Source organism: Microcaecilia unicolor, chromosome 5 (genome assembly GCF_901765095.1).
Source record: "Microcaecilia unicolor chromosome 5, aMicUni1.1, whole genome shotgun sequence".
NCBI lineage: Eukaryota > Metazoa > Chordata > Amphibia > Gymnophiona > Siphonopidae > Microcaecilia > Microcaecilia unicolor.
This window is the reverse complement of record NC_044035.1, coordinates 310388235-310676592: the sequence shown is the minus strand read 5'-3', so window position 1 is coordinate 310676592 and position 288358 is coordinate 310388235. Positions and strand designations below refer to the sequence as shown.

The 288358-nt window shown below is 42.7% G+C and overlaps 1 protein-coding gene and 1 long non-coding RNA gene across 8 annotated transcripts; one reads left to right on the top strand and one right to left on the bottom strand.

Annotated features, from left to right (window-relative positions):
- The first annotated feature begins 88244 nt into the window (after positions 1-88244).
- Positions 88245-89066, top strand: LOC115470817. The gene is made up of 2 exons (XR_003942242.1): positions 88245-88837; positions 88872-89066. It is a non-coding gene; the product is annotated as an uncharacterized LOC115470817 (long non-coding RNA).
- A 442-nt stretch (positions 89067-89508) lies between these two features.
- On the bottom strand, positions 89509-288102 carry ABCC12 (ATP binding cassette subfamily C member 12). Of its 7 annotated transcripts, none has more exons than XM_030204371.1 (32): positions 288025-288085; positions 255285-255358; positions 254695-254828; positions 250637-250809; positions 246079-246237; positions 243722-243869; positions 234147-234380; positions 229596-229769; positions 223727-223874; positions 217768-217916; positions 201782-201889; positions 199260-199529; positions 195976-196047; positions 192023-192147; positions 183793-183865; positions 183297-183500; positions 171170-171304; positions 166210-166309; positions 166038-166097; positions 161106-161195; positions 158536-158639; positions 151217-151423; positions 149499-149725; positions 139273-139410; positions 135865-136051; positions 127934-128023; positions 126072-126261; positions 123237-123396; positions 106897-106975; positions 99061-99174; positions 91046-91210; positions 89509-89829 (listed from the first exon to the last, which is right to left on the bottom strand). In XM_030204371.1, the coding sequence occupies exons 3-32, from the start codon at positions 254791-254793 to the stop codon at positions 89734-89736; spliced, it is 4278 nt and encodes a 1425-aa protein (XP_030060231.1). In that variant the 5' UTR covers positions 254794-254828; positions 255285-255358; positions 288025-288085; the 3' UTR covers positions 89509-89733. The 7 variants fall into 7 exon arrangements, with proteins under 7 accessions (XP_030060231.1, XP_030060233.1, XP_030060232.1 ...); XM_030204373.1 differs by having other exon boundaries at positions 254695-254825; XM_030204372.1 differs by lacking the exon at positions 288025-288085 and adding an exon at positions 276509-276527.
- Positions 288103-288358: the final 256 nt, after the last annotated feature.

The window sequence follows — 288358 nt, the reverse complement described above, 5'->3', positions numbered from 1 at the left end:
ACCACTGAAACAGCTCTCAGAATTACGGAGTCTCTGTGCCCTGGGGCAGCACTTCTGAACATCTGACTGAGTAAATTATCTGTGATTTATTCAATAAAAGAGACTTCAGAAAATTAATAGAGACTTCAGGTGTGTCTGGTGTGCCAAGGTTATACTCCAAGATATCAAGACTTTACAGTAACAAGTCTATGAGAGTCTTGACACCTTTGTAAAAGGGCCCCATAGTGAAGAAGAATTGGATTGTTCTTTGTGACTTGGATTTAGGAGTGTGTAGAGTACCTAGGACATTGTATATAATTTTGTTGCTACTTGTTGCCTCTTGCCTTGTGCCTGTCTCTGCCATATTGTATTTGTTTGCCTCAAGAAACTAGTTTCAGTAAACAATTGATTCAGAACAATAGCACTGGTGCTGGCTTAGTCATTGCCAGAATGGAGAAAGGGAAAGAGCCTGAGAATTTGTTTACTGCCTCCAGAAGATTATCAGTTCCGGCCCTGGTATCAACCAAACAAATACTGTTTATGAAAGGGATCTCATCACTATCTAGGCATACACTAGGATATCCCAATTATAATTAAAGCTGATGTGGTTTGTGTCCCACCATTTCAGCCAGTGCTTGTGCTATCACTTCTAATTGAAAGTAGCTACCAATATAATCTGACTCTCTTGTAGGATCATTTTCTTATTCGTGGTGGGGTAAAGAATTTATTGATAAGATTTCTATTGTGGAACCTTCTTTTCCTATGATATATTTCTCTTTTTTTTTTATTTGTTTGACCTTGGATTTTGAACTACTTACTAACTGAATCATTCTCAATAAAGTGAAAGGAAATGGGGTAGAGATAGAAAACAAGGATGAATGGAATCAAAGAACTACTAATAACTTAGTAGCAACTTCCAGAAGCAGTTGGTGATATCAGGTCATCTTATAGACAACTAGCTCATCAGGCCATCCTAAGTCAACACTGACTTTTTTTGTTAAGCATAACAACTGCATCTATAGGTCTATATCTCAGGGGTGTAGTCAGACCTTGAGGGGAGGGTGGGCCAGAGCCCAAGTTGGGGGGGGGGCACATTTTGGCCCGCCTTCCTGCCTCCGCCCTCCCTCTGCCACCTTTGCCCCCCATGGCCACTACCGCCTCCCCGCCGCCACCCTCCTGCCGCCGCTTCTGCCCCCCCACCGCTCCCCGCCGCCACTGCAAAGGTACCTTGGCTTGCGGGGGTTCCCAACCCCTGCTAGCTAAAGTGTTTGTCCTGCTCTGGTCTCACATTGCTTGGCGCCCTGTTCTGTTTTCAGTCTCTGGTCATGCTGGTTTTGATGAAACTGAGCATGTGTGAGCATGCTCAGTTTCATTAAAATGAGCGTGCACAGCGACTGAAAACGGGACAGGGCACCAAGCAATGTGAGACCAGAGCAGGACAAACACTTTAGCTGGCAGGGGTTGAGGACCCCCACCAGTCAAACTGGGGGCCCCAGAGCCAATTTGGGGAGGGCAGCTACACCACTGCTATATCTAGTGATCCAGATATATATCTATACAGTTTTCTATCTCTACACATAACAAATATTCTTCATTGTTTATTTATCCAAACCATTATTTTATTCAACTACTGGATAACCAACCTGCATTTCTGCCAAGCCCTGGCAGGACTTTATTTTTTAATAGTTTATATTGAGAGACACATCGTTGTAACTGCCAGAGAAAAATGAGAAAGAACTTTTAAGATCTACTGCAGTGCTCCTTGATACTATGTATAGAAAGAGGCTTATTATGTTGTCAGGAATTATTTAGAAATCCAAACAAGAATAATTGAATCAGCAGAATGTAGACCATAAGCTAAAACTCATTTTAAACATCCAAGCATGTCATCAGAGCAGTCAAATTAGCAACACTTGACATACCGCAGTTGGCAGGTAGTCAGCAATGCTCCCTGATTTTAGGGTATGTCTTTATATCTTGGCTCATAAAACTGATAATAGATTGACGGTAATATAAGACATGGTAAATGACTCCTTTGTGTGGCTCTCGTCTGCTTAATGCAATATGTGTACTGCCCCAGTTCTATCATGATATCCATCTCTGCAATATTTATTTCAAAACACCAGACTCTCCTCCAGCGACCGCAGCATCTTTATCGCTGCACAGCTTAAAAGACTGCAGGATCCTGTCCCGATTGAAGAGGGTCACCATATTTTATACAGAAAAGTTTATATCATTGTCCTTCCTTTAATATAAAAAAAAGAAATTTACACCATAAAATAAGCAAGTGCATGTTTTGATAAAGCCATAATCTTGCTTTTCTGTTCTAATTTGTCATTTCACAGAATGACAGATTAGGCCTCTGAATACTTCCACAGTCTCATTTATCATCTGGTGGCACTCGTTCATCTTGCCTAACTGCATGGGTTCTTTTCTATAAATCTATAGGACTGTTTTAGACAATGTACCTCTTTTCGTTCTAAACCTCAGTTATTAGAATGTAATTTCTATTAGAGTAAAAATATAGGGGTCCTTTTACTAAGGTGCGCTGAAAAATGGCCTGCGATAGTGTAGATGTGTGTTGTGGGCGCACGCAGAATTATTTTTTAGCGCACCTACAAAAAAAGCCTTTTTTTTTTTTTGCTAAAAATGGACATGCGGCAAAATGAAAATTGTCGCGCATCCATTTTGGGTCTGAGACCTTATCGCAAGCCATTGACCTAGCGGTAAAGTCTCATGTGGTAACCAGGCGGTAATGGTCTATGTGCATCAAATTCCACTTGATGCACGTAGCTGCCACGCATTAGAAAATAAAAAATATTTTTCAGGCGCGTTCCAACATTGAAATTACCGTGAGGGCCACGCAGTAACTGGGCGGTAACTCCAATTTGGTGCGCGTTGGGCGCGTGTAGGTGCCTAGGTGGCTTAGTAAAAGGGCCCCTTAGGGGCCATTTTGCTAAACCATGTTAAGCACTTAAGACACAATCACACCTAAGTGTATTCTAAATACCGTGTGTAAATCTATGAACGGTATTTAGAATATGCTTAAGCATAGTTCATGTGACTAAATCTATGTGTGTCCATTTACACCAATGAAAAGCTGGCGTAAATCCCTGCACGTAGATTACGAATACTGGCCCATAATTTATAACAACATGCATAGATGTTGGAATGCCCACTTCCATGTCCCTAAGCTTGTCCTTTTTTGCCTGCGCATGTTAGAATTTAGGTGCAGGAAAAAGAAGGTAGTGGGAAATAGACCAAGCTGACCAGGAACAAATGAGGAGACTTCAGATGCTGGTAAAATGTTTATTGGTGCCTGCTTCAGATGGTCAATAAACGTTGGTCACACAGATCTTGAAAAATAGTCTTGAGAAAGACCTTTGGAGAAAAATTTGAAGATTTGGCATAAAATGAGCTGTCTTCTCCATGTGCTATATAGAATCCAGGAGTAAGTGCTTTATATAAACAGTGCTCCAAGTTGGATGCCATTTATAGAATGGCTCTTAGAGCTGGGATTCCTGCCCAATTTTGGGCATGAGGATTTACAACATCTGAACTCTGGTGTAAATTCCCGTGCCTAAATTTGGCACAGATCCGCCGAATTCTATAATACTGTGTGCAAATCCCAGAAATGCCTCTGACCCGACCATCCCCCTCCCATGGCCATGCCCCCTTTTCAGATCCATGCGGAAAATGTATGCGCAATTATTGCCAATTAGCACCAAAAATTGATTGTTAACGCCCAATTATCAGCGCTACTTGGCTCATTAAGCAATTAAATTGCATGCACAATTTGGGCATGCACCCAAATTGGCATATGCAATTTTGAACACTGTAGGCTAGATTCTATATATGGTGCCTCAAAAAATTCACACAGAAAAAAATACACCTACGTGTATTCTCAAAAGTATGTCTAAATATTATTGAATAGGCTCAAATTTCCACACAGTATATAGAATATGCTGAGCGCTTCTCCATGCCAATAAATTTGGTCACATCCATTTAGGCCATGGTGTAAATCCTGATGCCTATATTAGGTGCAGAAGGGGATATTCTATATATGGCACCTAAAAAATCGGTGCAGATATCAATGCTGACTAAGTGTATTCTATAAGCGGTGCCTAGATTTAGGCGCAGTTTATAGAATATGCTTAGTTGATATCTCAGCACCTAAAACTACATGCCTTCATTTACACAAATGAAAATATGGCATAAATCCCAGCATGTAGATTTAGGTGCACTGGGTCACTTTCTATAACTACACGTATAAATTTCAGATTGCCCACGAAACACCCATTTCCCTGCCCATCACCACACCCCTTTTTGCCTTCATATGTCAGAAGTTAGGCACACTGCATTACACAATGCGGTTAGTGAATTTTGTGTGTAAATTCTAATTATTGCCAATTAGTGCTCATTATTGCTTGTTAAGAGCTGTTATCAACGCTGATTAGCTTGTTAAGCCAATTAAGTTACACACATTGTTATGGAATATGCTTGGATTTCAGTGTAGATCTGTAGGCATGCTACATAGAATCTGGGCGAGAGCGAGTGTATTCTATAATAATGTGCATAGATTTTAGAAACGCCCATGACCCACCCATTCCACACCTATTACCACACTCCCTTTTCAACTATGCAACTTATAATTTACATGCACCATGTTACAGAATACACTTAGCAAGCTGTGTGCATAAACCATAATTAATGCCAATTAGTGCTGATAATTGCTTGTTAACATCCAATCAACAGTGCTGATTAGCTGGTTAACCAATTAAGTTATGTTCATTGTTCTAAAATACGCTTCAAAATCCATGTGGAAATTAATATATAGAATTTCAGGGTATATACAGAATTAGTGGGTTAACTTGTAGTTTAATGAGTGGCAACTGCTAGCGGACAACTGTGTTGAGGGGGTTTTGCAGTTACCACACCCTACACTGAACATTAACCCCCAGATTCTGTATAGGTTGCCCAAATTTGAACATGGATCCAAGATCAGTGTGTAAACTAATTAGTCTGGCGCTAGCAATCCATTAACAGTGATTAGGAGTTATGTGCAGATCTGCCATATGCCCTATCCTATAACATATGCACCTAAATTTCATAGTGCGCAACTGGGAAGAGCATGGGCAGATCAGGGACATTCCCAGAAATTAGGCGTGAGGTTACAGAATACCAGCATTTGCGTGCCTAACTGCAATGAGTTGAGCATGCACATTTGCACCAGCCTTTGGAAGGCATAAATGGTTGCACCAAAAGTTAGGCCTGAGGACTAGATTCTATATATGGCACCTGAAAAGTCCACATAGAAAAAAGTATGCCTAGGCGCATTCTCTAAAGTACGCCTGTGACAGAACAGTGAGTTTTTTAAGTCTGTAAAACTGCCTTAATTATTTCCTGAAGTGTATTTCTCTAGTTTGGCCAGCAGTGATGCATGTTTATGTTTTGAAGCTGCTGCAGAGCCAAGGCTGTCTTCTTTGTTTAAGCATTTTGGAAAGGCAATCTGCAGTATACTTTTAAAACTTGTTGTTCTGGCTTTCCCCCCAGTTTTAGCCCAGGAGAAGAGAGAGGCAGATCTCTTTGCTGAGGCCCTGTGATCAGTTATATTTGATAATCTGTGAGCAGCATATTTCCTGATCTCCCCAGGTACTGTTTAGACAGTATACAAATGCTTAGTTAGTGTTATAATTGATCCATATTTCAGATACCTGTTGTTTGCTGATTGCACTTTTTCTGTCCACTATTCAATTTTTTTATGAGAATAAACATAATTGTTTGTTTGCCCTGCTTGTCTGGACTGAAACAAAACCTGGTGGGTTGTGTATTGGGTCTATGAGTGCTTTCTGGGAACTGTGGGCCCACTGAGAGTGTGCCCCCCCCCCCCATAACCTAGAAATCACTGGGACGGGAGACTCACCCAGAGGCGGTTGGTACCCAGTCAGTGGGAGGAGGGTGTTAGTGTACAGAGCACAAGCAGCAGGTGAAGGCGGACTTGAGCTGTGCTGGGAATAGACACTCTAAGTGGCCATGGGGTAACCCCAGATGGGTGGCTAGGTGTTTCATGACAAGCTTAAATTTTATAGATATAGGCTTAAATTTCCACACACTATATAGAATTACACCAACCACCTCTTCACGTGACCCTAGTTAGAGGTTTCTAGAGATCAATATTCCAATGTAGTTCTGTGTTAGGGGATCCTGACCATATAACTGCTTTGCTTTACATTTACCAGGCTGTGAACACTTAACATTTGGCCATATAAATTGGCATTTGACGAAAGTTATCTGATTTATTATTTTATTTAACCACAACACAGTTTCAATATAGAAACCATCAATGAAAAATAGTTGATTATAGAAATAAACTAGATTATAAAATCATATTGTCCAAAACTTTTAGTCATGCAATTATCCAAGATCAGATTAAGAGGGAAAGAAAGAACAATCAATTAGATAATATAAAAAGAAATAAACAACGAGGGAACCCTCACTACTGCTTCCCTGAAAAATTACTCGCCCTTCTAATTAGCCCCTACTCATGTCTTCTAACCACATACACCTTCAGGTATTTCCTGTCTACAGTACTAGAAATGTTTTCAACTGTGCAGGTTCAATGAAAACATACAGGTCAGTACTGATCAGGCAGCAGTCAACGTTTTTATAAACGCTGACCACCACTTGATAATTTACTCAGATATTCATGTCCAGGCCATATCCAGACATCAGCGCTGAATATCATTAGTGCCCAAATAACTTCGGGATACCCCTAGACTGTCTTGACACTGCCTGGACAATGTCACAGTGGTCAGAGGGGATATGTTCAGCAGCACTACCTGAATAATGATACTGAATATCCCCTCCTGATCCGCTCAGCACAATTTAAACGGGCAGGAGCCTCTTCGGCCTGGTTAAATTATTTTGACTATTAGAATCATAATTATTTTCTTGAAACTTAATCAGACATTTGAACAGGAGCTTAAAACACACACACACACACACATGTCCTGTTCTTCAGCTGAAGAAACAACCTATCACATAACTGCATGGCTTTTGCCACATCCAGAAATATCTGCAACTTCTGACCACAACACATTGAGGACTCCTTATACAAAACTACACCAGAATTGCTAACGCACTAAGGGATCGATATTCAGTGTGGTTTAAGTGGGCAGAAGAGGCTCTGTCCCTTTAAAATACACACACACAAGCTCGCATTCACCCCAAGAGGCAAAGGAATTTCCTCCTTACCTGGGATCCCTATTTGGCAGTGATTTTGCCGACAGCTTGTAGCCATGTTCTAAATAAGTTTCGCAATGCCCATTCATAAGTCTAGGAATTGGGGAGGAGGGTGGGGTTCTGGGGTCTGTAGAGGTAGTGTGTGTGTGTGGGGGGGGGGGGGGGGAATATGGAATCTGTCCTTAGTTTAGGGTCATAAGAGTCTAGGCCTCAAGTTTTAGAGTGGTAGTTTTTGGTGTGGGAGGGGTATTTGGTTTCAGTTTCTTGGTGAAACTTTTATTGCCTTGTTAATCTATATTGTTGCTGATCACATTGAACATAAGAAAACAAGCGTTGCCATACAGGGACAGACCGAATGTCCATGAAGCCCAGTATCCTGTTTCCTGGCAAGATCCCAAAACAGTACAATACATTTTGTGCTGCTTATCCTAGAAATAAGCAGTGGATCTTCCCCAAGTCCATCTTAATAATGGCTTATGGACTTTTCTTTTAGGAAGTTATTCAAACCTTTTTTAAACCCCGCTAAGTTAACTGCTTTTATCACATTCTCTGGCAACAAATTCCAGAGTTTAACTACATGTTGAGCGAAAAAATATTTTCTTCGATTTGTAGAGTCATTGCGTACCCCCTAGTCCTAGTATTTTTGGAAAGAGTAAAGAAGTGATTCACATCTACCCGTTCCATTCTACTCATTATTTTATTCACCTCTATCATATCTCCCCTCAGCCATCTTTTCTCCAAGCTGAAGAGCCCTAACTGCTTTAGCCTTTCCTCATAGGGAAGTCATCCCATCCCCTTTATCATTTTCGTTGTATCATTTCATTGTTTATTTATTGTGTCATTCCCTTAAATGTTTTGCCTCATGTCTTTTGTAGTGGTTTCACCAATAAAAATGGTTTTGAAATAAAATACACACACACAAAGGGATAAAGATATCCCTATGAAATGACAATAATGAAGAAAAAAGTAGGGATAGACCAAATTGGCCCAGTATGAGGAGACCTGCCACCTTATAATTGAAAGAGAAAAACGCCTAGATTTCGACCCAAATCGGGAGATAGACGTTTATCTCACAAAAACGAATAAATTGGTATAATGGAAAGCCGATTTTGGACGTTTTCAACTGCACTCCATCGCGGAAGTGTACAAAGTTGACGGGGGTGTGTCGGAGGCGTGGCGAAGGTGGAACTGGGGCGTGGTTATCGGCCGAGGAGAGATGGGCGCCTTTTGCCGATAATGGAAAAAAAGTATGCGTTTGTAGCTAGAATTTAGGGCACTTTTCCTGGACCCTGTTTTTTCACGAATAAGGCCCCAAAAAGTACCCTAAATGACCAGATTACCCCCAGAGGGAATCAGGGATGACCTCCCCTGACTCCCCCAGTGGTCACTAACCCCCTCCCACCACAAAAAAATGATGTTTCACAACTTTTTATTTTCACCCTCAAATGTCATACCCACCTCCCTGGCAGCAGTATGCAGGTCCCTGGAGCAGTTGTTAGGGGGTGCAGTGGACTTCAGGCAGGTGGACCCAGGCCCATCCCCCCCACCTGTTACAATTGTGCTGCTTCATGCTTAGTCGTCCAACCCCCCCAAACCCACTGTACCCACATGTAGGTGCCCCCCTTCACCCCTTAGGGCTATAGTAATGGTGTAGACTTGTGGGCAGTGGGTTTTGAGGCGGATTTGGGGGGGCTCAACACACAAGGGAAGGGTGCTATGCACCTGGGAGCTCTTTTACCTTTTTTTTTGTTTTTGTAAAAGTGCCCCCTAGGGTGCCTGGTTGGTGTCCTGGCATGTGAGGGGGACCAGTGCACTACAAATCCTGGCCCCTCCCACGAACAAATGCCTTGGATTTATTCGTTTTTGAGCTGGGCGCTTTCATTTTCCATTATCACTGAAAAACAAAAACGCCCAGCTCACAAATTGTCGAATAAAACATGCACGTCTATTTTTTTCGAAAATACGGTTCGGTCCGCCCCTTCACGGACCCATTCTCGGAGATAAACGCCCATGGAGGTAGACGTTTTCATTCAATTATGCCCCTCCTGGTGTCAAAAAAGGCTCCACATAAAATGCTGTGCCACAAATGGCAAATTAAAAAGTTTATCCCAGCAAATGACATCCAACAGATATAAAAGGGAATAACGTAATATGCTCAAGTAAAGAATTTTGGTGTGTTTTGGCGATAACGCCTGTGTCAGGAGTCAGTACATTAATAGAACCTATTTGGACTTATTCACTCATGTACTAATTGCCATCTTCTTGCAAAATCCATGATACTATATCATTTACTTAGAACACTCATGATTCTTTTCCTGGGATATGTGTTTCCAGCATTAGCAGGAGCCCTGGGGGAAGCAGTGTGTCCCAGAACGAAGGCTATGCAGGTCAGGTGGAAGCAAAGTCTTCTGGGAGCTGTAGACACAGATACTTTCTATGCAGGAAGACAGAGTATTTTCTTAGCAACCCTTTCAAGTGGTCCTGCACTGATTTTTTTTAAATGGCCACGTTATTGCTAACATTGGTGCATGATCATTAATGAAGCACATTGAAAAAAGCCCTTTTTGATGGTTGTGCTAGAAATGGGCTTAGCAAGCAGGAGAGACCAGTGCAAGTATGTACTTAGCCAATTTCTTAGTTCAGCTTAGTAAAAGGACCTGTAAGGTCCCTAAATTTAAGAATAAAGGGGTTCTTTTACTTAGGCACACTGGCATTTTTAGCGCACGCTAAACGCTAAAGATGCCCATAGGAATACATTGGCGTATTTAGCATTTAGCGCACACCTATTTTAGCGCATGCTAAAGACACCAGCGCGCCTAAGTAAAAGACCCCCTTAGGTATTCTTGAATATCTGTTTCCATCTACTTTATTGAGGCATCAGATGCACCAGCCTTTTTGTCATTTTTGCTGCCAAAGATTTGCATGGTTATGCTTTTGGAAGTTTCCATCACTAGTTATAAAGGACAGTAACAAAAGCCTTTTTATTTCTGCCTACAGAATTCAGGGTTTCATTGTTATCCAACAGACTCAGGTAAAAGTGCCTGCTCTTTTAAACAATGTGGTTGCTTTTATCCAGGGACTGAAAAGAGGTTCCTAGGGAGAGGGCAGAAATCAGAATAACGTGCATATGCTTGTTTATTCAAAAGCATGCACATTGTTTTGTCCAGAAATATTACCTGCAGAGAAAGCTGGAGCAAATTTACCACTAGGCAAAAAGAAATAGAAAACAACCCACGTGGTTTTGCTTTCATTATTGATACAAACCCCGCAGGAGCCCACAGAGACTGATTATTGCCTCCATAGAAGGCAAATTTTCAAAGCCATTTTATCAGGTAAAACAATATTTCACCCACAGAAATAGGCTTTTTGAAAATTGCCCACCCTCAATGCAGGTACAATTATGTATGTTTGACAAGGTATATAAATTTTGTACCTGCGCTGTTTGGAGGCATTCCTGCATGTGGGGTTAGGTCGCAGGAAGCAATGACACACATAGTTTCATACTGAGAAGTAATGTACCTGAAGATTTGCAAGAATACTCACAATTCTAGTTGTTTAAAATAGTTACCAAATAAATTTGCTGTAAAATGTATGGCCTCAGGGATGGTGAAGGGTATTAGATGTGCTAGCTGAATCTTCAGCCTTGAACTCCTCTCAGTTCACTTCAAGGCCCCATGTACCCCCTTAAGATTTTGATAAACTCATAATTATGATCTTCTCAATTCCACCCCTCCCAGAATAATCCTATAAAAATGCATAATTGGACATTAGATTAGCTATTAAATGTATTTAGTATATACATACTGTCATTTATTTACAAAACAAAACAAGGAGTAGGGAAGGACCAAGAGTCATCTACTGAGAGAATCAAACCCAGAGGTCAGAATCTGGATGAAATCCAAATTCATTATGCAAAAATCAGTCAGATACAATCAGACTCATTACTGTTTCTGTCTCTACAACATTCCAGGTACCCACCACCCTTTTAGAGTTCCAGCTCTTCCCCATCTGTCAGCCCATAGGTCCTGATACCTAGGCTTCCTCTTGGTACTCTCATGTTGGCAGGCTTCTTCTCTCAGGAAGTTCTGGAGACAGAAACAGTAATGAAATTCTGTAATGGAATGTGAATATAGTGGAACAACTGGATCCTTTACGGACCAGAAGAGGTGCTGTGAGAGAACTTCACTCACATGGTGTCTCCTAAGGCAGGCATTGGATTGCCAAAACACAGTTCTGTGTCGATTCTAGAGCCTAATGAGTCTAATCGAGTCTGATTGTACCTGATTGATTTTTAGACAATAAATTTAGATTTCATCCAGATTGTGACCTCTGGGTTTGATTCTCTTGGTCGATGACCTTTGGTCCTTCCCTACTCCTTGTTGTATTTGTTTTTGTAGGGAATCAGCCTTTTTGTTTTCCCAGTCATTTAGTAGTAGTAGTAGTAGAGTTTCTGTTTAACATTTGACATTTTGGAGGTAATTTTATTAATCTTTGTGCATTAAACATTTTTTTTAACATGCAGAAATAGGCACATAATATTGTTGGGGGTATATGTGAAGAAAAGTACGTTCTTCAAATGCTTAAAGGGTAATTTAAGAACAGGTCACCTAGGTTGAAAGACAAGTAGGCACCTATTTTAAGCTGTTCGATAAAGACTACATAGGTAGCTTTGAGGCCCTTTTACTAAAATGCATTAAGTACTTACCCCCAGGATTTTTATATGGTGCCCAAAGTTGGGTGCGCTGCCGAGATACGCATGCAAATTAATTGGCTAAAAGCTCTCAAACATCAAGTTGGTTCCAACAACCAATTGTTGCTGTAAATTGGCACTCATTCAAATTTGTCCACTTGCCTGGCTACACACTATTCCATAAGGCAGGGTGCCTAAAGGGGGTGTGGCCATGTGAGGAGTGCGGATGTGTCAGGGGATTTCTTAAAAGTGACATACATATTTATAGAATATTGAGTAAACATGCCTAACTTGGGCACCAGCATTTTTACAGGCATAACTCTGGCGTCCACAGTTAGGCACAGAAATTGGCGCTACGCGCTATTCTGCTTAGCACTGTTTTTTTGGTGCCCATTTTTGAGCACTATTTATAGAATTCCCTCTTAAACATGTGGTTTGCCATATATTAACTGGTAGTGCACAACCGCGGTAAGGGATTTTGCAGTATTTTAGGACTTACCGTGTAGTAAACTGTGCGTTAAGGGGCCCTTTTACTAAGGCGAGATAGGCCTAGCATGCACTAAAAAGGCACTGCTGTGGGATGTCCCACTTAGTGTGCACTAATCCCATGCTGGAAAATATTTTTTAATTTGGAGGAGTGGGTTTTGGAGGGCTCAGCAGACAAGATAAGGGAGCAACGATGAGATGTGCACCTGGGAACATTTATATGAAGTTCACAGCATTGCCCCCTAGGGTGCCCCATTGCTCTCCTGGGATATATGGGGGACCAGTCTACTAAAAGATGCTGGCTCCTCCTACATCCCAATGGCATGAATCTCTATGCTTTGCACTTATTCATTTTTCTTTTCAAAAATGGACCAAATAACAAAACGTCCAAAGCACAAAACCTTGTTCGAAACAGTATTTTTGAAAAAAAAAAAAGATAGACGTTTTTCTTTTCTTTTTTGAAAATGACCTTCTTTCCTATTCAGATTTTGGGCATTTTGGGGCATCGCAGTGTTTAGCACTAGCTGATTTTTTGCATGAGCTAAAAACACTAGCGCGCCTTAGTAAAAGACCCCCCTAAAGGAGGTGGAGGCTTTTATGACTTATGATGGTAATTACCAAATGCCAAAAATATTTAAGGTAATGGTACAACTGAAGTCTTTTCCTCCTTCTAATCAAAATAGGAATATAATATCAGTTGGCTATTGTGGACTTTGTTGAACTGATTTGATTAATTTGATATCAATAAGTGTGTAAGCCAAAAATATTGTTGCGTTAGACTAACATTCACTGCCAGCTAAGCGGATTGGGGAAGCCGCCGTTTATCTGTGCCACCCGTCTTCCTACATGGACCCTGACGCAGCTAGTATAGTGAAACGCTGGCCAATGTCGGTCAAGGAAGAGAAAGCTGTGGCAACCATCTGGACGGAACACTAAACAAGAAGCTAAGTCATTATTTGAACTTATTCTCTTTTGATTAAATACCTGTTGGCAGACATGAAGCGATAACCTACATCGGGATATAGACAATTATAATTGAGGTTAAAAGTTATGGTAGACGAACAAGTTCCCACGGCTTTACCTCATAAGCGCTCCATTTTGTTCGGCTCTTTATTGAGAATTCTGGGGTAGGTTTTTTTGGCCTATGAGGAGGCATATATCCTCTTAAGACCAAGTGATTGGTCACCAGGATCGATTGATGCTTGCGAGATCGTGCTGATCCTAAGCACTTTGAGGCTTCCCCCCCCCCCCCTTAAATTTTCAATATCATTGAGTGGTCACATTGTATGGCCATCTGATCATTCCGTTTTTTTCTATACAGCAGTGGGAGTCATTGAGTTGGTATATGTATTTAGAGGCTAATCCTACCACCACTATTGTTTGTATTTAGAGGATTCTGCCATGAAATAATCCATGCCACTATGAATAGTGTGTATTAGTTTATTTTAACGTGTTATTTAATGCATACTAGGTGGCTCTTTTATAAAGTGTCAGGAAGCTGACCGCGGGCTTACTGCGTGCTAAACTGGAACTACCGCCAGCACAACACGTGCACTATTTCCGGCACTGCGGAAATTTTTTTTTTAATATATTATAGCGCGGTGCTAACCTGGCAGTAATTGGGCATCGCTGCATGCTGCCTGGTTACCGCTGGGTTACTGTGGGAGCCCTTACCGCCACCTCAATGGGTGGCGATAAATGCTCCCCCCCCCCTTGCATGGCCAAGTGGTAAGAATAATCTTATCGCATGACCATTTTTTAAAGGGCTTTATACCCGCTGAGGTAAAAAGGGTCCTGACGTGTGGGAAAAATGACTCCTCCCATTACAACAGGGCCCTTTTTTCCCTCGGCTTAGTAAAGGGACCCCTTGATGAGATATTATGTGCTGAAAAACAAAAACCAACAAAACAAAAATGAACATTTACTGATATTTAGCCACAAATTCCCAGGAAGTTTGTCTAAATTTCTGGTTCCCTTTCGTCTTCTACTTTTAAGGCTAATTAACAAGGTTATTTAAGGCTATGAAAATCAGCTCACAAAATTAGCTCTAGTAAAGACGGTGCAGTTTTGCTTTTTTTTTTTTTTTCAAAGTCAGTGACTCTTCTTTCAGGATAAAGGGTTTCCTGTATTTTCCAGGTGAAGGCTCCTACTGGGGCTCTTGAAAAAGAGGACAATCTTGCCTGTTATTGCTTTTCAGTTTGCAGATAAGCCCTTGAGAATCAAGTGATTGCAGGCTGGGCCTCCAGAAAGCCCAGATTTAATGGAGAGGCAGCAGTTTTGCTGTCAGAGGAATCAAGTGGTTTTCACCTTAGAGAAATAATGAGTACTTTGCTCTAAATAAAGGAAGAAGATTTTTATCAGGTCCTGCCTGCATACCTTCAGAGTTCACCGTTTGATTGGGCTATCCTGCATGAACCTCTACCGTATTCATCAGCATGAGCTGATGTCATTCCTTCAAAGTAGGACATGTCACTGTCAGTGTTTCTGCTAGGAGATAATGAATCAGACTGATTGTGATGGTCTTAGACTGCATGAGGGGTGAAAACACAGAAGCATTACTCATTTCAAGCCTCTGCAATTGCACTCTCCAGCAGCAGGCACAATCTCACCGCACACATGGGCGAGATGAATGTAAGGCACCTACAAATGAAATCCTTTTAAACAGAAGTTGAAGAATGGTCAGCAAACGTGTGAGCATATTGTGATCATTGGGGATGTGGAATGTCGGAGAGGAGAGACAAAAGAGCCTGTAGAATCCAGGGTTACTAACTAGACCCATATAAACCTGACAGGGCTGATCCAGCCCTGGTCTTACCCCGTTGCATGCAGGGGCTTGTGGTTCTGATTTCCCCATTGGATTCCCTAAGAAAAGCCAGGCTACAAGTCCCTGCATGCATCGTGGTAATTCTAGGACTGGATCAACCCTGTTGGGTGAATCTAGAGCTAGTTGTGTAATGTTATGTTTATGCTCACTCAGGCGCTCACTCACATAAGAAAACAGAGGCTTCAGTGATGGCGCACAGTATAGCGACTCAACATAAGTTTCAGGATTACCAATGTATAGCCATAGTTCGAGTTCCACAGTCTTCCAAAGGGGGCAACCAGGATCGCAAGCTGGCTCAGATAGAACGATGGATCCATAAATTATAGGCAGTAACTCCGAATGGCTTAAACAAAAAGATCAAATGGAAGATATTCCTTTATTTATTTTTGTTACATTTGTACCCCGTGCTTTCCCACTCATGGCAGGCTCAATGTGGTTACAGGTACTTATTTGTACCTGGGGCAATGGAGGGTTAAGTGACTTGCCCAGAGTCACAAGGAGCTGCCTGTGCCTAAAGTGGAAATTGAACTCAGTTCCTCAGGACCAAAGTCCACCACCTAACCACTAGGCCACAAATAATATCAAATGTAGTTATCTGTTTTTAAAGCACTGAACGGCAGAGCTTTGAAGAAAGGGTGTAGAATAGGTGCACCTGTCTCTTTAAGATCCGATACAGAAGTAACCAATGCTGATTGGTGATCCCTGAAAGTGTCTTTTTAAAACAGAGCACCATATTGGATCTACCTCTCTCAATTAAGAGATTTGAGATTGAGCAAAAAGGTAGGCTGTTTTGAACGCAATGATGCAGGTTTAAAGAAATCCATGTTGCTTAGAATTGTCCTTTTAAGTTGTAAGGGTATTTCAGGGCAGAAGAACTTCTGGCTCCCGGCTTGTCTCCTGAGGAAGCTATCGTAAACAGAGGCTCTGTAGTCAAACCACCATACAGAAGCCACACTTCAGATAAGTGCCCTTTTCAATCTTTTTTCTACAGTTAGTGACCAACTTGAAGAATAAAGAGTCATAATTATACACATTCACAAATTGGACACTATAAGTTAAGTCGGAGGTTTTTGACTGATGAGGAAGCTCGATTGGCGTTGAATAAGTGTATTCTTTATATTAAAAAACCAAACAACTGAAGTCTTTTCCTCCAACAAGGAAAAACCTAAACTGGACACTTTGCTTGCTCATTATATTATAGAAATTGTTCCATTAACATGCACCATACATTAGTAGATGTGTATTTTACAAACGGTTCATTGAACCTTTTCTAAAATACCTATAAGACCTTGGGAAAAACTTGTTTATTTGGTGGCACGTACAGCAGAAACAGCTATTTTAAAAAGATACATCTTCAAAACAAAAGTGTAGCCAATTGTCATGTCCCTTACCTCAACGCAAGCGGCGTCCTCGGGCTGTGCAGGGTCCTGGCAACCCACACACTTGACTGGCTCAGCCTTGAGCCATGTCTGTGTACTTCTTTTCTGGCTGCAGGCTCCTTGATTGCCTTGCTCTCATGCACCTGGATCTGCTCTCTCTGCCTGGCTTCCAGGCTCTTTAATTGCCTTGCTACCACGCACCTATGTTGACTTTCTCTATGCCTACCTGACCTATGGAAGCTCTCTTCTTCAGCTGGTTCCTGTCTACGTCAGAAAGCCTGCACTATTTCTGGAACGCTTTCCTTCTGCCTCATTGCTTCGGCTTCTACTTGGGTAAGCGTTTCTCTTCAGCGTACTCTTCTGTTTGCTGCCTGCCTGTAAAGACCCTGCTTGTACCTGGATTACTCTTCTGTTTGCTGCCTGCCTGTAAAGACCCTGCTTGTACCTGGATTACTCTTCTGTTTGCTGCCTGCCTGTAAAGACCCTGCTTGTACCTGGATTACTCTTCTGTTTACTGCCTGCCTTTAAGACCCTGCTTGTACCTGGATTACTCTTCTGTTTACTGCCTGCCTTTAAGACCCTGCTTGGATCTGTTTACTCTCTTGTCTGCTGCCTGCCTGAATATCCTGCCTGGGCCTGGTTACTCTCTTATCTGCTGCCTGCCTGGATATCCTGCCTGGACCTGGCCACTCTCTTGTCTGCTGCCTGCCTGGATATCCTGCCTGGACCTGGCCACTCTCTTGTCTGCTGCCTGCCTGGTTATCCTGCCTGGACCTGGTTATTCTCCTGTCTACTGCCTGCCTGGATATCCTGCCTGGACCTGGCCACTCTCTTGTCTGCTGCCTGCCTGGATATCCTGCCTGGACCTGGTTATTCTCCTGTCTACTGCCTGCCTGGATATCCTGCCTGGACCTGGCCACTCTCTTGTCTGCTGCCTGCCTGGATATCCTGCCTGGACCTGGTTATTCTCCTGTCTACTGCCTGCCTGAATATCTTGCCTGGACCTGGTGACTCCCGGGTCAGTTACCCGCCTGTATACCTGCCTGGACCCAAGACACTCCTTAGCCTACTGCCTGTCACTCTGTTGTGACCTGCTCCTGAACTTCTTCCTTCTGCTCTCCTCTGGCTGGTCTCTCTGGGTGCCCCTTTCCTGGCCTCTCAGTATAAGTCCTGTCGGCCGCCCGCACCTGGGGGCTCAACCCACTGGGAACGGTGGTCACCACAGGTGAACTCTGGGGTTGCTCAGCCGCCAAGCAGAACCCAGGTCCGTGTCTTTTCACACCCAGCAGCACACTGCTCGGCACAGGAACTCACCATATCTGACACCAATTGAGGCTTTGAATTGGTGTGAGAGCTTATATGGGTAAGCTGCAATTGTACAACCTACAAGGGTATGCACCACCATTTACACACCTAAATATCAGATTTTACAAAATGGGAAATCCATGTAAGGCACCTACAAATGAAATCCTGGAGCTGATTAAGGAGCACATCTACACAACTCTAGGCTATGCATTTTTGAGGTGGTATGAAATGCCAGGAAGGGGAAAACAATTGCTTTCCCCCTTTCATTGAAACACTGAGTCCAAAAGAGTATTTAGTTGTCACTATGTGTGCCTTGGAGCAGGTGTAAATGTCAACATCTAGATTTTAATGAATGTATATTTTCATTACTAAATAGGAAATATACACATACTTTTCAGGAGTGCCTACCAGAACACAGTACATTGAAGGGGGGGGGGCTACTGCTAAACGTTTTTTTCTAAAATCACTATTTAGATGGGTTTAGTCATATGTAGATGTGAACCCATTATTTACACATGCAAATGCCACACTAGCCTTCTAATGTGACCTCCCATACATCTTCTTTCTTCAGTTTTCATGTCATCTGTTACAGAGTAACAATTAAACCCTTCCTCAGTATTTTCAGATAACATTTCATTGTGGAAAACCCACAGGAACTTGTGCATGACCAGTATATGCAAGAGTTAAATTGCCTTCTGAGTTAACATAATAATTTAGTAGCTAATTTGACATTAATAATATAATGTGCATGTCCCTGGAAGAGATTTAATTTATTACACTAATACATCAGGATCTCCAGGAAAATCTAGTTAACTTCCTTATGACATTGCCCCTTCTGCTGCTGTGTTGTATTTTCATGTGCTACTTGACAAAGTGAAAATAATAGTAGCCTGTCAGCAAGCCCCAAAAGAAGAGAAATGCACAGCTCATTTACCGTAAGTGGGAAGATGTAGGTCTTGATTCATATTAAAAGGCAGGGATGCATGTACTTTACCTCAAGGGCTGGTGCAGCCAGAGCTGCTAGCAACCAAGACATATGCACAGGGTGGGATCTTTTGGGAGAGATGGTGCCCCAACAGCAAGAATGTGTCTCTGTCTCTTTCTGATGGAGGTCAGCAGCAGAGCAGGTGAATGTTTATGTCCAGCCTCTGGTAGCTAACTGGTTCTTCTGAGCTGAGAATGGAAAAGGGGAGGTTGGCAGAGAGAGGGGAAAGGGAAGATAGCAATGACAAAAGAGGAGAATGACCAGTATAGGGGAGGACAGAAAGAAAAAAACAGGTAGAGCACAAAGAAAAGAGGAGATCATCAAAGAAGAGAAAAGGGAGGAAGTCAAGGAGAGAACAGATAGAAGAGGGGAGACCAGCTTAGAGAAAGGGATGATGAAGAGAGAGACTGCTGCAGAAAGAAGGGAAGGGTAAATAGGAGAGCGGAGGACACAAGATGGGGAAACAGCATGGCAGATAGAAGGGGAGAGTGAGGAGAGAGCAAAAAAAGAAGGGAGGAGGCAGAGAGGAGGATAGAAGGAAAGGAAAGAAGAACAGATAATGTGTATGAGAGAACAGCAGAGAAAAGTTCCAAAGTAGAAGGACATCTGAAAGTAAAGAGAAGCTGGCTAATATAATCTTTTGGGGGGATGCACTAGGAAGGAGGAAAATGATTTGGGGGCGGGCAAAGGGAAGGTGATAGAATTGGGAGGAGGCAGGTAGATGTGAAAAATAGACCAAAGAATAGGTGGGTGAAAGGGTAAGGAGCTAGAGGAGTGGGCAGGTGGGATAGAGTAGGGGCAATGATAGGCTGAGGGAGCAAAGATCCAGTCCTCTTGGTTATTCTTTTTGCCATCTGGCTCAGATAAGAAAATGAGGGGTGAGGTATGTCCATTAATTTTAAAACAGAATTATCTGGTAGCCAAGATTGATGTTTGTTCCATCAGGGGTAAAGAGTTTGTGTTGTCTGTGAGCTTGGTAAAATTAAGAAACTCTCTCTCTCTCTCTCTCTCTCTCTCTCTCTCTCTTTCTCTCTCTCTCTGTCTCTGTGCTGTTTACTGTTCACGATATTTCAAGTATTGTCCCTTTAATTTCTGGAGTTAGCTACTATGTGGACATTTGAATACCTCAAATTATTGTCGGACTTTAGTGTCCATGCACACTGGCCCAACATACCGTAGTCAAGACTTCTCATCTGCTAACACCTTTTACTGCTTTCGATTATATTCATCTGGTCCCTGGACCCCACATATAGGGTGAAACCATTTTAAGACTTAGGGGGTCTTTTGCTAATGCTTAGCACATGCTAAATAGCATTGGTGTGTACCAATAACATGCGTCATGTGGAAGACAACATGCGTTAATGCCATTAGCATATACTGAACCTTAGAAAAAGACCATTTTAGTTTCTTTATGCACAAAACTATGATCATTTTCTTATAATGGGCAATTGGTAATATGATCCAGTCTGTTCATCAGCCAGTTTTGTTCTTAACGTAACCCTTAAAGTCATACTTGCTCTTATTGACAATCTGTCTCTCTCTTATTGCATTACATTTAGAAAGAAAAATTAACCCAGAAGATTTTCTTTTGTCCTAGGAATTCTCCAGTTCTCTATAGGAACAAGTACGTGATTGGAATATGCCTCACTGAGTGTATTTGAGGTTTTTATTTATTTATTTATTAGGATTTATTTACTGTCTTTTGGAATAAATTCAACCAAGGTGGAGTACAGCAAGGTCATAGGCAATAAACAATTATAGCACTAGATGTTCTCAAATACAACTTACAATGGCAACACAATATACATTAAAACATTTTAGACAGTATGGGGCATAAGCAGAGGAGGAACAGAGATAAATAAGAGAGAGTAACAGGAGTTAGAAATAAGGGTGACTAACATAAGGAACAATCGCACATGAAGTCAAGAAAGGATAAAGAAAAATGATTTCTGCTAGAGCACTAATGGATAAGCAAGTAAATATAGACATTGTTAGTCCTTGTGTGCATGACTAGTTAGTTGCTTCTTTCTCTGAAGGCTAGGGACAAGACCCAAGCTTTCACCTTCTTCCTGAAATATAGTCTTGCTTTCTGAGAGTGTAGCACTACTCTGGAGAAGGCTCGCTGGTAGGTATCATATCGCATGATTTCTTTTGGAGAAGGTGCGATTAGGGATATTACCTTGGGCGGACCTTAGTGACTTTGGAGGTATGTAGGGAGATCCTGGTCTTCAAGTACTCTGGTCCATTTCCTTTAAGGGCCTTGAAAAGATGACACAGAGTTTTAAATGTAGCCTTGTATTGTATTGGTAGCCAATGAAATTTTTGCATGAATAGTGTTATGTGATCACATCACTTACTACATTCTATCAGTTATACTGTAGCATTGTGAATCAGTTGGAGCTGGTGCAAACTGTTTGTAGTCAGACCAATGTACTGTGCATTACAGTTTAGAAAAAAAACTACCACCCAATATTCAAAGTGATTTCACCGGGCTGGAGAGGCTTGTGCCCGGTTCAATCGTGTAAGTCCACCTAAGCACTTAACTCCACTCCTCCAATCCCTCCCAATACCTTTAATTCCTTTATTTCTTTTGCTATCAGTGAACTGCAACATATTTCCCCTGCTCACACTGGCCCAAGCCTTCCCTCTGATACAACTTCCTGTTCACGGAACGAGGAAGTTGCACCAGAGGGAAGGCTCAGAGCCGGCGCGAGCAACAGGAGTGAGTTGCTGCTCACTGCTGGTGAAGACCTAAAGGATTTAATGGTACCAGAAGGGGTCGGGGGAGTGAAGGTAAGTGGCCCCCTGATCTTCTGGGGGGGGGGGGGGGAGGGAGAGATGCCAGGTGGGGTTGGCATTGTTATACCCATGTACTTTGGGCTCAGGCCCATCCAAAATTGGGTGTCTGGTTATGCCCTTGATAGGCAGAGCTTGGGCAGAGCTTGGGAGGAGACAAGATTTAACTGTTTATTGGTCATATTCAGACTGCTGATAGGTCAAGTAAGCAAAAAGGCTGTCCTAACCTTAGCTGCAGATATAACTGGGCACCAGTCTAAATATTGGCTGGTGCCTAGTAGTCTAAATATTGGCTGGTGCCTAGTTAACCTCCAGTTAGTGGTAGAGGAGTTCAAGTTTCAAGCTTTAGTCATACTTGATATACCATACCATTGGACAGGCTGCCTCCCCCCTTCTGATCCTCTCTCCCACTCCCCAGAACAGTACACTCTCCCTTCTGATCCCCAGCAATGCAATTGGAGGACTCCCCATGCAGCTTAGAGGGAACAGTGCCAGCAAGGTAATTGAACTACCTGTATATTCAGGTCCCTTTTCATACATTGGATTCATGTTCAGTAAGTAAATCCAGGCACTAGGGAGGACCACCGCAGACTCTGAGCAAGCACTGGCTTAACATGAGCCATGTCCTGCAACTTTGATCACCACAAAGTAATAATTTAGACAGGCTGATAAAACAAGATACACTGGCCTTAGTCAGCTCTCTCAAGAATACATCTTATCTCTAATATTTGTGATTTCAATGGAGATCTTCATGGACTTGATTTCTAACCTGGTGAATAAAAACTTTATATAAACATTGGTACCAGTGATAGACATTCTGCAATAAAGACAGATGCTAGTTTTACTGCTGTGGTCCAGTTATCACAGGTTCTTACACAGAAAGCATATCGATTTTTTTTTTTCAGTTGAATAGAGATTTTCCACCACTCCAGCAGACATAGTTCAAGAAACCAGCTTCTTTGCTTTCAAATATTTTCAGTGTAGTTGTCTCTTGGTCTGGATTTGTTCTCTGAGTTTTTGTAAAAATAGGTCAAAAAGATTGATCTGGAGGGGTATTTTCGAAAGAAACGTCTAAGTTTGAATTTGGATGTCTTTGTAAAATGTCCAAATCCAGAGGCGGGGAAAACCGTATTTTCAAAAAAGGATGGACGTCCATCTTTCATTTCGAAAATACTGTCGGACGTCCAAATCCAAGGACATCCTTAAATTTGGACGTCCCTAGATTTGGACATCCTTCGATTTGAACGTCTTTGACTTTCAGTGATTTTCAAAACCAAAGACGTCCAAGTCAAAAACATGCAAATGCAAGCCATTTGGACATGGGAGGAGCCAGCATTTGTAGTGCACTGGTTCACCTGACATGCCAGGACACCAACCGGGCACCCTAGGGGGCACTGCAGTGGACTTCATAAAATGCTCCCAGGTACATAGCTCCCTTACCTTGTATGCTGAGCCCCCTCAAAACCCACTACCCACAACTGTGCACCACTACCATAGCCCTTACGGGTGAAGGGGGCACCTATGTGTGGGTACAGTGGGTTTCTGGTTGGTTTTGGAGGGCTCGCTGTTTCCCCCAGAAATGTAACAGGTAGGAGGGGTATGGGCCTGGGTCCGCCTGTCTGAAGCGCACTGCAGTACCCACTAAAACTGCTCCAGGGACCTGCATGCGCTGTCATAAACCTGATAATGACATCTGAGGCTGGCATAGAGGCTAGCACAACATATTTTTAAAGATGTTTTTTGAGGGTGGGAGGGGGTTAGTGACCACTGGGTGAGTAACGGTGGTCATGTGGTCATTTTGGGCACCTTTTTGTGCCTTAGTCGTAAGAAAAACAGGTCTGGGTGAAAACGTCCAAGCGTTCGTCAGGGATGTTCTTGTTTTTTTTATTATGGGTCAAAGATGTCCAAGTGTTAGGCATGCCCAAGTTCCGCCTTCACTACGCCTCCGACATGCCCCTTTGAACTTTGGCCATCCTTGTGATGGAGTACAGTTGGAGACGTCCTAAATCGGGTTTCAATTATACCGATTTGGATGTCCCTGGGAGAAGGACGTCCATCTTCTGATTTATGTCGTAAGATGGACATCCTTCTCTTTCGAAAATGAGCCCAATAGTCTTCCGTTTACCTTAAGACAAGTTTCCTTTTATATTACCTTTCACAAAGCATTAAAAAATTACTTAGTTCATTAATTTGTGATTTAGCATTAATTAGGCTGATTATATTGTGATTTTTTTTAATTTTTACTTTGTACTTTTTAGATTTAGCATGATTTGATTGTATCTGTAATCAACTGAGTTTCATAGCCGCTTTAGACCTCTTGAGGGATTTAGGGGGTTATAAAAATGCTACATTACATTACATTAGATTCTTCTCCCTTAGGTCATTGGTTGCCCAGCCAGAGAGTCAACTGGTTCTGGCCTTTTCAACTCCTGAATTCTACAGGCTCCCTCCAAGCCTCTCTCTGTTAAAAGTCTAACATTTTCTTAAGGACTGACTAGTTCGTTCTCTATCTCCTTCTTTCTTTCTCTCTCCCTCTCAAAAGTCCGAAAGTTTCTTAAGGACTGACCAGTTACAGCCTGTACCTTCATGGTTGATCCTATGGCTTTTTCGCTACATTGGGGCAGTCACATTTGCCCTGCGATACTGTATTATTTATTTGTACACGGTCTTTTTAAAGACCTATACATTACTCCCAGTCCGATTTCTATACCATCAGACTCCTGAAGCAGGCATCGTTTATGCCGAAACGCGGTTGCCGTGTCGAGTCTTTATATATGTTTTTAAGAATAAATTGGATTGGTTGAACCAGTGGTCTGCCTAGCTTTCATTTCCCACTTCTGGACTTTTTTGGTGACATCTTTGTGGGATCTTTTCTGTGTTCAGCTACCGTCTGGTTACTGATCCTATGGCATACCATTACTTAGTCACAGAGCTAGATTGACATTGCTTGATGAGGGAATCACCTATAGAAGCCCTACCACACAATAGGATGAGAGTCCATCCTGATTCTGATTTGTATTTTCTTTAGCAAAAGAGAAAGTACTGATGTGCACACCTAGACATTTGCATATTGCAAACATTACTGCATCTGTCCTGATTTACCACACAGGGTACTGCGTTATCCCGCAGATTTTATAGAGTGCACCTAGAGATCTGCACTGAAATCCAAGCGGATTCTATAACAACATGCATTACTTAACAAGCTTAAAAAGCAAATGAGCACTGATAACACCACTTAACAAACAATAATGAGCATTATTTGTCACTACTTAGAATTTACATGCACAACTCACTAAGCGTATTCCTTAACCAAGTGTGCAAACTTCTAACATTGTAGGCAAAAGGGGCATGGTTATGGACGTGGAAATGGGCACTCCGAAATTTACACGTGTAATTATAGAACATGGCCCAAAACTGGGATTTACGCCACATTCCTTGCACAGCCAATCCTCAAGCAAAGTGGGTAAAGTTCTCTAGGGGAGATGTTCTGGAAGACCTATAACCTGTAAGTTATTTCTCCGAGAGCGATTCTCGAGATCGTCTATCTTGGAAGAATGCTCACAGAGTGCCTGATCCAAATGCATCAGCTGCGGGCCTACCTTGTGGGCTTCATCCTCCAGGGTAGAGACTAGATTTTCAAGTTCCGCTGTGTAAGAAGAAATTGTATCCAGATGCATTTTGAATGCTTCTAATTGTTGGGAGAGGTGGCCTAAACGAGGCTCCAGAGTTTTATCTATCGCTGCAGTGAATTGTGTGAGTTGACTGTCAGTGAATATTACCACAGAGGTGATCACCGTGTCCACCATTTTGTCCGCACTGCCCCTGGTTTTAACCATCTCCGTTTTTGCTTTTTGGCTGGCCATTTCTCTCCCAGGTCTATCTAAAAATTTGTCCATAAAGGCCCAACAGCAAGAGAGAGCATTTAAGCAAAAATCCCAATGGCGTAATGCACTGGTTAATAATTGTAAAGGAATGAAGCTCCCAGAGCACAAGCTAACCGCAGCTACTCAGTGCTTCACGTGATCCTCCCTTGTTATCATTTAATATTATTTTTAAGGACTATGGAGGCAGTTCTACAACTGAGCACCTCCATTTAGATCCCCATGGATGCACACAGGTGCTGGTAATGTAGACATTTATGAGAGCAAGCAGCATGTAAATGCGGCACCTAGATTATAGAATTGCCGTTTACACATCTTATTTTTGTTGCACTGCTTTTAGTCATTTCTATTTGTCCAATAAACAGGTATTTTTACACAAATCCCTATCAGCCTCCCTTGTTTTATCAAGTGTATGTGCTTGTTCTTGCCCAGAGAATGTTCACAGGCTGTTAACTCAGCCACCAGCGACCCCCTTATCTTTGTTCTATGTGCATAAAAAGAGACTGATGGAGGAGATTATAATGTTTTAGCCAAAGACAACAAAAATTACTGTTTGTCTCTGACTCTGGGGTCACCCTCAGCCCCACTAATTGGAGTACCAGCTACACTAGCAGCAAAACATCAGATATGTATTAAAACACTTAGATTTCCCTAACTCAAAATTACAAATCTCAGCCCAGATAGAAGTCTGTGTGGGTTTTCACAGCATGCATAATTTTAGCCAGATTGCAAGGAGGCATTTCTAGAGGCACGTTTAGGTAGTAGGAGGAAATTAATGCCTGCATAAGATCTTATCAAAAGTGTGAAAGCTATTTTACCTATCTTAGCCACACTGTCAGGGCCTAGGTCAGAACATGGTGGAGACAGAGTTGCCAAGTTACCCAGTTCTAGGCTGGAGACTTAGTACTGGTTTGAAAGTTACATCCTGAAGTAGCGTGGGATTTACAGTGGCTGATCCTGTCCCATGAAATCAGTACTGCAGATCCCATAATGCACCAGGATGGGTGGTCAGAAATCCAAGACTGTCCAAAATATCCAGCCTGAAACTGATTTGGCATTTCTGTACAGAGGCTAAGCTCAGGTCATCAGAGCAGGATGACCCAGATAAGCAGCAGCAGAAGGCAGAGACAATTCCAGGCTGGGATGGAATAGCAGGCAGCCTAGAAAAAGGAGCCAAGGCAGGAACAGATGACAAGCAGATTCAGAGCTGCCAAGTTACCCAGTTCCAGGAGGGAAACGTTTTGGCCAGTTCTGGTTTTAAACGTGTACCCCAAAGCAGTGTGGGATTTGAAGTCCTTGGTTCTTCCCATTGAAATCAGTGCTGCAGGTCAAATCATGCATCATGATGAGGTTGTCAGAATTCCAGGACTGGCCTAAAATCTCTCTCCTGGGCCTGGGTAACTTGGAAGGCTGACAAATAAAAGAACAGAAATCAGAAACAAAATGTCAATTGGCCAGCAGGAAGGAATTAAAGCAGGTAGCAACAGTGGAACATCAAAGATGCATATAGCCAGGCATAGGATAGACTCATCAGATGACTCATTAGGCCCACAAGGATGTGTTGGGCTAACTTCCCTTATAGCAGGGGTTCTCAACCCAGTCCTTAGGACATGCCTAGCCAGTCAGGTTTTCAGGATACACCCCTAATGAATATGCATGCGATAGATTTGCAAAAAACAAATGGGCGCAGTGTATGCAAATTTATCTCATGCATATTCATTAGGGGTGTGTTCTGAAAACCTGACTGGCTAGGTGTGTCTTAAGGACTGGGTTGAGAACCACCCTTGTTTGGACTGAAGACATAGAACATAAGAATAGCCATACTGGGTTAGACCAATGGTCCATCTAGCCTAGTATCCTGCTTCCAACAGTGGTCAATCCAGATCACATGTACCTGGCAGATCACATTCCATGCTACCAATCCCAGGGCAATTAGTGGCTTCCTCCATGTCCATCTCAATAACAGGCTATGGATTTTTAATGTAATTAAATTTAATTTAATTTGGGCATTTGTATTCCAATTAAGAGTAAAGTTGAAGGCGGAGGACAGTATAAATTAAATGGTTACATTCTAAAAGAACAGAGTACATTTAAACAAAATTGTATTATAACTTACTAACTCCATCAAACATATAACCATTCATGAACATATAATTGTGTACAGGTTAAGTGTACAGGTTGTGATAGTTAATGATAGTTATATCATTACTGAGTGTGTAAACCATGTACACTAAGGTTGGACATCGTGGTAGATAAGGTTAAGGAGTTCTGTGATATAAGTCTGTTAATCTGCTCGTGAGCCCTTGTGCCTAGGCTGAGGCTTAGAAAGGACCTAGGCAAAGGCCTAGGGTAGACCAAACAGGTGCTAAGCAATACCACGGGCCACAGAGCCCCGCACACTCAAGACAATCATCAAGCACCACCAGAAAAGGGAGATAGACCACTCAGGCGGGCCGCAAGGCCGATCCAGAACCCACTCATACAGAGTCCAAGCATACGGGCCTCATGGCCGAACTGGAACTGAATCATACACTAGGGAAGGGAAAAGAACAACGAGGGGTCCCCGAAGGGACTGGAGCGCAAGCAACGCAAACAGTGCCAGCCAGTGACACAAAGGGAAGGGCGACAGACAAAACTGGCAGATACAGCCTACAACCAGAGGGAGAGAATTCAAACAAAGGCTACACCGAAACTCAGATAGCAGAGGGCAAAAGCCCACAGGGAAAAAGGGAACGCTGGGAACAGAATGGGACACTATAGGCATGGAATCTACAAGAGCGAAGCGCCACAGGAAAGGCTAAACAGGGAAAAACAGACTGAAGGAAAAGGCTGCTTTCAAATAAGGACAGGAAAGAAGCAGGCACATAACAGTACAGAAAGGGATAAGGCAGACACCAGAGAAAGGCTGCCTAACAGAGGCAGCGCTGACAGAAGGCAAATACCAAGCATTGCACACAGTGGCGTACCAAGGGGGGGCGGTGGGGGCAGTCCGCCCTGGGTGCATGCCGCTGGGGGGTGCCGCGGAGCGCGCCTGCTCCTCCGAGTTTGCTAAACTTCGTTCGTTCGCTGTAGCTCCCTCTGCCCCGGAACAGGTTACTTCCTGTTCCGGGGCAGAGGGAGCTGCAGCGAACGAACAAAGTTTAGCGAACTTGGAGGAGCAGGCGTGCGCCGCGGCACCCCCCCCCAGCAGCGTAAACCCAGGGGGGGTGTCATTTCGCCAGAGGGGGGGAGGTGTCATCTAGCAGGGGGGCGCATCGGCGCTCTGCCCCTGGTGCCATCCAGGCCAGGAATGCCACTGATTGCACATAAAGGGTTAACACTGAATAAAGGGAAACAAACAATGCAGGAACAAGCTTACCACAGACAGAAAGGCTGCCTCACGGAAGCAGGGCTCACAGAAGGCAAATATCAAGCTCTGCACATTAAAGGGTTAACACTGAGTAAAGGGAAACCTAAACAAACAAAGCAGGAATGAGCTTACCACAGACAGAAAGGCTACCTCACAGAAGCAGGACTCACAGATGGCAAATATCAAGCTCTGCACATAAAGGGTTAACACTGAGTAAAGGGAAACTTAAACAAACACAGCAGAGATGAGCTTACCAGGGACAGAAAAGCTGCTTAACAGAAGCAGGGAGAAACGAGTCAGAAGACAGACCCAACTGCACTGCAGAGAAGCAATCAAGGACATGCTGGTTACCAGGGCTGTGCCTAGGGTCTCTGGTGCCCCCCTGCAGACTATCAGTTGGCGCCCCCCACCCCCCACATAATCAGGCACTCTTTTATAATTTCAGTCAACTTTGATCAAACAACAATTCTCTCTTTCAATTCTTATACACACGGAGCTCACAGCTGCATGTCTCTCTTGGCCAAACCGTCAGTTGCACTCACTCTGTTCCCGGGCAGATTTCTAACATCTTCCTCTTTGAAACTACTGTTGAAACCATCAGGCAATGAAATGGTTTTAGCTGTAGATATCCCAGAATACCTGATAATTATACACACATCATGCCCTCCTCTCGGTGTACATGATGCTCAGAAAAAAAACAACAACTTTGAACCACTTACAGATTTTAACAATTACACTATTTATTTTTTATTTCTCCCCAGTCTCACTTGCACACCTCCCTCCAAACCTGTTCTCTTTAATTTGAATGTTGTTCACTTCAAGCTCACCCCGAATGAGAAGTTGTTCCCACACCAAAGATATATATAGCACTGGTTGTATTCTTTTGAGCAACTTCAGCAGAGGTGTCTGCCTCAGTTAGTACTGCTGGGCTGCCTTCAGTTTCTGACGCGGAGGGGGAAGGGCAGGGGAGAGAGGAGAATCACAACTACAGGTAAAAGACTTTGCAAGTGAACGGACCTGGGCGGTGCCCTCCAGAGGCTGGCGCCCCCCTGCAGTGCTTACCTTGCTTACCGTGTTGGCACGGCCCTGCTGGTTACAACCAGCACACATGCACACACTACAAACAAAAGGAGAGTAAGCAAAACTCCTCAAAAATACACACTGTGCCACGAGCACAGACAAAGAAAGAGAACCAGAGCTCAGCTGACAGGAATTAACGCTAGAGCGTCGGCTGTAGGGAGAGGTAAGCTTAAATAGGTCTGACTTCTGATGTCTGCTGCCTCAGACGTCAGCTCAATCCCTGACAGGCCAATCAGAAGCGAGTCCCAGTCATTCCCCTGCCTGTCTCAGTACAATCATAACAAAGTCCTAATGTGTTGTTCCATAATATTTATGGAGACGTTCATATAGTTAGATGATAGTCTTGTTTCTAATGGTAAGTCATTCCATAGCTCCATGCCTTTGCCTTGTAAGGTGGTGTTGAAGGTTCATTTGAGCTGGCAGGTTTGAGTATTAAGTATGATAAGCTTTCTGTCCTTAAGAGACCTAAGAAGCCTCTTGGGCTGGTTGATGTGTACAGATTTTTGTATGTATCCTGGAGGTAGGCTATAGAGACCTTTGAAAATTAAGGTCAGTAGCTTGAATTTGATTCTTGCTTTGCAGGGAAGCCAATGAAGTTTGGAAAGGAGTGGCAAGATCAGTCCATTGACCTCCTCCGTGATTTTGGCTGCTGCATTTTGTACAGTCTGAAGTTTTCTGATTAGTTTGTCCTGAAGGCCTAGATATGTCCAAACCTTTTTTAAACCAAGATATGCTAAATGCTGTCACCACATCCTCCGGCAATGAGTTCCAGAGCTTAACTATTCTTTGAATGAAAAAATATTTCTCATATTTGGTTTAAAAGTATTTATTAGGGCTGTCCATCGATCCAAAATTGTAATCACATGATCAATCACAATCAAATGTTTTTAATCGCACAATTAATTGCATAAAGCAGCCCTCTCACATTTCCTTCTCTACAGTGCAATATATAGATAGCAGATGTAAATTCTCAAAACTGTTATATTTCAATTACCAAACTAAAAATAAAATAATTTATCTTACTGTTGTTGTCTGATGATTTTGTCTTTCCAATCATCTTGCTCCCTGTCTCTGGTTCTGCTTCCCTGTGCTCTGAACTCTGCTTCCAGGGCCTTCTGTCTAGTATTCACTATTTATTTTTTTTCCTTCTCTTTCTCATCCTGCCTTATCTTTCACATTCAACTTTCATCCATTTTTCCTCCTTTTCAATTCTGTCTAGTTTCCATCTCTTCCCTTCCCCTCCATTCATGGGCACCATCTCCTCCATTCTCTCTTCCCTTCTCTTTCCTGGGCACCATCTCCTCCTGCCTCTCTTCTCTCCCCTCCCTTTCACCTCCATGGACACTGTTTCCTCCTATCTCTCTTCTCTTCCCTTCTGTTCCTCTCCATGGGCTCCGTCTCCTTCTGAATCTCCTCTCCCCTTCTCTTCCCCTCCACAGGCAACATCTCTTCTCTCCCCTTCCCTTCCCCTCCATGGGCACCATCCCTTCTCTCCCCTTCCCTTCCTCTCCACGGGCACCATCTCTTCTCTCCCCTTTCCTTTCCCTCCATGGGCACCATCTCTTTCCTCTCCTCTACTCCATAGGCACTGTCTATTCCCTCCACTCCATAATCACCATCTCCCTTGTTTTTTCCATCACCTTTTTTCAGCATCTGTCCCTCTCAAACACATCTCTTTCTCTCTCAGCAAATTTTCCTGTGCTTCTGAACCCTCTCCCCCCCCCCCCCCCATGATCCCCATTCTCCCTCTTTCTCCCAACAACTCTTCCTGTGCTTCTGAATCCCCCCCTCTCCCCGTGGACCCATCCCAGCGGTCCCCATTCGCTCTCTCTCTTTCTCCAAAATCTTTTGCTCCTGACCCCCCCCCCCCCCCCCCGTGGTCCATATTCTGCATTCTCTCTTTCCTTATACCTGCTCCTCTCAATCCTCTGACTTGTCTTGTCTTCAGTGATGCAGCGCTGAAAGCATTCTGCTTCTTTCAACCATCCAATGCCTCTATAGTGTCCTGCCTTCTCTGACAGAACTTCCTGTTTCTCAGCGGGACGCTACAGAGAGAGGCTTCGTGCTGCTGAAAAAGCAGCATGCGTTCAGTGCTGCAACGCTGAAGGCAATGTCAGAGAGCCAAGAGGAGCAGGAATAAGGGAGGAGAGAATAATCACACTCCACCTCTTCTGGGCCCCAGCAGTGCTGCTGCTTAGAACCCCTCCAACCTTGCCCTGGACTCGAAGTGCTGTAGACTCATACCTCCACGGTTACTTCTGGGTCATGGGTGTGGCTCCACCTTCTCCACATAACTTGGGAATAGCACAGCAGCAAAGCCGGTCTCTGAAGCCCAGGTATGCCCGCAAAGGGAGCAATGGATGAGGGAGCCAGACCTGGCATTTACATGCATTAAAATTTTTTTTGCACGTTAAACATTTAACGTGTTAATCGCGTAGCCTTATCTATATGTAATTTCATTGAGTGTCCCCTGGTCTTTGTAGACCTTAATCATACCACCCCTCCCTCAGTCATCTCTTTTCCAAGCTGAGGAGGCCTAATCTCTTTAGCCTTTCCTCATATGGGAGGCGTTCCATCCCCTTTATCATTTTAGTCGCACTTCTTTGAACCTTTTTAATTCCACTATATCTTTTTTGAGATACAGCAACCAGAATTGAATGCAGTACTCAAGGTGAGGTCGCACCATGGAGCGAAACAGAGGCATGACAAAATTCTTGGTCTTATTTTGCATTCCTTTCCTAATAATTTCCAGCATCCTGTTTGCTTTTTTTTGCCACCACCACACACTGTGCAGAAGGTTTCAGCATATTATCTACAATGACACCTAGGTATTTTTCTTGGGTGCTGACTCCCCAAGGTGGACCCTAGCATCAGGTAACTATGATTTGGATTACTGTTCCCGGCATCACTTTGCATTTGTCCACATTAAATTTCACCTGCCATTTGGATGCTCAATCTTACAGTTTCCTAAGGTGTTCCTGCAATTTTTCACAATCCGTACGAGTTTTGACAGCTTTGAATAGTTTTGTGTCATCTGCAAATTCAATCACATCACTCGTCGTTCTGATTTCCAGATCACTTATAAATATGTTAAATAGTACCAGTCCCAGTACAAATCCCTGCAACACTCCACTATTCACCCTCCTCCATTCAGAGAAATGGCCATTTAACCCTACCCTCTGTTTTCTGTCCAGTAACCAATTCCTAATCCACAGAAGTACATTGCCTCCTATCCCAAATCCAGGCTGATAATTTTAAAATATCCAGTGGATTGAAATGACATCATGTGCATCCTGTTTGTAGCCTACCTGCTGGTGATGTTCTGTCACCACACATATACTAGAAAAAAAAATGTAAACAGTTATACTGTATACCAGAAGCCACCTGCTATTCTCAGGAGCTGATAAAATCCGAAAGAAAATGTCCATAGACTGCAAAGAGAAAAAAAAAACGTAATTACAAATTATTCATGCTATGAAATAAACAGACATTTTTGCAAAGTTCCTGAATGCTCAGCTTTTCTCTTCCCAGAGCAACACCAAGTGGTTAATTGCAGACTAGCATACTATTTAAGCCCTCATTGTACCAGCTGCAGTAACCACTGGAGTGTGTGTTAAGGAGTCATAGGGGTTTTCTTCCATTGTAATTATAGCTTGTTTCTCTCTTATCAGAGAAATGACACCTTCACCTGGCTTGCTACATATGAATCACTTAATTGGCACATGTAGTAAAGTGGAGGAGTATTTTCAAAGGACTTAGACTTAAAAAGTTCTATAGGTTACTATAAGTACGTTTGAAAATGAGCATGATAGTATCATAGTAGATGACGGAAGATAACAATCTGTACAATCCATCCTGTCTCTGCCCAACAAGAAACACTCATAGCATAAGGTATGAAGTGATACTACTACTACTACTATTTAGCATTTCTATAGCACTACAAGGCATACGCAGCACTGCACAAACATAGAAGAAAGACAGTCCCTGCTCAAAGAGCTTACAATCTAATTATGTGTACTTGATCTTGATTTGTCCTTGCCATTTTCAGAGCACAGACCATAGAAGTCTGCCCAGCACTAGCCTTATTCTGCAACTACTGAAGTTGTCATGGAAGCCCACTCCAGCCCATCCAAATCTCTCCAGGCATGATCGGGGCACAGACAGTGGAAGCTTGCCCAGCACTAGCCTCTGGGCCCTGTTTACTAAGCAACATTATAGGCACGTTAATGTTTTTAACATGCATTTACCATGTACATGCGTTAACCATGTACGTGCCTACAATATCCTTATAGGCGCCTACATGGTCAGCGCGTGTGCTAAGTGTAGGCGTGCTAAAAACACTAACACACCTTTGTAAACAGGGCCCTTTTAGTCTTCAACTGCTGAAGTTATCATTGAAATCTGTCCAGCCACAATCAGGGCACAGCCTATAGAAGTCTGCCCAGCACTAGCTTTGCTTCTCAGTTACTGGTGTTGCCATCTAATCACACCTCTAATGTTAGATTAGAGAACACCGCAATAAAATACCAACTAAAAGGAAAAAAAAAAAAACTTTTTACCCTGGCTGTCTGAGGTTAAATCAGAAGACTGAGCTAGTGAATGGCTGTGAACCTAAGGTGATTATTTTGGAAGCTCTATTCCTGTTTCAGACAACTCAGAACCAGCATTTAGATGTCCATACTGCATGAATGTCCAAATCCCCATTTTATAAAGCCAAGATATTGACGTATATCACAGTAGGTATCTTTCTGTCCTGGAGGGCTCACAATTTAAAAATGTTTAAATAAGAAAAATGAAAATGAAAATTACAACTACACTTGGATTTGAACCTGCAACCTCTTGATCTCTGTTCTGGGCTGTTCTAACCATCATGTTACTTCTCCCTGTGTACTTCTCAGTGACCATTTTATAATATGAATATTCCTCTGCTGCCTTAAAGATGTCCAATTTTCCTTGTTTTGCCCAGTTCATAGTTTGTAAAATGGATGCTCATGCTGGATATAGGCAGCAGGGCTGCCAAGGGGGGGGGGGGGGGGGCAAAATTTCTCGGACCTGTGTCTCTGGGGGGGGGGGGGGGACCGGCGCCGGGCTCTCTCTCTCTCTCTCCTGCTCCTGATGGGACCCGGGTGATCGCATCACGACAGGAGCAGGAGAGAGAAAACTCCAGCGCCGGGGATCCCATGGAGGCAGGAGAGGACCTGGAGGAGCAGACACTGCAGGTCTTCCTCTAGCGCTGCTCTTCACTTTGCCCATTGCTTCTCAGTGCATGCTTGGTTTTGAAACCAAGCATGCACTAAGAGAAAAAGCAGCTGCAGGGGCAGGCAATCGTCAGAGTGAAGAGCTGAGAAGGCTAGGGCTTTTCAGCTTGGAGAAGAGACGGCTGAGGGGAGATATGATAGAAGTGTATAAAATAATGAGTGGAATGGATCGGGTGGATGTGAAGCGACTGTTCACGCTATCCAGAAATACTAGGACTAGAGGGCATGAGTTGAAGCTACAGTGTGGTAAATTTAAAACGAATCGGAGAAAAGTTTTCTTCACCCAACGGGTAATTAGACTCTGGAATTCGTTGCCGGAGAACGTGGTACAGGCGGTTAGCTTGACGGAGTTTAAAAAGGGGTTAGATAGATTCCTAAAGGACAAGTCCATAGACCGCTATTAAATGGACTTGGAAAAATTCCGCATTTTTAGGTATAACTTGTCTGGAATGTTTTTACGTTTGGGGAGCGTGCCAGGTGCCCTTGACCTGGATTGGCCACTGTCGGTGACAGGATGCTGGGCTAGATGGACCTTTGGTCTTTCCCAGTATGGCACTACTTATGTACTTATGTACTTATGTAGCAGCGCTGGAGAAACATGCCTTCTGCTGGCAGGGCCTTGGCGCCAACCAAGGTATTTACAGTTGCAGCAGCGATCAGGGGGTGGGCGACAGCAGCGACGATTCTGGTGGTGGGGGGCAGCAGCGGCGAAGATTGGGGGGAGGCAGCCCTGGTAGGCAGCACTTGGAGGTCCATTTCTAATGTATTTTAGAACAGGCTGCATGTCAGCAGATCTTGTTCTAAAATACAAGAGAAATGGATGTCCACATTCTGAATTAGTAGTCCTTTCTAAAATTCTGCTCCACGCGTCCTGTCTCCAAATCAATATACACTAAAAAAGACAATTCTATAACTGAGCACATGCAGTTATGTGTGCCTTGCATATAAGTGCACAGAAAAGTGTCATGTACATAAGTGCATTATATTCTATCAGGGCATGTACCAGTGCTATGGCACATAACTGCACCAGGGCATACACATGGGCATGGGAGGGGCGTGCGTGAGGCTGCCACTCACAACTTACCGAAGTTGGTAATGAAAAATGAGCAGATAAATTGGACGGTAAAATAAAATTTTATTGAAAACATGCAAACAATGCCCAGTGTCTGACACAAGCCGTGTTTCGCCTACACAAGGGCTGCATCAGGGACTAAGTGGTATGGCAAATGAAGATTTCCACTATAGTGATCATGAAGTACAGCAAAAAAAACAAAACAAAACAGAAGATGCAAGCCTCTGTCAGAAACCCATGCTGTGTCTCCATCTTTTCACCATCTATTTAGAAAGCAATGAAGACTCCCATGTTAACTGTGCGCCAACCAGTTAGCACGCAGTAAAATAGATGTGTTAACTGGTTAGTGCAGAAACACCCACTATTTGTCCTGACCCAGCCCCTCAAATCAAAATTACAAAAACAATTGCTGAATGATTAGCGCACGCACATGCAAAACTAATGCAGAATGCTTTAGCATGTCCCACATTAGCGTACTTTTGTATTAAGTTGTATTGAGCATTAACGTGCACTTGGAGGCAAATGGAGGTAAAGGTGGCCCACGGTGGCATCGGTATGCAGGTTTGCTGTGTGGAAATCAAAATATTGCCGATACAGCTGTCTGGCGCTAACTCGGTGGTAACCGGGCAGCGATGATTACTGCCGGGCACACCACCGGTGCTAGAAAATAAAAATATATTTTCTAGCACCAGAAGTGGTGAGCGGCAAAGGCAGGACTACCTCTGGGCTCCTAGGAAAACATATATAACATAGTAAATGGATCCGATTTTCCATACGCCAAGCCCATGCTACCCCTTCTGCCCTTCAGTAAAAGGGCCCCTAAATGACTGTAAAAGGACCTCCAACTTTTTTTGAGGATTTTAAACTGTTAGATGATCTTGCTGAGGGCCATCTTTTAATTTTTTTGGATGCTGATGGATGAATTCTTTGAGGCCGACATCCAGTCCTCAGGTGGCAGCCCGCCTAAGTGCCGCGATCGGTGCTAATCCCAGATGTTTAATGCCAGGCTGTTTCTGGTGACTGGCTTTGAATAGCCAATGTTTTCTTTGGTTGGCTCAAACTTAACTGGCTAAGTCAATATTCAGCACTGGCTGGTTAAGCATAGCGGCTAAAGATAGGCTATTTAGGCAGTCCAATTTAGCCGTTAAACTTAGCCGGTCAGCGCTGAATATAACCGGTTATATCATGCGATAACTGGCACTCTTTGCAGCTCCAACTGGCAATATTGAGTGGAGATAACCAGTTATCTTGCGCTGAATATTAGTAGTTAGGCACAAAAACACTATTGAACTGGTCTGCAACTGTTTCTAGCTGGCTAAATAGCACAGAATATCGGCCACTTTTAATCTTCTCCAGTCACTAACAGTCTATGAAGAAATAACTAAGGACTTACTCTATGTATTTTCCCTTGTTTGGATCTCATAGCACTATCCTTTGACTATGATTTCTTCACATTGTGCACATTATGCCTGTATCACACCACACAATTTATTGTGATTACTGAGAAAAAAATGAGCTCAGGCTAGTGCTGTCCAATTCACGATTCGAATCGATTCATTTTCGCAAATCGATTTGTTTCTTTAAAAAACTCATTTTTTAAATAACTCGCTATTAGCCGCTTCCTCTGCCACCAGCCACCTTCCCGCCTTGCTCTGCATCTTCCATCTTCTTCGCGCAGGATGCGTGTTCCCGCCCCCTCCATGCCACCACATTCCCACCTTCCCTCACGGTGCCCCTCCTAAGACCCGGTGGCTCTCCATTCCCCAAGCCTAAAAGACACACTCAGCTGGAGGGAAGCAGGGAAGATCACAGTTCCGTCTTTTTTGTGCAGGATGCGTGTCCCGCCGTCCTCTGCTACCTCAAACTGCAGATAGTAAATTGTTAAAGGAGCTAAGGCCAAAAACGCTATGTTGCAGCTTTAAAAATGAAATGTGAAATCAGGTTTTCTTGAGCAAATTCATCTTGATGTTGATTCTTCTGAGAAGCAGGCTGAGTTTCCATCTGTCACGTGCATGCTTTCCAGTTAACAGAGAGAAAATGTACAGTGCTTGTAGATATTACTTCTTTTCTGACTTATTAAAGGCTTTGTGATTTCCATCTTTTGATTCAGTATTGCCAAACTATCTCAGCATAGTACTAAAACTCCTAGTAAGAAACTGGGGCTGTGCGTTCATCTGGGTAAATAGGACCACAGAAATAGCCACCCTAAGTTGCCCATATATTAATCCAGGTACTGTCATTTATTTATTTAGATTTTGCTCACACTTCTTTCATAGTAGCTCAAGGTGAGTTACATTCAGGTACACTGGATATTTCTCTGTCCCAGGAGGGCTCATGATCTAAATTTGTACCTGAGGCAATGGAGGGTTAAGTGACTTGCCCAAGATCACAAGGAGCAGCAATGGGATTTGAACCAGTCATCTCTGGGTTACAAGACTGGTGCTCTTACCACTAGGCCACTCCTTGAATTTTAACACACATTTAGTTGATTATATCAAGTCCCATCCCCCTTTCCACCACTAGGAAGTGTTAATGCATGTTACCTTTTTTTTTTAATTAAAACAAATGTGTGAAACAAACAAAAAATAAAAACACAAAATTTGGGACAAAGGGTCAAATGAACTGAAAATGCTTGCCCTGTGCACATCTCTATGAGAAACCCTTTGCAGAGAAATTCACATTTTGAGAATTACAGCTATATCATCTCATGTACCCTGAATTGACTGTAAGATTTTGAAATAGATTAAAATATACTGAAATGCCAAGGTCCAATAGCCTGTGACGGTCAGCGATTTTTAAAGCACTGACCACTACAAGCAGAATTTGACCTGGATATTTATTTATTTTCACTGGTTTGATCTTGCATTATCCTCTGTACTAGGCGTTTCAAAATAATTACATACATAATTATATAAAATATACAACACTATTAAGACAAAGATTTAATATATCATCTCTTCCTCAAACTTAACTAAAGCTGGGCCTAATTTGGACACTGCCACTGAATATCGTGGTCTTGCCTGACCAGTGGAAGTTATCAGGGTGCCAGACAATAGCGAGAACAATACCTGGACAACTATTTGGGTGAGTTAGGACAGTTATTTCTGCAGTCCTATTTGCCTGGATAGTTATCCAGGCAGTGGCACCGAATATTGGCAGTGTCCAGCAGTGGTGTATCTCTGGGGGGGCACGGGGGCCTGGGCCCCCCAAATTGGTTCTGGGGCTCCTGGTTTGGCTGGCGCGGGGGTCTCTAACCCACACCAGCTAAAGCGTTTGTTTCACGCTGGTCTTGCCGCATTGCCTACCCTGCTCTTCTCAGTCGCGCCATGCATGTTCATTTTAGTGAACCTGATCATGCGCGACTGAGAGCAGAAATGTGGGACAAATGCTTCAGCTGGCGGGGGTTGGGAACCTCCACCAGCCAAGATGCCATTGTGCAGCGGTGGCGGCGGGGGAGCGGGGCAGGCGGGCCAAAAAGTTCTCCCCACACTTTGGGCTCTGGCCCCCCTCCCATTGAGGTCTGGCTATGCCTCTGGTGCCCAGTAACTTACAGGTTGCTCTAACTCCGGCACCCAACCACCCCAGCACTAACCAGAAAGTGTCGCAGTGGTCTCAGATTTTCAACACTATTGGTTAAATGTTGCTGAAAATCCAGAGATCAGCCAGTCAGCAGGAGATAACTGGGTAGGAGCTGTTCCTACCCATTTAGCTCCCACTGAATATCAGCCTAAGATGTTTATAATTTTGATACTAATTAGTCTACTTGAGTGAGGTTTGTTAGTGGAAGACTATGGGGCTCATACTCAAAAACAAAAAGTGCAAAAAATGTCATAAGGTGACAGAAGAGTAGTATAGTACAGACAGAGAGGGTAATACAGTATACAATCAGAGAAACCAAAAGAAAAAAGCAACACTGGGCCTTCAAGAATAGGACAACAGGAGTACTTTATTAGCCAAAGACCTGACACGGGCCGTGTTTCAGGGCCAAAAAGGCGCCTGCCTCAGGAGTCTCCTTTAAAAACTTTCTTGCCCTGTCCTTTCTTGGTGCTGACTGCTTCAATCCACTGGACAGAAGAAAAAGACACATAAGGGGACAATGTTCATTCTTGGGTCAAGAGACTGCCTCTTCCGATGCCCTTCTCCACATGGGAGTGCTGTAAAAGGTGTAGTTTTCCTTCTCTAAAGCTTTCTTGAATGGAATGATGCAAATGTATTGCTGGCAGTCATTAAGCAAGGTGAAATATAGAGAATGCACCTTTCAAGGGGCATGAAGGATGAGAGGAAGATAATGTCTAAAGTCTCACTTGAAGTCCTATTTCCAGTCCATCCGACGTGGCCACGTTTCGCCCTCAGGCTGCGTCAGGGGTATAAACTATCAAAAGTGTATGTAAATATATCATACACACTAGTAGTTCCAAAAATCTAGTTCCATTTATCTGCTACTTCCAACTAAACTGATATGCATTAGGACATTTTTCTGTCAAAAACATGCAAGTTGTGATTTTCAACACCCCAGTTTTAGATATTTTGCTCCACAGTTCGTCCAAATTTCAAGGGGGCGTGTTGGGGGCATGTTATGGGTGGGACATGGACAGCACTAATGGAACAAAATGTAAATGTCTAGGGCCAAAATTAAGGGATGTGTGAGTGTCACTTGGATGGCGACTCCAGCTGTGAACAACTAAGGCCGGTGCTGGGCGGACTTTGTAGATCTGTGTTCTGTATATGGCAATCCAGTTTAGAATGGACTGGAAAGGGCTTCAACAGCAACTTCAGTAGCCAGAACCGAGGACAGTGCTGGGCAGACTTTTATGGTCTGGGTCCCGCAAATGACAAAGACAGATTCAGATAGCCTGGAATGGGCTTTAACAGCAACTCCAGTAGTTGGAACATAAGGACAGAGCCTGGCAGACTTCTACAGTCTATGTCCCAGAAACATAGATTGTTCCATGGGCGTTAGTCATTCATTCACTGAAAGGATTGAAGGTGGTATAGTGAAACAGAAATTTTTACTGCTAATACCAGCACTCACAATAATAACTTTGGCTCTGGCAAGCTTTTTTCATTAATTCCCTTCATTTACTAGCCTCCTTCTCACATGCCACCTAGTGGTGAACCTCTGCATAGAATGGCATCCATTTAAAATATTATGACATTTCCTTTTTAGAGGTATATAAAATAATGAGTGGAGTGGAACGGGTATACGTGAATCGCTTGTTTACTCTTTCCAAAAATACTAGGACTAGGGAGAATGCAATGAAGCCACAAAGTAGTAAATTTAAAACTAATTGGAGAAAATATTTCTTTACTCAACGTGTAATCAAACTCTGGAATTCATTGGCAGAAAATGTGGTAAAAGCAGTTAGTTTGGTGGGGTAGCTTCCTAAAAGAAAAGTCCATAAGCCATTATTAAAATCCACTGCTTATAAGCAGCATAAAATATATTGTAGTGTTTTGGGATCTTGCCAGGTACTTGTGACGTGGATTGGCCACTGTTGCAAAAAGGATACTGGGCTTGATGGATATTCGGTCTGTCCCAGTATGGCAACAGTTATGTACTTATGGTAAGGGAAGCTCTGTTCCAGTGAAACTACTATTTCCATTTTAACCTTCTCCTCCCCCTCCTCTCCCTAGTCTCTTTTCACGACAACCTAGGTCTCCTTCACCTTTCTTCCTCTTGACTCTTCTTTCCTTCCATTCCCAGGTCTCTGCTTTGTCCTTCTCAGGTCACTTGCCACTCTCCTTTCTCTCCTCTGTTCTGTCTCCCCTTCTCACCATTCTGGTCTCCTCACTCCCTACAGTTGTAGTACATTTCAATATACTGTGCCTTTCCCCACTCAACTGTGAAGATGCTGTCAAGGTTAGACATAAGTAAGGTTATATAGTTCTACAATTATGGGAGGGAAGTGCGTGGCATAACAGGTATTGCAGCAGTTATAAGGCTAGAAATAGTGGCAGCAGCAGTAGTCAGTAGAAGGTGCAGCCAGAAGAGTAGCCAGGTTATGACATCAGGGGGAGCAGAGACTGGACTGAGTAGGCATGCGTGCACAGACTGCGTAGGTATAATGGACTGCATGAAAAATAGGCATCAGTGCCATCGGAAGTCCGTTTGGGGAAATGGTCGCTCTCCTTGTGCCCTACCTAGCTACACTACTGGGTGCAGCAGCAGTAGGCCAGTAGGCTGTGGAGGTGCGTAGTGTTCCCCATGATCCCTCACTATGGAAGTAATTCTATATGATGCATGCTGGAATTCGTTGCCAGAGAATGTGGTAAAGGCGGTTAGCTTAGCGGAATTCAAAAAAGGTTTGGACGGCTTCCTAAAGGAAAAGTCCATAGACCATTATTAAATGGACTTGGGGAAAATCCACTATTTCTGGGATAAGCAGTATAGAATGTTTTGTACTTTTTTGGGATCTTGCCAGGTATTTGTGACCTGGATTGGCCACTGTTGGAAACAGGATGCTGGGCTTGATGGACCTTTGGTCTTTCCCTGTAGGGCAATACTTATGTACTTATGTATGTGCCAATTACATATATAAATGTTTAGAATAATGGCATGCATGTGTGTATAGGTGCACTTATGTGTGCACATGCCAAAAATCCATTTACGCGCTATTCTGTAAATGCATGCATATCTTGCATAACCCATATTTTACAGCATACACACAGGCAGAATCTGGGCAGAGCATGGTTGGGACTCATACCTACACATGTAACTCTAGAATACTATACGCTATACACATATGTCCAGCATTTAGGTGCAAGCACTTACACCAGCTGTATGGCTGGCATAGGTGCCTGAAATATAGGCATGTATAGAGTATGCTAGTACTCAATAAAGGAAAGTAGGCACTTGCTTTCTTTATAGAAGCAGTGCCCCATAGACACCCTCTAGAATAGATGCCTAAATACAGGAACACTGTTGTGTAATAACCCTCTCCTCCCCCCCCCTCCCCCCATAGTCTGGTGGTTGCAAAGCAGCACAATTGCAAGACATTGAGGGTTTTGTATCTGACAACATAGTAACATAGTAAATGATGGCAGATAAATATCTGTATGGTCCATCCAGTCTGCCCGACAAGATAAGGCATGATGTGATACTTCATGTGTATTCCTGATCTTGATTTGTCCTTGTCATTTTCAGGGCATAAACCATAGATGTCTACCCAGCACTGTCCTTCCATTTTCTGAAGTTGTTATTGAAGTCCCACTCCAGCCCATCCAAGTCTGTCCAGCAACGATCCCGGCACAAACCGTAAAAGTCTGCCCTGCACTGGTTTTGCTTCCCAATTACTGATGTTGCCATCTAATCACAGCTAAGCTTCTATGGATCCATTCCTTCTAAACAGGATTCCTTTATGTTTATCCCAAGTATTTTTGAATTCTGTTACCATTTTCATCTCCACCACCTCCTGCAGGAGGACATTTCAGATATCTACCTCCCTCTACATGAAAAAGTACTTCCTGACATTATTCCTGAGTCTGCTCCCCTGCAACCTCAATTTCATATCCTCAGGAAAGGGTTTGTTTGTAGATTAATATCTTTCAAATATTTGGACATCTGTATCATATCACCTCTATATCTCCTTTCCTCCAGGGTATACATATTCAGGTCATCAAGTCTCTCCTCATAGGTTTTCTACGTAAACCCCATACCATTTTTGTCACTTTTCTCTGAATCGCTTCAAATCTTTTTACATCCTTAGCAAAATATGGCCTCCAAAACTGAATACAGTACTCCAAATAGGGCCTCACCAATGACTTGTACAGGGGCATCAACACCTCATTTCTTCTGTTGGTTATTTCCCTCTCTATGCAGCCTAGCATCCTTCTGGCTGTGTTCACCGCCTTGTCTCATTGTTTCGTCACCTTGAGATGTTGCAAGGTAATTACACTGAAGGAAAATTGTTCCACAGCAAATAGCAGCAACATAGAGGAGTCTTTTGAAACAACCAAGTATTTCTCAGATTTATAGGTTACTAGTAAAAAAAAGGCCCGTTTCTGAGAGCAATGAAATGGGCACTAGCAAGGTATTTGTTTTGTGCAATGAATGTTTATAAAGGGATTTTTTGGATTATTTTTTTTGTGTTGGTAATGAAGAATTGACATTTGTGTATTATGTGCAATACTAGTAAAAAAGGCCCGTTTCCGAAACCAATGAAATGGGCGCTAGCATGTGGCTTTTTTTTGTGTGTGTGTGTATGTGTCATAGAGTTATTTTGTGTGTGTGTGTGTGTGAGTGTGTGAGGGTGCGGTGTGTGTGCAGGTTGTTGATGTGTGTCTTTTTTTGTTTTGGTTTTTTTTTTTTGCTTGGGGGTTGGGGGATGTGCTGTGCTGTCCTTGGTCGCTGTTTGCTGCTGGCTGGGTCACGGGTAATCCTTCCAGCTGGGCCGCAGCTTGTCCTGTTCGCCCACGTCCCAGATGGTGACGGGCATGTTGTTTTCCGGCTCCTCTGACTCCATGTCAAGCGATCCCAAACATAGTCTATGCTGTAGGCCCTCTGGCACTCTTCAGTACTGGCATTAGGCATTTAAAAATTTCTCCCCCCCCCCCCCCCCCGGTCTATTTTTGCACATACCCACAGCAGGAATATTCTTCTCTCGTTCCAGCGGTGGTTCTGTGCTCTCCGTGCTGCACAGATAATGAGCCATTATGCTGGGGAATGCTCCTCCCTTATTGTCACGTAGTTTCCTCTGATTGGTCCGTCTTACGTTGCCTAGTGTTGCCTGGGAACGGTGTTGTGATGGTCCTTTGTGTTTCAGAATGTTGAGGGTGTTTTTTCTGATTGGTCCATCATGCGAGGGCGGGGCAGAGAGACATGATCAGTGTTCTGGCTTCACCACCATGAATCCATGAACCCTTCAGGGAGTGACTGAGTGACTTCAGAACGTTGTCTTCAGAACGTTGAGGGTGAGTTTTATTATAGTAGATGATTTTTTAAGTGGTGGGGGGTTGGTTGTGTTGTTGTTGGCTTGTATTAGTGTGGTGTTGTAATGTGGTTGTTGTTGTAAATGTTTGTTTTTTGGGGGGGAGGGGGTTGGGATGGCAGGGGTGTTCAACTGTGAGGGTGTAGTGGGGGAGAGAGTGAGTGTCCATCTGTCCATGTTGTGGATCAGTGTGTGTTTTTTTTTTTTATAAGGGTTTTTTTGGGCCCCCTCCCCCAGGGTGCCCCCCTTCCCTCCCTCCCAGATGCAAGTATGTGTGTGAGGGTCCGTCTGATAATAGATTACTTTGTTAGTGGCACTTCTCACCCATTTGAACCCTCACACTACTGGGTAATGGGCAATTAACACCCAAGAATGGGTTAATGGCACCCTCCCTCCAACTGGATCTTTACTGCTATGATAGCATAAACGTTTATGTGCAGTATCTGTTGTCAAGAGTGAGTGTCTCTTCCAAGTTCCTGCTCTCCTTTCACAATACTCCCCACTTCCTCCGCTCTCTCCCTCCTGCAGAGCTTTTTGTGCCCTTTCTGTTATCTGGATCTACAGCTTCCCCTGGATTTATCTTTGGCCAATTCCCTTCCTGGATTTTGCTCTCCCCTTTGATGTGTTTCCTGGATTTCTCCCTCCCTGAATCAATGTTTGTATTTCCTGGATTGCTCTCTCACTCCTTTCGTTCCCCCCCCCCCCCCTCTCTCTCTCTCTCTCTCTCTCTGTCTCTCTCTCTTTGTTGGATTTCTCCCTCCCTGTATGTGTGTCTGATGGATTTCTTTTTTTTTTTTTTCCGCCTCCTCTTCCTGTTTCTTTCCGGAATTTTATTGTGTTTGTACCTCCCTTCTTGAATCAGTATTTTCTTTCTGTTTTTTTTTTTTTTTATATGTTCCCCAGACCTGTGGCTCCGGGTTTTCTTTCTCTCCCTAGCTAATTTCCCGTCCAGCTGTGATCCATCTGTCCGTGTTCTGCGTCCAATCTCGGTCTGGTAGCGACAAATGCTGCCTCTTAACGATCGATGGAACCGTTAATTGCATTCACGAACCGGCGCGTTGAAATTCTGAACGCCAAGCAGTCATGCTTCGAGATGCGGGCCCGGAGGGGAGGAGCGTGCGGGGAAGCAGGCACAATATCGAGAGGGAGGGGAAAAAGGGCTTCCATTAGTGAGGAGAGAGCAAGCGCGCCTCCGCACAGTCACTGGTGGTCTCCCGAAGTCTGTAAGGATGGGGCGGTGACGGTGTTCCCAAACCTTCTCAGAGATGGATTTAATTGTGGTGGGTAACTGAAATCTTGCTTGGCTGTGGGGTCTTCAGGAACGATTTGTGAAGCATTGCTGAAAAGGAGGGGGGAGGGAGGTTGTGGGGAAAGGAAGCGCTTTCTGCTCCATATGATCGGGTGGTAAGCAAAACTTTTTGGTTTAGGTTTGTTCGTCGGGTGGGGGATGGTGGTTTTGTGATGCGGCGAGGGGGGGGGGTCTGTGTTGCCCCGCTCCCTGCCACTTGCTTCGAAGTGGCTGGGAGCGGGGCACTGCGCGTGTTTCCCTACTCCTCCCCTTGCCTTGGAATCAGCTGTCTTGACGTCAGTGACGTCTGTGCATGTCTGCCTCGCAAACCACCTCCAGCCAGGGAGCCACGGTCCCAAGCACAGAACGTTGGAGGTGAGAATTATTATATAGGATTTCATTTCTAAGCAGGGACCCATGTTCAGACTTGAAGACTTTCCTATAACAATTATTAACAGGCTATTTTTCCGGATAATTCTATCACATTGTCCCTCAACTGCCTTTGTAACCCTTGTTTATTTTGAGGACATTTATATTAACTGTCTTGCCCTGTACTATGTCTAATGTTTTGGTTCAGTTGGTTTTTATACAAACATAATGCACGGGTTTTCTGGATACTGAGGACCTGAACTCATAGGGTTAAGTCTGATGCAGCCCAGCTTGCCAAGTGCACCATAAATAGTATTTCAGGTACAGGGGAGTAGTGTTAAGCTGGGATTTAAGGACCCTGTCATAGACTCAGTTTATTTCCAGAGGAAGCTGGCGGCTGAGATTTGTATGAGAGTTTATTTTTTAATCTCTGCCTTAGATTCTATGCTTATTGGAGAGAATTGGAAAAGGCAGCAGCTGCAGGGAATTTGCTGAGACAGCTAAAAGGAAAGGATAGGATCTGAGTGCTATTCTAGCAAAAGCTGTATGACGAGACAGATACAGACCACAGAGATAGGAATGATTGAGAATCTGCAATGAATCAGAGATGAGATCCTTCTTTTCTTGTAAACTAGTAGAGCATGAGACCATATGAATAAAATATGTTTGCAGGACTGGTTTAACACAAACACCACAATAAAATATCAAGAAAAAGAAAGAAATCTGCAAGTCTGAGTTGTCTAAAGTTAAATCAGGAAATTACCACAGTGAGTGGCTACATTCACTTATAAGGTATTCTTCTAGTAAATGACGACAGTCAAACTTTCTTTACATCAAGAGCTAGCAAATAAACTTGCAGCGCAAAGTAACTGTGTACCAGAATGAACAATCAACATCCTGGTAGGAAAGAGCATAATCTTGGTTTTCTACCTGGCAAATTACTATTGGTTTTCCTTGACTATGCTGGGACCGCTGCTTTTTAACATATTTAGATATGATCTAGAAATGGAAATAATTAGTGAGGTAATTAACCCGCCCCCATGTTTACAATGCTGCGCGGCAATGCTGAGACAGCCCATTCAAATTGATGTACGTAGGAAAGAGGAACTTTTCAAACTATGCAAGGTTCCACATTAGGAGTCACTGCCTAGGGGGGGTCAATATTCACGGAAGGGAGCCCGTCTAACTCCTGCAGGTCGTGGTCAGCCCAGATATTCAATGCCGGGCTGTTTCCGGTGACTAGCATTAAATATCCGGTTTATTTATAGCCGGTTTACAGTTAACCGGCTAAGTCGATATTCAAAGATAGCTGGTTAACTTTCAACCAGCTAAAGATATACCAGGTATATTAGCAGCCAGATGTGGCTGCTTACAATAGCCGGAGAGGGATTGAATATTCATGATATCCACAATGAATATTCATGAGAGAGGTCTGCATGCAGGGGAGCCAGTGCATGCAAATCTCTCTCATGAATATTTATTGTGAAAATTCTGAAAACCTGACTGGCTAGGATGCCTCCAGGACCAGGTTTGGCAACCACTGTCCTAGGTGCTAACCAAGAATATTCAGCATATGCTATATGCATACATGTTGAACATGTCCATGTCCTGCCATGCATCTCCCCCTTTGCACGCCCCCTTTCATTTACATGCTAAGTGAGTTGGGCAGTAAGCACTATTCTATACCTTTAGTGCACAACTATCACATATGTGTGTAACTATAACTGTAAAAGTAGAGATAGCAACACAAGTAGCATCTCCGGGAGTTTTATATACACATGTATATACTTTTTTAAATTTCACAAACGATGGCATTTGATTACTTATGCATATCATTGTGGTATTTTATTCATTATTTTACTTATTATGGCTGTTGTTACTATCATTTTTTGACAATAGTTTAGACCTAAATGTAAAACATGCTTATTTGCTGCCACAGATGAGACAGCACTGACGAGTTTTTCATTACACGCTAGTACATTTATATGTTTTACAGAGCCATTTGTTGTAACACTGTTTTGTTTTATGTATTTTTACCCAGCACATTTTTTAATGTACTCTCTCTACTGTCTCATTACATCCTTTTCTTCTTCTTTTGTGCTTCATACCTTTTGTTTTTACTTGCACCTACTTATCTTACCATTTTTCTATAAAGACATATCTTATATTGAACACATTTTCCACATATGTTTTTTGTTTTATAGTTATTTTCTATACACACCATTGCTCCAGGACTACATGTTTACAACTCTATTTATCAACAACCAGGTCAGTTTTACCTACTTTTACACAAGTTTTTTACATAATAGTTCTTTTGAACTTATTATATATTATTATTATTATGACAAATGTTGTTCTATGTAGATTGTATCTTTCTTATAATATCTGTATTTGTGTACCTTCTTAGAGTTATTATTAATTTCATGTGGAATAGATCTTTTAAAATATATAGTCAGTCAATATGGAGATTTTTAATTTAATTCACTCTTCATAGAGCTAATTCGTGTACTTTTAAGTTACATTTGCACGTACATCTGCATCAATATTTTTTTATTTTTCACTATTCACGATATGTATGTAAATTTGTTTGGTTTGAGTTGTAGGAAGTCAGTCATTTTGTATTACATTTGCAGACCATTTCTACTAATACTCTTTAAAGTGGAACTTCTGTTCCCCCTTTTTTTAACTTGTGGGGTTTTTTAGCTTTTGTAATCGTATATTATTACTAGGAAAAAAAGGCCCGTTTCTGACAGAAATGAAACAGGCGCTAGCAAGGTTTTCCTCGGAGTGTGTGGGTTTTTCAGAGTGTGTGTGAGAGTGAGTGTGTGATACAGAAAGAGTGAATGTGTGAGTGTGTGTGACAGAGCGAGAGTGAATGTGTGAGTGTGTGTGACAGAGAGAGTGAGACTGTGTGCGAGAGTGTGTGTGTGTGTGTGTGTGTGTGTGTGTGAGAATGAGAGTGTGTGCCAGGGGCCCCCTCACTCCCAGTTTCAGGGTCCGCCCCCCCCTGCAAGGTCCAGTGTCCGCTTTCCCTCCCTCCCACCCACCCAGTTCCAGGGTCATTTCCCCCCTCCCCCCAGTTTCATGGTCCCCCCTCCCTCCCTCTATCCCAGTTTCTGGGTCCACCTGGCCCCCCCTAAGTTCCAGGGTCGGCCCTCCTCCAAGTCGAGGGTGGCAGACCTATCAGAAGCGCGAGGGCGGGGCCAACAGAGATGGTGACAGAGCGACAAACCTAACGATCCTAACGAACCCTTCATTTGAAGTCACGGAGTCAGCTTCAGAACATTGAAGATGCCTTTTATTATAGTAGAGATATTGTTTTATGTATTTCTTTATATATATTGTTTTGTTGATAGTGTTCCTTTGACCCCTGAGGCAGGTGGGTAGGTGCCACTGAAACACGACCCCGTGTCGGGTCTAAACTGGTGTCAATAAAGGTGTTTTTCCTGGATTTTTACCCATGTGAGATCTCCTTATTAAACACTCCCGGAGTTGCTACTTGTGTTGCCATCTCTATTTTTACTGATATCCTTGGATTTCTGTAGAGGTGTTTTTCCTGTTGTTGTTTGCCCTGACTGTAACAGTCACACATGTGCTAGTATTCTAGAACTTACACATGCACTTAGGGCTGTATTCAGTAAGTTGTGCCAAAAACTAGGCACTAGGAAAAATGAGCACACCCAATGGTAGTTCATTTTCCCTCAAACTAATGATAAAGGGGATAGCTAAAGTGGCTAGGGCTCTTCAGCTTGCAGAAAAGATGGTTGAAGGGAGATATGATAGAGGTCTATAAAATAATGAGTGGAGTGGAATGGGTATAAGTGAATCGCTTGTTTACTCTTTCCAAAAATACTAGGACTAGGGGGCATGCAATGAAGCTACAAAGTAGTAAATTTAAAACTAATTGGAGGAAATCTTTCATCACTCAGCGTGTAATTAAACTCTGGAATTCATTGCCAGAGAATGTGGTAAAGGTGGCTAGCTTAGTGGGGTTTATAAAAGGTTTGGATGGCTTCCTAAAGGAAAAGTCCATAGACCATTATTAAAATGGAGTTGGGGGAAAATCCACTATTTCTGGGATAAGCAGTATAAAATGTTTTGTACGTTTTTGGAATCTTGCCAGGTATTTGTGACCTGGATTGGCCACTGTTGGAAACAGGATGCTGGGCTTGATGGACCTTTGATCTATCCCAGTATAGCAATACTTATGTACTTATGTACTTATATTAGTGCTTACCTCTCACTTAGTAAAAGGACCACAAATTTGTAATACCAGTGGACCATCACAAAACTGCATTCCTCTCTATGGCACGATCACAAACAAACAATGCAGAGACTATCACGCATGTCCATTTTTACATGTAAAATTAGAGGCCATTTAACAAACTGCAGGTGATTCTGTTATACTGGCTATGTCTAATACTTTTTTGCCAAAAGAAAAAAGCAACACTGGGCCTTCAAGACTAGGACAACAGGAGTACTTTATTAGCCAAAGACCTGACATGGGCCGTGTTTCGGCGCCAGCAAGGCGCCTGCCTCAGGGATCAAATTGTAGATATAATAGCGTACAGATGTCAAAGCGCAAATGCAATTGTCCAAACAGGACATGAGATTGAAACGTAAAAAACCAGCAGGGTGCTTTCCTCAATCAAGGTGAGGACATCAGCTCAATCTCAAATAGTATCAACAGAATCTCGATAGTAGCAACATTCCATTTAGAATCTCCAATAGTAGCAACATTCCAGAATCTCAAATAGTAGCAACAGCAACATTCCATGTAGAATCTCAAACAGGGAAATGGGACTTGATATACTGCCTTTCTGAGGTTTTTGCAACTACATTCAAAGCAGTTTACATGTATTCAGGTACTTATTTTGTACCAGGTGCAATGGAGGGTTAAGTGACTTGCCCAGAGTCACAAGGAGCTGCAGTGGGAATCAAACTCAGTTCCCCAGGATCAAAGTCCACTGCGCTAACCACTAGGCTACTCCTCCACTCCTGTGGAGGGTGTCCAACTTAATAACAAAGCTTGATTTGCCCCTGATGCAAGTGGTTTCACACCGAAACATATTGGGCTGAATGGGTAATTGTTAAAAGAAGTCTGGACATACACATACTTGTAAACCACCTTTTTACATCAATTGTTCAATAAATATATATATGAAATCAGATATTTCATCCATAGTGCCATATCAATGTCAAAAAGTCATTTATTTCAGGTCTTTTATGTTACATTTTCATTGTTGTATTCTCTTATGTTGTTACTCAATGTATTTCAAATTTATAAATAAAACAACAAAAAAAATATGGTTGAGTCAACTGGCTTTCCTGCTCCTCTTTTACTTTGTCAGTAACAATAGGTAATGAGGGACAAGATGTTTTATGCTAAGAATGGGCAAGTGGATTTTGAGGCCATTCAATAATAAAATGGGCATTTCAAGAACTGAATTTGCAAGTAGCTTGAAAGTGCATGGAGGTAACGAAATATTGACTGAAAAGATTCATAACAGAAGACATTAAGCTGAAGAGTTACAAAGGAGAAAAATAGATATGAAAATGCCAATGTTAGAAGTGGAATTCAGATAAAATCTACACTGAACCAGTAGAGTAGCCATACCTATAATTTTGGATGGGCCCATAGTTAGGATGGGTGGGCCTTCTAAAACTTCCCCTTCCACCTTTCCCTTTCCCTTTCCCTTTGTCCTTCATCTCTCTCCTTTTCTTCCAACCTTGGATCCAGCAATATCCCCGGCTCCCCGGTCTACATCAGTATGTTCTCCAGAGCAGTAGCGATGCACCTCCATTGCCTGTGCCAACCTTGCAGGCTTCCCTCTGCTGCATCCAGAAAACAGGAAGTGATGTTGGATAGGGCAGGACGCAGCAGAAGGAAGTCTGCTGGCATGATGCAGGCAGCAGAGGTGCATCGCTGCTGAGCTTGTGAAGATGCGAGAGGGTGGGGGAGTTGCTCGGCCACAGAAGGAGAATGTCAGATCTGAGGGCCAGAGACAGGAGAGTGAGATGGTTGCTACTGAACCTTTTTGGTAGGCAATTCAGGATGGGCTTGAGCCATGAATGGGTGGGTCTGTATCCACCCAGGCCCACCCGTAGCAACGCCACTGCACTGAACTATATATGGTTTTGGACCTGCATGGGTTGCTCTGCTTCCCAGAGTTACCTTTATGTGATGTTGCATTTTGAATCCTTGAATGGAATGAAAATAGGATAACTTACATCTAGGAAATGACAAGTGTCACAAGGATTAGCAGTAATAAAAACTGAACTTTGTAACAACAGCTATAATTATATTCTAGCACTGAAAAGCTTATGTGAGCAAGGTTTTCACATCAAGTCTTCACCAGGTCTGACATTCTCTGTGCTAACAGAAATAACTTTTTTTTTTTTTTTTGCAGTCAAATGTTTAACAACTTTGCTGCAAACACAAGTTAACTGAAGGACTCCCAAGATGCTACAGAACACAGGTATATTCACCTTAATTCTATATATGGCACTCAAAATTGTGTGCGCAAATATGGGCATGTACCTAATTTGCATATGCAATTTAATTGATGAGCCAATTAGCACCAATAATTGGGTACTAATAATCAATTATCAGCACCAATTGGTATTAATTAAAATTTGTGCACACATCTTTATATACGAACCTGAAAAGGGCTGTGGCCATGGGAGGGACATGGGGGAATCAGGAGCATTCCTGAAATTTACATGCAGGTTTATAGAATAAAGGAGGTCCGCACCTAATTTAGACACAAGAATTTACACCAGCTCAATCATCTCAAAAACTGACAAAAAGAACAAATTTATTAACAAAAATGCAGAAACACAAATTTGTTTCATGAATCAGTTCTGTATCAATTTTGCAACATATTCAGACACATATTTTGCCACATAAAAATCTATAATGCAGCAATGCTGTAGAAAAGCAACAAAATTAGTGAAATGCTGCTGTCAGTTTCTTGTTATCTGGATAAACCTGTTGGTGCTGCTCGATAATTTGCAGTAGGTTTTTTTTGTTGTTGTTGTTACATTTGTACCCCGCGCTTTCCCACTCATGGCAGGCTCAATGCGGCTTACACGGGGCAATGGAGGGTTAAGTAATTCGTCTTTTCATGAGGCCACTGAACTGCCTGCATCCTCATCACTGGAGCTACTACTTGTTAGCAGTACTACTGTTGCAGTTTCTGTTCTTTGCAAATCTTCCATTCATGGATGTCTTGCAAGATTTTGCTCATGTCTCTCTTCTGACTGCTTCTCTTTGCAGCTAATGGTGCATCTATACCAGCCATTGATTCTGTTTTTCCTTTTTCATATGGAGCCAGCAGCAACTCCTTGTCTTGAGCATTTGTCATCATACTGAGATCCTTGTCATGAGCAAAGTCAAAGAGATCACCAGGCTTGGAGACAAATTCAGCCTCTCTGGCTTTGTGTTACAGACTGTTGCCCTTTATTCTTCTTACACAAACATTACCCTTCAATTTTTTGTCCTAGTTTAGTTTGGCAGTTTTCTGGATCTCTTATTGGGATTCTTACTTTCTGCCAAAATTTTGTAATTTGTGTTATTGCAACAACTGATGATTGAGTGATTATGTAAGCATATTGGGTGACATGTGACGGAGTTACTTGTTCAATTTGTTGTTCCACTGTAGTTTACAAAATACTAACAGCCTAATTTGGTTCACAACTGTCCATATTCAAGAATGTCTTATGCAGATTGTGGAGGAGTGGCCTAGTGGTTAGGGTGGTGGACTTTGGTCCTGAGAAACTGAGTTCAATTCCCACTTCAGGCACAGGCAGCTCCTTGTGACTCTGGGCAAGTCACTTAACCCTCCATTGCCCCATGTAAGCCACATTGAGCCTGCCATGAGTGGGAAAGCGCAGCGTACAAATGTAACAAAAAAAAAAAAAATATTTGATGTCTTCAAAACATCAGTGTTGTTGAGCTTCCAGTAAATGTTCAACAATTTACTAATGCTATGCCTGGAATGTTTCTTCATACTTACAAACAAAATTATGGGGCAAAAACCACTTTTACAAACTTCAAAAATAAGTTTCACCATAATGTATATGGTCCAATAATCTCAGGGGACAACCTACATATGATACAGGAAGCCATAAGACCTGTTTGGAAAGATAGTGGAACTCCATGCAATAATCAGAAAACTGGCCAAAGAATCAACAAATTTAACAGAGAAACATCATTGAAAAATTAATGGGCCCTTTTACTAAAGGGTTGCCATGCAGCAACCTGGAACTATCGCTGGCCCAACACAGGTGCCGGCGGTAGTTCCATCCCCAGCGTGCGCCATTTCCGACAGTACAGATTTTCTAGCACAGGCGTTACCGGCAGTAATCAGGGAGTGCCATGCACTGCCTGTTTACCGCTGGGTTAATGGGTGGCAGTAAGTGCGCCCCCCAAAATGGCCACATGGCAAGTGCAAATATCAAACAGCCATTTCGTTTTTGGCCTGCGGTAAAATGGGCCGTGGCATGCAGCAAAATGACCACCACCACTCCTACCGCAGCTAAGTAAAAAGGCCCCTAATAAAATATACCCTGATTTACTTGTTTTCTTCAGTTCATATAAATTTGGTTTGCAGATGGTTTTGCAAGTGTCATAAAACTGTGTCAAGTACAAAAAAGGCTTGTAAAGTTGATCTGAATTACGCCATGGATTACTGGATATAAAATTTAGAGGTAAAATAACACCTGCGAAGAAAATCTTTAAAAAAAATAAAGTTAAATCATCAAATTATATTCACATCTATCCATACATCATTAATAAACATCAAAACTCGCTCAGTGCAGAACCTGTAATAAAAATGGGTGAAAAGAATAGAAATGGTAATCCTAGCATATTGGGAAGCTTCAGACATGTACAGAGAGTTCCTGAAGAGTTCAAGTCATAATTTACCACCCCACCTGCCAAATAAGGGTGTATGGCATTATTCCCTCAGCACACTTTAATAACTACCCCCCTAATGAGACATGAAGAAAAAGTCAATTTATTTACCAGTTCATCTCTATCTTCCATGATCGCTCCTCTGTGCCACAGATACAAACCAACATTTCATTTATTTGGATTTTTTAACCACCTTTATGAAGAGATTTCACCCATTCAGTATAAGATAACATGATTTGGCAAACATCTGAATTCTGTAGTCCTACACTGTTCTGAATATGGAAGATACATTCCTGAAGCAGACCCATTCGAAACATGATATCATGTCATAGTAACATAGTAACATAGTAGATGACGGCAGAAAAAGACCTGCATGGTCCATCCAGTCTGCCCAACAAGATAAACTCATATGTGTATACCTTACCTTGATTTGTACCTGCCTTTTTCAGGGCACAGACCATACAAAGTCTGCCCAGCAGTATTTCCCGCCTCCCAACCACCAGTCCCGCCTCCCATCACCGGCTCTGGTACAGACGGTATAAGTCTGCCCTCCACTATCCTCGCCTCCCAACTACCAACCTCTCTTCCCCCACCTGCTCCGCCACCCAATTTTGGCTAAGCTTCTGAGGATCCATTCGTAATGTGCATCATGTGATATTATGATGAAACTAGTAAAAAAGGCCCGTTTCTGACACAAATTAAATGGGCGCTAGCAAGGTTTTCCTCGGCACCCCTGCAGCCACCCATGTCCAGCGAACCTCCTCTCTCCCCTGACCCCCTCCTGCCACCCATGTCCAGCGACCCTCCTCTCTCCCCTGCCTCCCCTCTAGCCACCCATGTCCAGCGACCCCCTGCCCTCCCTGCAGCCACCCATGTCCAGCAACCCTCCTCTCTCCCCTGCCCCCCTCCAGCCACCCATGTCTAGCGACCCTCCTCTGGACATGGATCAGCTGTGAGGCATGTTTTTTCCCCCGGGTTCTGAAGTTGACATCATAAATGCTACAGTGATGTCAGCCTGATCTATGGAGCCTAGCAGACCAACTCGGAATGAGCCACGGTCCCAGGCAAGTCAGAAAGTTGGAGTTGAGAATTATTATATAGGATGATTTAAGTTCTGAATCTGGATAAGTGTTTGGACATGAAGAGAAATTAAACCTTATTTCATGAATACTCTAAGAACATTTTAAAAGTATGAGTTAAAAAAGTAGAAAAAAAACCATGATTAAGCATTTTGCTGATGGTACACTAATATGAAATTCTCTAAGTAAAAATGTACTCTCATTTTGATGGTCCAGTTTCTTAAAAAATGTTTAAGAGGTAGAGGAATCTGTGATGTTAATTATTTAAACCTCTTTCAGCATTTTGGATTATGTAGTTTTCACAGACACAAACCAGTCGTGACAGCTATCCTGCTTGAGAGTACTGACCCAGATAATGTTGTTGTTGTTGTTACATTTGTACCCCGCGCTTTCCCACTCATGGCAGGCTCAATGCGGCTTACACGGGGCAATGGAGGGTTAAGTGACTTGCCCAGAGTAATGCAATAACGTGGCAGAATCCCCTGAAAATGTTTGCTTACCTAAAGCAAGGAAGAAAACAAATCAGTAGACTGATGTGGTAAACCAAAGTGAAGACACAACACCAAAAGAATATATCTGTCAACAACCTTTATTTAACAAAGCAATATCATGTCTGCTTCAAGGACTGCATATATGCTTCAATGCCTGTGAAATTCCAACAAAGACAAACCATAATCATATAAAAATAATCCAAATTTCAATAACTGGAAAGGGATAAAATATCTTAAATTATCATCCTGGGACAAGAATATCAATCAGGGAAGAATCAAATCATAAAATAACTTTAAAAGCATCAGTTTACCAAATTCCAAACAGAAGTAAAATTTATATTATGAAAATGAATATCGAGTGACATCAAATAGATACATAAAAACCTGAAAATAAGGGTTGCCAAATATCCATTTGTAACCCAGGATATAAACAAACCATTAGAGAAGATACAAATTCACATGCAGCACAAAACAACGAAACTTGAAAGGCATGCACATATCACTGGCAGAAATCTTTTGGCACTGGGAATTTGCTCTGGATTACAGCACCAGAATTCTATGGAAACCTGTGAATGAGACCATGGAGCATGCTAGAGTGTTCTAAAGCTGCACTGGAGAGATTCAAGCACTCACTCAAAAGAATTCTTCCAAGATCTAAATAAAAGCTCTTTTATTTTGAAAGCAAGAGCCATAAAAGCACATTTGCAGAAAAAGAAACCTTGCTACTGGTTGTACTGACTGAGGACAAGAGGGATAGAACTCATGTACTGACCCCTCTGCTCACACAGGCAGAAATGCTGCAGAAAGCAAATTCACAGTCAGCAGCAAAGATACAGCATTCCCTTTCCATAGAGAGTATAATTGAATTAGCCTCTGTGACCCATATGCCTAGACTATATTAATTCAGTAAAGATGAATGAGAAACATAATGTACAGAGAAAAGAGATTTCCAAAGTCAGAAGCCGCAATCCAAATTTAACCTGAATTTGTGATAAAATATGAATGCTGGCATATTTCCCCAGGGCATGCTTGAAAAGCTGTACATTTTGCAATTTATAGAAAGCATGACGGGGGAGGGGGGTGTTAACACTAAGAAAAGGAGTCCAGTGCCACTAATTATGCTTCATAGAAGCTTCAAATAACACTAAAGAAAGACAAGAAAGAAATCAACCCACAACAACTTTTAAGAAAAATCTCTCGAGATCATAAATGCACATACGGCAATGAATGATATATCCAAAACTGATAACAACAACAACAACAACAACAAAAGAACGGAACGTGTTTGGAACATAAGATCATCAATTAGATAATTTGACTGCTCACCAGTAGCTGTAATGGACTAGATCAGTGTTTCCCAAGTCCGGTCCAGGAGTACCCCTTGCAAGTCAGGTTTTCAGGATATCCGCAATGAATACGCATGAAAGAGATTTGCCTATAATGGAGGCAGTGTATACAAATCAAGTTCATGCATATTCATTGTAGATATCCTGAAAACCTGACTGGCAAGGGGTGCTCCAGGACAAGACTTGGGAAACACTGGATTAGATTCTATAAATGATGCCAAAAGGATAGTGACGCCAAAACAAATAGTGCTTAGTGCTACTCTATAAACCACACTTACAGTTAGGTGCAGTTTATACAATAGCGCTTAGTACCTGCAGATCCTGCTAATTCTATAACAACACATACTAGGCATGCCCCGACCCACGCATGCCTCGCCCATGGCCATGCCCCCTTTTCAGATCCGCACACTAGAATTTACACTCATCTCTTTATAGAATACACCTAAAAAGATGCGTGTGTAAATTCTAGTTATTGTCAATTAGTGCTGCTAAATGCTTGCTATTGGCCAATAATCAGTGCTGATTGGTTCGTTAAGCAATTAAGGGCCCTGTTTACAAAGGTACTCTAGCGTTTTTATCACGTGCTAAAAATTAGCATGCGCTAACCATGTAGATGCCCATAGGAATATTAAGGGCATCTACATGGTTAGCGTACACTAATTTTTAGCGTGCACTAAAAATGCTAGTGAGCCTTGTAAACAGGGCTCTAAGTTGTGTGTGCAAATTGAACGTGTGTCCAAATTTGCGTGTACAACTCAAAGCACCATATATAGAATCCGGGGGGGGGGGGGGGGGGGTAATTCTATACAGGTTACCTAAAGTTAGCTGCCTACAGTAATTGCACTATTCCCTGGATTATATATTTGGTGTCAACCCACAGCACCATTTATAGAATAGCGCTCCATTCTGATTTTTTTTCAGTGCCAATTTTTCTGTGCCATTTATAGAATGAACCCCTATTCACAAATTCCATAACGGCAATTAAGCATCTAATTGTGGTTATAGAATACTAGTATAAGTCTGCAGTAATGTGCGTAAATTTAGGTGTGAGGACTTATGCCAGCTCCATGGCAGGCATAAGTGCGAGTACCTAAACACAGAATTTATGTGCGCAATGACAGTAGTCTAAGATCTTAGTGTGTAACTGCTTGGCATGCCCCTGCCCCGCCTAGCGTCCCATGTCTATGCCTCTTGCAGTTATGTGCGTTAGCATTATAGAATAGTGCCATAACTGCAAATTAGGGCCAATTAATGCCAATTAACTGCAATAATCCATGATTATTGGTTGTTAATGTTATGTATAATTAACCAATTAGACAATGTGCGTAACTGGCAGTATTTTATTACCTGCATTGCAATTTTTCATGCTAAACATGAAACTGTATACAGAAGATTATAGAATGAGAGGGTGTGTTGGGTGCTAATGTTTATACACCAATCCCCAGATTCTATATATGGTGCCCCGAATTGTGGATTGATATTTTGGCACTGATCCAAGACGTGTGCTCAACTAAATTGGCAAATGAGCCAATTGGTGACAATCATTGGATGCTAATTGGCACTAATCAGCATCAATTTGAACTTGAGTGTGCATCTTCCTATGCGATATTCTGTAATAATGTGCGCCCATATCCCATAACATGCAACCCATAAGGAGGTATATACAAGGGAGGTGTCATGTCCCCTACCTCAAAGCAAGTGGCATCCTCGGGGTGCGCGGGGTCGCATTGACACGCACACTTGACTGGCACTGCCTGAGCCATGTGTGTGTAGTCCTCTCTGGGTTTGTTCAGAGAGTGGTGGTTGCAGGTTCCTTAATTGCTTTGCTTCCATGCACCTGTTTCTGCTCTCTCTCTCTCTCTCTCTCTCTCTCTCTGCCTGGCTTCCAGGCTCCTTCATTGCTTTGCTTCCACCCACCTGGGTCTTCTCTTCCTCTGTTTGGCTTCCCTTGCTTCTCTCCTATTGGTCTTCCGGTTCCTCCTTCCCCTGCTCTTGTCCTATGGCTATGCCCCTTCTCCCTGCAGATGTCAGTCGCCAGCACTTTATCAACTGAGCTCTCCCTGGACTCCATGCTTCGGCTTCTACTTTGGTAGGTGTTTCTAACTCTGTTGTCTGCTTCTTATCTACTGGTCCCTCGTTGCTGACTTTGCCTGTACCTGGATTACCCTTCTTGCCTGCCGCCTGCCTACTGACGTGCCTGTACCTGGATTACTCTCTTGCCTGCCGCCTGCCTACTGACTGCCACTTGTACCTGGATTAGTCTCTTGACCTGCTGCCTGCCTGGCCGATACATTCATCACCCCACTTCCAGCTCCGTCCCGTAAGTCCTGCAGGCCGCCCGCACCTAGGGGCTCAGCCTCTGGGGAACGGCGGTCAGCACAGGTGAAACCTGGGGTTGTCCAGCCGCCAAGCAGAACCTGGTTCGAGTACCAGGCTCAGCAGAGCTCTACTTGGTACAAGAACTCACAAGTCTGACAGGAGGTCCATGGACAGATCAGTGGCATTCTGAAAATTTGCATCAAACTGTAGATGCCATTTACTGAATCTAGCCCCAACTACATATGTAAATGATCAGAATAACAGGACAGGCGTGTATTGGTGTGCATATACATAAAAGCCAAAATTCTGCCTAAGTGCAATGCCATAAATATGTGAATATCTTACATAATGTGTATCTGACAGATAGGTGTACATATAGGCAGAGTCGGGGAGAAGTCTGGTTGTGACTCACACCAGTAATTGGGAAGCAAAGCCAGTACTGCCTTTGCCCTGATCGTAGCTGGACAGATTCAGCGTCAATAACTGGAGAACAAGGCCAGTGCCGGGCAGACTTCTACAGTCTGTGCCCTGAAAATGGCAAGGACAAATCAAGATCAAGAATACATATGTATTATCACATCATACCTTATATTGAGTTTATCTTGGGCAGAGTGGATGGACTGTACAGGTCTTTATCTGCTGTCATCTACTATGTTACTATGAGTGTAAATTATAAAATAGGTCTATCACTGGCATAAGTACTTGTGCTTAAATTATAGGCATGTATTTCACCCATTATGCTAGTATTCTACAAAGGGAATTAGGCACCACAAAGGCACCCTCTACATGTCTAAATATAGGCACACTTATAGAATTGCCCTCTAAATTCTGTTACTATCATCTCTGCACACTTTTTTTTTGTATCAATACATTTTAATTCAGATCATTTTCTTTATGAAACAGAACATTAGAACATAAGATTAGCTATACTGGGTCAGACCAATGGTCCATCTTGCCCAGTATTGTGCTTCTAACAGTGGCCAATCCAGGTCACAAGTACCTGGCAGAAATCCAAATCGTGGCAACATTCCATGCTATCAATGCCAGGGCAAGCAGTGGCTACCCCATGTCTGTCTCAATAGCAGACTGTGGACTTTTCCTCCAGGAACTTGTCCAAACCATGTTTAAACCCAGATATGCTTACCGCTGTTACCACCTCCTCCGGCAAACAGTTTCAGAACTTAATTATTCGTTGAGTGAAAAAATATTTCCTCCTATTTGTTTTTAAAGTATTTCTATATAACTTCCTCAAGTGTCCCCTAGTCTTTGTGCTTTTGGATGAGAAAAAATTGATTTACTTCCACTTGTTCTACACCACTCAGGCTTTTGTAGACCTCAATCATATCTCCCCTCATCCATCTCTTTTCCAAGCTGAATAGCCCTAACCTCTTTAGCCTTTCCTCATATGAGAGGAGTTCTATCCCCTTTATTATTTTGGTCACTCTTCTTTGAACCTTTTCTAATTCTGCTAGATCTTTTTTGAGATATGGCGGCCAGAACTGAGCAAATAGAAAGCAAAGTGAGTAATTGCTATAACAAACCAACAATATCACAAATTCATATACAATACTGCTCCACTTATAAATCCAATCCCCACCCATACCAAATGCAATCCCCTGTTAGGTTGGAGATTACTAGAGAGTAAATCCCTGTAGAGAGTCACTGGGGAGAATGACTGGGAGGTCCTTGGGTGGGAGGAAGCCCAACCTATAAGGAGTAGGGAAATAAAAGTACATAAGTACATAAGTAATGCCATACTGGGAAAAGACCAAGGGTCCATCGAGCCCAGCATCCTGTCCACGACAGTGGCCAATCCAGGCCAAGGGCACCTGGCAAGCTTCCCAAACGTACAAACATTCTATACATGTTATTCCTGGAATTTTGGATTTTTCCAAGTCCGTTTAGTAGCGGTTTATGGACTTGTCCTTTAGGAAACCGTCCAACCCCTTTTTAAACTCTGCTAAGCTAACCACCTTCACCACTTTCTCCGGCAACGAATTCCAGAGTTTAATTACACGTTGGGTGAAGAAAAATTTTCTCCGATTTGTTTTAAATTTACTACACTGTAGTTTCATCGCATGCCCCCTAGTCCTAGTATTTTTGGAAAGCATGAACAGACGCTTCACATCCACCTGTTCCACTCCACTCATTATTTTATATACCTCTATCATGTCTCCCCTCAGCCGTCTCTTCTCCAAGCTGTATAGCCCTAGCCTCCTTAGTCTTTCTTCATAGGGAAGTCGTCCCATCCCCGCTATCATTTTAGTCGCCCTTCGCTGCACCTTTTCCAATTCTACTATATCTTTCTTGAGATGCGGCGACCAGAATTGAACACAATACTCAAGGTGCGGTCGCACCATGGAGCGATACAACGGCATTATAACATCCTCACACCTGTTTTCCATACCTTTCCTAATAATACCCAACATTCTATTCGCTTTCTTAGCCGCAGCAGCACACTGAGCAGAAGGTTTCAGTGTGTTATCGACGACGACACCCAGATCCCTTTCTTGGTCCGTAACTCCTAACGTGGAACCTTGCATGACGTAGCTATAATTCGGGTTCTTTTTTCCCACATGCATCACCTTGCACTTGCTCACATTAAACATCATCTGCCATTTAGCCGCCCAGTCTCCCAGTCTCGTAAGGTCCTCTTGTAATTTTTCACAATCCTGTCGTGATTTAACGACTTTGAATAATGTAGAGGGATGGTGCTATGAGACTGAAAAGTGACAGGGGGGAGGAGATTGAGAGGAAATAAAGAGAAGTGTTTGCCCTTTAGGGGGGTCTTTTGTTGCCTGCAGGTCTCTGATTGCCTGGTGGTCTCATGCCACTGACATGGAGGAATAAGGGGAGTACTATTTAAGAGAAGTAAACCATTGGCTGTAAAGAAGAGTTGTAGCTCAGCAAAGAGGCAACTGTGAAGAGGAGCGCTACGGGTGGGCAGAGGAGAGACCCAGCCCAGGAGAATGGGATAGGAGCCAGGGAGTGCCCATCTCAAGGCAAGGGTGAGCCAATGCAAAGGTCACCTTGGAAGGAGGTCAGGCCAGGAGGGTCTGGATGTGTACAAGAGAGAGGACAGGAGTTTGTACAAAGTGTAAATAATCCTGCTGCAAAGACTCTGTATAAGGAGTTCCATTGGGGAACACCAGAAGGATTGTGGTTTTAAAAGACTTGCTTCAAATGCTGTAGAGTTGATCCTGGTTGCTGTTCCTGATTTTTTCAGAGTTAGAAAATAAACTTGTGTGAGTTTCCATGAACTGCTGACTCCAGAGTGGTTTGTGAACTTGAGAGAATACAAAGGGTTTCCACACCTATATAACCTACCAGTCAGTTTCATCTACCCATAGTGTTGTTTGGATTTGTTTTGGAGTTTCCTGGGGGATAAGAGGGTAATCCCATCCGCTAAACCTTCTTTCCCCAGGTGGAGGCACCGAGCATCAGGACAGTGAAGCCCTCAGGAGGTTCCACCCGGGTAGATCCTGAACCCAGAAACGCCTAGGTCAGTGGCATTACACAAACATTAACCAATATCCAAACCCTTCCCAAAAGCCCCATCCCCCTTCATACTCAGACCCTTTCTCAAAGTTATATCAGTACAATGTTCATGTGAGTCCATTCCTTATAAGTAGGGTCATAGTGGCCATGATGCCTGCAATGGCTCCAAGTCATGTACCATCTTCAGTCTCAATACCCAATGCTGTAAGGTGGGGCCCATGGTTTGTTTCTATTTAGCTGCTACCTTACACTACTACTACTACTATTTAGCATTTCTATAGCGCTACAAGGCATACGCAGTGCTGCACAAACATAGAAGAAAGACAGTCCCTGCTCAAAGAGCTTACAATCTAATAGACAAAAAATAAATAAAGTAAGCAAATCAAATCAATTAATGTGAACGGGAAGGAAGAGAGGAGGGTAGGTGGAGGCGAGTGGTTACAAGTGGTTACGAGTCAAAAGCAATGTTAAAGAGGTGGGCTTTCAGTCTAGATTTAAAGGTGGCCAAGGATGGGGCAAGACGTAGGGGCTCAGGAAGTTTATTCCAGGCGTAGGGTGCAGCGAGACAGAAGGCGCGAAGTCTGGAGTTGGCAGTAGTGGAGAAGGGAACAGATAAGAAGGATTTATCCATGGAGCGGAGTGCACGGGAAAGGGTGTAGGGAAGGACGAGTGTGGAGAGATACTGGGGAGCAGCAGAGTGAATACATTTATAGGTTAGTAGAAGAAGTTTGAACAGGATGCGAAAACGGATAGGGAGCCAGTGAAGGGTCTTGAGGAGAGGGGTAGTATGAGTAAAGCGACCCTGGCGGAAGATGAGACGGGCAGCAGAGTTTTGAACCGACTGGAGAGGTGACTAAGTGGGAGGCCAGCAAGAAGCAGATTGCAGTAGTCTAAACGAGAGGTGACAAGGGTGTGGATGAGGGTTTTGGTAGAATGCTCGGAAAGAAAGGGGCGGATTTTACGGATGTTGTAAAGAAAGAAACGACAGGTCTTGGCGGTCTGCTGGATATGAGCAGAGAAGGTGAGAGAAGAGTCAAAGATGACCCCAAGGTTTCGAGCTGAGGAGACAGGGAGAATGAGAGCGCCATCAACAGAAATAGAAAACGGGGGGAGCGGGGAGGTGGGTTTGGGGGGGAAAATGAGAAGCTCGGTTTTGGTCATATTTAATTTCAGGTGGCGTTGAGACATCCAGACAGCAATGTCAGACAAGCACGCTGAAACTTTGGTTTGGATGCAAGGTGAGATATCAGGGGTAGAAAGGTAGATTTGGGAGTCATCAGCATAGAGATGGTAGGAAAAGCCATGGGATGAGATTAATGAACCAAGGGAAGAAGTGTAGATAGAAAAGAGGAGGAGACCAAGAACAGAACCCTGAGGTACGCCGACAGGCAGAGGGATAGAAGTAGAAGAGGATCCACCAGAGTGAACACTAAAGGTGCGGAGGGAGAGGTAGGAAGAGAACCAGGAAAGGACAGAGCCCTGGAATCCAAGTGAGGACAGGGTATCGAGAAGTATGCTGTGATCGACAGTGTCAAAAGCAGCGGAAAGATCAAGAAGAATGAGGATGGAATATTGACCTCTGGATTTAGCCAGTAATAGGTCATTGGAGACTTTAGTAAGCGCAGTTTCGGTTGAGTGGAGAGGGCGAAAACCAGATTGTAGTGGGTCAAGAATAGCATGTGAGGAGAGAAAATCAAGGCAGCGGCGGTGAACAGCACGCTCAAGTAATTTGGAGAGAAAAGGAAGGAGGGAGATGGGTCGGTAATTAGAGGGACAAGTAGGGTCAAGTGAAGGCTTCTTAAGGAGCGGTGTGACCACAGCCAGCAACTTGCCAGCAACCAATTGTATGTCCATTCAATTTACTGAAATATGAAACAAATCATAATATTGCTCTACTGCCAAAATACAATCAAAACAAACATGTCATGCAGTTTTCCCATAAATTTATATTGGAGAAGACGCAAGTCACATTTTCTTCTCTCTGTGCTTAGAAATAAAGGTCCACAAACAGGAGTCAGACAATGTCTATGTGCTGGGGAAAAGTGAGTAACATTTGAGCCTTGAGGGGCTTGTTTTTAAAGTAGTTATGGACACGGATTTTAGGGGTTCTTAATGCTGTGCACTTTGCAGGTGCAACATGCACACAGTAAAGAAGGCTAAAGAATTTCCGCTTTGATTTTCTAGGCACCATATATAGAATCTCACCCATAGTTCCATTGAAAATTCACAAATATGGGAACAACTGTCATTTTGCCTGAACCTTTTGTGTCCTCTTTGTCTTCACCATCTTTTCCTTATGTTTAAAATTTACATTAGGCACTTATCCTAGGAGAGAGGGCACACAAACCTTTAGGACCTATGCACTAAAACACTTATTAAAAGTTTAGCATGCATGTTAAATTTCATGTAATGGGTGATACACTAAATATTTTAGTGTGCTACTGTCATCAGTGTATAAAATAATATGCATAGTATCCCCCAGTACTGTAGCAAACACACTACTCATATATCAAAATCCCATAGGCTAATTGGTTCAAAATTTAAAGGTTGAGTAGCAAAGGGAATTTCATATCTTTTCTCCAGAGACACCATTAAGAAAGTCCATGGAGAGCAGCTGTCTCCCATTGATATCAAGTAGCAAGTCCCCAGAATACCTGATTTCCCCTCAACCTCAACATAAAGTAGAAATTCTACTAAGTATGCAATGTCTTCTCGCCCCTGTGAGCGACCAACACCAAGTAGTAAGTCTTCTGGGAGACTCATGCCCCTCTTCCCCCAATTATACTATGTAGCACGTTCACAGAGGAACTGGTAAACCCTTATATTCTCCCTCTAACATTGTTAGAAGCTCCCTCAAGTGGAAGTTATCCTTCCTACCACTTTCTCCAGTCTCTCTAAAGATCAAATGACTTCTGTGCTTTGATCTTCTCTAGCCCTCCTCCACTCTACAGAGAAAGGAAATAGCATAATAGGTAAAGGGTATTCACAAAATCTGAACTATTTGTGTATAGGTATCGTGTTTTTGTATTATTTTATATAGATTTTATCATGATTTGAAATACTAGATTATTTTATTGTATTACTTTGTGGTTGATGAGAGTGAAGGCAGACATGGAGCCAGGACAAACTGGAGCCACACAATGGGTGTAGGTAAAAGGAAATACAATTTATTATAAGTATCGGGGGGGGGGGGGGGGGGGGGAGAGAGAGAAAAACCCCCACAAATGTTCCTTAGACATAACAAGGTTCTCCAGTGGCCTGCTCCTTTAGGGCCACAGTGTACATTACTATCTCTCAGCACAGCAGTACACTTTACTTGTCTCTGGCCTGGTTCCCCAGAGTTACCAGTGTTCAAAAGAGGTGCTATGTAGGACTAGAGAATTGTACGGGGACAGAAATCTAACCCATCCCTGCCCATCCCCACTGGAATCTTACCCATCCCCACCTGTCCCCCGCTGGAATCTTACCCATCCCTACCCACCCACAAGAATTTAACCTGTCCCCACACATCCCTGCAAGACCATCCCAATACAATATATACAAACCCACAAACATAAACATCCCAGGGTGCACCCTTCCAATCACAGACAGTCTGAAAATTCTTGGAGTCATAATCGACTGCAACCTCTCACTGGAGAACCAAGAGAAAACCAAAACAACAAAGAAAATGTTCCACTCAATGCAGAAACTCAAACGCCTGAAACAATTCTTCGCAAGGGAAACATTGTGTAACCTGATACAATCAATGGTACTAAGCCATGTGGATTACTGCAATGGAATTTATGCGGGATGCAAAGAACAAATCAAAAAGAAACTTCAGACTGCTCAAAACACGGCAGCCAGACATATTTGACAAAATGCGATATGAAAGCGCCAAACCCCTCTGGGAAAAACTGCACTGGCTCCCATTCAAAGAACGTATTGCTTTCAAAATCTGCACCCTAGCTCATAAAATCATCTACGGTGAAACCCCGGGATATATGATAGACCTCATAGACCTACCAATCAGAAACACAAAAGGATCATCATGAACATACCTAAATCTCCACTATCCAAGTTGCAAAGGACTTAAATACAAATCAACCTATGCATCCAGCTTCTCCTTCACTTCTTAAGCACACAACTGTGGCACGCTTTACCAACAGCCGTGAAAACAATATATGACCACCTAAACTTCCGGAAATCACTAAAAACTAACCTGTTCAAAAAGGCATACCCTACCGACCCAACTTAAATGCCTGAACCCTGCACCACAACGAAACCAAAGCTCATAAAGGACATAAACTAACTTTTCCTCTCTACGATTCCATAATGTGTCTTTCGCACATGAACCTTATTCTCCCACAACATCACTTTGTATTTGTTCTTACCGGAATTGGTGAATGCCTTTACGGTACTATGTAAGCCACAATGAGCCTGCAAATAGGTGGGAAAATGTGGGATACAAATGTAACAAATAAATAAAAATAAATTTAATGGTCAGCACTCTCGGTCTCAGGGCTCGAGCTGAAGCATTGCAGGGAAGGATGAAATGGAATTTGGAAGTTGGAACACTCTGGTACACACATATAAGGCCCATCTCTGATTTGCTGGCACTGTGTGCTGAGAGGTCACCACATGCACGCATCAATAGGTCAGGTGACCTCTGATGCTTGTGCCTGTGTCAGAGCGGAGGCCTGTGCATCAGCCTGGGAGCAGAGAGGGTTAATGGAAGACTTTCTATATCTGTGCTGCTAAAGCAAAGAGGAGGAGGTGGTACTCAAAGAACTTGGTACATGGTAGGTGAAAGGCTGACGAGGTGCAGCATTTACTTCCATGGGAACCCCACATGAACTGCTTCAGTCCCCACAGAAACCCCGCAGAGCTGATTCCATCCCTATGGGAACACCACAGCCCCAGAGGGAAACCCAGTTCCCATGCAGGGCTCTAGTGAGGACTTCAGAGCAGGACAGAACTTCATTGGTAAGTTATTTTCTGGGAAATTGCTTTTAAACTTTGGGAAAGGTAGATTTAGAGTTAAATAGGTTATCTCAGTGTCTTTATTTTTTTTACCCTGCTTATTTAGCAAAGGCAGTTTAAGGAATAGGGGTTCTTTGTTGTTGTTGTTGTTGTTGTTTATCATTTAAAGTCTCTATTACAGTTCTATAAGCTATAGCAGTTAAACAGCTATTCTAGAGTTTATCATAGCATCAGTGTAGAGCAGAACGGATAGTCACAGGAAACCTCAGTTTAGAGTTTTAATTTTAGCTTGCCTCACAGCTTAGCCATTTAAAATAAAAAGAATACCTATCAGAAAGCAAGGTAGGATTAAAGTTATCCTGCTGGTTTTGGCTGGAATTCAGCATGCATGACTGCCTTCTTCATAGCACAAGGTAGCAACAGAAGTTTGAGAAAGCTGGACAGACTTCTGAGTCCTGTGGCAGAGTCTTGACTTCTGGGGTGCGCCGGATAAAGGAACTTTGTGGGCCACTTCTGGTACCCGGGCCACATGTTTGACCTACAAGGCATAAACTATGCAAGAGGACATTTTCAAGTGCATTTCTGATACCTGAAAGGTATTTACCTATGGGAAAAAATCCTTTGAAAAATCCCCCTCTCCACCCTGATAAAGGGAAAAGGGACAAAACTGATAGCGAGGTTAGGGTGGGGCATGTTCTTTAACTCATGTAACATAGAAACATGACGGCAGATAAAGGCCACATGACCCATCCAGTCTGTCCATCCTCTGTAACCCCTAATTCTTCCTGTTCCTAAGTGATCCCACATGCTTATCCCATGCCTTTTAAAATTCTCGAACAGTCCCCGACTCCACCACCTCCACTGGGAGTCCATTCCACGCCTCCACCACCATTTCTATGAAATAATACTTCCTTAGGTTACTCCTAAGCCTATTCCCTCTTAACTTTGTCATATGCCCCCTCATTCCAGAACTCTCCTTCATGTATGTTACATGCTGTAAAGAATTCCCATGGAACTAGCCATCATGGGATTTTCTAAGGGAAATTTTGTGGAATTTCCATTTGAAAATCAATTTGCATGCCTGCAGGTATTGTGCAAGCACAAGGAGTATGAAATGCTTCCCCTTAATAAACTTCCAGAACATGAGAAGAGCAATCACTGCATTGTTTGGAACTAATAATAAAGTTTTCAGTGGGTAAAATAAACAAAAATAAAGACAAAAGGAATTAGAGTGGTTACTGTCACCTAGACATGGAACAGACAGTAAGATCCCAAAACAAATACTAGGAGAAACAAAAAGATGAAAAGAAATTTCATCCTTTTATTAGTACACTAGTAAAAAAGCCCCGTTTCTGATGCAAATGAAACGGGGGCTAGCAATGTTTTCTTCTGTGTGCATGTGGGAGTGTGTGTGTCCCTGCCCTCTGGCCTCTCTCCCCTCCTCCCTCTGAGTCCTTCACTGTTACAGAGCCAGCGATTTGATTTCGTGCTCTGCTGTTTTCCTTCACTGACTGTGTTACAGAGAGGGCGGGGCAGACACTCATAGGGAAACCGGATATCTCGCCCCCTTCACACTTCCGGCTGGAGGCTTCATAGAACGTTGGTGTTGCTTTTTATATAGAGAGATAAGTAATGCCACACTGGGAAAAGACAGAGGGTCCATCGAGAAGTTCAGTATTCAAGGAGATAATCCAATATGTGACCCACACAATGACAATTATCTTGGAACCCATGGTTTATAATGATAGCATCACTCAATATCATTTGTAATCTGGATTTTAGATAATTAGGAATGAATTATTATGATTTGTAAATATTTCTTTTTGTTTAAGATATTTTTAGAGACTTGTGATGTTTTCAACCTTAATTATGCATGCAAAATTATGATCCATCTTAACCAGTTCTGGATGGATTGGCAGAATATAAGAAATTAGGAATATGCCTTAATTTTAGTGTGTGAAAGAATGATTTAATGTACATTAAATCACACATTAATGCTCATTCAATCGATTTGTATGCATTAAAAAGTTTTAACACAGGTTAAAAATTCTTTTTTTTAATTTAAACAAGTAGGTGAAATGTATTGAAAATATATTAATGAAAATCGTAGGTGAGGGGCGGCTGACATATTTTCTAAAAATGAACCAATAATATTTTGCTTGTGCATATCCATATAAGAAATAGTAGATCAAAGATTAAAGAGTTAACCAGAGTCAGACAGAAGACAAAATAATGTGAGGACAAGATTATCATCTCTCAAGAATCACAATCAGTTTAATGAATTATGCAGTAAGTGACAGAAGAGGCCATTCATTATTCTATTATACGTGATGCTATTTCTTAAGTCTCTAAGAACAACATGTGGTGATATTCGAATTTATAGCTCACAACAAAGTATATTTAGTAGTAAAGAAAAGTTTCTTTGATTTAAAATGGACATGTGATATCTAAAATGCTTACTGCCATCTTGAAGCACTATAATATTCCTTGCGGTGACTGTAGAGGTCAAAGTCTGATAATAGCTCTAATATATCAGGGAAAAGAAAAGGTGTCAAGGCCTATATTATATCCAAAAATGAATCTGCAGTGCATTCTCCTTGTGCTATCCATGCTCTAAATCATGTAGGAGTTAATACTGCAACAACATATCTGAAACATTATTTCTCTCCTTTGGTTGTGTGCAGTCTCGGATTCAGGCATAAGCAACTAAGGCAACTGCCTCCAATGCCAAATTTTGGTAGGCACCAGAGCGTCACCGCTATGCCTCCTTCTAGGCCTTCCCTTGCCTTTCCCACTTTTGTCTTGCAGAAAGACAACGGCAAACCAGAAGCTAAAGGAGAGAGAGGAACCAAGAAGAGGATCTAGGCAACTCCCCCTCCCATGCTTATAGGGGACTTAAAATGTCAATATAGTACTGATTGTGATCCGAATCTTTGAGGCACATTTTTGATATGATGTCTAAGTTAGACTTTGCACGTTTTGCACTAAACATCCCAAATCTGAATAGAAAACATGACCATTTTCGAAACCGCAAAACGTCTACCTTTACCATTTGTAACAAGGTTTTGTGCTCTGTGCGTTCTTTTCAGGCCATTTTTGAAAAAATATGTACAAGTGAAAAACAGAGAAAATCAAGCCATTGCGATATAGGAGAGGCCAGCATTTTTAGTAGACTGGTCCCTCAGACATACCAGGAGAGCAATGGGGCCCCCTAGGGGGCACTGCTGTGGACTTCATATAAATGCTCCCAGGTGCACATCTCACTGTTGCTCCCTTATCTTGTCTGCTGAGCCCTCCAAAACCCACTCCCCCACATTTACACCACTAGAATAGCCCTTATGGGTGAAGGGAGCACCTATATGTGGGTATAGTGGGTTTCTACTGAGTTTGGGGGGGGGGGGGGGCTGCAGTTACCACCACAAGTATAACAGATAGTGGTAGGTATGAGCCTGGGTCCACCTGTCTACAGTGCATTGCACCTACCACTAGACTACTCCAGACACCTGCATACTGCTGAAATGGACCTGGCTATAACATCTGAGGCTGTCGTAGAGGCTGGTGAGTACTAATTTTATTCTCATTTTATGGGGGTGGGAGGGGATCCCTGATTCCCTCCAGTGGTCATTTAGGGCACCTTTTTGTGTTGTATTTGTTCTGAAAACCAAAATGTTGAGGTTTTCACCCTAGACATTTTTGTTTTGTTCCATTATGGCTGTAAAACATCCAAGCATTAGGCACGCCCTAAGCCAGCCCTTCAAAACGCCCCCAACACACTCCTTGTGATTTGTATGAACTGCAGACAAAATGCATAGATAAACATCTACAAAACAGGTTTTGAAAATACAGTGCAATCGCTTAAGTGCAAGGGTCTGGGACCAAAGAAATACATGCAGTTAACCGGAGCATGCACTTAACCGTTGTGACCTAAAGAAGCTTGACATCTGATAAACATATGTAAAGTGCTGTTTATTATACATACAGTATACAGTCTCCGTTAACTGACATTAGACTTACTTGAAGAAATTAGTCATAGTCCTCTGTACACTATTGTGTCTGTGAGTTCCATAGACTATCAGGCATATTTTCAAAGCACTTTGGGAGGCTAAGTTCCATAGGTTTCTATGGAACTTTGGGAGGCTAAGTGCTTTGAAAATGAGCCTCTAAGTCTGCCAGACGATAAAAACTGTCATAGCACTGACATCCAGTGGCCTCCAGATCGACCCGCACGGTGTTGAGACTCTCCAGCGCTCTTGCAAAAGTGACAGGAGTTTGTTGAATTTCGTCAGCATGTGCCTCGCTGCTCATTTCATCATCTGTTTCATCATCAGCCATTGCCTGCGTGTAGGTGCATATCTTGACATCAGTGCTGTCTTCAGCTGTTTGTAGATCATAATCAACAGCTACGTAGAGATGAAATTACTCTTCAGTAAACCAGCTGGGATGTCAATAGCCTGTTCATTTGACGTGTTTGCAACAGCTGCATACGTAACCACTCGCCTCCACCTACCCTCCTCTCCTCCTTCCTGTACACATTAATTGATTTGATTTGCTTACTTTATTTTTTGTCTATTAGATTGTAAGCTCTTTGAGCAGGGACTGTCTTTCTTCTATGTTTGTGCAGTGCTGCGTACGCCTTGTAGCGCTATAGAAATGCTAAATAGTAGTAGTAATAGTAGTAGTAGCTGCATCTGTTTCGTCCCTCTCCACATCCTTAACAAAGCTTGCCCGCTTGTAGCAGTTCACAATGTTTGCCTGTGTAACATGATTCCAGGCTTCTTTCTGCATATGTAGGGAATCCAACAGTGATAGATTATGAGCCAGTTCAACAGCATGTTTATCCTTGCCAGTCTGGTCATCCATAACGCTCATCAGACGGCATAGCACAAGAGCCCGATAATGTTGTTTGAAATTGGCTATTATGCCCTGATCCATAGGTTGGATCAGAGAGGTAGTGTTTGGTGGCAGGAAGACCACCTTGACGTTAGACAGCCTGACATCATCACTGTGTGCGGCACAATTATCACAAAGCAACAAAATCTGATGCTTTTGTGCCCGCATTCTAGTGTCTAACTTCTTTAGCCACTGCTTCCAAATTTCTCCAGTCATCCATGAATTTGCATTAGCCTCGTATGACACAGGAAGTCGCTTAACATTCTTGAAGCAACGGGGCTGTTTGCTTTTTCCAATGACGAGTGGTTCCAACTTCTCACTCCCATCCATAATGCAGCAAAGGAGGATCGTCAGTCAGTCCTTCAACGTTTTACTTCCTGTAGTTTTGGCTTGTTTGAATGCAAGTGTTCCATCAGGAATTGCTCTCCAGTAGATACCATTTTCGTCAGCATTGAAAATGTCACGAGGTACAAATTCGTTCAAGATGGTAGGAAGAACTGAAACAACCCAATTTTCAGCACCAAAATCATCAGTGTCTTGTTTTTCACCATGCTGGTTCTTGAATTTTATGTTGTTTCTCTCCTTCCATCTTTCCAACCATCCAACAGTGCAGTGGCGTAGCAGGGAGGGCTGCCACCCGGGGCGGGGCGGTTCGCCGTTGCACCCCTCCCGGGTGCAGCACGATGACCCCCCCCCCCCGACCAGCTCCCGCACCCTACCTTTAAAAAGAATATCGGTTGGCGCTGCGCCCTGCACATAAAAGAAATGTGAACCGTCGGGTCTTCCCTCGCTGTCTGTCCCGCCCTTGCGGAAATAGGAAGTTGCGTCAGCGGAGGGCGGGACAGACAGCGAGAGAAGACCCGACGTTCCACATTTCTTTTATGTGCAGGGCGCAGTGCCAACCGATATTCTTTTTAAAGGTAGGGTGCGGGAGCTGGTCGGGGGGGAGGTGTCGATTTGCCGAGGGGGGGGGAGCTGGCAGGGAGCACACCCCCCTCTGAGTTGACACTCGGGGCGGACCGCCCCTCCCGCCCCCGCTTGCTATGCCACTGCAACAGTGGCTTTGAATTCAGTTAGTCCAAGACTTTCAGCTAGCTGATTAGCTTTCTCCATAAGCAGTGGACCACTGACAGGAAACTGTCTGCTCCTGACTTGAGAAAACCACCGAAGAAGAGCATCTTCTACATCCTCAGCTTTTCCCACCCGTTTTTGTTTCCTATGTGGATTTGTATTGTTTTGCCAGTCTTCCAGAAGCTGATCTTTCTGCTTCAAAATATGTGAAATTTGACTGGGATTGACACCATATTCTTTAGCAATAGATGCTTGACTTTGTTTTCTAATTTTTTAAGAACTTCTTTTCGTTCAGCCAGTGTTAAAGTCTTACAGTTGCACGACGATGACAACTCCAGTGTACACTCTAACAACTTTCTTTTGCTTATTCTGTCTGTGGCAGTTAACCGAGATTTCAAATTTACTGCTCCTTTGTCACGTGCCAATCGGCTTCCATATTCTGTGCATGCGCTTATGCGGAGTCTTTCCTACAGAGGAGCAGTCTTAAACCATGCATATTAGCGAATCTTGCACTTATCAGTGGTGCGCTAAACCGAAGTTTGTCCCTATAGAAATTGATGGCACCAAAAACGGGACCGAAGTACGACATGCAGTTAAACAGAGCATGCGCTTATCTGACGTGAACTTAAATGGAGTGCACTGTACTGATTTGTATGTTTTAAGAAGAAATCCATCCAAATGATGCTTTATGACACTTTTTGAATGTTTTTCTCTATAGAAAATGAGCCCCTCTGTGTGTTTTAGAGCTTACCCTATAAAGTGGACAATTGTAATGGATCAGATGGAATGCTCTTGCTGCTCTGTCAGAAACACACTGGCGTGCACACATCCTGATGCTATCTGTTCTTCTCCAAGTATAACCAGTAGTGCTGGTTGGGTTACAAAGGTAGGCAGGTTGGTGGTATAATGGACTGTTATTATTATTATTATTATTAGCATTTGTATAGTGCTACCAACGCACGCAGCGCTGAACACCTGATACAAAGAGACAGTCCCTGCTCAAAAGAGCTTACAATCTAAATAATGCAGACAGATAAGCCAGTTACGGGTGAGGGAATAATGGGAGCTAAAAAGCAGCAGTGAAAAGGTGGGTTTTCAGCATAGATTTGAAAACAGGTAGAGATGGAGCTAGACGTATAGGTCCAGGAAGTCTATTCCAGGCATAAGGTGCCGCGAGAGAAAAGGAGTGAAGCCTGGAGTTAGCAATGGAGGAGAAGGGGAACGACAAGAGAGATTTGTCCAGTGAGCGGAGTTCACGGGGAGGAATGTAGGAAGAGATGAAAGTGGAGAGATAATGGGGGGCTGCAGAGTGGATGTATTTAATGGTCAGTACGAGAAGTTTAAACTGAGTGCGGAAGTGGACAGGGAGCCAGTGAAGTGACTTGAGGAGTGGGCTAGTGTGGGTATAACGATTCTGGCGGAAAATAAGTCGTGCCGCAGAATTTTGATGTAATTTCTTCACTGGAGAGGGGAAAAAAACCCAACCCCTTCTTAGATTGGCAGGCCTTGTTTCTGCAAAATAGTTCTCTGTTTCTACCAAGCACTGGATTTGTTTTACAGGCACACATCTGGAAAGCATGGGGAATAGAGTCACTCCAGATCTTTTTGGTGGTGCCATTTTGCTCATTTATATAAAAGAAAAATTACAAGAAAACTAACCAGTTCTCAAACTCCACAGGCTCCATAATAAAAACTGCAGAAAAAGAAACAATCTCTACACTGACTTCATATTCTGGGAAAACTGTAGCCTTCCAGCTACTTACCCTTGATGTGGAAATAAATTCTGAGATTTCCAACAAGCAGGTGCTTTTTTCTTTCTTTCTTTCTTTCTGTTCTCTTTACATTCCTCCTAGGACTTGTTCAGAAAAGTTAAGCCTTAGACTTAGAGAAAAGACTTGGAATAATCCCTTTCATTGGGAAAACTGGTAAACCTGCGCAGTATATCAAAAATCCAGTATCAACAGAGGTTAAGGTCATATACATAGACTTAACAGCCACTCTGTTGGGTCCAGGTTCAAATGAGTATTCTGGAAGCAATGGAATGTATTTTTGATTTAAATTGATTCATGATAGTCACAAATAGAAACACTGGAATAGTATTTCAACTCATAAATATTTTTACCAGTAAGGTCTCTTGGTAAATGAAAATTGTGATAGTTCTGAAAAATACACTCTTAATAGTTAACTATTGGGGTTTTATTTGAATGTTTTGCAGTTAAGAGCACCCAGATCTGTTTTTTAACATTTTTGATATCTGTGGTTTTCTTTGTTCTTTCTCAAGTAGCCATTTCCACTGTCATAGATCTTTAATGATAATTTCTTTGCAATAAATAACCAAAGTTGAGTTTTATGAAAGTTGTGCTAGGATTTATTTATTTATTTATTTTAGCACATTTCTATCCCACATTTTCCCACAAGCGCGGGCACAATGTGGCTTACAGTAGTTCAGAAAAAATTACAATAAAAGAAAGGTAAAACATAGGATGACAGTGTTGGGATGAATTCACAGAAAAGACAAGGGATGGAGAAACTGACCAACAAAAGCCATTAGATCAGAGTCCCACTTCAGACTACAACAGGAGAGTCAAATGGCGGGGTTCACTATGGAATAGGGTGAATAAATGGTTACTGCATTTTCACTGGTGGAACAAATATTTGTTCACAGCTAAATAAAATATTTTCCTTTTATATCCTACTACTACTACTACTACTATTCAGCATTTCTATAGCGCTACAAGGCGTACGCAGCACTGCACAAACATAGAAGAAAGACAGTCCCTGCTCAAAGAGCTTACAATCTAATAGACAAAAAAAAATAAAGTAAGCAAATCAAATCAATTAATGTGAACGGGAAGGAAGAGAGGAGGGTAGGTGGAGGCGAGTGGTAGCTGCAGTGTTCTGGGCTGTTTATACCTTTACTCACAGAAAATGTTATACCGAATGTTCTTTTGCTACTGTTTTATTACCCTATCAATTTCCCGTTGTCTTTTTCCACTGTTCCATTGTTCTTTTCCTTGTCCTATTCCCTAACGATACTTTGACTGTCTTCGCTTAACTTCTCACAATGTAATCCATAACTGATTTGTAACAAATCGTATTTCCATTATTTACAATGTATTGTAAGCCACACTGAGCCCACAAATAGGTGGGAAAATGTGGGATACAAATGCAATAAAATAAAATAAAAATAAAATTTTCATGCTGTATAAGTATCGTTCAAGCGTCAAACACAAAAACATCATTTTGCAAGCTAGTGGAATCTCTCTTGAATAAGAAAGAAATAAAACAGACATCAGTGATCCAATTGAATAAGAGAGAAATAAAACAATTAGACATCAGTGACCCAAACTTCTTCAGGTCTATCTTGGAAATCTTGCCACAGTCACCAAAGAAGAGAGTCAAGAAGGGTAAAAGATTTAAATTTAACAATGAACAGCCAAGGAGTCTCTGAAATGATCTGGAATCTTTATTAAGAAGAAATGTTTTCAGTGCAATGTTGGACAGCATTATCAGATTCAAAGTAACTCGTAACATTTACCTTATATTTTGTTCAGCCTTAAAATATGAAGCACTAGAGCCTGAGAAACTAAAGGATGCTTCTAAATGTATACATCACTTGTATCCTACAGATATTCCTGAGAATTCTCCTAGTTAAATATCGCATTTGAAAATTTTCAGCTCTTCTTTTGAAAAATAGTATGACCTATGCCCACTTATTTAATGAGATTGACAAGAAAACAATTACAACTAAACATTTGCACACTTCTGGTGACTGTATCACATTCCTATAAGATGAACGATGCGGCCAAAATCAGTGAACAAAATGGTGCAAAGGATGCCTGGAATGCCCTCCCGAAATAAGCGGTGAGCAAAAACATGCAGGAATTCATAAAAGAAGTGAGATATATGTAATGGATCCTTAAAAAGCAAGATGTAAAGCAAGCATAGAGCTCTTCTGCTATGAAATGACTTTTCCACTCCTCGGAAATCATGGAGAAAGTAACGTGTCCTACGCGGCAGGTACAATATCAACAATACAAGTATGAGGAAAGTAACCTGTGCTCTGCAGCAGATATAAGCCCAACAAAAAACATGGGGAAAGTGGCCTGCAGTGTGGGGCAGGTACTGCCCCCCAGTGACCTTCCTGGGCAAAGTCAAAGGGCCATGTTGGTCTCTCTTTGCCATCATTTATTATATTATTATCTATTATGGGAAAGTCAGAAAGAATTTATTGAATTATGTGTAAGAGAGAGAAAAGTCCATTTATTATTCTATCAAATGTGATGTTACTTTTTATGTCACTAAGAAGAACATATTCCAATTCATAGCTCACAACAGAGATACTAGTACGTTTATTATTAAAGAAAGGCTTCTTTGATTTAAGAAATGGAAATGTGATATCTGAAATGCTTACTGCCTACTTGAAGCATCATAACATTCCTTGAGGTGACTGTAGAGGTCAAAGTTGATAATAGCTCTAGCATATCAGGGAAAATAAATTTGTCAAGGCCTGTATTATGTCTTACAATGAAATTGCTGTGCGTTCTCTTTGTGCTTCCCATACACAAGCAGCAGAAGCTGAAAGAAGTTTCACCAAGATAACATTCATCAAAAACTACACACGCCCTATTATGATTTATATGAATAGGTGTTTATCTTTGTTCTTTGCATTAGAAGTGTATTTTAAAAATTGACTATTGAGAGATTTGTTTGAGATTATTATATAATTGTATTGATTTTTTTTTATTCTTAATTCATCACAGGTTATGTGTTATTGTTAATGGTATGATGCACTATTGAAATTATACAATGATCCAGGAATAATATTGAATAATCAAAATATAGAGTACCTAGAATAAAATGTATATAGAGGCAAATTAATTAGCAGCAAAACAAAAACAACCCCTCCAAAACAAAGTCAGAACAGCTAAATAGCTTATCCTACTAGATAAACAGGGGAGGGGGGGGAGAAGAATCATATATATATATATATATATATATATATATATATATATATGTGTGTGTGTGTGTGTATGTATATTTTTATATTTATTTATTTAATTTCTGTATTTGTACCCCACATTTTCCCACCTAATGGTAGGTTCAATGTAGCTTACAATCATCAAAGAGTAAATAGGTTACAAGCAACTAGATTCAATGTGGTTTACAGTTTGGTGTCTAGTTGGTTGTTTTGATTAACATGGGGGCTATATCATCTAGTATGGTAGTGCATCTTTTGTCCCATTCTGAGAGAAAGTCTGTGGAGTCAGTAGGTGGCGACCATTGACTTTTGTATATAGAATTCCAGAATTTAGTTGTGTCAACCCTTCCTCTTGATTTGTATGAGGTTTATATATGTTTTTATATTTATATCACCCTAAAGTCCCATCCTACCTAAATCAAATGAGACTCCTTTAGCCTAGGCTATCATCTGACTTATTCTTCATATCCAAAATGGTCCTAAGTTGAGTAGACTGGAGAGTGGAATTAAAACATCCAGGTCAGGACATGGAAAATCCCCATGGTATTTTACAAAGGCTCTTCCAAATACAGAGTCTCTTGTAAAATATGTGCAAGCACACACAGGCATGCAGGCTGATGCCTCACTGGGTCCAGTGAATGCAGCAATTTAAAAAAGTTATATGTGAGGAAAAAAAGTGTGCAGCTTTACCCCAAATATGTACAGGAATAGCTTTCTGAGGGATCCTTTTACTAAGCTGCGGTAAAAATGGGCCTGCGCTAGCATCAGCCTGTTTTTGATGCACGCCGAGGCCCACTTTACCACAACGGGTAAGGGGTTTTTTTCCTCAAAAAGAAATGGCCATGCAGTAAGTGAACCACTTGCCGTGTGCCCATTCTGAGGTGAACACTTACCACCACCCATTGAGGTGGCGGTAAGGCCTCCCGTGCTAACCCGGGGGTAACCGGGCAGCATGCGGTGCTGCCTGACTGCCTCCGGGTAAGCACTGGACCTACAAAAATAGAAAATATTTTTGGAGCACCAGAAGTGGCATGTGCTGGGGGTGGGAACTACCACTGAGTTCCTGAAGTAGCCCGGTGGTAATTCCAGATTGGTGCCAACCCTTCAGTAAAAGAGCCCCTAAAATTGTTGCTTCCTATATTCATGCTCCCCAATTCCGCTAGCAATACAAGTCCCCCCAGCCACAGATCATCCCTCTGACATCCAGAACCCACTTGAAATTCACCCCCCCCCCAACATGATCCCCCCCCCCCTTACTCCCTTGATGTATCCTCCCCTTTCTCTTACTAGGAACCCTGAATTACTTCTATGTTTTACATTGTGGGTTCAGCAATTTGGAATGTTCGTGCATGAGACTTAAAAGATTTTAAGACCGCTTTAAAGACTTATTTCAACAAGCTTACCTGTTGGCCTGAATATTTTCTGATGTTGCACAGTAATGCTAATTACAGTAGTGTGAGTCCATGTATTAGCAGCACAGGTCATTAGTGTTATGAAGGTACTTTAATATGCTTTATAGTTTTTAATTGTTTTAATTTTTCAATATTATTATTTTGTTTTGTTCTGTTTAATATGCTTTGTCTGATATTGGCATTATGCATGTGAGATTGTTCTCTGCCTAGAATGACAAAGATAGTGCAGAATATAAATTTTGTGAAATAAATAAACATAGCCCCAGGGAGGAGTATGATGCTGCCTCCCTCTGAGTTGTCAGGCTCATGGGCAGAGTTTTGTGACAAGAGTGGGCTAGAACACCCACACCACCTACAAAACAGACAGAGGGAGCACTTCTCCACTCACGGGGCTTAAAAACAACCTAGAGGAGGTTTCTGCAGTCTGCAGAATGAAGGGTGGTGGAAGGTTTTATACTTGTTTGCTGGAAAGTTTATTACAAGTTGTACAATTTTTTCATCTTTTATTTGAAAGCTGGCTTGTTGGCTGGCTGCAATCTTTGGTTTTTGCTCCATCTGTTTGTCTTGAATTTATTTTAAAACTGCTCAGTGGGTTTACAGTTTAGAGAGCACCCAGGAGTGCAGTTTGCAGTCTTCATGAACAGTCTTCATGGAACATACAGCTCAGAGCGAATCTCTTGCAGCAATAAACACCTTTAGTCTATGTACCAGTGTTCACTTCAGGTTTGCAGCTTTCAGTTCGTGCTGTTCTGTGATTCCAGGACCACCCCAGTAAGGTACAATGGTAATTCCCTTCAAGTTGCCCCAACTGCATTTAACAGGCTGTAAAAATGTGTTTCCTGTGCAATTGCAGAAAGAACATTCTGGGTCCCTGCACTAGAAATGATGCTGATCAAATCTGAATATTGGGTGGTCTATTCTGAGAAAGGGGCACAATAGAATTGTAGCTTCAGCTTTTGGAGAGAAGTATAAAACTGGCTCAAGAAAGGAGCCAGGTCTTCCCTCCCCAAGAAGGGGTTCAGGTAGGAGGAGATGTAAAGTTGTAATGTGTGGGTACCCTATTCTGGGACCCACATGAGCCTTAACTCCTTGCACTAAGGTTTAAGGAGAAAGAGAGATAAGCAAAGGGCATAGGAGCTGACTCTGTGGGTGCTGTGGGTGCTTCAGCACCCCCAGTATTGAGAAAATTCCTTGTATGTGTACAAGGAAGGATTATTTCCACTGAGTTTAGCACCCTGAATAATTTTGAAAAGTTGTCTCCTGTGGCAAATGGGTTGCCAGTCTGGTCCACAGCTGTACAGCTGTTCCCTAGTGCATACTGAAAGGAGAAATTTCTGTTCCCTAAGAGATTAAACTATTAAGGGGTTGTCAGTCTGATCCACAGTTGTCTCCTGATGCAGAAATTCCTTTATATGGTGTGAAGCCCCGCCCAGCGCATCCCAGGATGCACTGGACAGGGCTGGGCACCACCATTTTCAAGGCAGCGCTGCTTGTAAAGGAGGGAATCCAATTCTCCAACAAAGGTATGGAAGGGGGTGGAGAAGAGGGCTGCTAGACCACCAGGTTGGGGGGGGGGGGGTCTGATTCACGGCCCACTGGGCCACCAGGACTCTACTTGGGGGGATGCTAGGAGGATCTCCAGGGGTTGGGGGACTGGAGGTCCACCTCCAGCTCCCGTGTCACTGGCTCAGGATGGGTGTACTAGGCCACCAGGGCTATGCTGTTTGGGATCTGGTTGTCCCATGGACCTCCAGCCTCTGTATTTGACAGTTCTGGGCTTTTGACAGCCCAGACCCTTTCAAACAAGTGTGGGAGGATTGTGCCTGAGCACATGTTCAGGCACAATCCTCCCGCACTTTACCCCATGATCAGAGATAATAGCACACATAAATTTGAATGTTATTATCTCTGATCATAGGGGCGGTAAAGCCCCGCGCTGTTCCAATGCTATTTTTAGAGTGCTGTTTGGAACATTGCAAAGCTTTCGATCAACTGCCCAAGAGTGCCATAAAAGAGGAGGGATACATCATTAGGGAGATCTAATCATGATCCTCTGAGGAGAAAGACTGAGAGCAGCTTCTTCTAAAATACAGTCCATAAAGCACTGATTTCCAAACTTGGCCTGAAAGCCAATCAGGCTTTCAGGATATCCACAATAAATATGCATGAAATATATTTGCATAACAAGGAAGCAATGTATGCAAATCAATCTCATGAATATTCACTATGGATATCCTGAAAGCCTGACTTGTTGGGTTTCCCCCAAGACAAGTTTGGAAATCACTGCCTTAAGGTGAAAGGATCTGAAAACTGGGAGCAGTGGAACTGATACCTTAAAGAGACAGGAGTTGGAACCCAACCCGACTGATCTGTACTGAGAGGGAAGAAGCACTGGGAAACATCGAGGCATAAAGGAGAGAGAGGGAAGAATAGATAAAATAGTGATTTGAGCACAGAGACACTGTTTGCCACCAAGAGAGATCGAGGATTGAAATACTGGGCTGAACCACTGCTTAATATAACAGAGGATAAAGACACCATACAAGGTCATGAGAATTGTTACAGCTAAGAGGTGTGAAAGACGTATGAGTTGGAAGAAGAGTGCACTCTGCTCAGAGGAGAACAACAGTGGTGAACATGATTAAACGTTTTGATCTTTACCTTATGGAATATTTGCCTTATTGTTTTTGTATTCCCGCTTTTATATATATTCGTACGGTATTGGAGAGCCCAATAAAGGGGAATTTTATTATAATTTGGAACAGCATCCTATCCACATTTTTGCCTTTTCAATTTAATGTGCCGACTTAATATATTGACTATTTGCATTCAAGCCTGAACTAGGTGACCCTTAACTGTCTGTGTGCATAGGGAGATCAGGCATTTGAGAGACCGGAGGAGTTTTAGCCACAGACTCTTAAACAAACTGTGCACCAGTCTCTGGGGTATCCTTCAGCCCCACCAATCTGAGAGATCCACTACATCTACATGGTCAAATAGAACGTCCTCCCAAATTTTACTTTAGTACATTCAAACTCTTTAACTGTAGGTTGCAGGGTTCTCTATATCTGGGTATAGGTAAGCCTTCTTTTCTGGCTCCCTATCTGCTTCTTTCTCCCAGAATACTGTTTGCCCTAAAGAAACTCTTTAGTTTCCTGCCATAGTTCTTTAGCCTCAGCTCTGCTCTCCTTTTTCTATGGCCACTATCTTTCTCCTAATTCATTCTCAGGCTCTCCAAACTACATTTCCCAGCAGCCTTGTGCATCCTCTCTCATTTGTCTTGTATGTTCTCTCAAACCCAAAGTGGATAATGCAACTGATACCAAACACTTGTTTAAACAATTTTATAAAAAGAAAGGGGAGAGGCCTCAGAAGTCCGTGGTAATACAGCACCCTAAGAAACCGGTCTGTGGAGTACTCTGTTGATACTCAATTAGAGCTCCTTCAGAGCTATATCCACTAGACCTCAATCTATCATTGGCCATAAACAGGGCTGCCGAGAGACTGAACCGGGCCCGGGGCAGGGCCGCCACCGCTGGGTCCAGGGTGGGGCAGTGCAGAGCCACCCCTCCCCCACAATAATCGCCGCTGCCCCCCCCCCCCCAATCACTGCCGAAATACCTTGTTGGCTGGCGGGGATCCCGAGGTGGGCCAGCAGAAGTTGTCTTCCTCCAGCGCTGCTCTTCTGCTGATTGCCTGCCCCTGTGGTTGCTTTTTCTCTCAGGGCATGTTTGGTTTCAAAACCGAGCATGTGCCCTGAGAGGAAAAGCTGTCACTCAGGTGGGCAGAAGAGCAGTGCTGGAATTGCTCCTTCGGGTCCTCTCCGGCCACCAAGGGGGGCCCGGCCATGGCGCTGGAGTTTTCTCTCTCCTGCTCCTGTCGGGACGAGATCACTTGGGTCCCGGTAGGAGCAGGAGACAGAGAGAGACCCTGGCGCCGGGCCCCCCTTGGAGGCCCGGGGAACCTTGCCCCCCCCTCCCCCTCTCGGTGGCCTTGGCCATAAAAACCCTTTCAAAAAAATCTTTATTATTAATGTTACCAATGACTCTACAAACTATTTCTCTAAAAATCTAACACATGGCTTTATGTACAGAAATTGCATATGCAGCATACTTATTTGTTCCCAACGGGGCCCGTTTCAATGGCGGAAATCAGATAAGTGCACTGTTTGTAGAATCATTGGTAAAATTAATAATAAAGATATTTTTGAAAGGGTTTTTATGGCCAAGGCCACCGAGAGGGGGAGGCGGGAGGTTCCCCGGGCCTCTCTCTGTCTCCTGCTCCTACCGGGACCCGAGTGATTTCATCCCGACAGGAGCAGGAGAGAGAAAACTCCAGCGCCACGGCCGGGCCCCCCTTGGTGGCTGGAGAGGACCCGGAGGAGCAATTCCAGCACTGCTCTTCTGCCCACCTGAGTGACAGCTTTTCCTCTCAGGGCACATGCTCGGTTTTGAAACCAAACATGCCCTAAGAGAAAAAGCAGCCACAGGGGCAGGCAATCAACAGAAAAGCAGTGCTGGAGGAAGACATCTTCTGCTGGTGGGGCCTCGGGATCCCTGCCAGCCAACAAGGTATTTTGGCAGTGATCGGGGGGGGGGGGGCAGCAGTGATGATTGTGAGGGAGGGGTGGCTCTGTGCCGCCCCCCCTGGACCCGGCAGTGGCGGCCCTGGCCTGGGCCCAGTTCAGTCTCACGGCAGCCCTGTTTATGGCCAATGATAGATTGAGGTCTAGTGGGTATAGCTCTGAAGGAGCTCTAATTGAGTACCAACAGAGCACTCCACAGACCGGTTTGTTAGGGTGCTGTATTACCACGGACTTCTGAGGCCTCTCCCCTTTCTTTTTATAAAATTGTTTAAACATGTGTTTGGTATCAGTTGCACTATCCACTTTGGGTTTGAAGGTTTTGGTTTATATATATGTGGACAGTGAGTCAATTTTGTTAAAAGTGTTCTTTTTTTGTATGTTCTCTCAGCCAATACCTGTTCCCTTTTTGCTTAAGGCAGTGTTCCCTCTGGAGCTCCCTCTATCTTCTGGACAATCTAACTTTCATGTTTCCCCAAGCTGCTTCTATATGGGTGGACACTTGTCTCATCATAGATCCCTGAAATTTATAAACTTTAAAAGACAGGCACACATGTTTGAGTGCAAGACTGATAATATATGGATAGATAATAGCCCAGACCTGTCACAGCCTGAAATGGTAATGGAAACTGAATTTATGATATTATGTAAGTAATGACACAGGACAATGGTTAGAACAAGAAAAAGGAAAGCTGGGGTAAAATGAATTATTATTATTATTACACATAGTACAGAACAAAAAGTTTTGTCTTGTATTACCAGAGAATACGAGCTTCACCCAGAAGCTTAAAAATTATCCAGGTATCGCTGCAAAATATAGCTTGAATCCAGCAGAACTGTTTTTTTTTTTTTTGTAAGTCTGTTTTCGTGAAATACAAAGGGAATTTCTCTCCTACTAACATATGTGCAAGGGGGAAAGTTTGTTCTCTGCACATTTCATCATTTAGATACTGTTACATGTTTGATCCCTGATGCAGGTGCTGTGCGCCGAAACACGGCCCGTGTCGAGTCATTTTATGAAAGATTGATTAAAAGAACTGTGTCCCTTTTTTGAAGGCTCTTGTTGCTGTTTGGACTTTGTTCTGTACTTTGGACCCTCTCTGTGCTGCTCTTCCAAATATGAATGCAAGAAAATTGGAAAACCAAATTATTATTATTACGCCCAATATTCAAAGTGATTTAAGCAGTCAGAAGAGGTTCTTTCCTGCTTAAATCCTGATAGGATTTAAATCCTGCTAGGAGTAGCCTAGTGGTTAGTGCAGTGGACTTTGATCCTGGGGAACTAAGTTCAATTCCCACTGCAGCTCCTTGTGACTCTGGACAAGTCACTTAACCCTCCATTGCCCCTGGTACAAAATAAGTACCTGAATATATGTAAACCGCTTTGAATGTAGTTGCAAAAATCCCAGAAAGGTGATATATCAAGTCCCATTTCCCTTTCCCTTAAATCACATTCAGCAGGCCAATTGCTGATATTCAGTGACACTTAACCAGTGCCCTGAATATCGGTACGAACTGGCCATCTTAAGACCAGGCATAAGTTTAGGCAACATTCAGTGCTGGTGCCTGCATAGCTAAGCAACCAAATAGGACCGCACAAAAGGCTGTCCTAAATTTGGTTGCTTAGCCATGTGGGTGCCAAAACTGAAATCAGCAGGCACCTACATAGCTTCTAGGTAGCAGCCTTCATTTCCCAATCTTGATCCCCTTTTTCCTGAACCTCCCCCCATCAACAAGTCCTGATCTTCCATCCAGACCCCCCCCAACATAAACCCTGCCCCCATTCCGATCTTCCACCTGGTCCCCCCCAATATAACAAGCTCCACCCCCATTCCAATCCCCAACCCGGACTCCCCCAACCTAACAAGCTCCCGCTCCTACTTCCTACCTGATCATCCCTAGTGGCCCAGTGGATCAATGTGGCAGGAGCAAATCCACTTGCTCCTGCCCATCACTGCTCCAGCTGTAAATGGCACCAGTCCCTCTAATGGTAGTCTCACAGTATTACTGTTAAGGGTTGGCCCTAGCAGTAGTATACTTTGAGACTACTGGTAGGGGAAGAGGGCTGGAGCAGTGAGAGGCAGAAGCAAGTGGGCTTTAGGTATAGTCCAGTTGACCTAGGGGGCCTACTGGAACGAAGGAGGAGCTTGTTAGGTTGGAGGTCCAGGTGAGAGATTGGGGCTTGTTATACTGGAGGGCTTCAGGTGGGGAACAGGAACATCATAGAGGCAGGTGGGTGAACTTCACAACCCTTTATGCAGGTCCCAGCCAATATTCAGCCAGGGTCCATATAAGTATCTTATGTGGGTCCTGGCTGAATATCGCCCTTGTACCGCATAATAGAAGGCAGCTGATGAATGCCCAGAGCGCCCCAGATATTCAGTACCTGCAGAGATGCTGACACTGAATTTAGGAGCCTAATTCAGACTGCATTGGTCAGTGTTTAAAACAATGCTACTTATCACCTGCTGAATATTCACTAGATGATGATGATGATAATGATGATTATTTTTAGTGTAGGTAAGGAAACTTTTATGCTCATCCACCAAGAATGGTAGATGACCCAAGAGGGGAGACCACAAAGCAGACTTGGGTAAAAAAAAAAAAATAACAACAACAATATTCTGCTGATTTTCAAGCTAGTACATTTGACAATTGGTAGACATTCTTTGCACAGTAGGAGGTGGAAAGGATGAAGAAGGGAGATGACCAAGCCTTTAGAGCGGTGTGGATAAATCAAACCTCTGTGCTTAATGTGGAGTAGGCAAGGATGAGCAATTTCTTAATTAAATACATGAAGTGTGCTAGAATTTTGAGTTTATAAGTTGAAGTATTCCTATTCAACAGGTCCCAAACAGCATTTGTAAAGCTTGGGTCTTCTAATGTCACAGCTTTGAACCCCTTATGGAGATGTTTTCAACACCTATGCAATGAACACAATTAGAGGCATATGAAAAATTCTCACTGAGAGCAGAGTGCAGAAACTGAAGGGTTTTTCTCCCGTGTACTATATGTCAGAAATTCCAGTTTATCACTCAAAACTGAGAGAAGCATCTTATCAATGATCTATTGATTTTGCATTGTTCATAAAAGTGGTTTCCATTAATTTCACCTCTTATTGCTTTTTTGACATTTTGTCTGAACACTTGGCTCAAGTCTTAAGCAGACAGGCAACAAGTGGCAATTTGTTGTAAAATCATTGGCAAAATGAAAACTGTGCTTCAGTGCTTCTTAGTGTAAAGTCCACACATTAATACCAGTAGAGCTGGTACCAGGTCTTACAACACAACTGTGTTTGTGGCAGCAGTCAATAGTCCTGCAAAAACAGAGTCTGGCTTCTGTATAAGATCATCCGGTTTGCCAAACTCCACAACCTAAAGGAAAGAAGAAAGCATGCTTAGCAGCCAAATACAAAGAGATATTCCCAGTGCTGGCCTTCCGACAACCCCCTAATCTGAAACAAAAATTAGTGAAAAGCAAGTTGAAAAGAAGAGAATGGCATACGTCTCTGCAATATACCAAGCTGCCAACTGTACCAACACATTTCACAGGATCTTACAGTCACTCACATGGGGAAAACATTCAGCATAAGGGGATCTTTCATATGCTTGTCTTCAAATCTGGTATATATCATTCAATGCAAAAGTGTGAAGAAGGGTGCTATATTGGAAAGGCAAGCTAGATGCTAAAAACGAGAATCAATTTACACAGACATCATATTAAACTTCACAATGCCAGCCAAAATGTCACCTCTGTGGGACAGCACTTTATAAAACCAGGACACTGCATCAATGATTTTATGGTGAGAATACTAAAAGGAAATTTTTTAAGACATTCCAGGAACGTAAGACTTATGAAGTCAAAATGATGAAATATTTTGACACCGACAAGACAGAATTTAACAAAGATCTAGGTTTTCTAGCCCATTATAAACCATAAAATTAAACACCATTTTATTACCCCCCAGCTCTCCCTGTTTGTCACCTAACACAACCCACCCTCTTCCTGTGAGACTGTCATTGGAATGCTTTTATGTTTCACTTATATATTCCCCCCCCCCCCCCCAATATTCAACGCTATTAAACCAGCCAGAACGGCTGCTGACTGGTAAATACCGCTTAACTGGCTATCTACCAATATTCATCGGGGATAACCGGCTATTTCCCACTGAATATCCTCAGTTAGCAGCTACCAGATACCCAGTTATATCGGCTGATATAACCGGCTATCCACTGATTATTAAAGACGGTTTAGCGGCCATATTTGGTCTACAGATAACTTGCTAAGTCTGAATATTGACTTAGCCGGTTATCTTTAAACCGACCAAAAATAAACTTCAATTCCGGTTACCAGAAATGGCCCAGCATTGAATATCTGGGCTCTACGCCAACCGCAGGAGTTAGCTGGTCTTACTCTGTGGTCTGACTATCAGGCCTGCTGATATTTGACAATAACTGCTCATTTCTGATCTGAAGAAGAAAGCGTTTTAAGTTAGTCTAAGAAAAAAAGGTATCATTTTATTTATTTTCTCTGTTTTGTTTCATTTCTATTGATTAACTTTAAACACAGAGAATAAAGTGTGCACAGTACCTGCCCATTCTCCATGACCAAAATGCGGTCACATTCCAGAACGGTATTTATTCGATGAGCGATGGTTAAAACCGTGCAGCCTTTGAATGCTTCTCTAATTGTGCACTGGATCAGTGCATCAGTTTCAGAATCAATTGAGGCTGTAGCTTCATCTAGAAGTATGATCTGTTAGGATGAAAACCCACATTTTGAAATAGTTATTGCATTTGCAAATAGTTTGCATTCCCAGAGTCACGTAAAGTATACGATGTCAATATACAGCGGGGAAGCCTTTACTTAAAAACATTCTAGAAGTGGTAGAATATCACTGCTATGCACATTTCAAGCTTCAAGTTTTGTCTTGATATACCGCCCATCGGGGATGCCATCTAGGCAGTTTACAAAATTACTGAAAGTTCTAAAAAAAAAACAACCCCAAAAACCTTGAATAAATAGAAAACAAGAAAGAAAATTACCTAACATTATATATAAAAAAAAAAAAGTACAATACACATTTTTATAAAAACAAAGAACTTTTGGCCTTTCAACTCACGTGGCTAAATTTTGGCTGTATGTTGACTTGTACAGATAAAATGTATCCATTTGCTATTGGGGAATTTTAAAAACAAAACACTTAAACTAGGGGTGTCAAACTCATTTCAAGACTGAGAAGTCCTGGGAAAAAAAATATACATTAACAGAGCAATTCTATAAGAGAATCATAAAAAGAGACTCCTGGGGGTGCCTGGCATATGATAGGGCTCACTGAGCTGAAATCAGCCACAAGCCTTCTCTTTTACACCCCTGACCTAAGTGGTTTGTACCCAATGCAGAGATGCCAAATTACTCAGCTCCAGGCTGGAGATTTATGAGCAGTTCCGGATTTCTGACCACTCCATCCTAGTGCATTAAGGGGGTCTTTTACTAAGCGGTGGTAAGCTCAACGCAGGCTTACCGTTCGATAATCCGTTTGCAAATTTGCAGCAGCCCGGCGGTAGTACCCATCCCCAGCGAAACCCATTTCCAGAGCTACAAAAGCTAAAAAAAACCAAAAAATCTTTTGTAGTGCTGGTGTTTACTTATTGTCAGCATTGCTGACAATAAGTACTCCCTCCCCCAAAATGGCTGCACGGCAACTGGTTCACTTATCGCACAGCCATTTCTTAGTGAAAAAAATGACAGCCTTTTACCTGCTGCAGTAAAAGGGGGGCCTCAGCGCACATCAAAAACACATGCTGATGCCAGCACAGGCCCCCTTTTACCGTAGCTTAGTACAAGGGACCCTAAGGGACTTGCAGCACTGATTTCAATGGTCAGGATCAGGCACTACAAATCCCACACTGCTTTGGGATGTAAGTTCAAAAACAGGACTATCCTAAATTCACCAGCCTAGAACTGGGTAACTTGGCATTTCTGCCCATGCTGACTGCATAATACTTTGGAAAATTGCCAGTGTACTTATAACCTATAGAACAAAAATTGCAACATGTTTATGTTTACTAGGCATTTGATATATTGCCTTTATGGGTCACCAACAAAGCAGTTTACACATTATGCAAATTACACAAACAGAAGAAGGTAGAATAGCTACAACTGACTCCCCCCCCCCCCCACCAGTTATTAGAATATAGTCCAAGGGGAGGAAGGACCCCACTAGTAGTCCAAGACCAAGACTCCAGTATACTCATGACTAACCTGCATAAGCCTGATCAAAATAGTAGGCTTTAAGGCCTTTTAAAAAATGTTAGTACATAGCTGCAGCCCTGAGGAAGTTATTCAGGGGCCCTTTTACTAAGTTGCGGCAAAATGTGGCCTGCGGCATTGTGAGCGCATCTTTTGTGTGCATGCCGGGTCAGTTTTTACCACGTCCTAGAAAAGGGGCCTTTTCTTAAGGGGCTGGAAAATGGACATGAGGCAAAATAAAAATCAGCGTGCGTCCATTTTCGGCCTGAGACCTTACTGCCACCTACTGACTTAGCGGTAAGGCCTCACGCGCTACCTGGGTGGTAGACATGCAGTGCATGCACACTGCCGTCTACCACCAGGTAAGTGCCACGTGACAGAAAATAGAAAATATTTTCTACCATGCCTTTTTGGTATACATCAAATTCAGAATTACCACCTGGGGCACGCGGTAGTCGGGTGGTAATGCTGATTTGGCGTGCGCTGTAAAAGGGCCCCTCAGTTTTTACTTTTCCACAGTGCTGCTCAAGCCAGCTCTCAGATTTCCCTTTCCAGTCTGCTTAACAGGATATCACTTATTAACTTGCGTGAGACAGATTTCTGTGTACTGCCTCCACTACATGTAAATATATCATATAAATTCATTAGGACTATCCTGGTTGGAGTGAGGTGAGAGTAGGCTGGCTTAAGCAACAATGCTTTAATTCCACCTTTAATTTTCTACTGAGGAGGGGATCACCAGCAAGATTTACATTTACAACAAAACTGTAACTTGCCTTTTGTGAAAGTTAAAATATATACGGTATGAAAAGGACTACATACTAGTACCAGAATCTAAGCAGAGCAAACAGGAGAGCTAGAGGCAGAAAGTGCAACATGCCAAAAAGCATTTCAATTTGGCAGAGCCTACAGTCTACCTTAATCCCCTCTGCAAAATGACCAGAATTCTGATTAATCATGTTAAAAACCACTCTAGTGTGCACAGGAAGGATAAGAGAGAAACATTACACTTGCCAAAGTCACATTTTGATACTTTTGGGTAGAGGTGGGCATTTAATGCATTATTTATTTTTGTTACATTTGTACCCCGCGCTTTCCCACTCATGGCAGGCTCAATGCGGCTTACATGGGGCAATGGAGGGTTAAGTGACTTGCCCAGAGTCACAAGGAGCTGCCTGTGCCTGAAGTGGGAATCGAACTCAGTTCCTCAGTTCCCCAGGACCAATGTCCACCACCCTAACCACTAGGCCACTCCTCCACTAAAGAGGTTAAAATTTTGTAATGCAGACAAAATTTTTAACAGTTACCACAGGTGACAGGAGGAGGCAGAGACACATTGGTTGCCTACACCATAGCTACAGCAGCCTTAGCCATCAAATTCTGCCACTTAGCTTCTCACGTGGGAGTCATGTTCTGTTTCAAGAAGATCACCCATGTGCATGCATGGCATAAATGGTCTACGTGTCTACGTACCATCCTGAAAGGGGGGGGAGCGGCCATGCGCTTTTCCTCCTGGACTCTCTAAGCCCTCATTGTAGGATTCTCACTATCACCTTTTTCCACTCTGTGGCAGTCCCCAGCACTAGATCCAGGGTCCTGCCTACAGGCCCGGTGCCTCATGACAGAGGCAGGAACCTGGAGTGGTAGACTATACAGGCCTGTGTTGCATTAGGAGCTGCTGGATTTCGTTGTTGAAGAAGAGGTGGCAGAGAAAACTGGCTTGTCGCTTATTCTGCAGGTTCATCGGCAGCTTGGCCCTGGCTAGAATGTGACCGGCTGTCTGGTGGCCGGAGGTCTAGTGGACAGTGGAGCACATGTATTTGAATGTAACCTGAGTAAGTGAGGCAAAGAGCAGCCTTCCAGTGGGTGCCCTTTCTGAAGTGGTGGAGGGAAGAGGTTGCTTTCAAACTCCCTAGCAACAGTGAATTTGTAGTTTTATATTAAATTGTATTCTAAATGTTTATTATGAATTTATTCTAGCAATAGTGAATTTGTGGTTTCATGTTTTGTTTTTAAGGGGCCGATATTCAGACGTAGGAGGTAGCCGATATGTCTCCTGCGGTCAGCGCCGAGGCTGGATATTCAATGTAGGGCCGTTTCCGGTGACTGGCATTTAATATCTGGGTGGGTTTTTTTGACTGGTTTAAATTTAACCACCCCAGCCAATATTCAGCGCTGGCCAGTTAAGTTTAAACTGGCCAAAGATATTCCAACTATTTTGGCGGCCTAATTTGGCCACCAAACTTAGCCGGTGATGTGCTGAGTATCGATGGATAGCCGGTTATATCGTGTGATATAACTGGCTATCCGCTAAGCACTAACTGGCAATATTCGGCGGGCGATAATTGGCTATCTCCCACTGAATTTTGCCGGATTGCTAGTTATGTGTCATTTACAAATCCAGGAGCCATTCTTGGTGGTTAAATTGTTTTAAATATCAGGTGGTGAATGTTTATTATGAATTTGTTCTAAATTGTTTAGAGGGAGAGATACTGCCATAAATTCATGCTATAATTAATCGTGTGATTAAATTTTTTAATCCCATGATTAATTTTGATTAAAATTTTATTTATTGCCCACCTGCACTTTTGGAGGGTGCTCATGTGCGTGTGTGTTGCTATCTCGAGTAAAGTGCTGAACTGTGAGACCTGATAGAGAAAAGGAATTGTAAACTGAATCAAAGAAAAAACTTGTACACGGAAACTTGTTTCCGGTTAGTAATAATTGAGGTGGTGCAATAGCAAGTCTGTATTGACAACCAGAAAAAAATAAAGTTTCACAGTGTCATTATGGAAAAGAAAGCTGTGAAAAGGGCAGGCAAGCAAAACATTAAATAAGTACGAAATACATAATCATGGTCAGATGAGGTCTCAGGCTCTGGTGTTTATGTTTCAGGAAGAGGAATTTAGGTTTGAGCACCTCATTTAGGGGTCCTTTTACAAAGGCACACTAGCATTTTTAGGGTGCACTAATCATTAGCATGCGCTAAAAATGCTACCTTGCCTTGGTAAAAGATGCCCAATATTAGGGGCCCTTTTACTAAGGCGCGAAGGCACCTACACGTGTACAACACACATCAAATTAGAACTACTGCCCAGCTACCGCATACCCTGGGCGGTAATTCTAATTTTTATGCGTCCAAATCGTGCAGCAGAAAATAATTTCTATTATAACCGGGTGGTAATCAGCAGTGTACACACGCTGACGATTACCGCCCAGTTAACTAATAGGTATCGGTAAAAGTCTCATGCCCAGAATGGACACGTGCCAATTTTTATTTTGATGCACGTCCATTTTGGCCAAAAAAGGCCTTTTTAGCAGGCGCGCTGAAAAAAGGACCTGCGCGAGTCCAATACACGTGCCTTACACCAGCGCAGGGCATTTTTCGGTGCGCCTTAGTAAAAGGGTCCCTTAGTTATTAGAGTTTTTGTGATTCTGAAATAACCAACCCAAACAGAATTTCTGTTTTGAACGGTTTAATATATGCAATAATTTGTTTCTGCAGAACATTGGGGCCCAGCGTTCTAATACTGAATGTTTTTACAGCAGCATGACAAATACAGAAAGAGGTTCTGTACTGAAAAAATTAAATTGTCACAATGAATTTATAGGCATTATCCTGTAATACTCAATGACACTGCAATTCTTGTGAGCAGCCTCGCCTTGCTGAACCAATGGATTAGTCACCCAAGGACTGTCAGGACTGTGAGACAGTCGGGGGTCTGCCGTAGCTGCTTGTGCATACTCTGCTGCTTAAGACAACGATGAAATAAAAAGGAGGTGGTGCAGGATCCAGGAATATAAGTACATAAAAGTAATGCCACACTTGGAAAAGACCAAGGGTCCACGACAGTGGCCAATCCAGGCCAAGGGCACCTGGCAAGCTTCCCAAACATACAAACATTCTATACATGTTATTCCCGGAATTGTGGATTTTTCCCAAGTCCATTTAGTAGCGGTTTATGGACTTGTCCTTTAGAAAACCGTCTAACCCCCTTTTAAACTCTGCCAAGCTAACCGCCTTCACCACGTTCTCCGGCAACGAATTCCAGAGTTTAATTAAGTGGTTGGGTGAAGAAAACTTTTCTCCGATTTGTTTTAAATTTACTACACTGTAGTTTCATCGCATGCCCCCTAGTCCTAATATTTTTGGAAAGTGTGAACAAACGCTTCACATCCACCTGTTCTACTCCACTCATTATTTTATATACGTCTATCATGTCTCCCCTCAGACGTCTCTTCGCCAAGCTGAAAAGCCCTAGCCTCCTTAGACTTTCTTCATAGGGAAGTTGTCCCATCCCCGCTATCATTTTAGTCGCCCTTCGCTGCACCTTTTCCAATCCCATTATATCTTTCTTGAGATGTGGCAACCAGAATTGAACACAATACTCAAGGTGCGGACGCACCATGGAGCGATATAATGGCATTATAACATCCTCACACCTGTTTTCCATACATTTCCCAATAATACCCAACATTCTATTCGCTTTCCGAGCCGCAGCAGCACTGAGCAGAAGGTTTCAGCGTATTATCGACGACGACACCCAGATCCCTTTCTTGGTCCGTAACTCCTAACGTGGAACCTTGCATGACGTAGCTATAATTCGGGTTCTTTTTTCCCATATGCATCACCTTAGCAGTTCACAGGCAAGCTAAAGGGGTCATTTTATAACTGCACTCATAGGTAAAATGTATATGCATACTTTTCTCTATTCAGTCTTTGCTGGATTTTCAAAGTGAAAATACACACTTTGTAAATTGCCCCAGGGAAACTGTTGGGCTAATATTCAAAACTAGTTATCCAGATAGGTTATGCAATCTAGTTAAGTAATGATGACCAGGGTCATCTACAAATTTTCAGCAGCAGGATCTAGATATTGCTGTTAAAAATCCATGCAGACTGCCCAGGAGCTATCCAGGGAGATGCAGGGGCAAAGCCAAAATGTATCCGGAGACTGGCAGCAGTATCCAAGTAAGTATTCCAATAACCTAGGAAAGAAAAAACGGCTTTTTAAGTTATCTCGATACTCATTTAAATAGCGGTGCTGAATATCGCCGCTCTCTGGCTAAGGGGTCCTTTTACGGAGGTGTGCTGAAAAATGGCTTGCGGTAGTGTAGGTGCGGGATTTGTGCGTGCACTGATCCATTTTCAGTGCACCTATAAAAAGGCCTTTTTAAAGTTTTTGTCAAAAATGAATGTGGGGCAAAATCAAAATTGCCTCACAAATGCCACTTGGCATGTATCTGATACGCATGTCCGAAAATAAAAATTATTTTTCGGACGCACGCCAAAATTGAAATTACTGCACGAGCACGCAGTAGCCAGGTGGTAACTCCATTTTAGCACACGTTCAGCCCCTAAGAGTGGTGGCTGCTGGTACACCCAAATATTCAGTGCCGATACCTGGACAGGGTGTGGCATTTAATGCTGAACTATATCTTTATACGCTGTGGTTGGTGATTAAAAGGAACACATAATGTTAGGTAGTTAGAGGGTCCATGCATGCAGTCAGACAAATTTTTTCATTATTGCTTCCACAGGGTCACATGTTAATTTGAGGTTAAAAAAAAATAAGCAGCCTTCAGTTTATATTGTTTGTATAATTTTGAAATAGTTCATTTTTGACAAGGAAGGGAAAATGGTGCAAGCAAGAATTTTATCAAAAAATACCATGGGGCTTTTTTCTTAAAGTGCCAAATTTCTGAATAAGACAAAAATCCAGATGCACTTTCTCCCACTCCTTCTATTTGTCCCTTTCCAAGCTCAAATAGCATGCCCAGGAGTCGCAAAGAATGCTTGCCGAGACTGTCAAAAGCCCCAGTGATAGCAGTAATCTATGTCACTTCCTCTTTAGGGATCAAGGATGACCCTCCTGCACCATGTTCTAAACCAGATGACCATGATCCATGGCATATTTGAACCCTATTCTGCTGCACCACCGTGCCATGGTTTAAACCAAGCAGCCAACCTCTACGAGGCTTTTACAACACTTTGTTTATATGATTTTTTTTTTCTGTAGAATTATTTCAAACCGGGAAGTAGCAGAAAATGAAACCCTTGAGGGAAAAAGGATGAAGTGTTTCAAAACTGTGCAAGTAAACTGACTTACAAATGTTTTGCACTCTTGTAGCCTGCTTTATTCTGAAACATAAATCTAGCCCCTCGGTTTGAATCAATTCCATTAGGGGGTTCTTTTGTTTTTGTTTAGCAAACGTGTAGAAGCTGTGAACCAGCTGGCAACAGCGTTCCCTGAGGGTTCAGTGGGGAAGCAACATTCTCAGCTTCTCTGCAACCACAGGAAATATTAAGATCTGGAAAAATCATATCAGTTTCATCTCTACAGTTTTCTTACTTTGCTCTTTCGGAGTAGGGCTCTTGCCATGCAAAGCAGCTGTCGTTGCCCTACTGAAAAATTTTCCCCATTTTCCACAACTTCTGTTTGTAATTTCCGAGAGAGTTTTGAAATCTAAAGAACAAACAGTGAGAAAACATTGTGATGATGATTATACAGAACACACTTTTAAATATTGGCTGTACATAGTTTTGTGGGGCTACTGAATTCCATTGTTTACTAAATGAATTCATTTTCAAGGAAATCATCATTAGGGTCTTAAAATGGAAATCTTCAATAAGTGGTTATTAATTGTGCTAAATGATAGTGGAATTACACATTACATCTCAATTTGTGTCATGGGTGATTACCGTTACTGTAATGGAAGTACTAAGTACTCTAATTAATATTGACTCTTCATTAATTGTAAAGTACTGAACAGAAAGCAAATTATCCTTTTACAACAGACCTGCTATCATTTTATATTAATGCTGCTAATGGAGAAAGTTGGTCTTACCTGATAATTTCCTTTCCTTGATTGCTGCTATAAGAGTCCAAATCGACAGGTTATAGCGCCCTACCAGCAGATGGAGGTGAAGAAGCCTAATTCTTCCAGTGACATCACTGGTATAAGGAGTGGTGCAGCCTGGAATTAGTCAATATGCTAAACAAACCAAAGTATATAAAATGCAAGAGAACTCTCTTAAGGAAACCTCTGCATATTTAAGTATGAACCAGAGACAATGAAGGCAGTCAGCACAGAGAAATAGGCAGACACCATCTCCACAAATCCCCAAGTACCACAGTCTTCCTAGGTGGGCCCTTGACTGGCCTAGCAGGAATCAAGGAAAAGAAATTATTAGGTATGATCAAATTTTACCTTTCTTTACATTCTGCTAGACCAGTCAAAACCAATGGGATATAGAAAAACTCTATCCCTCAGGGCATGAAGAAGACAAGGCTTCCTCCAAAACTGTTCTCCAAAGGTACTGTCATCTTTGGCCCAAACAGCAATATTGTAGTGATTCACAAAGGAATGCAGTGACAACCACATCGCCACTCTGCAAATGTCTTCCATGGTGACTTCCAGGCATCTGCCCAAAAGGTCACCTGAGATTTGGTCGAATGAGCCTGAAGCCCTTCAGGGACTAGCCTCTGGCTGTTTTTATACTGTAGGCCCAATATTCAGCTGGCGGCCAGCATTGAATATCCGGGTATATTTTGGCCACTAAAAACGTAACTAGCTATGCTGATATTCAGGGCTAACTGGTTAACATTTTAGCGGTCAAAGATAGGTCTGTTATTTAAATGGCTTATTTTGATCACTCAACATAGCTGGTTTGGCACTGAATATCTGTGGCTAACCGGCTGTCGCGCGATATAACTGGATAGCAGCTAGCTGCTAACCAGGATATGCAGCAGGAGTTAATTGGCTATCTCCCACTGAAGATCTGCAGTTAGGTGCTTAAACGCTATTTAACCGGCTAGGAGCTGTTCCTGGCTGGTTAAATAGTTTTGAATACTGGGGAGCATGTTGATTGCTTCCTTGATCCAGCATACCAAGGAAGACTTTGTGGCTGCTTTCCCTGACTTAAACTTTAGACTCCTCGAAAAAAAAAAAATGGTATTGGAACCACATGGAACAGAGTAACTACATTAGGTAAGAATAATGGTACTGTGCAAATGAAAACTGAGTTGTCGGTGAAGAATAAATAGGGATCACTACAAGAAAAGGCCTGCAACTTAATAACAAATTAAGATCCCACTGTGGCACCACAGCCTGAAGTGGAGGTTGAATATGCTTAACTCCCCACAAAAGCAGCACAAGCACCAGTTTATAGAATTGCCTTCATAACATGTATTTGGAGGGGGAGTGTTCATGCTGGCAGAGCATGGGCAGACCAAAGGTGAGGCAGACATTTAGGCAGGCAATTTGCAGAATAGTGTAAGTTGCCCATATGCCTACTACTTTTAGGTCCCTCCATTTTATTAGAGGTCTATGGGTAACCAAGAGGGGCATAGTCAAAAGGGACGCCCAAGTTTTGCTGAGGACGTCCTCACAAAATGTCCCGGTGAAGGGGCGGGGAAACCCGTAATATCGAAACAGGATGGATGTCCATCTTTCATTTCAATAATACAGTCGGGGATGCCCAAATCCTGAAATTTAGGTCGTCCTTAGAGATGGTCGTCCCTAGATTTGGTCGTTTCTGATTTTCGTCAATAATGGAAACCAAGGACGCCCATCTCAGAAACAACCAAATGCAAGCCTTTTGGTCATGGGAGGAGCCAGCATTCGTAGTGCACTGGTCCCCCTCACATGCCAGAACACCAACCGGGCACCCTAGGAGGCACTGCAGTGGACTTCAGAAATTGCTCCCAGGTACATAGCTGCCTTACCTTGTATGCTGAGCCCCCCCCCAAACCCACTACCCACTACTGTACACCACTACCATAGCCCTTAGGGGTGAAGGGGAGCACCTAGATGTGGGTACAGTGGATTTCTGGTGGGTTTGGAGGGCTCACATTTATCACCACAAATGTAACAGGTGGGGAGGATGGGACTGAGTCCGCCTGCCTGAAGTGCACTGCACCCACTAAAACTGCTCCAGGGAACTACATACTGCTGTGATGTACCTGAGTATGACATTTGAGGATGGCATAGAGGCTGGCACAAAAGATTTTTAAAGATATTTTTTGAGGGTGGGATGGGGTTAGTGACCACTGGGGGAGTAAGGGGAGGTCATCCCCGATTCCCTCCGGTGGTCATCTGGTCAGTTCGGGCAACTTTTTGTGGCTTGTTCGTAAGAAAAACACAACCAGGTAAAGTCGTCCAAGTGCTCGTCAGGGACCCCCTTTTTTTCCATTATGGGTCGAGGACACCCATGTGTTAGGCACGCCCTAGTCCCGCCTTTGCTACGCCTCTGACACCCCCCCCCCCCCGTGAACTTTGGTCATCCCCGTGACGGAAAGCAGTTGGGGACGCCCAAAATCGGCTTTCAGTTATGCCGATTTGGGCGACCCTGTGAGAAGGACGCCCATCTTCCGATTTGTGTCGAAAGACGGGCGTCCTCTTTCAAAAATAAGCCTGCCAGTGTCCATGCAGAATTGGCTCTGACACCATGTTATTGGGGCACCTAAATTGAAGGTGTCCTGTTGTAGAATTGTTCCCCAAAATACAGCACATCTTTTTATTGACGACTTAAGGATGTCACTTCAAAACATGATTATTTTAGGCAAAAAGTAGAGAAGCTTGGTTTGATGATGAAATAGAATTTGATATCTTGAGTTCATACAGCCATGTACACATAAAATGCATATTATTTTATTTAAAAAGGCATTACAATCATTTCTGTGGCTTCTTTTTACCTTCTTTTTAATTTTTTTAAAATTCTTTTTTGTTATGTCCCCTACCTCAACGCAAGCGGCGTCCTTGGGCTGCGTGGGATCCCGTCGACATGCACACTTGATTGGCACAGCCCTGAGCCATGTGTGTGCAGTTCTTCTCTGGCTGCAGGCTCCTTGATTGCTTTGCTTCCATGCACCTGGTTCTGCACTCTCTCTGCCTGGTTTCCCTTGTTTCTCTCCTATTGGTCTTCTGGTTCCTCCTTCCCCTGCTCTTGTCCTATGGCTGTGCCCCTTCTCCCTGCTGATGTCAGACACCAGCACTTTATCAGCTGAGCTCTTCCTGGACTCCATGCTTCGGCTTCTACTTTGGTAGGTGTTACTTGCTCTGTAGTTTGCTTCTTATCTACTTGTCCCTCGTTGCTGACTTTGCCTGTACCTGGATTACTCTCTTGTCTGCTGCCTGCCTACTGACTTTACCTGTGCCTGGATTACCCTCTTGCCTGTTGTTTGCCTAGTGACATTGCCTGTACCTGGATTACTTCCCTGCCTGCTGCCTGCCTGTTGATATTGCCTGATCCTGGATTACTCCCCTGCTTGCTGCCTGCCTATTGACTTTGCCTGTACGTGGATCACTGTCTTGCCTGCTGCCTGCCTGGCTGATATGTTCACCACCCCGTTTCCAGCTCCGTCTCGTAAGTCCTACAGGCCGCCCGCACCTAGGGGCTCAACCTCTGGGGAATGGCGGTCAGCACAGGTGAAACCCAGGGTTGTCCAGCCGCCAAGCAGAACCTGGTCCGAGTACCGGGCTCAGCAGTGCTCTACTTGGTACAAGAACTCACAAGTCTGATGTTTTTGCTCTGCCCAGTCCTTCTGCGAAGCTGCAGTAGAAAGTGGCCTTAGTGCACCCTTACATAGGTTTTTCCTACTCACTAAGACCATTTGAACTGTAACAGTAAAATGGGCAATTTTCTATTTAGAAATATAGAAACATAACGACAGATAAAGGCCATATGACCCATCCAGTCTGCTCATCCTCTGTAACCCCTAACTCTTCCTTTTTCAAGCAATCCCACATGCTTATCCTATGCCTTTTTAAATTCTCACACAGTCCTTGACTCCACAACCTCCACCGGGAGGCCATTCCATGCCTCCACCACCCTTTCCGTGAAATAATACTTTCTTAGATTACTCCTGAGCCTATTCCCTCTTAACTTCATCGTATGCCCCCTCGTTCCAGAGCTCTCCTTCAAGCTCACTTCCTGTTCATAAATACCCTTGAGATATTTAAACATCTCTATCATGTCTCCTCTCCCCCTCCTTTCTTCCAGCGTATACATGTTGAGGTTTATAAGCCTTTCCCTATATTTTTAGTTTCAAGACCACTTACTAATTTTGTAGCCGCCCTTTGGACTGACTGTATCCTGTTTATATCTTATCGTAGGTGCGGTCTCCAGAACTGCACACAGTAATCTAGATGGGGCCTCAAAAGAGACTTATACAATGGCACTTTCACCTCTTTTTTCCTGCTGGTCATCCCTCTTCATAATTATTTATTTATTTATTGCATTTGTATCCCACATTTTCCCACACATTTGCAGGCTCAATGTGGCTTACTTTGCTCCGTCTTGGGGTCACCACGACAGAATGGCATATATAGTTATAATTTCATAAGAATATGGGAAGCATAGTATATAAAAGCATCATGTATAAAGATATCAATATCGTAACAACAGGTAAATACGGCAATGTACTAATGTTCAAATGATGGATCGTTATGGTATATTCTACTAAAGAGGTGGGTTTTCAAGGATTTCCAAAAGTTGAATTGGTCGTGCATTTTTTTCAAAGCAGTTGGTAGTGCATTCCATAGCTGCGTACCTATTTAGGAGAAGCTGGATGCATGTGTCAGTTTATATTTTAGTCCTTTGCAGCTGGGGAAGTGGAGATTCAAGAGTGTACGAGATGATCATATGCACCCTAGCATCCTTCTGGCTTTGAGTGTCACTTTTTCTACCTGTTTGGAAGCTTTAAGGCCATCAGATACAATCACCCCCAAAATCCTGCTCTTCCTTCGTACACTGAAGCACTTCACCCCCATACTGTACCTTTCCCTCGGATTCTTGCGACCCAAATGCATGACCCTGCATTTTTGGGGATTAAATCTTAGTTGTCAAATATCGGTCCATTCCTCCAGCTTCACTAGGTCCTTCCTCATGCCATTCACACCCTCCAAGGTGTCCACCCTGTTGCAGAGTTTGGTATCACCCGCAAAGAGACAAACCTTAGATCCGCAATATCACTCACAAAGACTTAAAAAGAGCTGGCCCAAGGACCGATCCCTGCAGTACTCCACTGACAACATCCTTTTCATCAGAGCAAGCTCCATTTACCACTACCCTCTGTCTTCTTCCATTCAACCAAATTTTAACCCAATCAGTTACTCTAGGTCCCATACCGAGAGCACTCAATTTATTTATCAGTCACCTGTGCGGAACTGTGTCAAAGGCTTTGCTGAAATCCAAGTATACTACATAAAGCGCCCCTCCCACGTCCAACTGTTTCATCACCCAGTCAAAGAAGTCAGTCAGATTCGTCTGACACGACCTGCCACTAGTGAAGCCATGCTGCCTCGGGTCCTGCATTCCATTCAGTTCAAGAAATCTCATAATCCTCCACTTTAGTAGCGTTTCCATTAGCTTACCACCAAGGTCAGACTGACAGGTTTGTAATTCCCAATCCTCCTTACTTCCACTCTTGTGCAAAGGAACCACATTTGCCCTTCTCCAGTCCTCCAGGACCACTCTAGTATCTAAGGAAGCATTGAAGCGGTCAGCCAGCGGAGCCACCAGAACTTCTCCGAGTTCCTTGAGCACCCTCGGGTGTATCCCATCGGGCCCCATAGCTCTGTCTACTTTTAGTTTGGCTAGCTCCTCACGAACACAGTCCTCCGTAAACGGGTCTTGGTCTACCATACATCCATCCCCTTTAGCCTTTGTTTTCTGCAGCCCTACCCCCGGCCTTTCATCCATGAACACAGAGCAGAAATAATTGTTAAGCAGTTCAGGTTTATCCTTATCCTCTTCCACATATTTCTCTCCCTCAGCTTTGAGCCTCACAATGCTATTAAGGCACTTCCTCTTGTCACTTATATATATCTGAAAAAGGTCTTATCCCCCAATTTTACCGAATTAGCTATCTTTTCTTCCATTTGCCGCTTCACTTTCCTGATAGCTTTTCCAGCTTCTCTTCGCTTATTCAAGTATTCTTTCCTGTCTTCATCTTTCTGAATCATCTTATAATGTGAAAAGGCTAACCTCCTTTCCCTTATCTTTTCAGCTACTACATTTCAGTACCAAAGCGGCCTTCTTTTCCTTTTATGTAGTTTTCTAACATAAAGGTTAGTTGCCTTTAATATAGCTCTTTTCAGTCTTGTCTATTGCTGTTCTACTTTCTTCAGCTGTTCCCATCCTACTAACTGTTCCTTGAGAAATTCCCCCATCTCGATAAAGTTAGTTCCTTTGAAATCCAGGACCTTCAATCTTGAATGAGCCCTCTCTCCCGTTTTAATATTGAACCACACCATTCGATGATCACTAGATGCCAAATGGTCTCCCACCTTGATGTCAGAAATGCTCTCTCCATTCGCAAGCACCAGGTCCAGAATAGCTCCATCCCATGTTAGTTCCGTTACCCACTGCTGAATCAATTTTTGGATTCTTGGGAATCCAAAATCTCTTTGCTTCTATTTTTGGTATTAATGTCCACTCACTTATGTTGACAATTACCTTTAGACCCCCATGACTGATTAATTGATTGCTATCTGTTGTCTTATATGGTAAGACCTTTATAGCACTTATTTGGTGCATATCTTTAGTCTTTCCACAAATTTGTTTAGTCTAAACACATCACTCTGATATTTTTCACTTCACTTCAATTTGTAGTCTAATTCATATCATTTGCATTCATACCACATGCATTTTTATAAGATCACTAGCCTTTATCACCTCTTTCCTTTCTGTCACAAATGTATTTGTTTCAATACCCTTCTTCTTAATTTCTTATATTTTGGATTATTTGACTCTGTCATGTTCACATTCTTATATCTCTATGTCATTGTGTATTGACTTTTATGTATTGATTTTTCATGTAATTCTTTTGATAATTTTTATACATTCTTTCATGTTTTATGAGGACTCCTGATGAAGGTTCATATCAAAACACAGACCATATAGAGTCCTTGCACCAGTGGATGATTGTCATACTCTGATTGTGTCACTACTTGTGGATATTTGCAATAAAGATTTGAACAGCATTTCCTGTCTCATCGCCCTGGTCATTCCCATCCTTTGGTTTTGCTCTGTTGCTTTTATAGGATTGCTTGTCTTTTCTTCTATTACACATTCCTAAACAAGCAGGGTCATTTTGCTGGCTGGGGCTAAAAGGAAAGCTACAGGTGAATTGGCAGCCTCAAACAAAGGCGAAAAGACTTGCTTTGATCACATTTTTACTTACCGTATCTTTCATAAATGTCTTTTCCAAAACTTGCCAGATCTGATCATCTCCATAGTTATCAAATGGATCTAAGTTGTATCTGTCAGACAAAAATTAGAACAGAATTGTATATTTTAGGGCTCTGCATTCATTTTTAACTAATGATAATAAATGATGAGTGAGCATATTTTCAGTACATTTTTTTAAATAAATCAAATGGCTGTCTAATCTAAAAATAAATTGTTTTTGGATCCAATATAGTCTATGGGGACATGAAAACAGCCTCTCCCTCTGCTTTTCTAGACACATTGGTGCTGCCTTGGGAATGGATAACGAAGAAGCAAGGGTGACTTCATCAATCATGTTGAAAATTTTAATAAGCAGTCAAGTGAGCCTATTCCAGCCTCACTTCTTTCAAATCCTATGGCTGATGATGTAAGCTAGAAACTGAAAACAGAATGCAACAGTATTGTCTGTACATTTCTTTCTTAGCTTTCAGAGATATAGGGTTGCTTGTTAAACACAGGTTAGGGCAATTAAAGATATGAAAATAAATACAGTGCACTCCATTTAAGTGCACGTCGGATAAGCACATGCTCTGTTTAACTGCATGCCGTACTTCGGTCCCGTTTTTGGCACCATCAATTTCTATGGGGACAAACTTCGGTTTAGCGCACCACTGATAAGTGCAAGATTCGCTTATATGCATGGTTCATGACCGCTCCTCTGCAGGAAAGACTCTGCATAAGCGCGCATGGAATATGGAAGCCAATTGGCGCATGACAACCAACGAGATTTCAAATTTACTTGCTCTTTAATTGCCACAGGCAGAATAAGCAAAAGAATGCTGTTAGAGCATGCACCGGGGTCGTCGTCGACATCGTGGCGGAACTGTAAGACTTTAACACTGGCTGAACGAATAGAAGTTCTTAAAAAATTAGAAAACAAAGTCAAGCATCTATTGCTAAAGAATATGGTGTCAATCCCAGTCAAATTTCACATGTCTGGAAGACTGGCAAAACAATACAAATCCACACAGGAAGATCTTTTCTCATGTTTTCTACTGCCTCTAAGGTGTTCACTCTGTTGAAAATCTTTATGTCATCTGCAAAAAAGGCAAACTTTTCCCTTCTAACTTTTTGGAAATGTCATTCACAAATATATTAAATAAAATTGGCCCCAGGACTGATCTCTGAGGTACTCCACTACTCATCTTCCTTTGCTTTGAGAAAATTCCATTTACCACTACCTTTGGTCATCTGTCAGTCACCAGTTTCCAATCCTGTTCATCACTTTGGGCCCTAACTTCAGCCTACTTATTTATGAGCTTCCTCTGAGGAACCATGTCAAAGGCTTTGCTGAAATCTGTGTAGGTCACATCTAACGAATATCCTTTATCCAGTTCTTTGGTCACCCAATCAAAGAAATCAATCAGATTCATTTGTCAGGATTTTCCTTTGACGAAAACCATATTGCATCAGATCTCGCAACCCATTGGATTCTAGGAAGTTCACTCTCCTTTCCTTCAGTAGCAACTTCATTAACCACCAAAGTGAGGCTTACCAGCCTGTAATTTCCCACTTTTTCCTTGTGCCCTCGTCTCCATTCCTGCAGAACCTCTCCCATCTCCAAGAAACTATTAAATAAATCCTTAAGAGGTTCCGTCTAGATTTCTTTGACTTCTCTCAATATTCTGGGATGTATCCCATCTGACCCCATCGCTTTGTCCATGTTCAGTTTTTCAAGCTGTTCATAAACACTTTCTTCCATGAACAATGCGATATCCACTTAATTCCTATATATACCCTTGGCAGCCTACCATGGCTCTCCAGGATTTTCCTCCGTGAAAACAGAGGTATTTGTTTAGCATTTCTGCTTTTAACTCATTACTTTTCATATAGGGGTCTCAGCATCTTTCAGTCTAATTATTCCATTTCTAGCGTTTCTTCTTTCTCTGAGAATCTTAAAGTTTGTAAACATCAGTAATGCTTTTATACTTCTCAACTTACATTGACCAAAAAAAAAAAAAGATTATTCTAAACAGATTCATAATGCTAACAACTGTTTTCCATTATTTTCATTGCTGACGCAGCTTCCTTCTCCTAGGGAATCATTAATGTACTAACACCAAATTCTTTGGCTCAATGTTTTGTTCAAAAAGTCTCATCTTTGCATTCTTCTTTGAGTCCACCTTAAGTAGCAGATCACCATCCCCCACCCCCTGCCCTGTCCTCTGAATGGTTGTCTTTTAACCTTCTCTTTACTAACCTACTTAGAGAAATGATGATGGAGATAAATATTACTACCTGTTCTTTAGGTCCTATGCCTTCATCTTGTATTTTAGCCGCTTTAATATTTTTTTTTCACATAGAGCACCACTCCTCCCCTTCCCCCCTTCAGCCCTCCCTATCCTTCCTAAAATGTTTATAGGCCAGTATGGTTGTGTCCCATTCATAACAATCACAGAACTATGTCTTTGTGATAGCAACAATATCCAAGTCTGCCTCTAACATCAGAGATTGCAGATCATATATTTTGTAACTTAGACAGCGAGCATTTGTGCTCATTGCTTTCCATTTTGTTACGAATGAGTGAATTGCTTAGATCAGTGGTTCCCAAAACCGTACCCTGGAGGCACCCCAGCCAATCAAGTTTTCAGGATATCCACAATGAATATTCATGAGAGAGATTTGTTTGCAGTGGATGCAAATATCTGTCATGAATATTCTTTGTCGATATCGTGAATACCCGAGTAGCTGGGGTGCCTCCAGGACCAGGTTTCGGAATCACTGGCTTAGGTGGTCTTTTATATTAACTTTATCTTTTCCACTGCTGTCATGGTTTTGCTGGGGGGGGGGGGGGGGGGACTTCCGGAATCCCCCAGTAATTTTTGTCACCCCCCCCCCCCCACACACACACACATGAATATAGCTGTTATCTGGATCACAGCAGCCGTCTGTAGTAGGCTGAAATATTCAGCGCCAATATCTGGATAGCAGCTGGCAGCAAATACCTGGATATTGAGTCATTCAAGTTTTGTAGCTTTGCTCCTTAATTGGCTCCCCTTGGGCATCCACTTTATAAGATCTAGCATTTATGCATGTCAGCGATGGCACTCGAATGTCTACTTTGCAAGATCACCACTTACACATGTAAGTGTTGGCACTCGCACGTTGAAAGTGATGCCACTCTATTTTTTAAGTGTTTTTTTGTGAAACGGCTGCTTCAATTAAAACTGCTGCCAAAAACATGTGTCTTCCCCGCAGCTTTATAGGTATATTAGAGTGGTGCTTTTGTAAAATACTCTGCAAATTATGAATATCCTGGATGTCTCTTTTCATCCTAGTCAACCTGTACAAAATTGGGCTTCACATCTTTTAATTCTAAGTATTTGAATATCAGAATATTAGACAAATCTTGGGCCTCTTTTATCAAGCTGCGCTAGTGGTCCCCAGTGTAGCAATGCTGACAAAGCCCATTCGCTTCGAATTTGCTTCGTCAGCATTGCCTCGTGGGAACCGCTGGTGTGGCTTGATAAAAGAAGCCCCTAGTTTTCCTTCATTTCTAGGAAAGAGCTATTGTGAAATAATTGGCCCAGACTACTCATATTAACTTTGTTGCAGAGACTAAAGGCGATAGTGGAAAATACCTTGTACAAATCAGAATTTACCCTAGAAGAAGCAAAAGGGTAGGGAAAAGAGGTAATTTATACTTAGCCAATATTTGTTTCCAAATCTGAATCCCTGCTGCCACCAAGGGGTGATAAAAAAAAAAACTAATAAATTTGAAAACCTAAAACATCAGTTGCATGACATCATTTGCAGAGTGTACAGATTTTTCCAAGGTAACCCAATGTTTATCCTTCATTTCTGTGCAATGTTCTGCAGTTCCACCTGCCAGATCTCTGTTTCTTTACTAGAAGTTAGTAAATTTCTTGCCGCCCTTTGTATCTTTCCTTTCAAGACAAATCTACTTTTATTCTTATTTCAATCCCTGAAGTATATGTATAAAAACAATTGAATACTTCTTCAGGTATTGAAATAAAAATATTCAATTGTATTTATGAGAGGAATATTCATTTTAATTGTAGCAATTCTTCTCAGCCATGAAATCTGCAAAACCTCAGTTCCTGCTTTATTTTTGAGAGGGTAGGGGTGTAATTTAACAAAAACATTTGCTAAGTTTTAAGATAGATGAAGTGACCCCCACACACTCCTGAAAGGACATTCTGTATTCAAAATATTTTTAATATGGGTTTTATTTTTTTTTATTCATTTTATACCCTGAAATCTTCCCAAAATTCATTCAGCTCTTCTTGTAAAGGCTGGGGTGAAATTATCAGATTCAAAAGTATTTCACGCAAAAAGTACAATTTTATGTTCCCTATTCAAAAATCCCTTTAATGTCAGAATGACTTCTGATTTACATCAGCAGTGTCTCCAGTGCTGTATAAGTAGAGACAGGGGATAGGCCATGACTAGCACCTGTGCTTAATTAGAAAACTGGTATAACACTCCATTTCCCTTCACTTTAACTTTGGGGTTCTTATACCTAAAGTCAATCCATTGTAAAAATACATAAGTACATAAGTAATGCCATACTGGGAAAAGACCAAGGGTCCATCGAGCCCAGCATCCTGTCCACGACAGCGGCCAATCCAGGCCAAGGGTCTGATCACTTCCTGGCCTAAGGAGACCTCATAACACCAAAGCCCATCAGTTCCATTACAAACCTTAAATAATTCCACTCAGCCCTATAGAGAATTTTTTCCGTATCTAGCAACAGGATTACAGCTTCAGTTTGAGTTTTTTCCAGGGTGCATTGGAGCCAACTCTGTGGGTGCTGTGGGTGCTTGAGCACCCCCAATATTGAGAAAATTCTCTGTACGTGTCCAGGGAGGGGTTATTTTCATTGGGCTTAGCACCCCCAATAATTTTGAAAAGTTGGCTCCTATGCCAGGGTGTGTATAACATTTACAGTTCTCCACTTAGAACTGTATATAGGCAGAATATAATGAAAAAATGCTATTGTCTAGTTCTTGACAACTTTTGATAAAATGTGTTTGATCCCTACTAATCAAAAAAGGAACATAATGGGGTCAAAATGGAAGCAAGACTTGTTGCAAAGAATTGAGCTGTGAAGCCATGGAAGAGTTGGGTTGAAGCATTAACAACGATGGATCCAACATGGGACAACATAAGTAAAAATACGATTTTAACCTCCAAATGTGAACATTTCCTTGCGACTTACCCAGTCAACTAGGAAGATTCAAGCATGCCTGTGTATGGAGGAAAAGCTTCAGAAGGGTGTGGGGGAGGGGGAAGCCTTTCCTGAGCAACACAAAAGCATTACTTTCCCTGAAGCTTCAAGAGGTCTCCTTAGGCCAGGAAGTGATCAGGCCTCTGGTCTGTGGAGAGTAGTAATAGATGTGTAAGATGCAGCTGGAGCCATTTCCATTGGGGAGACAGCTATGGAGGAAGTAATGCCTCACTTACTTGTAGTTGGATATTACCCTGAACCCATAAGAAGGAAGAGGGGAGGGATGGGGTAGAGGGGAGAGACACAGAAAAATGATTATGCAAGATGATGGTGGGGGGAAAGGATGGTGATTATGCCATAGTGTTGGGGGGAAGAGGGGAGGAATGGTGATGCCAGGAGGTAAGGCAAAAGGGAAAGCAAGGAAAAGGATGAAACTGAAGTGGAGGGGAGAGGGAAAAGGAAGTGATTATTCCAGTGGATGGGGGGTGGATGAGAAATGATTATGCTGGGGGAGTAGAGGGCAGGAGCAGTGATGGTGTGTCACAATGAAGTGAACCCACTGCCAGATGTTCCATAATATGATAAAGGTTGGGAACTACTATCCTATTCCATTGAAATTCACATCATGCTTTAGTTTAACACTCATTCTGTCTAAAGCCACACAAACATTTTCAGATTAGAAGCTGTATATAATGACTCAGGCATCATAGAAATGTTCTTCATATGTTTACTGAATCTAGTTGTCAAGCTCCCATCTCAGCATGATTCTCCCTCCCACCACCCACATGGCATATACACAGTTACGAGACAAATAACTAGTGGGGAAAGGAGGCCACAGAAAGGATGCAATGCAGTAGGAGCGTATACATAATTTGGCTACTTTGTATGGGGTGCAAGGGGTAAAAAAACTCAAATTGGGAATGAACTTTCTTACCCTCTCCCTTAGATTGATATGGATTAGCTTTCATTGCCTCGGGGCGCACACACACACACACACACACGCACACGCACACACACACACACACACACACACACACACACACACACACACACACACACACACACACACACACACACACACAATAATTCTCTCTCTTTGTCTCCTCCCTAGCCCAACCCCACCAGCCTCCGCTCTTCTACCTGTTCAATTGCAGCTGCACAACAGCAATTCAATACAATATTTTCAAACCTCTGTATTTCTTGTTCTTCTGTTTCCTTGCTGTATGTCTTTATGTTTCTTTACTGATCCTTCCTCAGTTTCTTTCCTGGATTTATTTTCATTTCACTAGGCTTTCTTTACTAATTTATTTTCCCTTTTCCCCCATTTTTGTTTTCTTTTTCTGTTAACCATTCTATTCTCTCAGCTTTTCCTCTAGATTTTTCTACACTGTTGTTTTATTTTCCTTATTCTACCTATACTCTTCCATTCTCTCTCCACACCTGTTCTCTTGCACATGCCCTTTGTTCCTCTGGCCGCTGACACCCATTCCTCTTTCACCTATTGCTCATCTGTCAGTTCTTTCCCTTATATTTTCCTCCACCCCTCTTCCTTATCTTTCTCCTCAATACCAACCTTCTACCTCCTTTCTCTCCTCCCTTCTCTCATCTCTCTCCTTGTTCTCATTTACATCATATCTTCTCATCTCTCTCTATCTGACATTTCACCCTCCATCTCCTCTCACCTTCCAAACTTCTTATTTATCTATCCTTCCACCTCTCTCATTGTCTTTCTAATCCCCATCTCTTTCCTTTACCCCCTCTTCGCTTTCCATCTCCTTGACTTCTTCTTACTCTCCCCTCTATTTTCATTTAATCTCCCCCATCTCTTTTCTTTCTCCTCCGTCTCCTCTTGCATTCTTCCATCTTCTATCATCCCCTTCCCTCTTTCTCTTTCTCCCAGTCTTCAACTCCACCATCTCCATCACCTTCCCCTCTCATTGCACTCCTCCCTATCATTATTGCTCCCCATCCATCCCTCCTCCTCCCCCCGCACCTTCTCCCTCTATTTTTGAATCACTCTCTCCACCCTTCTGCATAGCCTGCAGGATTGGCAGCAGGAACAAAGAGCATGTGAAGTTCTGGTGGTCCCATGGCCCCTCATCTCCTTGTCATGTACCTCTGTTTTGTGTCCAGAAGTACATGGATGAGGGAGGAGCAGTGCCGTAGCGAGGGTGCTTGACACCCTGGGCGGGTCGCCGCTGTGCACCCCCCCCCCCCGGGTGCAGGGCACGGTGCCCCCCTCCGGAGTGCTCCCCCCTGAAATGCACCCTACCTTTCAGCGGGGGGCAGGCGGGAGGGCCAATCCGCCCCCAGTGCACGTCACTGGGAGCTGCGTCGGCTCTGCTGCTTCCCTGCTTTCTCTGCCCCGGAACAGGAAGTAACCTGTTCTGGGGCAGAAAGAGCAGGGAACCAGCGAGCCGACACCCCCCCCCCCCCCAGCGCGTGCACCCGGGGCAGACTGCCCCACCGCCCCCCCTTCCTATGCCACTGGGGAGGAGGGTTTCTGGGATTGGCAGACTGTGCATGCTCCAAGTACATGTTTTTCTTTTTCTTCAGTCCTACCTGCATTTGTTCTGCATCCTCAGCCTATACCTGTAGTAGATCAGGCGCATTGCCCCCTCCAATATCCCTCCAAACCCCACTCATGAATATGTTTAAACCACATCATCACTTTACAAACATAGCTACATGATTCCAAGCATAGGTTTCTGCGGAAGACGTGGCTCTCACATACCGCCTACAACAGGACTAATGTGAGTGCAACAGGCAGCCTAAATGAAACTTAACCTTGCACGTCCCAATAACTTTCAGTTCCACAAACCACCTACTACCCCTCCTAGAGATTTTGATAATTAAGTTCAATAATCATGATGGCCCCACCACCACCTCTCCAAGAATGACCCTGTAAAAGTGCATAATTGCGCAGAGGGCAGAAATTTTCAAAAAGCCACTTACACAGAAACATGACAGCAGATAAGAGCCAAATGGCCCATCCAGTCTACCCATCCTCAGCAACCGCTATCTCCTGGGTACAGGGCTTAATTTGTGGAAAAAAAGAAAGCAGAAAAATAGAGCCAGAGGAAGAGGAAGGTGGTCAGGGACAGAAGTAACCAGCGAAGAGGAGCTGGATTAGGGAACAGAGTGACTACTCTGTTCTGCTCCAGGTTCATTGCCTACCTTTTATTATTATTTTTATTTAAAAATGTATTGTTAAATGCAGTATCCAAAATTCTAGATAGCTCTTCCCTACAGGTTGCCTGGAAGTGAAGAAGTGGAGCAGAACACCTCTGCTGCTCTGAAGTCTGAAAAGAAGTGGTGAAACCGAGTTCTAGGCCACTCCCCAGAAATTAAGCCCTGTATGGGTAAAAACTAATTTACCCAAGTAAAAATGCTTTTTGGAAACTGCCTATCCAAAAAGCACCTAAAAGAAAACATAGTTCAAAGAGAAAGTATGTCCATAAAGTACCCAAGGACTTTGCACCAAAATACATTGATAAAGCTGCTGAAAATCATGTCTGACCACCTCGACACTCTCTGGGTAGTGCCAGGGCAATTCAGAGGTGGAGTTAAGACAGCCAGAAATTATCCAGGTATACCACCAATATTCAGCTCTGGCACCCGGATAACTGTCCTAAATTGTCCAAATAGTTATTTTTATTTATTTATTTTTATTACATTTGTACCCCGTGCTTTCCCACTCATAGCAGGCTCAATGCGGCTTACATATTATATACAGGTACTTATTTGTACCTGGGAGGGTTAAGTGACTTGCCCAGAGTCACAAGGAGCTGCAGTGGGATTCAAATCCAGTTCCCCAGGATCAAAGTCCACTGCACTGACCACTAGGCTACTCCTCCACTAGCAACATTCCATGTAGAAGCCTGCCCTTGCAGATCAGCAATACGGCAGCACAGGCTTCTGTTTCTGTGAGTCTGACGTCCTGCACGTCAGACTCACAGAAACATGTATGTGCAGGACATCAGACTCACAGAAACAGAAGCCTGCGTGGCCACGTTGCTGATCTGCAAGGGCAGGCTTCTACATGGAATGTTGCTAGTGGAATAGCAACATTCCATGTAGAATCTCAAATAGTAGCAACAGAATCTCAATAGTAGCAACATTCCATGTAGAATCTCAACTAGGGAAAGGAAAATGGGACTTGATATACCGCCTTTCTGAGGTTTTTGCAATTACATTCAAAGCGGTTTACATATATTCAGGTACTTATTTTGTACCAGGAGCAATGGAGGGTTAAGTGACTTGCCCATAGTCACAAGGAGCTGCCTGTGCCTGCAGTGGGAATCAAACCCAGTTCCCCAGGACCAAAGTCCACCATTCTAACCACTAGGCCACTCCTCCAGTGCTGAATATTGATGGTACCTGGATAAAGGGTAACAGTAATGTGATTTGATATACTGACTTTCTGCGGTACAGTCAAAGCAGTTTACATTTATTATATGCAGATGCTTTCTCTGTCCCTAGTGGGCTCACAATCAAAGCTTTTGAACCTGGGCAACGGAGGGTTAAGTGACATGCCCAGTGTCACAAGGAGCTGCAGTGGTACAGTTTTGGAGGCCTTAGCTTGCTAAAGATGTAAAAATAAAGACGAAACAGTGCAAATAAAAGCTACAAAAATGGTATGGGATTTGCGTTGCAAACTATATGAGGAGAGACTTGAACATGTATACCTTGAAGGAAAGGAGAAACAGGGGTGCCATGATACAGATGTTCAAATATTTGAAAGGTATTAATTTGCAAACAAACCTTTTCCGAGATGGGAAGGCGGTAGAACTAGAGGACATGAATTGAGGATGAAGGGGGCAAGACTGAGGAGTAATATCAGGAAGTAATTTTTCACGGAAAGGGTGGTAGATACGTGGAACGCCCTCCCGCAGGAGGTGGTGGAGATGAAAACAGTAATGAAATTCAAACATGTGTGGGATAAACACAAAGGAATCCTGTTTAAAAGGAATGGATCCACAGAATCTTAGCAGAGATTGGGTGGCAACACCGGTAATTGGGAGGCAAAGCCAATGCTGGGCAGACTTCTACAGTCTGTGCCCTGATCATGACCAAATAGATATGGATGGGCTGGAGTGTAAATTTTAAGGGGCTTAGACATTAGCTTCAGAACCTTTAGTACAAGAACAGTGGTGGGCAGACGTCTACGGTCTGTGCCCTGAAAATGGGAAGGACAAATCAAACTCGGGTATACATACAAAGTATCGCATATCATGTAAAATGAATTTATCTTGTTGAGCAGACTGGATGAACTGTACAGGTCTTTATCTGCTGTCATTTACTATATTACCATGTTTACTATGTTACTGTTCCCCAGGTTCTCACGCTGCTGTACTAACCAGTAATCTGTTCTTCCATTCTTACTTCCAGCTCCACCTTAGCTCTGCTCCCTGACTAGCCCAGCACTACCTGGCTAGCATGAGATGCTCAGACATGATTTTCAGGGGTATTATTCATCTAGAAAATAACTGTTCTACCATGCAGCGGCATACCTAACTTACATGGCACCTGGGACGGGGTGGAGCACCCCCCCCCCCCCCGGGCACAGCGTGTGTGCAACCCAGGAAAATGCACACAACCCTCCTCCAAGCAAGGGGGTGCATGGAGCAGGCATGCACTGTCGGCTCTGCCAATCTCCTACGCTCTCAGATGTAACATCTTGTTCCATGGCAGGGGACCTTGCATCCCCTTGCTGCTAGCACCCAGGGCGGGGCGGACCTAGATATGCTAGAGCTACCATGTCCAAATAGTTAACCAGGTACTGGCGCTGAAAATCAGTAGTAGGGATGGGCTGTCGTTTGCAGTGACATGGGATACGCCAACCACATATCCCATGTCACTGCATGTTATTAACCAACAAAAACCAAGCAAAAGAAACAAATTATGTGTTTTTTCATTTGTTGATAATAGTGTGCCCTCTTTTCCTGAAAGTGCACCCATTTGAAAAACCGTGCACGTGTAACCCACTGCACATGTGCAAACAATGCATGCATGCTTGCATGTAATATCTGAAAAAAAGTATGTCCTCTCTGCAAATAGTGTACACCTTTTCAAAAGAGAATGCATTCAATGACTTTGCTCCTTGTCCTTAAAATGGCTAAATAAAAATGAATAAAATGAACATTTCTGGAAATGGTATGGGAAGTGACACAAAATGAAAATTTTTTTTGACTGCCAAACCCTAATAACTTCCAGAGGCCACCTTATATACAAATATTCAACACCTGCATCTTGGTACGACCCAGTATGGAATATCCAGTTATATATTTAAATGTTGCAAACAGCTTCTGAAGTCGACGCAGCAGTGGTGTTTAAATATTAGGGGGAACATGGGAATAACAAGTAGAATGAGAGGTTAAGATCTAAAAGCAGTCTCAGTAAGGTGAGATTTTAGGCTGGATTTGAGTAGGACCAGAGAGGGAACATGACACATGAACTCAGCAATTGTATTCTAGGTGTGTGGTGCATCAAAGTAGAAATAATGGAGCCTGAAATTAGTGGTGGAGGAGAAAGACTCAGATAAGAGAGACCAAAAATATATGTACACACAGATAATACAATATGTTCCATATCTCATGTCAAAGTGCCTGATGTGATCTATGATTTTTGGGGGTAGACTGAAAAAAACATAACAAGAAAGCAAAGTTTAATAACAGAAAGCCATGCTGCATTGCCTGAAAGTAGGATCTGAAATAACTGGCTGTGCTGAACTAGGATGTTTTCTAGTTTTCTGCTCCTTCTTCTCATCAATAATTTTCAAATGCTTTTATCTATTCAGTAATAGAGAAATAAACTCACTTCATTACCAGGCACCTTGTGAAGTACGACACAACCTTGCAAAGGTGTGTGGCAAATATGCTGTACCAAAACTGCAATAACTCAAACAGCAACAACCCTACCTACAAAAAGGCAGCAGTGAAAATAGTACATTGGGATAGAGAACAACATTATTGTGTGTGTGTGTGGGGGGGGGGGGGGGGTGTCCAGCAGAGAAAACAAGTAACACGGTGGTTAAAGCAATCCCACACCAACACTCCTTATGAACTTTGGAGAGATGCCTTTTCTCCCATTACTTCAGGTACCCCAACTTAGGCCTGTGTGGTAAATTTACTGTGGCGTTGCTGAGCTGGTTGTAGCAATGCAAAATTAGCATACTCCAAGTTGAACCAGTTCTTACAAAAATACCTCTATTCCCTGATCTCCTTTCAAGGCACTCCCCCCTGCACCCACATTCTGTGCAGGTTGTTGATGTGTGTCTTTTTTTTGTTTTGTTTTGTTTTTTGCTTGGGGGTTGGGGGATGTGCTGTGCTGTGCTGGCAAAGTGGGTTGGATTGGTGTGTGGCTTTGTCGGTGTGTTTCTGTTGTATTGTGTGTGTGTGGTTTTGTCTGTCAAGGAGGTTTGTGGAGGGGGGTCTTTCTGTTGGTGAAATGTAAATGTGGTTGTAGGGGGTGTCAGCCTTTGTTGAGTGTTGTTTTTTTTTTCCATGGTTTTTTTTTGTGTTGTGCTGAGGCAGCAGTGTTGTTTTAGATGGGCGGAAGGTTGAGGAGCACGTTCTTTGTCGGTATTTTTTGGCCATTTCAGGGCTGCTGTAGGGGAATGCTGGAAGAGAAATGTGCTGTTGGAAGCAGCGCCATCTTTTTCCATTGGGCTGGGGTTCTGGGCATCCTGGAGGTGGGTGACGGCTTGCCTGAGGACGGGGATGGTTGTTTTAAGTTGGCGGAAGGGAGAAGAGCACGGTCTCGGGCCGTAAGGGGGTGATCCGGTATGCTTGGTCCATTTCAGGCCAGCTGCAGGGGAATGCTGGAACATTTATGCGCTGCAGGAATCAGCGCCGTCTTTTTCCGGGTGCTCGGGGAATCCCCGAGGTGGGAGACAGCTTGCCTGAGGCTGGGGATGGTTGGGCACGTCCTTGGCCACTTCGGCAAAAGGGGAAGAGGAAGGGGGTGGGGAGTTACCTGCAGCTGCCTGAGAAACCATGTATTCTTTGTTTGTTTTGTATTATTAGTTTGCATTTCTGTTGAAGAAAGAGTGGATGCCTTTCTAATGATGGAGGTGGTGCGTCGGTGTGCGGTTGTTTCGTTAGTTTGGCAGCCAGTCTCCAGCGATTCCTAGGCAGGGAAGGAGTAGGGAAACACGCGGAGCGTGTTTCCCTACTCCTCCCCCTTCCTTGGTCGCTGTTTGCTGCTGGCTGGGTCGCGGGTAATCCTTCCAGCTGGGCCGCAGCTTGTCCTTGTCCCAGATGGTGACGGGCACGTTGTTTTCCGGCTCCTCTGACTCCATGTCAAGCGATCCCAAATATAGTCTGTGCTATAGGCCCTCTGGCACTCTTCAGTACTGGCATTAGGCATTTAAAAATTTCCCTCCCCCCCCCCCCCCCCTCTCCCCTGGTCTATTTTTGCACATACCCACAGCAGGAATATTCTTCTCTCGTTCCAGCGGTGGTTCTGTGCTCTCCGTGCTGCACAGATAATGAGCCATTCTGCTGGGGAATGCTCCTCCCTTATTGTCACGTAGTTTCCTCTGATTGGTCCGTCTTACGTTGCCTAGTGTTGCCTGGGAACGGTGTAGTGATGGTCCTTTGTGTTTCAGAATGTTGAGGGCGTTTTTTCTGATTGGTCCGTCATGCGAGGGCGGGGCAGAGAGACATGGTCAGTGTTCTGGCTTCACCACCATGAATCCATGAACCCTTCAGTGAGTGACTGAGTGACTTCAGAATGTTGTCTTCAGAATGTTGAGGGTGAGTTTTATTATAGTAGATATATATATATATATATATATATATATATATATATATATATATATATATATATACAGATGATGTACAAATCATCTTTCCTGCAACTTCTTCAATTAGCTATACATTTTATTTTGTTTTATGATTGTTTTCATAAGAACTTTCAATAGATGATTGTTCATAGACCAAAACTGAATGTAGAAAAGTCCACAGTACTATGGGTGGGAGATAGAAATCATCCATCTGTGGAATTAAAATTAGATGGAACTATAATAACACTACAAACTACTGTTCCGAGTTTTTGAATCTTGCTGGACTCAGCTTTGTGGTGATTCCCAAGCTCAGGGCCCTATTTACTAAGCCGCACTGTAGGCGGGCTAACATTTTAGCGTGCACTAAAAATTAGCATGTGCTAATGATAGAGACACCCATTATATTCCTATGGGTTTCTCTAGCATTAGCGTGCACTAATTCTTAGTATATGCTAAAACGTTTGCACGACTACTGTGCGGCTTGGTAAACGGGGCCCTAATGTCTTATGGCAAATTTACACTTCTTCCATCAGATTTGGTTCTAGTTTTCTATTGACAACTTACAGGAGTTGATTCAAGCTCTAATTTATTTTCTCTTTTGGACTACTACAATGTTCTTTATTTAGGATTAACATAAAAATCATTATTTTGTCTACAATTCATTCAAAATACGCTGCAAGAGTAGTTTTGTTTAAATCAAAGCTTGATAGAATCCTTCCATTACTGATATCTTTACACTGGTGGCTAGTGACTACCAGTTATAGCTTGCATTGAATTTAAAGCGTTAAGCTTTATACACAAAATCTTGAATGGAATAAGACTGATCTACCTGGCTAATTTGCTTACTTTTCATTCAAATAGACAGCTGAATTATTAGATTTGCCATTACTTTCACGAAGAAATTATTTGCTGCTGCAAACCCACAATTGTGGAATTCTCTCCCTGTAGAACTAAGGTTAGAACAACATTATATGCATTTTCGTAAATTACTAAAAACTTGGCTTTTTAGAAAGTATGTTTACTGTTTTAATTTTTCTTGATTGTTAGCTGTTTTAGGCTTAATGCCTTCCTTTCTAAACCATCTACAGCTCCTGGTATCAGACAGTATATAAACATTATTATTATTATTATTGGGCCACAGAATCCTAGACAGGAAAGATAACAGCCTTTCAAAGTATTATTATTTTTCTATGAATAACACAGTTTATGAGCTAAAAAAAATCCCATCTTAAACTGCATTCTTGACAAATAATATGCATTATTGCCTTAACATAGCTTACCGGGCCATTAAATTGTTAGCTTTTTGGGGTGGGGACTTATTCTATGAATTCAAAAATATGTTGTTATTTACCTTAAGCATTATTGAAAATGCAGCCTAAATATCCAAGTATATTATTAACACTATACTTTCTATTTAGAAAATAGAACAAGCTAGATTATACACTACATGTTAGCAGAATATCTCATGCTGCTCACAGAGACAGAACACAGAAAAACCCTTATCAAATATAGAAAAAGTGGCCACAAATTAAAAATTAACAACAAACAGTCAAAACCAAACTCTTACCCGCTCTAGCCTTGCCCCTTTTCCTCATGTTTGCTACAGGACAGGAGAGGAGGAGCAGGACTAGGGAGTCAAGAGTCTCTTTCCTTTCTATTCAGTCCACTCAAGTTTCAGCCCCTCCTTTCATGTTTCCTAGGCAATGCATAGAAGGAGAGGGGCTGGAGCAGTAATTAGAAAACAGCTTTGTGCCTGAGATTTGGGAGTTATCAGGACAGAGCCCTTTGTGACCATCAAAGGAAAATCCCCTGCTAGCAGGCCTTGCTAATATCAGCCTCTTAGCAAGACTTGCCCAAAAGGGCTGGCTCCGTTATATCACTTCTTTTGTAACTCTGTAGTTAATCAATAAAAAAGAAAACAATCTTGAATGAGTTAAACGGTGCTTGGGTCTTGTGCCATTCCAGTCAGTGAATTATTGCACTGGTTCAGTGCTTCAGTTGCTAAGCTCTACTGAATTTTTTTCCTTCTGATTAGCTATTCTTCAGAGCTGAATTAAAGTCTTTCATCATTATCCTTTTCTGCACTGACATCTGATATACACATGTTAAATCTATTAAAACTGAAAAAAAGGTCTTTGGTAATTTCATCTGCTTCAGTGCTTTGTCAATTAAATGATAGACTCTTGTGCTTTGTGTTGCTTTACTGGGCACCATTTCAGAATGTCTCTTTGCCAAATATGTGCTCCTTTCTGGACTGGACGGCAGGCCGTCATCTTGAATGTGCTTTCATCTACAGCTAGCCCATCCACCTTACCTCACAGTGCCAAGAAATAACACCGGATCCTGAGGAATGATAGACAGATTAGAGCGCAGATCTTCCAGTCCAACCTTACAGATATCCACATCATCAATCAAGATAGTGCCAGCAGTTGGCTCCACCAGACGGAACAGGGCCACCCCAAGCGATGATTTTCCTAAGGAAAATTTGCAGTGCCATGCTTTTAGTTTGACAGATACATTGCCGTATTGTAAAAAAAAGTCACAGATTCCCATAGGCAGTATTCTGGAGTTAACCTTCAGATATCCACGGGCCACCATATTACTTTATAATGGCACCAGAGAATTGCTATCTGATTTTTATAGAAGTGTTCTGTGAGTGCACTGAAATGTGCCTGATTTTTTATGAATACAGAATCAAGAAAAAGTGTACAGCATATACCCTACTGTTGTTACATGGTGTCGAAAGGTATGAGTCTGCCATCTAATATTGAACCTGAGTTTGGGGTTGTGACCCTGGAGGTCCCTCCACAGAAACATCATTGGTTTATGCCCTGGGGGTCATAGCCACAGAATGTTTGATAAATGCTGATCTAAGGTGTCTGTTTATAGCACCCATGTAGATATGAGATTTACAGGTTCAGATCTCAGCATGACTAACTAGGTTTATCGTCCTATATATTAAAACAATTTCCAATTATTACCGAGTGATATCAATGATCTATTTGCACAGGAGCAAGGCAATTCTATAACTGGGAACTTGCAGTTAGTGCATAATTGCAAGGGGGCATACAAGTGGGTGAAGCATGGATGGGACCTGAGAACATAAGTGTTGCCATAATGGGGGCAGACCAAAGGTCCATCACACCCAGTATCCTGTTTCCAACATTGACCAATCCAAATCACAAGTACCTGGCAAGATCCCAGAACAGTAAAACAGATTTTATGCTGCTTATCCTAGAAATAAGCAGTGGATTTTCCCCCAAGAGTTATAGAGTTTTCTTTTAGGAAATTATCCCAATCTTTTTTAAACCCTGCTAATCTAATTGCTATAAGGGCATGTCTTCAATTTAAGCACATTGGACTAGATTCTATATATCACGCCTAAAAATTCAATGCCGAATTCAAATTCGCCTAAGCGCATTCTATAAAGTATGCCTTAATTTAGGTGTACTTTATGGAATAAGCCTAAATTTCCATGTAGTATATAGAATACACCGAGCAGCCTTGACAGTGCCTAACTCTAGGCTCGGCCATTAACGCCAAGTAAAACTTGGTGTAAATACCAACACCTAAGTCAGGCGCAGAGCAGGTGTATTCTAAAACCCTGCACATAGTTTTCCGGAATGCTCACAACCCACCCATTCCACACACATAGCCATGCTTCCTTTTCAGCAGCACCCATTAAAATGTACGTGTACGTCGTCGCAGAATATGCTTAGAAGGTAGTGTGCATAAATTCTAATTAATGCCAATTAGTGCTTGTTAACATCCAATTATCAGTGCTGATTAGCTTGTTAACTAATTAAGTTATGCGCATTGTAATAGAATTCACTTCGATTTCCATGCATAAATCCCGGTGCGATATATAACTTATGGCTTATGGCTTGTTGTCCTGAGGTGCATTCCTCTATGCATGCCATTGACATGGTGTATGCAGACACGCCAAAATGTAGGTACACCAATGCCAATTTACACTTTCATTCTATAATAAGGGGAAATGGGACTTGATATACCGCCTTTCTGTGGTATTTTGCAACTACATTCAAAGTGCTTTACATATATACAGGTACTTATTTTGTACCTGGGGCAATGGAGGGTTAAGTGACTTGCCCACAGTCACATGGAGCTGCAGTGGGAATTGAACCCAGTTCCCCAGGATCAAAGTCTGCTGCACTAACCACTAGGCATATGGGTGCATCTTGGCACCCATATGCCATTATAGAATTAATGCTCAGCACATGACACTGAGGTAGCTATATTGTGGCACCCAATTACAGAATCACCCCCAAAGAGGGCAATTGTACAAGGAACCACCTCGTGTAAGCTTGTTTTCAGCGCATAATTTAATTTAATTTTATACAGACAAGTTGTTGCCTTCTTGCCTTTATACAATGCTAGAACAAGTAGAGAAATTGTACCTACTCTGAAGGCATGGATTTACATCTCTTCTGGAGCAGATGTAAATGCTTGTTTATAATTTTAAGAACAGGCATTAGTGTATGTTATAATCTACCCCCCCCCCCCCCCCCCGATATTCAAAACCATTTAACTGGCCAGGAACAGCACCTAGGCGGTTAAATGGTACTTAGCTGGCTATCCAGCGATTTTCAGAGAGAGATAGCCGGCTGTATCCCACTGAATATCGCCAGTTATTGGCTATCCGCCGATTTTCAGTGTGAGTTTGGCAGCCATATTTGGCCATGTGAAACCCTGGAATATCTTTGGCCAGTTTATACATAACTGGCCAGTGCTGAATATTGGCAAGGCTGTTTAAACTGGTCCAAAATAGACTGGATATTTAATGCCAGTCACCGGAAATGGCCCAGCATTGAATATCCAGACTCAGTGTACGGGAGGCAGCCCGTCTATCTCCTGCAGTTTGAGTTATATATTCAAAGAGCTGGCACTATTGAATATATTCAGATGAAGATAGCTGGATACCATATCCGATTATCTTTATACCTGGTTTTTCTGCCCTCTAGTTTAATGACTTATTTTTAACCAGATGGCGCTAAACACTGGCATTATTCATGTAAAAGAAAGTTATGCCCCCAGTATGCCTTTGATCCCACCTACTTTATCCTGTTAACTTTTGGCTGGACATCGAGTTTGGATTATGATGCTAAATAGGATGAAAGAAGAATCTCACCAGAACCTGTTCTTCCAACAATGCCAATGGTTTCTTGTGCGTGGATTCTCATATTCAGTCCTTTAAGAATGATAGGAGTAGATTCTCTGTATTTCATCTGGTAATCTTTAAAAGTTATTTCACCTTGAGTGGGCCACCCTTTGGGGATATTTTCACCATCAACATGATCTGGTCCCTCAGAAACACAGTTCTAAAAAAAGAATATACCATGTTTTATTTAATATACAGTGTACATAATAATTTAAGGGGTAATTTTATCACTGCAAGCTTGCGTATCATAGTATAGATTTTTAAAGAATGCCTTACTTTGCCTCTAGGAAAATATGATCTTTGGCATGCACAAATTTGCAGAGTTTATTTACAAGCATATGTTCAGATTTTTCAACATATATACACAAATATATACTGCCACTGATTTGGGGTACACTTGTGCACATACAGCTAACGTGATCCATGTATCAGACATTCAATTTTATAAGCCTAGTAATGTATTCATTTTAGGGTCCTTTTACTAAGGTGCACTGAAAAATGGCCTGCGCTAGTCTAGGCGTGTGTTTAGGATACGCGCAGGATCATTTTTCAGCGCAACTGTAAAAAATAAATGCCTTTTGGGGGGGGGGGGAAAATGGACGTGCGGCAAAATGAAAACTGGTACTCATCCATTTTGTGTCTGAGACCTTACTGCCAGCCATTCACAGTGGTAAAGTCTCATGCATTATCAGGCGGTAATGGTCAATGCATGTCCAAATGCCAATTATCACCCGCGCACCAGAAAATAAAAATATTTTCTGATGCACGTATCGGATGTGGGTCAAAAATGAAATTACCACCCAGGCCACGCATAGCTGGGTGGTAATTTGGAATTGGCATGCGTAGGCGCTTACGCGACTTCATAAAAGGACCCATTTTTTTATTTACATTTGATTACATGCCTATTTCTATGGGTAAAGCAATATTTCACCCTTGAAAATACACCAGCCAATATTTAAAATTATTTAACAGGCCAAGGATGGCTCCTGGCTGGTTAACCGGCTATCGGCAATATTCAGCAGGAGAGCGCTGGTTTATCTCCTGCTGAATATTGCCAGTTAGCTCTTAGCAAATAACCAGTTACATCACACAATATAACCGGCTATCCACTAATATCCAGCGCATCACCAACTATGTCTGTTGGCCAAATTAGGCCACCAAAATAACAGGTATATCTTTGGCCGGTTCAAACTTAACCTGTCAGTGCTGAATATCAGCTTGAGTGGTTATGTTTAATCTGGCCAAAAATAAACTGGATAGTCAATGCCAGTCACTGGAAACATCCCAGCATTGAATATCCATTCCAGGGGTGTAGGCAGACCTCAATGTTTGGGTGGTCCGGAGCCCAAAGTGGGGGGGGCACAGATTGGCCTGCCTCCCTGCCACAACCTCCACCCCGCCGCAAGCCCATATGTCTCGGCTTGCGGGGGTCCCCAAGCCCTGCCAGCTGAAGCCTTCTCCAGCACTGTTCTCTGAGCATTGCCTGCCCTGTTTCCTCTCATGTCGCATGCGTACTCGGTTTTAGTGAAACTGATCATGAGCACGACCTGAAAGGAAACAGGGCAGGCAATGCACAGAAAACAGCGTTGGAGAAAGACTTCAGCTGACGGGGGTTGGGGACCCCCACCAGGCAAACCAGGGGCCCCGGATTCAATTTGTGGGGGCCCAGGACCCCAAGGCCCCCGTAGCTATGCCACTGATCTGACCAGCAACCCTGCTAATTCCCACTGTCTGAATATCAGGCCCGCAGTATTTTAGAAAGTTACCTTCTTAAGTTAAACTTGCTATGATAAAATGATGGTCTTTGTGCTCCAAGAGGTTGTAGTACTCACCAGAGTATAGTCCAGAATTTGCTCTACAGATGTAAATTTAGCTTCTGTCTCAGTTCCCATTCTGATGCATATTTGTAGAAGTCCAGTTAACTAGAAGATAGAACAAAGGCTTTGCCATCAATTAGCTCATTTATTTTTCTTATATAGTTTTATTTATTGTAATCTATAATTTCTTATGAACTTATAATTCATGAGGAGGAAAAACATAAAGTGAAATTCATGTTCTTCAGATAAAAATGCAAGATGTATGTGTGTGATATTGGTGTAGGAGCAAAACAAGCTTCTATATATGGCGCCTGAAAATTCCATGTGAAAAATAAATACGCTTAGGTGTATTCTCTAAAGTACACCTAAATGATATAGAATAAGCTTAAATTTCTACATGGTATATGGAATTATGCCAAGTGCCTCTCCATGTAACCAAGTTTAGTAGTGGCCATTTTTGCCATGTTTTATGTAGCGTAAATCCTGATGCCTAAATTCGACGCAGAGAGAGAGAGTGTATTCTATAATAATGCGCATAGATTTTAGAAATGCCCACACCCCGCAAATGGCCATGCCCCCTTTTCAACTAAGGGGTCCTTTTACCAAGCTGCGGGGAAAAGGGCTCTGCGCTAGCAGTGGGGGCCTTTTTCTCATGCACCAGGGCCCTTTTTACCACAGCAGGTAAAACGCCCCCAGACACACATGGCCATGTGGTAAGAGAACTCTTACCACGTGGCCATGCAAAGGGGAGCCCTTCCACCACCCACTGAGGTGGTGATAAGGGCTCCCTCACTAACCTGGTGGTAACCATGCAGGCGTGGCGATGCCCAGTTACTGCCATGTTACTGCCACGTAAGCCATTTCCACAGGTTTTCTTTTTCCCCCAGAAATGGCACATGCTCAGGGTGGAACTACCACCAGTGGCCATGTTGGGCTGATGGAAGTCCCAGAAGAGTGAGCAGTAAGCCTGTGTTGGGCTTACTGCTGCTCTTTAATATGGCCCCTATGTGAGTTAGAATTTACGCACACCATGTTACAGAATACGCTTAGTGAGTTCTGCATGTAAATCTTAATTAATGCCAGTTAGTGGTGATAATTACTTGTTAACATCCAATTGACAACACTGATTTGCTAGTTAAACAATTAAGTTACATGCATCATTATAGAAGATTCTTTGATTTCCACGTGTAAATTAAGGCACAATATATAGAATACGGCAGTATAAGTGTTCCTATATATCAAAGATATATGGGATTATAATACATGGCACCATCCAGCATTAATAACCTGACTTCAAAAATGCAGACTCAAGCAAGCTTATCATTCAATGCAAAGCCTATTGTTTAATGAGCCTGGACCTTTCATACAGACAAAAGAATGCTGATAAGGACATCAGTGTACCAGAACAACAACGTTATCATCAGCACTGACATCAGCTAGGCATGAGCTTTTATGCCAGACATTGAGCACAGTGATATTTCTGCTCCTAATAGTTAAATTTAAGTCCCTGTCGCCCTTTCCCTTTCCCTTCCTCTCCCCCCAAGTACTTTCAACATTGGCTTTTATGCTTACAGTTTTTTTCCTGTGGAATTTTTGTTCCTTCCAGAAATTGCAGGGAAAGAAAACTTGGAGCAAAACAATGCACTAGTTTACACTTACACTCTACTCTGTCTTACAGTCATTTTGCACATTTTTAAAGCTTATTTTTGCTCAAATTTTAAGTTAAAAACATAAGCTGTCAATATCTCACAGATACACACCAAAAAAAATAAAGAAATGTAGGAAGATAAGCCATTCTAAATAATCACATGAAGGAAAAAGCCTCAGCAAATCCAGACCACTATTACAGTCTATGGTCTTACGGGTTACTGTATCTCAATCACTGGCATAAAAGTGACAACTTTTATTATCAAATATCTTATAAACGCTTCTTGCAGAAATCTTTGAAAGAAGCAGAAATACTTTGCTTTTAAACATAGCCCTGGTGACAGACGCCTCTGCAACTGTCCGAAGGTGGCCCAGCGTTCGGACAACAGCTTCAGGGACTTGCAGTGCACAATTCACAGGTGCAAAGTTCTGTAAATGTGCTAATCAATATTAGATCTATCACCTATTGAACATTATAGTCAGACTAAACAATACTCAACCTCTTACAGCAAAAAAAAAAAAAAAAACCCCAGAGAGTTTAGCATACCCTACGGCTCTCAAAGTGCAGATTATGCCCCTCAAAATGGCTCTCTCTTCTTAAATGTTAGATGCCATTCTGTGGGGACCAATCAGGAAAAAGAATCACTCATTGTTAACAGTTCTATAGCCAATCCAAAGAAACAATGGAATTCAAAAGAAATGGTGCCATTCTATTTTATCATTCAGACCAGATGGCTCAAGCATCTTTAACTTAAAAATCCAGCGTTGCTCAGCTTGCAGTAACTGTCTCCTCCTGTCTCCGCCTCTCTTTCTCGGTGGCATCCATTCCAATGCAATGCATTTTAATGAAAACAAATTGTATCCTATTCTAGTTCAATGCACCACTAGGGGAGAAGTTTGCCCTACATATAATTTGTCACATGGACACTGGATACAATATACAACAAAGGATGTTAAACAAGCAGTGTTAAACTTCAAATAATATTCTTTTCCATCAATTGGATTACAGAAGCTTGATTGATTCAGCATGATAGTACATACCACACACATCAAACAGGCTGCATGTCCCCCTACTGTTTCTCTGGATCTTGGTAATGTGGACACATCTGACGGACACAGGAGTTCTTTTAAATTTTTCCCTCTACGAAATGCCACTCATAATGTGGTATTTGAAAATTCTGGCATTGTTATAATGATGCCCCGATGGCATTTCAAAATCTTCACAACTGCATTAGCTTTAGTAGTATAGTGAAGCAAACAGGTCAAAGTTTCTGAATTGGTGTCATCTTGTAAGAGCTATAAATTGTACTCTTTTTTTTTTTAATTCTTCATCTGTAGAGCAAATCTGTCTGTATCTCAAAAATTCTGATACAGACAAACTATCTTTTAGAGATTGTAGATGACAACTATCATATTGCAAGGAAGAGCTCCTGTAAAATAGTGGTGACAACAATCTGATCATCCTTCAACACTTTAACATCCAAAAAAGAAATCTCGGTCAGATGCCGATGAATAGTAAACTTCAAAGCACATTGACTCTCATTCAGCCACATCACAAATTCCTCCAATTTTTCTATTTGAGCATTCCATAAACAGAAAATATCATCGACGAACCGAGTCCATAACTTCACTGAAGCAAACAAAGGAGAGCAGTATACCATAACCTCATCAAAAAAGGTAACAAACAAGTTAGTGATTGATGAAGCCATCATGGCTCCCATCACTACTCCCGAAACTTGTTGAAATATTCTATTATTAAACTGAAAAAAGGTCTTCTTCATCGCTATTTCAGCTATTGCTACAACTCAAGAAATAGGTAGTTTTTGAAGATCCCTCTTTTCTAAAAAAAAATGTTCCAACACCTTAAATGCTTTCTGCTGCAGTACAACAGTATTAAGGGATCTAATGTCTAATGCCACCAACATTAAATGATGTAAGTCGTGCTTTTGAGCAAATGAGTCCAGTCACTTCAAGAATTCAGTAGAATCTTTTATATAGGATATAGCTTTCTGTATTAGATGCTTTAGAAAGCGATCAGCATAGATTGGCAAGGGTTCTAATAATAAACCTCTACTGGATACAATTGGGCACCCCAGTGGATCCTGCAAAGTTTTATGGATTTTGGGAAAAGTATAAAATACAGGAACCACTGAATTAGCGATGTTCAAAAACTCAAATTCTTTCTGTGTCTGAATACCAGCCTTCAAGGCTTCTCCTGTGAGATGTATTCATTCTTGCAACATAGGAGTAGGATCTTCTTCCAATTCTTTATAATATCTTTCATTCAGTAATTGTCAAAAAACTTCCATCTCTTAAGCGATTCTGCCTCGTAGTACAATTTCTCCCCCTTTGTCCGCTCTGTGGATAACCACTTCAGAATTATTCTGTCGAGTTGTAATAATCGAATGTTCTTGTCTCCTGCAAATAGAGGCCACCTGTTGGGAATGCTGTTCCAATTGTTCTTTATCTTTAAGTACTAACTTCTTAAATATCAGCAATACAAGGATTTTAATTTATAGACCCTTGAGTCATCTAGTCTCAATGCTAAAATAGAACGGCACCATTTCTTCTGAATTGGAATGGCTATAGAACTGTTAACAATGAGTGATTCTTTTTCCTTATTGGTCCCCATTGAACGGCATCTAAGATTTAAGAAGAGAGTACTTTTTTGTGGGGCGTAATCTGCACTCTGAGAGCAGTGGCGTATGCTAAGCTCTCTGTGTTTTGTTTTGTTTTGCTGTAAGAGGTTGAGTATTGTTCTGATCAACTATAATGTTTGACAGATGATAGGTTGTATATTGATTTGCTCTTTTACAGAACTTTGCTCCTGTGAATTGTGCATTGCAAGTCTCTGAAGCTGTTGTCGAAATGCTGGCCACCGTCAGACAGTTACGGTGGCGTCTTGCATAAGGGCTATGTTTAAAAGCTAAGTATTTATGCTTTTTTCAAAGATTTCATTATTTCTGATGTGAGGTATTGATAGCATATATTTTGTACCTTTTGAACTCCACCTCTTTCCATATCTTTTGAGTAGTGTGGACTATTGCAAATTTTAAGTTTAGCACATTGAGGGCAATTCTGAAACACTGCACCTATATTTAAGCACCTAGAGGGCATTCCTTCATTTAAATAAAACTAGCATAACAGCTGAAAAATGCACCTCTAATTTAAGGGCAAACACTTATACCAGTCATAGAGCTGGTGCAAATGCTTATGCCTAAATTGCTGAAACACACATGTAAATTATAGTATTCTGTAATTTATATGCGTAATTGTCCATCTTAATGGTGAATGCCATTGAACATTGTAGTAGCTGCCTTTTGGAGTGACTCCATCCTGTTTATACCTTTTTGAAGGTACAGTCTCCAAATAATGACTCATCAGAGATTTATACAGAGGAAGTATTGCCTCTGTTTTCTTGCTGGCCATTCCTCACGCAAGCATCCTTCTGGCTATTGCCATAGTATTTTCTACATGTGTGGCCACCTTAAGATCACCAAATACAATCAAACCAAAGTCATGATCTTCTTACATGGACAGAAGTACTTTACCCCCCCCCCCCCCCCTTTACTGTACCACTCCTTTGGGATTTTGCAGCCCAAAAATATGCTTATGCATTTTTAGCACTAAATTTTAACTGCCAAATTTAGACCACTCTGCAAGTTTCACTAGATCCCTTCTCATGTTATCCACACCTTCCAGGGTGTCTACACACACTACTGCAGCTTTTGATATCATCCACAAAGAGACTAACCTTACCCGATAGTCCTTCCACAATATCACTTACAAAACTGTTAAAAAGAATCAAATCCTTGCAGCACACCACTAGTAATGTCCTTACCCTGAGAGTGAATTCCATTTGCCACTATCCATTGTAGCTGCCCACTCAACCAGTTTCTAATTCGCTCATTTTAGGGCCCATACTAAGAGCAGTTAGTTTACCAGATTGATTTGAAAAGAACTACCTCTAGTAAAACCACGCTGCCTCAGATCCTGTGATCCATTGGATTCCAGAAACTTCACTATCCTATGTTTTAGCATTAATTTACTCACCACGGAGTACAGACTATCCAGGCTGTAGTAACCACTTTGGTGACATTTCATCACTGAGACACTTCATCACTGAGTCAGTTCATCATGTGACATTCAATCACATATTCCAGCTAAATAAATTCACTGGTTGATATTTAGCTGCAGCAGTCAGCAATTTTTTAAACGCTGACCACCACAGACAGAATTAGCCCCTGAATTTCAGTGCTGGGCTATGTCCGGGCACTGTCACTGAATGTCTAGGGCTACTTGCAACTGCACTGGCCACTGGAACTTAGGCGGGACCCAGCCTGTATTGAGCCGAGACTCGCATTAAGTAATTTCAGGTGCCTTTTCCCCTCTGGAGATACATAGCCTAGGGGCATTTGTTTCAGCAGGCATATATGCTGGAATATGAGAGGAGGTACAACTCAGTAAATGAGGCTGTAAGGTCTCTCTAATTGTGAAGAGGAAATGGGAGTCTTGATGTATCTGTTTTAGAAATCATGTATGCTAATGACTGTAATCTGCCTATAATGTTTATGATTGTGTGGAATATAAATGCTTTAAATAAATAAATAAATAAATAAACAGTATCAAAGGTTTGTTGAAATCCAAGTAGGCCACATCCAGTGCATGACCTCAATCTAGTTCTTTAGTCATCCAATCAAAGAAATGACCAGATTTGTTTCACATAATTTTCCTCTGGTAAAAACATGTTGCCTCAGATCTTGCAACTATCCTTTCCTTGAGTACCATCTCCGTTACTTTTCCTACCACTGAACTAAGACTTACCAGCCTCTAGTTTTCTACCTCTTCTTTGTTGCTTTTTCTGTGATGAGAGACCATAGCCACATTTCTTCAATCCTGCAGCATCTCTTCAATTTCTACATATCTATTAAACAAATCCTTCAGTAAATCTGCCAGAACGTTTTGAGCTCCCTGGGAAACACCTCATCTGGCCCAATGGTTTTGTCCACTTTCAGTTTTGGAAGATTTTCATAAACACATTCTTCCATGAACAGGGCAGCATCTACCCCTCTCCCATGTGTACCTTTCCTGAACATCTGCAGTTCTACTTCCATGAACACCAAACCAAAATATCTGTTTAGCACTTCTGCTTTTCCTTATCATTCTCAATACATTCCTCCCATCTCTAGCTCTCCTCCTTTCCCTGACAACTGAGGAAAGTCATCACCTCGCTTTTAATCTTTAGCTGTCTCTTTTTCAACCTGTGCCATTCCTATCCTGATTTCTTTCAGTCTCTTATCTTTTCCAGGTATTCTTTTCTGAGTTCCTATTTTTAAGATATTACTTTTTTTGGCTTTTATTTTACCTCTATTATTAAACCATGTAGCTCTATGGAATATTGCTGAACATTACTACTATCTGTAGAGCCAGTGCTGATCAGCAGTCCCTAAACATTTTCAGCACCCCTCACTATATGGATAGCAGCACTTAAAATACATAATACCATAGCCAGCAATTTAAACATACCACTTATCATACTAGATGAATGTTGACCCAAAAATAATCAAATAAATATGGGGCCCTTTTAGTACCGTTGAGTAGCTTTGTACTCAAAAATGGTCAATGCGTCCCAACCAAAAGAAGGGCTCAGAGTCTCTAAAGGCTAAAAAAGAAAAAAATGAAAAATAATTTGAAAATTCAATAAATTGAAAAAAAAATTAATAAAGAAAAAGAAGAATATAACAAAAAAATATCCCAAAAAGAGAAGGCCACAAAAAGGCCTCTCTGCTCTGTGGAAAACGCTAGACTGCTGGTCCCATGCTTGAGCGTTGTGTGGGAAGGAACCTGTGTATGCGCAGTAGGAGCAGTGCCTCAAAGTGACAGTGCACTATGGCTGTATCCGCACCAGGCTGCGTGGACCCACATGTGAGAATATCATGCCTGCTTGTCCTCGGAGAATGCTAGCTATCCTCTTTAATCCTTCCTGTAAAGGGCTGGCTGGAAAGAGCACTTTTTAAAAACATATATGTGTTTTGAGCACGAGTAAATTCCAATCTGTGATTCACATACACATGTATTGCTAATCTACAACAGGAAATACATGTGTAGATTTTAATCCTGCTCAAACCATACCCCTCGAAATAGCTACATACTGTAGATTTGCACATATAAAAATTCATTTTCTGAAATGGGGTATTACACATGTGACATACATATGTAAACACTGGTATTTACACATTCAAATTGTGAATAAGCCTTCTAAAATAACCACCATATTCTCAAAGATGAGTTTATTTTACCTGGATAGTATAAGACAGTGCCAAGCCTTTAGCCGAGGAACTGATGGAAGTAGGGCTCAAAACCACAAATAAAGCTACAATCAAGGACACGGTGTTCATAAGGAAGTCAATTCTTATTGATAACCACCTCAGTGCACAGTGGAATAGAAAGAAATGGCAGGAATTTTCATCATTTAAAAACTTGAAACTGAAATAGTGAAAAAAAACAAATAAAAAAACAATGAAAAACATTTATAAATGAGCCTTGGCTTTAAAACTAAGGATGAAAATGCATGCTTTGTCCATAAAATGTAGTGGGATGTTCATATTGTGGATTTGACTGACTTTTCCATAATTATAGCATCATCATGGAGTCATATTCATAGGTATAGCAAAATATGTTTTATGTTTGCTTATATGATTCATGGAGGGGCATTTTCGATATGACGTCTAAGTCCAATTTCAAAATGTCCAAAAGTCAAATGAGGAATATAGCCATTTTCAAAACAGAAAAATGTAGTTTTTTTTTAATGGCTATTTGTTAGATGTTTTTGTGCTTTGTGCATTTATCTTTTTGGTCCATTTTCATAAAGAAAATAAAACATCCAAGTGAAAAATGCACAAAATCAAGCCATTGGGATGTAGGAGAAGCCAGCATTCTTAGTAGACCGGCCAGACATCCCAGGAGAGCAATGGGGCACCCTAGGGGGTACTGCAGTGGACATCAAATAAATGTTCCCATATACACATCTCACCATTGCTCCCTTATCTTGTCTGCTGAGCCCCCCAAAACCCATCCAAAATATACTACCCCCAACTGTACACCAGTACAGTAGCCCTTATTGGTGAAGGGAGCACTTACAAGTGGGTACAGTGGGTTTCTGGAGGGCTCACAGTTTCCACCACAAGTGTAACAGGTAGGGGGAAGTATGGGCCTGGGTCTCCCTGTCTGCAGTGTACTATACCCATGACTAGACTACTCCAGGGACCTGCATGCTGCTCTAATGGACCTGAGTATAACATCTGAGGCTGGCAAGTAACTTTTTTAATCACATTTTTGGGGGAGGGTGAGAGGGGGTTAGTGATTGCTGGGGGAGTAAGGGGAGGTTATCCCTGATTCCCTCCAATTGTCATCTAGTCATTTAGGTTACCATCTTGTACCTTATTCATTATAAAAACAGGTCTAGCTCAAATCATTTTAGTTTTAGTCCTGGGCGGTTTGGTTTTGTTCTATTATGGCTGAAAAACAACCAAATATTAGGAACGCTCAGATCCCACACTTAACACTCTCATGACATACCCCATTCTGATTTAAAAGGACTTTTGACGGACTTCATAGAAAAATGTCTAAAAATTGGTTTCAAAAATACCAATTTGGGTGTTTTTGTGAGAAAAAACATCTAAATGCAGATTTATGCCACTTTTTGGACATTTTTTTCTCTTTTAAAAATGAGCCCCTTGATATACTGCCTTTCAGTGTTATACAGTAATTAAGTAAATGTAAATAGTTACTGTACTTAAGTAAATGTTTTGTCACTTTTACTTGTAAAGAAGTACAGGATAGCATTTGTTACTTTTACTGAAGTAAAAAGTTCACCAATTTTCTCAAATTTTGCTGTCCAGTGAATATAACCCATAAAACCAGTGGAGTTCCCTGTGGTTTGTGAACTGGTTACTGTTCTCCAGCCAAACAAAACAGTAATGAGTTGGGTCACTTTAAAGCGGAGATGAAGCTGGTGAGCAGACATATGTCTCTACCACAACAAACCGCTGATCATCCCAAGGAAAATTTTACATTGGGATGACTGTCCACTGGATTGATAGAGTCTTTGGAAAAGTAGTCTGCTGCACCGGCATCCCCTCTGTACTGCAGCCCACTTCTGAGGAAACAGGAAGTTACATCAGAGAGGTGGTCCGCAGTACAGAGTAAATGCTAGTGTCGGTGGCAGGGCAGTGTATGGGGATCACCGCTGCCGCCGACTTTTGAAAAACAAAAAAAGAAGATAAGCTGGGGAAGGGAGTTAAGGAGGAATGGGGGGAAAGATGTCGCTCTATAAAGAGTGTTGCCTGAGGCCTCCACCTCAGTTGGTCTAATGGTAGGGTCACCATTGGTTACTGAGATAAAAATGTTAACAATAGTTCATTCATTGTAGTTGCGGTACTTTTATTATTTACTCAAAAAGTATTATATTAGGCAATTAACTTTTTTACTTTCACTTAAGTACATTTTTAATGTGTTCTTAACTGTACATTTACATTTACTAAGATTAAAATATACATTTATTTTTACTTAAGTACTTTGACCAACACTGCTGCCTTTCTGTGGTACAACCAAAGCAGTTTACATATTATATAAAGGTACTTTCTCTGACCCTAATGGGTTCACAATCTAAGTTTTGTACCTGGGGCAATGCAGAGTTAAGTGACTTGCTTAAGGTATAAGGGAGCTGCAGTGGAAATTGAACCTGGTTCCACAGCTCACTGTGCCCATATTGCTAACCATTCGGCTACTCCTCCACTCTAATACTTATTGGTTAATATTAAAAGGACAGTGCTATTAAAATGGAAATCTAAAGTTGCTATAGTGATATCTGTATCTGTCTATATACAGTAGAGAGGTGTGGTAGCCGTGTTAGTCCACTTTTAAAGGTAATCAATAGAAATAAAACAAAATAAAACATGGAAAATAAAATAAAATGATACCTTTTTTATTGGACATAACTTAATACATTTCTTGATTAACTTTCGAAGGTTGCTGTTCTTTGTCAGATCGGAAATAAGCACAACTTATTGCTTATTTCCGATCTGACGAAGAAGGGCAACCTTCGAAAGCTAATCAAGAAATGTATTAAGTTATGTCCAATAAAAAAAGTATCATCTTATTTTCTTTTCCATATTTTCTTTTGTTTTATTTCTATTGATTGTCTATACACATATATCAGTAGCATGATTGGTTCAAGTTGCTAAATCAGTTCCTGTTTACAGAGTTGCCAAATGAGACCATTCAAGAATGGAAACTTTTGTCCAGTCCTTCTTTTTGAACTTACATCCCAACACATTGTGATTCCACCATTTGAAATCAGCGCTGCAAGTACCAGAATGCATCCGGATACAAGTTGTCAGAAGTCCAGGAAAAAAATTCTCAAGGACAAAAATATTCCTCTTTCACTGATTTATAAATTATCACGTGACCTATCCTTGCACTACCTTTTGGAGTCCTGTATTATTAGGAAGAATGTATTCATAGTGATGTTAATCAAGCAAGACTGCAGGTTCCTAGTGAATAAAAGTATTTATCTTTAATGGATGCGATGGTGTTAATAGTAAAAATGGCTTAAAATACATACAGTAGATGTGCCAGAGAACCAAATGAAAATTATTTCTAAACCCTTCATGGAAAATATTTTACACGCTATTTATATGACTTACTGATTAATATACTCTTCTTTTTTGTTATATGCACGAATAGTGCTGAGACCTTGTACTGTAGATGTAATATGAGACAACCATGGAGATCGACTAAGGTTTTCCATTCTCTTTAGCTCTCTGATGCCTACTCGGAAAAATCTGCAAAACGAGAAAAGAAAATTTAGACTGTAATTTTTTTTAATTATTATTTGGGTCGATGAAGCTGGTTGTATTTTCCTCTTTCTTTGGGCTTGCAGCTCATTCAAAACTAGCCTATGTTGGCCTACAGTGCCCTGAGCCTCCATTCACAGCTACCTAGAGTTTCTTCACCGTTTTAATATCCCTTCTCATCAGCCAATTCACAGAAGTGATACTTGTTAGAGAAGGACCTTAAAATATGGCTTCCTATGGAACTCACTTCATATGGATCCTACATCTGGTCACCCACAGCCCGATGATCAATTTCCTCATGCTGTTCTGAACAGCACAGGGAAATACCGCCGCTATGATCAACGCTAATAGCATGCAAATTCATTAGGGCACTTTTGCAGGAGGATTGTGCTTGGTCCAATGGAACTCCAGCTCCCACACACTAAAGCCCCCTAACCCCCCAAAAAATACCTGGTGGTCCAGTGGGACCCCCAATAATTGCCCTCCCACCTAGGACTCTAGTGTCCCCGCCAAACTTCCCCATACCTTGAAGCAGGAGGAGGGGGTAGTACTCCCTACTCCTGCAAGCACCGCCTTCAAAATGCCCTGCCCTGTCCAGTGCATCCTGGGATTCACTGCGTGGGGCTTCAGCACCATAAAAATGGAGAAACCCTCTTATATGGTAGAGAAGCCCCACCCAGTGCATCCTAGGATGTATCAGGGAGGGCAGGGCGCTGCCATTTTGAAGGCAGCATTTGCAGGGTGAGGGAGTGCTACTTCCTCCTCCTGCTTCAAGGTATGGGGGGTTTGGGGGGATACATGAGTACCAGGTGGGGGGGGGGAGGTTTTAAGAACCATCAGGTATTTTTTGGGAGGTTGGGGGGTGCTTTAGTGTGGAGGAGGCTGGTGGCCGGGGATGGGGGAGCAAAGGGCTGGAGGACCTTTGTGGGGGGTTTGGGGGTCCACGGGACCCCTGGAGCCTTAGCCATTGGGGTGGGGGTCCAGGGGTCCACTGGTCCCCCAAGACTGACAGTGGCAGTCTGATGGGGGAGGGGAGGGAGGAAAAGGGGAGCCTTAACCCTAATGCCAACTCCGAGCTAGTGTAGAGTTAAGGCAGTAGGTGCGTTGTAAAATCAGAGCGCAGTGATCATGTCGGTGGAATTCCGAAAAGCTAATTTAAATATCATTTAAATGAGCTCTTTGGTATTTCTTGGCATGCTCGTTGTTTGCCATGCCACAGTCCGCTGATCGTTTGGTACAGGTAAATGTCGACGCTTGTCCGGCACTAGTGACCTCTAGCGCCCGCATTTACCTTTGATCACCAGCCTGTCAGTGCTGTTATTCAGAGTTCAATGGTACTCCCTCACCCCAGATGATGTAAACAAATCTCTATAGCAACCTGTCTACTGCCAGTGCAGGAAGTAGAGTTTTACCCCAGGACTCAAAGTTAGGTCTTCTACACACAGTCACTAAGCTAGCCAGAATGTTGCATACTGAAGTACTGTAAAAAGGCAGCAGTTCAACAGATGCAAAGCTAACAGCTGCCTTCAAGCTAAAGTAGTATTTTCTATGCTAGCCAAAATAAATTCATGTAAGAACAACTCACTTGAGATTTGAATAAAGCAAATAAAACACTCTGCTACAGTATTCCTTTACAAATCAATCAAACTAGATGCTAACACCATTTAAGTTCACTATTTATTTGTATAGAACAGTATATTTTAGGGCTCATTTTCAAAACAGAAAAATGTCCAAAGAATGGCATAACAGGCAGATATACATATTTCTTGCAAAATAAATGTCTAAAGTGTATAATCGAGCAAAATATAAAAAGCCCAAGTCTGCAAGCTGCCGAAAAGAAGACATTCCAAGAGAGGACGTTTCATGGGTGTGACATGGATGGTGTTACGTGATGAACATTTATTGCCGATAACAGATAGCAAAATTACTTCCTGGGGGCAGAAAGGGGAAAAGATATGGGATTTGATATATCGCCTTTCTGTGGTTACAATCAAAGCAGTTTTACATAGAGGTACTTATTTTATACCCCCTTCCCCCACCATATCTTCACTGTCCTCAAACTACCATACCTCCCATTCTACATTTCTACCTGCTTGTCTTCTGTCTATCAATGTTCTTCTGTTTGTCCAGTCCCAGTTTGTCACTGTGCTCTGTGCTGCTGCTGTTTGTGTGAGGGTTGTGTGTTGTTCCTGGGAGAGTGAGTGCTTTGTACTGCTGCTGTGTGTGTGAAGATTGTTTGCTGTTGCTGGGAGAGTGAGTGCTTAGTGCTGTAGCTGTGTGTGTCTGGTTTGTTTGTGGGTGATGGAAGAGTGAGTGTTTTGGGCAGCTGGTGTGTGTCTCACCACTGTGTGCTGCAGTGGCTGCTGGTTTTGGGTCTCACGAGGTGCAGTAGATGGTGTTTTGGGGATCAGTGGGTTGAACTTGTTGTGGTGGGCCACCTGCATGGCAGTCATAGATGTGCTGCATGCGTTGCTGGCTCATACCTTGCTGGAGGTGGATAAGAGTTTGGAGGGGAGGCCCCAGAGAACATATCCATATCAGAGTCTTCCACATGTAGAGGTATATGCATGTTTTGCATGTGGAGGGAACATCCTGCCATTGCCATGGATGGTTTCTCGATGCGGGGACCTGTACCACCGCTGCACATTTTGCATACTGTATTTTTAGTTGGCAGAAATGCTTATCTCTGAACATCTATGACGTTTGCACTGCGTCCTCTTTCTAAATGTTATTTATCGATGATTTTGAATATCAGAAAACGTTAGTTCCTTCTTCCTTATGGACTTCAGACGTTTTCCAATAAACTTTTATTTTGCCATTTGAAGGTCATATCGAAAATGCCCCTCTTTATGTAATGAGCAACAGTCATGGACATGAATAAAATTAATTAGCATAGTAGGAAGTTCAGAAAATTTGTGAGCAGTAACCTTAGGCCAAGAAAACCACCTTATTATCATTTTTTTTCACTTTCCTTCTCATCAATATTTAATACACATACCCACATGGGATGAAGAATGAACAAAAATGAATGATAATGGACTTATGATGCAGTTTTACTACTCATACATTTCAAACCTGTGCATATTAACCCATTTATCATTGTATCTACTTGTAGAATGTTCTTCTGTCCTTCGAGATTCACTGATTATGTTAGAATAAATTACCTTTGAAACTGGGATATGTGCTATTTTCATGGTTTTATACTCATATTTGCCTTTCCTCTTTTTTCTCCTATTATCTTTAAGCCCTATTCCTTAAGACTGGTAGACTGGGGACTGAAGTGAACAACTCCTCTGAGGCACACCCTCAGCACCACTCTGTGGCTTGCAGTAACCATTAACATAACACTATCTCCTTCCTTCCCTGGACAGACCCCCACTGTAGTACGGTGGAGGCTAACTGGCCTGACAGATAGAGAATCCAATCCAAGAACCGCATACCATAGCATGCAACTCTTTGGCATGAGCCATGGGGTCCACCAAATGTTTTATTTTGTACTGCTTATTCATTTATAAAACTTTACATACCCTCTTCTTGGCAAACAAATTGCCATTCAAGATGGTCAACAATACAATGAAATAAAGCGCACAAATAAAACACATAAAATCAAAATTTAAAATCTAGGAAACATATTTTTCAGTGCCTTCTTAAAGGCCAAATACAATAGTATTTTCTTAATCTCAGATGGTAGCCTATTCCATACTTCAACAGCCCGTTGTCAGAAAGCCTTCATTCCCCATCATTTCCTATTTAAAAAGAAACCTGACCTATTTGGACTCACCAAACGGTTCTGATCCATAGACCATAATCTACGATTCAGGATATATTGTTGAATGAAAGGACAAAGCAATTGTAAAGTTTGTGAGTGCAAAAACCAAAATAAACATTTTAAACAAACAATGCTCCACTAATCAGTAGTTTTATCAACAGAGGGGATGCTTTTGTTCCCTTCTTTTCATCAAAAACCTAGCTACTATATTATGTGCTTTCTGCATCCTCAAAAAGGTACAGGGTAGACCCACATATAAAGCATTGTAATAGTGAAAAGATGAAACGATAAAAGCCAATACTACCATCCTAAACAAATCAGCAGTTAGGAAACATCTTAATTTCATAACCATCTGCATCTTACAATAAATCTGTCTACCTGAGAAATATGATGAACTCCTAAACTATCATCCTCCAAAACAACCCCTAGTATCTTTAAATAGGATACCTGCTGTAATTCTTCCTTCCCCACTTTAAATCAAAGGACATGGAGGGGCATAATCGAACGGGGTGCCCACGTTTTCCTGAGGACGTCCTCGCAGGATGTCCTGGCAAAGGGGCGGGGAAACCCGTATTATCAAAACAAGCTGGGCGGCCATGTTTCATTTCGATAATACGGTTGGGACGCCCAAATCTCAACATTTAGGTCGACCTTAGAGATGGCTGTCCTTAGAGATGGTCATCCCTGGTTTTCGGCGATAATGGAAACCGAGGACACTCATCTCAGAAATGACCAAATCCAAGCCCTTTGGTCGTGGGAGGAGCCAGCATTCGTGCTGCACTGGTCCCCCTCACATGCCAGGACACCAGCTTAATATTGTCCGTGAATGGAAAAAAAATGAGAAACCAAAGCAACTCACCTCAGTCCCCAAAGGTGACATATAAATATTGAATAAATAGCAGTGACAATGGTGAAACTTGAGGGACACCACAATTCAGAACCTGCCTAGCAGAAACTTGGGGAATCAAATTGCACACCAAAAGTGCCATCAGTTAAAAATGAGTGAATCAAAGCCCAAACAACTGCCACCAAACCCAGGGCTCCTCTTACAAAGTGGTGCTACTGATTAATGTACACTGAATATGAAGAAGCTCATTTGAATTGAATGGGCTTCTTCGCATTCAGTGTGCTGCTTTGTAAAAGGAGCCCCCGATGATTAATACTGTTAAATGATATTTCCCATTATTTATTTATTTATGTAGATTTGGTAAAGTGCTAAAAGGCCTTCACATAGGCAACTAAGCGGTTTACAATAACCAAATAATAAGAGGAGATACCCAGTGGCGTGCCAAGGGTGGGGTGGTGGGGACGGTCCGTCCCGGGTGTCAGCAGGTGGGGGAGGTGCTCACCTGGTGCCCCAGTCTCCATCTGCCTACCAGCTCCGTCGACGGACGACCCTCTTCTCCTGCCGCCCAGCACCTGACCCAGCCTTTTAAAAAAAAATCTGTGAAGCAGCGCAACGCCACGCATCTGTCTGCTCTGCGTGTAAAGGGAGCAAATCGCCTCATCGGCCGGCCTTCCCTCACTTTGTCCTGCCCTCGCGGAAACAGGAAGTTACATCAGAGGACGGGACACAGTGAGGGAAGGCTGGCTGACGAGGCGATTTGCTTCCTTTATATGCAGAGCAGAGAAACACGAGGCGCTGCGCTGCGCCGCCGCATCACAGATTTTTTTTTAAAGGCTGGGTCAGGTGCCGGGCGGCAGGAGAAGAGGGTCATCTGTCGATGGAGCTGGTAGGCAGGTAGGGACTGGGTCGGGGAGGGGGACTCAAATGGGAGAAGGAGGCTGGAACTGGGGTCTGAGAAGGGGGCAGGAGGGAGAATGGTTCTGGGGCTGAAAAGGGGGGCCCTAATGCAAGGCATATGGATGAAGGGGACTGGAACTGGGGGCTGAAAAGGAGGGTAGGTGGGATAAGGGGGCCAGTACTGGAACTGAGGGCTGAAAAGGGGCAGGGGCTGAAACTATGGGGACTGGGGGCTGAAAAGGGGACAGGGAGAAGTGGCTAGGGCTGAAGTTCTGCACTGGTGGGAGAAAAGGGCTGGAGCTGAAACTGGGGACTGGTGTGGGGATTGGGGACTAAAAAGGGGGGACAGGGAGAAGTGGCTGGGGCTGAAGCTCGGGACTGGTGGGAGAAAAGGGCTGAGGCTGAAACTGGGGACTGGTGGGATAGTGGGACTGAAACTGGGGGCTGAAAAGGGGGGGCAGGTGGGAGATGTAGGCTGGGGCTGGAACTAGGGGTAGGTGGGATAATGGGGCTAGAGCTGGGGGCCGAAAAGAGGGGGCAGAGAGAGAGAGGGGACAGATCCTGGATGGAAGGGGGATTGAGGGGGAGGGCAGACCCTGGATGGAAGGGGGAGCGAGAGGGAGGGCAGACCCTGCATGGATGGGAGAGGGAGGAAAATGGTAGATTGAAGGGGCAGAGAGAAAGGGCAGACAGTGGATGGAAGGGGGAGAGAGAAAGGGCAGATGAGCAGATGGTGGATGAATGGGGCAGAGATAGAGGGCAGACGGGCAGATGGTGGATAGAAGGGCAGATGTGGATGGAAGGGAGAGAGAGGGCAGACATTGGATGGAGGGAACAGCAGAGAGGGCAGACACTGGATGGCAAAGAGAGAGCGAAGACAGATGCTGGATGGAAGGAAGACAGTGAAAAGAAGATGAGGAAAGCAGAAACCAGAGACAACAAACTGTAAATAAAATATATATTTTTATTTTTTTGCTTTAGGATAAAGTAGTATTGCAGCTGTGTTAATGAATGTTTATAAATAGAACATGTAAATAAGGTAATCTTTTTATTGGACTAATTTTAATACATTTCGACTAACATTTGGAGAACAAAACCCCCTTCCTCAGGTAAGGATAGGATACTGTAACAGAACTATACTGTATTGACCTGAGGAAGGAGGTTTTGGCCTCCGAAAAGCTAAATGTATTAGTCCAATAAAATGATATTATTTGTTTTATTTCTATTTGTTAATTTGTAAAGTGGTGATTGGTATTTGTTAGTTTTTTCAAATTTACATCTGCTGTCTTTATATTTTGCACAGTACTAGGGGACAGTTTCTGTTTCTGTGGTGTTGCATTGTATGCAGAGTCTGGCATTGGGGGTTCAGTTTAATTTTTCTCTAAATAGAAAGTTTATGATTACTTATTCTATAGTGGATTAGGGTGTATCTGTGTTTGTGAAAAAGACATGGCTTTCAGTTGGCATTGACTGTGCAGGATCTACGATCTGTACTATTCTGTCTGGTTTCGTTTTACAATAGGTGAATTGATGTTCTAGTGCTCACTGTAGTGTTTAAGATGCTTTCCTTTTCCTTGTGTGACTCGTAGAAATGACTGCTTATGGTATGGTAGAATTGCTCTATAGGTCCTGAGTGTTTTGCATTTTCGGAATGCCTAGTACTGGATTTTACACAACAGTTATGTGGAGGGGCATAATCGAACGGTGACGACCATCTCTAAGGGCATGCATCTCTAAGGACGTTCTGACGAAGGGGCAGGGAAACCCGCATTATCGAAACAAGATGGACGTCCATCTTTCATTTTGATAATACGGTCGGGGACGCCCAAATCTCAACATTTAGGTTGACCTTAGAGATGGTCAACCTAAATGTTGAGATCGTGGACCTTAGAGATGGTCATTCCTGGTTTTCGGCGATAATGGAAACCGAGGACGCCCATCTCAAAAATGACCAAATCCAAGGCATTTGGTCATGGGAGGAGCCAGCATTCGTAGTGCACTGGCCCCCCTCACATGCCAGGACACCAACCAGGCACCCTAGGGGGCATTGCAGTGGACTTCACAAATTGCTCCCAGGTGCATAGCTCCATTACCTTCGGTGCGGGGCCCCCAAAACCCACTCCCCAGAACTGTATACCACTACCATAGCCCTAAGGGGTGAAGGGGGGCACCTGCACGTGGGTACAGTGGGTTTAGGGTGGGTTTTGGAGGGTTCACATTTACCACCACAAGTGTAACAGGTGTGGGGGGGATGGGCCTGGGTCCGCCTGCCTGAAGTGCACTGCACCGACTAAAAACTGCTCCAGGGACCTACCTGCATACTACTGTGATGGAGCTGGGTATGACATTTGAGGCTGGCATAGAGGCTGGAAAAATGTTTTTTAATATATTTTTTTGGGATGGGAGGGGGTTGGTGACCACTGGGGGAGTAAGGGGAGGTGATCCTTGATTCCCTCCAATGGTCATCTGGTCAGTTTGGGCACCTTTTCAAGGCTTGATTGTGAAAAAAAAGGGACCAAGTAAAGTCAACCAAATGCTCGTGAGGGACACCCTTCTTTTTTCCATTAGCGGCCGAAGACGCCCATCTCTTAACCACGCCCCCCGTCCCATCTTTGGTACACTGCTGACATGCCCCCGGGAACTTTGGTCGTCCCTGCGACGGAAAGCAGTTGAGGACACCCAAAATCGGCTTTCGATTATGCTGATTTGGGCGACCCTGAGAGAAGGATGCCCATCTCCCGATTTGTGTCAGAAGATGGGCATCCTTCTGTTTCGAAAATGCCCCTGATAGGCAGCTAAATGGTTTACAATCAGCATTTATATATTGGAAATCAGAAATGGTACATAACAATCAGTTCTGGTGGCCCTCTTTACCTTTCCTGGACATTAATACCATATACTGCTTCTAGAACCCTTCATTCATTTCAAAATAATTGCCTAGTAGTACCATTATTTTGTAACATTTGCTTTGACTATCTGCTCCAGTGTATCAGGTCCTACTCTTTGGAAAGCACAACTTTCTAGTCTTCATCTAGAACAATCCCCACATTGTGCTTAAAGTCCACCCTTAAAACCTTGCTTTTTAAAAATGCCTATGCTCACTAATTTGCCCCTTCACTGCCCTTTAGATGGCTACTTTGTGGATGAATGCATCCTAGATTAAGTACTTTGAACACTGAGCCATTCTAAACTATCCTATCAAATATCGTATTTCTTTTCTCGTCTATTTGATTTTATATTTTAAACCGCTCATAAAGGTTACTCATTAGGCAGAATATCACGTACTAATAAAACTTGAAATCAGTTAGAGTGAAGAGTGAGGTGCTGTGAGGATGGATTGGATGCAAATTCTCACCTCAAACTACAAGCTAACACACGTTAGCAAAAGGGCCCTAGTGATGTGGAGGGGCATTTTCGATATGACGTCTAAGTCCGACTTTGGATGTTTTGTAAAAATTGTCCAAAATCTGAATAGCAAAGAAGGTCATTTTCAAAAAAGAAAAATGTCTATCTTTTGTTTTCGAAAATAGAAGGTTTTGTGATTTGGAAGTTTTATTTTTTGGTCCATTTTTGAAAAAAAAAACATCCAAGTGCGAAACGCACAAAATCAAGCCTTTGGGATGCAGGAGGAACCAGCATTTTTAGTACACTGGTCCCCCTGACATCCCAGGAAAGCAATAGGGTACCCTAGGGGGCACTGCAGTGGACTTCAAAAAATGCTCCCTGGTACACATCTAACCTTTGCTCCCTTACCTTGTCTGCTGAGCCCCCCTAAAGCCCACCCAAAACCCACTACCCACAACTGTACACCACTACCATACCCTTATAGGTGAAGCAGGCACCTATATGTGGGTACAGTGGTGTTTTGAAGGGCTCACAGTTTTCTCCACAAGTGTAACAGGTAGGGGGAGGTAAAAGCCTCGGTCCACCTGTCTGCAGTGCACTGCACCACCAGTAGACTACTCCAGGGACCTGCATGCTGTTCTAATGGGCCTGAGTATAACATCTGAGGCTGGCACAGAGGCTGGCAAGTAATGTTTTTCATCACATTTTTGGGGGGTGGGAGGAGCTCAATGACCACTGAAGGAATAAGAGGAGGTCATTCCTGATTCCCTCTAGTGGTCATCTGGTTATTTAGGGCACCTTTTTGTGCCTTATTAGTTATAAAAACAGGTCTAGCTCATAACATCTTAGTTTTAGTCCTGGACGTTTTTGTTTTCTTCCATTATGGCTGAAAAATTTCTAAGTCTCAGGAACGCCCATGTCCCGCCCTGAACACACCCTTGATATGCCCCCTTGAGATTTGTACGCACTTCTGACGGACTTCAAAGAAAAACATCTAAAAATTGGTTTTGAAAATACTGATTTGGACGTTTTTGTGAGAAAAACGTCCAAATGCTGCTTTATGCCACTTTCTAGACATTTTTCTGTTTTGAAAATGAGCCCAACATCATGACATTTCACAATTCTTGTAAACTGTATCCCTATGGAAACAGGACATCAAAAATATGGAACTTATTTTTCTGCATTTTTGTAAATAAAATGTTATGTAGATCAACTCACTTAAGGAGAACAATGATGACAACACTTATGATGGCTATCGCAATTAGGAGGAAAGGGAACACAATAGCAATAATGACAAAAATGCACAGAACCATGAAGAACTGATGCAGGAAATTCTCAGCTTGAAATGGCAGCCTCACATCCAATTCATCCATATCCTTGGAAAAGCGGTTCATTATCCTACCAATAGGAGTTGTGTCAAAGAAACTCATTGGGCTGTGCAATATCTGGGGATAAAAAACAAGGAAGAAAATGGAAGAAACGTACCTGTCATGCATTTTGAATGTTATCTACAAAATAGGAAAATGTATGATTTTGACTAAAACAAGATAACCAAATATGACACGACCAACATATTGTTCAAATTGTGACATCAACTAAACACTTACAAAATAAAGAAAAATCATTTAGAGTTAGATAAATAGACAAAGCTTAACATAAGAAGATAAGAGTAGCCATACTGGGTCAGACCAAAGGTCCATCTAGCTCAGTATCCTGTTTTCCAAACATTGGCCAAGCCAGGTCACAAGTACCTGGCAGAGACCCAAATCGTGGCAACACTCCATACTACAAATCCCAGGACAAGCAGTTGTTTCCCATGTCTGGCTCATTAGCAGACTATGGACTTTTTCTCCAGGAATTGTCCAAACCTTTTTTAAACCCAGATACACTAACTGCTGTTAGCATAGGCGCTGACTCTGTGGGTGCTGTGGGTGCTTGAGCACCCCCAATATTTACCCACCGGAAGTTCATTCGTTCCCTCCCTCCGAGTTCCACCAGGGTCCCCCCTTCCTCCCAGTTCCAGGGTTGTCGTCCCTCCCTTCCTCCCTCCCTCCCTCCCTTCTAGTTCTAGGCCCCCTCCCTCCGAATTTTAAAAGTCATCTTGAGTGACTTACCTCGTCAGGTTTACAGCAGCCGACAGCAGCGGTAAAAAACATGCAGGCTCGACCCTTCTGTCCCTCTCAGCTGTGGTCCCACCCTCATTTCCTGTTTCCTCAAGGGAGGGACCAGAGCTGAGAGAGAGAGAAGGGCTGAGCCTGCACGCTTTTTACCGCTGCTGCTGGCCGCCGTAACCTCGATGAGGTAAGTCACTCAAGATGACTTTTAAAATTCGGAGGGAGGGGCCTAGAACTGGAAGGGAGGGAGGGAGGAAAGGAGGGACGACAACCCTGGAACTCGGAGGGAGGGAGGCGACCCTGGAACTGGGAGGGAGAGAGGGAGGGAGGAGGACCTTGGAACTGGGTGGGAACCCTGGAACTGGGAGGGAGACAGGGAGGGAGGAGGGAGGGGGAACCCTGGAACTCAGAGGGAGGGAGGGGGGAGGGGGGGACCCTGGAACTCAGAGGGAGGGGGGAGGGAAAGGAGAGAGAGAGGGGAGGGAGGGAGGGAGGGGGGCCTGGAACTCGGAGGGAGGTGGAGGGGGGATGAGGGGGACAGGGGGGAGGGGGGAATGCCCCACCTGTAAAAAAAAAAAAAATTCAGCACCCTCAATCATTTTGAAAAGTTGGCTCCTATGGCTGTTACTACATCCTCCGGCAAAGAGTTTCTGAGTCTAACTATTCATTCTTATTCTCTGCTATTTTAATGATAAAAATGAATAGCATACAAGAATGAGACTAACATGGATATTTAAAGAGTGCTAAAAGCAGAAAATGTAGATGTATACTATATATAACACATGTACAGTCAATATATCCTACATATTTTATTTAATGTACCTTGTAAAAGACTTCATCATGCAAAGTGGAGGAGGCTTTCAGCGTGGTCTTTGTAAAAACAAATCCTTTGATGACACCTAGAACAACCATTAGTGCTAAGGTCATTCCATATACTAACTGGTAAAAATTCAGTTTGGGATCATGTGTAACGCTTCCTGGATTACAAACCAAAGTTGATGTATCATTCATTTCACCAGTGCAGTTCTCCTTTAAAAATAGAATATAATATTAAACCTACAGCAAACTCTCATGTTGGATTTCAAATGCATTCACTGAAGAGCGAAAAAACAGATCATTGGCTGATATTCAAACTGTTTCAATTGCATTTTCAGCCTATTGGGAGAAGAAAACACAATTAATGATGTAATAGAGGGTCAAATTTTAGCCATGGCTGACTGCCAAACCAAAGTGACCCAAAATGGGATGCCTAGGTTTAGGAAAATTTTCAACTGATCCTAGGTAGTTAGGATTGTAGCTGAGAATGTTCCTAAATCTAAGCTACTACTGTCCCAATCATCTTATCTCATTGATTCCAATTGAGATAATTCAATGGTTGACAACTAGACTTAATGAGCATTTAGCGACAGGTACTCTACCCCCAGACCTGGGCAAAATTGTACTTATACCCATGCTGAAGGGCTCTGGCCTTGATATTACCTTGATCGCAAACTACCGTCCAGTAGCCAGCATACCTCTCTTCATGAAAATGCTGGAAACTTATGTGAGTAGGCAATTTTCCTCTTACTTGGATAGACCCTCAATCCTACACCAATCACAATTTGGCTTCAGACTTGCACACAGTATGGAATCCTTATTATTCACTCTAACCACATACATCAAACAACATCTTTGTAAGGGTAATCAGGTTATTCTACTCCAGTTCGACATTTTGACTGCATTCAATGCAGTTGGCCACACCATGTTGCTTGAACAGTTAGCTCATATAGATACCTCAGGATCTGTCCTCAAATGGTTCAAACAAAATCATCAACTCTCACACTACTAGGTTCAGTACACCTTAGTCTAGGTGAACTATTACTGTCCTATGCCGACGATATTCTACTCCTCCTTCCAATATTACAGTCCAAACATGCTCTCACCCAGTCAGTTACTACTGGAGTGCTCGCCCTTCAGAATTGGGCCCTGATAAACAAATTAAAACTAAATGCACAAAAGAGCAAGATCCTATGGTTCCAAAATCCAGGGGTCAATATCTCAACCTCAATAACTGTATGCAACGACAAGTTACTTGGCAGTTGAATCCAAAGCTAGAGTGCCAGGAGTTCTTGACTCTTCCTTAACGTTCTCCATCCACATCAATCAGCTCTGGAAGAAAACTCTGTTCAAAATGAGACAGCTATGACTAATTCATTCACTATTCAACCAGAAAGCCTTCACACTGATGATCCTGCCACTCCTTGATTACTGCAATATCCCATTTCTTGGCATCAAGTTTCGTTATCTAAAGAAGCTGCAAATTATACAGAATACCGCTGCAAGACTGATTTTCAAACTAAATAGACACAACAGTGTCTCACCGTATCTGGCCAAACTACACTGGCTCCCTGTAACTGAAAGAATCAAGTTCAAAGTCGCTTGTATTGTTTTTCAGATTTTATATGGCTTCACATCTGGTCTTTTGATTAAAAGCTCAACTATTCCCATCCTCCAGGCCTTATAAGGGATCTGTAGCCCAGAAGACTAACTTGCTTTTCCCTGTGGCTGGAACTTTCCTGTGGAACTCCCTGCCCATTGTCATCAGAGCAGACAACTACCTTAGTGTTAGGAAGAAGCTAAAAATCTTTCTCGTCCCAAAAACGGTCTCCTGATCTTACTTTGCACCATACTCATGCGACCAATAAGACTGTACTTTATTTCCTTGTGACCATGCTCATGCGACCTCTTCTTATAATCTTCTGCTCTTTTCCTAATGCAGTGCTCTGATTAATGTAATCTAATTGTTGTAAACCGCACTGAACCCTGGAAAGGGGATTTTAGCGGTATATAAGTTCTAATTTGAACTGAAGCAGCCAAAATGATGCTGCCTTGACTTAGGCCTGCTGTTGCAACACCTGCTACCTTTTGAGTAATCTAATTTTTAATGGAACCAATCTGCCTACCTAGCTCTCAAAGTTAGTTTGGTAGATTATTTGAAAATTGATCAATATATGAATAAAACATCTGATGGCTACTGTTCATCACATGAGTAGCAGATGCAAACCCCCACAGTACATGGGATGGTACAGAGCTATAAATCAAATGAAAGATGAAAGCTTTCCTTTGTTATGAATACACTTTCTGCTACATCTTCCTCATAATGCTCTTTAATATGGTATATTAAAGGGCTTGATTCTATTCCCACTTTTATTTCACATCTTTCTGAGCCCGCTAGGTACATTTATACAAGGTTTTAAGGCTAGTGCATATTACTACACTGAAGGCTAGTGCATATTACTACACTGATGATATCTTGTTGGTTTATTATACTATCCAGCTCATTTTCGAAAGAGCCCATATTTCAACCCAAATCGGGAGATGGGTGCCTTTCTCCCGTGGGCGCCCAAATCGGTATAATCGAAAGCCGATTTTGGGCGCCTCCAACTGCAGTCTGTCGTGGGAATGAACAAAGTTGACGGGGGCGTGTCGGAGGCATGGTGAAGGCGGGACTGGGGCGTGTTTATCGGCCGAGGAGAGATGGGTGCGCTCGGCCGATAATGGAAAAAAGAAGGGCGCCAGAAGCGAGAATTTGGGTCATTTTTTTTACCCTTTTTTTTCCACGAACAAGTCCCCAAAAAGTGCCCCAACTGCCCAGATGACCACCGGAGGGAATCGGGGATGACCTCACCTGACTCCCCCAGTGGTCACTAACCCCCTTTCACCAAAAAAATAAATAACTTAAAAAACTTTTTTTTGCCAGCCTGTATGCCAGCCTCAAATGTCATACCCAGCTCCATCACAGCAGTATGCAGGTCCCTGGAGCAGTTGTTAGTGGGTGCAGTGGACTTCAAGCAGGTGGACCCAGGACCATCCCCCTTACCTGTTACACTTGTAAATGGGAGCCCTCCAACCCCCCCCCCCAAAAAAAAAAAAAAACCACTGCACCCACATCTAGGTGCCCCCCTTCGGTCATAAGTGCTATGGTAATAGTGTAGAGTTGTGGGCAGTGGGTTTTGGGGGGGGGGGATTTGGGGGGCTCAGCACCCAAGGTAAGGGAGCTATGGACTTGGGAGGTATTTTAATTTTTTTTTTTTACTTTTTACAAGTGCCCCCTAGGGTGCCCGGTTGGTGTCCTGGCATGTGAGGGGGACCAGTGCACTATGAATCCTGGCACTTCCCACGACCAAATGCCTTGGAGTTGTTCGTTTTTGAGCTGGGCGCCTTCGGTTTCCATTATCGCTGAAAACCGATACCGCCCAGCTCAAATCCACCCTAATCCGATGCATTTGCCCGGCACCAACCGTATTATTGAAACAAAAGATGGACGCCCATCTTTTTCAAAAATACGGTCTGTCCCACCCCTTCGCGTAACCCGTCCTCGGAGATAGGCGCCCATGGAAATGGGTGTTCGCTTTTGATTATGCCCCTCTATCTCTGATATTTCAGATCTCTCATCCTTTCAAGCCTGCTTAGGTGTGGTTACCACTTGGTTTTAATCAAATCATATTCTACCTAATCCAGAGAAATCTATCACCTGTTGAATTATGGGCCGTATCTCTAGATCCACCCTGGTGCCTATACTTTCTGGGCTTCCAATTCAAGTGATAGAATCATTTAGATTCCTGGGGATAGTTATAGATTCCCTACTCTTTTACCCAGAGGGTTTCTAATATTATGAAATCTGGATTCTTTATTTTGCAGAAATTAACATCAGTCAGGAAATATTTTTATGATGCTGCACTGCATACTCTACTTCATTCCCTTTTAATTTCACACCTAGATTATTGTAATGTTATCTATGCATAAATTTCTAAGTCTAATTTTAAAAGATTACAGACTACAAAACACAGCTGTTCATCTTTTGTGTCAAGCAAAACGTAGAGATCATGTCACTTCTCTGCTTGTTCATCTTTATTCGTTGCCTATTGAATCACACGCCAAATTTAAAATTGCAATCTTAAATTTCAAAAGCTTTGCGTGATGGAGATCCATATTACTTATCAACCTTTATAGTTCCATGTACACCTTCTCATTTGTTCCAATCATTAAATGATCATCGGTTAGTTCTACTGCATTTAGCCCGTCTTTTGCCCAGCTCAAATCCAAGTTCACAGTGCATTTTTTCATGCTCCAGCATTATGGAACAATCTCCCATTGTCTCTTCATTCTGAATTGTCCTATGAAAAGTTTAGAACTCTATTGAAAACTCACTTTTGTTTTAAACCTAGTTTTTGACAAGCTGAGAATTGGATGGTAGGAATACCACCCTGCACCTGATTTGATTTAATTTAGCTTGATTTATGTGAGACTATTTACTTTATAGTTAGACTATCTGGTTTTCTTTCTATAAGCTTTGTTGTATGCTAAATGTTTGTGAGTTATTTTACATTTTGGTGTTCTTTTTCTTTTCTTTTAAATTTTAGTCTGTACGTGCCTTGGCCTGTTCATCAGATAAATCGGCTTAAAAAACCTTAATAAATGACAAACAAAAACTTACACAATATGCTTCGCTGCACGTTTTACTTAATTGTTGTATAGCAGACAAAAGAGAGAGAGAATACAAGGCACAACAGAGCAGTCCAACAATGGAAAAAAGAATAAAGGGCCTTCAAGGTTGGGTAGACATAGAGATGTAACTTTATTAAAAAACCCAACATTGTCCGTGTTTTGACCAGACACCTGCATCAGGAATCTTTTTTTTTTTGTAGTCCATAGTCTTCTAATTGCAGTGTAATGAACCAAAAAAAAAAGATAGTCCAATAGAAAGCTGAAGACACCACATGCTTTATAACTATGAACAGTGATATGAAGCAGTACTTTGGGACTACTACTACTACTTACTACTTATCATTTCTAAAGCGCTACTAGACGTGTGCAGTGCTGTACACTTCAACATGAAGAGACAGTCCCTGCTCTACAGAGCTTACAATCTAATTAGGACAGACAAACAGGACAAACGAGATAAGGGAATATTTAAAGTGAGGATGATAAAATAAGGGTTCTGAACAAGTGAATAAGGGTTAGGAGTTAAAAGCAGCATCAAAAAGGTGGGCTTTTAGCTTAGATTTGAAGACAGCCAGAGATGGAGCTTGATGTACCAGCTCAGGAAGTCTATTCCAGGCATATGGTGCAGCAAGATAAAAGGAACGGAGTCTGGAGTTAGCAGTGGAGGAGAAGGGTGCAGATAAGAGAGATTTACCCAGTGAACGGAGTTCCCGGGGAGGAATGTAGGGAGAGATGAGAGTGGAGAGGTACTGAGGAGCTGCAGAATGAATGCACTTATAGGTCAATAAGAGGAGTTTGAACTGTGTGCGGAAACGGATAGGACTGAACACTCAATCGAAGAAAACACTTCACAAATTCACTATATTGGGTACAGAAAGCACAAGTGTGCAACACCTTCAGATATCCTGAAAGCGCCACTGTGCATATCACCATCAGCCGTCAAAATGTGGCGACATGCATACTGTGAATCTGTGAAACATGGATTGTGTTGGGTTTTTTAATAAAGTTACATTTCTACGACGACCCAGTCATGAAGGCCCTTTCTGTTTTTTTCCATGGTTGGATTTAATTCTTGTATAGATTTGTGAGTCATTGTATTTCAGTTTAGTTGTACAATATATCAGGATGCTGATCCTGGTGATACAGTAGATACAATTTCACTGAGATTGATCAATCCTTTAGCTGATGCTAGATCAGGATAATACTGAGTCATTGTTCCATTTAGCAGCTCTTTAATAGTATTAATTGGACCTTACATTTCTTAATAATTTGTACATTCAACTAAGAATACCTGCTAGTATTCCAAAAGTGAAATTCAGCTGTACACATCTGGATCTATAAAACTCTGCTTTATATCAAGTTGTAAGTACCTCTTCGATTACTAATTTTTTTTGTGGTTTCCAAGGTCAGTGGCCTTTATCTCTACATGAAGACAACTAAGGGGTCCTTTTACTAAGCTGCAGGAACAACTAACCTTAGCAAGCCCTTACGCTAGTTTTTCCTGTATGCTAAGGCCATTTTTACTATAGCCACAATAATGACCTTTTTGTATTTTTGTATTAATGGCCTTGTGCTAATGTTGCCATTGGAGCACAGCCAATAAAAGAATTTACTGCATAAGCACTTAACTACCCATTCAGTATGAGTTCAGGGCTCATGTACTCTCCGTACGTTAACGAGTTAGCACTCTCCACCCCCTGACATGACCCCTTAAAAAATGAAAAATATGTTTAATGCCGGGGTTACCAAATCTTTTGGGTTTGCGGCATCCCCCCCCCACCACCACCACCACAGGAGTCTCTGCGGCACCCCCCCCCTGCCACGCAGGTCTCAGCGGCACCCCCTTCACATGGGTCTCCGCACCCCCCACATGGGTTTCCCTTTCCTTGCAGCCCCCTCCTCTCACACTAGCACACCTCTGCCTTCCTGAAATCCAACATCGCTCGCTACCTTCCTTCCTGCAGGTCCAGGATTGCTGCCGCTTCCTTCTCCTTCCCCTGCCGCCGCTGCAGAGCTTGCAGCGTACATTTTTGGGCCATCCGCAATTCATACAGGCACTCTGGGGCCTTTCCAGTCTGCCACGTCCGGCAGTCTCTGATTCAATTTCCTGTTGCGAGGGCCGGACATGGCAGAGGGAAGTCCCTGCAGTGCCTGTGTGAATTGTGGACACCCGAAAATGTAAGCTGCAAGCATTGCAGCAGGGGTAAGAAGCTGGAAACGGCAGATGCCAGACCTGTGGGAGGAGAAAGTAGGGAGTGATATGCAGCGGCACCCCTGAGAGCTCGCAGCGGCACACCAGGGTGTACATGGTGCACAGTTTGGGAACCACTGGTTTAATGTATGGTTAGCATGCACACATTTGGCAGCTGATGCAGAGTGCCTGGGTGCGTCCCACAGCATGCTAATTTAAGCTGCATCAGGTGCTTGTTAGAGCCTAATGCAGCTTAGTAAGAAGCCTCTACATTCTGGGACATTTGAGGCTAATAGCTTTACTGCTGGTAACTCTCTCTCTTGAAATTCTATACTCATGTGACATACAAATTAGTCATGAAGTGTGAGTCATTAAAATAATCACAAAATAAAGTGCATTACCATATTTACAAGATGTGGCATCTCTCTTTCACGAGACTACTATAAGTCTTACATTTTAGACTTACCTTTAAGCTTTGTTCCAGCCAATAACTCAACCACCAATTGCTGAAGGCTGAGGTCCCAATTACCAGTAAAAAAAGAAACAGGACAAAAATGGACAATACATAGCCTGAAAAAAAAAAGGAAAATGAATAACAACATTGTACTTCAGTAATTTAGCACTAGCACTGGGTATATGACTTATGCAATATCCAAGTTTTACAGCAGGGGGTCAGCAACATTTTTGGACTGACTATAGGTAGGGGAATGGGTTGGATCATTGGAGTCATATCTGGAGCAATATTTTGCCCGATACAGCAACAGCAACTAGGGAGTGTGAGGGTGGGCTTAAGATTGGTTTGTTTGGCCTCCTTCAACCTAAAAGGTGCTCCACTATCACCACAGTGTTCCAACAATTCCTCCCCCCCCCCCCCCCCCCCACCACCACCACACACACACACTAACATCTATTTTTAAAATATTAGCATGCTGGACCAACAAAATGATTGAGATGGGTACATGAGTAGAAGCTCTGTATGTTATTATAGTTAAGAATCAGACATATTGGTTATGCAAACACCAAATTTTCAAAAACACAAAACTTACCAAAAGGACTTGCCCTTAATTAAGTCACGCTGGTTACTTCCTCGGTTGTTTATTTCCTATATAATTGGTTGACCTCTCCATAAGTCAGCAACCAGTTGTTGATTTTTCCCAACACCACAAGCCAATACTGAATCCTGGTCCCTTGAAACTGCTGTCAGGGGTGTCCATGAAGCAGACATAATTATGGAGAACGTCCATATCGTCCTTTTCTTTGTTTGTGTGTATCTGCCCACAGTCATTTTAGGGGCAGCACCATAACTACTCCTGCCCCCTTCAAAACATCAAATCAATAATACCTCAAGTAGAGGGCATCAGTGCCAGGGAGGACAGAAAATCCCAAGAGCAGGGCTGGGGAAAATGGAATGCAGAGCCACTGCCATGACACATGATAAGACCCATTTTTACTCTTCCTGTTAAATATAACAGATGGTACCAGTTGTCCAGGCTACTGCCAAGGATAAGAGACTGAGGCACTATGGGGATCTTTTACTAAGCCACAGTAGCGTTTTTAGCTCACAGAAAGAAATCAGCTAGTGGGCGTCTCAGCATTTAACGCCAGTTGATTTCTACTGTGAGCTAAAAACGCCACCGCGGCTTAGTAAAAGGACTCCTATGTTCATAACCATATGGTGTAAACAGAATAAAGCACTTTGTCAGGAGCAGAGGCTCGTCTCCGTAGCTAATGAGCTGAGCAAGTTTGGCTAGGCTAAGCTAGGTGAGGCAAGCTCTGATGGTGTCTCTGTCACTCTGAAGGGTTTGGTGCTGCTTTATCTATCTCTCTTGCTATCATCTTGCCTTCCTGCTTTACTGAGGTATAGTTATTTTATTTTTTTGTACATCTGTTTTTTGCATCCTTCCCTCATTCGTGAGCTGCATTGCATGCTTTCGCATCACAGTAGCTTATCAATGGGTAATATGAGTAAACATTCCCATGCAGGGGACTGCACGCAAAAGTTCACTTCTATGAAGTGAATTGACAAAAGTGGGCTTTCAGGGCAATTCTATAACCTAGGCGCTCATATTTATGTGCCTGTTATGCATGCAAATATTTTGAATACTAGCATTCACACTACTAAGTGGTGGAGCAGAGTGGAGGAGTGGCCTAGTGGTGAAAGCAGCAGTCTTGACATCCAGAAGTGCCTGGTTCAAATCCAATTACTGCTCCTTGTGATCTTGGGCAAGTCACTTAACCCTCCATTGCCTCAGGTATAAACTTAGATTGAGAGCCCTCCAGGAACAGGGGGATACCCATTACTAAAAAAGGTGTAAGCAAAATCCAAATAAATAATAAGTGCCTAAATGCTATTATACAAAAACATGGTTGACTTATATAACTTGTATTTGCAATGCAGGTGGGGATTCCACTTATGCATTTAACTTACAGAATACTGTAAGTTATGCTCATAACTGCCACAATTAGGCGCTCACACTTACACCAGCTTTATGGCTAGCCTAAGTGCATGCACCTAAATGTTAGGTATGTTAATACCCGGTTATATGAGTATTCTATAGAGGAATGTAGGCACCTACTGACCTTTATAGAATATTTGCTTGCCACATGCCCTCCGAGTTCCTCATTGGAAGCACCCAGTTATAGTATTGTCCCCAAATGTAGAATAAAAGATCAGTGGCAAACCAAGGGCGGGGTGGTGGGGGCAGTCTGCCCTGGGTGCGTTGAGCAGTTGCTCAGCTGTCAGCTCTGCTGGTCTCCTGCTCCCTCTGATGTCAACTTCCTGTTCTGTGGCAGGAGACTAGCAGAGCCAACAGCTGCAAGCTGCTCAGCGCATCTTCTTGCTCAGAGGAGGGAGGGCAGGGGGACATGCCTGGAGGAAGGGGTGCTCCACCCTGTACACCACTGGATAAAATGAAACACCCAACTGTGGTGGTGCTGCACATTGTGTGCTATTTTCTGCGTGAAGTCCAGGTTTGAAAATTGATTGCATGTTAGTACAGCAGCCTCTTTATTTGCCCCAAAAAAGATATTTTATACCTCCAGATGCTTTAATATAATTGTGATATGTTTTCAGTGATATAGAACCCGCATGCATTTCTTCTTTTGAAACAAGTTGGTTTTCAGATGCTGCAAATGAAAGTGAAATGGTTTTAATTCAGTTAGTAACCCCTGAAATATGATGATGCTGATATTAAAAAAAAAAGATGAGCTCCTAAGTTTAGGAAACTAAGGGGTGTGTTTATTAAGCTGCTTTAAGCAGATGTTTTACTGTTCATTAGATGTTAGTGCATACCCATGCTAATCTTTTTAATAGCCACCTTGGCAAAAATCCACCACTATGTAGGGCGTGACATGGGTGGAGCAGAGGCATGGCTGTCCTTGAGAGCTAGTGCACAGGTGGGTACCACGTACTAGCTGTCATGACTGCTGATAACATGGCTGCACTTACTGCCACTTCAAGAGGGGCGGTAAGTGCAGCTGCCCTACTGGCAGTCTAATAGCATGGGCACAGCCTTTTCAAAAATAACTCCTCATATTCCCTCCACATCCAATCTCCATGATATTCATAACCCCACCACCACAAACACCCCAATCCAATTTGCTGACCCTCCAACCTCCTCAATTTCATCCTTTCTCCCTGAAGGTATACCCTAACAATCCCCTAATCGCCCGACCAGCAAAGTGCAACAGGCCCTTCCCCTGACCCAAAGGTGGTACAGTGGTCTGGGGGGAGGAACATACCCCTCTGCTCCTGCCTTTCTGGTCACATAAGGAGATTTGCCTTATATGGAAGCAGAAGGGGGATTGCTCCTGCTCCACCACAGTATCACCAATGGTTTCCTTATAGAGAACGCTGACTCCTAGCGCTAGTACCATGAGACTACCACTAGGGGCCATGATTACCATTTTGAGAGAGCTGGATAAGCACATAGGTTAGCAGAAGCAGAGGAGGACTGCTCCCACCTTGACCACTGTACCACCAATGATCACCTCTGGGTAAGACCTGGAGGTAAGGGGAGGGCAGGGAGGGTGGGTCAGGGTTTGGCTAGCCATATGTGAGTTGGACTTTTGGTTGGGAGGGGGGCCTATTCCATTTTGCTGATTCAGGGGTTAAGGGAATCAAAAGTAGAGGTATAGCTAGGTAGGGTGCAAGAGGAGTGAGTGCTGCTCCCCCAATCCAATTTTAAATAAAATGGTGCCTCTGTGGATGATGGATCAGTCCTTCAGCTTCACACTGACACCTATTTTACAAAAGGTCTGCTCCCCCTGACATCAAAACCTGGCTACGCTTCTGCCACAAAAGATATGCCATGGGGGTTTGAGGAATGTAATCGAGGGAGTTGGTGGGTCAGAGAATTGGATCACGGTGGGGAACTGCATGTTGGAGGGAGATGAATGGGAGTGGGGGCTATCTTGCCGGAATTAAATCTGAGGAGCGGGGAATGTGTGTGTGTGGGGGGGGGGGTGAACTGTTGTGGCAAGTGTCTTTGCCATTATTTATTTCATTCTATCTAGCACTTCATGTAATTTGGTGTCTTGTGGTGTGCCTCTGCCATGTGCCGTACATGCTGAGCAAACGCTGGGCACAGCCTCTGCATTTTACTGCACAGGTTTTGCTCTTACATGCATTAATTTTTCCTTTTAACATACGGAAAATGCAGAACCTTATTGCACTTTATTAAACATGCTCCTATAGTAACATAGTAGATGACGGCAGAAAAAGACTTGCACGGTCCATCTAGTCTGCCCAACAATTTAAACTCTTATGTGCTACTTTATGTAGGGTGCCTAATTTTATTCCCTATTTCTAGTCAAACCTAGGAGTCTAAGTTTTCAGCTGAAATTCACCTCAATTTGAGAGTCTAAAAGTTATGATTCTGAATTTAGTTCTGCCATTCATTTGCTTCAATTTAGGAGCCTAATTTGCTGCCAACTGCACAAAATCAGTGCTAAACTTCTAAATTTTTCCCCCAGTCCTAAATCTGCTCCTCTTGCAACACTTTTTAGGATCTTAAATTTAGGGACCTAGTGAAACTAGGTCTTAAATTTAAGTATTCACAGGACTGTGCTGAGCTATAATTGCATCCTGTGTAACTCATCTACTGGTGCCCCCCCCCACCCTGTCCACTTCAACACTGCCAATGAGAGAAAATGGTGGGCTGGGAGCAAATTTCAAAGAGGCCAGCTTAGAGGTCTAACTGGACAATAGTCAGTGCTACATAACCAGCCAGGAAAGGTTCCTGGACGGTTAAATAGCATATAGCTGGCTAAGTGCTAATATTCAAGCAAGATAGCCGGTTATCTCCGCTGAATATTAACACTTACCCCCAAATTCTATATATGGCATCTTAAGTTGTGTGCGCTAATTTGGCCATGTGGCCACATTGCACACACACAACTTAATTGATTAACAAGCTAATCAGTGCCGATAATGGGTACTTAACAACCAATTAGCAGCGCTAATTGGCTTTAATCAGAATTTACGAGCACAACTTTCTAGGTGTATTCTATAATGTGGTGCGTGTAAATTCTAAAGTGCACAGTCAAAATGGGGCGTGGCCATGGGCATGGAATGGGCTGGTTGTGGGCATTTCAAAAAACTATGTGCACTATTATAGAATACACCCAATCTGCACCTAACTTAGGTGCAGGTATTTAGGCCTGGTTTTAAGTGGCCTAAATGGGTGCACCTAAATTGTAGTGCAAGAATGGTGCATGCACATATTCTATAAACTACGGCTAACTTTTGGCGTAGGTTATAGACTCATGCTAACCATGTGGTTTTAAGGCACTGATTTTTAAGGCGCCATATATAGAATTTCCGCCTTAGTGCATAGCGGCTAACCAGATATATTACGTGATATAACCGGCTAGCCATGAATATTCAGTGCTTCGCTGGCTAAGTTTAGCGGCCAAAACAGACTGCTTAAATATCAGTTCTACCTTTGGCCACTATAAACTTAACCAGCCAGTGCTGAATATTAACCTGGCCATTTAAGTTTAAGCCTGCCACAAAAAAACAGATATTCACCAGAAACAGCCTGGCATTGAATATGCAGGCTCAGCGTCAATCGAGGAAATTAGCTGGCCTGCCTCCCGCAGGCTGAATATCAGCCGGTAACTCCCCAAGTTAGGAGTCTAAGAGGGGCATAATCGAACGGGGCCGCCCATCTCTAAAGACGGCCCCTCAAAGCGGCATACCCAACCATATTATCGAAACAAGATGGCCAGCCATCTTTCGTTTCGATAATACGGTCGGGGCTGGCCAAATCTCAACATTTGGGCCGCCCTTAGAGATTGCTGGTGTTAGAGATCGCCGCCATTGGTTTTCGCCGATAATGGAAACTAATGGCGGCCATCTCAAACCCGGCAAACTTCAAGCCATTTGGTCATGGGAGGAGCCAGCATTTGTAGTGCACTGGTCCCCCTCAATGCCAGGACAACAACCGGGCACCCTAGGGGACACTGCAGTGGACTTCACAAATTGATCCCTTACCTTGGGTGCTGAGCCCCCCAAACCCCCCAACACCTACTCCCCATAACTGTACACCACTACCATAGCCCTTAGGGATGAAGGGAGGCACCTAGATGTGGGTACAGTGGGTTTTGGGGGGGCTCCCATTTACTACCACAAGTTTAACAGTTAGGGGGGGGAGGGGCCTGGGTCCGCCTGCCTGAAGTGCACTGCACCCACTAAAACTGCTCCAGGGACCTGCATAGTGCTGTGATGGAGCTGGGTATGACATTTGAGGCTGGCAAAAAAATGATTTAAACTTTTTTTTTGGGTGGGAGGGGGTTGGTGATCACTGGGGGAGTAAGGGGAGATGATCCCCGATTCCCTCCGGTGGTCATCTGGTCAGTTCGGGCACCTTTTTAAGGCTTGGTCGTGAACAAAAAAGGGCCAAGTAAAGTCGGCCAAATGCTCGTCAGAGCCGGCCTTCTTTTTTCCATTATCGGCCGAGGCCGGCCATCTCTTAACCACACTTGGCCGGCCCTGCAATGGAAAGCAGTTGAAGCCAGCCAAAATCGGCTTTCGATTATACCGATTTAGCCGGGCTTAGGAGAGGGCCGGCCATCTCCCGATTTGTGTCGGAAGATGGCCGCTCTTCTCTTTCGAAAATAAGCAGGTCAGTTGTCCTTTTACTAAGGTGCACTGAAAAATGGCCTGCGCTAGTGTAGACTCATGTTTTGGATATGCGCAGATCCATTTTTCAGTGTGCCTGTAAAAAAAGGCCTTTTTTGTGGCCCAAAATGGGCATGCGGCAAAATAAAAATTGGTGCGCGTCCATTGTGGGTCTGAGACCTTACCGCCACCCATTGACTTATTGGTAAGGTTTCACGCGTTAACCAGGCTGTAATCGTCAGTGTGCATACACTGCTGATTACCGCCCGGATAGCACCGCACTTTGGAAAATAAAAAATACTTTCCGGTGCATGTATCAGACGTGCATAAAAAATGAAAATACCACCTGGGCAACGCAGTAGCCGGGCGGTAGTTCCTAATTGGCAAATAGGCGTGCGTATGTGCCTATGCAGGTTAGTAAAACGGCCCCTAAACACTTTGAATATCGGCCTCAACATGTATAAAAAATGCAAACAAGAAAAATATTTCTTACTTCAGTGGGATCATGGACCTCTGTTTATTTTTTTATTTATTTTTTTAAAACTTTATTTATTGATTTTAAAGCAACATAATATTTATAAAAACATATAACAGCATATAATATGGAACAATGAAGAAAAAAACAAACAAAAAAAACATACAGGTCAGTGAGCTGATAAAAATAAAACCTCTGTTTATTTTGAATGTTAACATGAATATTCATCTACTTTTCTAATTTTTATGAAGTGTCTCCCTAATCAAGCAGGTATTTCTGCATATGCAAGATTGGCATTTTATTACATATTTATAAGGCTATAGTTTTTGTTGCTCACAGTGCTAACAAATTTTCCCATAAAATACTGTACCTTTCCCATTTATCTCTTTCGTTTTCTTCTCAGGATCCTCAGGGATTTTATCATCAAAATCTGAAATTACAGGACAACATTAATGATCCAAACCTGCACAGCTGTACATTGAAATTTGTGTCTAGAGTGATTAACAATCACAACAACAACAACAGAAATAACCATGCTTTACTTGGGTTCTCAATGCCTTTTTTAGAGTTTCCTGATGTGGAATAGTTATCAAGAATTTCCATGGAGGTTGTGATATGTTTGTTTGCATCATCTCTTACATCCTGTAAATAAAATAATATAATTTTAGAAATATACAGAAAACAAAATTACATAGGGGCACTGTTTGCTCTAAGCTGAGTAGAAGTCCTCCACCTACAGTACTGCCAGTAGGGGGAGCTGTTTCATTATCACATTTTCATTACTGAGTGTTAGGCAAGCTCTGCAAGACTCCAGGGAACCTGCCTGTCTGTAGCTACTGGCAGCAATGTAGTTAGAGGACTTTCGCTTATCTTAGAGGAATCAGTGCACAGGGGTAGATTCAAGAAAGTGGGTCAAAAATTAGGTGTAAACAAAATGAGCCCAAAGCGCCAATTCTATAACAGCAATTGCAAGTGAAACCATCATTATAGAACAGAGTGTAAATTTAGGCACACTTGGAAGAGAAATCAGTTTCTAAATTCTTGAGGATTATAGCACTGGCATCCCTGACAAAGGAGTTGCTGAAACAGGGTGCTCTGTTGGACATGTTGCCAGCAGTTTATGGGAGGACACTAAAATACTCAGATAAGTCACGTCTTTACTGCTTTTTGAAAGACTGGTGCTATTCATGGATTTTGGGGATTCACCCTTAAATTAAGAGATATTTACACATTTTTAGCAGACGGACATGTTGTATTTTTCTGCACTTGTCTGTTACTTTGGGAACCTGTTCATTCAAAGAAATGCTAATGATATATAGAATCAAAGTGAAGGAAATATTGAGGAGTTTAATGATGTATAAAGCATTTTAAGTGAGCCGAATCTATCGGCGATTCCTCACTGAGATCAAGTTCGGCTGCTGGTTACAGCCTATACTGAATTTTCCTCATTTCCTTTCATATATTCTTTGAAAAAAAATAATATTGCATTAATTTGCAGATCCCTTGGTATAAGTGCATAAGTATTGCCATACTGGGACAGACTGATGGTCCATCAAGTCCAGCATCCTTTTTCCAACAGTGGCCAATCCAGGTCACAAGTACCTGCAAGACCCCCAAACAGTACAATACAATTTATGCTGCTTATCCTAGTAAAAAGCAGTGGATTTTCCCCAAGTCATTATGACTTTTCTTTTAGGAAGCTATCCAAACCTTTTTTAAACCCCACTAAGCTAACTGCTTTTACTACATTCTCTGGCAAAAAATTCCAGAGTTTAATTACACGATGAGCGAAGAAATATTTTCTCCGATTCATTTTAAATTTACTACTTTGTAGCTTCATCACGTTCCCCCTAGTCCTAATATTTTTGGAAAGAATAAACAAGCGATTCACATCTTCCCGTTCTACTCCACTCATTATTTTATAGACATCTAGCATATCTCCCCTCAGCCATCTTTTCTCCAAGCAGAATAGCCCTAGGTGCTTCAGCCTTTCCTCATAGGGAAATCATGCCATCCTCTTTATCATTTTTATTGTCCTTCTCTGTACCTATTCTAATTCCTCTATACCTTTTTTGAGATGTGGTGACCAGAATTGCACACAGTATTCAAGGTGCGGCGGCACCATGGAGCTATACAAAGGCATTATAACCTCCTTATTTTTGTATTCCGTTCCTTTCCTAATAATACCTAACATTCTATTTGCTTTCTTAGCCGCTGCCGCCGCACACTGAGCAGAGGGTTTCAATGTATCATCAGCGATGACACCTAGATCCCTTTCCTGATCAGTGATTCCTAATCAGGAACCTTACATATGTAACTATAGTTTGGGTTCCTCTTTCCCACATGCATCACTTTGCACTTGCTCACAGCTTAGTTGGAACTAGGGCTAAGAACCACTATCCTGGGTCTTCACTCACAGCTACCAGGTGTATTTGCCGTTTGTTTTTTCTTACCTCCCTCTCTCTTCCTATAAGTCAGTGACTGCAGTTACAGTCTTTGACCAGAGTCATGCCACTGCACTCCCCTCAGACTGTGCAATGGTGCTCCCTGTGCTTTATTGCTAAGTGTTGCTGTTGAAAAAGGGCCAAGGCTTCTCTCACTGGATGGGGGCCATGAATGTTGCCCCCCTGTCATTCTCAGCTCCAGCTAGGCCCATAAATCAGAGGAACTGAGTTCAGTTCCATTTGCATGGCAGCATGTAGCACTGTTTTGACCCACTTGAACCAGCCCACTAGCAAATATTTTGGAATATACAAAGATTTAAGGGCTCCTTTTACTAAGGTGCGCTGAAAAATGGCCTGCGGTAGTGTAGGCACGGGTTTTGGGCTTGCGCAGATCCATTTTTCAGCGTGCCTGCAAAAAAATGCCTTTTTTACATTTTTGCCGAAAATGTACCTGCGGCAAAATAAAAATTCCTGTGTGTCCATTTTGGGTCTGACCTTACTGCCAGCCATTGACTTAGTGGTAAGGTCTTTCGCATTAATCATGCGGTAATTGCCTACGCACTTCAAGTCAGAGTTATTGCCTGATTTTTGCCGCGCGCCAGAAAATAATGAAATTACTGCACGGGCCACATGGTAGCCAGGCGGTAACTTCAAATTGGCACACGCAGCTTAGTAAAAGGGCCCCTAGAGTTGGTTGAACATATTGGACAGACTTACTAGAAAATTATTCTCAGTAGTTATGCACAATATTATATATATTTGTCATATTCTGAAATTATCTATCATTTTTCTTGTGGCAAGTTAACTGCCACACTGTGGGCAAGCATCAGATATTCCACAATTGTATAGCCATGATTCACCAAAAATATATTTTCCCTAAATACGTTAAACTTAAGAATCTACCAAAACATCCACATGGCTACTTGCAAATAGTTTTCACTAAAATATGCATGATTTCAATATTGTGCCAGCAAACTGACTGGCAGGGGTATTTTATATCCTTTTGCTCTATCCTTGCCTAAAACTATCCCAGTTTAGAGCACAGCAAACATGAAAAGTACACCTTTTCTTTTATGGTTACCTGTAGCGGACAAAATGTTGCACTTGAAGGAAAGTTGGTTTGGTTGATTTTTGCTATTTGAAACAATTAATCAATCACTGGGCATTATTCAGTAAAGACTTTTTCCAAAAGCACAGAATGGGGAATAATTCTTTTTGAATAAGGCACACTGACTACATGTGACTATCCTGCTTATTTTCGAAGGAGAAGGGTGCCCACCTTCCGACACAAATCGGGAGAAGGGTGTCCTTCTCCTAAGGTCGCCCAAATCGGCATAATCAAAAGCCGATTTTGGGCATCCTCAACTGCTTTCCGTCGCAGGGACGACCAAAGTTCAAGGGGCCATGTCGGCAGTGTACCGAAGGCGGGACGGGGGCATGGTTAACAGATGGGCATCCTCGGCCGATAATGGAAAAAAGAGGGTGTCCCTCACGAACATTTGGCTGACTTTACTTGGTCCATTTGTTTTCATGACCAAGCATCAAAAAGGTGCCCGAACTGACCAGATGACCACCAGAGGGAATTGGGGATGTCCTCCCCTGACTTCCCCAGTGGTCACTAACCACCTCCCACCCTGAAAAAAGCAACTTCAAAAACTTTTGTCTTTTTTTTTTTAGAGTATGTCCTTCGCTATGCCTCCGTCCCTGCAACAGCAGTTGAGGATGTCTAAAATGTGGATGTTTCTGTGAGAAGGACATCCATGCCTTTGCTATGACTCAGATATCCTCTTTATTTATTTATTTATTTGAATTTTGGATCACAAGTGGCAGCAGTGGAAATTGAACTGACCACTTATGGATTACAAGACCAGTGCTCTAACCACTAGGCCACTCCTCCACTGCACTCCATTGTTTTGAAATTTGGCCATCCCTTTGGTGGTGGGGGGGGGGGGGGTATGTGTGTGTCAGCGGAGGCATAACAAAAGCATGGACATCCTTCTTTCAAACATTTTGGACGTCCTCAACTGCCCTCCACAGGGATGTTCAAATTTCAAGGGGGTGGAGTAGAGTAGCATAGCCTAGCCTGGCGTAGTGGCCTAGTGGTTAGAACACTGGTCTTGCAATCTAAAGGTGGCCAGTTCAAACCCCACTGCTGTTACTTGTGATCCAAAATCCAAATAAACTAATAGAGGGTGTCGGAGGCATAACAAAGGCATGGATGTCCTTCTCACAGAAACATCCACATTTTGGACATTCTCAACTGCTGTCGCTTCCCTTCCTTAGGAAGGAAATCGTGTGCAAATGAGCTAACAGCAAGCAGCTCATTTGCATGTAATTTCATTCATGCATGCCCGTTCCTTTCCAGATCAGTAAGGGAAGGCCTTTTTCCATTCAGTTAGTGGGACCAGTGCACTACAAATGCTGGCTCCTCCCACGACCAAATGGCTTGGATTTGGTCATTTCTGAAATGGGCATCCTTGCTTTCCATTATCGCCGAAAACCAGGGACAACCATCTCTAAGGTCGACCTAAATTTCATGATTTGGGCATCCCCGACTGTATTATCGAAACAAAAGATGGACGTCCATCTTGTTTCGATAATACGGGTTGCCCCACCCCTTTAAGGGCCATCCTTAGAGATGGGCGCCCCCGTTCGATATCCCCCTCCTTGTTATCCAGCGAAAAATACAATCTGCATATGAGGTAGGTGGTGTCTCAGAAAGTCTTTAGTATGAGTTGAAAGTTAAATAAATTGGGTTTCCAGTACCAGAAATCACCAGTACCAGTTGACAGCTGTTTTGTGTCATAAGGTTTAGCTGCTTTTAATGGCAAGTGCTAACCTCTCATTTTCACTTCTTCTACACACATATAGTCATTTCATTTCAAAAGGTCTTTTATCATTAAGTCCTCAGTTCACAAATGTTGGACTAGCCTAACTTTAATTTCCATAGTGTAAATCCTAGAACCATCTAAATCTTCTGCAAAGAAGCAATGATGTGTCAGGCATCTTTAGTTTAATTAAATGCATTTCTAAGGGTGAGAAAGAACCAAAAATATACCTTTAATTCATCCATGTGAATGCTTTGAATAAGTTGAGCATATCGTCCATTGTCTTTCATTAATTTTACGTGTGTTCCCTCTTCAATTATCGCTCCATCCTCCAACAGAACAACCTCATCGCAAAACTCTAAATACTATGGAAGTCAACAAAAGACAAGATGTTACTAAATGCAATATACTACACACAGCCAAACACTGAGAGAATGTTATAACAGACATCCTAACTTTGTGGCAGGTGTGTGTATGAAGTAATTTAGTCCTTTCTATTTAAAACTTACCCCATGGAAAGTACACAGACGTAACATACACATTTACATCTGCTCTTTGATATGCACAAATTTCTCAGCTTAATTCACACATATATATGAATATTTTATAAAGTGGATAGATAGATAGATAGATAGATCAGGGGCATATCTGCGTGGGGCCACAGGGGCCTGGGCCCCCGCAGATTTCACCCTGGCCCCCCTCCCCGCCGTCAACCCTCCCCCGCTGCTTACTTTTGCTGGCGGGGGGCCCCCAACCCCCGCCAGCCGAGGTCCGACCCGAAGTCTTCATATTTCGTCTTCCTCCAACTCCTCTGTGGCCATGTTGTAAGTAACGCTGCTGATTCATTGAATCCAGTTCGGAGTCTGACGTCGCAGCATGTTGTACGCGCATACAACGTGCTGCGACGTCAGACTCCGAACTGGATTCAACGAATCAGCAGTGTTACTTACAGCATGGCCACGGAGGAGTCGGAGGAAGACTAAATATAAAGACTGCGGGTCGGACCTCGGCTGGCGGGGGTTGGGGCCCCCCGCCAGCAAAGGTAAGCAGCGGGGGAGGGTTGATGGCGGGGGGGGGGTGGAGAGTGGCAGTGGCGGTGGCGGCAGGGGGGGAGAGAGGCAAAAATGTGCCCCCTCTCTCTGGCTCTGGCCCCCCCTACTGCCGGATTCCAGATACGCCCCTGAGATAGATAGATAGATAGATAGATAGATAGATAGATAGATAGATAGATAGATAGATAGAAAACGTCCCTCACTAGGGGCTTCTTTTACAAAGCCCCGCTAGTGATTCCTGCATGGCAAATGCGAGGAAGCCCATAGGAATTGACTGGGCTTCCTCTCATTTGCCGCGCCAGGAACTGCTAGCTCGGTTTAGTAACGGATGCCCTAGATAAATGCATATATCATACTTCACTGAGATTCACACACCTAAGGGCCCTGTTTACTAAGCCATACTGTAGGCGCGCAAACCTTGTAGCGCACGCTAATGATAGAGAAAACTATTATATACCTATGGGTGTACGCTAAAAAGTTTGCGCACCTACAGCGCGTCTTAGTAAACAGGGCCCTAAGTCTTCATGAGTCTGATTGAGAATGTTCTTCAATATTTTTTTTATTTTTTACATTTAAAAAATGATTTAAAAGAACTACAAATTTAAAAATTAGAAAGTAAAAGGCTTCTATGTGTCTTTATAGAATACCAGGATAAAAGCAGCTGAACGTTTTGGCTAAAATGTTCCTGTATATATTTGTACAAACATAATCAGTGGGGTAGGAACTCAGCATATACTTAATCAATGGAAAAAAAAAGCTGTCCTCAAAAAGATAAATGATCATGCATCTTATTTACTTCACAATGAAAGGAATAAGCCTCAAAAAGATCTAGGAAAGGACTTCCTATGGAGCTAAGGTCTCTTCATTGTTGGCAGAAAAAAATACCTTTCATTATGCAAATAACAGAACTCCTTTAATAAACTTATTCAACTTAAATGCAGCAGCAACCTCAAAATCTACTTATAACTTTACAGGGAATTTTTCTTCGCTTTCAAGCTGTGCCACTAGTAAGCTACTCCTGAACTCTCTCTTAGGACATATCCATGACCAACAATGACTTTGTTTTGCCAAGCTGAATGGTCACTGAATGCTTGAACACCACCGTTACACCCTGAAACCAGCCGTAGTTGTAATGCTGGTGCTCAAATATCCAGTGACCCTGATGCAGCTTGGCAAAACATGGCCATTGTTGGTCACAAATATGTTCTAAGGGGGTCTATTACTAAGCTGCAGTAGCATTTTTAGTTTGAAGTAAACGCCAAGACGCCCATTATATTCCTACGGGTGTCTCAGCATTTACCACCAGCTGATTTCTACCGTGAGCTAAAAACACTACCATGGCTTAGTAAAAGACCCCTACGAGATGATTCAGGAGTGGCTTTCTAGTGGCACATCTCAAACGCTAAGTAAAAATTTCATTTAAAGTTAAAGTAGATTTGAGGTTACTGCTGCATTTAAGTTGAATAAGTTCATTAAAGGAGTTCTGTTATTTGCACAGTGAAAGTTTTTTTCTGCCAGAGTCTTGAAGAGTCTTTAGCTCCGTAGGAAGTCCTTTCCTGGGCTCTTTGAGGCTTTTTCCTTTCATTTTGAAGTAAATAAGATGCATGATAGTTTATCCTGAATGCATTTGTACCAGTTCAGGAAGCAGGTATAAATGTATGCAGCAGAAGTACACACATGGGTGTGCATTTTAAAGCTTATGCACACAAACGGTTTCTCTCAGGGGCAAGATCTTCATGTGGGTTAGTTTTGCATATATCCTGTCAGCAATGAACTAGGCTAGGTTATATGGACTATGATCTCAGTCTCTCAAATCTCAAATCTACTGCTAATGCTCACTGTAGTACTTTGATTGAACCAAAGAGAATTTCCTTATACTTCCTCTCAAACACACCTGCATCTAGGTACAAGCCTACTTGATAGAGAATGCATTTAAGGGTAAGGGTTAAGGGTAAGGACTAAGGCTCATGCATTTGATATATTGTTTATCATTTATTTAGGACTTCTTTTACTAAACCAAGCTAGCGATTCCTAGCATGGCAAATGCGCAACAGCCCATGGGCTGTGTCACATTTGCCATTCAGGAATCACTAGTGCAGTTTAATAAAAAAAGGCCCTTAGTTTCTTGGTATACCCCCTTCTAATGATTATAAGAACAATTTATAATTCTGATCATAGGAAATTAAGAAAGGAACTACATATTCTTAAAATAGGAAAGCAAGAACTAGATCGGGGGGGGGGGGGGGGGGGGGAAAGTCGGGTATTCCATCATCCACCCACTGCAGTTTCCGCGTCCGCCGCTGTAGGTAAGTATGCTACTCCTGGGAATGCAAGAGAAAAGCGATAGTTCTTAAACACAGGTTTGAAGCTGGGGTATAAGAGAATTTGTGGGAGTGAATTCCAGAAAGATGGAAGGGGGGGGGGGGTGCAGAAGAAAACCTTTTATCTGGTTGATGCAAATTGAGAACAAATAACAGAAGGGATGGAAAGGCGATATTGATCAACAGAATGAAGGGATCTGTAGGGAATGTAGGGTGAAATGGTAGATGGAAGATAAGGTGGCAGACCTGTGTGTAAAGCTTTGTGGGTCAAAGTAAAAATCTTGTGTTGGATTCTAAACAGCACAGGAAGCCAGTGGTACTGATGGAAAAAGGGGTGCCACTCAGTCAAAGTCTTTCTGTGGTACAACCAGTTTACATATTATATATAATTACTTTCTCTATTTCTGGTGGACTCACAATCTAAATTTTATATCTGGGGCAGTGGAGGGTTAAATGACTTGCCCAGGATCAAAAGGAGCTACAGTGGGAACTGATTCCAGTTCCCCTGATTTTCAGCCTACTGTGCTAACCATTAGGCTACTCCTCTACATGGGGGGGGGGGGGGGGTAATAATATAGGAGGCATTTTTATGTGAATATGGGGGATATAAATATGAAAAATCTTTTATAAAATTATCCCATATAGTCCAGGCAGTTTTCAAAATCTTTGCACATGAGATACAATTTTACCTGCAAAAATGCCTTTTAAAATTACTCTATTTAGACCAAAATGTCTCTTGTCCAAGTTTAATTTTAGATGTGCTTCATCTTCATTTAACTGACTCTAACGCACAATTTTATCATGATCCAGTGAATCAAGGCTTGATTTACAATAGCAATTGAAGGTCATTACAATAACTTAATAGTTCCCCTCTACCTTTTCAACTTTGTGCTCTGCGTATGGATCATGAAATATCTCTGCCTAATTTATGGGGTGTAGTTAACAATATGAGCTACCGTAAAGATGTGTTATTATACATCACAATCATGCCTTTTTAGCACAGGTCTCATTTTATGCAATGAAGACCTAGTTACTAATAACTGGGGTTAACAGTAAAATAACACATCTTAATGGAAGTCTAGGTTGATAAATTTCCTCTTAATCGAAAAAAAGAAGTGTCTCTAGAAAGCAAAATCACTGATATGTAATAAAAGTGAGCCAAGCATAGAGTAATCAAGCCATTGTGACATCACTGATGAGGTTGGTTCTTGGGCATTGGTGAAATGAGGCATTATGACATCACAATATCAACTCTGGCTACCAGAGACTAAAACTCTTCACACTAAGGGGGAGGGGGGAATTATCAACATGGTCTATGTGAGGTAGTGTCTAGTACATGGCTGGGTTCCCTTAGGATTGATCCCTCACTGAGATTGAGTGAGCCACCTTAGGGTAGGTGAAGTTACACCTGCTCAGAGGGGTAAAATGCCCTGAGGTAGAACAGATCAGTGAGGCCCTGAGTCAAGAAGTCTCTAAAGCGGAGGGCCTTGAGGCAAGAGGTCTCCAAGGGAGTGGCATCTGAGGCTACAGGACCTGAGGGAAGTACCACAGAAGAGAAGTAGCCAGAGCCCAATAGTTTCCCTGGGGTGGGAAATTTAATTCTCAGTCTCCAGGAGTTGATTATAGGTGGACAGAAAGGTAGGAGAGGACCTTGCAGAGAATATTCCTGAAGTATATGAATTTGGTATGTGTGTCCAGAAGGGATCTGAGACCGCATTAGTTGCCACAGTGTTTGGGCCTGGCTAGGAGCCAGCTCCATGAAGAGTATTGACTGGGAATATATTATGAGAGAGAGGGAAAGAGACTTTACTAGTGCTGGATTAAAGCCTGTGAAGTAACAGGTATGCACATGCTGAATTATAGCAATAAAGTATATCCTTTTGCTTGCAACCCCTGTGTGTATGACTGTGTTTGTGACAACTCCAAGCCGCACCTTCGATCACGTTACCACAGGCTACCATTTAGCAGTGTTATTTTACCACTAACTCTTGCTATTTTAACATAGGTCCCATTTGTTTTTGCAATGAGTCCTAGCTATTAATAATTGGGGATAACTGTAAAACGACGCCTTAACAATAGCCCATGTTGATAACTTTCCCTATATCTCTTCTACGAAGGGTAATCATCTCTCACACATCAGAAGTAAAGGACAACATTCTAATGAGCCTGTTATCAAATTTGTATATGATATAATAACTATTTTAAAGAAAGGCTACTTGGTTGAAGTGATGCTGCTTCTCAGTATTCTACATTGTGCCTTCTTCTGCAATACAACACTGAAGCTCTGCCTTAATTGTATTACTGCCCTTTAGAGTTTAACCACAAACAATAGCTGATGATTTGTCTCTGGTTTCTTTTGTGTCTTTGGTAAGTGGATGAACACAGCTGTCAGCTGACTGGAGAGCTTCTGTACTAAGATGCTACCCAGAGGAGAAAAACAATGCTGTTTTTCTCAAAAGAACAGATGAGGTGTTAGGTTTAGTTCTGAATCAAATACTGTTGTACCACTGCAGACTGTTTCGAAACACCAGTAAGGTGGCCATCAGGATTTCAATAGCAGCAAGAGATGAATGCATGACTTGAATCCTAGGTATCCTTACCATGGAGAAATTAGCCCTAGAGAAATATGACTCCATTTACAAACACTGGAAGGTATGAAAACTTTCCCATGGCTGTGTTAACGTGTCTGTTTTGAAATGATCGAGTCAACATTAAACCACATGACCAGCAATGGTTTTTTTTTGCTGTTTATTTGTTTTTTCCCTTGCTGTTCCTAATAGTGTGTCAGTGTCTGTGTCTAGCTGGTGACTGGCAGCCTTACGTTCTGTCAGTCAATAGGAGTAATTTTGTGAACTTCTCCAGCAATGTGTCCCAGCATTTAGATTCAAGCTATATGCAGACCTAGGGTTTCTAGGCAGTACTTTTGAACTGCTGTGTTTTCCCGTGTGCTTCCTGCTCCTGAATCTAATACACCAAACCTTCTGGCACCAGATCCTGCCAAAGGATTTGAGCCGTTTCTGGCAGTTTCTAGACGAGAACCTGGAAGTAGGGAGGAGTTGGACCTTCTGAGGGGGTGTTCTTAGTGGCAGTAGTTTACTCCCCCCAAAAAAGATTTAAAATCTGACTTTGCCTCCAAAAACTTGGCATTGAAACCTGAACCTCTCCTCACTGTCAAGGGAGAGTCCCATTTCTGCCAATGCCTACAGCTGGATCCTGATGAGAAACAGAGAATAAGCCCGTCTATACCCAACCGGTTGGACAGTAGTGGCACTTGCAAGAGCATGGATTCAGAGACTGGGGCAATTGACAGATCTGAAACCCGCTGCTGGCTTGCTATAATGAGGATGTGTGGGGACCCTTCTCACCCCATATAGTCTCATTTGGGAAGAAACAAAGAGATTTTCGGGATGCTCAGCCTCACCACCCAGGCAGCCCATATATCACTTCCATGGGACCCTACATCTATGGAAGATTGAAGGAAAATTTAAGAGAACAAGGGTAATATATTTCACTGTACCAGGCTACAACAGCAAAGGTATCTGTTAATGTGTGTGGAAGAGTAACCTAGTGGTTAGTGCAGTGCCCTTTGATCCTGGGGAACTGGGTTTAATTCCCACTGCAGCTGCTTGTGACTCTGGGCAAATCACAACCCTCCATTGCCCCAGGTACAAATAAGTACCTGTATATACAGTGGGGGAAATAAGTATTTGATCCCTTGCTGATTTTGTAAGTTTGCCCACTGACAAAGACATGAGCAGCCCATAATTGAAGGGTAGGTTATTGGTAACAGTGAGAGATAGCACATCACAAATTAAATCCGGAAAATCACATTGTGGAAAGTATATGAATTTATTTGATTTCTGCAGAGGGAAATAAGTATTTAATCCCTCTGGCAAACAAGACCTAATACTTGGTGGCAAAACCCTTGTTGGCAAGCACAGCGGTCAGACGTCTTCTGTAGTTGATGATGAGGTTTGCACACATGTCAGGAGGAATTTTGGTCCACTCCTCTTTGCAGATCATCTCTAAATCATTAAGAGTTCTGGGCTGTCGCTTGGCAACTCGCAGCTTCAGCTCCCTCCATAAGTTTTCAATGGGATTAAGGTCTGGTGACTGGCTAGGCCACTCCATGACCCTAATGTGCTTCTTCCTGAGCCACTCCTTTGTTGCCTTGGCTGTATGTTTTGGGTCATTGTCGTGCTGGAAGACCCAGCCACGACCCATTTTTAAGGCCCTGGCGGAGGGAAGGAGGTTGTCACTCAGAATTGTACGGTACATGGCCCCATCCATTCTCCCATTGATGCGGTGAAGTAGTCCTGTGCCCTTAGCAGAGAAACACCCCCAAAACATAACATTTCCACCTCCATGCTTGACAGTGGGGACGGTGTTCTTTGGGTCATAGGCAGCATTTCTCTTCCTCCAAACACGGCAAGTTGAGTTCATGCCAAAGAGCTCAATTTTTGTCTCATCTGACCACAGCACCTTCTCCCAATCACTCTCGGCATCATCCAGGTGTTCACTGGCAAACTTCAGACGGGCCGTCACATGTGCCTTCCGGAGCAGGGGGACCTTGCGGGCACTGCAGGATTGCAATCCGTTATGTCGTAATGTGTTACCAATGGTTTTCGTGGTGACAGTGGTCCCAGCTGCCTTGAGATCATTGACAAGTTCCCCCCTTGTAGTTGTAGGCTGATTTCTAACCTTCCTCATGATCAAGGATACCCCACGAGGTGAGATTTTGCGTGGAGCCCCAGATCTTTGTCGATTGACAGTCATTTTGTACTTCTTCCATTTTCTTACTATGGCACCAACAGTTGTCTCCTTCTCGCCCAGCGTCTTACTGATGGTTTTGTAGCCCATTCCAGCCTTGTGCAGGTGTATGATCTTGTCCCTGACATCCTTAGACAGCTCCTTGCTCTTGGCCATTTTGTAGAGGTTAGAGTCTGACTGATTCACTGAGTCTGTGGACAGGTGTCTTTCATACAGGTGACCATTGCCGACAGCTGTCTGTCATGCAGGTAACGAGTTGATTTGGAGCATCTACCTGGTCTGTAGGGGCCAGATCTCTTACTGGTTGGTGGGGGATCAAATACTTATTTCCCTCTGCAGAATGCAAATAAATTCATATACTTTCCACAATGTGATTTTCCGGATTTAATTTGTGATGTGCTATCTCTCACTGTTACCAATAACCTACCCTTCAATTATGGGCTGCTCATATCTTTGTCAGTGGGCAAACTTACAAAATCAGCAAGGGATCAAATACTTATTTCCCCCACTGTATCTATGTAAACCACTTTGAATGTAGATGCAAAAAAACACAGAAAGGCTGTATATCAAGCATTTACTTTAAGAAGTGTGAGTAGGTGTCGCGTCCCGCGCCCCTACCTGCTCTCCGCCGTGGGGGGCGGGAGCCAGCATCCTCCGCGGCGAAGGGTAGCGGCCCGAAGGTCTCGGCGTAGAGTCGGGCCCCGCTGCAGTGATGGCCGTTCCGGCTGGGACCGGAGGCCGGCGATTGCGACCGCCGGTCTCTTAGTCGCCAGTTGTGGGGGCGATATTCGCGCCGCCGAAGGAGGCGGCACCAGGACGCGGTGGTTAGCGTCTTCCTCCCTCCTGGGCAGGAGGGCCCGGAGCTCCACCTCTGAGGCACCGGATTGGGAGGCCCAGTTGATGGTCCCGCCTGGGAAATCGGACAGAGCCAATCAGAGGGGCTCTGCCGATACCCGGGACCGGATTGGTCGGCTGTTCCTATGGGGGTGGGGCGGCTGATGGTGTACAGTATTTAAAGAAGGGAACTGAGCTAGCACTTTGCTTCAGGTTCTGTTCCCGAAGCCTTTCTCCGTGGTTCCTGTGTTTTGTTATTTTCCTGGTTTTGCGGACTTTGGAATTTGGACTGTTTCCTGGTATCTCTGCTTAGCTGCCTGCCTCGACCTCCAGCCTGACTTTGACTTCTCTACTAGCCGCCGGCCTTGACCTCTTGCCTGACCCCGACTACGCTTTTGCTGCCGGTCCTGATCTGCTGCCAGTCTTTGGACTCTTCTTTCCACCTGCCCGCTTCTCTCCCGGTTCCAGCCCAGGCCAGTCCGGTAACCCCGCGGTTCCTGAAGTCCCGTTGACCGCCTGCAGCTGGGGGCTCAACCCTTGGTGAACGGCGGTCGCCGTGGGTGAAGACTTGAGGTTGCGCGGCTATCCTTTGAGGTCCTATTGGGCCTTGCGGGACCTAAGGGCTCACCCTCCTTGTGGACAAGACAGTAGGATGGAAGGATATCCAATGTACATAAGTTGGCGATTGAATTAACTGGGTTTTTTACATAAGAATAGCCATATCGGGTCAGACCAATGGTCCATCTAGCCAAATATCCTGCATCTGACAGTGGCCAATCCAGTTCACAAGTACATGGCAGAAACCCAATTAGTAGCAACATTCTATGCTACTAATCCCAGGGCAAGCAGTGGCTTCTCCATGTCTGTCTTAATAACAGACAATGGACTTTTCCTCCAGGAACTTGTCCAAACCTGTTTTAAACCCAGATATGCTAACTGCTGTTATCACATCTCCGGCAATGAGCTGCAGTGCTTAACTATTCGTTGAGTGAAAAAATATTTCCTCCTGTTTGTTTTAAAGTATTTCCATGTAACTTCATTGAGTATCCCCTAGTCTTTATAGTTTTTGAAAGAGTAAAAAAATCGAGTCACTTGTACTCGTTGTACACCACTCAGGATTTCGTCGACCTCAATCATTCCCCCCCCCCCCCCCCCAGCCATCTCTTTTCCAAACTGGTGAGCCCTACTCTCTTTAGCATTTCTTCATATGAAAGGATTCCCATCCCTTTTATCATCTGTGCTTTATCAATTGAGAGTACAGTAAAGTTCCAGTTTGTTTTAAGTTACCTCATAGTGTGGTCTGGATTTTTGTGTGAGTGGAAGTCTGATACCTTGCTTGCCCAGGCCTCCAGCCTTAAGGTTGGCTCCGGCCTGGTCCCACCAAATAAATTCTTTATGTGTCCCTTCTCCCATCATCCCAGACCCAGACAGACTAGGCAGCCCCTAGCTCACCTATACAACAAGGGGTATACAATTGTATAAGTTGTTGCTCTCCAGTAGTTGTGCTAAGTATCCACTAATTCTTTATGGCATTATATGCATTCATTCTGTGTCATTCTAAAAACTGCAATAAAAAGAAAAGGAAATCATGAACAGAAAGGTACAAATGTGTCTAGCACAAAGTTTAATCCATTAATAACTTTCTCATTAACTCAAAATTTAATCCATTAATAACTTTCTTATTAACTATCTTATACAAGACGTTCAAATATTTGAAAGGTATCAATCCGCAAACAAATCTTTTCCGGAGACGGGAAGGTGGTAGAACTAGAGGACATGAATTGAGGTTGAAGGGGGGCAGACTCAGGAGTAATTTTTCAGGAAGTAGTTTTTCACGGAGAGGGTGGTGGATACGTGGAATGCCCTCCCGCGGGAGGTGGTGGAAATGAAAACAATAATGGAATTCAAACATGCATGGGATAAACACAAAGGAATCCTGTTTAGAAGGAATGAATGGAATCTTATCAGAGATTGGATGGCAACACCGGTAACTGGGAAGCAAAACCAGTGCTGAGCAAACTTCAACGGTCTGTGCCCTGATCGTGACTGAATAGATATGGATGGGCTGGAGTGTAAATTTTAAGGGGCTTCAATGTTAGCTTCTGAAATTTTAGTACAAGAACAGTACTGGGCCCAGAAAATGGCAAGGACAAATCAAACTCAGGTATACATATAAAGTATCGCATACCATGTATAATGAGTTTATCTTGTTGGGCAGACTGGATGAACTGTACAGGTCTTTATCTGCCATCATTTACTATGTTACTATGTTATTTGCCGTTAAAGTACAGTCCAGGAAAAATATTTGAACATTAAAATGCAATCTAAATTTTAACTGCTGGGTACTCTATCACAGGGCTCTTGACACCGGTCCTTGAGGATTGTAAACTCTTCTGGTTGTCAGGATGTCCTTAATAAATATTCATCTAATTATATTTGCATACACTTGGGGGCCCTTTCACTGAAGTGCAGTAAAAATTTGCAGTTACCTCACTTTAGCAGCACAAATGTGGTAACTGCAAAGCCTGTGCAGTAAATAAAGGGACATGCCCAGCATCTTTCTATACAGTGACCTCGCAGAAAATAAGATTTACTACATGTTAAGTGCAGTTAACACCACTTACTGAGATAGTGTTAAACTTACCATGCACTGACTGTAAGGTGCAGTCCCCACCCATGCACCATCCCTTTTCATACTAAGCAGATTTTGTGTAGGTTGCCCAAAGTTAGGCAAAACAATTTTGGGCGTGGATTGCAGATAAACACATAAAGTAATTGGCTGAATTGGTGATAATCAATCATTGCAGTTACAGAATTGGCACTTAGCACTTGTATCTCTGGCACCTAATTTTTGGTGTCCTTCGTAGAATCAGCCCTTTAATGCACTTTGGGGTCCTTTTACTAAGCTGCGAAAAAATAGACCCTGCAGTAGCAGCAGGGGCCATTTTTCCCCGCATATCAGGGCCCTTTTTACCGCAGCAGGTAAAAAGTCCCTTAAAAATGGCTATGCTGGGTTAGCGCTGCACTATAAAATAAAAATGTTTTTCCGGTACGCAAGAAATGGTGCACACTCGAGGAAGAACTACCAACGGTGGCCGCGTTGGGCCTGAGATAGCTCCAGATTATTGTGCGGTAAGCTTGCATTGTCCTTACCAACGCCTTGTAAAAGGGCCCCTTTATTAAAATGCCCCCTTGATCGAAGAACCAGGCTAACGTTACTAGTTTGGTTACTTTGAAAGTTGGACCTATTTGCAGCCCTCAGAGACCAAATCTGAGAACTCCAATCTACTATATACAATTCTCCAGGCCATCAAAATGTAATTTCATCTACATATTATGTGTCAACATTGTAATAAGGCTCTTTTTGTGCTTTGATTTACCTGCAGTTGATGAGTAATTAGAACCACAGTTTTTCCTTTGAGAGACTTCTTTATGCATTCTTCAAAAATATGTTTCCCAACATGTACGTCTACTGCTGATAAGGGGTCGTCTAACAAGTAAATATCTCTGTCAGCATAGACTGCTCGAGCCAAGCTGATTCTTTGCTTCTGTCCTCCTGAGAGATTGATTCCCCGTTCACCAATCTTTACACAGGGGAAAAGGAGTACACTGTTAGATTATTTATAAGGCTTCCTGTTACCCTAAACGCACATAACTCTTGCAAGATTGCTCAGCAAAGTCATAGATTTGGGGATTCATAGAGTACATCAATTTTACAGAGGACTACTCCAGCCTTAGATATTTCTGAAACACAGATCCTTTCTGGATTTATAACTTATAGGAAGAGATGGGGTATAGTTTCTTTCGGTATTATTTAAAGTAAGTAAGAGTTGATCAGATGGAAGATTATGGGGTATATTTTACAAGCACACCTACTTCAGTCATATCACCATAAGGAAGGATTTCCAAATCTGGCTTCAGACTACAGGCACTGATTGCCTGCTCATACCTAGGGGACAGAAAAAAAAGAACATTTTGAATTTTTATCCTTATTAGTAATCTGCTTCTGGCAGGGTTGTTCATATTCTCAAAATTATTTTACTTTACTTCACTTATAAAAGTACAACTCTCTTAAATGCAGCTACAAATCTGTGCTGTTGAGGCTGGTCCCATGGCTTAGGCAATATCCTTGATCCTTGTAGTGTAGAGGGTCCAAGTTCAACTCCCCCTCTCTATCAGGCCATGACATTCAGTGAAGGGAATTCACTCAGGCCCAGAGCGGGCAGGGTTGCCAGCTGGGTCCAGATTTCCTTGACAGGTGGATTTAGTCCTGGATTTATGCATGCAGGGACTTCTAGTCTTGCTTTTCATATGACATGCAATAGACAAATAAGAAATACAAGTCCCTCCATGCAATGGAGTAAATCTAGGACTGGATCAAAACTACCGAGAACATTTGGAGCCAGTTGGTAACCCTAGAGAGGAAGATGGCTGCCATGACCACGGTGGCTCCTGAAATCCAAGAAGGAGCACTCAAAATAGAGGCATATTTCCAAAGAGATGTCCCCTCTAGCCCTTGAACCACTCAAGGTCATCCGAGCCACCTGTGTCAAGGAGGAGAGAGCAGCAGACACCACTGAGGCAAAAAAGGAGGCAGAGACCCGATTTAATGGAGTTAGAACCAGTCAAGATTGGCTGTGATATGTCATGCATGAAGACAAATAATAATAGTGATAGTACTTCTATGCTATTAGTCAGTCAGGGCATGATTCACCCTTTCAGAGTGAACTGCTGCGTCTCTTATTTTTCTGTAGCCTGCTCAGCAGATAAGTCTAACAAAATGCACACAGCCAGCATGGATTTCACCTCTTCTGGCTTCTCCCAGGCAGCACACATGACTGACAATCAAAGCCAGCCCTATGGTGTGTCAAACAGACCTGGCTTAGCGGATGGCCAAAATAGATAAATTATCCAAACTTTAGTGTCATCCTGTGTAAATAAAATTCATGAACGTTTGATAGCTGTCCAAAAAAAGAGAAAGCAAACTAGTTTATAATACCATATGAGTAGGCTCCACCAACACAGCTTTCATTCCCTCCCCTCTTCCATTCTGGATTAGCATGATTTCTACAGAGAATGATTTTCCATTTACAATATAACGAATAAGCGTATCTTGAGAAAGTAAAACAGAGTGCAGAGGTGGGGGGGGGGGGGGGGGGGAATGGATGTTGCCTACAATCAAACATGCATAGGAAAAGGAAAACCCATAAGATAACCAAGGACTGCAAGCATTGGGAAACCAAAAAAATAAACATTTCAGTTTCAGAATTTGGTAGGAATACTGTGGTTAAAAAGCATGACAATTCCAACGTGTACAATGCAGTCTCTTCAATGAGAAAATGCAGCACGAAGCTAAGTTTGTTGTTTGTGTATTTTCATTTATCACACAGAGGCAGTGCGAGCATATTTGTGTGACTGTCTGATTCACATGGAAAGAGTTGAGGTAGATGATATCTGACATTTGAACGTGTATGAATTAAGGCATCTGGCCTAAATAATTCATAGGTTTTCAACTATATTATTCACAGGAAATAAATCTCCCTGCAGCAAAGCTGAAGGTCTCCTAACCAGGACCGAATATCATTTCTACAGTATGAGAGAAAAAAAAAGGCTGCAGACCAAAACACCTCCAGATATTCAACTATTCACACAGCTCAGGATTTCTGCGGGGGAGAGGTGTTTGTGTGTGGAGAGTCACGGACAAAGACACTGCTAAAATGAGATGTGGAATACACAGAAAATTCTCAGGTCAATATTAATGCGCAATAAGGGGTAATTCTATAAAGTGGATGCTAATATTTTTGTGCTGGTTACTTTGTGTAAATAATTAGCATAATGGCATACAAATGCATATATATGTACATACAAGCATAATGCCAAAATTCCACCCAAGTGCTATTCTGTAAATACAAATCTTATATTGTGAGTATTTTAGATGAGTGTACAAACAGATGGAGAATGGGCAGGACTCACACTTAAATGCATAACTTATAGAATACAATAAGTTAAGTGTGTATCTCCGGCACTTTGATGCAAGAACTTATACTGACTCTATGGCTGGGGTAAGTACTCATGCCTAAGGGCATGCATGCATATAGACCCAGTTACGATAGTATAATATAAAGAAAGAAGGCAATTCTATAAAGGGTGCTAAAATTTAGGCGCCTAAAATCTATATGCTAAGATAATATTCTATAATAGCATCCGAGTGTCTAGATTATGTTACAGAATAGAGTCTAAATTGGCATTTGGATGGCAACACTTACACCATGTAAAAGGCAGGTGTAAATGTTTGCACCTTGGCACACTACTTATAGCATTCTGTAAGTTTGGTGCCTAAGTGTGCCTGCCCATGCCCCACCCACATGCATACCCCCTTTGCAGTTAGGCACTAAGGCCCCGATGCTCAGAAGAAAATGTGGGCACTAGAGGCTATTAGTTACTACTACTACTACTTATCACTTCTATAGCGCTACAAGGCATATGCAGCGCTGTACACCACACACAAAAAGACAGTCCCTGCTCAAAGAGCTCACAATCTAAATAAGACAGGTAAACAGACAGAACAACTAAGAGGTAAGGGAATTAAAGAGATGGTGGGGTACAGGGTAACTTAGTAGAGGTTAGGAGTCAAAAGCAGTGTCAAATAGGTGGGCTTTTAGCCTGGACTTGAAAACGGCCAAAGACGGGGCTAGACATACAGGCTCGGGAAGTCTATTCTAGGCGTGAGGTGCAGCGAGATAAAAGAAACGGAGTCTGGAACTAGCAGTAGAGGAGAAGGGGACAAACAAGAGAGATTTATCTACAGAGCAGAGTATCCGAGGGGGGGCGTAGGGAGAGACAAGAGTGGAGAGGTACTGGGGAGCGGCAGAGTGAATGCAATTATAGGTCAGTAAGAAAAGTTTGCATTGAATGCGAAAACGGATAGAAAGCCAGTGAAGTGATTTGAGGAGAGGGCTAATGTGAGCATAGTGACTTTGGCAGAAAATGAGTCACGCAGCAGAGTTTTGGACTGATTGAAGAGGAGAGAGATGGCTAAGAGGGAGGCCAGTGAGAAGCAGGTTGCAGTAATCTAGGCGAGAGGTAATAAGAGTGTGGATAAGGGTTCTGGTAGAGTGCTCAGAAATGAAGGGACGGATTTTGCTGATGTTATAGAGAAAGAAACGACAGGTTTTGGCAATCTGCTGAATGTGAGCAGAGAAGGAGAGAGCCTAGGAGTGGAGGAGTGGCCTAGTGGTTAGAGCACTGGTCTTGCAATCCAGAGGTGGCTGGTTCCAATCCCACTGCTGCTCCTTGTGATCATGGGCAAGTCACTTAACCCTCCATTGCCTCAGGTACAAACTTAGATTGTGAGCCCTCCTGGGACAGAGAAATATCCAGAGTACCTGAATGCAACTCCTCTTGACCTACTACTGAAAAAGGTGTGAGCAAAATCTACATAAATAAATACTTTGCTACCACAAAATATGCAAAGCCTTGTGAGTGTGTGAAATAACAAGCTCAATGGCTCTGAACACAATGCATGCTAAACAGGGCCATTAATATTCCTCCCCAATGCTTAGTGGGCAGCACACCAAAGAAGGGCGTTGCTCCCATGGCAAACCCTATACCAGCTCGGAGCTGGAGTTAGGGTTTCCAAGGGCATTGGGGAGGAACAGGGAGACTACCTTATATGGTAGTCTCTCCATTCTGTTTTACTTTCTCAGGATATGCTTTCTCAGGATGCACTGGGCAGGGCACTGCCATTTTGAGGAATTGCTCACAGGAGGAAGGAGGGAGTGCTAGTCCTTCATCCTGTTTGAAGCTAGGACTCTTTTGAAGGTACAAGGGTGGCTTGGGGGCAGGAACAATGCTAGACAACAAGGGCTAGCTTTCGGGGGGAGGCTGGGCCAAGCCAGGCAAGGGTCACACTGGACCACCAGGGTTTTGTGCTTGATGGGGTTATGTGCTTGGAGTGGTGAGGGGTTTGCATTTGTTTCTGGGGGGCAGGGGGGTCTGGCTTTAGGTTTGACAGGTCCAGACTTTTCTCCTGCCCAGACTTGTCAAACGTCTGCAGGAGGATTGTGCCTTGATTGCATGCCCAGACACAATCCTCCCGCACTTTCCCGCTATGATCAACACTAATAACACACCTATATTTTTATTATTATGTTTATTACAGTTTGTAATATTCTTCTTATAGAACTTGTATTGGGTTTTTTTTACTATGTAAGCCGCATTGAACCTGCTATGTGTGGGAAAGCGCGGGGTACAAATGTAATAAATAAATAAATATTTGCATGTTATTAGCGTTGCTCATAAGGGGTTTCTTTCCCCGCACTGTTCCAGCAGTAATTTTATGGCGCATTTTGGGAACAGTGCGGGGAACTGATCATCGACCCGTAAAGTAGGCACTATCTTATAGAGTAGCACCTAAGTTCAATTAGGCATCTAACTGCTGTTTACTCCTTATTGGGAGACTAACTTCCATTTGAGTGCCTAAAGTTAGACACCTAGGGCCCTGTTTACTAAGCTGCACTATAGATGTGCTAGCATTTTTAGTGCACGCTAATGCTAGAGATACCCAGAGGAATATATGGGTGTCTCTAGCATTAGAATGCACTAAAGTTTAGTGCACGCTAAAAAAGCTAGCATGCTTTAGTAAATAGGGTCCCTAATTATTGAATTAGAGGGTAAATGCCAAACTTGGCATTTGATGTATTCTATCTTATCATTAATGTGCTTTACCAGCATTACCGATATTGCTGAATGTGCTATTGATTTATAGGTGTTATTGATTGCTAAATACAAATTGGCTTAATGCAATAAAAATCTAAATGATTTTGTATTACATGCAAATACATGCAAAGTATCTTACTAATTGAAATCCCTTACCACAAATCAGATTAAGAAATGTCATTTGCAAGAGTTGAAATTAACTATGTTTTGTAAGCACTGTACTACTATGAGTAATAAGAAATACATAGTACAGTTCTTTTAGATAATTATTGCTATTGTTCTAACAGGTTTCTTTTTCAATAACCTTTTATGTTATTTCTCATCTAAGATTGAATGTTGTTGATAATTGTATTTTCTGGAGTTTTTGTCTCTACTGGCTCTTGAGTGTAATCCGCATTGATCTAGTTTCTGGTATTTGTGGACTAGAAGCTCCACATAACTTAAGGAACTACGCCTGTGAAAGACTCAGCGCCTCTAGAGCAAGAATTTTCAACTCCATCCTCAGGGCACAGATCCAGCCAGTTGGGTTTTTGGAATATCTACAATGAATATGCACGAGATAGATTTACATAGCAAGAAGGCAGTGCATGCAAATCTACCTCATGCATATTCATTGTAGATAATAATATCCTGAAAACTCAACTGGCTGGGTGTGCCCCAAGGACCAGTTTGAGAACCACTGCTCTAGAGGTGCTATTTTTGCAGACTGAGCTATTTTTCAAAGAGTTGTTGCTTTGGATTTTCTAAAAAGAGACTATAGCATTGAATACTTACCACAGGTTCTGAATAGATTTTAGGATACTTTGAGAGAGAATATCCTGTTTTAATTTTTTTCCAGAGTGAGAAACACAGGGGCCCTTTTACTAAGGTGCGCCTAAAAGGGGCCTGAACTAGTGTAGATGCGTGTATTGGATGCGTGCAGGTTCATTTTTCAGCGCACCTGCAAAAAAGGCCTTTTTGGGGACCGAAAATGGACGTGTGGCAAAATGAAAATTGGCGCACGTCCATTTTGGGGCTGACACTTTATCACCACCCATTGACTTAGCGGTAAGGTCTCACACGTTAACCGGGTGGTAATCGTCAGTGCGTGTACAATGCCAATTACCGCCCCCTTAGCACTGCACACCAGAAATTTTCCGACGCGCGTAGTGGGCACATGTAAAAAATGAAATTATCACCTGGGCTACGTGGTAGCTGGGTAGTAGTTCCAAATTGGCACGCATTGGGCGCACGTAGTTGCCTACGTGGCTTAGTTAAAGGGCCCCACAGTCTCTGGAATAGAAACTTATTTTTCTCCCCATCTAGAGACCAAAAGAAGAGAGAATCTGCCAGGTGACACAAAGTAGAGACGAAGAACGTTTCACCGGCAGATTCACAGAGAAGCCTGCCACTATTTCAAATATAAAACTGTTCTGTTCCTATCAGACCACCTTGCTTAAACAGCACCAATTTGATTTTTTTCTGATTTTGCCTTGCTGCTGTTTTGGAAATGCCTTCTTTTTGAGTACATACCAAATAAAGCTGCTTTTAAGAAAATAGCTTGTGAACTACACTTGAGGTCTTTTAAGGGTGGAGCAGTATGAAGTTTCTTCCAGCATAATCAAACAACTAGGACCCCACACAACAGAACCCCCTTTTCAAGTTTTATATATTTTTTCCTGTCCCTTCTGAATGGAATTTAGACAACCTGTTTTAGAATGAGGGGACTAGAAGGGTGCCTAAGAGCCTACTTTTCTTTACAGAATATTAGTATAGCAGGTGAAATACATGTCTACAAGTTAAGTTCAAACACTTACACCAGCCAGTCACTAAATGCCAGAGATATGCACATAATTTATAGTATTCTATAAATTCTATACAGGTGTGAATCCCAACCACCCACACTCCACCTACACCCACACTGGTGTTAAATGCCCTTGACATCAGAGAAGCTCCAATTCAAGCAGTTTCCAAGGAAGAGGCCCCGAGGCAAGAGATCTCCAAGGGGCTGGTATCTGAGGCTACAGGAGCTGAGAGAAGTGCCAGGGAAGAGAAGTAGCCAGAGCCCAATAGTTTCTCTGGGGTGGGAGACTGACTCTGTTGAATTCTCGGCCTCCAGGAGTTGATCATATGTAGACAGAAGACTGCCAAGGTAGGAGAGGACCTTGCAGAATATTCCTGAAGTATACAAAGTTGGTATGCGTCCACAGTGTTTGGGCATGGCTAGGAGCCAGCCCTATGAAGATTATTGACTGGGACTATATTATGAGAGAGAGGGGAAGAGACAGGATGCTGGGCTTGATGGACCCTTGGTCTTTTCCCAGTATGGCGGTGCTTATGTGCTTTACTAGTGCAAGATTAAAGCCTGTGAAGTAACAGCTGTGCAGATGCTGAATTGTAGCAATAAAGTATTTCCTTTTGCTTGCAAACCCTGTGTGTGTAACTGTGTTTGTGATGGCTCCAAGCCACATCCTTGATCACATTACCACAGGAAGACATGCCCTAGTTACAAAATAGTGCTTTGACTGAATTTTGGCATTTACATACATATATGCATATATACATATGAATATGTTTATGTCATTCTTCTTTCTTTTACCCTGTTTTGAAATGTGACACGTTTATGCCATTATTCAAATAATTTATGCCTACTTTAAAGAATTATCCCCATAAATATGTGCTTTTGAGGGCATTAACAAATTATTACTTCTATTAGAGCATAAGAACATAAGAATAGCCATACTGGGTCAGACCAATGAGCCATCTAGTCCAGTATCCTGCTTACAACAGTGGCCAGTCCAGGTCACAAGTGCTTGGCAGAAACCCAAATAGTAGCAACATTCCATGCTACCAATCCCAGGGCAAGCAGTAGCTTCCCCCATCTCAATAACTTTTCTTCCAGGAACTTGTCCAAACCTTTTTTAAACCCAGATACGCTAACCACTAATACTATAGCCTCCTGCAATGAGTTCCAGAGCTTAACTATTCTTTGAGTGAAAAAAAAAAATATTTTCTCCTCTTTGTTTTAAAAGTATTTCCATGTAATTTCATTGAGTGTCCTCTGGTTTTTGTACTTGTTGAAAGAGTGAAAAATCGATTCACTTTTACCCATTCTACACAACTCAGGATTTTGTTGCCCACAATTATATCCCCCCTCAGCTGTCTCTTTTCCAAGCTGAAGAGCCCTCACCTCTTTAGCCTTTCCTCATATGAAAAGAGTTCCATACACCAAAACATGAATTTTGAAATCAAAGCCTTTGCCATAGCACAGCCTGTCTGATGTTTGAAACATGACAATTACTTTAGTTTAACAAAGCTCCTTGATGAGAAGCATTTTGTGCTATCCGACAATAAATTAAAATGTAAGAACCTGATGATCTGGAATTATTGTATGCTGGCCATTGATTACCTTTCATGAACATATGGTGCACCAAATAATATATTTTCTTTAACGTTCCCATGAAATATCCAAGCTTGCTGTGCCACGTAAGCTAATGTACCATCAATGCTGACAGTTCCATTGTTTATCATCATCTAAAAGAAGCAAAGATTACATAATAAAATGTATGGTTTTGCTATGTGTATTTTGCATATTGTACCAGAATCTGATCATTTACATTGAGTTGTGACAAGCATTATTCTTGGTACTGCTGGAAATGTCTTCTTGCCACAGTTAAACTTCTAAAATAACAGGCAGAATTAAGACCCATTGCTATTATGTTAAACAATGCTGCCACCTTGCTTTTCCTGGTACTGCAAATGGTGCAGTGGATGTGCTGATTATTTTAATAAAAGATGAATCCAACTCAGGAAATAGTGCTTGAAAGACACTTTATTTGCTGCTGGGACAAAAGACAATACATGGTCCGTGCTCGGAGTCTCAAAATGCCTGCCTCAGGGGTCACAATGGTGTTCACAGGATATACTGAACAAAGTTGCCGAAAGGCATGCGCTCAAAGGAAGATACTGGACAAACTCGCATGCACTCAAGGGAAGATACTGGACAAACCAAAGGGCACGTGGGTTTGTCCAGTATCTTCCCTTCAGCGCATGCCTTTTGGCAACTTTGTCTGTTCAGTATATCCTGTGAACGCCATTGTGACCCCTGAGGCAGGCGTTTTGTGACGCAGAAACACGGACCGTGTCGGGCCCTTTGTCCAAGGAGTAATTAAAGCATCTTTCAAGCACTGTTTCCTGAGTTGGATTCGTCTTTTGATCAGCCTCTACTCTTGTTTGTTTGGTTTGGTCAACATAGAGGTTCTTCCTGTTTACTGTTCCCGATCCTGATTATTTTAATAGCCATGGTTCTTAACTCTGCCCCTTACTGTAGCAGAATTGTGATAAATATTCCTGGTGTTCTAGAAGGGAAAGGGGTAGGGAGGGATCTTAGCCACCTACCGCTGATTTTCAGTGTTAAGTTGGACTATATAACCCAGTGCTTCTCACCCCTCCCCTGGATCACAGGCGGTTGATTACAATGAATATGCAGGAGATAAAGTTACTTCTATTAGAGACGTACTGTAGGTACTTTTATCTTCTGCATATTCATTGTGATAATCCTGAAAGTCTGGCCAACTAGGTAAGGAGCTTGTACCATCCTATGCCCACTACATAGCCATGGTTCTACAGTCCTGCTTGTACAAAGTATTTCTGAACTAAAGAAGCTTTTCCTGAGTTAGTAGGAGGTCATGATCTATTTTCAGCTAAATTTCCTGTTTCTAGTCTTATATTACTGAATCCCATCACACTGAACAAATGATAGTTATTGAAAAGGGAAACATAAAAATGTCCTCTGGGTTTGTGCTCCTGATTGCACAGCACTGTAGGCTCCTTTTACTAAGCAGTGGTAAGCAGAATGTGGGTTTACCGCTCATTATGCAGGAAGTACTGCCGGGCTACCGCAGCAGCCTGGCGGTACTTCCCACCCCTAGCATGCCGTCATTTCTGGCACTACAAAAATTTATTTATTTTTGTAGCACCACAGTGTACCCGGCGGTAATTGGGCAGTGCCACACACTGCCAGGTTAATGCGGGATCCCTTACCACCACCTCAATGGGTGGCGGTAAGGTCTCCCCCCCCCTCGAAATGGCCACTCGGCAAGTGCTTTACTTGCCGCATGGCCATTTCCTACAGGAAGGCGAGACTTCCCTTTTACCAGCTGCGGTAAAAGGGGGCCTTGGCACACATGTAAAACACACGCCGACACCAGCGCCAGCCCCCTTTTGCTGCAGCTTGGTAAAAGGGACCCTGTGTGATTTATGCATGCTCATGCATGATATAGATATTTTTCCTTTTGGATCTCACTAAGGGGTTCTACATGTTAAGTCATAATAAAACCTGCAAGTGACCTGCCAATTTTAATTTTGCCCTTATATTAAGTGTTAAAGAAAACATAATAATGTAAAATGAGGTAGTGTTATTATAGCTGCAATAAACAGGGCTGCCTAGAGACAAAGCTAGGCTCAAGGCAAACAATCTTAAAGGCCCCCCCATCCCCTCTGCTCCATTAGTCACTGTTGAAAGAAAAGTTTTAATATTATATATAATTTAATATATTGTAATAATTATATAGAATACTAGACAGGCTACTTACATACTTATGCAAAGATAGGCTGTGGTTGTATTCTAGTGGAGGTAAGCTTTGCAAGCTTTTTTGTTGGCAAATGTTTCTATGACAGTGCTATTTAGTTTTCCCTTGGAAGCCAGACTAGAAAATTCTTGCCCCTCCCCCCGCCTCCCCATCTCAGCAGGCCTGGCAATAAGGAAAACAAGACCAAGATAACACTGTCTCATTCAGCAACACAATTTTTCTCATGTTAAGTGTCCCAAAGTAAGAGCTAGTTGGTATAGTAAACTCACCCCCTGCTCCACAAACATCTAGGCCCATTCCTCTCCATTCCCATTCTGTGACCTCTAAATGCTTTCTGGGTCCCCCTCTCTGTGACATTCAAAAAGGCCTTCCCACACCATCCCTCAATCACATCCAAAAATCTTTCTGGGTATCTTCCCTAGCCCTTATTCACCTCTCAAAAAAGTCTTCTGGGAGATCTCCACTGGCAGGAAGGCTTAGTTTGCTCTCCGGCAGGCACCACTGACACAGGAGCCAAAGCAGTGGTAAACCAGTGTATGTGCAAATAGCATTAGCTAGCATCCACAACAGTGTGCATTTAGCACAGGCATTAATACTAACATCTTTTGCTACATAGACCCTAGAGGGCTCATTTTCAAAACAAAAAAAATTGTCCAAAAAGCAGCACAAAACGGCATTTGAACGCTTTTTTCCCCCCTAAAACGTCAAAATCCCTATTTTCAAACCCCATTTTGTCATTTTTCTATGCAGGTCATCTGAAGTGTGTACAAATCACAAGGGAGCATATTGGGGATGGGGGGTGTTAGAGGCAGAATTTGGGTGTTCCAAACTCTTGGACTTTTTTCTGCCATTAAGGAACAAAGCAAAAACATCCAGGACTAAAACCTATATGTTTTGGGCTAGACTTGTTTTAATAATGAATAAGTCACAAAATGGTGCCCCCAAATGACCAATGAAGGGATTAAGGCATGACCCCCTTACTCCCCTGGTAGTCACTGACCCCCTCCCACCTCCCAAAAGATTTAAAAGAAACAGTACATACCACCTCTATGACAGCTTCAGATGTTATGGCCAGTCCTATTAAAACAGCAAGAAGGTCCCTGGAGTAGCCTAGTGGTCAGTGCAGTGTGCAGTAGAGAAGGGGACCCAGACCCATATCCCACTCTAACTGTTACACTTGTGGTGAAAAGTGTGAGCCCTCAAAACCCTATCAAAAACCTACCATATCCACATATAGGTGACACTTGCAGGCATAAGGGCTATTGTAGTGGGGTACAGTTGAGTACAGTAGGTTTTTGGTGGGTTTTGGAGGGCTCACCATACATTATAAGGAGGTAACAGTGAGATGTGTAACTGGGACTTTTTATGTGAAGTCCACTGCAATGCCCCCTAAGGTGCCGCACTGTTCTGCTGAGATGTCTGTGTGGCCAGTCAACTAAGAATGTTGGCCATCCATACATCCCAATGGCTTGATTTTGCTTATTTTTCACTTGGACTTTTTTTTTTAATGGTCCAAAAAATTAGACGCATTGAGCACAACAAAGTCTAGCAAATGGCCATTTTTGAAAAAAAAAAAAAAAAAGATAGACATTATTCAGGTTTGAAAATGGCTGTATTCGCTACTGGATTTTGGAACTTTTCCGTAAAACATTCAAAGTCGGATTTAGACATCATATTGAAAATGCCCCGCCATGTGTACTAACAACATTTTATAAATAAAACAAATAATCACCCAATAATAGTTGAATATTATATAGTACCTTTAACTTACCTGCCCTAAGAAGGAAGACAATATGGAACTCTTTCCACTGCCAACATTTCCACAGATACCCAAAATCTTTCCCTGAAAGCAAAGCATATTTTAAGATTATAAGCACTTTACTTTTATGATCAATGGAGACAATTATTAAACAAAAGTTTGCTGCCCCCCTCCCCCCAATATTCAACCTGCGATGGTCAGAATTTTGTAATATCAATCTGCTATGGGTCTCTTATACCAGGATATTCAGCTCTGGGTCCCAGCGAGCACTCATGTAACTTTGTAGATAAGGTTTGGATAGCTGTTTTGCTGACCTAACTTTGTCCAGATAGTTACCTGGTTAGTGGACTGAATATTGCTGCTAACTGGCTAACTCCTGGTTCTACCCTTGGACCATCCCGGTACAACCCAGATAGTGCCAGAGTTCTGGAAACAGGAAATCCTATTGACCTGTCTTGTTTCCTAGCAACCCATCATTTTGATCCAAAGCAGTTACCATAAAGATGTTTAAGTCAGAGGTGTGAAGATAGCTCTGCCACCAGAATTTGGTATCTGATACTGCTCCCCATTTCTAGAGTTTGCCAAAACACAACTCATGTCAACTCCTATTTTCAAGTCAGTTCATGTACAGCAGCTCTTTATTGTAAAATCTGCTCATTTGTCTGGTACCTCCCACCCTATTTTGCCACTATTCATGCTTTGTGGGCTTCCTTTTGGATTTCTCTGTCTGGATATTCAGCAGCATTATCCAGATAATGCTGCTGAAAATCTGGATTTGGACCCAGTCAGCAGGACTTATCTAGCTAGGAGCTGCTCCTGCCCAGATAAGTCCCACTGAATATTGACCCCTTGGTTAATATCAATTTGCGTAGCTGCTGTGTTAGTCTACTTAAATATGTAGACATGAAGGCCTGCAAACAAGCTGTAGACAAGACTATTTTATTGAAAATGGATTTAGCTGATGTCTTTTTCAGTTGTAGCTCAAGGAAAGTTACATTCAGGTAGAGGAGTTATTTTCCAGTCTCCATAGGGCTCAGGATCTAAGTTTGTACCTGAGACATTGGAGGGTTGAATGACTTGCCTAAGATCACAAGAAGTCACAGAGGAATTTGAATGAGGCTTTCTGGTTCTCACCCTCTGCCCTACTCATTAGTCTATTCCACACTCTGGCTTTGGAGTTAGGGATGATACCATTTGAGACTAGTTTTGAAGAGCCATGCTCCTTTCGGCAGGTTCATGCAGAAAGAGCAAATTCAAGCAACCTCAAGCCCAGCTCTTTTTCTCCTGATGCAAAGAACATGGTTCTCTAAAGCTAGGCACAAATCCATTAATATAAATTAAACCTCCTCTATTGCAACTATAATTCCTCTACCCTACCTTCACAGTTCTACTCTTCCTATTTCAGGTCACATTTCATACCCATTAAGGCAGACAATGGAATTTGAATAACTGAACTTTTCCATATTAGCGCATGTAGAGATACAAGAAAAACTGTGCTCATCAGTGGTGGAACTAAGACTGTGAGCAATTAATGGCCCTATGGCCTATCTGTGACTAGGAACTTGATGTATATGGCAGACATCATTTAAGGCCCTTTTACTAAGTCATGATACAAGTTGCAGTTACTCCATATTAATGTGGGACTTTACCCCACCGGAGCTGCAAATTTAATGCAGTAACTATGGGGGAGGGGCGAGGAGAAGATATTCCCAGCATGCCCTATACAGGTCCCACGTAATACTGCCCATTAGCATGTGGTAATCCTATTTAGGAGGCAGTAAGTGATTTTTGCATTAACTATGTGTTAGTCTGCATGCAGTAAGTGCAGCATGCTAACTACTAAATGCCTTCCACGCCATCTTTCTGCCCTTGCCACGCCTACTATTCCCTCTATGCTGAGCAGGAGTCCTCCACCTATAGGCCTGCCAGTGGGGGGCATTGTTTCACTACCACATTTCCAGTAATGAAGGACAGGCCAAGCTCTGCAGGACTCAGGGAACCTGCCTGCCCCTAGTGATTGAAAGCACAATATTGAAGCGCCCCCCCCCCCCCCCCCCTTGCAACAATGCAGTTGGAGGACTCCGCTCAGCTTAGAGGGAACAGTGGCCACATCCCTTCATACTAAAAGCACGAATGCATGGTTTAATGTGCAGTAACTGCTAAATTACCGCAAAGCCCCTTAATGCGGTTGCGTGCTAACGGTTACCATGTGGTAAAATTGCAAATTAACCTCCAAATTCTATAAATGGCACTTAAAATTACGTGTGCAAATGAATTGAATAACAAGTCAATTAGCCCCAATAATTGAGTGCTAATGATCAATTATTGTTGCTAATTCACATTAATTAAAATTTACACGTGCATTTTAGTCACAGGGATCCACGTGTAGCTCCAAAAAGGGGGTGCAGCCATGGGAGGGTCAGGGGCAGATCAGAGGCATTCCTATAACTTATGCATGCTGTTATAGAACATGGGAGATCCCCACCTAACTTAGGCAGGAGGATTTACACCAGGGTTTACTTGGTCCAAATCCTCATGGATAAACTTAGGCCCCGATTCCGGCACTAAGCGCTATTGTATAAATGGTTAAGTTTAAGCAGCTCTTATAGAATAGCACTAAGCGTGATTTGTTTGGGGTTTTTTTGCGCCAATTTCTCAGCACTACTTATAGAATTTGGTCCTTAGTGCTGAATGTGGTTTAGTACAAGGGACCCTTAAATCTGCTGTTGCACGCAACTTGATCACACATTTTATTGCACTGTCAATAAAGTACCCTGTAGAAGAAATGTAGAGAAATTGCCTTATTATGGGGATCTTTTACATAAGCGTGCTGGTGTTTTTAGCGTGCGTTAAAAATAGGCATGCGCTAAACGCTAGACACCCATAGGAATACATTGGCGTCTTTAACATTTAGCCTAGTTTTAATGCACCGCTAAAAACACCAGCACACCTACAGAAAAGGCCCCCTGTGTTTGGTAACATGTTTTCTTTAAAATTAACTTCCAAATGGCAAAAATAATCTTCAGCTGGGTCCCAAAGTTCAACCTATGTATTGTTGATATTCACCCAATCTTCTGAATATCAATGAATCCAGCTTCCTAGATAGCATTTAAACAGCTCTTTGTGTAAGACAGTGAACCTCAGTGGTGCAACTCAGCGGATATATTTTAGCGCTGAGTCTTGCGCACATATATCGTCATTGGTCTACTGCCTCCACCCAGATATATTGCTACTTAATAACTTGTGCATTACTTGTACTTTTTAATACTAAGGTAAATTTTAAAATTAAAACATACTTTATGGACTTTAAGGTTTATGTTATGCAATATGATTTGATTCTTCGGTTTTGCTGTGGAATTTGTTAAGGTGCAAGATGATGCTACACCATTGAGCATGGGTTGGTCTTTGCATGAATTCTTCCCATTCATAATGTTGTTATTGATTTTGCTGTTCATGTTTTCATCTAAATCTCCCCATGACAGTGTGGCATTATTCATTTCCAAAGCATATTCCGATTTTTGCTGCTGTCTCACATATGAAGGAGGGATTTCCTTTACGAGAATTTCCTAAAATTAAAAAATAAATCAAACATAAATCAGCAACATCCTTATCTTATAATTTCTCCAAGCTTTGTAGATTCCACATAAGAACCTTAAACCCTGTAAGAAAAAAAAGAGAACAACTTTCCCTTCTGCTCTGAACAGCAAAAAAACTAATTCAGACTTATTATAGCTTCCATTCAACTTATTTTGAGTATTTAATTGGCCAAAACCAAGTGGGAGAATACTTACATAGCAATTTGAATGCCTTTTTCATATTCACATGAGTAGAAAATACAAATAAATTAATTCTCCCTGATATTCAGAACTATTTAACTGGTCAAGAATGGCTCCTGGCTGGTTAAATAGGGTTTAATCGCCTAACCGCAGATATTCAGCAGGAGATAACTGGCACATGCCCAATTTGCATGTACAATTTAGTTGAATTACAAGCCAATTAGCACCAATAATTGAGTGGTAATGATCAACTATTGACACTAATTTGCATTAATTAAAATATTCTGCAGGAAATAACCAGTTATCTCCCATTAAATACTCCTGTTAGCGGCTAGCCAGTTAGGCGCGGATATTCAGCACCTAACCAGCTATGTTGCACTGTCAAAATAGGCTATGTAAATAGCAGCCTATCTTTGACCGCTAAAAAGTAAACCAGTTAGGCTGAATATCAGTATAGCCAGTTAATGTTTTAGCTGCTAAAATTAACCCGTATATTCAATGCCAGGGCCGCTGAGAGACCGAGCCGGGCCCGGGGCAGGGCCACCACCGCTGCAGACCCCTCCAGGACCACTGCTGCCACAACAGCTGCTACTGCCCCCCTGGACCACCACTGTTGTCCCCCCTCCCCCCCCAGACTGGTGCATAGTCAGACTATAAAAACTGGGGGGGGGGGGGGGGCTGGAGTCCAAAGTGGGGAGGCACATTTTGCCCCACCTCCCTGCTCCCCACTTCGACTCTACATACCTTGGCTGGCGGGGGTTCCCAAGCCCCGCCAGCAGAAGCCTTCCTCCAGCTCCGCTGCATTGCCTGCCCAGCGGCTGCATCATAAGGGGAAAAGCAGCCACAGGGCAGGCAATGCGGCAGAGAACAGCGCTAGAGAAAGACTTCTGCTGGCAGGCTTGGGGACCCCTGCCAGCCAAACCAGAGGCCCTGAAGCACTGTGTTTGCTCCTGCCCAGTCTCTAAGTGGGGCCCAGCACCAGAATTTCCTTTTTCCTGCTCCTGTCAGGACGCTATCACCCGGGTCCCATCAGGAGCAGAAGAGAGACCCCCTTGGAGGCCATGTCCGGGGATTTCTTGCCCTCCCTGCTCCTCCTTCTCGGTGGCCCTGTTCAGTGCTGGTTGTCGGATATATCCCGGCACTGAATATCTTGTTTAATGTCGCCGTTGTATTCAATAGGCTCTAAATAGATTGAATTGGGACAAGAAAGAAGATGAAGTTTGCTATTAAAAGAATATGTCTGTTCATCTCATAATCAAGGGCCTGAGGTAATCCTTATGAATTAGGCCTTAAGGGGTCAATTTTCAAAGGAGTACAACCAATGCAGTTTATAAGCAAATACTTATGACCTGGAAATAGGATACTGGGCTTAATGGACCTTCGGTCTGACCCAGTATGGCAATGCTTATCCCTAGTGAGCGCACAATCTAACAAGCCCTTTTACTAAGGTGTGCTAAGCCCCAACACAGGCTTACCACACCCAACATGACTTACCGTAGGACACGTTAAAGCATCCTGTGATAGTTTTACTGTTTGTAAGCAGTATTTAAATAAAAGGTGGTAAATGCTCCCATGTTAATTTTTTTTCAGTTGCCACATGCTAATACTAACATTAGCACTCAGCCTGATAAGAAAATTGAAAAAGGGATAGTTTTTGGATGCACTAGAAATAGGCTTAGTACACAGGAAAGTTCCATGTTAGGGCTCGTTAAGCCCATTTCTTAGTGCACCTTAATAAAAAGGCCCCAATGTTAATTTTATGGAAAGCTGTCAGCCTCTGTCAATGCCCCCAAAACTTGCTGTTGTGAGTGACTATTCCCTCTAAGCTGAGCGAGAGTCCTCCACCTATAGTCCTGCCAGTGGGGGCGCTGTTTAACTATCACATTTTTAATAATGAGGGACAGGCAAGCTCTGCAGGATTCCCAATATTAAAGCATCAACCCCCCCACTTGCAGCAATGCAGCTGGAGGAATCCCGCTCAGCTTAGAGTGTTTTTTGTGACTTACTAGTCTTGAAATTACATTAATACCACAGTAACTTACCCTTAATCTTCTTAAAGATACTTTAGCCTCTGCTGCAGCTTTAACTGAAAAGGGCAGAGATGCCAGCATAAACCTCATTGCATTAAAAATAGCAATCACAGTGAAAGCCTAAAGAAAGGAAGCAAACAATGAATTGCTTTTTTTTTTTTTTTTTTTTTGCTAAGTTAATGCTATTTGACGTTGTTCTACATCAAACAATTTGGATAAAGTTATAGAATTTCATGTGTAATACTGAAAAAAGAACTCTACCTTTCTATAAGATCATTGCTCTATGCTTTTCCTCTGATGTTCATACAACATTTCTGCAGGTTGGAGTGGAATTGAAGGTATTCTGGAGAAGGGGCTGAAAGATAAACAGCAGTATTACACTGCTATCCACTTATCTTTCTCCATTTTATTCAGGCCACATAATTAGCTGTCCTAAAAACCAGATAACTTGTCCATTTAAGTCTAGGACTACCTAGACAGATATGCTTAGAGACCCAGTAGTTGGATAACTTATCCAGATAGCTTTAAATGGCAGCCACTGAACACTGACCTCAGAGTAGCCCTGGGGCATTCCATGTGCATGCCAGGTAACACCAGTTGCACAAACAGCAGTCCCAAATCAAGCCAGACACCTCCATACCCCTCCCCAAATACCTTTTAAAACTTCCCCTCCAGAAGTTGCCAGCAGCCCTGCTCGTGCTGGCCACAGAGCCTTCTCCCTGATGTATCCTCCTGTTTCTGCATAGACAGGACTGCCTCAGAGGGAAGGTTGTGGGCTGGGGTCAGCACAAGCAGTTTGTGTGAATTGCTGCTCACTTCTGGTGACCTCCAGAAGGGAAGTGATGTTTTATAAGGTACATGATGGGAGCGTGCCAGACATGAGGGGAAGAGAGAGCAGGGCAGGCAATGCGATGGTGATGGAGACTAGCGCTGGATGAAGTCTTCAGCTGGCGGGAGTTGGCGACTCCCACCAGCCAAGGTATTTGCGGTGGCAGCAGCACTTCAGCTGGTGGGGGTTGGGGACTCCCACCAGCCAAGATGTTACAGCAGTGGCAGTGGGCGGTGAAGGGGGCGGGCGTGGCAGCGGGGGGGGGGGATGGCAACCATAATGTGCTCCCCCACCTTGGGCTCTGACCCCCTCCCACCTCGAGGTCTAGCTACGCCCCTGATTTGATGTTGCATTTTCTAGATTCTAAAGGGATAAAGTATAAAAAAAAGTTTTAGTACAATCATTTGTCTATCAAGCAGCAATGGCTTGGAATGATCTTCCGGTTGAATTAAGATCTCAAACTGATTATTTGATGTTCCATGGAAAATTGAAAGCATATCTTTTTAAGAAGTTTCTCGGAAATTAATTTTAACTGTCAGTGTTTTCACTGGTATACAGAAATTGTGACATCCTAGAAATGACTAGCTGAATCCTTTCTAATCTGCTTTAGACCAAAAGATAATTGATGGAATAATAAGTCCTGCATTAGTATTAGTATGACAGAAACTGCTCTTCCTTAGGAACAACAAACATAGTTTGAAATGTCTATATGCGAATGCCAGGAGCCTAAGAAATAAGATGGGGGAGTTAGAATATATTGCACTAAATGAAAAATTAGATATAATAGGCATCTCTGAGACCTGGTGGAAGGAGGATAACCAGTGGGACACTGTCATACCGGGGTACAAATTATATCGTAGTGATAGGGTGAATCGGATTGGTGGAGGGGTAGCATTGTATATTAATGAGAGCCTTGAATCAAATAGATTGAAAATTCTGCAGGAAACAAAACACTCCTTGGAATCACTGTGGATTGAAATTCCATGTGCAAAGGGGAAAAGGATAGTGATAGGAGTGTACTACCGTCCGCCTGGCCAGGACGAACAGACGGATGCGGAAATGTTAAAGGAAATCAGGGACGCAAACAAACTGGGCAACACAATAATAATGGGGGATTTCAATTTCCCGCATATAGACTGGGTTAATGTAACATCTGTACACGCAAGGGACATAAGATTTCTTGATGAAATCAAGGACAGCTTCATGGAACAGCTAGTTCAGGAGCCGACAAGAGAAGGAAAAATACTAGACTTAGTCCTTAGTGGTGCTCATGATCTAGTGCAGGGGGTAACGGTACGAGGGCCGCTTGATAACAGTGATCATAATATGATCGGTTTTGATATTGGCATTGAAGGAAGTGAAACTAGGAAATCAAGTACGCTAGCGTTTAACTATAGAAAAGGTGATTACGACAAAATGAGAAAAATGGTGAAAAAAAGACTGAAAGGAGCAGCTCGCAGAGTAAAAAACTTGTGTCAGGCGTGGATGCTGTTTAAAAACACCATCCTGGAGGTTCAGGACAAATATATTCTACGTATTAGAAAAAAGGGAAAAAAGACTAAACGTCAGCCGGCGTGGCTAAACAGTAAGATAAAGGAAGTCATTAGAGCCAAAAAACAATCCTTCAGAAAGTGGAGAAGAGAACCAACTGAAAGTAACAGGATAGATCATAAGGAATGCCAAGCCAAATGCAAAGTGGAGATAAGGAGGGCAAAAAAGGACTTTGAGAAGAAATTAGCGTTGGAAGCAAAAATACATAGTAAAAATTTTTTTAGATACATTAAAAGCAGGAAACCGGCCAAAGAGTCGGTTGGGCCGCTGGACGAAAATGGTGTTAAAGGGGCGATCAGGGAGGACAAAGCCGTAGCGGAGAAATTAAATGAATTCTTTGCTTCGGTCTTCACCGAGGAGGATTTGGGGGGGACACCGGTGCCGGAAAGAATATTTGAAGCGGGGGAGTCGGAGAAACTAAACGAATTCTCTGTAACCTTGGAGGATGTAATGGGTCAGTTCAGCAAGCTGAAGAGTAGTAAATCACCGGGACCTGATGGTATTCATCCCAGAGTATTAATAGAACTAAAAAATGAACTTGCGGAGCTACTGTTAGAAATATGCAATCTGTCCCTAAAATCGAGTGTAGTACCGGAAGACTGGAGGGTAGCCAATGTTACTCCGATTTTTAAGAAGGGTTCCAGAGGAGATCCGGGAAATTATAGACCGGTGAGTCTGACGTCGGTGCCGGGCAAGATGGTGGAGGCTATTATTAAGAATAAAATTGCAGAGCATATACAAAAACATGGACTGATGAGACAAAGTCAGCACGGATTTAGTGAAGGGAAGTCTTGCCTCACCAATCTAATGCATTTTTTTGAGGGGGTAAGCAAACATGTGGACAATGGGGAGTCGGTTGATATTGTATATCTGGATTTTCAGAAGGCGTTTGACAAAGTGCCGCACGAAAGACTCCTGAAGAAATTGCAGAGTCATGGAATCGGAGGTAGGGTATTATTATGGATTAAGAACTGGTTGAAAGATAGGAAGCAGAGAGTAGGATTGCGTGGCCAGTATTCTCAGTGGAGGAGGGTAGTTAGTGGGGTCCCGCAGGGGTCTGTGCTGGGTCCGTTGCTTTTTAATGTATTTATAAATGACCTAGACATGGGAATAACTAGTGAGGTAATTAAATTCGCCGATGACACAAAATTATTCAGGGTCGTCAAGTCGCAGGAGGAATGTGAACGATTACAGGAGGACCTTGCGAGACTGGGAGATTGGGCGTGCAAGTGGCAGATGAAGTTCAATGTTGACAAGTGCAAAGTGATGCATGTGGGTAAGAGGAACCCGAATTATAGCTACGTCTTGCAAGGTTCCGCGTTAGGAGTTACGGATCAAGAAAGGGATCTGGGTGTCGTCGTCGATGATACGCTGAAACCTTCTGCTCAGTGTGCTGCTGCGGCTAGGAAAGCGAATAGAATGTTGGGTGTTATTAGGAAGGGTATGGAGTCCAGGTGTGCGGATGTTATAATGCCGTTGTATCGCTCCATGGTGCGACCGCACCTGGAGTATTGTGTTCAGTACTGGTCTCCGTATCTCAAAAAAGATATAGTAGAATTGGAAAAGGTACAGCGAAGGGCGACGAAAATGATAGTGGGGATGGGACGACTTTCCTATGAAGAGAGGCTGAGAAGGCTAGGGCTTTTTAGCTTGGAGAAGAGACGGCTGAGGGGAGATATGATAGAAGTGTATAAAATAATGAGTGGAATGGATCGGGTGGATGTGAAGCGACTGTTCACGCTATCCAAAAATACTAGGACTAGAGGGCATGAGTTGAAGCTACAGTGTGGTAAATTTAAAACGAATCGGAGAAAATTTTTCTTCACCCAACGTGTAATTAGACTCTGGAATTCGTTGCCGGAGAACGTGGTACGGGCGGTTAGCTTGACGGAGTTTAAAAAGGGGTTAGATAGATTCCTAAAGGACAAGTCCATAGACCGCTATTAAATGGACTTGGAAAAATTCCGCATTTTTAGGTATAACTTGTCTGGAATGTTTTTACGTTTGGGGAGCGTGCCAGGTGCCCTTGACCTGGATTGGCCACTGTCGGTGACAGGATGCTGGGCTAGATGGACCTTTGGTCTTTCCCAGTATGGCACTACTTATGTACTTATGTACCTTCTCTCCACCTCCCCAGCTATTCCAAGAAATCAGAAATCACAGGTATGCACTGTAAAGTGTCTCTGAGAATTCATTTTAGGCCCCTCTTAGAGGTATCTCATGCCACTGCACCATCTACATCACCCCATCTAAAGCCCTATATAGTGACATAAGTGGAAGAGGTGGAAGTTATAGGTCTTAGCACTATTTTATGAAAATATGATAGATGGGATGAAATGGGACATACTGAGTTTATTTCTTGGTGTTTATTTATTTGAATTTAGCCCACACCTTTTCAATAATAACTACAATAAATATTTCCCTGTCCACAGCTAGATTTACTAAAATATATTACTGTGCATTAATACAGTTAACATATGTTATTAATAAATAGGGAACTCTAGTAAATCTAGCAGCATCATTTAGTAAATCTAATCCTAAGCTTATACATGAGGAAATGGAGAGTTAAGTAACTTGCCTATGGTCAAAAAATATCAGTGGGATTTGAACCTGGTTACTTTTGTTCAGCTTCTGTTGCTCATTTTCAAAGCTAACGGATGTCTCAAAATGGCAAAAAAAAAAAAAAAGCCATCTGCCAAAAATATTCAAACTGTGATTTTGGAACTTAGATGTCCTACATACAATTCATCCATATAAGAAGGGGCTGTGTTTTGGGCGGGACTAGGGAGAGCTCAAAATTAGGACATCCAACAGCAATAATCAAATGAGAAGAAATGTCCAAGTCTAAAAAGAAGGACATTGTTTTTTAGACACCTCCTTATCCCCCAGTGGTTGCTGTCCCCTTCCCTCCCCTGACAGTGAAACTGAAAGGGGACACCAGGCTATGACAGCTTCAAGTATTATGGGTATTCTTGACAAAGCAGAAAGCAGGTCTGAGGAGTAGCCTAGTGGTCAGTGGACTGTAAACCAGGGGACCCAGTTTCTCAATTCCCACTCCATCTCTTTTTTTCCCTTTAATTTATGAACTCTTCAGAAACAAACATATACCTACTGTACCTAAATATTTATGACACTTGCAAGCCTGAAGACTATTGAGGTGGTGTAAAGGCAGGTACTGTAGGTATTTACCTGTTCTTGGAGGGCTTAGCTTTTAAAATAAAGGAGTTATAGGGGGATAGGAACCTGGGTGCCCTGATTTACAGTCCACTGCACTGACCACTAGGCTGCCCCTCTGCTCTGCAAGGATGTCTATGTGGCCATTTCTGTAAAAATGCCGCTAGACAGACGTCCTTGTCCCTGGAGTTTTGTTGTTCATAATTTGGAAGTTTCAGTTTGTAACATGGCTGTTCATTTTGGACATTTTCATGTATTTTCGAACAGGAAACCCCAACTTAGTTTCTGTTCTAAAATGGCTGTGAGATGGATGCTTGTTTTGGACAGTATGAGTAGGGTGTCCCAATTTTTACTTGGTAGTCCTTCGAAAATGCCCCTCTATGCTACTTTTCTACTCTGTTTGATAGAGGCATGAAGGGAGGGGGTAGAGAAGGGTTAAATACCAAGGTTGAATGAGGTAAGAGATGGCAAGAAAAGGCAGGATTTTTGTCTTCTCAAGAGTTAGATTTAGAAAAATTAGGGGGCCTTTTACTAATTTGCATAAAATGTAATAGTAACCCAGTGGGGTCAAACATCAGAAACAGGGGGTGGTAGGTGCACAAACACTGAATGCATGGACTGTGTAGTAAAGGTTTTTCCACTGGAGTGACTGTATGGGCAGATGCTGGAAACACCTCTAACAGTTACCATATTGTAATTTGGGCATCTACTATGTGGTAACTTGGGCATTTACCATAGCTGCAAAAGTATACCACTCTCTAGTAAAATAGCCCCTTAATTTCATCTAGAATCATTTAGCAGGAAGGCATAAAAGTGGAAATTTTAGTAAGAAGTAGAGTGAATGACTGAAGGAAAAGAGAAAGTGCCATATGCCTGGATCAACTAGTTGCCAGATATGCTGTATTTATCCTAGCCAGAAACCAGCTTAATATAAATTTAAAAACAACTTAAGTGAATAAAATTCCTGGGGCAGTAGAGTTGAGGGATACCTATACTCAGGAAACTCTCCTGAATGCCAACTGGCGAGTCTTGATGCACTGAGCGATCAGTCCAATTACAGTGTCTATAGGAAGTCTACATCCACTTGAACACTTTTCACATTTTGTTGTGCCAGCACTTAAGATTTGCATTCATTTTAATAATGAGGTTTTTCCCACTCATCAACATACAATACTTCATACCTATCAGGGAAAAAATGTTTTCTTAGAGGACACAGCATATATCACAAAAGTAAAACTGAAGTGAAAGAACAGTTGTCTCCATGTCCCTGAATCAATACTCAGTTGAATCACATTTAATTGTAATCGCATATACAGCTATAGGTGTTTTGGGATAGATCTCCACCAACTTTGCATACCTAGATTTGTCAGTGTTAGACCCTTCTTGTTTGCAAAACTGTTCAAACTCTGTCAAATTCTTTCTAAGAGTGTTGACGGAAAGTAAGCTTCAAGTCATGTCACAGATCTTCAACAAGATTGAGGTCAGGGCTCTGACTTAGTTACTCAAGGCCATTTACTTTTTTTGCTCGTTAGATGCAGCACTGTAGCTCTATCTCTGTGCTTTGGGTCACCATGCTAAAAGATGAACTTCCATTCCAGTTTCTGCTTTCTTGAAGAAGAGCAGTAGGCTTTCCTCAAGGGTGTCCCTGTAATCTACTTCTTTTTTGAATAAATAAACAATTGATTCACATTTACCTTTGCTACTCCACTCAGGATTTTGTAGACCTATATATCCTCCCTTCACCTGTCTTTTCTCCAAGCTGAAGAACTCTAACCTTTTAAGCCTTTCCTCATATGGGAGGAACGCCATCCCCTTTAATATATTGGTTGCCCTTCTTTGAACTCTTCAGCTTGGAAAAGAGATGGATGAGGGGAGATATGATTCTACAAAATCCTGAGTGGTGTAGGATGAGTACAAGTAAATTGAGTTTTTACTTGTTCCAAAAGTACAAAGACTAGGGGACACTCGAGGAAGTTACATGGAAATACTTTTAAAACAAATAGGAGGAAATATTTTCTCACTCAATGAATAGTTAAGCTCTGGAACCTTTTGCCAGAGGATGTAGTAACAGCGGTTAGCGTATCTGGGTTTAAAAAAAGTTTGGACAAATTCCTGGAGGAAAAGTCCTTAGTCTGCTATTGAGACAGACATGGGGAAGCAAATGCTTGCCCCGGTATTTGTAGCATGGAATGTTGCTGCTAATTGAGTTTCTGCCAGGTACTTATGACCTGGCTTGGCCACTGTTCGGAAAACGGGATACTGGCTAGATGGACCATTGGTCTGACCCAATATGGCTACTCTACTCTTATGTTCTTATGAACTTTTTCTAATTCCTCATTTTAGGTTTTCTTTCAGAACAAGAAGGAAAAGTACATTTTATAGTATTTTCTAATCACATCCATCCATCTGTCTATCAGTCTGTGACAGTCTTACTGTGAAAAACTAAATCAGAAGTATTTTGCTGAAATCTGGTGGATGGCACTTGCAGAGGGCTGTGATATCTATCATCTGACAAATGGCAAAATCAATCTGATCAGTATTATCATGTTATTGCAGGGCTTTACTGATGACAACTTGCTACTGGTGTGCTGCATTAACGTGAGGTGAATGCTGCCAGTGTTAACCTGCACTACTGGTTAGCTCATATCAATAACACCATGCTATTGGCATAAGGGGCAGAAGACAGTGTGGTTGGCTTAAGGAGGAGCAGGTGGAGACATTGAAGGGAAACTGAACAGTAAGAACAGAGACTAGAACAAAGACAAGACAGACAGACAAGGCTTTCAGTTGCTGGGGCAGCACAGCAGAGGAATCAAAGGGTGAGTATTACAGTTTAATAGAATAGAAAAGATAATAGCATGCATAAAACAGCCTCTATCTGGTACCAGGGTGACAATGGGTCATGAGAGAACAAAAATAGCTCATGCTACATTATTGGCAACTGTTAAAATAGACAAGACACATAGGGTGACTGAGATGTGTTAAGAGATTAAAATGTGGCATATCATTGTAAGGAGCGATTAAACTCAATGTCACTGTGACCTTTGAGTCTGTTGCTAGTTACTTAATTCACAATCTCATGATTACTTAGCAACAAGGAACACTGTCTAGGAAGACACAAGCTACAACATGCAGAAGTAAGTGACTGCATTGATCCTGCTACAGACTGATTCTGGGTATGTTGTGCTACTTTCTATTAAAAGGGCCGGCTTAACCATTAGGCAAGCTAGGTAATCATCTAGGGTGGCAGTTGAATTCAAAGCAAAATAATAGATCCTGAAAGCCAGACAACCCAGCGATCAGCAGGAATGGGTAATTGTCCTCATAATGTAAATATATGCAAAACAAAACAAAATACAATGTCCATTTTGTGCTGAATAATTCTGGGAAGGATGATGTTGGGCTACTCACAATGGTTGAGGTTAATTATCAAAATCTTGGGATGGAGGGGTAGAGAGGGACTAGGAACTTGAAATTTGAGGAGACAAACCTGAATATTTGCCTAAGTGCCTAATATACTTGCACTGGCCCTGGCATTAACTGGCCGAGGCAGCCCTCTGGTGAGAAGGAGAGTTCTTTGCCTTTGAATGCATCTGGAAGGAGAGAGGAGGGACCCAGATTTATGCTGCTGGGGGTGAGAGAAGAGCAGAGGAAAATTCTGATGAGGGAAGAGAATCTGGATGCTGTTGGGGCTGGGGGACAGAAAAGAAGAAGGGAAATGCTACTAGGGTTGGGGGTTGGGGGTGGGGGGAGAGAGAGAAATGTTCCTGGGATAGGGGTCGGAAGAAGCACAAGGCTGAAGGTTATCTAGGGTGTGCAGAACCCTTGCACCAGCCCTGCTTATTAAAATAGCATCAACACTGTAAACAGATGCTTCTCATATTAGGTAAACCCTTTCCTCATTGGTCACATTGTAAGAAGGGATCCATGTGATTTGTGAAGGTTTGAAAGTCATCTCCCTGAGTTAGTTGGCTTGTCTTTCTCTTCTTCCGCTAAAAGTGCGTGTGAGGCTTTCACAATTCTCGTACTTTTTCCTAGACTGAAGGGAGGCATCCCCAGGTGTGTATGTTGGACAGTTTAAACAAGAATGGGTGCAAATTGTATTTTCAAATCTACATGCATTATTATCCAGCATAAATCTGCCCACAAACTTTGCAGGTGCAAAGTACACAGAAATCTTCTACCCATAGATCCCACAGGCAATTTTCTAAAACAAACTAACCTCCTGCTTTCCTTAGATGCACAGGGTACAATTCTATAAAGGACGCTAAAAGTTAGGTGTCAAAAATCTGATTGCCAAGCTGGTATTCTGTAACAGATAATTCCAGTGTACATCAGCAATGATGCACCTAAATTTAAGCCTGAATGCTTATACCTGCTTTATATATACTTTACAAACCTGCCCAATTAGTTCAATTGGAAATTCAAACTCACAGTAAATCCCAAAGTTAATAATTAAATGTGTGAGAGAGGACATTCAGTTCCAAAGACCACCCGTACAGGGCCGGTCCTAGGGTCTCTGGCGCCCCCCTGCAGACTATGAGTTGGCGTCCGCGTGCCCCCCTTCGGCACCCGCCCTCCCCCCCCATCTTTCTCTCTTCTCCCACCCTGCCCCTGTCCAGCGATTCTCCTTCGCCCCATCCCCCGCCGCCCTTGGTGCTTTAAATCTGTTCCAGCAGCCGCATCATTTGAAAGCCTTGCCCCGTCTCTAGCCTTCCTTCCCTTCGTGAGTTCGTTCTACAGTCCCGCCCTCGAGGAAATGACGTCAGAAGGCGGGACTGCGGAACAAACTCACGAAGGGAGGGAAGGCTAGAGATGGGGCAGGGCTTTCAAATGATGCGGCTGCTAGAACGGAGGTAAATTAAAGATTTAAAGCACCAAGGGCGGCGCGGTATGGCGCCACAGCAGCGCCCTTGAAGGCAGGTGCCCCCCTGCAGCGCTTACCCCGCTTACTGGGTTTGACTGGCCCTGCACCCGTACAAGGTCCTTAGAGCTACAACTTGTATGAATATGCCCATAAACTAGGCTATCACAATTCTATCAACTGGAGTAGACTTCAAGTGGGGGCAATCAAAACACTATCCCCTGGATTCTATATAGTGCAACTTAAGTCATATTCCGGATTTGAGCGCAAAACTTAAATCAGTGCCAATAATTGCCACTTAATCAATGGACAGTAATTGGCATTAATTAGAATTTACATGTACAACTGCCTAAGTGTATTCTGTAACGTGATGTGCATAAATTCTAAGCCATATGGTTGAAAAGGGGATATGGCCATGGGCGTGCAATGGGCAGTTCATGGGCATTTCTCAAATCTATGCACATTGTTATAGAATACAGCAGGTCTGTTCCTAATTTAGGCATCGGGATTTATACCAAGTTTTACTCGGCGTAATTGCCCACGACTAAATTTAGTCAGCCAGACAGGTGCTTGGCATATTCTTTAATCCATGTTCAAATTTAGGTTTATTCTATAAAGTACCCTTAAATTTAGACATACTTTAAAGTATACGCCTAGGTGTACTTTTTTGGTATGGATTTTTCAGGTGCCATATATAAATTCTAGCCCTATGTGCTAGAATCCCAACACTTCATCCAAAACTTTTTAACATATTAAATTTTAACACACTCATCAATAAAAATCCTTAGTGTTTCTTCTGAGCTATCAGTGGAAATTGGTTGCAGGTGAGCCTCAACTCATGATTTGCCTTACTCTTCATTAGCTCACACTTTTTTTATCCATGCTGGAAAACAAATATTGGGTTGATCCCCATCTACTTGCCTATGCGCAGAGTAATTCTGTTGAAATGAGCCCATTTCTTTAATATTTAATCAATATGCACATATATGTTCATCCCCGTATGTAGCTGTGGCAGTCTGTGTTAAGCTGCGAGAGTTAAGTTGTACCCAAATATTCAGAACCACTATCTAGGTATCAGGCACTGACCCCCGGATTCTATATAGCTCACCTAGAGATCTGCACCAAAATCAGTGCTGATTCTATAACAATGTGCACAATTTAACAAGCTTAACAAGCTAATCAGTGCTGATAACAGCACTTAACAAGCAATAATGAGCACTAATTGGTACTGATTAGAATTTAGGTGCACAACTCGTTGAGCGTATTCTGTCACAATGAGTGCTGAACTTCTAAAGAGTGCAAGCAAAAAGAGGTGTGGTTATTGGCAGGGAAATGGGCGTTTCATGGGCATTTTGAAATTTACATGCCTAGTTACAGAATATGGCCCAGTGCGCCTAAATCTACATGCAGGGATTTACACTAGGTTTTCATTGGTGTAAACGGATGCATGTAGATGTAAGCGCTGAAATATCAACTAAACGTATTCTATAATCAGTGCCTATATCTAGCCACTGATTATAGAATATAATTTTTTAGGTACCATATATAGAACCTCACCCTGAATGTCTGGGTGTAATAAACTGGGGGCCCCTGTTTACTAAGGTGCGTTAGTGTTTTTAGCACGCCTACACTTAGCGCGCGCTCTAACCATGTAGACACCTATAAAGATATTTTAGGCACACACATGGTTAACAGGCATACATGGTTAACGTGCCTTTAACGCTGCTTAGTAAACAGGGCCCTAAGTCATCAGTATCCAGGTAATGGCTTTATTCAACACCGTTACTCGGATAGCCACAGTACCTTGATAGCTTAGGACAGCTTATGTTCCTGTTCTAAGTTATCTGGGTTGTGAGCCAGATAGCGGCACCTCCAGCTGTACCCAGACTACACATACCAGACTGCCCCAGTACCAGGGGTGGACTGACAGTGATCTGGGCCCCCAGCCAGTAAGGATCATGGGCTCCTAACCACCTATCAAAAGTGATTAAACAAGATGCAAGCTAGGGGAGTGTGGCCAACTATTGTTGTAGGCCATCGAGCACTGCCCTATTGTCTCAATGGTCAATGCACCCCTGCCCAGCACTATATGGGTAGTGCCAGGGTAGCAACAGAACTTTTCTGTGGTATTAGCTAGATAATGTTGCTGAAAATCCCAGTAAAACAACTGCTACCCAGATAAGTAGCTCTGAATATCAGGCTGATACATTTAAAGTATCACATCTACCAATAGATCCAATTTTATCTGAGACCAGCATGTGGAAATTCCTTTCTGCACACCTACTTGCTTGGTAACATGCTATAGCTTTAACAGAGTGATGTGGAGGGGGCATTTTTGATATAACATCTAAGCTGGACTTTGAATGTTTTGCGCTATATGTTCAGTTACCTTTGGTTTCCAAATCTGAATAGGAAATATGGCCATTTTCGAAACAGCAAAATTCCCTTTTTTTTTTTTTTTTAATGTCCACATGCAAGATGTTTTCATTTTCTGTGAAGTGGAGTAGAGTAGCCTAGTGGTTAGTACAGTGGACTTTGATCCTGGGGAACTGGGTTCAAATTTCCATTGCAGCTCCTTGTGACTGGGCAAATCACTTAATCCTCCATTGCCCCAGGTACAAATAAGTACCTGTATATACCATGTAAACCACCTCAAATGTAGTTGCAAAAACCACAGAAAGGCGGTATATCAAGTCCCATTCCCCCTCCCCTTTTTGGGCCATTTTTGAAAAAAAAAAAAAAGGTATAACTGAAAAATGTAGAAAATCAAGCCATTGGGATGTAGGAGGAGCCAGCATTCTTAGTAGACTGGCCACACAGGCACTGCAGTGGACTTCATATAAAAGCTCCCAGGTACATATCTCACTGTTACCCCCTTATACTGTATGCTTAGCCCTCCCAATCCTACCAAAAATCTACTGTACCCAATTGTATACCACTACAATAGCCATTATGGGTGAAGGGGTCACCTATATGTGGGTACAGTAGATTCTGGGGGAGTGTGGGAGGGCTCACACTTTCCACCACAAGTATAACAGGTAGAGTGGGATATGGGCCTGGGTCTTCCTCTCTATAGTGCACTTCACTGACCACTTCACTACTCCAGGGCCTGCTTGCTGTTCTAATAGACCTGGCTATAACATCTGAAGCTGTCAAAGAGGCTGGTTTTAATGACATCTTTGGGGGGGAGTATGGGGAGGGGTCATCCCTGATACTCTCCAGAGGCCATCTGGTCATTTAGGACACCTTTTTTGCCTTATTCATTCTAAAAACAGGTCTAGACCAAAACATTGAAGTTTCAGCCATAGACGTTTTTGTTTTGTTCCATTATGGCTCGAGTGTTAGGAATGCCCTAAGCCCACTCTTGAAACACCCCTGACACGCCCCTTGTGAACTGAACACACTGCAGACAAATTGCATAGATAAACTTCTGCAAAATAGGTTTCGAAAATACCGATTTGGACATTTTGAAAAGAAATTAATCCAAGTGCTGCTCAGGGGCGTAGCCAGACTTCGGCGTGAGGGGGGGGCTACAGCCCAAGGTGAGGGGGCATATTTTAGCCCCCCCCACGCCGAGCCCCCCATGCTGACCCCCCCGCGCCGCCATTTTTGACCCCCCCCCCGCCAATGCCACATTTGACCCTCCCCAGTGTCACCAACCCTCCCCTGTCGCCGTCGCCATCGCCGTCGAGTACCTGTGCTGGTGGGGGTCCCCAATCCCCACCAGCCGAAGTTCTGTGTCTTCAGCCCGTCTCTGGGCCGGCGCGTTGCTGCACACTGCTGCAGCAGCTGATCTGATTCTGGAAGCGGGAAGCCGATTCTCTTTGCGTGGTATGAATCGTCCTGACGTCCTGCACGTTCCTACGTGCAGGACGTCAGGACGATTCATACCATGCAAACAGAACCGGCTTCCCGCTTCCAGAATCAGATCAGCTGCTGCAGCAGTGTGCAGCAACGCGCCGGCCCAGAGACGGGCTGAAGACACAGAACTTCGGCTGGCGGGGATTGGGGACCCCCGCCAGCACAGGTACTCGACGGCGATGGCGACAGGGGAGGGTTGGCGACGCCGGGGGGGGGGGTCAAAGATGGTGGTGGGAGGTTGAAGCGGTCGGTGGGGGGGGCAAGCCCAAATATGAGGGGGCCCAGGCCCCCCAGGCCCCACGTAGCTACGCCACTGGTGCTGCTTCATGACACTTTTTGGATGTTTTTCTCTTTTGAAAAATGAGCTCCTTAGAGTATTTAGTTTATCCACCTTATAATAGTATTGTAAGTAAATTGTAATACATTAGCACTACCTATAACAACCATAGCCATAAGGGAAAGGGAAAGAGGATGGGATTTGATATACCGTCTTTCTGTGGTTATAATCAAAGCAGTTTATATATTCTATACAGCTACTTATTTTGTACCTGGGGCCCAGAGTCAAAAGAAGCTGCAGTGGGAATTGAAACCAGTTCCCCTGCTTCTCAGGCCACTGCACTCACCATTAGGCAAATCCTCCAAAATAGTTTCCCCAAAATTATTTAAGTATAATTTCTAGAACCACAAACAGATATTGAATTTTCAGAGGTGTTGTGTTTGAAATAGAAAATGCAATGACTGCCATCCAGAGGCAAAACAGGAGGACAACATCAATCCTTCTGCTATGGAATGAATCGGTACAAGCTACCCTCTCACAGTTAACAAGGCTACTGCAAAAAATACATATCAGACCGATACTTTGTATGTGAGCACCAAAATGCTCCACTTAAACAAGTAACAGAATCATTTGCTTTGCATTATTTATCTTGCAATATCTTTGTTGCTACAGCAAAGATGTGGTTTCAATGACTGAATCACAAAGGTACATACCACATGATAAGTTCATGCTAAAATGAAAAACATGTGGCAATTTATATTACAAAAGAGATTAATTATATATCTTTCACATATTTTGTTCTAACAAAATGTGTTGTTTGAATTATGATGTGGCCTTCACCCCTTCCCCCCCCCCCCCCCCCCAAAAAAAAAAATTCAATTTTGTTGTATGAGCATCAGGGATAGAGGAAAAATACATTCATGACTGGAACTTACAAATTAAAGATGGATGACCTGGGGGCAACTGGCTCAGGCAATATGAATAAACTTGCCGTTCACAGCCTGGCTCAAATCTCTGTATTCACCTAGTCTGGACTTTGTAGGCCTGGCTCAAAAATACAGAGTCCTAGATTTTACACTAGCATTCACTGGATTCAAAGATGAACACGTTCTCATATATTCCAACTCTACGAAATATTCACGGATTCATGCATCTTCAGGTTCTCAATATCTGCAAATATTTCAGATATGCAGATCCACAAATGTATACATGGATATGAACCAACGTTTATATTCATAGACAAACAGATAGATATTTCTCAAAGGCAGAATGAAACCTAGTTGAAGCTGACTGTTATCAGATTAAATTCAGAAGAAATAATTTGTAGATTATCCTGGATTTCATGTTGTCAGACTTTACGAGGCCTGCTTATGAATTCAAAAATCCAGGGAAAGCTACACTGTAATAAGATAAAGCAGAAAAATGATATAAAATATCCTTACGTCTGATGCAGTTAGTTCTTGATTTAGCAGTGTATGAACAATAAAGGTCAGGACAGTAGACAGAATCACAACAATGGTTGCAGCAATCGAGTTTACACTCTGCACATATCCTGCTTTCTCCAGAATTTTCTTTTCCATTTTTCTCACTCCTGTGGAAAAGTTCATGCATTTATAAGGGTTGCATTTATTTAAAGAAAAATAAAACGACATTTCTATGCTAATACCATTGCAAATAGTAGAGTCAAAACATTAAACACGTATTGCCTAGAAAAGACATGGAGTCTCTCAGTGGACATTCATTGCACATTTCATGAACCATGATGAATATTATTATAGTTTGGGTAACAACATGGAAAGTCATCAGTTTGTGGTATATAAGGACATAAACATTAGTCAGTGTCAACAGGTTTTACAGCCCCGGGTTCGGAGTGGGGGAAGCAAAAATATGAAGACATGGTCATTGTAAGCTCTTTGAGCAAGGACTGTCCTTCTATGTTAAATTGTACAGCGCTGCGTAACCCTAGTAGCGCTTTAGAAATGTCAAATAGTAGTAGTAGTAGTCATTGCTCAAGGGTAACACCTAGTGGTCAGATTCAAGGTCTGTTATAACAGTGTTAGAGAAAGAGCCCTGGTGTATGGCCCATCTGGACCAGGACCAATCAAAAGAATTTGAGTAATTATGTAGTATTTGTTTTAATTATTTTTTCTAATCTTTCATTTATTAAATTCATTCCCACACAGTTCTTAATTAAGGTTATAGTGATGATACTTTGCTTATATTCCTAAAGTAAACCAAAGTTACATTTTAAACTCTATGGGCCCAGTTTACTAAGGTGCGTTTTTAGTGTGCACTAAAATTAGCGTGCGCTAAACGCTAGAGACACCCATATATTTCTATGAGTGTCTCTAGTATTACTGCGTGCTAATTTTTAGCGTGCACTAAAAATGCTAGTGTGCCTATAGCATGGCTTAGTAAACAGGGCCCTTTGTATATAAACATAAAGACAGAAATAAATTATGGGCCAATATTGGTCTAGTGGGGTGGAAGTGATGCCCATTTCCTCCTGCCTCATGGCTGTCAAAATGGCCACTGAGACCTCTAGCAGTAATATTTAAGCCATTTTTGAGACCAGGCAGCCACTAGACAGGAACAAGAGGACATCACGCCCATCCCATTAGACACCAGGGAACCTTGGTAAGTCCAAGGACTGGGTCAGAGAGTGGAGAGTAGGGGGGCTTGTGGAGTAAGGGACACTTTTGAGGGTCTTGCACCTCAGGGAAGAGAATCTAGGGGAGGCTTCCACATGTTGGGCTTCTGCCTACACATGGGGGCTTCCCCAGGGCATGGCTTTGTTGGCGGAGTGGGGCGTTATCAAGAATCAGATGTCATGTTAGTGGATTGTGTGCTGTTGAGGGTTGGGTGACATGTCAGGGGATTGTGTGAGGTCAGGGGCTTGAGTGTCATGTTGGAGTAGGAAGATTTTGTGCTGTCAGGGTTCTAGGTATCTTGTTAAGAGGGTTGGGGAAGCTGGCATCAGAATCAAGGAGCAACAATTTTAGAAAGTTGTTCTTACATCTATTATGGGGGTGGGGTACATTTTTTCCCATGTCCAGCTTTCTAAAATCACTGCTCCCTCTGGTTGTCGAGGGGCTTGAACATATAGCCCTGCTACTATTTTACTAGGGGCTTTATGTTTGGCTGAGCCTCTTCCACACAACCTGGCTTTGACATGTGAATTCCCCTCTACACTTCCTTTCTCAAATGCTGCTTCACACATTCTGACTACAGCCTCATTAGAAGGCCTGTTTACTAAAGGTTTTCTACAAATTTATGTCTGTGGGAAAAATATTTATGGCCCTGTTTACTAAGCCGCGCTAATGCTAGGGTCACACATAGGAATATATGGGTGTCTATAGCGTTAGCACACACTAAAAACGCTACTGCACCTTAGTAAACAGGATCCTTAGTTTATAGGGCCCTAGGTTTGGGAACTCTACTAAATTTGTGGAGCTGGGGGTTGAGAGCCTAGTGGTTATATTAAGTATGGTAGAGAACAAAGAAAACCAAAGAATGGTACAGAACTAGAGAAAAAGACAACACTCACTCACCAAGGTAGGTAATGATATTTTACAAATGGCCAATCTATATCCTTGAATGGGATTAACTGGACCAAATGGATGGCCCAATTGATGTTTTCTGCCATGATCTCTTATATTACTGTGTTAATACAAAATGTTTGGTTCAAATAAATAATGAGAGGGCAATGAATCTACCTACTGAGTGTTACTGTGCATTGCCATACAACTGATTCTCTCTCAACCAGGCACCTGGGGGAAAACATATAATGCCACAATAGAGGCTGGCCATCAGAAAACAGAATGCGGGAATGGACTCACTGAGACTTTGAGGTTGTTAATTCAGTGGTAAAAGCAAAGACACTGGATATGTAATACCTTTGTTGGATTGGGTTGCCAACTGGCTTAATATGTTCATGGTAGATTATCCTGGTCCTGGTTTTGCCCCACTACTGTTTCTAGTCAATAGGGAAATTTGAAGTACAAGTTCCTACAGACAATAAGGTAAAACCATGACTGAATCAACCAAGGAAAGACAAGCCAAAAAGGTAGAGAAGTAGCAGTGTATGTGAAAACATGGAATGTTGCCGTGCTTCATGGAATGTTGCCACAATTCATGGAATATTGCCATGATTTGGGGTTCTCCCGGGTACTTGTAATCTGGCTCGGCCACTGTTGGAAACAGGATTCTGGGCTAGGTGGATCATTGGTCTGACCCTGAATGGCTACTCTTATGTTCTTACAATATTAAAGTGACTGCAATGGAGGGAGCTTCAGGAAATGAGGAATCAATATGGATCATCTTGGAAAGAGAAGATGGCTCTTCTATCCACATAGGTGTCATCTACAGACCTCCAAGAGAAAAGCTGGACAAAGATCTGATCATAGATATCCTAATGCTGGGTATGAAAGGGGAGGTGCTGTTGCTGGGAAATTTTAACCTGCCAGATACAGATTGGAATGTCCTATCTGCAGAACCTGAAAGAACTAGAAAGACCATGGATGCCTTTTAATGTGCTCAGCTCAGACAAATGGAGATGGAACCCACAAGGGAAGAGGTGATGCTGGATTTAGTATTTACAAATGGAGAAAGTGTGGCTAATGGCCAGGTGGGTGCCCAGCTAGACAACAGAATTCATGACACAGTATGGTTAAATGTAAGAACTAAAGCAGAGTGCACACATGAAAAACTCAAAGCCCCAGATTTCAAACTTGCCAACTTTAATAAAATGAGGGCGTACCTCACAGGAAAGTGGACCAAGTTGAAAAGAGCAATAAAAAATGTCAATGGATCTTTATTTAAAGAAAGCAAATAAAAACAGGAGGAAAGGGAAACCAGTAATGTTCTCCAAACAAGTGGCTGAAAAAATAAGGCCAAAGAAATGGAGTTCCAGAAATACAGGAATACAAAAAAAAAAATGAATATCAGATAAAACTCAAAGAAATGAAGAAAGAAATATGGCTGGAAAAAGCACAGGCAGAAGAAAAAATGGCTAGAGGTGTAAAGATAGGTGACATAATTTTTTTTCAGGTACATCAGGGAAAGGAGGAAGACTAGAAATGGAATTGTAAGACCAAAAGATGCAAATATAGAGAGTGATAAGGAAACAGCAGACATTCTGTTCTGTGTTCATGGAAGAAAATCCTGGAGAAGGACCACAGTCGACTGACAAAGGTATACATGGGAATGGAGTAGATACTGCACCATTCATGGGAAAAAAGTGTTTATAAACAAGTTGAAAAACTGAAAATGAACAAAGCCAAGGGGCCAGATGAGATACATCCCAAGGTATTGAGGGACCTCAGATAAGAAATCCAAGGGAGCTGTATGTGTTAGGTGGTAAGAGGCTATTATGCACAGACAGGGAGAGGGACATTGGGGTGTGATATCCACAATGAAGAAGCATGAGATAGATTTGCATGCAAATGAGACAGCGCATGCAAATCTAACTCATGAATATTCATTGTGGCTATCCTGAAAATCCGATGGGACTAAGTGTGCTTTGAGGACTGGATTAGGAATGGCTGCTCTAGGGGACAGAGGATATATGACAGATGCTTAAATATTTGAAAGGTATTAATATACAAACAAACCCTTTTTCAGAGACAGTGAAACAGTAGAACTAGAGGATATGAATTGAAGTTGCAAGGAAGTAAACTTAGGAGAAACATCAGGAAATACTTTTTCACAAAAATGATGGTGGATCCCTTGAATGCCCTCCTGGTAGAGGTGGTGGGCACAAAAGCAGTGATAGAATTCAAAAATTGTGTGAAACAAGCACAGAGGATAGAATCAAAGCAAAATGTAAATGACTTTCATACTTTACAGGCATGGAGCAGCAGGTACAACCCCAAACAAGGACATAATGGGATAGAACCTGCAGCCTCACCCACTTTTGGTGGGCAGTCTAGATAGACCATACTGCTCTTTATCTGCCATCATTTACCATGTTACCATGGGCCAAATTCTATAAACTGTGCCTTAAAAATTGGTGCTGAAAAACCACACAGTTAGCGTGATTCTATCAACTATGCCCAAAGTTAGGTGTAATTTATGGAATATGTGAACGTGCTGATCTTGCGACTAAAATGTAGGTGCACCCATTTAGACCACCAAAAACTAGGCCTACAGGGTGTATTCCATAATAGTTTGCATAACTACTCGCCCATGGCTACGCCCCCTTTTTGTCTGTGTGCATTCGAAGTTATGCGCACTGCGCTATAGAATATGTCTAGAAAGTTGTGCGCATAAATTCTAATTAAAGCCAATTCATGCTGCTAATTTTTTTGTTAAGTACCAATTATCGGCACTTATTGGCTTTTTTATTCAATTAAGTTGTGTGCACAATTTGGCCATGCGGTCAAATTAGCACATGCAACTTAAGGTGCCGTATATAGAATTTGGGGGTATGTAACTTTTCCTGAAGAATGGAGCCAGTTGATAACACAATAATCAAACAACCATGAAATATTCTATGGGTCCCCCTGAACAATGCAGAAAAACTACTAGGTAGTTTGTTTTCAAGAACTGGAAAAAAAATGAACGAATAATAATTGACAGAATACAAAAAAGATAGTCCACGTCAACCTAAGAAAGCTTTTCGTAAGTTCTGCACAGCTTTCACATAACAGAAGAGATGAAAAACATTAAAGAAAAAAAAATAGTATGACTTATTTTGCAATGGAAAGACATTATATTTGGGGGTCCTTTTACCAAGCTGCAATAAGCACTAGCACATGCTTCCAGCAGCTTACAAGGGTTTACTGGGGGTACACTCAAGCATCCTGCAGTAAGTTCCGGGTTAGCGCACACACCATGCACTAAAAATTATTTTTATTTTTACCAAAAATGGAGCACGTCTGGAGACAGAGAGAGGGCATTTCTACGGCAATCAGCACAGCTACGTTGTCATGCACTGATTAGCGCATGAACCCTTACCGCCTACAAAATTGGTGGCAGTAAGGACTCGTGCGCTAATATCTTTTAACGGCTACATGCTAATGGCAAGATTAGCGCATGGCCATTAATGCAAAAATTTTTTAAAATCTGCCATTTTACTGCTGCACTAACGATGTGCTTAGCACATAGGAAAGACCTGCATAAGAGCGCACAAAGGTCATTTTTTTGCACTGCTTTGTAAAAGGACCCCTTAGGGCCTCTTTTACTAAACCGTGCTAGCGATTCCCAGCGTGGCAAATAAGGGGAAGCTCATAGGAATTGAATGAGCTTCCTCTCATTTGCTGCATGGGAATCCCTAGCATGGTTTAGTAAAAGAGGCCCCTTAATGACTAAAGAGGTGCAATTCAAAAAATGGCAGAGGTCTTTATAGTCAGATGTTCCCGATTACAGATCAAGATTTTATGTGACATCAGTGTTTCATACCTCTAACAGTCTTTGCAAATGACTTTTCCCAGGCATACATTTTAATTAGTTTAATGCAGGTCAAGACTTCATTCATTGTTCGCACACGTCTGTCAGTCATGACTATAGCTGATCGACGGAAAATGGAAGTCAGCCTAGCCATGAACATCTGAAAAGAAGACACAGATACTGATTGAAAGTTTCTTCTCATTCCACCAGAAATTTATGCTGGGCACGCAACAAACTATTCAGTAAAATCCAAATCCCAGACAGGAATCAAAGCCCTTTGCAACTGAAGCTGAAATGTAGTATTAATATGAGATTAGAACATAACATGCATGCCCAGATGAGTACAGCTCATGCAGCCAAACACCAAGATATAAGAGAAGTACATGTACTAAATTGCTATATTAAAATGCTACCTCAAAACTACAGTAAATTAGATGAGACTGAATGAAAAATTCTAGAGATGTAAATGTAGAGGGCACTTAAACTTTGCAAAAACTGCTTAGCAGAGACCCTCTACCAGACCTTTTGACTTCAAAAGAGCTTTTGACTTGGAAAGATCTCCCTTTCTAGAACAAGGGCTGACTCTCCTGCCTGACTGATGGTGATAGGAGGGACTATGAATATTGCACCTATAGGGAAAGGCCTGGTCTTTAGCTTTTTACTTCTCTGACCACTGACTGAACCATTAAAGTAAGGGAGAGTTTGTGACTGACTAACACAGCCAGTGCACACTGCACAGGGAAGAGAAGAAGTGAGGAAACAGTAACAGAATCTGAGAGTTACTGCACTGATTCCAGGTGGGTCTTTAGCGGGGACCATGGGACCAGACCACCAATATTACCTTCACAGGAGAACAAGATAGAGGACAGTGGAAATATCTATTACTCAGAAGAAGCACCAGCTACTGAGATCCCTCTGGGGAAGAGATTCCCTACAAAAACTTTGTACCTGCAGGCTCAAAGAGCTCAGCTGCCCAAGAAACCATCACATAGCCACTCCTCTCTGGAAACAGGGTCCAGAAAAAGAACAGCTGTAAACGGCTTTTTGCAGAGAACCACTACTAAAGCCTTATAGCGCTATAGAAGTGATAAGCAGTAGTAGTAGTAGAAGATTCAGCTGAATTACTACAAAAGAGACTGTAAGTGATGAATAGTACCTTATTCTATTAGTGACTAGAGGCTGACCGTATTTCAGTTTTGGCTTTGGTGCTAAAACTGGCCTGCAATTTGGGCTTGCATATGTTTCGGTTTCGCCCAAAAATGCCAGTGCATTTTTGGCTAAAACCGAAACTCTTCCCCCCCCCCCCCCCCACCCCCATAGACAGTCGGTAGCCAACTGTTCTGGGGAGGCTAAAGGGGGCGGAGCTTACCTCTGTCTCCATGGAAGCGACGTCACGTCGCTGCCACGGGCGGAGCTTACCTCCGTACTCTCCATGGAAGCGACGTCACGTCGCTGCCACGGAAGTAAAAAAGATGAAATGCACGCGGAGGGTGGGAGGGCGGGCTGGGGGGGTCACAAAAAACAGAAGTCCACGATTGGGCTGGGGAGGCTTAGCCCATCCCCCAACCAAAATCACCACTCATTCTTTGCCACTGACCAAAATCACCACCCTTCCACCAACACTAGGCCCTCCCCAGGCCTACCTTAGAAGCCTAGTGGCCTAACCAGGGCAAGAGTGATCCTCAGTCACTCCTGCTCCTGTTGTCTTTGCCATCAAAATGGCTGCTGAGATCTTCAGCAGCAGTCTTGTGAGATAGGCCCAAGGGGGGGCTCATGGGTGGGTCTGGGAGGGATGCTCTGTCTAGAGTGGGCACTGTCAGGGGGCAGGGTGCATAGGAGCCAGCTCTGTGCCTGCTGTGGGTGCTTGGACACCCCTAATACTGATTGTGCCAGGGAGGCATAGGTTCCATTAGATTTAGCACTCCTAATCATTTTGAAAAGCTGTTTTTTATTGATATTATGTATGTGCAATTGGTGCAAAGGATTTTATGGAACAGCCCCCCATCCTCCAAAAAAATGTAGAAAATATAAAATCAATGAAAAAACAAGCAAACAGGAATGCATTAGAGAGAATCACATTTATATTGTGTCATCCATAAAAGAATGGGATCTATAACATCTGCAAATGTATCAATACAACTTAACAGGTCACATAAAACTAGTAACAAGGACAGCAGATCCCAGCTTCTGTAAATTACTGCAATATAGGCTAGATTCTATATATAGCACCTAAAAAGTCCGCAAGGAAAAACAAAATATGCCTAGGCATATTCTCTACAGTAAGCCTAAATTTTATAGAATAGGCTTAAATTTCCGTGTGGTATATAGAATACAACGAGTGCCTCTCCACGCAACCAAATATAATTGCGGCCATTTACGCCACATTTTACTTGATGTAAATCCTGATGCCTAAAGTAGGCACAGAGCAGGTGTTTTCCATTACAGCTCACATAGAGTGGAGGCATAGCCTACTGGTTAGAACACCGAACTTGACATTCAGAGTGACATTCAGAGGGGCCCGGTTCAAATCCCACTGCTGCTCCTTATGATCTTGGGCAAGTCACTTAGGGGTCCTTTCACAAAGGCACACTAGCATTTTTAGCGTGCGCTAAATGCTAGAGCCGCCCATATATTCCTATGGGCATCTCTAGTGTTTATTTATTTACTAGCCGTTAAGCCCGTAAAAACGGGCGAGTATTGCAGCCCTCCTCTCTCCCCTGGCCTCACCCCGTCAACCGATCCTCCCCCCCATATCCAGCAACCCTCCTCTTTCCCTTGGCCTCCCCCCTCCCCCCATGTCCAGCAACCCTCCTCTCTGCCCTGCTCTCACCCCATGTCCAGCAACCATGCCTTCTCCCCCTTGCCCTCCCCCCATGTCCAGCTACCCTCCTCGCCGCCGCTCCCTCCCCCCTCCGTGCCGGGCCCCCTGCACTGACCTGATAGCGCCTCTTACCTCCACGCGATGTTCGTTTCCAGGTGTCAGTGGCGGCGTCCGACAGTCCGACTCCGTTTCCCCCCTCTGACGTCATGACATCTTGACGCGAGGGCGGGACAGAGAGGGAAGTCTGTACTGCGCATTTGCAGGCGAGTCGGTCACTTGCCATTTATATGTTTGATTGCATTTGTATCCCACATTTTCCCACCATATGGCAGGTTCAATGTGGCTTACATATTGCTAAAAAGGTGGTTACAAAATTTAAGTAGGGTTAAATTTGAGTAGGGTTAAATGGTCAGTATTCTCAATGGAGACAGGTAGATAGTGGGGTTCCCCAGGGGTCTGTGCTTTTTAACATATTTATAAATGATCTAGAGATGGGAGTAACTAGTGAAGTAATTAAATTTGCTGACTACACAAAGTTAGCATTTGCTAACCATTAGAGCGCACTAAAAACACTAGCACGCCTTTGTAAAAGACCCCCTTAACCTTCTATTGCTTCAGATAAAAATTTAGATTATGAGGCCTCCAGGGATAGAGAAATACCCAGTGTACCTGAATGTAACTCACCTTGAGCTACTAGTGAAAAAGGTGTGAGCAAAAATCCAAATAAATAAAAATAGATTTTAGAAACACCACGCCCCCTTTTCAACTATGCAACTCAGAATCTACATGTACCGTGTTACAGAATATGCTGAGCGAGTTGTGCGTGTAAATCTTAGTTAATGCCAATTAGTGCTGATAATTGCTTGTTAATATCCAATTGACAGTGCTGATTAGATAGTTAACTAATTAAGGGGCCCTTTTACAAAGGCGCAGGTAGCGTGCGCCCAATCAGCACTACCACCGGGGTAGAACATGCACCTGGTGGTATTCCTGATTTGGCTGCACACCGAATCCCGTGGTAGACAATAATTTTCTATTTTCTACCGCAGGTGGCGTTCCCAGCAGTAACCGGCAGCGCATCCATATTGGCATGCGCTGCATGGTCACTGCATGGGTAGCTTGTGAGCCCTTACTGCTAGGTCAATGGCTGGCAGTAAAGGCTCAGGCCGTAAATAGATGCATACTAGTTTTAATATTAGCACAAGCCCATTTCCCAGCCCATTAAAAAATAGTCTTTTTCCAAGTCGCAGTAAAAAATGGCCCAGTGCGTACCACGGTGTTGTAAAAGGACCCCTAAGTTATGTGCATTGGTATAGAATAAGCTTCGATTTCCACACGGAAATTAAGGCGCGATATATAGAATCCAGTAGTATATGCCAAACATAAATGTTTATCTAATGAAAAGACTTAGGGGACCTTTTACTAAGCCGCATAAACGTCTACGTGCGCCCAACGTGTGCCAAAATGGAGTTACCGCCTGATTACCACGTGGCTCTTACGATAATTTCATTTTTGGCGCATGCCCAATACGCACGTCTGAAAAATATTTTTTATTTTTGGGCTCAGGTAACAGACGCGTGCCAAGTGGCATTTGACACGCGTAGGTCATTACCACCCAGATTCTTTACCACTAGGTCAATGGCTGGCGGTAAGGTCTTGGTGGACGCGCAGCAATTTTGATTTTCCCATATGTCAATTTTCAACAAAAAAAGGCTGGACGTGCTAAAAAATGGATCGGCGTGCACCCAAAACCCGTGCCTACACTACCGCAATCCATTTTTCAGCGCACCTTTGTAAAAGGACACCTTAAATAATGTCCTCTCTAAATGAAAGGGATAATTGTTTCTATGCAGTGGCCCTATACTATAGACATGTAGCGGATATGCTCAAGAGCTATCAGAAATCTATTTGTCTGGCTAGCTATCTTTGTCAGCATCAAAAATTATTGGAACAGTTGTCCCATAGGTTTAAAGTCTTTCTGGAACACTCAGTAAGGGGTTCTTTTATCAAGCTATGGTAAAAGAGGGCCTGCGCTGGCGTCAGTGCGTATTTTTAATGCATGCTGAGGCCCCCTTTTCCACAGTGGGTAAAAGGCTGTCTTTTTTTTTTTTTTTTTTAGAAATGGCTGTGTGGCAAGTGAATCACTTGCTCTGTGGCCATATTGGGGAGGAGCACTTACCGCCTAAGGGCTGCTGCGATAACCTGGTGGTAACTGGGCAGCGCATGGCACTGCCGATTACCGCCGGATAAACACCAGAACAATGAAAATAAAAATATTTTTGTAGCACTGAAAGTGGCACGCGCTGGAGGTGGGAACTATCACCAGGCTGCAGCGGTAGCCTGGTTGTAATTCCAGATTAGCGAGCAGTAAGCCCGTGTTGGGCTTACCGCCACTTCGTAAAAGACCCTCTAAGTCTTTTAACAGGGATGTCCATTCCTTCATATGTATTTGGTTGATTAGCGTGTCTTTAAAAATTTAATGCATGCAAAATTGATTTCATTTGCATTACCCAATGAATTAACATACATACCATCAATTTGACTGCACCATATTAAAAAGTTCTAGTGTTCATTTAAAGCTTTTTATTAAAACAAATATGAGAAAGAAACTGGAAAAAGCACCCAAAAATTGGGGCAAAATCTGAAAAATCCCAAAAAGAATTGAAAATTTCTACCTGTGCACATTACTGCTCCTTAATGAATCAATCCTATGGTCTGACCAGGCAAACTGTTTTCACCTGGCTGAACAATGAAATCCTTTGATTTCTCTGATTAGCAAGATCTCCTGTATCGTTCATCGTTTATTTCACTTGATATACCGTTTTCCTTGTAGTCAAACCAAAATCATTTACAATATACCAATAAACAAAAAATACAAACAATACTTAAAACCTACAAACATTGGAAATCCAGAATTAATAGGAAAGTTCATGCACTCAAGACCAATCATCATAACGCAGGCAAACCTCATATTCAAACCACTCACAGACAGCTCATTAAAATCCAGATTTCATTTTTGTTAGGCGAGAGATATAAAATGACAGTGAAATGAATACGAACCTGTACGGGGAAAAATACCACATAAGTAAACACACCAATGAGTGCTGTAGGACCCAGAATAAAACAGGAATATACAGTGCACATGATCAATAAAAAAGGTGCGCCGATCACTAGAGGACAAAACACAGCAGCTTCAAATAAGCGATGGCCATCATTGGACAGTAAATTGATGACCTAGAAGAAATGAAAAAATATATAGATAAGAAATTAATAACACATTATTTACATTGGTTTCTTCTCTAGCTGTAAGCTTTCGGTCAATAATGAGTGAAGGTTCATTTATTAAACACATTTGTTTTATGCTTGAAAGGCTAAACTATATCTGTATGATTTCCCAAAAGTATCTTCTAGCAGCCAATGTGGCAATGCTTCAGGACATAAATCAATACATTTCTGACATACCATATTTAACTGCTTATTTTAGGAGCACTATTTGAATTGCAGACATGCATAAACTGGTATTTAGATGTTCGCAATGTATAAACATCTAAATCCCGATTTTACAAAGCTGGGGTATACAAATCTAAAACTCTAAAATGTGCACATGGCAAGTCAGCATGATCCAGGACTATTTTAGGTGGGACTAAGATGGGCCTAAAAATTAACCTCCTAATTCTATAAAAGTTGACACAAATTACACACAAATTAGGGCATGTAGCCAATTTGCAAGCACAATGTAGTTGAATAATTTGTGCCAATAATTGGCTTTTTAACAAGTGATTATTGGCACTAGTTAGATTTAATTGGAACTTGTGCATGTAAATTTAGGCACAGGATCCGCACCTAAATTTTACACACGAGTAAAAAGAAGGGGCACGAAAATGGAAGGGTCATGGACAGAATAGGGGCTTTCGTAGCATTTACACGCATTATTATAGAAAACAGGGATACATTTGCACCATGTTGTGGTTGGTACAAATGGCCATGCCTAAAGTTAGGTGTGAGTCCTGGGCGTAAAGCACTATTCTATAAACTGTCAAAGCACAGGAGTGGAGGTGGACCAAGGAATCTCATCACATACAAGTCTGGTGCTAAATAAAGTTATTTCAACCCATCATTGGCTGACGAGATTCCTTGGTCCACCCTCGCTCCTGTGCTTTGACTGTTGTCTATACGTGGGGTTTTCTTACCCTGACCTGTTGGTTGCTATTCTATAAACTGCCATCTGAGTCCTCTATTGAAGACACAGCTCGGCATCTGCAGCATCACAATTAACGATCAGCACTAAACCCCGATACTCAATGCCGGAGCATTTCCAGTGACTATCATTGAATATCCAGTTTATTTTTGTTTGGTTTGAACATAACCAGCTAAGTGGATATTCAGACTTAGCCAATTATATTCAAACCGGCCAAAGATATGCTATGTTTTCATGTGGCCAAATTGTCACAACTGTCAGGAATGGTGAGCCGGAGCTTTGGCAGACAAATCACCTGGGCTGGCACAGGCAGGAATCAGAACAGACTGGACTAAGATAAACTAACAGACTCAACAAGGCAGGACAGAGGTAACTACTGTAAACACAATAGACAAAACAAGAACTGGATCCAGACGAGGCAAGGAAAAGAAGGCAAAGGGGCCAGAACTGGAACCCAGACAGGATAAGGCAAGACTCGGAACTGGATTAAAACTAGGACTGGGACCCAGAAATGCAAGACAAGGCAACACACAGAAGTAGATTAAAACTGGGTCCAGAAAAGGGCAAGACAAGGACAAGGCAAGAACTGGATCCAGACAGGACTAGACTGAAAGAGACAAAACAAAGCACAACTAGACAGGCAAAACAGGGCAGGAGCTAGGCAACAGAATAACAGAAGCAATACAATACACAAGGCAGGAACAGGATTCAGGATACTCGAACAGGATTCAGGATTCTCAAACAGGATTCAGGATTCTCAAACAGGCTTGGCTGAAACAGAATTCTGGAACGGGCTTGGCTTGGCTGGAACAGGATTCTGGAACAGACTTGGCTTGGCTTGACTGGAACCGGATGCTGGAACGGACTTGGCTTGGCTGGAACCAGATGCTGGAATGGACTTGGTTTGACTGGAACCGGATGCTGGAATGGGCTTGGCTTGACTGGAACCAGATTCTGTAAAGGCCTTGGCTTGGCTGGAACCGGATTCTAGAACAGGCTTGGCTTGGCTTGACTGGAACCAGATTATGGAACAGGCTTGGCTGGAACCGGATTCTGGAGCGGGCTTGGCTTCACTGGAACCGGATTCTGGAACAGGCTTGGCTTGACTGGAAGCGGATTCTGGAACAGGACTTGGCTTCACTGGAACAGGAATCTGAAAGGGACATGGCTTGACAGAGAGCAGGGACTGAAACTAGCTCAAACACACAACAGGAACAGAACTTAACAGAAACAGAGCTCAGGAGCCAGGAAGCATAGCAGGCAAAGGATTAAGCAGACTAAGGGAAGACAAACAAACAAAGAAGCAATGTGTTTACTAGCACCCACAGCTGGAAGGGAAAGGCCAGGCATATTGAGAGGCAGCAGACACACCTGCATATCAGTGAGAAAATTAGGGACAATGCTGGCTTCTACAGACTCTCAGAATTAACAGACAAGAACTACACACACAAGAAACAGAACAGGGAAAACAGAAAATGGGAACAGAGCTTGGCTAATCACAGAGATTGGCTTAAATAAGGAGCTTAACTATAGCAAGAGTCAAAAGCAGGGCTAGACTAAAAGCAGAAGCCAAGGGAAGTCAAGCAGATACGGACACCAAGAGCAGGGTGTGGCTCTAGAGCCAGGCCTTCAGGATCAAGGTTCAAAAGCAAACTCACAGAAACAAAACAAAGCATTGAAACACAAGACTCAGGGAAACACAGAACAGACCTTCAGGAGCAAGACTCAGGAACAAAGCCAAGCAGGGATATGACCTATACAGAGGCAAATTAAGAGACCCCTGGCAAAGGCAACATAGGAAAGCTCCCTGGCTCCTTATAAAGGAGTAGGCTGCTGATGTCACGAGTAGGAAATGAAGCAGAAGCAGGGAGACCAAAGCGAGGCTTGGCTAACAGAAAGAACAACAGGAAATGAAGCAGAAGCAGGGAGACCAAAGCGATGCTTGGCTAACAGAAAGAACAACAGGAAATGAAGCAGAAGCAGGGAGACCAAAGCGATGCTTGGCTTACAGGAAGAACAACAATAGGGAAAAAGGCAGACGGGAGAGGTCACAGAGCTAGATACCTAGAAACAGTAGGTCTGAAGATAAGGGTACTGCCACAACCGTGACACAAATATAGCTGCTAAAGAGGGGCTGAAAATCAGCGGATAGCCAGTTATGTCACCCATATAACCAGCTATTCGTTAGCTGCAAACCGGCAATATTCAGCAGGCGATAGCTGGCTATCCCGTGCTGAATATCGCCGGATAGCCGGTGAAGAGGCATTTAATCGGCCAGGTGCTGATCCTGGCCATTCAAATGCTTTTGAAAAGTGGAGGGTTAGTGTCTCTGATAATGATGATACAGGATATATTGCAGGAAGAATTTGGGGCGGGAAAAAGGCTTTGGCAAATTTTAAAATTGTAAAACGTTTTAGGTATTGGTAATAACGTGGCAAGAAATATAATCATAGCACCTGTTGGCAATAATACACTGTAGGCCTGATTGCTATACGCTTATGGAGAAAACCCAGCATGTCTGGTAGTTCAACATTGATCGAACTTGAATTCAGTTTAATGTTTATTTAATACTAGTAAAAAAGGCCCGTTTCTGGAACGAATGAAACGGGCGCTAGCAAGGTTTTCCTGGGAGTGTGTATGTTTGAGAGAGAGAGCCAGAGTGAATGTGTGGGTGTGTGACAGAGTGAGACTGTCTGTGTGACAGTGTGTGTGTGAGAATGAGAGTGTGTGACAGGGCCCCCTCCCCTGTTCCTAATGCCCCTCACCCCGTTCCCTCCCCTCCTTTTACTCCTCCTTCCCACACTTTGGGTTCCTTAAGGCTTTCAAAAGTCTATGTACCCCCGTGGCCCTAATGCCCAGTATCCGGATACCCCACCGCTTTCCTCCTCACCCCTCCTCAAGATGTAATACTTTCACGTCCTTCATTTTTTAAAAAAAGTGTCCTATTTACCCTGTGTACAAATGCCCGGCATTCAGATTGTTTTCCTCTCGTAAATTTTCATTTCTTTCATTCATTGAGAACTTGCCCCCCCCGAACACTTTTGGTTCCTTCAGTCTTTTAAAACTCTCCTATGTACCCTGTGTGCTAATGGCCAGCATTGAGATTGTTTTCCTGTCCCAAATGTTCATGTCTTTCAGTCATTCAGAACTCCCCCCCCTCCCCCCATTTAACACTTTGGGTTCCTTCAGTCTTTTAAAACTCTCCTATTAACCCTGTGTCCTAATGGCCAGCACTCAGATTGTTTTGCTTTGTCAAATTGTCTGTCACTGATGTCACTGAGGTCAGTGCGTGCCTGCCTAGCAGACCACTTCCGGCAGGCACGGTCCCAAGCACTTCCTGTTGGAGGTGAGAATTATTATATAGGAAGACTCCTGTTTAAATATTGAAATATTCAGAACACCAAAAAACTTACCTCACCAACAGAAACATGTGCCAAAGTGTTAAATTGTATCAGCTTTTCAAAAGCCATTGTAGAGATTGCAACCTTCAACCTTGTAGCTGTGCGATAGTTGATGGCCCATGACAGCGCAAAGAAGAACGATTTGCAAAGTTCACTGGCATAAAGAGCTATGCACAATCCAACTCCATAAATTATGTTGTCTGAGGTAGTTTCAACATATTGCAAAATGCTACGGACCAGCACCGCCTGTGAAGTGATAGAAACCCATGTCAATCGAACAACAGCAGCTTGTTTAGTTTTCAGAATGCCTCCCTAAAGTCAGATTTTCTAATTAGGTAAGGTTGACACTCGCCTAGGGATGCCAACCTCAAGAGAAGTGGCTACTTCTGCCATGTGCACAGCTCTGAGGAGTCCTTTTACTAACTCGCATAAGCACCTACGCGTGGCCAACACACGTCATTTCCGAGTTATCGCCCGGATACCACGTGGACCAGGCGGTAATTTCATTCTTACGCACGTCAGAAAATATATTTTATTTTCCAGCGCGTGGTGAAAAACGGACGGTAATCGGCATTGTATGCGTGTTGACCATTACTGCCCGGTTAATGCGTGAGACCTTACCGCTAAGTGGTGGTAAGATCTCAGACCCAAAATGGATGCGTGCCAGTTTTGACTTTGCCGCACGTCCATTTTCAGCAACATTTTTAAAAAGGCCATTTTTACAGGCGCGCTGAAAAATGTATCTGTGCACATCCAAAACATGCGCCTACACTAACACAGCCCATTTTTCAGCACACCTTAGTAAAAGGACCCCTAATTTTCCACTCTGTCGGAAGAAAGCATATGCAGTCCGATCAGAAGGAAAAGACGTGCTACAGAAAAGAGCCAGTGCATGTGACAGAGGAAAGCTGGTTTTGCAATGTACAGCTGGTGAAATCTGTCAAAAATTCAATGAGACCCTTAACCCCAACATTGGCAGCTCACAGGGGGCACCACCACTGGCTTCTGCCTATGCATGCAGCAATAACAAATCCAGCCTTCTCCTCCTGATTCTCTCTACTGCATGTTTGTTTCAAATACTGAAAAGATTTAGCAATTCAAAGAAAGTGTTGCGTTTTAAGAATGAAAATACTAATACACAATTAAAGAAAACTGTTATAATACGACATTGAACAGTTTTTCTCTCTTATCCATGAAAGCCAGCAAAACATTCTGCCTCTAACATACAGATATTAGGCAGCTGCTTACACAGCCTGAATGTACACTGCCTACAGTAATACATTTTAATGGGAGTCAGGGAATGTGCAGCTCAATGACTCTCTATGGTACAGTTCAGCAATTTAATGAAAAGTAGTAGCTAGAGTAAATGGCAATATAGTGGCCAATGAGGCCTACCCTCACTGTCCTGAGGATATTTGCTACGGGTAAAGTCTTAGCCAATCTGCCCTTTGGCATTCTTAAAGAAGATCCTTCTCTTTAGTATATGAAGGCAGAACAGGCCTGCCTTGCAGAATAAAAAAAAAAAACAATTATTGACATTGAGGGGCCTTTTTACAAAGGCGTACTAAAAATTGGCCTGCGCTATTTTTAGCGGGTAATTTTCCCATGCACTTAGGCCACCTCTTAGCGTGTCTGCCAAAAAAAAAAAAACGAATTTCTATTTTTGGCAATAAAGGCCAGGCACTAAGTACAAAATCAGCACCTGGACATTTACTTTGTGAGCTCTTACCGCCTCCTATTTACTTGGTGGTAAGGGATCACGCGCTAACCCCATGGTAATCGAGCAGCAAACAGCAATGTGGCCGCACTGCTGATTCTCGTCGGGAACGCTCCCCACGGTAGAAAATAGAAAAATATTTTCTACCGCGAGAAACTGCGTGCGCCAACTTCGGAACTACTGCCGGGCTCCTGCACTACTTCGGTGGTAGGGCAGATTTGGTGCCTGCTACCAATGCACACGCCTCACCGCTGTAACTACTACAGGTATCTTTACGCCTCCAAGGATTTCACCTTTTGTTCAATATCAGATAAGGCATTTTATCCAAGTTATCATGGTCACATACGCTCAGAGCTGTGACCCCTGAAGAAGGTATAACGGCCGAAACACAGACCGTGTCGGGTCCAGGTGATTTATGTAACTTTCTAAGGAGAATAACCTTTTTGGAAGATATTTGATGTCTGTTTGTTCTTTGGAACATCCCTCCACCTTGTTTGCTGCTTGCCAGTAGCATCCATACCTTTATTTACAAAAATTATGGAGGGATGGGTCAGTATTCAATTAGTTGATTTTACAGAAGTTTTTAAACATTTTACATTTTTCACAATCAGGTTTCAGGAAGGGATACAGCACAGAGACAGTGGTTTATTATTTGATCGACCGAGTCAAGCGTATGCTTGCTAAGAAACAGAACTCTATGCTGGTACAATTTGATCTGTCAAGCGTGTTTGACCTGGTTGATTATAGAATGTTATTTAGGGCTTCTTTCACAAAGTCATGCGAGCGATTCCCACTTTGCAAACAAGGAAGCCTATAGGAACTGAATGGACTTCGTCTCATTTGCTGCATCGGGAATCGCTAGCGCAGTTTAGTAAAAGAGGCCCTTAATGAGTTGGAGGAAATAGATATCTCTGGGTTGGTTTTAAAGTGGTTTTCTGAGTTTCTGACCAAACGCACTTAGGGGTCCTTTTACAAAGCAGTGGTAATCTCAATGCGGGCTTACCGCTTGCTGAAAGGGAAGTATCGCCAGGCTACCGCAGCAGCCCAGTGATAGTTCCCACCCACCCCAGCATGCGTCATATCCAGTGCTACAAAAATATTTTAATGTTTATAGTGCCTGTGTGTACCCAGCAGTAATTTGTCAGTTGCGTGTGTGGCCTGGTTACCGTCAGGTTAAGCGCAGGAGCCCTTACCGACACCTCAATGGATGGCGGTAAGTGCTCATCCCCGAAATGGCCACACAGCAAGTGCTTCACTTGCCGCATGACCATTTCCTGAAAAAAAGAAAGACCTGCCTTTTACCCACTGCGGTAAAAGGTGACCTTGGCGTGCATCAAAAACACGTACCGAAGCCAGCGCAGGCCCCCTTTTGCCACAGCATCATAAAAGGGGCCCTTATAGAGTGAAGAAGGATGGAGTTTTGTGTTCCCTGCAGAGTGTGGTGCATCACAAGGTTCACCTCTCTCTCTCCCATATTATTTCATGTTGTGATGTAGTCTTGGGGAAAGGTCTTAGGGCAACTTAAAGTAGATTGCTTTATTTATACAGATGATATCTGTATTCTACTTCCTTTGAGAGATAATGACAAGGATAATGTTGGATGTTTGGGAAGTTGTCTGAAGTTGGTAGAAGACTGGGTTTGTTCTCAAACTTAAATTGAATAAGGAAAAAAACCAAATTCTCATGGTTTGGTCCATTAGTAAATGTGAGAAATGAGTTGTTATTCCCTTTAGGGAAAGAGTTAAAGTTTCAAACAGTTACTAGAGTATTGGGAGTGTTAATTGATAGTCAACTCACAATGGAATATCAAGTAAACAAATTAGTAGAAACTCATTTAATATGCTCACGAAGTTGAGAGCTGTTAGAAAGTATTTTCAGATCTGTTTCTGTTAATTGTTCAGACACTTATTCTTATATATATATATATATTGATTATTGTAATGTGAGCTACATTGATTGCACAAAAAAAATTTTCTTATAGGTTACAGGTCATTCAAAACACTGCAGCTCAACTTATATTTTGGGCTTCGGCGTTATGATAGAGCTTCCCGTTGTTATAGTAACATAGTAAATTATGGCAGTTAAAGACCTGAACGGTCCATCCAGTCTGCCCAACAAGATAAACTCATTTTACATGGTATGTAATGCTTTATATGTATATCTGAGTTTGATTTGTCCCTGCCTTTCTCAGGGCACAGACCGTAGAAGTCCGCCCTGTACCGGTTTTATTTTCCAAATACCGGCGTCGCTATAGAAGCTGCATTGGTTGCTGATAGAGGCAAGGGTTAAATTTAAAGTCTGTATAATTATATTTAAAATCTTATATGGACTAGCCCCATCATATTTGACATCTCTGACAGAGTTGGCTGCAAGTGGTCAATCTTATAGGTTATGTAATCAAATATTACTCAGTTTGCCAACTTTAAAAGCAGTTACATGATATGGTCTTTTGACATCTTCAGTTTCATATCAAGCTTCGGCAACCTGGAATAATTTACTAGCCTTTTTGCATTCTGAGTTGAATTGTACTAAATTCAGGGAGATTTTGAAGACATTTTTATTTCAACTGTTCTTTTCTGTAAAAGTCTTTTAAGTTTAAAGTAAGCTGACATTATAATTTATGTTTGCAGATATTTTAATGATTGTTATGATCTGGTGCTGGCCAGTAATTTGATTTATATTTCTAATCCACATTGAACTCGTTAGGTGTACCTCTTAACCCTGTACCTTTCCGCCTCTCGCATCACTTTCCATTTATTGTAATTTCCTGTTTGTTTGTTAACTAAATGTTGTAAGCCACATTGAGCCTGCCAGTGGTTGGAAATTGTGGGGTATAAATGATATAAATAAATAAAGTCTTGACATTTATTTATTTATATTTATTTACTGCCTTTTTGAAAGAATTCACTCAAGGCGGTATACAGTAAAAATAAATCAAACAAACATTAGACAATTACAGCAGTAAAAATATTCAAATAACAATACAAAGTATGGCATGGTATACTACTTTAATCTTCTAGGGACCACTGGTTCTAAATATCTTGCACTCTGATTTTACTAAGTGATGATAGGATATCGCTCTCTCAGCACATAAATTATCTTACAACACCAGACCTCAACGCTACCAAGCTTGGCTATTGTACAAGGAATACTTGCTCTCTTTCTTATGTTCGTTTGAGAGCCCCACTGCTTTTAAATTGGAGCTATGTTCTTATCTTATACTACTTACAATGTCAACACAATACATAACAGAACATTTTAATAAACAGCGTAGGGTATAAGAAAAAATGAAACATATAGATAGGTACGAGAGTATAAGGAGTTAGAAAATATGGTGACTAAAGAAAGTTGCACATGAGGTCAGAGAGATAATTAAATGTTATCTCATATGCTATTTCATATGTAAATGTTATCTCATATGTAATATAAGGTGTGTAATACAATCAATTTGTGTGCACTGAACTTTTTGAGGCACCTAAACATGCTAACAAATGCATGTCCCTATTTCAAATTACATACAGTGGCACTATTTGTTTAGCAAAAATGACAGAGGCAGGTGGAATCTGATAGACCAACCAATTTATTGAGACATGAGCTTTTGAGGACCAGAATCCACTTCATCAGAAACATCTGACAAAGTGGACTCAGGTCCTTAGAAGTTCATGCCTCAATAATGGGTCCTTTTACTAAGGTGTGCCGAAAAATGGCCTGTGCTGTTGTAGGCGCATGTATTGGATGTGTGCAGGTCCATTTTTCAGTGCACCTGCAAAAAAGGCCTTTTTCTTGACCGAAAATGGACATGCGGTAAAATTAAAATTGGCGCGTGTCCATTTTGGGCCTAACACCTTACCGCCACCCATTGACTTAGCGGTAAGGTCTCACGCGTTAACCGGGTGGTAATCGTCAGTGTGTGTACATTGCTGATTACCATCTGGTTAGCGCCATGTGGTAGAAAATAAAAAATATTTTCTGCCGTGTGTATCGGACACACGTAAAAAATTGAATTACCACCCAGGGCACACAGTAGCCAGGCAGTAGTTCCAAATTGACGTGCGTTGGAGGCGCCTACATGCCTTAGTAAAAGGGTCCCAATTGGTTAGTCTATAAGTTGTTGCTTGCCTCTGTCATTTTTGTGTTATACCAGTCTAATACAGCTTTGCTATTCTTGTAGACTGCTTTGCCGGATATACAGGTATATTAGTGGAATGTCCAAAGATGATGTTTATTTATTTATTTATTTATTTATTTATTTATTAATTACATTTGTATCCCACAATTCCCCACCTATCGGTAGGCTCAATGTGGCTTACATATTTTTAGAGGGACAGTTACAGGTTTGGTTTCGTTAGGTATAGTTCTTATTAAAATTGATCAAAACTGGCGTGGACTATGTTTATAATAGTCTATGGAATGAGTTGACTGGGTAAAGGTTGGTATCAGTGTTTTCCGTTTCTGAGGTTATTTCGGCAATATTTAAGTTGTTTTGAGGCAGGTAGACGCTGGAAGAAGGAACTTCCTGGAAAGGTGTGTTTTTAGGTTTTTCCGGAATTTCAGGTAGTTGTCTGTGAGTATGAGGTTTTTTATATGTTCCACATATACCTGCTTTTTGTGTGCTCCAGCTAGAGATATAGTATAATGTAATATATGGGCCTAATAGTCAGCTGGCAGTGATCAGCATTTTTTTTGGCCGCCACCGGCATTATCTCTAAATATTCAGTGCTGAGCCATGTCCAGGCACCGGCATTGAATATCCGGGTTTAGGTGGCCAGATAAAACTTATCCAGTTAAGTGTGATATTCAGCATCTAACCAAGATAAAGCTCGAGCTCTGTTTTATGCGGTCCTATTTATCTGGTTAACTTATCCAGTTAAGTGCTGCATATCAGCACTTAACTGGATAAGTGCCAACTCCGCCCTGAGAATGCTCACAAACTATCCAGTTTCATCCTATCACTAAGGGGGAGAGTCTATATATGGCGCCTAAAAAAATCCTTGCGTATTCTATAAGTGCCACCTAGATTTATATAGAATATGCTTAGTTAATATTACAGTGCCTAAAACTACGTGAATCCATTTACACCAATGAAAATACAGAGTAAATCCCAGTGCATAGATTTACACATATTGAGCCATATTCTATAACTATGCTCGTAAATTTTGGAACACCCATTAAACACCCATTTCCCTGTCCATAACCACATCCCTTTTTGCCTGTGCACATTAAAATTTAGGTGCAGTGTGTTACAGAATACGCTTAGGGAGTTGTGCACGTAAATTCTAATTATTGCCAATTAATGCTCATTATTGCTTGTTAAGTGCTCTTAACAATGCTGATTGGCTTGTTAAGCCAACTAACTTACGTACGCTGTTACAGAATACACTTGGATTTCGGTATGGATCTCTAGGTAGGCTATATAGAATCCGGGGGTAATCAGGTATATTTAGCAGCACTATCTGGTTAAGTGCCACTGAGTTAGCAATTTAAATGGTCAGGAGCCTCTCCTGGTTGTTTATATCATTTTAAATATTGGGCTGTATATATTTAGCTGCTGAATTTTACTGCTTACATGTATACATTATTCTTGTAACTGGTACTGCACCAGAATGCCCCAAACCTCACTCTCTTTTCAGCCATGTAATTCTGGTCATGAAGAACGCATTCAACCAGAAAGGCTACCATAACTTTATCCACAGAGCTAACCTGATACCAGTCTGAATATCGACTAGTGAAGTGGCTAAAGGGTTTCTTGGGGTCCCCTTGCTGTTTCTGTATACATGCAAACAGGTGCCTACGGATGGACGGGAAACCAGATGGCCAGACAGACAGACAGACAGACAGACAGACTGATCCTAGAATATAGGTGCTCATCTTTTTGTGCCTAGAAAGAAATTCTTTCCTGGGTTTTAAAAACAAAAAGACATATCCACACTAGTTTGTGTTGTTTCTAAAGCTGTTAACAAAAAACATATGTCTTCAAAAGATATCCATCAAAATAAATCAAGAAACAAAGGGTTACAATCAAGCAGAAATTTGCTTTGATTTCAAAATCCCTTCTAGCAACTCTCAAGGAATTTCCTATGGTTAGTACCTGAGAGGCCCTTTTACTAAGCTGAGGTAAAAGAGGCCCTGCACTAGCAATGGCGGCTGTTTTTGCCGTGTGCTGAGGCCCTTTTTACCGCCGCAGGTAAAAAGGCTGAAAAAAGAAATGGTTATGTGGTAGGATTGTACTTACCGCATGTACATGCGGGGGGGGGGGGGGGGGGGGGGGAGTCCTTACCGCCACCCACTGAGGTGGCGGTAAGGGCTCCCATGCTAACCCACTGGTGAATACCACCAAGTAACTGCTGTGGTAAAAAATAAGGACCTATTTTCCGTAGTGCTGGAAATGGCGCATGCTGGAATGGAACTACCGCCGGCACCCACATTGGAACAATGAACATGGAAAGTAATCCCTCTCATTAGGAATTTCACACTTTCTGTCTTTAGTCCTGCATAGCTGCTCTAGACATACAATCTTCAAGTTCCAGAACTCTTGACCTTAAGCCCTGAACTGCTGCAGCTGAGAGAGTCTGGATCTTTCTGCACTCTTGAATTTTTCATTCTCCTTCATTTCAGTGCATCTGAAAACCACCACTTTCCTCCTCTGTCCCCATGGCTATGTGCTCAAAAAGACACATGCCAACTAGCGAGGAACCTTTGGGTATCTCTACATATACTTTTAGCCAGATTGAAGAGAGATATTCTCAGAGGAGTGTTTAGACTGGGAGAATGAAAAATACACATACATTTGGATTTTCAGATGCATGCATTATGTTTTGCCCTCATCCTGCTGCCTGAAAAACTAGTAAGTAGTTTCCCTTGAAAACTTAGCTACAAGATCTGTGGATATTAAAATTGCTGTATACATTACAGTTAGACGGGTTACTGAACACTTACCCGTACAAGATGCAAACTTTTTTGTTTTAAATTAATAACTTAGGCATTCGCAGCTTCCCCATTGAGAACATAAATCACAAAGCATAAATGAGTCACAATAACTCAGACTTGACAACTATTAGGTGGCAAATCTTGGCCGCAGCTTTATTATTATAAATAAAACTTTTAAGAATAAATGATCATAAATAACTGAATAGGGCCAGACGGTGTCATACTAGTCCATACATTCAATACATAACTCATCTCTTCACAGCCTGCGGTAACGCAAGACTGCAAATAATTTCAATTATTTTTTTCAAACCCCCCTTTCTTTTAACCTAAAAGCACAGCAGTATCGCACATGCCTTACCGCCTACACTAACAATCACAACTCACTTCAAACTTCTATCACAAACTCTTAAGCTGCGACAAAACCTACAATAATACAAGACCCTAAAACTCCAAAGCCTACGTGATGGGTGGGTGGGCAATTTTAATACTTAATTTAAATAGAAAATTTCACAAGACTCTCCTTTCTTCAGCTGACTACTCCCTTCAGCTCCTTTCCCGCTCAAACTTCTGTACTCTTACTTCGTCCAATCACCTTCCCTCACACCTAAAACCTCCTCACCTGCTCAACATTCCATTGCTAATTCTCAGAAGCACTTCTTTTTCTGGAAGGGCTCAGCCAAGTTATAGCGCCCTCCTTTAACTTAGTCTGGCTAATTTATTCAGGTTGAGCAGCAGTAAATACTTGTGGACTGAAAACATCTTAAGTTCCTAACTACCCAAAATATTAGAGATTTTGATGGAACAATGGCAATGCAGACTGCTAAAAAGAAACTGCAGTCTAATCCAATGGGAAGGAACAATGTGAAATCTGTAGCAAGGAGCAGTTTCCTGTTTCCTCCTGCACCTCTCCTCCAGTTATTAGGACTCATGAGACATGACTTACTGGTCCCAAAAAGACGCAAACAGTGCAAAACAAAGTAGCTATCCCGTCCATCAAGAGTCTTGTCCTCTGAAACTTCAGAATTGTGCGGACTAAAGAAGCTTTTGCAAGACCAGCTCTTTTAACTTCTTCTTCCCAAAGAAATTTAAGTCTGGAAAATAAAATGAGATCCTTTGTACATTTTGTTTGAAAATAAAGTTTCTGATCAGTCCTTTTTTTAAAATAATATTTAATATTTATTTATTTCTGTGGCCTATATTGTTTTTCCAGCAATGCAGCTACAGAGTGCTTTATAAACAATTAATGGAAAACTAATAAAATAAATAAAAATATATATTAATAAAACAAAAAAACCCATACAATTCAAATTATTTGGAGTCTGCTTTTCTTCTTTGATCTAACTATTTGAAATTGCTTGTTATCTGCTGGATGTGATTTTTCAGTATTGTAATAGTTGTGCAGGTTTATTTTATAATAAGTCACATAAAAATGGTTCATAAAGAGGGGCATAATCGAAAGCGAACGCCTATCTCCATGGGCGTCTATGTCCGAAAACGGGTACGTGAAGAGGCGGGACAGACCGTATTTTCAAAAAAATGGACATTTTTCAGCTGGGCGTTTGTTTTTTTTAGCGATAATGGAAACTAAAAACGCCCAGCTCAAAAATGTCCTAATCCAAGCCATTTGGTCATGGGAGGGGCCAGGATTCGTAGTACACTTGCCCCCCTGACATGCCAGGACACCAACTGGGCACCCTAGAGGTCAGTGCGGTGGACTTCAGAAAAAGCTCCCACATGCATAGGTCCCTTACCATGGGTGCTGAGCCCCCAACCCCCAACCCCCTCCCCCAAAACCCACTACCCACAAATGTACAACACTACCATAGCTCTTAGAGGTGAAGGGGGCACCTACATGTGGGTACAGTGGGTTTTGCAGACCTCCCATTTACCAGCACAAGTGTTACAGGTAGGGGGGGATGGGCCTGGGTCCGTCTGGCTGAAGTGCACTGTGGTACCCACTAAAAGTGCTCCAGGGACCTGCATACACGCAGGCCTCTAGGACTTGTTGCTGCTATATAACCTTGGCACACCAGTTGACACCTGAAGACTAATCTCTCCGAAAACGTCCTTTATTGGAATAAGCATGCTTACTCACAGTTAACTGCAGATCAGAGGTTGTGCCCCACTGGCAACGAGTCTCCCTGGTACTGAGATTAGCAGTAGGTCCGAGCTGGCAGAATGGTGTACAATGCCCTCTTTCAGCAACATTCAAGGTAATAACTAAGTTCTGTAACGTGGCTAACACGTGAAAGGGATCTAAAACTGGCTTACAAAAATGGCCACTACCTCATGGACTACCGGAAACAAAACAGGGCACACTCTGACCCAGTAAGCAGGGGGAAAAGCACCATGGGAGTAGAGCCTACCAACTACCAACATCGTGAGCATTTGCCACAAGCTAGTGGAATCACGGAGCCCAATACCCTACATCCACCACAATGTATTGCTGATGTGACTCTGCAGTGCCCTTAACAGAAAAGGTGTCACACTCACCCGAGAGCCACATCAGAACCAGGGAAAGGCTGTCAGAGGATAGAACACATTCTGCTGTCATGGAGGTGGGTACGGCATTTGAAGCTGGCATAGAGGCTGGAAAAAAAGTTTATAAAGTGGGTTTTTTTTGGTGGGAGGGGGTTAGTGACCACTGGGGGAGTCCGGGGAGGTCATCCCCGATTCCCTCCAGTGGTCATCTGTTCGTGAAAAAAAAGGGTCCAAAAAAAGTGACCCAAAATCGCGGTAAAAATGCCTTTTTTTTTTTTCGATTATCAGCTAAAGACGCCCATCTCTCCTCGGCCCCAGTTCTGCCTTTACCACGCCTCCAACACGCCCCCGTCAACTTTACCCGTTTTCGCGATGGATTGCAGTTGGAAACGCCCAAAATCGGCTTTCGATTATACCGATTTGGGCGCCCACGGGAGAAAGACGCCCATCTCCCGATTTGGGTTGCAATATAGGCGTTTTTCTCTTTCGATTATAAGCTGGAAAAGCAACTATTTTATGTCGGCTCAAAACAAGATGCATCATCAAAAGTCCACCTGCCAAATTAAATCTGCATCATCAAAACGAAGCGCATAGGATTATTCCAGCAACTATCAATAACTGAAAAAGGACCATCAGCAGAGACTGCAAAGGAAGAGAGGAGGCTGAAAATCCTGCCCCAGGTATTTGTAAAAGAAGGACTATGGTACCCTAGTAGTGGCCGGTTCCAACTGAGCTGAAAACCCAAAGAAACAGGAGGAAACTTCCAGATCATCATTAAAAAAAAAAAAAGAAACTGTTTCCTTTGAATGGCAGTGTTACCTTTTTGTATTTATATTGGAACTATCATAAGAGGATAAAGGAGGCAGATCTTCCATATTCAGTTGCTGCCTAAATCCTTTGATCATTAAAGATGTAATCCATGAAAATATGGCAAATGAGAAGAACCCTGCATTGTCCACAGGGTTCGGAGAGGAACGCCTAGGAGAAAACAATGCAGAGAATTTTGTTAATTTCTATCTTATTTTATTGTTTCACTTCTGTTGGAAGAAACAACTACTGTAAACTTTCCAAGCCACGAAATTTGCACATGGAATTTACAAGAAAACCTTGATGTGCCATTTATTGAATATAATATATATAGAAACATTTAAAAGGCAATTCTATAACTGGGTGCCTGCAGTTAAACATGTTGCCTGTGTAAATGCTGAGAAAACTGGCAATACACACGTGTACTAGGTACTATTCTATGAGGTAGTGTGTAATTTCCTTGACATGCAACAGGAAAGGGTTCATACACATAGGCGGAGCATGAAAGCGGCCTGGGCGTGTTTCCAATTTATGTGCCTAACTTATAGATTATAATAAATCTGCATGTTACACGGTGCCTGCCATTCGCCTGGCTTAAATGTTTGCACACCAATTTGTTTATGCTAGTACTTTATAACAATATCTTGGTACATAGATGCAGTTATATAATTAGCGCTTAGCATATGACATTGGCACACTTAACTGAAGATGCCAAGTTATAAAATTGTCACCTTAGTGTTTGTGTGTGAAAAAATAAACTCACCATCAGGGCTCACACTACATAGTTCGCTGCTCGTTTTAAGCCCTTCATCGAATCCGTTCTATCCGCACTTTCCTTTCATCCCAGTTGGTTCACTCTCTCCTTTTGGCCCTTGTAATTATTCACCTTGACTACTGTAACTCACTGTTTGCTGGCTTACCTCTTCACTCCATGAAACATTTGCAGCTTACCAAATCTACTACGGTCAAGCTGTAACATCGTACTCATCGTCTTGACTATGTCATTCATCTTCTCCTCACTGAGCACTGGCTTTCTGTCTCTTCTTGCACCAAATTTAAGCTGTTAGTCCTTACTTCTAATGGTTGCTTACCCTCTGCTCCCACCTACCTACCTTAGCAAGATCCTCATCCCCCATTCTCCAGGTGGCTCTCTTCGCTCTGCACGTGAGAATCTATTGTCTTCCATTCTTCTCTTCCCTTTCATCTTACTATTTCCCTTGAGACCATCTTCAGTTACCTTGGTCCTAAGCTGTAGAATTCTCTCCCCTTCTCCTCAGATTTGTCCCCTCGCTCCGCACCTTCAAAGCCCTCCTGAAAACTTTTCTTTTCTCTGAGGCTTTTGGCTCTAGTAAATCCTGCCCTCTCATTTCTTCTTCTCCCCCTCAGCTGTGACTGCTACTATCCAATTAGTGCTGGGATGGTCAGGGGGTGGATCAGGGCAAAGCAAGGATTTGCCGTATTAGAACTAGATTCTAAATTTGGAACTGAAATCAGTGCTGACTAAATGTATTCTATAATCGGTGCCTAGATTTAGGCGCTGAGTATAGAATACACTTAGTTGATATCTCAGCACCTAAAAGTACACACATCCATTTACACCAACAAAAACATGGTGTAAATCCCGGCACGTAGATTTATGCGCTCTGGGCCATATTCTATAACTACGCACGCAAATTTCATAACGCCTACGAAATGCCTATTTCTCCACCCATAACCATGCCCTTTTTTGCTTGTGCACATTAGAAGTTCAGCACACTTTGTTACAGTTGTACACGTGAATTCTAATCAGTGCCAATTAGTTCTCATTATTGCTTTTTAAGAGCTGTTATCAATGCTGATTAACTTGTTAAGCCAATTAAGGGGGTCTTTTACAAAGTGGTGGTAAACCCAACGTGGGCTTACCGCTCACTAATCTGGAACTACTGCTAGGCTACCGCAGCAGCCCAGCAGTAGTTCCCAGCCCCCGAGCTAAAAATATAAAAATATTTTTATTTTTTTAGTTCCGGTGTTTACCCGGTGGTAATCGGGCAATGCCGCATCCTGCCCAGTTACCACCAGGTTAGCACGGGAGCTCTTACCATCATCTCAGTGGGTGGCGGTAAGTGATTCCCCCACCAAAATGGCCACACGGCAAGTGGTTCACTTGCTGCATGGCCATTTCTTTAAAAAAAAAAAGACAGCTTTTTACCCGCTGTGGTAAAAGGGGGCCTCAGCGCAGGCCCCCTTTTACCACAGCCTGGTAAAAGGACCCATAAGTTAAGCTTGTTGATATATATTCCATGCTGATTTCAGTATGGATCTCTAGGCGCACTATATAGAATCTGGGGCTTAATGGCTATTTTTATTCCATTAAACGTGTAAGTGTCCACATAAAGCTAGGACAACAAAAAGGCTGCCCTAGCTTTACCTGCTTAGTTATCCGAGCCCCAGTCTAAATATTGGTCGGCACCAGGATAATTGCCAGCAGCCTCATGACCTGGATATTCAATGCCGGTACCTGGATCAGCCGGCAGCTGTCAAAGGTTTTATGTTCCTTTATGTTTATTAGCACATTTATTATAGCATCTTAAAACACAAACCAAAGCGATGATCTGTTGATTGTCAAGGGGCCACATACTGGAGGGATTCTGAATAAAGTATTATGGCAGGTAAAGACTGTAGGGCCTTGTTAGTCTGCTTAAATTTATTGTTGCATGTCTTTTATACCACAGCTGATCTTAGGCTTTCCTTCATTTCTTTTATGGTTAGGAGCATTCTGTGCTTATCCCATCTTTTCTTTAATTCTTCCAAAGGCAGCTCCTTGCTTCCACCACCCTCTTCAAGTTGTAACATATTCTGATGTTATTCCTGAACCTACCCCTTAGAGCCTCATAGCACTACTTTTTGTGAGTGTTTATACCTTTTGAGATAATAGAATATCTCTATCATCCCTGGCTTAAATGGTTGCACCTAAATTTTGACACACCAATTTGGGTTTATGCTATCATCCCCCACTTTCTTCTGGACAGGAGTGGGAATGTCTCATATCTCAAATCTATTGAGCAAGGAATTAAATATGATTTAGCAGATAACAACCCACATCATCCTGTTCCAGCCCTTCTCCTTATGTGTATAGGGAATATAGGAGGGGAGGAGGGAAGGCTGGAGTGGACAGAACAGAATAAAGAAGAGACAAATTATGCTGCTGTCTACAACTGAACCTCTCCCATCCTGTCCTGCAAGGAGTAGGAAGGGAGAAGTGAGCCTGGAGCAGAGAGAGGAAGAGCTACTTCCAAGATCTCCCTTCCCAGGCAGAATCCAGAGAACAGAAGACAGAGAGTGAGGTTGGAATGGACAAAGAAAATAAGAGCCACTCTGCTCTTTAATCCACCACCTCACAACCTACCATTCCCCCCGCCACACTTGCTTCCGTATGCTTAGGGAACATAGAACAAGAACATAAGAATAGCCGCACTAGGTCAGACCAAAGGTCCATCTAGCCCAGTATTCTGTTTCCAACAGTGGCCAAGCCAGGTCATAAGTACCTGGCAGAAACCCAAATAATGGCAACGTTCCATGTTACCAATCCCAGGGCAAGCAGTAGCTTCCTTATGTATGTCTCAATAGCAGACTATGGACTCTTCCTCCAGGAACTTGTCCAAACCTTTTTTTAATTCAGATACGCTAGTCACAATTATTACATCCTTCAGCAAAGAGTTCCAGAGCTTAACTATTCGTTGAGTGAAAAAATATTTATTCCTATTTGTTTTCAAAGTATTTCCATGTAAGTTCCTTGAGTGTCCCCTAGACTTTGCACTGTTGGACAAGTAAAAAATCGGTTCACTTCTCATTCTACACCACTCAGGATTTTGTAGACCTCAATCACTATTAGCAACATGAGTGTATGGCCATTAATACAGAAAATAGAAAAGAAGACCATTTTTACTGCTGTGATGAAAAATGGCCTTAGCACATGGGAAAAATTCATGCAAGGGTACGCTAAGGCCGCTTTCTACTGCAGCTTAGTAAAAGGACCCCTTAACTCTCTATTGACTCAGGTACAAACATTATAAACCCTTTGTGGACAGGAAAATACCTACTGTACCTAAATGTAACTTGCTTTAGGCTACTACTGAAAAAAGTGTCCACAAAATACCTTCCCACATTATTTTATATCATTTTTTAAACTTGAAATGGTAAGAAAATATCTCAGCATTTCATTTTTGCTTGTGTTGTCAATAGTGCACAATGTGGCCCAACAGTGCTTACAACGTAGCTATAGGGCCCTGTTTACTAAGCCGCACTGTAGACGCCCTAGCATTTTTAGTGTGCGCTAAAAATTAGCATGTGCTAATGCTAGCGACACCCACATATTCCTATGGGCATCTGTAGTGTTAGCACGCACTAATTTTTAGTGTGCGTGAAAAATGCTAGCGCACCTTAGTAAACAGGGCCCATAGTCTACATTATTGACCTCCAAAAACAAAACAAAACATTAAAGACTAAAACAAATAAAGTAAAACAAACCATGAAAAACTAAACACAATGAAAATTTGTAGTCTGAACACCTGTACGAATAAATGTGACTCACTTTGGCTTGGGTCGAAAAGGAATCATTGTTTGCAGACTAGGGTGGTATTTCTCATAAAACGTGTGGTGCTGATGATCTGTTCTTCCTAGTTCAGGTACAAGACCAGATGAAGCACCAACTATTCCATCACTTTGTAGGTACCATGGTATATCATTATTATCTGTAATATTTCTCTTAAATATAAAAACAAAGAAGATTCTTCCATGTGGACAATAAATTCTTCTTCATGGAAAATACATTGATGCTGTATAATTCATTTTTCTGAAAATCACTTGAAAGGATGACATTTAAAGCACATCAATATTTCCAGCAGTTCAATACATCTTCTTCATCCCTAAATTCTGACAATCCACAATGTCTATGTACTACTCAGCAGCATCCATGTGGATTACCTGTTGGTTTTAATGCCTGTAATATACTGGGCTTTAATATCACAGTACCAAACTAATGATTTGCATAATGAAGCAGTGTTACCACAGCTCCATTTGGTTTGGTCTGAATTTAATTAGTTGCCTTTCCAAATCCGAGCTCAAGATGAGCAACAATTCCGATATTGTTGGCATTTTCCCTGATATAGTAAAGTGTAAAAGTTGGCAACACATAGAAAATAGTGCAAAATGCCCAAAAATACTCAAAGGGGTAAATGGTCAATTTTATAAATGGCACCTAAAACGTTTTCTATAAAAAAAAAAACCCCGCTAAAGCACTGTTCAATATGCTGTGCCTAAAGTTAGGTGTGGCTTATAGAATAGCGCTTAAGTCCCAGGGGTTACACTTAAATTTAGGTGTGCCCATTTGCCCCAACGAAAACATGGTGCAAATACCCATGCCTAAATTTAGGTGCATAACACCCTTATTCTATAGTTGCGTGTGTAACTAAAAACCACGCTCAATATCCATCCCAAACCACCCATGACCCTCCTGTTTCTGTGCTCCCTTTTTTGGGACAAGCTTAAAATGTAGGGGGCTCTTTTACAAAGGCACGTAAGGGCCTACGTGCTTCTAGCATGTGCCAAATTGGCATTACTTCCCAGCTACCACGTTCCCAGGGCAGTAATTCTAAATTTAGCGCACACCAAAAATACGCAGTAGAAAATATTTTCTACCATGGGGCACCTACCTGGCTGTAAACACCTGCTGGCACACAGTGCATGCTTACCGGGTAGCGTGTGAGACCTTACCGCTGAGTCAATGAGTGGCAGTAAGGTCTCAGGCCGAAAATGGATGCACGCTGGTTTTCATTTTGCCGCACATCCATTTTATGGCCCTTTAAAACAATCCCTTTTTTCCAGATGTGGTATAATAAGGGTCCAGCGCACACCAAAATCATGCGCCCTCACTGCTACAGGCCAGTTTTTGGCGTGCCTTTGTAAAAGGGCCATTAGGTGCGGATCCCGTGCCAAAATTTATGCACATATATGCCAATTAAAACTAATTAGTGCAAATAATTGCTTGTTAAAAAGCCAATTCTTGATGCTAATTAGCTCGTTATTCAATTAAATTGCATATACAAATTGGATACATGCCCACATTTGTGTGTGCAATTTTTGACAACTTTTATAGAATTAGGGGGAAACTGGCCAATGGTCTGCATTTTGGGGGCATTCTATAAAGTAGATACCAACATTTCTGTGCTGATTAGGCATGTCAGTGTTTAGAATACTAACATATATGTACGTATGAGTGAACATATGTGCTTATATACCAAAAGTGCACCTAAACTCTATTACATAATTACACACATAGGGCTGCATTCTATAAATCATTCTCATAAATGGGTGCTGGAAAAGATTGGTGCAATAAATACTTCATGGTAGATTAGGGAACTAATTTGATGTCCCAACTATTTCGAGCACTTTTCTGTCATTGGCCTTAAATATAACCAATAAACAATCATTTCAAATCAATACTCTTTTTTGTTTTTATATTTGTCTTATATGCAATAAATGTAAAGATCCTCAAAATTATATCATGGCAGATGTTTATATGCTCATATGGGGAAGAGAAAGAGCACCCTCGCTTTGTCAGGGGATGTCTCTCAGAGCTTCTCTTTCCATGAGTGGAACTTGATCTGAAGCATGAAATGTAACAGAAAGAGAAGCACAGAGAGACATCCCCTGATGAAGCAAGGGTGGAAAGGGTCCCCATCAGGATTGTCTATATTAAGTGTTTTTTCTCTTCCTGCATATGAGCATATAAACATCTGCCATGACATAATGTAAAGAATCTTTACAATTATTGCATATATAAAAATAAAAAACTATTGATTTGAAATAAGTACATAAGTAATGCCACACTGGGAAAAGACCAAAGGTCCATCGAGCCCAGCATCCTATCCCCGACAGCGGCCAATCCAGGCCAAGGGCACCTGGCAAGCTTCCCAAACGTACAAACATTATATACATGTTATTCCTGGAATTTTGGATTTTTCTCAAGTCCATTTAGTAGTGGTTTATGGACTTGTCCTTTAGTAAACTGTCTAAACCCCTTTTTAAACTCTTCCAAGCTAACCGCCTTCACCACGTTCTCCAGCAACAAATTCCAGAGTTTAATTATGTGTTGGGTGAAGAAACATTTTCTCCGATTTGTTTTAAATTTACTACACTGTAGTTTCATCGCATGCCCCCTAGTCCTAGTATTTTTGGAAATCGTGAACAGACGCTTCACATCCACCTGTTCCACTCCACTCATTATTTTATATACCTCTATGTTTATTGGATATATTTTGGAGGGGTTTTTTTTTAAGGCCAATGATAGAAAATCGCTGGTTTTCTGAGGCCTTTTTTAACTGCAAAGAACCAGAAACATTGTTATGAATAAAGTCTGACTCTTTATGGTGAAGAATATTAGGGCCCCTTTTACCAAGCTGTGGCAAAAGGGAGCCAGTGCTGGCATCGGCGCTTGTTTTACACGCGTGCCGAGACCCCCTCAGCTGGTAAAAGGGAAGTCTTGCTTTCCTACAGGAAATGGCCGGGTGGCAAGTAAAGCACTTGCCGTGTGGCCATTTCGGGTGGGAGCCCTTACCGCCACCCATTGAGATGGCGGTAATGGCTCCTTCGTTAACTGGGCAGTGCGTGGCACTGCCCAATTACTGCCGGGTACACTCTGGTGCTACAAAAATACATTTTTGTAGTGCCCGAAATGACAGTGCACTAGGAGTGGGAAGTACTGCTGGGCTGCTGCGGTAGCCCAGCGGTGCTTCCTGTATAGCGAACAGTAAGCCCGCGTTCGCCTTACTGCTGCTTAGTAAAAGGAGCCATAAATTATTCCACTGGTGTGCCAGTTGAGAGTGTGCATTTTATAAAATACTCCCATTTGTGCATTCAACTGTACCCATTTACACCAGCCATAGACATGGCATAAGTGGTCACACCTAAGGTTGGGCACCTAAATATCAACGTATGCTAGTATTCTATAATAGATTAACACGCTAATGTGCCATTATAGAATACTGAGTGCTCTAATTAATTTTAGGTGCCAAGTTTGAGCACCCTTGATTGAACTGAACCAAAAATAAATCATTTTGGTTTAAATATTGATTGCTTAATTATTTGATATGTCTATTTATTTATTCCATGCGATTACACACTTCACCACTCTCATCTGAAGTGAGGTACAGTAAAAAAAAATCACAAATAAAAATAGATGATATCCAAATCCAAAAGCTCAAAAGAAACCACAAAATGTAAATAAGAAAATCGAGGTCTTTAAAAATATATAATCAAAACAAATTATTGAAAATAACTGTCTTCCCAACTATTTAATCACATGTATAAACTGGATCCGAGAAAAGAGTAGGGAAGTCAATAATCCTGTCCTAAAGCAACAGGATCTATTTACGATTATTTTAAAAGAATTTCATTTCCTTTATTATTGAATATTGTTGTATACCACTATTTTCCTTTTATTTATAGTTGAAGCAGTTAATGTTGTCTAATCTTTGCTTTGTAGACCAATAATACAGGTCACAAAGTTGTTCTTCCCTTAAACGTTTTTAATAAAACAAGGTCTACAGGTTGTACCTGGTTTCATGCAGTTGATAGGACTGTCTTACTTACATATACAAGACCTTTAACTCTGTTATCTTCCATATCATTGTCCTCTTGGAAATTACTATTGTTATATACAAAAAAGTTTTGTTTTCTTCTCTTAGACATTTTCAGTCAGAATGTCTACTTCTTCTTTTGATCTTCTAAAATAATAAAAACATGTTTGCTATAGAAAAACAGTCACTGAAGCAACATGAAATTTCCAAATACTACTAATTATGTTTCTTAATTACTCCCTCAGTGAAATACTGTACTTTTTCCCCCCATTATGAGTCTACTTACATGTATTTACTGCACTTATGCTTAGATCAATGAAAATCATAAACTCATACAATGCGTACAATGAATAATCACAATATATATAAAACAAAACTATCATAATAATCCCATAATAATTGCTTGCAGTTGTGGAGGACTTGTATGCTTCTATAAATTAGAGGGCTATGCTGTAGGGGCACACATATCAGTCAAGCCTCTGGGAAGAAACCTGACTTTGAGTGTCTCAAACACACCAAACATGGTGCATATAAGAAAAAAAAATCTTGTACCAGATCAGACATTGCACGGGACAAGAAAGGCAGTGTCAGGTGTTAGAGTACCTGGAAATCTGGGTGAAATTGGGTTATAGGACTCAGGATCTTCAGTTGAGCAACCAGGGTTGGATCCTGCAAAACTACAGGAAAAACAATCACAAATGTGACAGAAATACATGAATGCTGAAAACAGAGAATTTATGGTTTGTTACTACAAATCAGACCTATCAAAATATAGCTACTTAAAATGAATGACTTATGGCAAGAAAAATGCAGAGACTCAGAAATAACTGAACAATGCCTAGCAGATCAGAGGTGATTCATCACCAGAAAAAAGGGTCTTTATGGATGTGGAATTACAAAAAAGTCCAGAGAAACACCCAATAAGAAGAAATAGAACAACTGCCACATAATAGTCAGCTTGAAACAAGCAAACAGCTGCAGAGGAAACCAAAATAGGAGAAATTGTTCACCAACATTTTCAGGCAATCTCTCAGCTAATAGCACAAAGAGCACAACATCACAACTGACTCAAAAATAAGAAAAACTGAAACAGAAGATCCTAGAACACATGAAAGAACAAAAATGGTATCACAGACTACCTTCACTGAAACTTGTTACCAAAAAAGATCTAGTACAAGCACAGACAGACAGACTTGAACAAAGTGGTTGAACCAGCTCATTTACAGTGCAGCAGAGGTGATTACTACTACTACTACTACTATTTAGCATTTCTATAGCGCTACAAGGCATACGCAGCGCTGTACAAACATAGAAGAAAGACAGTCCCTGCTCAAAGAGCTTACAATCTAATAGACAAAAAATAAATAAAGTAAGCAAATCAAATCAATTAATGTGAACGGGAAGGAAGAGAGGAGGGTAGGTGGAGGCGAGTGGTTACAAGTGGTTACGAGTCAAAAGCAATGTTAAAGAGGTGGGTTTTCAGTCTAGATTTAAAGGTGGCCAAGGATGGGGCAAGACGTAGGGGCTCAGGAAGTTTATTCCAGGCGTAGGGTGCAGCGAGACAGAAGGCGCGAAGTCTGGAGTTGGCAGTAGTGGAGAAGGGAACAGATAAGAAGGATTTATCCATGGAGCGGAGTGCACGGGAAGGGGTGTAGGGAAGGACGAGTGTGGAGAGATACTGGGGAGCAGCAGAGTGAGTACATTTATAGGTTAGTAGAAGAAGTTTGAACAGGATGCGAAAACGGATAGGGAGCCAGTGAAGGGTCTTGAGGAGAGGGGTAGTATGAGTAAAGCGACCCTGGCGGAAGATGAGACGGGCAGCAGAGTTTTGAACTGACTGGAGAGGGGAGAGGTGACTAAGTGGGAGGCCAGCAAGAAGCAGATTGCAGTAGTCTAAACGAGAGGTGACAAGGGTGTGGATGAGGGTTTTGGTAGAGTGCTCGGAAAGAAAGGGGCGGATTTTACGGATGTTGTAAAGAAAGAAACGACAGGTCTTGGCGGTCTGCTGGATATGAGCAGAGAAGGAGAGAGAAGAGTCAAAGATGACCCCAAGGTTTCGAGCTGAGGAGACAGGGAGAATGAGAGAGCCATCAACAGAAATAGAAAACGGGGGGAGCGGGGAGGTGGGTTTGGGGGGGAAAATGAGAAGCTCGGTTTTGGTCATATTTAATTTCAGGTGGCGTTGAGACATCCAGGCAGCAATGTCAGACAAGCACGCTGAAACTTTGGTTTGGATGCAAGGTGAGATATCAGGGGTAGAAAGGTAGATTTGGGAGTCATCAGCATAGAGGTGGTAGGAAAAGCCATGGGATGAGATTAATGAACCAAGGGAAGAAGTGTAGATAGAAAAGAGGAGGGGACCAAGAACAGAACCCTGGGGTACGCCGACAGGCAGAGGGATAGAAGTAGAAGAGGATCCACCAGAGTGAACACTAAAGGTGCGGAGGGAGAGGTAGGAAGAGAACCAGGAAAGGACAGAGCCCTGGAATCCAAGTGAGGACAGGGTATCGAGAAGTATGCTGTGATCGACAGTGTCAAAAGCAGCGTAAAGATCAAGAAGAATGAGGATGGAATATTGACCTCTGGATTTAGCCAGTAATAGGTCATTGGAGACTTTAGTAAGCGCAGTTTCGGTTGAGTGGAGAGGGCGAAAACCAGATTGTAATGGGTCAAGAATAGCATGTGAGGAGAGAAAATCAAGGCAGCGGCGGTGAACAGCACGCTCAAGTAATTTGGAGAGAAAAGGAAGGAGGGAGATGGGTCGGTAATTAGAGGGACAAGTAGGGTCAAGTGAAGGCTTCTTAAGGAGAGGTGTGACCACAGCATGTTTAAAGGCAGCAGGGACAGTCGCAGTGGAAAGTGAGAGGTTGAGAATGTGACAGATAAAAGGAATAAGAGTAGGAGAGATGGCATTAAGAAGGTGGGTGGGAATGGGATCAGAGGAACAGGTGGTACATTTTGAGGAAGAAAGGAGAAGTGTAGTTTCCTCAATAGTAACTTCAGGAAAGGAGGAAAGGGAATGAGGGGAAGGAGAGAGAGGGGAACGGACTAGTGGAGGGAGAGCTGGTGAGGTAGAGAAAGCAAGGTTTATCTTTTGAACCTTGTTGTGAAAGAATTCAGCAAGGGTCTGAGGAGATAGTGAAGGGGGAGTTGGGGGAGGGGGCACCTTGAGGAGAGAGTTCAATGTGGTGAAGAGAAGTCGAGGATTAGAGCCAAGAGAGTTGGTCAGTTGGATATAATAATCCTGTTTGGCACGTAAAAGAGCAGATTGGAAGGAGGTCAGCATGAACTTAAAGTGTAAGAAATCAGCAAGGGCCCGAGATTTCCGCCAGAGGCGTTCGGCGGAGCGGGTACAGGAACGTAGGTAGCGGATATTAGAAGTCAGCCAAGGTTGGGGTTTTGTACGCCTTACAGGGCGGGTCATCAAAGGTGCAAGAGTGTCTAAGGCAGAGGATAGAGTATTGTTGTAAGAAGAAACAGCCTCGTTGACAGACATGGATGGTGCCACAGTAGAGAGGAGGTTTGAAACATGGGAGGATAGAGATGAAGGGTCAATGTCGTGAAGATTCCTAGATAAATTAGATAGGATAGGACGGGACTGGGAGGGAGGAGATTTAAGTGTGAAAGTTATAAGATGGTGATCAGAGAGGGGAAGATCGGAGGCAAGGAAACTAGAGGGTGAACAGTTGGAGGAGAAGATGAGATCTAGACAGTGACCATTTTGATGAGTGGGGGAGGTGGAGCATAGTTGGAGATTAAAGGACGACGTTAAAGCGAGTAACTTGGAAATATAAGAGTTGGAAGGATCATTAGCAGGAATATTAAAGTCACCAAGGATGAGAGAGGGGGAGGAAGGATCATGGAAGAAGGCAAGCCAGGCATCAAAGTCACTGAGAAAGGATGAAAGGGACTTATCAGGGGGACGATAAATGACCGCTATTCGAAGAGGCAGAGGAGAGAAAAGGCGGATAGAGTGGACTTCAAAGGAGGAAAAACAGTGAGATTGAGGTGGAAGAAGGGGTTGAAATCTGGAGGAGGGAGAGAGAAGTAGTCCAACACCGCCCCCACGGCCAGCAGGGCGAGGAGTATGTGAAAATAGATAACCGCCATGGCACAGGGCTGCGACTGAAGCAGAGTCATCAGGGCAGAGCCAGGTTTCTGTTATGGCGAGCAGATGGAGGTGACGCGAGATAAAGAGGTCCTGGATATAGGGGAGTTTGTTACAGATAGAGCGGGCATTCCATAGGGCGCAAGAGAAGGGCAGAGAAGAGGAGGGGAGTAGAGGAATAGAGATGAGGTTAGAGAGGTCACGGTGAGATCTGTAGAGTTTGGATAATAGTTGGTGAGGAGGGCCAGGATTGGGATTGATGTCACCAGCTGAGAGTAAGAGAAGGAGTAAAAGAGAGCGGAGGAGAGTAGGAGAGGTGTGGCCACGAAGGCGTCGAAGGCGAGAGGTATTTAGGTGGAATGGGGAAGGCAAAATGGAGGGAAGAAAGAGACGGAGATTAAAAGCCAAAAAGGAGGAAGAGGGTAGGAGAGAAGGTGAGGTGATGAAGTCAATGGATGGGAAGTGAGTTCCTGTAGCGGAGAGAGGTAGGGGGTGAGGGAAAAGATTAGGAAGGGACAGAGCTAGGAAGAGAATGTGAATAGGGGCCATAAACGATTAAGGTACTTTAGCAACTGGAAAAAGATTAGATACAAAGAGAAAAATGCCCCGCGCGCCGTTAGGCGCGCGGCACCTAGAGCGGAGGCCCTGAGTGGATCGGGGTGGACCTGGGTGTCACCCCGGAGAAGGCTGTAAGGATATGCAGATGAGCTGCAAGTCCTCCACAGCACCTGAAAGGCAGCCGGTGGTAGAGGTGGGTACCTCTCAGCTGAGGAAAGGCTTACCAGGGGTTAGGCCGAAGCCAGCATTCCTCCCCCTGAGGGTCGCCTGATCACAGAAGAACTGGAATATGAAGTAAAAAGTCTCGCTATGACAAACTCCAGTGCATTGCCAGCAAGGAAAATTCAACTATAAACTAAGATCAAAAAGTTGAGATCAAATGCAAGCAAATTGAAACACATGAAAGAATAGGGTTACCATATTTTGTCCTCTCAAAAAGAAGACATATGTCCCGCCCCGCCCATGCCCCGCCCCTATCACATCCTCACCCCGTCCCCTGTCACATAGTCCCATCCCTCCGGGTCACATATTCCCCTCCCCTGCCCCCCTTCACCTCCCCTCCCCAGGGTCACCTCACCTCCCCTCCCCTTACTATCTACTGCCCTGGTGGTCTAGTGACCTCTTCGGGGCAGGAAAGAGCCCCCTCTTTCCTGCCCGGACCTCTGTCCTTGCCCTGCATCTTGTTGCTGTGACGGTCTCGGGATTCAAAATGGCCGCCGAGAGTTGAAGCAGCCTCGCGAGACTTCAACTCTCGGTGGCCATTTTGAATCCCGAGACCGTCACAGCAACAGGATGCAGGGCAAGGACAGAGCTCCGGGCAGGAAAGAGGGGGCTCTTTCCTGCCCCGAAGAGGTTACTAGACCACCAGGGCAGTAGATAGTAAGTAAGGGGAGGGGAGGTGACCCGGGAGAGGGGAATATGTGACCCGGGGGAGGGGGGAATATGTGACAGGGGGCGGGGCGAGGATGCAATAGGGGTGGGACATGTGTCCTCTTTTTGAGAGGACAAAATATGGTAACCCTATGGACATGTCCCCAAAGAGAGGACATGTCTGGGTAAATCCGGACATATGGTAACCCTATGAAAGAACAGCTGCTGAAAAACAGGAAAACCAAGGAAGATCTGGTTAAAAAGCACTATCTAGACATTAGGAAGATAGTGAAGCCTTGGAAATTACAAATCAGAATATAACAGCAAGATCAAAGAAAAGTGCCAGATATGAGGCTAGAATCATTCAGTACAGGCAGAACCAACTGTTCTGGGCAAATCAGAGGCACTTCTACCAGAACACCGGTAGAGAAGCTAGCAGAAACTGTTAACAGCCTGGGAAAGACATAACAGGATGGGTCTGGAATCCAAGCTGGCGGCTGCATTTTAGACACCTGCTGAAGTCTCTCTTACCTTGCTTCATTACAATGGGAAAACAGAGAGGTAAACAGCCTAGTCAATCTTCTAAATCCTTGACTCCACTCTCTACCTAACAGACATAGGAGTCAACTTTTCAAAATTATTGGGGGTGCTAAGCCCAATGGAAATAACCCCTCCCTGAACACATACAATGAATTTTCTCAATATTGGGGGTGCTCAAGCACCCACAGCACCCACAGAGTTGGCTCCAATGCTAACAGATACTTCTGTGGTCCTCAGAGGAGCAGGGAATAATGGTTTGGTGCATGTCCTGCTGCGATATACTCCTGGTGGAGAAGAGAAGATATTCCTTGGGAATGAACCATTGTGAGCCTAGACTCGATGGCCCATCCTCCCCAAACATGTCCAGAGAGTTCTCTGGTCATGAAGCTATAGTGTCTGGAGTGAGAGCATCTTTATGACATCATCAGAACACAAGATCTTCCATGTCAAAGCTCTGCTGTGCTATTTCCCCACTGTGGAACAGTCATCTAGTGTGGAGGATACTGAATGCTCCCTATGGGGGAGAATTTCCCAGTTGATGCAGATGGAGGAGTGGCGGAAAGGAAAGTTGCAGTTGTACTTGCTTTCTTACCAGAGATTCTTGTGAGTAAACCTTCTATTATAACTCTAGACATCATTTAGCTGGCTATCCTGCTTATTTTCGAAGGAGAAGGCCGGCCATCTTCCGACACAAATTGGGAGATGGCCGGCCATCTCCTAAACCCGGCCAAATCAGTATAATCGAAAGCCGATTTTGGCCAGCTTCAACTGCTTTCCGTCGCAGGACCGGCTAAAGTTCAAGGGGGCGTGTCGGCAGGGTACCGAAGGCGGGACGGGGGCATGGTTAAGAGATGGCCAGCTTCAGACGATAATGGAAAAAAAGAAGGCCGGCTTTGACGAGCACTTGGCCGGCTTTACTTGGTCCATTTATTTTTAGGACCAAGCCTCAAAAAAGTGCCCCAACTGACCACCGGAGGGAATTGGGGATCACCTCCCTTTACTTCCCGAGTGGTCACCAACCCCCTCCAACCCCCCCAAAAAATTATAAACATTTTTGTGCCAGCCTCTATGCCAGCCTCAAATGTCATACCTAGCTCCATCACAGCACTATGCAGGTCCCTGGAGTAGTTTTTAGTGGGTACTTCAGTGCACTTCAGGCAGGTGGACCCAGGCCCATTCACCCCTATCTGATACACTTGTGGTGGTAAATGGGAGCCCTCCAAAACCCACCAGAAACCCACTGTACCCACATGTAGGTGCCCCCTTCACCCATAAGGGCTATGGTAGTGTTGTACAGTTGTGGGTAGTGGGTTTGGGGGGGGGGGGCTCAGCACACAAGGTAAGGGAGCTATGCACCTGGGATCAATTTGTGAAGTCCACTGCAGTGCCCCTAGGGTGCCAGGTTGGTGTCCTGGCATGTGAGGGGGACCACTGCACTATAAATGCTGGCTCCTCCCATGACCAAATGGCTTGGATTTGGTTGGGTTTGAGATGGCTGCCATTAGTTTCCATTATCGGCGGAAACCAATGGCGGCAATCTCTAACGCCGGCCATCTCTAATGTCTGCCCAAATGTTGAGATTTGGCCGGCCCCGACCATATTATCAAAACAAAAGATGGCCAGCTATTTTGTTTCGATAATACGGTCAGGTATGCCGCTTTACGGGGCCGGCCCTGTTCGATTATGCCCATCCACATCAGATTTATCAAAAGCAATTCTCCCACTGTTCAGAATTTAACATTGCAAACTAATTCCTTTAAGAAAAGACTTGGGCAATGTGAGAATGGTTTGGTGGAGATGAAATCAGATACTGAGAAAATATATGTTGTTGATCAAAATTTATCTCAAGTTCAATCTGTTCAAACAGCTATTACAAGAAGCATGAATGGAATAAGTACAAAATTGGAAAATTTGATAAGAAGTGTGAATTTGAAATTTGTGAGCCTTCCTCGGGATAGGAAGATTTTTCCAGGAGACATGGAGGGGAATTTTCGAAAAGATGTTCAATTCAGAACATCCCACACAGACATCATCTGTATTTTCAAAGAGGATTCAGTCTTTTTGAGAATACGTGAGATAGACGTCCAGTATGAACATCCATTTTGCAAACTGAAATGTCCAAATTATGAACGGGGCAAAACATGGATATCTGTATAGCAGCATTCTTTAAAAAATGGCCACTCCGACCTCCTTGTAGAGCAGAGGGGCAGCCTATATGGATTTATTAGCCGGATATATATTGTATGTATATGTATGGAGATGACAATTATCTTTCAACAGCCTATGGACTTGGTCTGTAGCACCGGTAAGCAGCCCTGATTATTAGCGTACTTCCCTATAACAAGGTTGTATAAGAATGCCTAGTCTTTGGCACTAAGAGGGAGAGTGTCTTCTCAGAGGTATCAGAATATGTGACTGCTCTCAATCTGTGCCAAGCAATTTCTCTTTTTCTTTGTCTTCCAAAAGTTCTGTGTAGACCACGATCCACTGTCCTCAGGCGACTGTTTTGGCCCAATCATGATACGCATTCCTGCTGCCCGATAGATGAAATCCAGGTCTTCCAAGACAAAGAAGTCCAATGCTGAGCTAGACACTCTCCCTGAGCATGTTGGCACCTCAAAAGGGGCCCACTGGTGTTATCTCACTAGGGCTGTCAGTGTAGATCTGTCTGATGACCGACATAATCCCCTGGGATGAAGTAAAGATGTTCCCTAGGAATGCCAATATCCTTGGTCAGTAAGCAGTGTTCATGGGCTGATAGAGAAATGGGAAATGTCTAAGAAGCCATAATAATCTTGTTCGAACAGATGATACAGGTTCAGGCCTGTATGTGGACATAGATCTCAGTTGCACACAAGGTGACATACCTGGAACACCTCTACAGTACTGTAGTGTGGGACATCCATTTCCTGTCTTTGTAAAATTGAGATTTGGACATCTCTGCAATATGGACATTTGAATACCAGTTTTCAGATGGCCAAAAAAAAAAACCAAATAGAGCTTTGAAAATAAGCACTATGGTATTGCAATATTGTCTGGAAGTACTGTAACTGGATAAAAAACAGACATGTTATTTTAAATTTAGGGGGAACGTTTTCAGGGAAGTTAGTATTTCTTTTTTCTTGATCTAAGTTGTGAGACTCAGAAACACTGGAAAAGCAATTTCTTCTCAAATTCCCCTGTAAATGTATTACAATCTATCAATCTGCTAAATATGTTTTTTTAGGGATCCTACACATCTAACCTCCTTTTTGGCTACTAAGAGGGTTAATGGTCATCCAGGGGTAATAAGTGGGCATAATGATAATTTGCTTTTCTTTTAGTCTGTGAGCTTTCTTATTTTAGATTGTTACCTCATTTTCTTCTAATTAGATTTCTCAATTTGGAACTTGAATATGTTACAATGAAGAAAAAATGTTTAGTTATCATGAAAACATAGGCTGCTTTGTAACTTACAAATGATAATGTTTATTTTTTCCTTGATTATTCCAGCTTTTCTGTACAAGTTTATGTTTGCTTGGTTATTATTTTGAATGACTTATATAAATAAGAAAAAAAAGAAGAAAAAAACTGTTAAATTTTGCTACAACCTGCGGAACAACAATAAAGATTGTACCAAGAAAGATGAAAATAAGAGCAAAGAAGGTCAGCACTTGGAAAGACCATCCACATGGTTTCTGGCTTAAACATCTGACCAGTTTACATCTAAGAATAGCTGAACAGTTGACAGCATACTGCAGGTAGGGCAGATTGAAGACTGGTTAACAATTGGGAAGATCCTACCTACTATAAAAACACCCAGCAAAAGGCAACAGTATCAAACAACTACAGACCAATAACCTGTCTGCCAACAATGTTCAAACTGCTGAAAGGAATAATAGCAGACACAGTCCAGGACATCTTGGAAAGAAACTATTTGCTTCCAGTGGAACAAAAAGAAAACTGTTAAAACACAGAGGCATGAAAATCAGCTTTTGAATGATAAAATGACCCTGTAAAACTACAAATGTCAACAAATGAACTTGAATCTAGCTTGAATTGATTAAAAGATGGCCTTCAACTCACTGCCACACAGCTGGATTTTTGAAATAGCTAGAACTAACTGGAGTGAGTGAGAACATTAGAAACTTTGAGCAGAAAGCAATGAGCCAGTAGCAAACTGAATTGACAATTGGCAGTAAAGAAGTGGGTCAGGCAAACATCCGAAAATGAATAGTTCAAAGAGCATGCTTTAACCTTTGTTGTTTGTGCTCACTATGATTCCACTGTCATACTGGAAAAGACAGCCTTAAGCTACCAAACTGGAAAAAAAAACCTCCCAAACATTTGTATCTACTGTACCCCCCCTGGTGGCAGAGCAAGGTATTACAACAATGGTACCAAATATGTCACAGTGTTTCCCCAAAATGACTCAACACCAACCAGGAAGTTTAACAATAAAAAGAAAATATTTTTTTATTATTTGAATTATATTTAGATGTTAATGAAATTTTACCAACTTGCAAATTTAACATATGTATTTCTATTACTGGTTTAAGTAGAGAGGTGTGGTAGCCGTGTTAGTCCACTCTTAAAGGTTATCAATAGAAATCAAACAAAATAAAACATGGAAAAGAAAATAAGATGATACCTTTTTTATTGGACATAACTTAATACATTTCTTGATTAGCTTTCGAAGAAAGAAGGAAGAAGGGCAACCTTTGAAAGCTAATCAAGAAATGTATTAAGTTATGTCCAATAAAAAAGGTATCATCTTATTTTCTTTTCCATGTTTTATTTTGTTTGATTTCTATTGATAACCTATTACAGGTTTGCAACACAAATCATTTTAGTCTCTAGAAACATTGAGAGCATCCTCAGACAAGTATAAATATTAGTTACATAAATCATTTAGGTACATTCAATTCCACAAAACACCAGACACTTCAAAGCCTCCCCTCTCCTGTCCCTCAGACCCCCGGAGACCCCCAAGGATCCCAACATGTAAGTTTTCCTGTACTCTTTTTTTCTTCTTTTAGTTATCTCTCACTTATTGTTCAGGTTTCCTTTACTATTTTCTCTTATGTGCACTTTTTTAAATAGTTTCAGTCACTTAGCTGGTCTCTTTGTTTTCTCTCTGGCTCTCTTGAACGGTGGGCGCCTTTTCTTTCAGGTGATGATCTCCAGCATCAACTTTCTTCCAATCTTATCCTAGTAACATATTCTTATCAATACAGCTCCTTTCCAACTGCCAGCCTGAGCTGTTTGTCACTCTCCTGAGAGTTCCATCAGCATGCGGAACACTCAGCGCATGCACACAGACCACTCAGTTTCACTGCACTGCTCACTGTCTCCACACCAGATCCAGAATGAGCCAGGTAATCTTTTAACATTTAACCCATAGGGTTACACTACTGTACATGGATTATTTGAAGCTGTATGAAAAATCACAACTGGAAATTAAATTGCTGCTAATTACCATCTGAATATTCAGTTAAGATATTGTCATGGAATTTGGATTAGACAAATGTGCCATCCTAAGGGCGCTCAAGGAGGTCAAGGCCATAGCGGAGAAACTGAATGATTTTTTTTGCTTCTGTCTTTACGGAAGAAGATATAAGAGATCTGCCTGTACCAGAAATGGTTTTCAAGGGTGATTATGTAGAGGAACTGAAAAAAATCTTAGTATACTGGGAAGATGGACTGAGCCAAATTGACAAATTAAAGAGCAGTAAATCTTCTGGACCAGATGGCATACATCCAAGGGTACTCAGAGAACTCAAGCATGGAATTGCTGATCTGCTGTTAGTAATATGTAACCTGTCATTAAAATCGTACATAATACCTGAAGATTGGATGATGGTCAATGTGACACTGATTTTTTAAAAGGGTTCTAGGGGTGATCCAGGAAATTACAGACTGGTAAGCCTGACGTCAGTCCCGGAAAAAATAGTGGAAACTATTATAAAGAATTAAATTACAGAATGCATAGACAAACATGGTTTAATGGGACAGAGTCAGCATGGGTTCAGCCAAGGGAAGTCTTGCCTCACCAATTTCCTTCATTTCTTTGAAGACGTGAATAAACATGTGGATAAACAATTTTTATTGATGATTAGTGACATAGCACAAATAACAACCGAAATATTCAAGTCCAATATAACTTTACAAGCAGTGTAAGCAGTTCAGCATGACAACAACAATTTTTAGAACTAAGTAAAAGGAAACCCCTACCCTCCATTAACAATTCCCCCCAAACCTAAACCCTCTTACCCCTTACCATCTACCCCCTCACATCTCTCCCCCATTACCCCTCAAAGCCAACCCCCCCATCCCACTAGGCTTGAACTCTGATAGCCCAATAGGACCCCCCCCCCCCCTCAATGGAAGCTAAATGGTTTTAAAGACTTCAAAAGACCAATGTATATCAAATATTATATAATGTTGAGAAGCAGACTTCGTCCCTGAGGGCTCAACAGCTGCAAATAAGAATACCATGTCTGTGTAAAGCATAATATGCGCTTCGGGGACCCCTTCGCATCTCTCGCCTCCCAAGATGCCAACATGTGCACCTGATTCCTCCAGTACCAAAAAGCCGGTGGCTCCGGCGATGTCCAATATTATAGTATGCTTTTCTGGGCCACCAGACTTAGTTTGTGACACAGGAGGCAAGTACCTCTAGACAAAGGGTAGAATGCCTTAAGTGTATCCAACACAAAATGATCCCAGGACCCCTGGATGTCCTTTTCCAGTATTTTAATCATAAACCTCCTAATACGCTCCCAGAAGGTCTGGATACCATATAATTTTTGGGAGGTTCCCTTTTGATTAGAGATTTATGGAGCCCCCAAATGGACAACCCCATTTCCACTGTTTCCTGAAAGAACTGTCGCACTCGGGACCCAAGATGACCCCCCAAAAGGGATTTATCCAATGTGGCAATATAATGCTTAATTTGGGCATACGCAAAGCGATTCCCCCAGGTAGTTCCAATCTTGGACTGCAACTCTCCGTAATCTATTAAGTCCCCCTCCCCACCAACAGATGTTCTAAACAAGTGACTCCTTGCTTCTCCCAAGTGAGAAACGTAGGGTTATGCATGACCGGCTCAAAGGTAATATTACCCCTAATGGTCAGTTGATCAGACACAAGCGAATTCCCCCCCAATCTCCTCACCAGACGTCCCCACACCTCCCGCAGAGGATGGAGCAACACACAACGTTTGAAACATCACGGAAGCTGACTGGGGTGGTGGTGTAGCAATGAAAAAAATGTATAGGGGGCAAAGTATTCCTATTCTAAATCTGTTGGTGTAAACAGCTGAGATTGACTAAACCAGTCCCCCAATTGACACAAGAGAAATGCTTGATTATACAAATGCAAATTTGGGAGACCGAGCCCTCCCTGAGACCAGCCCCCCACCAGCCAGTGGAATCTTAGATTTCTTGCAGGCCCAACAGACCCTACCAAAAAGACTATAGATGCATTTTAAATCCTTCTGTAAAAGACAGAGGGGAAGTGTCTGCAATACATATAACCACCTAGGAAACAGAACCATTTTCAAGAGACTGACCCTTCCCCTTAGTGATATCAGGAGGTCTCCCCAGGTTTCCAGCTGCCTCCTTGAATCCCCCAAAAGGGCTGTGACATTAAGAACATATAAAGACTCCTGTCACAATCACAGGCTTTAAACAAACAGTCACAAACTCTGGAACAACATGAGCCCTTGGCCTACTGTTGTCGAGCAGCAGCAAGAGGCAAAATCCCTCAAGCAGGACTAGACAGGATTCAGGATGCACTTGGCTTGGCTGGAATCGGATTCAGGAACAGACTTGGCTTGACTGGAACTGGATTAAGGATACTCAAGCAGGATTCAGGATTTTTAAACAAGCTTGGCAGGACCAGGATTCAGGATACTCAAGCGGGATTCAGGATTTTCAAACAAGCTTGTCAGAAACAGGATTCAGGATACTCAAACAGGATTCAGGATTTTCAAACAAGCTTGGCATGAACAGAAGTTGAAAGCAAACAGGGCAGAGACAAGCAGGAAGGGGACTGGAGCTGAAGACAACCAGGGCAGACACAAGCAGGATACAAAGCTGACCCACACAGACAAACAACAGAACTAAGGCTGAAGCTAAGGTAGAGGGGACTAGAACAAGCAAGGCAGACTAGGCAGGACACAAAGCTGACCCACACAGACAAACAACAGAACTAAGGCTGAAGCTAAGGTAGAGGGGACTAGAACAAGCAAGGCAGACTAGGCAAGACACAAAGCTGACCCACACAGACAAACAACAGAACTATATGACTGAAGGCTGAACCTAGCACACAAACAGACTGAGAAGAACAGAAGCAGAAGTGCACACAGGCACTCTAAACAAGGAATCAAGACAGAAGTGTCCACAGGCACACAGGCTAAGAACAAAGCAACAAGAAATCAAGGCAGAAGTACTACATTGCACACGGACTAACCTGGAGACCTTTGGCAATGCAAAGGCACTGAATGAAAGTGCACCACTACTTTATAAACAGGACAGAGGCAGGAAATACACACTGAACACCAAAGTGAAGCTTGAAACACAGGGGAAGTGGAAACCCTACAGGACAGAGGCAGGAAATACACAGAACCCAAAGTGAGGCTTGAAACACACAGGAAAGAAACCCTACAGACAGTAGCCAGCACAGCAGCTGACCATCGGGACATAAGGTGAGTCAGAGAGGGATCACGACCACAGTCGTGACAACTCTAAGTCCATAGTTAACCTGATGCCCAAATATTTAAAAGAGCGGTCTGCCCCGCTCAAAGGAAAATCTGGACCCCACAACTGCCTCACCTGGGGAGAAGACGTCAACGCCTCCAACTTTAGCCAAATTTAGGCGTAGTCCCGTGTAGTCCCCATACTCCCGCAATGTGTCCATAAGCGCTAGAAAAGAGTCATGCAGATCTGCAATATGTACCACTACTACTACTACTACTACTACTTGACATTTCTAAAGCGCTACTAGGGTTACGCAGCGCTGTACAATTTAACATAGAAGGACAGTCCCTGCTCAAAGGAGCTTACAGAAAGTCATCAGCGAAGGCTGCAACTTTAAAACATTGCTGGCCTATCTGGACACCGTATAGAAGAGTTCCCTGTAATATCCCGAACAAGAGGGTCTAGTTAAAGCACAAAAAGTAAGGGCGACAGCTGGCACCCCTGCTTCATGCCCCGGAGAATAGGAAAGGCTGGCAACTCCTCCCCATTGACCAGCACCTTAGCACATGGAGAAGGATAGAAGCATGGATAGTTGATACAAAACGCCATGAAGACCCATACACCACCAGAGAGTCAAAAAAATTCCTTCTCAGCATCAAAACTAATGAGCAATGACTGCGTACCACTTTGACCCCTGGATACCAACGAGGTCAGAATTCTCCGTAAGTTTTTTGCTACCGATCTACCTTCCACAAACCCAACCTGCGCCTCATGTAAAAGGCCTGGTAAGAACCAAGCCATGCAGTTAGCCATGATCTTTGCCAGTAATTTGGCTTCCACATTCAGGAGAGAGATGGGGCAATAAGACTCCAGCGTCGTAGGGTCTTTGCCCAGCTTTGGCAAAACTATAATGTGTGCCAACGCCAGAGTGGGTGGCAGCGATTCCTTATCCACTATAGTATTCAAGTAATTGGTAATTGGCACTATAATTTCTGCCTCCATAAGCTTATAGAACTTCATTCGAAAGCCATCTGGCCCCGGGGTCTTGAGCAAAGGACCACGCAATATCACCAAAGCTACCTCATCCTCCTGTATTAGCGTATTTAAAAACTCAAGGTCAGCCTATCGAAGTAGAGGTAAGTTAAGATTATCTAGGTACAGCGACCCCGGAAGTCCCTGCTGAGGGGGCACATCATATAACTGCCTATAAAATTTATAAAAAACATTGCAAATAGCCCCATCGAATGAACATCAATTCCCTGACCATCTCTTATGGTTAGAACTCACAAGCTTCCCGTCTGGGTCGAGCCAACCGAGCCAGCAACCGACTCTCTTTATTACCATACTAGTACAAAAGGCCCGTTTCTGAAACAAATGAAACGGGCGCCAGCATGGTATTTGTTTTCTGCCATGAATGTGTTGTAATAGTTTTTTATTATAATTGTGTTGTGTTGGTAATGAATAATTGTAATTTGTGTTTTATGTGCAATTTCATTTTTTAATTTTTGTTTTTTTGTAGTGTTGTTTTTTTTTTTTTTGTATTTGTAGGATGTAGTATAAGGAAGTTACGAAATACTACATCCTACAAATAGGATGTTGTGTGCACGCGTGCTTCGTGATTATTTCTTGCCGAGTGTGTGTGAAAGTGTCTGTGTGAAAGAGAGAGAGTGAATGTGCAAGTGTGTGTGTGAGAGAGAGAGAGAGTGAGTCTGGGTGTGAGTGTGTGTGTGTGTGTGTGTGTGTGAGAGAGAGTGTGTGTGTGTGTGAGAATGAGATTGTGTTTGTTTGAATGAGAGTGTGTGAGAGTGCGTATGTGAGTCAAAGTGAGTGTGAGAGAGTGTGTTTCACATAGTGTGAGAGAGTATGTGTGCAATACATACAGTGTCTGTGAGTGCGACAGTGTATGAGACAGAGAGTGTGTGTGTGTGAGTGCGAGTGTGAGAGAGAGATGCTGTCTCTCCATGACAGAGTGTGTGTATGTTGTAGTGTGGGTTGGGGTGTTGTAGTTTGGTTGTGTTTGTGGGTGTGAGTGAGTGAGAGAAGCTGGTTTTCCATGGTAGAGCTTGTTTTTTGGGGGAGGGGGGGAGTGTGTGTCTGAGTGAGTGTGTTTCTCCATGGCACAGTGTTTGTATGATGCTTGTAGGAAAGGGTTTGGTGGTTGAAGGAATGTATGTCTGTTTGTGCAGCCAGATGCTGTTTTTCCTTAGGATATTTCTTTTATGATGTCGGTGGGGGGGGGGGGGGGGGGGGGGAGGTTGTGTGGGGAGGTTGTCAGAGTTTGTGTATGATTGTGTGTGTGTTTGGGGGGGGGGGGGGACAGTGTAGCAGCGTCTGTGTGGGAGAGTGTGGGCACTCACCATGATCTACTTTGTGCATTGAAATAATCCCGTCCGTTTTTCTGCTCCTCTGTGGTAAAATGATAGCTGCTGCTGTGCATTAGCAGATTGTCTGAGTAATCGTAGCCGGTGTGCAGGCACGCTTGTTGTGGGCTCGGGATTCGATTGGCGTTTTTTTTTTGTAGCGAGACACAGGTGCGCTTTCTGTTGTTATGTGAGTGGAGTTAAAGGCACGTGCCTGTGTTCACACGAGTTGGGGAGCGCGATTGTTTAATGCCGGTATAAGTCTTTACCCGCCCTCGACGTTGTGACGTTTTGGCGCGAGGGCGGAGCAGACAGTTGGTCGTTTGTTGTGGGCACGGGAGTGGCTTGGTGTGTTTTTGTTACCCGCCCTCAACGTCTTGACGTTTTGACGCAAGGGCGGAGCAGACAGAGATGGAGCCTAAGCTTCAGAAGCTTCAAACCCTTCACTGAAGCCACGGAGTCAGCTTCAGAACGTTGAGGGTGCTTTTTATTATATAGGATTTGTACAACCTATAATGGTAATACGTTTGAAATTTAAGGGCACACTGGTGAATGAGCTCATTCAGGGCCACCTGCAAGTCCAGCAGGTGTTGTTTATGGGCTTCAGCATGTGTCTGACCAAAAAAGTCTATGGGCCTTGCTCACCTGTGAGCCCAATCTCAAAATCTCTCTATCTCTAGCAGCCTTGACAAAGTGCGAGTAGCTTATAACTTCATCACGTAGCACTGCCTTCGCTGCCTCCCAGTATAATATTGGGTCCCCCACATGTGCCCCATTCTGGGATTCATAAACTTGCCAGCAGTGTAGAAGTCTCGCCCTAAAAACCGGGTCCCCATATAGCTCTAGTGGAAATTTTCAGGGGCTACGTCTAGCGTTCTTGTGTCCTAGGGCCCAATCTAACCACATCCATGCGTGATCCAAAATTGTATAAGGCCATATCTCTGCCTTAAGTACCATTCCAAAGAATGATCGCAAAACTAGAAGATAATCAATACGTGCCTGGGTAGAGCGCGCTCGTGAGAGGTGTGTATAATCCTTATCTAGAGGATGCAGCGTTCACCAAATGTCTACCAGATCCAGCAATTGGCCCATGCGGTACAAACCCCTGCCTGACAGGCCTGCATCCAACTGCCCCACATACAATCTATCAAGAAGGGGATCCCAAACTGCATTGAAGTCCCCCCCCCCCCCCCCCCCCACACAAACACACACACACTACCAGGGAGGCACGGGGGTACCGAAGAAGAAGATTAATCACTGTTTGATAAAAATTTTTATCATATTGCTTAGGGGAGTACAAATTGCAAAGCAGTATTTTCTGATGTTGGATTTCCACTTCTACCAGTAAAAATCTACCCCCCACCCCCCCCCCCCCCCCCCCCGGGTCTATTGAAATAGGTCATACAGCTGCCGCCACCCCTCTTCTAATTAACACCGCTACACCTCCCTTCTTCCCCTCAGCTGCTGCAGCCATACATTCCCCCACCCACCAGGATTTTAGTTTGGCATGCTCCGCTTGGCTGAGGTGTATCTCCTGTAAAAATGCAATATCAATTTTATGTCTCTGTAAATTAAGCAATATTTTTGACCTTTTTATCGGAGAGTTAATTCCCCTTACATTCCAAGTTACTAATTTCACCGTAAACAGTTAAAGGTAGAGATACATTTAGAGGAATACAAAATCCCAGGGTGGCGTCCCAGCCAGTGCCCCCCCACACTGCCATTAATAGACCAAGGTCCTCACTCACCCCACACTTCTGCTTCCTCCCCCAGCCTGTTTCCCATTGCTCCCCACTCAGGTCAGCTATTATATCATTGTGAAACTGAAAAACCAAAAAGCTCCCCCTCCCCTATTCTTCCCCTTTCCATCCCCAACCCCCACTCCCTCCCCTAAGCCCCATGATTGATGTCCCCCCCCCCCCCCCATGGGAACTATCATGTCTAACACCACTCCTATACCCCCCCTGTACCAAACAAATAGTAGTTTCAAATCGGACCCCCCCCACAAAAACAAAAACAAAAAAACTTGGTGTAGTCATAACATATGCGTCCAGTCACTAGGGAACTGAAGCATCTGGTCCTGAAGCCTCAGTCACCCTGAAACCCAGGTACACGAAGTCCTGTGACCTCCAGCCAGCCCACTTCAGGGCTCCTCTTAACATGTCCTCCTAAGTAAGCAAATATATTCAGGTGTCTCGTCTTCTTACTTCCTTAACACCTTTCCTGATACTAGTCTGAATCCACTCCGCTGAGGCAAACACTCGAACCAACAGTATCAAAGCCATTTGGCACTTTTAACAAGTAGAACAAAGAACTCCAAACACCAACTCTAAGGTGCTTCTGTACGTCCCCTCTCGGCTGTAATTTCCTCCTCCAATTATGACACAAACACCCTCGCCTCTTCAACTGATTCAAACAAACGAGCTGTCCCCTTGTGGGTGATTTTTAGCATGGCCGGGTATAGCAAAGCAAAACGTTATCTTCAGCGAGAAGAGCTTAGAGCAGAGAGGTGTAAAAGTCTGGCGGCTTGCCGCCATGCCCACTGAGTAATCCTGGAAACACAAAATGCGTTTATTCTCATAGGTCAGGACTTTACCCGATTGCAAGGCTTGCAATATGCACTGCTTATGAGCGAAGCTCAGCACTCTCAAAATGACCACTCGTGGCTTAGTGGAGTTAGGGTGCAGGGACCCACCCGATGGGCCCATTCCACGTGCAGGGGACCCATACCATCTGGAAAAGTTATTTCTTTGGCCAGCCACCACTCTAAAAAAACGCCAATCTCCTTATCTTCAAATGTTTCAGGCAGTCCAATCAAGCACAGGTTATTCCTCAATCAATTTTCCAAGTCCTCCATCTTTGCTTCTAAGGCCACAAGTTGCTTCTTGAATGACTCTTGGGTCCCTTCCACTGCCGTGACTCTGTCTTCTACCTCGCTTGTCCTAGTTGCGAGCTAGATCTTCCAATTGGGTGTGGAGACGTTCCAGCCTTGTATCGTATCTGCCGTGATTTCCATGACCCAAGCAGATGACACTGAGGGGGCTGCGGGGCTCAAGAAGTCCACCATCTTGCTTTCCACCTACTTATTCTGAAGCTTCTCTTTGTTTGTCGGTTTTGCTGCCATCGCCTCACTCCGAGCCTACCGACCAAGCACCAAGGTATTCAGCCACCACAAATACTATAATCAGTGCTTAGTTCCACACTTTTCCCACCACTTTAAATACACCCCTGTTACCACCCACTTTTTATTTCTCCTAAATTTTGGAGCTCAGTGAAAATTTGAGTATTATGGCACTCAGCCCTTTAACTAAGCTGTGTAAGCGCCTATGTGCACTCAACATGTACCAATTCAGGTTACCACCCGGCTACCATGTGGCCCTGCAGTAATGTCATTTTTTACGCATGTCCGCTATGCATGCCAGAAACTATATTTTATTTTCTGGTGTGCGATGAAAATCGAGTGATAACTATGACTTGACACATGTAGGCAATTACTGCATAGTTAACACAAGAGACCTTACCACTAAGACAGTGGCTGGCAGTAAGGTCTCAGACCCAAAATGGACACGCCACAATTTTGCTGCACGTCCTTTTTTGGCAAAAATGTAAAAAGGCATTTTTTTTCCAAGCATGCTGAAAAACGGATCTGCACGTGCCCAAAACTTGAACCTACACTACCTCGGGCCATTTTTCAGCACACCTTAGTAAAAGGACCCCTAAGAGCGCTGCTCTCAAAGTCAGGAGCATAAATGCTTTCAATATCAGGCCCTATGTTTTTAAAATGAAAGCATGACAGCTCCAACAGAGAGTGCTTGAAGTCAATTTCTAAGACAGGTTTCTCTGACTTTTTTTTTTCTTATTCTTGCCCAAATTTATCAAGTGAGTAAATGTTACTAGAATAAAATACCAGTTGATAGTTTTTAACTACCAGTGGGAGGAGAAATTCTGTAGGTCAGTCAGAATAATATACAAAAAAGATAATAGCTCAGTGAGGCTATTTTAAAATTTCCATTCTTTTTCATTTACTACATTATAATCTGTACTATCCAAAACAAATGCATAGTGGATCATAAACTATGTCCATATGGTAACAATAAGCAGACATTATAATAAACATTCAAGACTAAATAAAATCATTATTTTTAGGTAACATTCTAAAGGGGTCTTTTACAAAGGTCCACTAACGTTTTTAGCGTGCGCTGTGTAGACGCCCATAATATTCCTATGGGTATCTACACGGTTAGCGTGCACTAAAAATGCTAGCACACCTTTGTAAAAGGGGCCCTAAACTATTATGCAAACAAACATAATAAAAACAATCAATAATCAGATACCAAGAGATCATTGAATGAATATCTTCAATCATAGCAATCATAAAACTGCAAGAATGTACTCCTGATAACATTTAGATTCACGCCTAATATCATGTTATCTAAAAAGCTTCTATAAACAGAAATACTTTTAATTCTTTCCAAAATGGCAAATAATCGGATTCACGTCACAAAGATTACTAGAAAAACATTCAAAGTCAATGTCCTGCACCTGAAAAGAATGCATTCCTGATGACTGAAAGTTTAGAAGACAACACAGATAGAACAACTGGTTTCAGAGGACTGAGAAAAAATTCATAATTTGACTCAGATGAAGGTAGCAAGTCAGCCAGAAATTAGGGCCCTCACCCATAAGAATTCTAAAAATCAGGGTGCAAACCTTGAGGTGAACTTGTTGCTTACATGGAAGCCACGGAAATGGTCTCAGGTAAGTTGTAATATGCTCATGCAAAAGACAACCAGATAGTAATTGTTTTGCTGAGTTATGAACAACTTGCAATAGGTACAGCATATAAACCAGAAGTTATAATACAAAATGTGGCAATAATCCAAACTTGTTAGCAGCCAACATTACAAAAGAGCCGGAACTTGATCAGTAGCCAATAAGTACTGACAGTACGAGGATACTTGAAGAGTCAACAGAGAATTCCAAAACTGTTGCCGAGACAACTAGGGAAAGATCTTTAAATATTACCAGAAGAAAGGCTAAAGAATTGCTATCATCCCAGTTTAATACAATTCAAAATGGGTCCCCATCGGGATTTGGACATTGAACTTCATTTGGAGGTTTTGTAAGCCAATGATAGATAGGAGCTGGAAGAGATTGGGAGTTTGTTTATACTCCCTTCATCATTATTGAGTGTTCCCAGCAATTACTGAGGCTTTTTCCTCCAATACTACAGAAATTCAGTCTTATTTGAAGTATACTGACTCCTTTTAGTGAAGTATATTTACTATAGCACTGTTTTTAAAGAGCAATGCGGCTGCAGGAGGGTCAGCGCCGGCAGTGGGCAGGAAAGACTGGGGATCTTTCCTGCCCCAAAGAATCCAGTAGACCACCAGGGTGGCTGCCTTCAGGTATGTGCTAGGACCCTGCAGCTTGGGGGGGGGGGGGGGGGAGGGAGGCGAGGCAAACTGGTTCACTGTGCCAGAACAATTGGCTCACAAAATGCTAAAAAATTTAACAACCGGCTCTTGTGACCTGGTGCGAGCCAGCTCCAACACACCACTTGGTAGCTTGAAGGGGTGGTGAAGCAGTTGTAAGGCATATTTTGGGGATAGGGCTATTGCAGGGGCTAGTTTCGGGGGTAACATGTGGAGGGGCATAATCAAATGGGGGCGCCCATCTCTAAGGGCGCCCATCTCTAAGGAAGGCCTGTAAAGGGGTGGGGCAACCCGTATTATCGAAACAAGATGGGCGTCCATCTTTCGTTTCAATAATATGGTCAGGGATGCCCAAATCATGAAATTTAGGTCGACCTTAGAGATGGGCGACCTCGGTTTTCGCCGATAATGGAAACCGAGGACGCCCATCTCAAAAATGACCAAATCCAAGGCATTTGGTCATGGGAGGAGCCAGCATTCGTAGTGCACTGGTCCCCCTCACATGCCAGGACACCAACCGGGCACCCTAGGGGGCACTGCAGTGGACTTCCTAAATTATTCCCAAGTCCATAGCTCCCTTCCCTTGTGTGCTGAGCCCCAACAAACCCACTCCCCACAACTGTACACCACTACCATAGCCCTTAGGGATGAAGGGGGGCACCTACATGTGGGTACAGTGGGTTTTGGGGGGGGGTTGGAGGGCTCAACATTTACCACCACAAGTGTAACAGGTAGAGGGGGATGGGCCTGGGTCTGCCTGCCTGAAGTGCACTGCACCCACAAAAAACTGCTCCAGGGACCTGCATACTGCTGTGATGGAGCTGGGTATGACATTTGAGGCTGGCATAGAGGCTGGAAAAAATGTTTTTTTATTTTTTTTTTTGGGTGGGAGGGGGTTGGTGACCACTGGGGGAATAAGGAGAGGTCATCCCTGATTCCCTCCGGTGGTCATCTGGTCAGTTTGGGCACTGTTTTTGAAGCTTGGTCGCAAGAAAAAATGGACCAAGTAAAGTCGTCCAAGTGCTCGTCAGGGACGCCCTTCTTTTTTCCATTTTTGGCCGAGGACGCCCATCTCAACCATGCCCCAATCCCGCCTTCGGTACACTGCCGACACACCCCTGTGAAATTTGGTCGTCCCTGCGACGGAAAGCAGTTGAGAACGCCCAAAATCGGCTTTCGATTATGCCAATTTGGGCGCCCTTAGGAGAAGGATGCCCATCTCCCGATTTGTGTCGGAAGATGGGCGCCCTTCTCCTTTGAAAATAAGCAGGATAGTAACATAGTAAGTGACGGCAGATAAAGACCTGAACGGTCCATCCAGACTGCCCAACAGTCACACTCATTAATTTAAATCTTTGCTCAAAGCCCACCTATTCAATGTCGCTTTCGGCACCTAACCATTGTACCTCTATCCAGGAAATCTAGACTGCCCCCAATTTGATTGACTGCACTTTTTTGTCCTTTAGATTGTAAGGTCCTTTGAGCAGGGACTGTCCTTCTTTGTTAGATTGTACAGCACTGCGTAACCCTGGTAGCGCTTTAGAAACGTTAAATAGTAGTAGTACTTGATCATGGTCTTTCTTTGGTGTTTCTTGGACATAGACCATAGAAGCCTGCACAGCTCTGTCCTTATGTTCCAACTACTGGAGTTGTTGTCAAAGCCCACTCCAACATGTGCAAATCCATCTTGTCATTTGTGGGACCCAGACCGTTAAAGTCTGCCTAGCACTGTCCTCAGTTTCGGCTACTAAAATTGCCTTTGAAGCCCTTTCCAGCCCATCCTAAACTGGATTACCATATACAGAATCCAGACCTACAAAGTCTGCCTGGCACCGGCCTTAGTTCTTTGCAGAAGGAATTCCATTTAAGGTTTTTTTTTTTATACCATCCATAGAGATCTGCTGTGTTCATCCTACACCTTTTTAAATTCCTTCACCGTTTTTTGTCCATCACCTCCCTCAGGAGGCATCGATCACCCTTTCCATGAAAATAATTCACCAGCAGCGGTGTCTATTTCTTCATGTGAGCAAACCACGCCCCCTCAACCTGGTGTTCAGATGGAGGAACTAACCCATACCAAATAGGTAGGAGTTTCATCTGCTGGAGTGAAGAGTCTGCTGGTAGATTCTCTTCCAATTTCCTTATTGGGTTTGGTTTCAGTTGAGTTGAGTTGTACTCTCTGTCCCAGTTCAACAACCTGATACTTTCTCTCCAACTTCTGGAACTATTCTGTCTCAATCTGGTTCAGATACCACATTGGAAGATGTCCTGATGGCTTTGAATAGAATAGAAAACTCTTTGGAAGATACTTTGAATTAGTCATGCAAATTCCTCCATGAACTTTGTTGAACATGACCAGAAAATTTCTGCAATAGAGCAAAGGTTGATGAAAACTGATTCTTAGTTGGTTCAAATACAATCAGCTGGTAGTTCATCTGTAAAAGACAGTTTAATTGTATGTACTATGTTGGAAATTAAGAGAATAGGTCACAGGTGAGGAATTTGAGGATTCTTAATTTTCCTGCAACCCTCACTGTTATCAAGTGGCCCCAACACCATTAACTCCTGCATCAGATCATGCGCTCCACTGAGGACTAGGTCTAAAATTGTTCCTCCTTTTGTTAGTTCCTTAACCAGATGCTCCATAAAGCAGTCTTGATTTCCTCAAGGAATTTTATCTCCCTAGCATGCCCTGATATTTCATTTACCTAGTAAATATCGATGTAATCAAAATCACCCATTATTATTGTGTTCCCCAGTTATTTAGCCTCCCTAATTTCTGATAACATTTCTGTATCTGTCTGTTTATCCTGGCCAGGTAGATGGTAGTACCCTCCTATCACTATCCTTTTCCCCTTTACAAATTGAATTTCTATCCATAGGGATTCCAAGATGTGTTTTGTGACCTTCAGAATTTTTAATCTATTCAATTCAGGGCCCTTCTTAATGTATAATGCTACCCCTCCATCACTCTATCATTGCAATATAATTTGTACCCTGGTTTGACAGTGTCCCATTGGTTATCTTCCTTCCACCAGGTCTCAGAGATGCCTATTACATTTTCATTTAGTGCAATATATTCTAACTCTCCCATCTTATTTCTTAGGCTTCTAGCAATTACATACAGACATTTCAAACAATGTTTGTTATTCCTATTTACAACTTACTCAGCAGTTGACTTTGATAATCTGCAATCTTGAAAATCTGTCTGCTTTTTATTTAAAGACACCTGGAGGCATATTTTCAAAGTACTTAGACTTACAAAGTTGCATAGCAACCTATGGAACTTTGTAAGTCTAAGCGCTTTAAAAATGAGCCCCCTGGTCTACTATGGTTTCTATTGCAACCTCACTATTGGAATGCCCTATCTTCCCTGTTTTGGTGATATCTTTTAAAGATACCTTGTTCAAAACCATGCGCTTTCAAGCAACTGTTGGCCTTTCCCTAGTTTCTAGTTTAAAAACTGCTCTATCTCCTTTTTAAATGCTAATGACAGCAGCCTGGTTATACCCTGGTTATGGTGGAGCCCATATTTCTGGAATAGGCTCCCCCTTCCCCAGAATGTTGCCCAGTTTCTAACAAATCTAAAACTCTCCTCCCTGCAGCTCTGCCTGTCTCTTGGGTCCTGCGCATGGAACGAGGACCACTTCTGAAAAAGCTACCCTGGAGGTTCTGGATTTCAGCTTTCAGCTAACATCCTAAATTTGGCTTCCAGAACCTCCCACCCACATTTTCCTATGTCATTGGTACCCACATGTACCGAGACAGAAAACTATTCCCCAGCACTGTCTAAAATCTTATCTAGGTGACGTATGAGGTCCACCACCTTTGCACCAGGCAGACAAGTGACCTTCCAATCTTCATGCCCACCAGCCATCCAGCTATCTAAATGCCTAATGATCAAATCTCCAACTACAACAGCTGTCCTAACCCTTTCCTCCTGGGCAGAAGCCCCCGGAGAAACATCCTTGATGCGAGTGTATATTGCATCCCCTGGAAGGCAGGTCCTGGCTACAGGATCACTTCCTGCCTCTCCACAGTGATGCTGTCCCTTCAGGAGACCTTTCTCCTCCATGGCAGCATACAGGTTGCCAGACTGGAGGTGGGAGCTCTCTTCTATGTCCCTGTAGGCCTCCCCTATAAAACTCACTGTGTTTTCCAGTGCATGCTAAAATTTTAGCATGCACTGGAACAAATTTTTTTAAAAATGAAAGGAAGAAAAGAAAGATAATACACATCCCTAGTCAAAGGGAGGGTAATTTTATAACATATCAACCAACTAACTAATGTGCTGAATACGCATATATTATAGGTAACAGCAATTATGAAGGAGAAAATATATGTATAACATCATGGTAAAAATCACCCCATAGAAAATACTATTCAGTATTCACATATTTCCTGGCTTAATGAGCTTACATGCCTGTTTTATAATGTACCCATGTAAATTTTTACTCCTTCCTAGCCCTGCTCCCAGAAATGTCTGTGCTAATTCCAGATAAACGTATATGCATACAGCAGTGGCATAGCTATGAGTGGACCTGGGTGGGCAGGGTCCACTCAAAGCCAGGTCCACCCACTGGCAGCACACATCTTCAGTGTAGCCGGCGGGGATCCCCAATCCCCACCAACTGAAGACGTCTTCAGGTCTCATCAACACTTGGGAAGCTGGCCGCACACTCCCATCCGCCGATGCCTACACCCCCCTCCCCCATGCATGCTTAGTTCATTTTTGCCTTCTGCACAGAGTCACAGCAATAAACAGTTGCGTCTCTAGACAGAAATATTTGTGGTGGCAAAAGGTGGGGAGCAAACTAGGTATGGAACAGGGCAAACCAAAATGATATTTCTGGGAATTATGCCCACTGGCACATCACAGACCCCCACCTAACTTTAAATTAGCTATAAAACACGCTACAAGAAATGTTCCTCCGGGTCTTCTGTGCATAAGGAAAACTCTCAGCCACCTATAGAACTATCAGTATAACGATTGCATCATTCAACAAATTCTATATGGTAGTGAAGTCTGGATTCCATAGAGAATTGGACAGAATCTTAATATAAAACCTGCACTTCCTTTTCTATAACACACACTTCATAATTCCCAGTAATAGAGCTATTTCCCTTATAAATCATCTTACGAAAAGAAAAAAAAAGGAAAGAAAAATACTGGTAATGTTGTCAAAGGGCCTTTGTTAATGCACTAGTTATTAAAAGTGTAACAGTCCTTTGGCAACAGTTATCACTTTTTCTGGCTCCTATTCCTTGGTGTGATATTTGTCCTCTCGTACAATTTGTTCTTTTCACTCTCCTTCTGCTGCTAAGCAGTTGTGAAATAACACTAAGCCATGCAAAAAAATAAAAACCATTCAGGACTAAGAGATAAAGTTATCAAGGTGCAGTACAGGACTCAGCAACCTGCAGTATCTCAATCCCGCAGATTGCTGAATCCCATTTTAAAAGAATAATGCTGGTTGCAAGCCACCTCCCAAGTCACACTATTCCAGTGGTTCAGGAGCATCAGGCTACAAAGCCATGGTCTGATGTTCCCAGGCTGGTAGAGCAGGGTGCCCTCCAGCTAATAATTTTAATGGAATTTTCCTCCAGGAACTTGTCCAATCCTCTTTTGAATTCTGCTGTGTTGGTCAGCTTGACTGCATCCTCTGACAACAGATCACAAGGTGTAGGGCCCTTATATTAAGTTGCATTAAGCAGCTAGCATGGCTTCTAAGAGTGATAGCTGTTGGTGCAGACCTTTGTTAATGGCTACTGTATGTAAAAACCAGTCAGTAGAGTAAGAAAACCTATGCAGGTGAAAACTTGACTGTTCAACCAGGCCTTTAATGGAAGACGTAGCTAACGTGTTAGTCTCACTCACACACACAAGGAGTGACTCGGGCTGCACATACTGCAGCAAGACATGTTTACCTACTCCTACCCTAGCTGAGATAATATTTAACCATCTCACTGACCTTGTGCACCTTTCTTTAAATCAGTCACCTTACTTTCTAACTCTTCTCACTCTCTTACCTATCTATATGTTCCATCGTTGCTTTACCTTTCACTATCAGTTATAATGCTCTATTACGTATTGTGTTGACATTGTAAGTAGTCTACTATGCCATACTTTGTATTGTTACTTGAATATTTTTACTGCTGTAATTGCCTATTGCTCATGTTTGATCTATTCTTAATGTACACCGCCTTGAGTGAATTCCTTCAAAAAGGCGGTAAATAAATCCTAATATATAAATCCTTACAAATAAAAAATTCTAGCTGCTTAACATGGGTAGGTGTGGGTTGTGGGCATCAAATGGGAGATATAGTTCACAGACTTGTGCCATATTGTGGCTGTCTCAACTGCCGATTATTGTAGCTGCACTTATGCCACCTCAAGAGATGGCTTTAAAGTACAACACTACCAACAGACCTACCCTCCCCCCCCCCAAATCGGATTCCCCCATACATATATAACACCCTAACCAGCATCCCCCTACATAACCCACCCCCAACTTGGAAACTCTCTGACAAAGACTCCCCACTGCAGACCACAAAAGAAAATGCCTAAAACCCCTTCCCTCCCCTCCCCTATCCCTGATCCCCTTACCCAGGGATCCCTCTGGTAGTCTAATGGTTTGAGATGGGAGTGATTCCTTTCCGGTCCCTTCCTGGTGCTGCTCTGGGGGTTCAAAAAAGGCAGATCTGATCCTTAAGTGTAGGGATCAATCTGTCATATTTTCCATTTATTTTAATTTCTGCCTAAAAACTATTGAAGTCATGTACATTCAGATACAGTAGGTATATTTCTGTCCCGGGAGGGCTCACAAGCTAAGTTTGTACCTGAGACAATGGGGGGGGGGGGGGGGGTTAAGTGACTTGCCCAAGATCACAAAGAGCAGCAGTGGGATTTGAAATGGACTCCCCTGGTTCTCAGCCTGCAGATATAACCATTACGCTACTCTTCCACTCCATAATTCCCTGGGCGGATCGGATTGGAGATGTTACCATGTGGAGGCAGGGAAGGGGGGGGTCTCTGAGCGGATTTAATCATGGAATCTTGATTAGAAGGGTTGGGGAAATGCTGCTCAGGGGTGACAGGTTGCACTACTGCAGGGGAACCACTTACTGCATGGCCATTTCAGTAGGGAGCCTTACTGCCACCCATTGAGAGGGCGGTAAGGGCTCCCACACTAACCTGGTAGTAACCAGACAGCATGACGCAGCCCAATTATCACCAGTTAAGTTCCAGCCCTACAAAAATGGGGGTTGGGACTACTGCTGGGCTCCTGCGTTAGTCTGGTGGTAGTTACGGATTGACGTACAGCAAGACCGGTGCCGCATGCCATCGTTTTAGTAAATGGGCCCCTTATTCCCCGAATTAGACTACTGTAATCTCATATATATGGGTTGCAATCAGGTCTTATTAGAAGGATACAAACTCAGTTTGTCTTTTATAAATTTCAAGTATTGGAGACTTTCTATCTCACCCAACTGAACTAGCTATCTGGGCGGCGTACAATCTAAAAACAAGTAAAGAACGGGAAAAAATGAGAAAGAAAAGAGAAAAAATAAACTCCAACAGGCATGATAAACATGAGACTAAAAGGGTAGGTGGGTTGAAGTTCAATGTAAATAGAAAATAGGGGGGAGAGGGCAAAACAATAGATAAGGAAATACTTGTTGAAAGGCAACCAAGCACCACCATGAGGAGTTTATGCATATGCATCATGAAAAAGGAAAGTCTTCAACTCTGTTTTAAAAAGGGAAAGTGAAGTGATCTGTCTGAAGTAGGCTGGTAAAGAATTCCACAATTTTGGACCCTGGAAGGATCTACTGAACACATAGCCTTTTGTAAAATATATATAAGGATGCGCACGTGTATTTGCTGACATGTACAGTGGGAGCAGCCATTTTACAAATTTACACAGATAGAAAGAGGCAGCACTAAGCTGGCATCTTCCATGTATAAATACCAGCACATATACGTATAGTGAGATTATATTAGAAACCTAACCCCCCCCCCCCCCCCCATTCAGCTGGAGGCAAGTGCGTAGCCAGACACCCAATTTTGGGTGGGCCTGGGCCCAACATGGGTGGGCAGAAGAACTCCGCCCTGTCCCACAAGTGATTTGGCCTCTCCCTCTTTCACCTGGATGCCATATGGTCTCTCAAATATCCCCCTCCCCCGCATACTTTTTAAGTAGCAGATTTTCACCGGCAGCGAGTAGCAACTAATACACACTGCTCATGTTGGCCCCACAGCCTTCCCTCTGATGTAACTTCCTGTTTCCGTATAGGCGGGAATACATCAGAGGGAAGGCTGTGGGGCCAGTGCGAGCAGTATGTATCAATCTCTGCTCACTGCAGGTGGAGATCTGCTATTTACAAGGTATGTAGGAGGGACAGCTGTTGGAGTTTTTGGCTGGTGGGGCTTGGGGATCCCAGCCAGCCACATCATAGGTGTGCTGCTACTGGGTGGGTCTGAACCCAAAGTGGGTGAGCCTAGGCCCACCCGGGCCCACCCTTGGCTAAGCCACTGGCTGGAGGCAGTCAGCATTTTTTTAGATCCAGATATTCAATGCCAGGCCATATCTGGGCACCAGCAATGAATATCCAGGTCTCACTGGACATTTACTGGTTGCCAGGACCTTTGTGAGTACTGACCAATATTTTCCCCATACACATATAACACCTTAGCCAGCATCCCCACATATAACCCACCGCCACGCAGGACCCATGTAAGACATTTATGATTATTTTGAATACCAGCCTCACAGTGTTTCTTTGCAAGCTGTCATTTTAGTACAAGTCAAATGCAGTAAATGAATTGTCTACAGCAGAAAATCAGAAATGTTAAAGACAGTTAAGCAGTTAAAGGCCAACCCCCCCCCCCCACTGATATTCAGCGCTATTTAATCAGTCAGAAAGGGTGCTGACCAGTTAAACAGCGCTTAAATGGCTATCTGCCGATATTCAGCGGGGAATAACCGGCTAACCCCTGCTGAATATCCCCAGTTTGCAGCTAGCAGCTAGCCGGTTATATCGCTTGATATAACTGGCTATCTGCCAATTTTTTAAAAACCGGGTTTGGGGGCCATATTTGGCCGTTTGAAAACCTGGTATGTCTTTGGCCGATCTAAAGATTACTGGCTGAGTCTGAATATTGACTTAGCTGGCTATCTTTACACCGGATAAAAATAAGCCGGATATTCAATGCCGGTCACCAGAAACGACCCGGAATTGAATCTCTGGGTTTAACGTCAACCACGGAAGTTAGCTGGTCCAACTCCCGCGGTCTGAATATCAGCCCACAAATCTATAAAGGGTACCTGAATGTAGATGCCAATTGCGCACACTAATTTATAGACTTATGCATGTGAATGACATCACAAAATGGCATTTTTGTAGTTATGTGCTAGGTGCTATTCTATAAAATTGGTGCGCTAGTCATATGGTGCGTAAGAGCAAATGGCCTGTACAGTGGGTAGAGCATGGTCATGTCATGCGCATTCCACCTAGCAACGCATGCACCTTATAGAATATTATCAGATGCACACATTGCAAGATGCACTGAGATTTGCCAGCTTATGGCTGCCATTCGCCTGGAGTAAGCTGTTGCACTTAAGTTTTGGCCGCCAAAGCAGCTTTGCGCTACTATTTTATAATGGGTTAGGTGTACCTTAGCACCATTTTAGAACTGGCAATAAGCATGCCTGACGTAAGTTACTTACATCAGACGAGGGCAGGCCAGGGAGGAAAGGAGGGAAGTCCGAAGGGAGGCGATCAGCTGTTGCCTGCTGCAGCGCCTTCACACAGAGGTGAGAGATGCTGTGAGGGCCCAGCCCGGTGGCAGACGGAGGGGGGTGGGGGGACCGGCGGCAGCGACGACCTGAAGGGGGTGGTGGGGGCGGGGCTGCGGGAAGCTGTCATTTCAATGCAGGAGGAGCGGCGGCGACCTCGGGGGGGGGGGCGGCAGCAGCGGAAGGGAAAAAAGCCAAGTGCTCATCAGGGATGTCCCTGAAGGACGTCCATGTTAGGCAAGGACGTCCCTGAAGGATGTCCATGTTAGGCAAGGACGTCCCTGACGAGCACTTGGGACACGCAGCTTGTTTTTTTTTTTTTTTACATGGGTGTTAGGCGCTTTTCCCACTGGTCTCCATGGGTCTGTTCACAGCAGCCCCAGCCTAAGGAGAGGTGCAGACCTCACGTTAGGTTTTCCACGGTAAGAGGAATCGGTAAACGTTAGTGCATCTCATTATAATAGCCTTGCAATGGTAGTGCAGCTCATTATAATCATCTGCATTCCGTTTTCATTGGCTGCTACCGTGATAGGAAAATGGCCTTTAGTATATACCAGGGTTTAATGGCTCGTTAATTGCTCGTTAAGTTTAGTGCATCTGGCCCTTTGTCCCATCCTATATTTAGGCAGCACTTTATAGATTGGATTCTACATCCAGAGCTCTTGTCCTTTTTGTACTTTATTCCTGTTGGAGTTTTTTTTCTCTCTCTAAGGTGAATTCTACATTTCCTTAGAAGTATTTTCCCAACAATCAGAAAAAGCAATTTAATTCATTTTATGTAAAGAGACCTGCATTTCATCTGAGCATTTACAAAAAAATAGATGCTACAAATTAGCATGAATACCTTTCTACTCTCACATAGCACAGCGCAGAGAAATCATTCAAATCCTTTAAAAGCTACCAGCAAACATAAATTCTCACATTCACATTGTTGCTGATCTTACACGCATTGCCTACAGCACACAGCATAGGGAATAGGAGCTGACAGTACCGTGTTCTGCTCAACGATATCTTCTTTATACAGGTGCTCCGGAATGTTCATCTGTATAACTGGCAAAACTCTAGAAAGAACTGCGTTATGTGACAAGGGCAGTAACTGCTCTTTGCTCAATTAGTTTCAAAGCTAAAGGTTAGACTTGAGTGTCTCTGGGATATTAAAGTGGAAATGCACACACAGCACTAAAGTAGCTTCTGTACCAATAAGCAGAATGTTGAGATGAATTTAAGTAGCTAGTGACGGGAACTAAAAAAGAAAGTTTGAGAAGACTTATTGTCTCTGGAAGCACAAAAACAGGGCCACTGCAAAGATATTTGATGCCCTCACC

Bases quoted from the DNA above. Each gene is read 5' to 3' on its own strand.
- ABCC12 (XM_030204370.1), bottom strand. From the start codon at position 254,793: ATGTCTAAGAGAAGAAAACAAAACTTTTTTGTATATAACAATAGTAAT. The intron at 201,890-217,767 runs GTAAGGATATTT...TCCTTTCTTTAG, and splicing joins AAGAACTAACTGCATCAGAC to GCTTTCACTGTGATTGCTAT. The intron at 166,098-166,209 runs GTAAAGCATGGT...CTGTAATTTCAG, and splicing joins AAAAGGCATTGAGAACCCAA to ATTTTGATGATAAAATCCCT.